The following is a 237,541-nucleotide window of genomic DNA, read 5'->3' on the forward strand; positions in this document are numbered from 1 at the left end:
AAAATAAACTTGAGCATCAACATTGATATTCAGACAATTCAACGTTTTCAATGATGATGGAAATGATTAATCGATAGATGACTTTAGATAATCGCAATATGGTTTAAATATTGAGAATGTATGTTCAACATCAAAATAAAATTATGCATAATCAAATGAAGGTGAAAAGGGGCTATGCAAATATTGACGACGCTGTCATTATTTTTGCTGAGATAATTGCAAAGTTTTGAACATTACCAAAATTCAGTGGAACATATTTGATATTATGATAATCGTTTCAGAAAATATCGTCAGAAAGGAGGACATAGCTCGTGGCCGAGCATTGGTGGAATTCATAACTATACACGGTACAAAACACCTCTGTCAAGGGAGTAAGAAATGTTTGGTGCTATCTTAACCTATATTGTTTATTTCTTATAGTGCAGGAACTTAAAATATAACAATTGTTTTCATGTCTAAGACGTTGGCACTTGACCAAAAATACACATTTAAGAACTATCAAGCGTGACGAAGTGTTGATGTCATTACAATCAAAGACACTCTTATAAGCATATTAGACTAAATAGCTACTTACTTCCTAAATCTCTCACTCCTGAAATCACAAACAAAATATTGCATAATTTATAATTCGTATCACGATATACCATACTTCATACGTACAATTTGATATCAAATAAACAAATAAAAGGATAAACGAAGTTAAATATTAATATGGTAGACATGATAGACCAATCATCCTTGTCACTTTATATACGGTAAATTCCTTTCGTCTGCATTACTGATATCCTGTGTATTGTCAAATGAACAATAAGGGTCAACAAGAAATTACTTTCGTAGCCATAAAGCATTGGGAAATGTTGCAGCACATCCTGTTTGAAATGTCAAGGTTGCACAAACATTTAATGACGTCTAGAACAACATTAAACTTTTATGTTTCAAAAGTTCAAACATTGAGTCAAAATAATCATTCTATCAATTTTTAGAGTAGGGTATACAATACTGTTATGACAATTGTCTTTAGAATCTATTCAGCCCTGTTCAGTAGCAGTTCAGACAATGGTAAGTGTAGACAGGTAACTACATTGCGGAACAATCTATGGCAATCATAACACAGCTCTTATTCATGTACTATATATTACATTATATTCACTCAATATTTTATAGATAATTATAAATATATAAGTGTTATTATGTTAGCGCAGATGAAAATTTATATTGATTTCAAATTTGACATTTATATTTATTTGTAAGAAAAATGACATTACGTGCACACTAGATATACTTCGTCATGATAACTCTTGTAATCGGTCTTTTACATAATTTAGGATAATTCATGAATTTACATTAAAAATGAATCAAATAAACTCATCATAGATACCAGGAATAAAATTTAATATTACCGCCGGACGCGTGTTACGTCTACAAAAGACTCATCAATGACGCTCGAATCAAAAATGTTATAAACTGACTTCTACAAATTAAACATTGACAACACGGATATTTCATTAACAATATCACATCTCATGTATTTTTAGTAAACTATTCGAATTAGTTATCTATAGCTTTTAAAGGCTAATAACTTATTTACAATTTTTAGAGATAATACCGCTTGGTTAAATGCACATTTCGGAAAACTAGAGTTTGAAGATAACATGTATCAGTTCTTCAAGTAGAAGTAATATCCTATAAAGCAAAGATACATACACAATGCTATTGCTTATTTTGTAATGTGTCATCTTTTTAAGTCATTTGTTCTCTATTCAAATATGTTACTCACCATAATTATGATAATTAATAAAAGTAAAGTCATTGTCATTGGTTGTTTTTACATTCTAAATACTTTCCCCAAAATAGGACTATTTTTATAATTCTCTTCCTAAAGCATTTTATGTGAATCATCAAGCACACATATTCATACAAACACTTAGTTTTTCTTTTTTAAAGGTATTTGCTAAATACTTACTTAACTATTCAATTTTCATTATTATATAACGTGAGGGTACCCAAATTGCACCTATTTTGACAGTTTGTTTACCTACGTTTATAAATGCTTCAGACAAAAGTTTTCATTATGTTTTTATTTTGTAGATGTATCATTATTTGCATTATGGTTACACCAATTAAATGTTGAATCCATATGGAATCATATAAAAATTGGTCTGAACTGACCCCAAACCATCAATGATTCTGTAATGAGAAGTACCCCAATTGCATCCATGCTTAAATTCGCATCGTCAAAAGCCTAATAACTGAGCTTTTGTTAAATTTCTTCAAATATTTTAAACAATTGGATATAAGTCCATGCTAACTCTTCATTTTTTAAGAAATGGATATTTCTAACATATTGTGTTTGCTAATTAAAAAAAAGATGACGTTTTGATGACGTTGTATGGCGACGTTTTTGTACATTTTGCTTTTTAAATAAACAGTCCATCTGTTGATAAATAGTGTGAACGTTTTCTGTTTATCTAAATATGTTTACCTATGTTGAAAGACGTGCATAGTATCAAATCATAAAAATACAAATTATTTCGTTTCTAGGAAATCTTGTAAGATATTTAAGGATAATTCACGACTTTGCTTTTTAATGAGGAGTACCCCAATTGCATCCATGCTTAAATTCGCATCGTCAAAAGTCTAATAACAGAGCTTTTGTTATCAGTATTAAAACATTTGACTTGTCTACTCTTTACACAAGCATTCCACATTTCAAACTAAAAGACAAATTGAAAGAGTTGGTATTGCTTTGCTTCATTAAAAAAATGGCCAAAGTAGATACAAGTATCTTGTCTTAGGGAGGGATAAAACAAAACAAAAAATTCTCTGAAACTGATATAACAGATACAGTCAAGTCGGCCTCATATCTTGACTTACATCTACAAATTAACAATGAGGGTCGGTTACAACCAAAATTTTACGATAAAAGAGATGATTTCAGCTTTCCAATTGTGAACTTTGAATTTCTAAGTAGCAACATTCCAGCAGCACCTGCATACGAGGTATATATCTCCCAATTGATACGATATTCCCGGGCTTGCATTTCCTATCATGATTTTATTGATAGAGGGTTGCTGCTCACAAGGAAGCTGTTAAACCAAGAGTTCCATACGGTGAAAGTGAAATCATCCCTTCGTAAACTTTACGGACGCCATCACTAGTTGGTTGACCGTTATGGGATAACCGTTTCACAAATGATATCGGATGTGTTCCTCACGTCGTAACTACAATCCCCTTCCTTTTAATGAACGTGACCTACCGAATAAGACTATTTACCGGATTTGTTATCCCATAAGCAACACGACGGGTGCCACATGTGGAGCAGGATCTGCTTACCCTCCCGGATCACCTGCGATCACCTCTAGTTTTTGGTGGGGTTCGTGTTGTTTATTCTTTAGTTTTCAATGTTGTGTCGTATGTACTATTGTTTGTCTGTTTGTCTTTTTCATTTTTGCCCTTGACGTTGTCAGTTTATTTTGGATTGATGAGTTTGATTGTCCCTTTGGTATCTTTCGTCCCTCTTTTGTAAGATTGTCTTTGCTATTTTTGCTAAATGGGTGCAATTTAGGTACTTGGTGCAATTTGGGTACCCTCACGTTATAAATCCCTGTATTATTTTAACAGACGATATGACGAGTTGACTGTATGAATGTATGTGTCACAGCGTCTTAAGGAACAGGGCACCAAACTAAGTGTTTGCAATTGAAAACACTATGATTATAATTATATACAGTTATATTACTGCACGACATGTTACGGTACTTATTTATCCCAAATTCATGTATTTGGTTTTGATGTTATATTTGTTATTCTCATAGGATTTGTTCTAATGCTTAGTCCGTTTGTGTGTGTGTGTTCCATTTTAATGTTGTGTCGCTGTTTTCCTCTTATATTTAATGCGTTTCAGTTTTAGTTTGTTACCCCGATTTTGTTTTTTGTCCATGGATTTATGAGTTTTGAACAGCGGTATACTACTGTTGCCTTTATTGATAATATAATATATAGAACCGTACATTTTCGCTGCGTTATATGATGTCAAATCATTGCAAACAAAGTAAAACAATTTTAATTAGTAAAGGAAGCATAATACAAAAGCAACAAAATTTTATCAAAGTTTTATTTTCCGCAGTTTTTGTTACTTTGTTATATATCAAAACCACAGAAGAAACCTTTATTTACATATCGTACACTGTTAATGATTTTTGGTGATAATTAATTTTATAAACACGTGTCTAACTGATACAAGATAATAACATGTGAGCAGTACTTTGTGGTAGGTCAATAGAATCATTTGATAGCTTTATGACCACTGACCAGCAATACAAATAACAGTTATGAAAAAGAGGTAGATTAGGGATTAAATTGAAAAATGAAGATATTCCAAATAAAAATGCATTTCTATATTGAAGCTGACAGAAGAGAAACTCAAAACAATAACTTGAAGTTACAGAGGGAATCACAGTAAAGATGTACATGTATTTAACAAATGTAATATTACGACAGTTAATGTTTCTGATGTTTAAACTATAACTTCTTTAGAAGAATTATTAAATATGAGTTCCTTTTAAAAGAAATTACAAATTCAATACTAGTATTCAATTTTCAAACATCAAAAATGAAGAAAAAAAATTGTGTAAAACACCAAATTGTCATTGTATATAGGCGAGTGACTTTAACCATAAAATTAAATTTTTAATGCACTCACCAATCACACGGCTAAATTATATTTCATTTAAAAGCTACAAATCTGTACTATCTGTTTTGCCCGGTCGTAAAAAAATCGTACGGTGCAATTTCCGTCAAATAAACATCAATAGTCAAGGACGGTTAAGTGCAAATTTTGTAAAATTTGAGCTTGATAGCATATGACTTTTAAATACTTAATTCACATATGCAAACCCTTTAAACTTTTCGCAGATAGGTTAATAGTCATTAATCATATGCTTTGTTAATTATCTAAAGCGTGTTTTTGAAAGACAGTCCATAGTTCCTGAAATTCTAGTAAAAGTAAACAAAATGTGTGAACACCGTAAATTTTCTGATGCCACTGCTTAACACTTAAAACTAAGTAAAACTTTGTTATAACTATCAAAGAAGTTTTTGACATCATGCGTTTCCTAAAAGTATGCTTACTTCTAATCAAACAGCAAATTTGCCGAAAATACCGGCATTGGCGAAAAAAAAATGCTTTTAATCATTTCTTCCTATTTAAACATTGTATGTAGTCAAAATAAAATTTAATACACACATTCCTAGGAATCTTTTAAAAATTCCTAAAACAAAATATGTGCGCTATTCATACTATTGGTTCAAATAAGGGGGCGAAACTAAGAGATTCCATTCTGCTTTGTAACTACCAGACAAAAATTAACATCTTTCGATTTTTCTAATTGTTTGATTTGTAGCTTCATTGTGAAAATTGATGTACTAAAAAGACCTTTCATTCATATAATGTGAACAATAAAAAAGAAAGTGAAAATTTAGGCAAAAATACATAAAAAAATTATTCGTGAAAATTAATAGAATTAAAAACTAGTAAATACATTATAAAACTTGACTTCTTGATTGCTTAAATTGCAATGTTCATTGTTTTAATGTATCAATTCATTAAATAAGATTAATCTTGATTCTAGTTACAACTAGACTTCCTTAATATCTAGCATGACTAGTTTATTTTTCATACGAGGATGTCTTCATGCGAGAGCTTCTGATGACGACTGAAATAAGCTACCATTATCTTACTACTTCACTCTCCGCCATATGGATAATGTCATTTCACTGAATAGTGCCATATTTGTGACAATGTTGGACTCGTATTTTCCATTGAAATTAAAAAAAGCCTCAACAGATATGGTTTACTCTATCACGTATCTGAAACGATGAGAGTTGTTTGAGAAGAAGCTTTACGACAAAAGAGATGAGCATAAATCAACCCATAAAACACTCCTTACTTCCCATTATAAACCTTTCATTGCTATGTAGCAACATTATAGCAATGCCTACATATCTATACTACTAAAGAAGGAGATCGATTTCAATGGGCCTCAATTTTTCTGAACCAATAAAAAGTCGGAAATATTCATGATATGACGTATAGATGTAGGGTTTTGTATTTCCTAAGTTTGCCTTTGCATGCTCAATTACGTACTGCCCGCGAAATTAGATAAAACTCTTTATTTTAACACTTGCCCAATTGATACGCGATTTCGCGGCATCTTCCTGTGGAATATATATCTCCAAGTTGATACAATATTCCAGAGGTATTTACTTTCATGATTATCTTAATAGTGCGCAACTGCTCATAATGAAGATAATAAATAAAGGCGTGAAAAAATAACGATATCACATCCAAAATCAGATTAATATTCAATATAATTTCAATGAAAAACAGCATTTTTTTTTCTATTTAATGGTTTTAACACTGTTACCATGGCAACAATTTATTTGCAGTTTTTTTTTAATGATAAATCATACTTTTACACTTCAATAGATAAGTAAACTACATTTCTTACTAAATCTTAAAATTTCATTATATCACCATTTGCTTGATTCCTCAGGAAGACCTGTACTTAAAACATTGTTTAACACGGCGAAAAGGGTTAATCAAAAAGAAAAAGCAAGCAAAGATATATTTTCATCAAGTATGAAAATTGTTTTGTGAATAAACTTTTCTTACATTAAAATATATCCTACATGTTGGCCCCTTTAAACAGTAGTTTAACGTATTAAATAGACAAAAAGAAAGTACAGCTGAAGGTAAACAACATGCATTGATACATGAAGAATAAGACACAGTACAGCTTATGCATATCATGATTTTTGCGTGCGCAAGGACTACTTATATTTTCCACTAATACTTTCCCTGATTACCTTTACACGCGTTTTGTGTTTCAAAATGGACAACGTGATTAAAGTACAGTCTTAATGCTAAAACTAAAGAAATGTTGTTATTAGTGATTGTGCTGTTTCAAACTTTAGAATAAAATCAAATGTGTATTCAGAATCTATTTAGATACGTTATTTCAGTGTGGATTACAAATAGGATATAGCCAAAGCAGCTAATAATGGCAAGTTTTATATATATTATATTTCAAAATGTAGTCCTCTCCTATTAGTTTCTCGATTCTTTTGGGGTTTTATTTTTAACTACGTAAATGAGAAAACAAAGAATAGCATATGAAGAGAGGTTCTTACGGAACCATACCGAGTGCACCGCAGTCGATTTTATTTCAAATATATAATAAATATAAATCAACGAAAAGATAACAGCATGCAATCAGTTATATTCCTTTATTGGAATTTTCAAGAGACTGTTGGTGTTTACCCAAACGGGACCACCAAAATTACTTCCCACTTTTCTGTTTTCTTTTCTTTTTGCAAGGTCGTGTCGCTTTTTTGTTTATTTATGTATGAGTTCATTGTGCTTTTTGTATGTTACCGAAACGTTATTTTGTCATGATTTTCGTTAGAAAAATGTTTTATAAAACGATCACTGCGAACAAAGTGGGAATCGGACACACGATCTGTTTGTTTGACAGATAAAGTGCGATAATGGCTTCCTTAACTCTGCTTTCCATATTCATCGTCGTTCATAAGCGATGAGTTGCATTATATTTATATGTGAGCAATAATATTAGACTTTAAAAACAACCCAAAACATGAGAAAAAATTGGCTGTGATATAAGTATTGGTAGAGTTAAAAATCAATTTGAAAATAGATTTTTTTCCCCTATAGAAACCATTTTGATGGGTGACAACATTATTGTATTGAAAGGTGACTTTAATCAAATGGTGTGTTTTTTTAATTGTCATTTGTTATTAGGTTATAGTTTTGTTAACTTAAAGAAAACAATTTGGGTAATTAAGAAAAAATAATCAGTGATTGTACTATCATTTACCTGTAAGAATAAGTTAAGCTACCTTTAGCTGTCCTTTTTTTTTAAGAACGAGGAGGGCTATTCTTATAAACATTGGACAGCTAACGGCAACATAATGGTTTCTTACAGGTAAATTATAGTCCAATCACTGAAATCAAGAACGGTTAAAACTATAGAATGACGCCACAACAATGTTTTAAATTGAAATGATGACGACTAAAGAATAATAGATGAATGTAGATAATCGTAATATGATATGACCCCTTATATTGTGCGTTACATATAATCTCAACATTAGACATTTTATAATCCGGGGTACCAAGAGCTGTGCATTATGACGAGCCTGTAATTCATGTCCTTCAAATAGTTGCACAGTATTGTACACCAACACTTACAAGGGAAAACCTATGCAATAGTGTGTATAATCGTTACAGAATATATCATCATACAATTATATAATCATGGGAAACCCAATCACAATGACTGTCAGAATACTTGTTCATGTGAATTCAAGTAAAACTATCATATCAATATATAGGTTCAATTAACGTGTTGTTTTTTTTACTATAAAATGACATTAAAATTCTTGGACATTTCTATTCTCATTCTGATTTTTCAAATCCATTTGATTACTTATGTATTTTTGTTCTCTAAATACGACTTTTTGGCAATGAAATACTCTATATGAAAACGAAAAATCAAACTAATATGAAAATTCATCTAACGTTTTGTTCTTTCGTGTGCAGTATCTCAAAGACAAGTACTTAATATCATTAATAGAATCATCTCATATTTTTTGATGGACCACAATTCCAGAGGATAATAGTGTGACATACACATTTACTTAAAGGATAAACCATTTAGAAAGGATGTCATAGTTCATTGTGCAAGTAAGCATTCTGAAAGTTGAAACAGAATTGTGTCTAGAGAGTAAAGATAGTGTGTTTCTAACCAAACCTATATTGCATTCACAAACAGTGCAAGGACTAAAAGTATAATATCTACCATTGTCGGATGCACAACACTTTTATACATTATTACAATATCTATACTATTAAACAAGAAGACCTCATTTTGTGTGTCGCTTCTCTTCCTTCCACAATAAATCAATAATCATGCCTCTATGTCCTATAGGTAACATGCATAGTCGCATTTGTCATCCATTCTTATATATAATTATTCAAATTGAGTTATTTTGGGAGAAAAACGACAAAAAAGGAGTCCTGATATGATTCCGTCATCAGACTGACTTTTAGTCATAGATATGATTTCCGGTTTGAAACATGCACTAATACAACCAATCGTATGATAGATAACAAAAATGAAAAATAGATAAGCCAATCAGAACGTTCTCTGTATAATGGTGTTTGGATCGCAAGAACCACAACTATTATACCTCCTTATAGAGGACAATTATTTTTCGCTTTTATCTACATGTAAACCACGATTATTCTACTTTAATATATAGATACTCTCTGTTTTCTGTCTACTGTTTTGAAATGTTTACTATTTAAGGGATCATACCAGTTGCATATATATTAAGATAAGTAAAACATGTGACACAAGTACAACCTATCGTATGATAGATAACAAAAATGAAAAATAAATAAGCCATTTAGAGCGTTCTCCATATCATGGTGTTTAGATCGCAAGAATTATTATACCTCCTTAGAGAGGACAATTAATTTTCGCGTTTCATATATATCATGGTGTTTTGCATCACAATAACCACAACTATTATACCTCCCTAGAGGGGACAATTATTTTTCGCGTTTATCTACATGTAAACTACGATTATACTACTTTAATTTATAGAGACTCTCTGTATTCTGTCAGGGACTTTTTATGTTAGTATAGAAAGTTCCTGATTCTGTCTACTGTTTTCTTTGAAATGTTTACTATTTAAGGGGTCATACCACTTGCATATATATTAAAATAAGTAAAACATGCTCAACTTCATTGGGATCGGGATTTGGGGATTGATCCTGACGGGATCAGGGAATATATTTTTCGATTTCGGGATATGAATATCTTTAAATTCTGCATCTCGGGATTTCATGGTTATAAGCCCGGGATTTTTGGATCAGGACCCCTCCGACCACCCCTCAAATTAGCCTTAGTCGGTCGTAGTAATTTATTCATGATTCATATCCTACCAATGGCATGTTAATAAGGCTCTTTAAAGAAAAAGCACTGATAGATTGTCCTAGAAGCATATTTTGTTAGACTCACTAGAAAACATAATGCCCATAAATGGGACAAGACAATTTATTGTTGAAAGGGAAAATAGTGATTTGGCAAAAATGAAAGTAAGGTAGAGATTAGAGGGAGACAGGACCTTTTTCGGGGCGTCGGGATCGGGTGTTTTTAAGCTCGGGATTTGGGAATTTGATCCTGACGGGATCAGGGAATATATTTTTCGATTTCGGGATATGAATATCTTTAAATTCTGCATCTCAGGATTTCATGGTTATAAGCCCGGGATTTTGGGATCAGGACCCCTCCAACCACCCTCTCAAATTAGCCTTAGTCGGTCTTGGTCATTTATACATGATTCATATCCTACCAATGGCATGTCAATAAGGCTCTTAAAAGAAAAAGCACTGATGGATTGTCCTAGAAGCATATTTTGTTAGACTCGTAATGGTCTATATATAAGCAGTTACATTTATAACATGTTTGAAACGGTGCAAATTTTCAATTTGATTTAACTTTTACCAAACGAAGCATTGTAGAAAAGACGAAGAATAGTTGTGGTCTGAGGCCAGAAACACGAATTGAATTTAACAGAAAGGAAACAAATATCGGACTTTGGAAAAAGGGAGAGGGGTTTTGGTATCTTTTATGAAATTCTCCATACATAATATCTTTTACAAAAAATTATCCTACAACAGTTCACAGGTTGTATATGCCCGCGATTTCGCGGGTGTGTTCGTTCTAGTAACATTGAATTTTTAAATGACAATGCCAAGTGTGAATCTTACTTATTTTAATAAATAACCATACACATCGACATTCATTGATATTAACAAAATAAATCATGTCTGAATAATAAAATAATAAATTGACGAAAGTATAATGTATGTTGTTATTTGCATTACATAGTGATATATACATTTGAATAAAAGTATATTGTATGTCTTTGAAATATCATTATTATTACAATTTATAGTTTTTAAATGTTAGCTTAGATTACACGTTATTAAGATATCTGTTTAGCTATATGGATATCCCGGTATTGACATTTAAACAAAGGTTAAAGGACCGTTATGAGTGAGATTGTTTCTTTATCCTTACTAAAATGCATATGATTTGTTATAACTCAATGGATAGTTTTCATTATACAATTTTTTTCTGAAGAAAATTCTTTAATTTGTTCATATTTAAAAGAAGTTTACTTTATTTTAATTGCTTCTTTCCAGGAAGCAATTCCCCGACATATTTTCCGTATGTAAAGTGACCTCAGTGTGACCCATTTTGTAAACATCCGGTGATCGCAATACGCATGAATGTCCTTAAAATAAACTATTATCGGATTTTAAATGGTAAACACGTGCTCAATATCCATGCTTTTTGTTGATTTGTTGACAAACAGGTGAGTGACAATCGTTAAACTTCGGCTGCAAAACACGAACTTTAATTACCTGCCATATTTTCACAACGACAATGCCCGATTGAAAAAAAATTGAAGATTATACGAAATTTATACGAAAATAAATGATAAAATCGTGCACAGAAGACTCAGTTTATGATGTTGTATGATTTGGTTCAAGAATTGGAGTAACATTATTTTTCACCGGTCACTCCTTTCATATGACTTTAAGACACGGTTCTCCAAAATTAAATTGAGTTAAAGAATCAATAGTGAAAACAGAAAATAAACCGTATCAGTAATCACTACTTACTTAAGTCTAAGTTACAAGAGAGCTCTATTAAAACAGAAAATGAACCGTATCAGTAATCACTACTTACTTAAGTCTAAGTTACAAGAGAGCTCTATAAAAGAAGTAAGCCATTGTTTTGTGTTAACACAACCACTATTGCTTTTTCCAACAGTGCACAGACCGAAAGTATAACAATTACCTCACTGCTCAATACATTGCGACATAATGCAAAAACGGTTATGCAAATTTCAAGGGAACTATGCTACGGGAGCAAGACATAGTGCTGTGCCAATGAGACATATTTTGTTTTTCCAAACACATGTTCAAAACATCACACGGACCTAAAATATAAACCAGTGAAGACAGAAAATGAATCGTATAATTATAACACACAATCCTGAAATCATAAAACATATCTATCTCTATCAATAATGTAAGATGAAAGATGGCTGGTTAACGTCCAGCGGGAAACTGATACGGGCAAGAAAATGTTAATATAATATGAATATCAACCCTGCTGTTTAGACCGACATTAAACGGACTACAAGGTTCACTAGGTAACAAGAATGTACGAAGTCAAATCACCTTCACCTGGACACAATGTTCATATTCCGTTTGTTCTTACTCCTTATTAATGAGAGCTTAATGGAGAAGCATTAAATACCAATTATAGTTTATTTGATTTCACCCGGCGATGGTTCGAACACCCAACCTCCCACACTTTAAACAAACATACTACCACGACACCACCGAGGCGGTTGTTATTCCCTTTCGATATATTAATGTGATTACGTATATGTGTTAATATAAACACATATTATCATATACAACAATATGATTCCTTTAACATTACTGCTCAGATGACAATGAACAAAGATAAATAGATGAATTTAGGTAGTCGCAAAACTGTCACTTTGGTATTTTTTGCCCCTCCTTCTATGAAGACTATTCTATTAGTATAATTCAGACTATATTCGAGTATTATCAAGTACATGTCAGACCAAATCAGACTGGTTGAGGTAATCCAGTAAAGTCTAGTACAGATATAGACCATTTCAGACTAAATTGGTTTGTAGCGCTTATAGTTTCAATCGTTTACAATATTACGTCAAATGTTTCAATACCAATGTCAAAGGTGAATCCTACTTTTTTCAATAAATTAACCATGAACATCAATATGAATTATTTAACTGTCTGTTATTTTGAAAAATCGGAAAGGCCAAAGTGTTATTTGATGTCATTGTAAAGAAAATAATCAATTAACGAGAGCATTGTCTGTAATGTTGATTGCTTTGCATTTGTGATAAATACGTTTTAAAAATATACGTTATATAAATTTTAATAATCAAATCATCACGAAGACAGATGATTATTATGTGGGTATTTATTATGTACAATATTTGTTAATACCATCGTCAAGTGTGAATCTTTCCAAAAAAAAATATGAATATCGATAGTGATTTTGAAATGATTAATAGGTTCTGTAATTTTTATTTGTCGAGAACGCAAACGTTATAATTTGAATCATGATAAATACAAATATAATATTGAAGGAAGTAGTAGCAATAGTTTTGCATTAATGATACATAGTTTATAGATATACGTTAAAATCATTACTATAGCAGACCTGGTTTACAGTATTCGCGAAGAGTAAACGTTATATATCGTTATATCCCCTTTGATTTATCCCAGTATCCACTTTTTAGCTGAAGTTAAAGGAACAGTATAATGGAAAACATTTACTATATACAAAAGCATCTTTATTTAGTTGAGTTACAGAACAATAACAGCAAATAAATCGGATAATTATAGGAATACTTAGTCTATTTCTTTGACCCGCCTGAAATCATCAATCAAATATTACTCCTTTAATATTATTAATTCAACAAATACATTTTCTTTATTGAATGTGTTACATGTGATCAACAATCACAAGGTGGAATATATGTCATATTGTGCGGATTCTAAACATGTCAGAACGGAAGCATTAGTTAATTATATCGGGGTGCTAACAAGATATATCTGGCTTTTCAAAAACATTGCACGGACCTAGCGTATAACCATTGACTAAATGTCCAGTGTGTAAACATACAACTACGAAGTGTAAGGAAACGTCCTTACAAACAGAAAGTTATAACAGTGTTCAGAATTGATATTTACATATATTGGTGATAACAGACCAGCCGTAGACATTATGTGATTACCTTACGTGGTGATAATATATATTTTCTTCTAATTAACCAATCTTTACGATTACTTTTGTATACATCATGTCGAAAGTGGTCGGTTTAATCGTAAAAATACAATAAACACATAAGAATCTAGGTCATTCAGTAAAAAGTATATTATTCTTTTACTCCGGTAGGTGAAACGTCTATCTCGGTATGTCTCTGGGTAGACTGTATTTGCAAGTAGGAATCACGGTACTCTCATTCGTGAGTGTCTAGTTTTTAAGCAGTTAAAGTCTAAAGTTGGCGCTCGTGTTGGATGAATACAATATGATGTGGGGACCATCTCAAAAAGTAAAAACTATATATGTTTGTTACCTGTATGGATAGACGTGTTTAATACCTCTGAGATTAATCTTAAACAATTATAGCTTTGAAAGTACGCAGAAGAAGATCAAAATAAAATTTTGTATTTTGAGAACCAGTAAAGGTTAAATAGATACATTTTAGATCAATTAATATTAATCTTGTAAATAATTTATAATAATATAATGTAGTTATTTAGTTCAGGATTACCAATCCGTGATCACAGATTAGTAATTCATATAAACAGATAAGCAATTTATAAACACAGATATTCAATCCAAGATCACGGATTTCAATCCGCGATCACAGATTTTTAATCCGATGTTCACGAAACAATTTTTTGTAGTGTTCCTTTATCATGGCTTTCATACATTTAGATATACGATTGCACCCTTTTACCATTTGTTTATAAATTATTAACAAGATTTATATAAACTGATCTAAAAATGTATCTATTGAATCTGTACGGGTTCTTGAAATAGATAATTTCATTTTGATCTTCTTCTGCGTACTTTCATAGCTATAATTGTTTAAGATTCATCGCTTTGGGATGCTCCTGTTTCCATATCTACTAACACATATGATCTAAGCTCTAAGTCTGACATAATAAACTGCCCTAAAAGTTCATTTCCTCGCTATCGTAAATATAATCCGATTCGTCTTCCATTTTGTTTGTTAATAAACGCGTACGAATATATGTGATACAGCTTCAAATACCCGATGACATGTCAACCCTGGAATTGATGCTATGCAAATTATGGCATTAACCAATGATAATTAAGAAAAACGTTAAGACTGCATTAGAATATGTTTCAACTTTCGTTAGTACTTTACTTTTAATACTCGGTTGTGAAATTTTATAAACGCAATATCATCGGGTTTTCCCATTTAGTCAGAAAACACAATGGGTGACACGTGTAGAGCAGGAACTTCTTCTTGTTCGTAAGTTGCCTATTTAATGTTTTATGAATTTGTTCGTCTTTTTTTTTAATTTTTACCATACATGCATTACATGTAGCGTTGTCAGTTTTTCAACCATTGAATTAGTTTAGAAAATTTCTCTGGTATTTTCTATCTTATTTTTTGTAACAGGAACAAGGTTATGGTTTAATAAACGTATTACAATTATTTTTATGTCAATTGTCGTTACTGTAACAGAACAATTTCGTAATATATATTTTTTGACTTAACCTGTCTCACAAAAACATTGGAAAGGATAAACAGATTATCGTAATGTTTCAGATATAGCAATCAACAATTACGTGAATAACACTGCGATACAAACACAAATTAAAATGCTAAAAAAGTCAAAGGCATACTGAATAACAAAACTGAGCAAAACTGACCCAAATGAGAGCCGGCTGTTAAAGGTTTTCTGATTCATAATGGCATCTATGAAACGTTCGAAGAAAAGATTTATTCTTCCATCACAAGGACATGTTATTCATATTCAAGCGCTGCGTACATATTGTTACATAGAACTAACTCGAAATAGTTTTATCTAGAAGAGAGAGGCGAACGATTCCAGAGGGACATTCACATCTTAAATCGAACATATACTTCAGAGATGTACGTGTCGCGGATTTTTAACTTGTTATAAGACCATTTTCTTAGAAAAATGTATGTACCTCCACATCAGACATATGTGTTCATGAATAATACCATGGTATTGAACATTAGAAAGCACATTTGGCTCAAACAAATGTACTAAATAAATGTCTCAAATGTCCACCTTTGTATTTTATTGTAAGTTTATTAAACGAGAGACTTCCTTTTCTGCGATTGGTTTTAGGAACATTAGTTATGTTGTTAAAATCAGTACACAAAGCAAAATACTTTTAACGGTCAGAACTATGATGGTGATTTTAGATAGTTATAAGAAAATAAGAATAATACTATATTTTTGCACTGGTATATGTTGTCAGGTATGTTGCAAAAAATAAATCAATACAAAAAGGTTAATGTTGTACTTACTCTAACTCTTCACTTAAATCCCACGGCTTTACTAAATCGTGTGATGAGTGGTTTGTATTATGCTCTAAGCACCGGTAATCCTTAGTTAGTAAATCTCTTAATGGTTTTCGATTGATTGCAAAATCACCATTTTTACATGTTAATGTATTTGAATATGGTATATGCAGACTGTAGCGCTTTCGCAGTGTTTTTACGAATCGAAATAACTCTGATCTCAATTTTCCGTAAGTCTTATTTGACATTCGTGAATCCCATACCTGAAGGGCTATGGTATTGGGGCCTTCACAAACCACAAGTTGTTCACAACCAGACGAATCCAAATCAAAAACACCAACCTGGCGGAACAATGCATTTCTTTTGCGTCGATTTGTTTTATCGAGTATAACACTTACATTATACTGTTTAATGTACCATGCAATAATGTGGTTGAAAAAGGCTGGAGGAAGAAACTTAAATTCTAAACATAACCAACTTGTTTTTTTAGTTGATTGACTTCCATAAGAAAACTGCCTCTTTACTTCAGGGAAAGAGCATGACTTTATCATACATGGCATGTATAATTCAGTTGAATTTTTCAAGTTCACTATAATATCAAACCGCTTCATCACTTCAAGTAAATGTGGTTTGTTTTCTTCAAATTGCAATTCTGGTTCTTTCTTGAACAAGCTAGATATAAGAGCTTCTGTTAGTTGACCAAAGTTTTTCAGTTTTTGCCAGTCATCTGAAACTTCGATAACATTTTCAATTTTATCACTTACAAGACATCTAAACGCATTTACCAACCATTTAGGGTCCAAAATAACATAATCTGCTAGTTTTTCCTCATCAAAGTAGACGACTGTTCCAATGTCGTGGCAGTATTGCAAGCATTGTTTGACTTCATAATCTTCGCTGATGTTTATATCTGGATGTTTTGCAATTTTAAGCAATGTTTCAGTTGATGAAATTGGTACATTGCTATCTTTTAACTTCAATAAGACTTCTTGAAATAAAAGCCATTTTAACGGACAGTCTTTCCCCCAATCTTGCATATCCATAGCTTGACGTGAAATGTCTTTTCTGATCTCTTCAAACACAATATCAGTATCCTCAGTATTAGAAACAAAATATAAGTTTTTCAAGTGTCCTTTCTTTTTCTGGTCTTTCATAACTTGTCCTAAATTTTCTTTAAATTGTTCTTGTCGTTTTTTGCGCTCTAAAGGTTCCTGCAAATATGATAAAGGCATACGGAAATATAAAATTAATACTGTAATGATTTACAAGACTTTATTTCTTTTTTATATTTTAATTGTTGCATTGATTGATTAATAAATTGTTAACTGCTTAACGTCCAGTGGAAAATATGGCATGCAAGTTCAAAACGAGATCATTTCAACAATACATATGTAGGACTCTAAAGTACGATGGTACTCTAAAGTACGATGGTACTCTAAAGTGCAATGGTCACTCTAAAGTACGATGGTCTACGCTAAAGTACGATGGTGTCTCACGCTAAAGTACAGTTGTGTCTCACGCTAAAGTACGATGGTTGTCTGTTCGCTAAAGTATGATGATTGTCTGCTCGCTAGGGTACGATGGTTTAACACGCTACAATGCGATATACCAAAAGGGTAATATTCGAGGATTTAAGGTAGATCATAAGTATAGACTTTTTGATATAAGAGTTTTCTTAGAATTTGCCAAAATGAAGATTTAACTATGCTTTTTTTCAACAATGTAATAAAAAGTATTGATCGCCGTGCTAATTTTCAAGCTATGGGTCGATGAAAATTGCCTAAATTTGGTTCGATTGTTCATTAAAAACTCCTTTTTGTGCATGAAAAAAATTATGAGATAGAATTATAAATATATTTTGAGAAGATAGATTTTTATAATATGTTTTTAGAAAATAAAATTAAAAAATTGTGTCACTAGACTTGTTTTCTAGCTAAATATGAGAAAAATCCCCATTAGTCCGGGTATATTTTTTTAATTTAAAGAGTTATATCCCCTTAAATGACTCATTTGAAAAAAAATGATTCTAAAAACAAAGAAAAAAGATATTTGTTTAAATATTATGAATAATACAATAAATCACCAAGATTTCTTAATATGAATAAATAGTCTAACTATTAAATTTCAAATCTGTCTAAAAATTCGCATATTTGGGCAAATAACTAGACCGATTTTGTACTGTGATTATAAAATAAAAAATGGAATAAAGCCATCAATTCAACTTTGTTAAAAAATATTCGAAAGATAATTGGTGTAATAAAGATTATAAAAAAGATAATTGGTGTAGATCACTATTGGAAACACCGCCTCATACAGTCGTCATTACAAAATACAAATACAAAATTAGATTATTGTCAGAATGCGTAACATTTTTTTAAAGCTTTAATCTAAACGAGAGAAAGAGGTGATGTTCGCTGACTTTTCGTCTTTTTCATAGTGAACACACAAACATGTCATATTTTCCTTCAATATACAAACTAAGGTTTTAGCCGACTAAATCAAATTATAATTTACGCATGAAAACCAGTACTGACGTTACTTTCCAATAAAATCGACAATATTTTAACGGGAACTGCAAAGTAAACTGCGACATAAATAATGGTTCAAATGTATCTTTTCGCTTCCAACAAAAGCAGGATACATTATATCCAAGCGAATACTATTTTTTATCTCTATACAAGTAGTAAAATGGTCGACAGCAGAATACAAGTTCTTCCAGCTAAAATAAAAAGTGCATTTGCCTCAGCCGACAAAGCATGATTAGGTTAAAACCAATTCAATCATTGACATTTAGTTTTAAAGGTGTTAATAAAATATCTTCTGACGTGTTTTGGTACATTAATTAGGCCGTCAATTTCTCGTTTGATTTATTCTATATTTGTTATTTCGGGGCCTTTTATAGCAGACTATGCAGCATGGGCTTTGCTCGTTGGTTGAGGCCATGTGGTAGCCTTAAATCTTTAAATTCCTGTGTCATTTTCCCACCAAAATGTTTAATTGGGATTAAAAAATCCGCCAGTTAAAACTGCAAAAATAAATCGTATACTTTGTTGCCCCCAGATCGCGAAATTTTACATACGCTTAATAACCCGCTATACGGTATATGCTCTTCATCTTTGTACTTTATTTGGCTTTTTTTTTTTTTTACTTTTTTGAATTCGAGCGTCACTGATGAGTCTTTTGTAGTCCTGGTATCTATGATGAGTTTAGTTAGATGTGGACACATTAAAGGCATATTTTGTCATTCAACGTCTTTGAATAAATATTCTCAAATTTGAAAATGAACTCAACCCGAATCATTTATTAATATTAATTAATATTGATTTTCATTGTGTAAAGCGACTGATATTTACGTTAGTCTACGACATTGTTTCTGTAATTTAGCCTTAAACTATGAGCTCATGGGTTTAAAGGCGAGATTTTAAACTTAAAACCAATATTTATGGACGGTTTGTTTTATAGTTTAAACAGCTTGGATGGATAATACAATCGTGAAAGTGGGTTCTTGCTATTTAATGCTACATGTCATATCTGCATTGTAATTTCATTTAGTTTTAAACACATAAGTTTGCTTTTACTCGAAATAAAAAACAGCAAAAAGTCCATTTAATGCTGTCACTATTTGTAATTTGAGGTTGAGTATGTAGTTCATATTAAGATGCTATTTGCTTTAATGACACTGTATTCAAAATACGTCGATGCTGTTAGTAATAAGGCTGGGTTCATATATGTGAACTATTAATTTGATGAATGTAAGTTTGATATATTCATGCAACGCTGGTTGTAAATTACTGAATTAATTTTTTTAAAAAATATCACAATAATAGTGTCCTTGATCAAACTTGATCGTTGAAATAAAAGTAAAGCTAAGAAAAATTGATGAAGTGTGCTGGTTTTTTTTGGTTTTTGTTTTTTTGTTTTGTTGGGTTGGTTGTTTTTACTTTATGGGGCATTTATGAAATTTATTTGATACATCAAATTGAGTGTTCGAAGTAGGTGTAACTGTATTGATTTAAAAAAGAGGGATGAAAGATAATAAAGGGACAGTCAAACTCTTAAATCGAAAATAATCTGACATTTCCATGGCTAAAAATGATAAAGATAAACAGACAAACAATAGTACACAAAACACATCATAGAAATCTAAAGAATAAACAACACGAACACCACCAAAACTAGGGGTGATCTCCGGTGCTCCGGAAGGGTGGGCATATCCTGCTCCATATGTGGCACCCGTCGTGTTGCTCATGTTATACCAATCCGGTAAATTGTCTTATTCGGTAGGTCACATTCATGAAAGGGAAGTGGATTGTAGATACGACGTAAGGAACATATCCGATATTATCTGATTAATAAATTGTAGTTACGACGTTAGGAACATGTCCGATATCAGATTTAAAAGACACATCAATGACGCTCATTTAATACAATAAAATCCAAGTGAAGTGCAGAGTTTAAAAATAACGTGGACCAAAGCACACCAAAACATTTGTCATATAAAGCTATAATAATCCAATACTCTGGGTAAACAATTATTGGTATTTGAACTCCCCCTTTAGTAACGGTAGAACAAGAATTAACCTCTGTATTCCTATGTTCCATCTTTAATGTTCGGCGTTATGTTTCTTATACTGTTGTTTTGTCCATGTTTTTTTCTTCAAATGTTTATACAATAATATTTCAAATAATGGACTCTTATTTGTCCAAAAGACATCGTATTACAATGTATTAATATTAAAATATATTATCGCTATGTACTAAATTGTTTTACAGGAATTAACAAGTTTACCTTAATTTGATCTTCGTGTGTACATACAACAATGATTGGAGGGTGAAGTGTGCCGTTCTTTGTGATTGACCAGTAGCAGTGAATTGCGTCAAACCAGAAACTTACATATTCTGTATATATACATATATATAAGTCTAAAACTTTGCACAACGGTACTAATATAAGATGTTATAATACGAAGATGTTGTTATCAAATCGTGCTGACAAATATTTTGGCTTAACAAAAGGCGTCCTTCAGTGTCAATGGTTTTAATAGTAATGATATATGTGTAAAAAAAGATCAGTAATACAAGTATGGTTTGATCTATTGATTTTGAACATCATAATATAAACTAAAGTCGATACTTCAATATACGTGACTGTGTCTATTTACATTAACAAATGAGTGAAAAACAAAATTGTTAGTATATAAGTTCAAAGTTGAAAACAGTAAAGATCAGTTTTTGCTATTCGAAGCACTAAACATGTGTATTCAACATGCTAAAAATCGATACTTCGCATAACATGCATAAGTTTAATTCGAATAGTGCAGCGATTTGAAATAGAAAACACACAGATAACCACATTCTCATATGTGTAATAGTTAACACGGCAACAGCAGAATCTTTAATATAAAAAAAAAAACTGTACCAAGTCAGGAATATGACAGTTGTTATCCATTCGTTTGATGTCTTTGAGCTTTTAATTTTGCTGTTTCGTTATAGACTTTCCCTTTTGGATTTTCCTCGATATTTTTGTTATTTTACTTTCATAGGTTTGATTTAGGTATGCAATTAGGCTTTAAAACTGTATATTATAACCCTATCAAAACATTTTGTAGGTGTAAATTACATTTTGTCAGTTCATCATGAAGAAACATGAAGAATTTGGAAGCAAACCAACACAATGACAGCAGTTTTAATTGTCCGTTTCTCGATTCAAGAACTTACGTGCCGAGCCTTCAACATCTAGCCCTTGGTTTGCAACAGAGCTGAACTCTAAACTATTTGTGACAAGCACATACACTGCGCATTTTGACAGGAAAACTTGGTGCGTGGCATAAAAATCCTTCTGACCAGCAAAATCCCACAACCAACAAAACGCTAACATATCATCATGTTTCTCCGTTGGAGATTGAAGAAATGAATTCATAATTGTAGAGGTCATTTTGTTTATATTCTCGTCGTTAAGAAGATCAGACTCATTTTCCGTTGAATAGTTATTAATTTTGGAGTCGACAATTTGTTTTAATCTACAATTATCTGGTTGCATTTCATTTAAACCAGTGTCTGCTGTTGCATGATCGTTTTTATCATCAGCTAGGATTAATGTTTGAATGTCTACTGCGTATTCATCACTTCCGCTCTGAGAATCGTCATTAAAGCTATCTATGTCATGATTTTCATCGGAACTTGTCAAAAATTCTATGTCTGATTCACTTCTTGATTCGTCTTCATTTGAACTTAAAGGTTCATGATCATCAACAGTTGCAATTGATTTGCGTTCTTTATTAAGCATTTTCCCTTTAAACACTTGGCGAATCAATCTGCGTACATCATCGTCTGTCTCTGTTAAGATGAACAAAAATTAAGATATGTAAACAGGTGCATCAAAAGTTAAAATGATAAATAATTATATTCTTTTTTGTTTCTATGTCACACAAAGAAGAAATATGCACGAGCATATGCTCAATGCATTGTTTTGATGCTTGGTAAATCTTTAGTATTTGAAAACAATAATAAGGTGGACGTTTTCGTAAGTATCATGGAACAGTTTCCAATCAAAGCTATGATTGGAAAAATGTTTCTGAAGCTATTTGATATACTCTATGGTTTTCGTATAGTAAATACGAAAAAGGAAATTCAACTAGAGGCTCTAAAGAGCCTGTGTCGCTCACCTTGGTCTATGTGCATATTAAACAAAGGACACAAATGGATTCATGACAAAATTGTATTTTGGTGCTGGTGATGTGTTTGAAGTTCTTTCTTTACTGAACGATTTTGCTTCTTACAATTATATCTATAATGAACTTTGCCCATTAGTAACAGAGAACTATATTTGGTAAAAATTTACATAAATTTACCAAATTAATGAAAATTGTTAAAAATTGACTATAAAGGGCAATAACTCCTTAAGGGGTCAATTGACCATTTAGGTCATGTTGACTTATTTGTAGATCTTACTTTGCTGAACATTATTGCTGTTTACAGTGTATCGCTATCTATAATAGTATTCAAGATAACCAAAAACGGCAAAATTTCTTTAAAAATTACCAACTGGAGGGCAGCAACCCAACAACCAGTTGTCCAATTCATCTGAAAAATTCAGGGCAGATAGATATTGACTTGATTAACAATTTAACTTCTTGTCAGATTTGCTCTAAATGCTTTGGTTTCATAGTTATAAGCCAAAAACTGCATTTTACCCCTATGTTCTATTTTTAGCCGTGGCAGCCATCTTGGTTGAATGCCCAGGTCATCGGACACTTTTTTCAAACTAGATACCCCAAAGATGATTGTGGCCTAGTAGTTTCAGTGGAGATTTTGTAAAAGATTACTTAGATTTATGAAAAATGGTTAAAAATTGACTATAAAGGGCCATTACTCCTAAACAGGTCAAATGACCATTTCGGTCATGTTGACTTATTTGTAAATCTAACTTTGCTGAACATTATTGATGTTTACAGTTTATATCTATCTATAATAATATTCAAGATAATAACCAAAAACAGCAAAATTTCCTCAAAATTACCAATGCAGGGGCAGCAACCCAACAACCGATTGACCGATTCATCTGAAAATTTCAGGGCAGATAGATCTTGACCTGATAAACATTTTTATCCCATGTCAGATTTCCTCAAAATGCTTTGGTTTTTGAGTTATAAGCCAAAAACTGCATTTACCCCTATGCTCTATTTTTAGCTGTGGCGGCCATCTTGGTTGGTTGACCAGGTCAAGCCACACATTTTTTAAACTAGATACCCCAAAGATGATTGTGGCCAAGTTTGGAATAATTTGGCCCAGTAGTTTCAGAGGAGAAGATTTTTGTAAAAGATTACTTTAATTTACGAAAAATTGTTAAAAATTGACTATAAAGGGCAATAACTCCTAAACGGGTCAAATGATCATTTTGGCCTTTTGACTTATTTGTAGATCTTACTTTGCTGAACATTATTGCTGTTTACAGTGTATCCCTATCTATAATAATATTCAACATAATAACCAAAAACAGCAAAATTTCCTCAAAATTACCAATTCAGGGGCAGCAACCCAACAACCGATTGAATGATTCATCTAAAAATTTCAGGGCAGATAGATCTTGACCTGATAAACATTTTTACCGCACGTCAGATTTGCTCTAAATGCTTTGGTTTTTGAGTTATAAGCCAAAAACTGCATTTACCCCTATGTTCTATTTTTAGCCGTGGTGGCCATCTTGGTTGGTTGACCAGGTCAAGCCACACATTTTTTAAACTAGGTACCCCAAAGATGAATATGGCCAAGTTTGGATTAATTTGGCCCAGTAGTTTCAGAGGAGAAGATTTTTGTAAAAGATTACTTTAATTTACGAAAAATTGTTAAAAATTGACTATAAAGGGAAATAACTCCTAAACGGGTCAAATGACCATTTTGACCATGTTGACTTATTTGTAGATCTTACTTTGCTGAACATTATTGCTGTTTACAGTGTATCCCTATCTATAATAATATTCAAGATAATAACCAAAAACAGCAAAATTTCCTCAAAATTACCAATTCAGGGGCAGCAACCCAACAACCGATTGAATTATTCATCTGAAAATTTCAGGGCAGATAGATCTTGACCTGATAAACATTTTTACCTCACATCAGATTTGCTCTAAATGCTTTGGTTTTTGAGTTATAAGCCAAAAACTGCATTTACCCCTATGTTCTATTTTTAGCCGTGGCGGCCATCTTGGTTGGTTGACCAGGTCAAGCCACACATTTTTTAAACTAGATACCCCAAAGATGAATATGGCCAAGTTTGGATTATTTTGGCCTAGTAGTTTTAGAGAAGAAGATTTTTGTAAAAGATTACTTTAAATTACGAAAAATGGTTAAAAATTGACTATAAAGGGCAATAACTCCTAAACGGGTCAAATGACCATTTTGGCCATGTTGACTTATTTGTAGATCTTACTTTGCTGAACATTATTGCTGTTTACAGTGTATCCCTATCTATAATAATATTCAAGATAATAACCAAAAACAGCAAAATTTCCTCAAAATTACCAATTCAGTGGCAGCAACCCAACAACCGATTGACCGATTCATCTGAAAATTTCAGGGCAGATAGATCTTGACCTGATAAACATTTTTACACCACGTCAGATTTCCTCAAAATGCCTTGGTTTTTGAGTTATAAGCCAAAAACTGCATTTACCCCTATGTTCTATTTTTAGCCGTGGCGGCCATCTTGGTTGGTTGACCAGATCAAGCCATACATTTTTTAAACTAGATATCCCAAAGATGAATATGGCCAAGTTTGGATTAATTTGGCCCAGTAGTTTCAGAGGAGAAGATTTTTGTAAAAGATTACTTTAAATTACGAAAAATGGTTAAAAATTGACTATAAAGGGCAATAACTCCTAAACAGGTCAACTGACCATTTTGGTCATGTTGACTTATTTGTAGATCTTACTTTGCTGAACATTATTGCTGTTTACAGTGTATCCCTATCTATAATAATATTCAAGATAATAACCAAAAACAGCAAAATTTCCTCAAAATTACCAATTCAGGGGCAGCAACCCAACAACCGATTGAATGATTCATCTGAAAATTTTAGGGCAGATAGATCTTGACCTGATAAACATTTTTACCCCACGTCAGATTTGCTCTAAATGCTTTGGTTTTTGAGTTATAAGCCAAAAACTGCATTTACCCCTATGTTCTATTTTTTGCCGTGGCGGCCATCTTGGTTGGTTGACAAGGTCAAGCCACACAATTTTTTAACTAGATACCCCAAAGATGAATATGGCCAAGTTTGGATTAATTTGGCCCAGTAGTTTCAGAGGAGAAGATTTTTGTAAAAGATTAATTTACGAAAAATGGTTAAAAATTGACTATCAAGGGCAATAACTCCTAAATGGGTCAAATGACCATTTTGGCCATGTTGACTTATTTGTAGATCTTACTTTGCTGAACATTATTGCTGTTTACAGTGTATCCCTATCTATAATAATATTCAAGATAATAACCAAAAACAGCAAAATTTCCTCAAAATTACCAATTCAGGGGCAGCAACCCAACAACCGATTGAATGATTCATCTGAAAATTTCAGGGCAGATAGATCTTGACCTGATAAACATTTTTACCCCACGTCAGATTTGCTCTAAATGCTTTGGTTTTTGAGTTATCAGCCAAAAACTGCATTTACCCCTATGTTCTATTTTTAGCCGTGGCGGCCATCTTGGTTGGTTGACCAGGTCAAGCCACACATTTTTTAAACTAGATACCCCAAAGATGAATATGGCCAAGTTTGGATTAATTTGGCCCAGTAGTTTCAGAGGAGAAGATTTTTGTAAAAGATTCCTTTAATTTACGAAAAATGGTTAAAAATTGACTATAAAGGGCAATAACTCCTAAACGGGTCAACTGACCATTTTGGTCATGTTGACTTATTTGTAGATCTTACTTTGCTGAACATTATTGCTGTTTACAGTGTATCCCTATCTATAATAATATTCAAGATAATAACCAAAAACAGCAAAATTTCCTCAAAATTACCAATCCAGGGGCAGCAACCCAACAACCGATTGAATGATTCAGCTGAAAATTTCAGGGCAGATAGATCTTGACCTGATAAACATTTTTATCCCATGTCAGATTTCCTCAAAATGCTTTGGTTTTTGAGTTATAAGCCAAAAACTGCATTTTACCCCTATGTTCTATTTTCAGCCGTGGCGGCCATCTTGGTTGGTTGACCAGGTCAAGCCACACATTTTTTTAAACTAAATACCCCAAAGATGATTGTGGCCAAGTTTGGTTTGATTTGGTCCAGCAGTTTCAGAGGAGAAGATTTTTGTAAAAGATTACTTTAATTTACGAAAAATTGTTAAAAATTGACTATAAAGGGCAATAACTCCTAAACGGGTCAACTGACCATTTTGGTTATGTTGACTTATTTGTAGATCTTACTTTGCTGAACATTATTGCTGTATACAGTTTATCCCTATCTATAATAATATTCAAGATGATTACCAAAAACAGCATAATGTCCTCCAAATTACCAATTCAGGGGCAGCAACCCAACAACCGATTGACCGATTCATCTGAAAATTTCAGGGCAGATAGATCTTGACCTGATAAACATTTTTACCCCACGTCAGATTTCCTCAAAATGCTTTGGTCTTTGAGTTATAAGCCAAAAACTGCATTTACCCCTATGCTCTATTTTTAGCTGTGGCGGCCATCTTGGTTGGTTGACCAGGTCAAGCCGCACATTTTTTAAACAAGATACCCCAAAGATGACTGTGGCCAAGTTTGGATTAATTTGGCCCAGTAGTTTCAGAGGAGAAGATTTTTGTAAAAGATTACTTTAATTTACGAAAAATTGTTAAAAATTGACTATAAAGGGCAATAACTCCTAAACGGGTCAACTGACCATTTTGGTCATGTTGACTTATTTGTAGATCTTACTTTGCTGAACATTATTGCTGTTTACAGTGTATCCCTATCTATAATAATATTCAAGATAATAACCAAAAACAGCAAAATTTCCTCAAAATTACCAATTCAGGGGCAGCAACCCAACAACCGATTGACCAATTCATCTGAAAATTTCAGGGCAGATAGATCTTGACCTGATAAACATTTTTATCCCATGTCAGATTTCCTCAAAATGCTTTGGTTTTTGAGTTATAAGCCAAAAACTGCATTTTACCCCTATGTTCTATTATTAGCCATGGCGGCCATCTTGGTTGGTTGACCAGGTCAAGCCACACATTTTTTTAAACTAGATACCCCAAAGATGATTGTGGCCAAGTTTGGTTTGAGTTGGCCCCGTAGTTTCAGAGGAGACGATTTTTGTAAAAGATTACTTTAATTTACGAAAAATTGTTAAAAATTGACTATAAAGGGCAATAACTCCTAAACGGGTCAACTGACCATTTTGGTTATGTTGACTTATTTGTAGATCTTACTTTGCTGAACATTATTACTGTTTACAGTTTATCCCTATCTATAATAATATTCAAGATGATAACCAAAAACAGCAAAATTTCCTCAAAATTACCAAATCAGGGGCAGCAACCCAACAACCGATTGAATGATTCATCTGAAAATTTCAGGGCAGATAGATCTTGACCTTATAAACATTTTTACCCCACGTCAGATTTGCTCTTAATGCTTTGGTTTTTGAGTTATAAGCCAAAAACTGCATTTACCCCTATGTTCTATTTTTAGCCGTGGCGGCCATCTTGGTTGGTTGACCGGGTCAAGCCACACATTTTTTTAAACTAGATACCCCAATGATGATTGTGGCCAAGTTTGGTTTGATTTGGCCCAGTAGTTTCAGAGGAGAAGATTTTTGTGAAAGATTACTTTAATTTACGAAAAATGGTTAAAAATTGACTATAAAGGGCAATAACTCCTAAACGGGTGAACTGACCATTTTGGTCATGTTGACTTATTTGTAGATCTTACTTTGCTGAACATTATTGCTGTTTACAATGTATCCCTATCTATAATAATATTCAAGATAATAACCAAAAACAGCAAAATTTCCTCAAAATTACCAATTCAGGGGCAGCAACCCAACAACCGATTGACCGATTCATCTGAAAATTTCAGAGCAGATAGATCTTGACCTGATAAACATTTTTACTGCGTCAGATTTGCTCTAAATGCTTTGGTTTTTGAGTTATAAGCCAAAAACTGCATTTACCCCTATGTTCTATTTTTAGCCGTGGCGGCCATCTTGGTTGGTTGACCAGGTCAAGCCACACATTTTTTAAACTAAATACCCCAAAGATGTATATGGCCAAGTTTGGATTAATTTGGCCCAGTAGTTTCAGAGGAGAAGATTTTTGTAAAAGATTACTTTAATTTACGAAAAATGGTTAAAAATTGACTATAAAGGGCAATAACTCCTAAACGGATCAACTGACCATTTTGGTCATGTTGACTTATTTGTAGATCTTACTTTGCTGAACATTATTGCTGTTTACAGTGTATCCCTATCTATAATAATATTCAAGATAATAACCAAAAACAGCAAAATTTCCTCAAAATTACCAATTCAGGGGCAGCAACCCAACAACCGATTGAATGATTTAGCTGAAAATTTCAGGGCAGATAGATCTTGACCTGATAAACATTTTTATCCCATGTCAAATTTCCTCAAAATGCTTTGGTTTTTGAGTTATAAGCCAAAAACTGCATTTTACCCCTATGTTCTATTTTTAGCCGTGGCGGCCATCTTGGTTGGTTGACCAGGTCAAGCCACACATTTTTTAAAAATAAATACCCCAAAGATGATTGTGGCCAAGTTTGGTTTGATTTGGTCCAGTAGTTTCAGAGGAGAAGATTTTTGTAAAAGATTACTTTAATTTACGAAAAATTGTTAAAAATTGACTATAAAGGGCAATAACTCCTAAACGGGTCAACTGACCATTTTGGTTATGTTGACTTATTTGTAGATCTTACTTTGCTGAACATTATTACTGTTTACAGTTTATCCCTATCTATAATAATATTCAAGATGATAACCAAAAACAGCAAAATTTCCTCAAAATTACCAAATCAGGGGCAGCAACCCAACAACCGATTGAATGATTCATCTGAAAATTTCAGGGCAGATAGATCTTGACCTTATAAACATTTTTACCCCACGTCAGATTTGCTCTTAATGCTTTGGTTTTTGAGTTATAAGCCAAAAACTGCATTTACCCCTATGTTCTATTTTTAGCCGTGGCGGCCATCTTGGTTAGTTGACCGGGTCAAGCCACACATTTTTTTAAACTAGATACCCCAATGATGATTGTGGCCAAGTTTGGTTTGATTTGGCCCAGTAGTTTCAGAGGAGAAGATTTTTGTGAAAGATTACTTTAATTTACGAAAAATGGTTAAAAATTGACTATAAAGGGCAATAACTCCTAAACGGGTGAACTGACCATTTTGGTCATGTTGACTTATTTGTAGATCTTACTTTGCTGAACATTATTGCTGTTTACAATGTATCCCTATCTATAATAATATTCAAGATAATAACCAAAAACAGCAAAATTTCCTCAAAATTACCAATTCAGGGGCAGCAACCCAACAACCGATTGACCGATTCATCTGAAAATTTCAGAGCAGATAGATCTTGACCTGATAAACATTTTTACTGCGTCAGATTTGCTCTAAATGCTTTGGTTTTTGAGTTATAAGCCAAAAACTGCATTTACCCCTATGTTCTATTTTTAGCCGTGGCGGCCATCTTGGTTGGTTGACCGGGTCAAGCCACACATTTTTTTTAAACTAGATACCCCAATGATGATTGTGGCCAAGTTTGGTTTGATTTGGCCAAGTAGTTTCAGAGGAGAAGATTTTTGTAAAAGATTACTTTAATTTACGAAAAATGGTTAAAAATTGACTATAAAGGGCAATAACTCCTAAACGGGTGAACTGACCATTTTGGTCATGTTGACTTATTTGTAGATCTTACTTTGCTGAACATTATTGCTGTTTACAATGTATCCCTATCTATAATAATATTCAAGATAATAACCAAAAACAGCAAAATTTCCTCAAAATTACCAATTCAGGGGCAGCAACCCAACAACCGATTGACCGATTCATCTGAAAATTTCAGGGCAGATAGATCTTGACCTGATAAACATTTTTACTCCGTCAGATTTGCTCTAAATGCTTTGGTTTTTGAGTTATAAGCCAAAAACTGCATTTACCCCTATGTTCTATTTTTAGCCGTGGCGGCCATCTTGGTTGGTTGACCAGGTCAAGCCACACATTTTTTAAACTAGATACCCCAAAGATGTATATGGCCAAGTTTGGATTAATTTGGCCCAGTAGTTTCAGAGGAGAAGATTTTTGTAAAAGATTACTTTAATTTACGAAAAATGGTTAAAAATTGACTATAAAGGGCAATAACTCCTAAACGGATCAACTGACCATTTTGGTCATGTTGACTTATTTGTAGATCTTACTTTGCTGAACATTATTGCTGTTTACAGTGTATCCCTATCTATAATAATATTCAAGATAATAACCAAAAACAGCAAAATTTCCTAAAAATTACCAATTCAGGGGCAGCAACCCAACAACCGATTGAATGATTCAGCTGAAAATTTCAGGGCAGATAGATCTTGACCTGATAAACATTTTTATCCCATGTCAAATTTCCTCAAAATGCTTTGGTTTTTGAGTTATAAGCCAAAAACTGCATTTTACCCCTATGTTCTATTTTTAGCCGTGGCGGCCATCTTGGTTGGTTGACTAGGTCAAGCCACACATTTTTTTAAACTAAATACCCCAAAGATGATTGTGGCCAAGTTTGGTTTGATTTGGTCCAGTAGTTTCAGAGGAGAAGATTTTTGTAAAAGATTACTTTAATTTACGAAAAATGGTTAAAAATTGACTATAAAGGGCAATAACTCCTAAACGGATCAACTGACCATTTTGGTCATGTTGACTTATTTGTAGATCTTACTTTGCTGAACATTATTGCTGTTTACAGTGTATCCCTATCTATAATAATATTCAAGATAATAACCAAAAACAGCAAAATTTCCTCAAAATTACCAATTCAGGGGCAGCAACCCAACAACCGATTGAATGATTTAGCTGAAAATTTCAGGGCAGATAGATCTTGACCTGATAAACATTTTTATCCCATGTCAAATTTCCTCAAAATGCTTTGGTTTTTGAGTTATAAGCCAAAAACTGCATTTTACCCCTATGTTCTATTTTTAGCCGTGGCGGCCATCTTGGTTGGTTGACCAGGTCAAGCCACACATTTTTTTAAACTAAATACCCCAAAGATGATTGTGGCCAAGTTTGGTTTGATTTGGTCCAGTAGTTTCAGAGGAGAAGATTTTTGTAAAAGATTACTTTAATTTACGAAAAATTGTTAAAAATTGACTATAAAGGGCAATAACTCCTAAACGGGTCAACTGACCATTTTGGTTATGTTGACTTATTTGTAGATCTTACTTTGCTGAACATTATTGCTGTTTACAGTTTATCCCTATCTACAATAATATTCAAGATGATAACCAAAAACAGCAAAATTTCCTCAAAATTACCAATTCAGGGGAAGCAACCCAACAACCGATTGAATGACTCATCTGAAAATTTCAGGGCAGATAGATCTTGACCTGATAAACATTTTTACCCCACGTCAGATTTGCTCTTAATGCTTTGGTTTTTGAGTTATAAGCCAAAAACTGCATTTACCCCTATGTTCTATTTTTAGCCGTGGCGGCCATCTTGGTTGGTTGACCGGGTCAAGCCACACATTTTTTTTAAACTAGATACCCCAATGATGATTGTGGCCAAGTTTGGTTTGATTTGGCCCAGTAGTTTCAGAGGAGAAGATTTTTGTAAAAGATTACTTTAATTTACGAAAAATGGTTAAAAATTGACTATAAAGGGCAATAACTCCTAAACGGGTGAACTGACCATTTTGGTCATGTTGACTTATTTGTAGATCTTACTTTGCTGAACATTATTGCTGTTTACAATGTATCCCTATCTATAATAATATTCAAGATAATAACCAAAAACAGCAAAATTTCCTCAAAATTACCAATTCAGGGGCAGCAACCCAACAACCGATTGACCGATTCATCTGAAAATTTCAGGGCAGATAGATCTTGACCTGATAAACATTTTTACTCCGTCAGATTTGCTCTAAATGCTTTGGTTTTTGAGTTATAAGCCAAAAACTGCATTTACCCCTATGTTCTATTTTTAGCCGTGGCGGCCATCTTGGTTGGTTGACCAGGTCAAGCCACACATTTTTTAAACTAGATACCCCAAAGATGTATATGGCCAAGTTTGGATTAATTTGGCCCAGTAGTTTCAGAGGAGAAGATTTTTGTAAAAGATTACTTTAATTTACGAAAAATGGTTAAAAATTGACTATAAAGGGCAATAACTCCTAAACGGATCAACTGACCATTTTGGTCATGTTGACTTATTTGTAGATCTTACTTTGCTGAACATTATTGCTGTTTACAGTGTATCCCTATCTATAATAATATTCAAGATAATAACCAAAAACAGCAAAATTTCCTAAAAATTACCAATTCAGGGGCAGCAACCCAACAACCGATTGAATGATTCAGCTGAAAATTTCAGGGCAGATAGATCTTGACCTGATAAACATTTTTACCCCACGTCAGATTTGCTCTTAATGCTTTGGTTTTTGAGTTATAAGCCAAAAACTGCATTTACCCCTATATTCTATTTTTAGCCGTGGCGGCCATCTTGGTTGGTTGACCGGGTCAAGCCACACATTTTTTAAACTAGATATCCCAAAGATGAATATGGCCAAGTTTGGATTAATTTGGCCCAGTAGTTTCAGAGGAGAAGATTTTTGTAAAAGATTACTTTAATTTACGAAAAATGGTTAAAAATTGACTATAAAGGGCAATAACTCCTAAACGGATCAACTGACCATTTTGGTCATGTTGACTTATTTGTAGATCTTACTTTGCTGAACATTATTGCTGTTTACAGTGTATCCCTATCTATAATAATATTCAAGATAATAACCAAAAACAGCAAAATTTCCTCAAAATTACCAATTCAGGGGCAGCAACCCAACAACCGATTGAATGATTCAGCTGAAAATTTCAGGGCAGATAGATCTTGACCTGATAAACATTTTTATCCCATGGCAAATTTCCTCAAAATGCTTTGGTTTTTGAGTTATAAGCCAAAAACTGCATTTACCCCTATGCTCTATTTTTAGCTGTGGCGGCCATCTTGGTTGGTTGACAAGGTCAAGCCGCACATTTTTTAAACTAGATACCCCAAAGATGATTGTGGCCAAGTGTGGATTAATTTGGCCCAGTAGTTTCAGAGGAGAAGATTTTTGTAAAAGATTACTTTAATTTACGAAAAATTGTTAAAAATTGACTATAAAGGGCAATAACTCCTAAACGGGTCAACTGACCATTTTGGTCATGTTGACTTATTTGTAGATCTTACTTTGCTGAACATTATTGCTGTTTACAGTGTATCCCTATCTATAATAATATTCAAGATAATAACCAAAAACAGCAAAATTTCCTCAAAATTACCAATTCAGGGGCAGCAACCCAACAACCGATTGACCAATTCATCTGAAAATATCAGGACAGATAGATCTTGATCTGATAAACATTTTTATCCCGTGTCAGATTTCCTCAAAATGCTTTGGTTTTTGAGTTATAAGCCAAAAACTGCATTTTACCCCTATGTTCTATTTTTAGCCGTGGCGGCCATCTTGGTTGGTTGACCAGGTCAAGCCACACATTTTTTAAACTAGATACCCCAAAGATGATTGTGGCCAAGTTTGGATTAATTTGGTCCAGTAGTTTCAGAGGAGAAGATTTTTGTAAAAGATTACTTTAATTTACGAAAAATTGTTAAAAATTGACTATAAAGGGCAATAACTCCTAAACGGGTCAACTGACCATTTTGGTCATGTTGACTTATTTGTAGATCTTACTTTGCTGAACATTATTGCTGTTTACAGTGTATCCCTATCTATAATAATATTCAAGATAATAACCAAAAACAGCAAAATTTCCTCAAAATTACCAATTCAGGGGCAGCAACCCAACAACCGATTGACCAATTCATCTGAAAATTTCAGGGCAGATAGATCTTGACCTGATAAACATTTTTATCCCATGTCAGATTTCCTCAAAATGCTTTGGTTTTTGATTTATAAGCCAAAAACTGCATTTTACCCCTATGTTCTATTATTAGCCGTGGCGGCCATCTTGGTTGGTTGACCAGGTCAAGCCACACATTTTTTAAACTAGATACCCCAAAGATGATTGTGGCCAAGTTTGGTTTGATTTGGCCCAGTAGTTTCAGAGCAGAAGATTTTTGTAAAAGATTACTTTAATTTACGAAAAATTGTTAAAAATTGACTATAAAGGGCAATAACTCCTAAACGGGTCAACTGACCATTTGGTTATGTTGACTTATTTGTAGATCTTACTTTGCTGAACATTATTGCTGTTTACAGTTTATCCCTATCTATAATAATATTCAAGATGATAACCAAAAACAGCAAAATTTCCTCAAAATTACCAATTCAGGGGCAGCAACCCAACAACCGATTGAATGATTCATCTGAAAATTTCAGGGCAGATAGATCTTGACCTGATAAACATGTTTACCCCTATGTCAGATTTGCTCTTAATGCTTTGGTTATTGAGTTATAAGCCAAAAACTGCATTTACCCCTATGTTCTATTTTTAGCCGTGGCGGCCATCTTGGTTGGTTGACCGGGTCAAGCCAGACATTTTTTTAAACTAGATACCCCAATGATGATTGTGGTTAAGTTTGGTTTGATTTGGCCCAGTAGTTTCAGAGGAGAAGATGTTTGTAAAAGATTACTTTAATTTACGAAAAATGGTTAAAAATTGACTATAAAGGGCAATAACTCCTAAACGGGTCAACTGACCATTTTGGTCATGTTGACTTATTTGTAGATCTTACTTTGCTGAACATTATTGCTGTTTACAGTGTATCCCTATCTATAATAATATTCAAGATAATAACCAAAAACAGCAAAATTTCCTCAAAATTACCAATTCAGGGGCAGCAACCCAACAACCGATTGAATGATTCATCTGAAAATTTCAGGGCAGATAGATCTTGACCTGATAAACATGTTTACCCCTATGTCAGATTTGCTCTTAATGCTTTGGTTATTGAGTTATAAGCCAAAAACTGCATTTACCCCTATGTTCTATTTTTACCCGTGGCGGCCATCTTGGTTGGTTGACCGGGTCAAGCCACACATTTTTTTAAACTAGATACCCCAATGATGATTGTGGCCAAGTTTGGTTTGATTTGGCCCAGTAGTTTCAGAGGAGAAGATGTTTGTAAAAGATTACTTTAATTTACGAAAAATGGTTAAAAATTGACTATAAAGGGCAATAACTCCTAAACGGGTCAACTGACCATTTTGGTCATGTTGACTTATTTGTAGATCTTACTTTGCTGAACATTATTGCTGTTACAGTGTATCCCTATCTATAATAATATTCAAGATAATAACCAAAAACAGCAAAATTTCCTCAAAATTACCAATTCAGGGGCAGCAACCCAACAACCGATTGAATGATTCAGCTGAAAATTTCAGGGCAGATAGATCTTGACCTGATAAACATTTTTATCCCTTGTCAAATTTCCTCAAAATGCTTTGGTTTTTGATTTATAAGCCAAAAACTGCATTTTACCCCTATGTTCTATTTTTAGCCGTGGCGGCCATCTTGGTTGGTTGACCAGGTCAAGCCACACATTTTTTTTAAACTAGATACCCCAAAGATGATTGTGGCCAAATTTGAATTAATTTGGCCCAGTAGTTTCAGAGGAGAAGATTTTTGTAAAAGATTACTTTAATTTACGAAAAATTGTTAAAAATTGACTATAAAGGGCAATAACTCCTAAACGAGTCAACTGACCATTTTGGTCATGTTGACTTATTTGTAGATCTTACTTTGCTGAACATTATTGCTGTTTACAGTGTATCCCTATCTATAATAATATTCAAGATAATAACCAAAAACAGCAAAATTTCCTCAAAATTACCAATTCAGGGGCAGCAACCCAAAAACCGATTGACCAATTCATCTGAAAATTTCAGGGCAGATAGATCTTGACCTGATAAACATTTTTATACCTGTCAGATTTCCTCAAAATGCTTTGGTTTCTGAGTTATAAGCCAAAAACTGCATTTTACCCCTATGTTCTATTTTTAGCCGTGGCGGCCATCTTGGTTGATTGACCGGGTCACGCCACACATTTTTTAAACTAGATACCCCAATGATAATTGTGGTCAAGTTTGGTTTGATTTGGCCCAGTAGTTTCAGAGGAGAAGATTTCTGTAAAAGCTCAACGCCGGACGACGACGGACGACGGACGACGGACGATGGACGCAAAGTGATGAGAAAAGCTCACTTGGCCCTTTAGGCCAGGTGAGCTAAAAAAGGAAAACTCAAACGATCAATTTTATCATACAACATAGCGAATCAAAACCACCTGTCAAAGAGTACAGGCGTATTACCAAAAAACAAATATGCGTTAAATATAATGTCAAAAGTAGCTAATCCGCCCATGTGAATGGTACTGGTTTAAAAGTCCCTAATATTGTCCAAACTCGGTGAGCAGCGCAAACAGTCTAAACTGGAACATGCAGCCAAATCTCTTTAACAAACATCAAACAAAGCAAGTTATATACAAATACTAAAATAAATCACTCAGACATTTTGGAAAACGCCAACAAAAATGAAATGTAGTGATTAGCACATACAGTACAGAAAAAAATATGATTGAATATGCACTCTCAAAAACAAGTAAAAATTAAGTAAAATATAGATACAAGGGTTTAGTTTCAACTGTAGTCTCAACGGCACAAGGGACAGATAAAGACTCAATCCCGGAATATGGATGCACATTCATAAGAATCAAACAATCAAAACAAGTTTAACATGTGTTCTACAAAGATCTCCAGTTCTTAATCGTTCAATCTTTATCTTACGTATGGTTTTTTAAATTTGTACTACATTCCTGTAAGTTTTTTTTTACCGGGCCTAGATAAACAACATATACAGCTATTTGAGATATTTTTTGGTGTTACGTATACATATCACATATAGCATGTATAGTATATATGAATCATTTTCCAAAGAATATCGCTTCTAATGGCGTTGAGGGTTGTCTCTAAATTGCATTGAGATGAGAGATATATTGTTCCGTGCTGGAAGCTTTATTCATGTTATTGTGACTTCGAAATAAAGAACAGGAATAAAAGTGCTGTTCCTTTGCTTTTTGTGTGAAGCTATCTATGACGCGGAATAAGTGTCATAAACATCGAATTTAGCATATGCTTTAATCATTTTAGCATATGCTATATTATAATTCAGCATATGCTAAAATGATTCAAGCACATGTTAGATTCGATGTGTATGACCCTAGTTCCGCGTCATCGCTATCTGTGCATGTAATGATTTTGACATACTGGATAAAACGGGCGAAACATACCAATCGATCTTCGTAATTCAGTTACTGGGTAAAAAAATTAGGACTGTTAAAAGTAGGATAAACAACATCATCATCTACTGAAAACACGAGTAGATATGTAAAAGTCTTCAACACTCTAGAGCAAATAAAGTATAAATTCAAGTCTGAAAGTTTTAAATTTTACTATTGAACTAGTATTAATGGCATTAACCGTATTATAATTAGATCCGATAAGTAATCATCAGGGTATAGATCTCTTCATCAAATCGGACGTTATGCCCTCATTGATTTAATCATGTCCAAATTCACCAAACTATGGTACACGACATGTTTCGAAAACTTCGCCATGGTATTATGCATTGTATGTGCATGTTTTGCATTTACCGATTTTGAAAGGCGTGAACTGACATGACGATACCGAGTTTCAATGAAGAATAATGACTTTACATGGGGTAATGGGTAGCGAAGTCTTCACATATTTCCTAATGAAAATACCTTGTATAGTGACCACTCAAAAAAAGTAACTATTTGCAAATTTTTTAAATCGACTGACTTAAACCTAAAACTAAATAAACAAAAGCGACTTACCATTACACGGACTCCATTTCCCATCAGCAATATTGATATTGCATTTCTCGACCTCAATTCCATCTGTACTCTGTGAAGAAGTGACATCTTCCTTGTTGTGCCATAGTAATCGTTTCATTAAACTCGTTTTTCCTACTCCGTGTTTTCCAATAAATACAAGTCTTGCAAAATGAAGTTTGCCGGATTCACCTTTCAGAAAAAGTTCATGTATAAACTTTTGTCTTTCGTCATCTAGAAGCAAAACGAACAAAATTACATTTTCTATAAGTCCAAAACATGTACATGCAATTTCTGTTGATGCATTATGACGTGGTGATGTACATACCTTACATACAGCCATTATGTAATTTTGTAATGGCTAGGTATTGTTTTCTTGTCTTTCGTTTCTGGTTATCTGCCTTATCTTTATGTCATTTTTGGGTTGTTTTCTTTGTGTCATATTTTATTGATTTTTTTTAGGAGGTGGTGGGAGGATGATTTAGATAAGAACAAAATGTTGAGTGCTGTGCCACTGTTATTGACATTTTACATATTTTTACTGTTTGGTTTATCACGCATCTATATTATTAAACGAGAAGACCTCATTTTGTGTGTATCTTCTCTTCCTTCCACAATAAATGAATCATTATGCCTCTGTGTCCTATAGGTAACATGCATAGTCGCATTTGTCATCCACTCTTATGATTATTCAGATTGAGTTATTTTGGGAGAAAAACGACAAAAAAAGAGTCCGGATATGATTCCGTCATCAGACTGAATTTTAGTCATAGATACGACTTCCGGTTTTAAACATGCACAAATACAATCAATCATATGATAGATAACAAAAATGAAAAATAAATAAGCCAATCAGAGCGTTCTCAATATCATGGTGTTTAGATCGCAAGAACCACAACTATTATACCTCCTTATAGAGGACAATTATTTTTCACGTTTATCTACATGTAAACTACGATTATACTACTTCAATATCTAGAGACTCTCTGTATTTTGTCTACTGTTTTCTTTGAAATGTTTACTATCTAAGGGGTCATACCAGCCATATATATTAAAATAAGTAAAACATGTGACACAAGTATACCTCCTTAGAGAGGAGAATTATTTTCGGCGTTTATCTACATGTAAACTACAATTATACTACTTTAATATATAGAGACTATCTGTATTCTGTCAGGGACTTTCTGTGTTAGTATGGAAAGTGTCTGATTCTGGTCTACTGTTTTCTTTGAAATGTTTACTATTAAAGGGGTCATACCACTTGCATATATATATTAATAAGTAAAACATGCTCAACTTCATCTAAAACTACCTCGACCAAAAACGTTAACCTGAAGCGGGACAGACGGACGGACGGACGAACGACCGAAAGAGCGAACAAACGCACGGATCCACAGACTAGAAAACATAATGCCCATAAATGGGGCATAAAAATTTATGGTTGAAAGGGTAAATAGTGATTTGGCAAAAATTAAAGTAAGGTAGAGATTAGAGGGAGGCAGGACTTTTTTCGGGCGTCGGGATCGGGTGTTTTTAGCTTGGGATTTGGGGATTGATCCTTACGGAATCCAGGAATATATTTCGAGATTTCGGGATTTCGGGATATGAATTTCTTTAAATTCTGCATCTCGGGATTTCATGATTTTAAGCCCGGGATTTCAGGATTGAAAGGGAAAATAGTGATTTGGCAAAAATGAAAGTAAGGTAGAGATTAGAGGGAGGCAGGACTTTTTTCGGGGCGTCGGGATCGGGTGTGTTTAAGCTCGGGATTTGTGGAATGATCCTTACGGAGTCCGGGAATATATTTTTCGATTTCGGGATTTCGGGATATGAATTTCTTTAAATTGTGCATCTCGGGATTTCATGATTTTAAGCCCTGGATTTCGAGATCAGGACCCCTCCGACCACCCCTCAAATTAGCCTAAGTCATTTATACATGATTCATATTCTACCATTGGTATGTTAATAAGGCTCTCAAAAGAAAAGGCACTGATGGATTGTCCTAGAAGCATATTTTATTAGACTAATAATGGTTTATATATAAGCAGTTACATTTATTTCATGTTTTAAACGGTGCAAATGTTTTAATTTGATTTGACTTTTACCAAAAGAGGCATTGTAGCAAAGGAGAAGAATAATTGTGTTCTGAATAATAAAGGCAACAGTAGTATACCGCTGTTCAAAACTCATAAATCCATGGACAAAAAACAAAATCGGGGTAACAAACTAAAACCGAGGGAAACGCATTAAATATAAGAGGAGAACAACGACATAACACTAAAATGTAACACACATAGACAAAATCCCACGAGAATAACAAATATAACATATATATATAACATCAAAACCAAATACATGAATTAGGGATAGACAAGTACCGTGACACGTCTTATCGCAATGTGAATTTACACTCAAAAATAAGAGAAAACAAACGACACAACGTTATAATGTAATACACACAGAAACGAACTATAATATAACAATGGCCATATTCCTGACTTGGTACAGGGCATTTTTAAAGGAAAAACTGGTGGGTTGAACCTGGTTTTGTGGCATGCCAAACCTCGCACTTTTATGGTCATGTGAAATATAACATCAAAATGACAACACAGGACTACAATATAAATAAATTGGAGAACACAATTGACAAAGAATCACACGAACAACAGCCAACAAAAGGCAACAAGTTCAAAATTTTAATACGCCAGAAGTGTATTTTGTCCACACAAGACCTACGTGTGACGCCCAGATACAAAAGTTTGAAAGCCGAAACGAGTACAAAGTTGAACAGCATCGAGGACCAACAGATCAAACAGGTTGTGCCAAAAAACGGCAAGGGTTTTCTGTTAGTTACCAAAAAATCCCTATAATTCAGAATAATTTATACTTTTGCAAACAGTAATTGTAATAAAATGAATATTCAAAAGATGTACATGATAAAACTGAAGTATTAACTAATTACAGGAAACAACTGAAATACATTTACATAACCAGACATTTGAAACACAAAAGTAGACACATCCGAATAAGTTTAAACCTCTACGCCAAGTGACGTCCTTAAGTGTCTCAAAATATAATTTGTCTAACAGATGATTATGAAAATAAGGAGAGGTGGTATATAATTGTCAACCAATCAAGGTTCACATTGAATGGATGCAAGCAGTTATAGTCAACCGTACTGTCTTTTAACAATTAGATAACACCATACCGTATTTTCGGCTATAAAAGGCCCCAACATACATAGCATGAAACAATCAATTTTAGAAAAATAACGGTTTCATAATAACAATATATTTTACGTAAAACATAGATCACATATAAGTACAAACGACAACCATCGCTCCTGACTTTGGACAAAAACTTACAGAATGTGGCGGGATTTAACATGTTTGACGACGCCAACCCTTTCCCTAACCTGATACAGTGTTGTAACGGCACAACATAAGAACAATGAAGGTTAATAGAATTTGTACATACCTGTCGTTTCATTTGGTTGTCTGACATCTTCATCTGCAAAATATATATCTGATTGAGTAAGTGCCTCAAAACATTATTTGTTCAGGAGATGAGTTGGTTTTAGGAGATACAGCTTATTTAAAAATTACAGTTATATTGATGAAGGACGTATAAACAGCCTGCACAGAGATATCTTAAATCAAACTGATTAAACATTTGTAATTCGGATCGTATAACCTTTATTGGAATCAGTGCTAACTAAATGGATGCCTAACATTCAAATTTAATCTAAATTGTTTATTATGTTATGTGTTTTGCTGGTCTCTTTATGTTCTGTAATTGTTCTAATAAAGTACTAATAAAATAATTGTCAAATGCTCTTTATATAATGCGTGTTAAAAAACATAACAAAACAAAAAACGCAACAAACAAAGTAACAAAAAATATTTGGTGTTCTTATAGTATTTCTAAGTCTTGTGATATCTATGAACTTTATCTTATATTCTAAATTATGAAGATTCAAATTGTTTTACTTACCTATTGTTTCATCAATTTGTGTGGATATATCACCGGTAACTTTGCATATAAAGATATAGTATGAATATGGCTCAATACATAAATGATTTAATAGATGAGTTTGTTCTAGAAGATGATTTTAAAAATGTATTTAAAGGCCGGTTGCCAGAGTCATAAATACTTCAAGGCTATATCAGATGTCATTCGAATTGAATATATGTTTACTTTGAAATTCAGTTGGTAGTCAAAAGAAAATATGGTAAAGTTTTTCATAAATCAAGAACAAAGGAAACGTGTCGTTTTCAAGGAAAACAAAATTGAATATCTTATTATAATTTAAACACCGTTTTAGCAGCAGAATGATTGAAAACTTGAATTCTCATCAATTACGCATGCTACCAAGTATATATAATTAGATTGGCAAGAATCATGATATACATGAAAGAGACATTGCGTTATATAAATAAACAATGTCATTACATACTGCATCTTTATACTGATATTGACATCTGCATCATTGTATTTGCATACAAATAATCATAATATGGCTTAGGAAATTTATCGAATCACTTTAACTAAACTTGTCTATGATTTTATATTTTGTGTTTTGTTTAAAAATTAGACATGCTGATACACGAAATAGCAGATAACTGAATTGACACAAAACAGAGATGTGTGCTCTCTACAAATAGATAAATTGCTAACTATGGATACCAATTTCATTCTCCAGGTTATTGTGTGCATGTATGAAGTATTTGAAGATTTAAATAAACGCTATATCTACCAAGATTACTCTTTTTTCTTCTGTAAGTTGGGTGTCTTTGTAGCTTACCAAAGTCGCTGACTTTTAACAACACTACGACAGCAACGACAAAATAAACTGAAAACAACGGTGTATTATATCATTATATATGCTTGCCTCTTCTGATAATTTTTATATTAGTTCATTTTTTATTCAAAGTATTGACTCAAAACAATATGATTATTGCTTTACTACAAAATTATTGAACCAAATTTCAAAAAAACTTTAGATGTAAGTGATTATAGAAAAATACACCAGAACATGTATAACAATGTATAGCAGGTATAATATTCATGGAATTCCAAAGACATTTAAAAATTAATTATTAATTGTATGCCTTAAGTCTTACAAATACTAACTTCTTTCTTGGTATCTTACAAATGTATGGCAATTCCAGATGCGCAAAACAAAATCATTTTATTCATGTAAATAGTGTTTTTCATTATGTTGGTCCTTTCGCTAAGTAACATCAACATGTTTGACCCTCTTTGTTATAATAAAAGGTACATTGATTATCCATTTATGCTTAATAATCAATTTCTTAGTATTAAAGCAGTACATGATGTGTGTTGAAACAAATCTGGCCAAATGGATCTTAATAATTTTACAAAGAAAGGGTTTAAAAGTAACATCAATAAGGCCTTTTTAGATATAGCGTGATGATTCTAGTCGATTTCTATGAATACTTTTTTCTTTAAGCAGCTCTGTTATTGTTGAAGTACGAACTATTACCTATGATTTGTTATATCCATTTCATTTGACTTGTTTGACTTTTGGTCGATAGTTTTCTCTTTGGCAATCGTAATACATCTTCTTATTTTTTATGTTTTGCTTACCAAAATAGGTTACTTTGCATGTAATAGATATCACAATTCATTTACAGTCGTCTAGTAAACTATAATTTTCTGTCGATACAAAATTTGTTTTTCGCAGTATACAGTGTACTTACCGACTATACTAGCAATGATAATATATGCAACGTGATGAGCACTGGAGTAGCCTGAAATAATAATATAAACATATCCTTTGTTTAAATAAGATTGGATCTCCGACTTCAAGTAACATGAAGAATGTTTATGTACCAAGTGTGGATTAGACAGTTGTTTTCTATTCGTTTAATTTGTTTGAACTTTTGATTCTGCTGTTTGATAAGGGATTTTTTTTTTAGTTTTAGTATACATACTGAAGTCGTCATTATTGAGAGCCAAAATATCATTCAAATATCTAAAGGTATTATTAAATTTGTGTATCAGATGTTGTTTCAATGGGTCTGATGTTTGTCATAAATTGTAACTCATAGCAATACAAAAACAGGTCCGCAATAAGTGGTGCACAGTTAGTCCCCATTGGAATTCCGATAACCTGACGATATACGGAATCTCTAAAGCGAAAAATAATGTTATCTAGTAAAAATTCAAGGGCAGATAAAGTGCATGTATCAAAGCATGTCCAATTTACATAGTTTTTTTGTTTATTGTTACTAAAAAATGACCTAAAAGAGTTTGAACATATATATTCACTTTCTGACTTTTTAAATGCCTATTTAATTAGGTGTGTGAATTTTTTCTTAATGAGAATGTGAGGCAATGTGGTATATAGGGTAGAAACATCTAAACTTTGAACAGATTCAAAATCACCAATATAAGCATGCAATTTATCAAGTACTTCCAACGAATTTTTGACACTCCAAAAGTAATTAATTCCACTATTTTCGAAGGCCTTAATTTATTATCAGGTTTTTGATTGTACCAAAGTGTACTAGTAAATGAGTAAGAAGAATAGATAATTTAGTAGAAGAAAAATGGCTTGAAGACGAAATAAATCTATATTTGTAAGGTGTTTTGTGTAGTTTCAAAAAGCACATTAAAAAAGTCTTGCAAATTGATAAGTCAAACATGCATTTCAGATACTTATGATCTGTAAGAGTTGCTCAATTCAAAACAAAGAAAGAAATTAAACTTCAATACGATTGTGTAGTGCATATAGTATTTGGCAATAACGACTATGTATACCTTTGTGTTGGATTTCAAAACCTTTTTAGCTTTGAGCAACTCAATATTTCATAAGCCATTGGACATAAATGAACAAATCAATGTTTTCTTTGTCAGTGCAAACAGCAACATGACTGGTGATACACTTGGGAACTAAATATTCACCACCAGCAGCGACACGAAATATTGATACGATGATACAATAAGATAAGTAATTACCATGTCAACATTGGCATATACGATGAAGAATGTCGACCAAACATCATAACCAAACATTGTTGGAAATTCAAAAGGAGATAAAAACACAAGGTCAGAGCAGGTTTTTGTACAACAAGGTTAAAAGTTTGTTTATTGGTATTATGCAATGTCAGAAGTATCTTATTTGTAACCAAACATGGCTAGATAAAGACAGCAACTGAAAGTTTTGAACAGTGTTTCATTCTGGATCCATCTGCATAGAGTCTAAAGGAACGTCATTGATGTTCCTGTGTTTTGGTAAAATATGAACTACAAAGCAATTGCGACCAAAGCATGCTTGGGTATCCTTTACTTTTTCTTTTATTTGTTTGTTTTTATAGTGATTTAGATTGCAACACAATGCTGACTGAGTATCCGTATTTTTTACGTTTTAACCTATTATGTCTGTTTGTTTTGATCACAAAGGGTTGTCAATATAATGGAATTTAATGCGTCTGTCATCAAGGTAAATCAAGAAAAGCGCTTCGGACGCAAGAAATTATTAAAAGTGTCGTTTTTTTGTTTTTTTTTTATTTCATACAAGTGAGATGTTAAGCTTTAAAACCAGGTTTCATCAACCATTTTCTGCACGGGAAAATGCCTTTGCTAAGTCAAGAATATGGCAGTTGTTATCTATGCGTTCATTGTATTTAGGCTTTTGATTTTGCCATTTGATTAGGGACGTTCCTTTTTTAATTTTCCTCGAAGTTCATTTTTCTTGGGATTTTGCTTTTGACTTGACAAGTTTTTGACATTGCTTTTTTTCAATATAAATATCATCTTTAAATGCTAACCTTTTATGTTGCCTTCGGTTAACTGGGTTGTATTTTCATCGGTGTTGTAAGGTCTAAAAAAGAGACATGTTAATAGTTCTAACAATTTACTCAATTGTATATAAAAAAGGTCATCAATTAAATTATTCTTCATGCCTCATACACAATTAATAATATTTTTATATTTCATTATACCACAATTATATATATATCTTTCGCAATTTTCGAAAATGTATATTTTTAAAAACAAATCATTACTCAATGGTAAGGAAGTGATTAGGCTGTTTCTACTTTTTAACGATTGAACATGATCATGATGATTAAGGTATATATACAAAAAAAGTCTATATCACTGATTTTAGTTTTTATTCTTTAAGGAAAAGATATTAAATCAGCAAAAAAATTCTTCAATATGTTTAAAAAAATCTCCGTTTTAAGTTCCATAGTATTTTTTTAAATATCTGTGTATGTAATATAATCACAACTTTAAGACCGACTTAAGCCGACTGTATTTGATTTCTTGACATTTTTCACCTATTGTAAAACATATAAAAAATAAAAAAAATTAGACATGAAACAATATCTGATCAGATTTACAAATAATACAGCATAAGTAAATACATAAATGTTGGATGTACAAATATACACGTCTTATTTCAATAAAAATTTAAACTCGTCAAAACAGTCATATTTAAAATAGAAGTAAAAAGATCTAATACAATTACATATCTTAGAGGATATGCATTGCCAGCAACGATCTAACTTACATGTTTGGGAGTATTTCCTGGCATGTTGAATTCACCATTATCTCCCGGTCAGTGACGCATTTATAATCTACGGAGAAGACAAACAAATTCATTATAATTGAAATCATCATAGATACCAATATCAAAACTTTAATTTACCCGAAATTTCGACAGATTTTGCCAAAAAAAAGGTTATATAACCAATGAAACTTCATAGTACTTCACGTTTTACTTAAACAGTAAAGTCCCAAACAAACTGAGCTCCGAGGAAAATTCAAAACGGAAGGTTCCTAATCAAATTGGCAACAACAATTGATGCTGCACACCAAACGGCTGGACAACAACTGTCATATTCCTGACTTGGTACAGGCATTTTCAAATGTAGAAAATGGTAGATTCAACCTGTTTTTTTACGCGCTTAACTTCTCATTTATATGACAGTCGCATCATACTCAATTATATTTACAACGATGCGTGATCAAAACAGAAATAATCGTTAAAATTGTCAAAATAGGGATATAACAGTCATCACTTGGTTCATAATCTTAATTAGAACAAAAACAGACAAATATTTCATTTAGTAAGGGGAAAACATTTTAACCAAAAATGCTTGGATTTTGCTTCTCTTTAACGTTGATGTTAGCTTATTGATATGTATAAATGTGGCCTGACCATCAATGAAACAACTATAGGCAACTTGTATTGGTCTTGTTATTGCTGAAATAATTTTAAAAATAGCTTGTTTGTTGCATCCTATCAGATGCTTGAATGTCTTGACAACAAACGAATTGAAATCAACAATCAGCTAGTTGTATCGGTAGTGATATTTTCAATTTGTTTATATTACAAGGTCTATACAAGGGTACACATTTAAGAGAACAACACAAGGTATAGGTGTTTTTTCCGTTAACTGTACATGTCGATCACTTTTTTTTAATAAAAACTCACCTGCAGACAGTTTTGTACACGTAGATCTAAAACACGAGCAATCTTCGTCAGATGGGTAACAGAAACAACGGTTCGTTGGTCTCGTGACAAAAGCATACCCCTGTGTGTAGTCACAGCGACAAGCAGTATCGGCGCTAGAAGAATCATTGCGGAATACTAATTGTCCCTCATCAGCACACATTGATTTACTGAAGATACATTCACTATTCCCATGTGTGGTGAACACTATAGGTTGATATCTTCCTGTGTCACACTCTGCTAGATTAAACAACGGTTGTAACACTAGCTTACTTCCTTTAAATGCATAATAAAAAAAAATAATTGTAACACTGGTGTCTTCCAGATGTAGTTTCTACTCACAAGAGTGGCACATCGGGTGCCAGATATGGAGCAGGATTTGCTTGCCCTTCCATAGCACATGAGATGACGCCGAAATTTTGGTGAGGTTCAGCATGTTCAAATTGCACAGAAATATTTTTTCTATGTTATATTTTGTTTACTGTTGTTTGTCTTTTAATTGTTATTCGTTTGTTTTCGCTTCAGGCGCTTTGGCGTTACAATATCATGATTTATTTTTTTCTCACTTTGTATTTTTTTTTTTATTTAGAAAACAAATCCAACCAACTTGTCGTTAATGCACTTACTAAATTAGACTAATGTTTTAAAAGAAAAATACAAAAGTATGATAAATTATAAATTTTATCTCAAATTAATACGATCCAAGCATGCGTCCAGTTGCATATTCGTCTTAAGAATTCTGAACAGAATTCATGATTAGTCTACAGTTATGACACGTTGAAATCAAGGTCTTTTTACGTAATAAACGTAAAACGGAGCACCTGATTCGAATTCAGAGATTTCGACATCTTACATGTATTAATAGTTTACACTTAGATTACATTGTACTATTATATATGTATATGACAATATTTTATATATATGATGTTAAACGAGATGAGAAAACGGAATGAATATGTATAAACGCTATTTATAACATAATCACCATTGACACTGCATAACATTCAATAACTAAATCGTATTTAGAAATGATGTATTCTGTTAGTATCTCACATTAATAACATTTTTATCAGTCGGAATTGTCGGTCCTCAAAGCTCTTAATTTTGGTCATTTAGTTGAAATATCAATGTTCTTGTCAATCCGAGGGTCACTGATTAGTCTGTTGTAGTTGAAACGCGCGTCGGACCTACACAATTATAACCCAGGTATCTTTGGTTAATGTATCTCATTTTTATGATATTCTTTTTTTGAATATTTAATACATTGCCAAACAATTGAAAATAAATTAAAAACTATTGCACTTCAGAAGATACCTGACCCATACTCACTTAATCAGCACAAAATAAAATTCAAGAAATCAGTTTTACCTATCCTACTTAGATCTAAGCCTAGACAATTTTCCATATGTTTCTCTTCCAGTAAGTTGAACAAACATACATATTTGTCCTCCGAAGAACAGGAAATGTTTCCTTTAAATCTCCATTCTGCTTTGGCTGGACATTTTAAGTCGTATCCAGTCGCCGTTCCAATAATCTAAATGAGATAAGTATTAACGATTTTCTTCAATGCAAACCTTGTGAGAAAAATTTGTTTTCTGTAATATGTCATTGTTCAAGAAGTCTTCTTTGACATGCATTTTAGTCAGACTCTTTTACTGAGATGTATATATGTTATGTATCCGTTATACTTGTTGCATTTATTTTGACTAGCGGTGACTATTACATAATACTAAAACAATATATCTAATTAAGTATACTAGTGAGAACATTATACGGTATAGTGGCAATTGTTACCTGAAACATATATACTGTAAACCAAATTATTTCAGCGGATACTTTATTTCGCGTGATACCAAGTCTACTCCACTTCGCTGCTTTAAAAATTCATGATTATCTTATTTACATGATGCAGATTAATAAAATTTACGCATTCGCGACGATTTATATTTGCGTTATTATTCTACTCGCGATAGTCGCGAAAATAAGTTGGTCTACAGTATATTTTGACAATGCATTTAGAGAAAGAGAGTTAAAGAGTTTACCTGTTGAAAAGTCTTATCACATTATTGTCTATATTTACCAGTATTAGGAGAAAAATCATTTTGCCGCATCACTTATCAATAAAGTAATTTACTATTTTTCTGTGAGATCTGAACATCCAACTACAAAAAATATAAACATTGATATGTTATTTATAAAGTCTCACACTATCCGCTCAACTGGACAGTTCATATTTTACATCAGAATGCGGTAATATATTATAACACCTAAATAAAGGCAACAGTAGTATACCCCTGTTTGACAGTCATAAATTGATTGAAAGAAAACAAATCCGGAACATCCAACTACAAAAAAATATATACATTGATATGTTATTTATAAAGTCTCACACTATCCGCTCAACTGGACAGTTCATATTTCACATCAGAATGCGGTAATATATTATAAAACCTAAATAAAGGCAACAGTAGTATACCCCTGTTTGACAGTCATAAATTGATTGAAAGAAAACAAATCCGGATTAATAACTAAAACTGAGGTAACACATCAACTATAAGAGGAAAGCAACGAAACAACAGAAACACTGAAGTGCACCAAAAAACCAAAACGAAAATGCAACACTCACAGATAAGATAATTACTGCCATTTTCCTGACTTGGTACAGGACATTTTAAGTACAAAATGGTGGGTTGAACCTTGTTTTGTGGCTAGCCAAACCTCGCGCTTTTATGGCAATGTTGACTTTAAAATTAACACGACAACAATACATGACAGGAATACAGTACAAATAAATGCAAGCACATTCAGGACAAATAATTACACGTATAAACATTACAATAGGACATTTTGACATGTTAATAGTTATCAGAGGTACCAGGCTTATAATTCAATACACCATACGTGCGTTTCGTCTCCATAAGACTCACCAGTGATGCTCAGATCAAAATAGTTAAGAAAGCCAAACAAATACAATGTAGAAGAGCATTGATGACCCAAAATTGTAAAAAGTGGTGGCAAATACGGCTACGGTTATCTTGGCCTGGGATAAGAAAATCATTAGTATTTAGAATAATTCTAAAATAACTTTAATCTCATTTATCTATTTAACGAAATAAACGATTCAATATATGCATGTACAGTCAGACCTGTTTAAGAGACCAACTTTATCAAGCAAAAACCTGTGTTATAAGACCATTATTGTAGTGCATTTCATATAGATTAAACCTTTATTTAAAGACCATCTAACTTAAGAGATTACCTTTTTGCTCTCCCTTAAGTAGTGTCTTTAACGTGGTTTCACTGTATGTGATTCAAAACTGTGAATTTAACCTGAATGAAAAAAAGAGTAACCATATCCCTTGCTGCAATGTTTTATTTCATATGAAATGAACATTTTGTAAAGTAATCTGTATGTATCAATTTTGACGTCAACAATTTTTTTTGCAAGTGAAACTATTGTTTGTTTTATCTTATTTCAAATCGTAGATATAAACTGCATGTGCAGACGCTACGTTAATGTTGCAGTTCATTTATAATTTTGAAGTCAAATCATCTTTCTTTTCGCAATCTGTTCTAATCGGCTATCATTTTCACTTTGTAGATGTAAGTCAGGTATGAGATATACTAAACTACTGTTTCTTTTATTTAACTTTCAATAAGATAAACGTTTTATAAAATAGTCGTCAAACTAAATAAACTAGTGAAGTTAAGGGGAATTGAAAGTGCTAGATTTTTTTCATCCGTTCTTAGAAGATATTGTTTGAATAAAGGTACCAGTAGTAATCCGATATTCAATAGTCATACATCGATTAAATTGAAAAAATTCAGATTAAAATAGAAAACCAAACGTAACACAGCAATTTTAAGAGGAAATCAAGAGAACAAAATAAATACTGAACTGATACAAACACAATCGCAAAATATATATAAGTCTGCCATTAAGAAAATATGTATTACGCTGCATGAAGTGGATAACAGTTTTGTATATGGCTATGTCAATTGTCTGTTTAAAATACTTGTTAGTTCAAGTGTATTACAGTTTCGAATTGTACATGTTCTAGTATTCACTTTGAAATCTTATATTACTGTTAAAAAAGTATACGTCTAATTCCTAACTGAAAATTCATACCTTAATTCAATAAATACATTACCACAATGTGACAAATGTTTACATGTTTAAGAAATGTCGTTTTACAAAGAAAAAAACTATTTACATTTTCAATTCACACAAATAGTGTAAACATATTTAACCGCATCAAGAGTTATAACTGAAATCTATATTTATGAGTTTTAAAACAAAAAACACCAAAAGCTTGACTGATCTATGATTAGCGAACCAATTTACTATGACCATGATGACCAATCACTTTCAATGAATCAGATAAAATTATAGTTTTTTACCGCTAATGATCTATTGAAGATATATGTATTTGTCACGAATATCAAAGGAAATAGAGCATGTGCTTCGTAATACACTGAATATAAAACGAGCGTCCCATGTCAAGGTTGTGTTTAAATATTTAAATGTCCTTTATATAATACGTTCAGGTATTTTCATTGTTTGATTTTTTTCAAAACAACATTTGACCCCATTCTACCTGTAACTGGTAAAACCAAGTGTTTTCATGTATACTTTAAAAATCTATTTCACAAATTTCTATCAGATTATTTTAGTTTGAAAGATCTAAATTACGGTTAACGTAATTTGAGGTCTTTTGTAGCTGAATATCCGCTCCGCATTCTTTATAAACAATGAATGTAGGTTTTTAAAATTGAAAATACAGCACAGAGTTGTGTATTACCGTACCTAACCATGCTTACTCCGAGTTTACCAAAACAATCCATAAATCATAAAAAAAAAAATGTACCATTAACGTTAATAGTTTTAGTCAAACAACTCTCATACTTCTATTTGAAGTATATATCAAATGCTTTGCAAAAAAACGAAAGTACAATACAAATTAAAGACATGTTATTGACATATAATCAAATACTTACTTTCAGATAGTGCAAGCATCATAAATTCCGATGATTCTTCAACGGTCTTTCGGTTCAATTCATAATTTGTGTACAATTACAATCCTCAAATTAATCCGTGTGACAACATCCGTTTATGTCACAAAACAATATTAGTTATTTCCCTTTGTATGCTCATATTGATTGTATTGTTCCAGATCAGTTAACACATTACTGTGGTTAATAACGTAACCTACGTATTATTTAAATGGTAAAAATATTAGTGAAAATTGTCTAAAAGATAATAATGTGTTTGCTTTAATTTTTAAAAATTGACATCATCATGCTAATGTTGGTCGCAGTGTCCTCGTATTAAAAATAATTTGATACCTTGAAGTACATTTTCTGCATCCAGGTGGCTTTTCTAATACAACTTGCTCCTTTTCCATGGTATTTCTAACTACTTGTTGTTGGAGAGTCGAGAGTGTGTACCTTTCGTAGTATGTTGTGCTGTCTAATATCATGTATGTGATCATTTCCACACCTAAATATGTTAATTATTAATTTCATATGTTGTTGGTCTGATCGTGCATGTTTCTTTGCTTTTCCAGTATTAAAAATTTCAACACTTGCGAAAAGCTAATCTTACTGTCACCACACTGTCAGTTTAGACGGGCCCTAACTCTGGTTGGAGCGGGATTGTTTACAAAACGATTCGAATAAACTTTGTAAAATTGATAACCACCAAATCCTGCACGGACTTTGTTTTTATGTACAAATTGGTTTCTATCTTATCAGTAGTATACACCTAAGTTATCCTATTGATGCATTACCCGATGCAAGGAATCATTATAGCTTCAAATACATGACCAGAAACCTTACATCGATTGTATTGCATATCACACCATACATCGAAAATGAACGAACGAAAACAGAAGAAAAATAACTTAAGGAAAGGCTGCAATTGCTTTGTTCTTATTTCTTTCCTTTTATTAATTGTACCTCATTCGTGTAAGCTGTTGTGTCCCAACTTGTCACATTTTATAAAAGATGTGCTCAGTGTACTTGTCACAACATCTTAACAAGCGTTATCCTTATTTTTACAACGTAACAAAATACCTTTTCAACAGGCCATAACATGAAAGATGTATGAACATTATTATTATGTGCGTATAGTCTAGTGAAATTCGCTGATGGCGTTACAAATTAAAAAACCTTGTATTTTTTATAATTTTACATAACCACTTAGTCATGTCACTGCTGATGATAGCTGTGTCCATGAGGCTTTCTCCCGTACAGTAATTTAAAAACACTTGTATTTTGAGAATAATATCAAAAATATGTTTCTTTTATTTACATCAACTGTTTATGAAGTGATGAATTTTTCGAAACCTTTAATTTTTTCACCCATAGCCTTACTGGTTTGACATTTTTTTTTGTAATTTTTGGATTGAAATGATTTTTAACTTCGTATTGACTTTGAGTTTAGCGTTATGAATCATAAATCCTATTATATACTTTAATTCAGTCACGGTCCAGGGATTTCACGGGTGTGTTCTAGCGTTATTTATGTGTGTACCACTTTGGTCTCGACAATGTATAAATCCATAAAAACTGATGCATACAGTCCATTTCGTTACTCTCTAATTCCGAGATCTATGAAGGGCAGATTTACATCTTATTATATTAAAACGAAAGTTTAACGTTATATTTGTGATAATGCTAACATTGGCCACGAATAGCACCGTTTCGATTGAGGTAACCCACATGATATGTATTTTCATCATAATGGGAGTCAGTGCCATGTGTCATGTCATTAATCTTTTTAAACACGCTTGTCACTGAAGCTTTAAATTTCAAGTTCAGTGACAGCTTGTGTTGCTTCGCAAGTTATTTTGCTCATATGCTTTTTCATACAGGCATACATCTGGAAATGATATGATACCATATGGTGGAGGATCGACACCAGATAATACATACTATAAGAGTACAAGCGTGTCACTTGATTGGACATATTCCTTAAGTCTAAATATGACAACCGTGTTTATGCCATTGTTGCCGTAGTTACAGCAAGTAAGTTTATTAATCCAATCTCTTTTAGAAATACAACCAAACATGCATAGTCAGCGCATAGTTTCATACCAAAGTCTTCAAATATGCTTACATGTTTTGTTTAGTATTTATGTGTGTATACGGTACTGTGTAAGCATCGGTTCAACTACATGTATATATCTATATACGGCCGTAAACAATAAGCCTATATTATATAGTAATCCATAAAAAAACATCGAAATGACAAAATGTAATAAAATTGAAAAAAAAATCAACTGCCATAAACAGTGGCAACCAGCAACCATTAGAATACAGGCTCCCAACGGCCAACAACAATATATGGAATTGATGATAGAACACACCTGCATTTAAGAAAAGCTTCCATGTTTATTGTAAAGAGATCGCTCCTGGAGTAATTACTGTCACTTTACAAAATTATTCAGTTAATTTATATGTAATTATTGATAAACAAATATATAACTGCAGTCAATAAACCGTTCAATGTTATGATATTTTCAATGATCAAAACACTTCAAGAAACCTCAAAAGTCTCAATTTCAAATTTATTTCTTTGTTTTCAGAGAAGAAACCTTACTTTGATAATATTCCTTCTCAGATCCACGTGTTTAACCATCTAGCAATCAACGATGTTGTGTGGACACTTGATCCTCAAGATACTGAAAATTATGACATCTCAGTGTCTTATCACAGACTAATACTTATTTCAAACTTAGTTCATGTACGTAATTATCGTAATGATTTTCAAAACGCAGCATTAGTTTTTTATTGTCCTTCCTTTTTTTCCAACCCCCTCCCCTCCCCAAAAAAAGAAAGAGACTAATTTTCTGACATTTTTTACTTTCAGCCCCAGTCCCACTAGACCACGCTCTCTGCTATCTTAAATACATTCAGATCGTGTGAGCTCGCAGTATGAGTTGCATAAAAATGTAAATTTTAGTTTCAAACACGTTGCTACTACGTTCTCAGTATGCTTCTACAACGACCCCGTTACGATTAAACCACCCTCTCATCACGCTTATTCTGCGACCTCACGATACCATTGTACAGATTTGAGAATACCGGTAACACTGAAAGCTAGTTCAAAACCAATACCAACTTAATCAACCACACAACGTATCAATCAGCACAAATCCAGTAAAAATGGATTTAATGCATGTAAACGTTTTATCCGCAGTCAGAGAAAAAAGTTCTTGCATAACTGCTTTGACAACACACCGACAACATTAGGGAACACAATTTTGATGCAATATTAAAAAGGTATACTTTTTTTGTAATATTTGCATCACTGGGAACTATAACCTACATATGCTTCTATACATGATGTATTACGTCAATTTTTATATGATTTATAAATTTTATAAAAAAACAAGTCAATCAAAAGGCATACGAAGAAGCGGTATCAACAAAATTAAGTAGAAAATTGAATAACAACGAAAACAAACAACATTTGAACAAAAATCTAATTCGAAACTAAAAACTTAAGTTTTTTGTGGTGGTTGAGAATTTCCTTGGAAAAAAATGTGTATGAAAATTTCCATACAACAGTTTTAACATTCTTTCATGATCTTAAATTACATCTAATTATATAGCTGTCAAAATTGGAAAAAAAAGAAATAAAGAATGGAAGACATTTCTTATAATGAATCTAGTGAAAATTCAATGTAAGAAGCATGTACCATAAGATTATTTTATTCTTTCGAAACATGGCATTTATATATGTATTTATAGTTAAATTTGACATTTGTTTGTAACAATTGTAGATCAAATAAAAGTAAAGTCCAGTTTCAGTACCACCAATTCATTCCCGACCTCCTTGTATCCACAGATCAGAGACTCATGTGGTGTCTACTCCGAACAATTACATTCAGAATCATCGTTAAAAACGAGGTAAATCTAAATATAAATAGGCATTTTAACTGAGGAATCAATCATAAATAAAAAGATGAAAACGAACAAACAGAAAAATAAACTGAAGAAAACAAACGAAAATAACAAACCCTGCAAACAAAAACAAAACACCAATTACGATTGCGGAAATAACCTAACATTAATTGAACATTAATTGATTAAAATAGATTTCCAATCACCATGATTAGGTTGAAAACGGTTTAATCATTCCAGTAGTTAACCCATGACCTGAAAAAGACACAAAAAAATTGAGCATAGACTACAATAGATTTACCAACTAGATAAAAAAAACTGTAACCATTTCAGTATTGCCTACGATCTGCAAACCACAAACCTAAGATAAATTGAACATGGAATATGATAGATCTACCAGATGGAGGAGAAATATATGTAACATAACTATGAACAACTGTCGAACGAGTTGAAAGTTAGATTCATGTCGCTATAAAACCAGTTTCAATCCACCATTTTGTCTTAAAAAAAATACATGAACCGAATCAGGAATAAACAATAGTGTTTCATTTTGTCAGTTTATTTTTAATCATCTTTTTGCATTTGCCTTGGGGTTCAGTAATTTTGTTTGAATATGTTTCTAAAGAGGTGAATTAGAATTACATTTATGCGAGCATAAAACATATTTCTTTTTCAAGAAACCCATCATTACCTCATTGCCAACGTCGGTTGAAATAAGTGAGAACAATCAAGCTGAAACACTATTACATACAATAGACGCTGCAGATGGTGAGACTTTGACATGTGAATTTCATAGTGTTCTTCCATTCAGTAACGATATAGTGTTTGAGGTTAAAGAAACATCAACCCCTGGAGGTGTGTATTTGCTATAGGTAAATCTAAACAGATGTGATATCAGTGCAAGTGAGACAACTCACAATCCAAGTCACACTGTGTAAAAGTAATACAAATATTAAAAAAGAAGATGTGGTATGATTGCCAATGAGACAACTCTCTACCCACAAGAGACCAAAAAAAAATTAACAACTATAGGTCATCGTACGGCCTTCAACAATGAGCAAAGCCCATCCCGCATAGTCAGTTATAAAAGTCCCCGAAATGACAATGTAAAACAATTTAAACGAGAAAACTAACGGCCTTATTCACTTTTTGTTCGGTGTTGTGATTTTTCTTTTCAGTCGATATTATATATTAGGAATAACTTCTTTTGACTTAATTGGTAACCTCCACGGCTCCATTTTCGCTTTAAGTTAAAGCTGGTCAAGCTTTTTCGGGTACATTAAAATATGATCGATACAAACAAAACTAGTATTACGTTCCTTTCTAATGACATTTGTTTTAAACGAATCGTCTTCGATTAAATACAATCAAATGAAATATTTTGAATGCGAGATCTCAAATGGTGACATGATCATTCAATTTGGTTTTCTGTTAGGTTTCCGAAGAACTCGAAAGACATATACTTTTTAACACGTCTTATTATTATCCTGTACATGTATAACAGTAATACAGGTACCAAATGAAAGTTTCATTCGTTATTTTTACATTCTTTTTGTGCATGCGATTATTATAATTGTTTTCTTCACTAAATTTTCTTCCTAAATTTCTTCACTAAATTAGTACAAAAACTTATGAATTTTATATTAATCCTTATTTTTATAAATTAATAAAAAAACATCTTTGAAATGGATATCATATTTACATTTATATTTAGGTGAAAAGATCATGCCTCAACAGTCAACAAGTTCCGATTTTACGATTCCTATTGTTGTTACTGACGCCGATACTACTAGGACGTCACTGTCATATGCAATCAATTGCGAACCTTCAGCGTCATGTCCTTTCTCCCGGACAACAAGTAAGTAGGAGTAAAATGAAAATAATTAAAATCGGTAATTATTTTAGGTTCTTTTAAGTAATATAGGTCATTGCGTTTTACATTTGGCCACCCACGGTTATTAAATATTTAAGTTTGAGCGCACCATATGCAAGTAAATTCATAAAGCGTGCAAATTATACAACATGTTTTTTCATTTTCTAAATTTAATGTAAAATCAAATTTGACTTTAGAGATGTTTACCGTATTACTTATTATCTCGGATATTTATCCCGTTTTAATCCTCTGTATCCTGGTGGAATGCTTTACTATCGCAATTTTTCAAATAACTTTCATAATTGAGACAGTAATGTTAACAGCTATTGCACACATATTTTCAAAATGACCAAACAATGTTACATCATTTGATTTTAGTCAGAATATTTTAATTTATTAAATATGGTTATGCATCAATAATAATCACAATGCATAACTCGTTACTTTGTTGACCATATAGATTACGAATGAGTTTCAAAACGTTGGTCACCATATGTTAAACTGTTGTGATGCTGAACACAATAGATTACCATAAAAATGAGTAAATATAAAATGTACAATCACCAACAGAATAGGGATAGAAAAAAATAGAAGATAAAAATGGTATTATTGAAGAAATAGTAAGTTCCGGCAACACGAAATAAGCATAACACCATAACGAAAAACGAGAAATTAAATTTAAAAAGGGGAAAGTCAATAAAAATGACCAAAGCATACTTGGAATTTTATCCGCTACATCAAACGGTCGTCACTACGAAACCTACAATGGTTCATTCAAATATCTTGTTTAAAAACAATTAAAATCTGGTATGATATACAGACAACCAATCCAAAACAAAGGACAACAGATATTTGTATTTTTAAACCCAACAAAAAATAAACAAACAAAGATTTTATGAAAATTTTGATCTATTTGTTATCTTTTATTTCAAGCATCAACAGGAGCAGATATAAAAACCACTGTTGATTTTTCCACAATACAAGTACCTGCTTTTGATATCCATGTTACAGTGAATGATGGAGACACTACAGTGGGGTCAAATGTTCTTAGCGTTTATGTAGAAAGTAAGACATCTGATTTAAAATGATTTTCATGGATAAGATATGATTAGTTTAAACGTATTTATTTATAGTGGATTTCGAAACAAGTTGTTGCAACTTAAATTAAACTTTTTCCACTTTGCAGGTGCCAGTGATGCCTTGTAGCGTCAATAGCCTGTTCTTTTTCGAAATCTACAAGGGTATCTTCTACTTGCAAAAGACATTGCTGTCTATTTTAACGCGAGTCAGACATTTATCGTACTCTCCCGACGGACAATCATCGCTTCATCAAGACCATAATTGCAAATGGTGTCAAGGGAGAGCCGAAAATCAGTCCCTGAAATTGTGATGTATCTCTCTGCTCGTATGCAACATTGTTTTTATACTTGGATAAACTCGGGACGTTTTTTGCCATGAAACCTATCGTAAATAGTTATCAATATAACTATTTATTTTTACGATTCCTATTGTTGTGACTGACGTCGATACTGCTACGACGTCACTGTCATATGCAATCAATTGCGAACGATTTTAATTATTTTCATTTTACTCCTACTTACTTGTTGTCCGGGAGAAATGAAATGACGTAATAATAAATAGTGGGGTTCGTGTTGTTTATTCTTTAGTTTTCTATGTTGTGTCTTGTGTGCTGTTGTTTGTTTGTCTTTTTCATTTTTAGCCATGGCGTTGTCAGTTTGTTTTAGATTTATGAGTCTGACTGTCCCTTTGGTATCTTTCGTCCCTCTTTTATCAAAAGTACCAGGATTATGATTTTATACGCCAGACGCGCGTTTCGTCTACATAAGACTAAGGTAATCTACTCCTGGGGTAAGAAAATCCTTCGTTTTTCGAAAAATCCAAAGTTTTGTAAACAGAACATTTGTTAAACTGACCATATAATTGATATTCATGTCAACACCGAAGTGCTGAAGCCTGTTCTTTTTCGAAATCTACAAGGGTATCTTTTACTTGCAAAAGACATTGCTCTCTATTTTAACGCGAGTCAGACATTTATCGTCCTCTCCCGACGGACAATCATCGCTTCATCAAGACCATAATTGCAAATGGTGTCAAGGGAGAGCCGAAATTCAGTCCCTGAAATTGTGATGTATATCTATGCTCGTATGCAACATTGTTTTTATACATGGATAAACTCAGGACGTTTTTTGCCCTGAAACCTATCGTAAATAGTTATCAATATAACTATTTATTTTTACGATTCCTATTGTTGTGACTGACGTCGATACTGCTACGACGTCACTGTCATATGCAATCAATTGCGAACGATTTTAATTATTTTCATTTTACTCCTACTTACTTGTTGCCCGGGAGAAAGGAGATGACGTAATAATAAATAGTGGGGTTCGTGTTGTTTATTCTTTAGTTTTATATGTTGTGTCGTGTGTGCTGTTGTTTGTTTGTCTTTTTCATTTTTAGCCATGGCGTTGTCAGTTTGTTTTAGATTTATGAGTCTGACTGTCCTTTTGGTATCTTTCGTCCCTCTTTTATCAAAAGTACCAGGATTATGATTTTATACGCCAGACGCGCGTTTTGTCTACATAAGACTAAGGTAATCTACTCCTGGGGTAAGAACATCCTTCGTTTTTCGAAAAATTCAAAGTTTTGTAAACAGAAAATTTATAAAACTGACCATATAATTGATATTCATGTCAACACCGAAGTGCTGACTACTGGGCTGGTGATACCCTCGGGGAAGAAACGTCCACCAGCAGTGGCAATGTAAAGGTCATATATTTTTGTTTACTGTTAATCCCCTTTTAAATCAAACATGACAACGAATTACATCTTGCTGTCTGGACAGTGCAATAATAATTTTATTTATCTTGCTAAATTATACGATACATCTATTTTTTAAATTTACAAACATTCTTTTGATTCGTAGGTGATGAAAATATACTTACACATGGATGAGATAACTTAATCTTTGCATAAGGTTTTTGAATGTCAAAGATATTCAAGATTGTATTGGTTGTTACTTCCCAACTGTTATAATGCGGGTTCCATTTGTGAGTGTTGTTGAAAAAATAATGCGTGGTTTTAGTACCAAAAAAAAGTAAAATCACAAAAATACTGAATTCGGAAAGTCCATAATCACATGGCAAAATCAAATAACAAAACGCATCAAAAACGAATGGACAAGAACTGTCATATTCCTGACTTGGTACAGGCATTTTCAAATGTAGAAAAATGGAGGATTGAACCTGGTTTTATAGCTAGCTAAACCTGTCACTTGTACGACAGTCCCATACCAAAGTATGTCTTGCATCTCTGATGAGTTTTTAACTTCAGACTAGAAAAAAGAATAGTACTAGTATTCATTTGTGTCAATATCACCTGTATAACACATATCTAAATATATTTTATTTCAAAGATCAACAGAATCCTGATATTAACGATGATTAAAGTTTATAATAAAAATGACTAAAACATTTTTACTTTCTATTTTCAAATAATTTGTGTTTTTTGTTGTTGTTGTTGTTATATTCCTTCAATATTTACAATTTATCTTAAATTGCTAAGTAGAATGACTTGACGATTGGTCAGCAGCTCAATGGTGATAACTTGTAATGTGTCTACATAATGCAAACATTCTCATTGATTTCTTATACTTTGGAATTCGATTTGGGTATGCTAAAAGAGAGCGTGCATTCGGTTATGTTTTATGTTGAGTAAAGCGTTCGAGATTTGTCGAATTCACAATTGAAATCATTTTTCAATTTTCAATTGTTCTGAGTATGGTCTTTAATGTTTTCTATTGTCTTTTATTTGATAAAGATGTATACGCCTGTCGAAATTTTGACGGAACGTATTATGGAATATAAATGTCCTGCGTCCGTCCGTCTGTCTGTCCGTCTGTCTGTCCGCCGTAAACATGTCGCACCTTAACTTGAAAACCACTCATCCAAATTTCATAAAATTTAAAATAATTGTTTCTTATGATGATCAAATGATCTGTATTGTTTTTGGTGAAAAAAAAACCTTCAAATTTGGGGTGTTTTATGATTTATGACTATTGCTTAAAACTTTACACACTTCTTAGTTATATTAATCTGAAGATCTGTATACTTTTTGGTGATGATTCAAAATTTAATTTTAGAGTAATGGAGGTTTTTTATAAAAGGGGGGAAAAGGGGGGAGGGGGTAAGAGGTTACACACCGTATTAAAAACCATAAATGATTATTGCTTTAAAATTTACACACTTTTCACAGTTTTATTAATCATAAGATCTGTATACTTTTTTGTGATGATTCAAAATTTTATTTTACAATTACAATGAATTATTGAGTATTTTGTAAAAAAGGGGGGATTACATGTGTCGCACCGTATCTCAGAAACTATTTGTGATTGTTGAATAAAACTTCACACACAAGACGACGGGCGTATCATGCGCTCATGGCGCAGCTGTTTATTTTATTTCTAATAAAGTGTTTACCTCAGTGTCTTTTCGCCAATTGGTGCTTAAACAGAAATGGCAATTTTTTTTCTTGTTAGATCACAAGTTTTTCTTTCTTTCAGACATTAATGATATTCCGGTTTTCGCCAATGATGAATCTGACCTAAAAATCGGGGTAGAAGAAAATACCGCTGTGGGTACACTTTTATATACATATTTTACAACAGATCTTGATTCGGTAGACGTCGTTACATATTCATGGACACCGACTACAAATAGTTACTTTGATATAGATTCAGCGAGTAAGTAATTCATTTAGTTAATATTTTTAAAATTGAAGTGAACATCATTTCATCAATAAAGATCCCCAATTTTAAATCATCTGCACGCGTTTGGCTTACATCTTTTGATACACTGATATTGAAAATTGAATTTATGACCTTATATATATTCATAAAAAAACATTGACCTCATGAATGAAAAGTGACTCATTTATTACTCATTCTGAAAATGATTTATAGCATGGAATGACTCGTTTGTATTTGACCACAACACCATATTAGGGGATATTCACTAAGTAAGAACAAAAACTAGGGAATTTCTCACCGTCTCACTGTTTCATTGGTAACTAAATTAACCTTTTGTCATAACACTACTTTTTTCAGGTGGACAGATTTCAACTATTGCAGAATTTGACTACGACAATCTGTTCTATGTTGGATCTGCTACCAGCTTCCGGTTCGTTGTGAGAGCCACTGATACTAAAGACACTGCAACAACAACTGTCACAATCTCTATTGTAAATGTGAACGATGTTCCAACACTCAGTAATACCCATTACGTTTTAAATGACACAGAGAACGTGGTACGTACGATAATGTTTAATTCATGTCAATACCTTTTTACCATTTAATGCGGTCAAAGTTCTAACCAACATATATGTAGAAGGTTTTATGTATCTGTTTATACTTTCCAATAATATATATGGTCTTAAACGCTTAATGTTTTGGTTTACAATCACTAGCAATGATTTAACACATACACATTTCCTTTATGCAATTCAAAACATTGTTTTTCATACAGTTATGAGGGTTTGGATGGTGAACTTCATATAAGTATATATTTTCTTATTGTGTAGACCTTTTTTCTCTACTATAAATTTTTTTTGTCAACTTTTCTCTATTCTTGATTCTTTTTGTCCATTTATCTCTATTCTTATTTTTTTTAAAATTTATCTTTCTCTATTCGGAATTCTTTTTTTTCACTATACCTAATTTTTTTTGGTCAATTTTTCTCTGTACCTAATTCTTTTCTCGATTCCGTATTTATAAGCAACTTATTATTTTCTATTCCTAATTTCTTTTTAATGTTTTTCCATTCTTTATATGTTTTGACTTTTCTGTTACCCATCATTTATAGTCGAATCATATTAACCCATAAATTGCTGCTTTGTCTTTTTTTGACTGTAATTTGATAAGCAATATCGTTGCATTTGATTTACATGCAAACTACATGAACTAGTAAACAAATTATTAAGTTCGAGTCTGGTTATAGTATACAAATAATTAATGTGTATGACTATAACAGAGAAGATGTGGTAGGATTGTCAATGAGACAACGCTCAACAAGTGACCAAATGACACAGACATTAACAGTCATAGGTCACCGTTCGACCTTCAACATCGAGCAAAGCCCAGATCGCATAGTCAGCTATAAAAGCCCCGAAATCACAAATCTAAAACAATTATTGAGAAGTGCATTAGAAATATACATAATAAGTACACTTACTTATAACTGTTATGAAAGAAATCTATGTACAAAATATCCCCAAAATGCAAAACAAAAACCGTTCTAACGCCACTATGTCGATAACTCTGCTAGTTAAACAGTTAGGTTCCGAAGATATCACCAGCTCAGTAGCCAGACCGTTGATACTGGCAAAACTATACGGATATTGTGTAATTGAAATTTTCTTATACACAATTTTGGAATTTGTTTTAGATTAACCAACGTATTCCCTTGCCGGATTTGGCTATACCTATTCTATGTTGGTTGTATCAGCATTTTACATTTTGGATTTTCGAATATTGATCCCAAGTATCTCCAAAGAGATATCAATTGTCGAAATGCAGTACAATTTGTAATTTGAAGTTATGTCATAGTATGTCTGACACGATGGACCTACATATAACCAATCTAATACACCATGTACACAGAGGGCATTTAACTTTTAAATTGAGACACACAGACACAACCAATTCTTGATTTTGACAGAAAAAGAACCCATGTAGTGTTGATTTCAGTTCTTTAACATTCGAACCTTGCTACAACAATTATTTTGTAAGCATCAAGTATCTGATTAAGGAAGCTCATAACCTTATTGTTGATAGTCTAGTGATAAAAACACTTATTTAGATGACTAAAATAAAATATGCATAAATTGAGCAAATTCAACAGATTGACACAACAAAGGCGAGCAACATTGAACGAGTACACATAAGCCATAACTGATAGTTCACAACTTTTGGTATCCACACGTACGTTTGATAAAAGGGGAAAATGTTTTATAATGTAAGTTTTAACATAGTTTCTCATTCGTTTACAACAGTACCATGATTATATCCAGTATTATTTTTATATTATCAGGAGCAATATTTGTGTCACTCATGTCCGATCTTTATTACTGTAACGGTCAAGTGACGTAACATTATATATCTAAAGTTGTATACGTTATATTGATTGTTTAAGGTGGCATGGGAGTCTAAAAAAAATGATAGAATTTGTTTATACTTTGCCAAAACGTATTATTTAGTGATATATGTTCAAAAATATTGTAAAAATAATAGGTCACCGCGTATTTTGTCAAGCTACAGGTTGTGACAAAATGACACATTTTGTTTGGATTGTACAGGAACAAAAACATTTTGTGATTAGAAACTAAACAAAATGTAAGAATTGTTAAATAAATTAGTAAAATATAGCTTTCAGGTAATGTTTTAAGAATATCAAAAGAAAAGATAGGGTCACCGTACTTTTTTTTCGGCTAAAATACAAAAATTCCATGTAGAATCCTTCAGAAAATACACGGTTTTAGAGTTACCTCTCCTTTAAATACCAATTTAAAATCATTTAAAAACAACAAAAATTAATCTACACTAATATTCACAAGTTGTTTTCTTATAAATTGGATCTTTTAAATGAAAATTATCATTTAATATCTGCATTTCTGCATTAAATTTTGCTAACTTGATAGTAAATTTCTACCTTAGGTTCTCTGTTTTTTAAATCCAAGATGTCGAAAGACACCCATACCACCTTAACTATTAGATAATTATGTTGGTACAATATACTTTAGGACAATTTCATTTCCAGGGAGAAACACTTCTATCATCGCCTAATATTGATGCATCAGATTCAGAAAATGAAACTTAAAGATACACCTTAGACTGTAATGGATATAATACAACATATTTTGAAATGGATGAAAGTACAGGCGATGTTTATTTTAGTTGGGATTTTGATTCTGATATTGGTCATCCACCGGTTACTGAATGCAATGTAACCATAACGGACCCAGGAGGTTTGATAGACACAACATTTTCAACAATTAACATAGCAGACACTAATGACTTTACACCGATATTTGAGCGAGATTACTACAATGTATTCTTATTTCCAACGGAAGATATTGGAACGATACTAATTAATGTATCGGCATCGGATGGAGACATTACAGAAACTTGGAATACAATAACCTACGGCTTGGATCAATCAGGTTTAGGGAATAGCTATTTCAATATCGATAAAAATGGGACAATAACTGTGGCCATGGATATTTCTGTATCCTTTAATTACGGCCAGACAGTGATCTTGACTTTAAGTGCAACTGATGGTGGAGGACTTGTGGGATATTCTACCTTGTCACTGATTTTCCCAGAGGTAGGGAAAAGGGGAACGTATTGTTCTAAACATAAAATACTATCTATACAAGAGGCAATAAATAAAAAATCAACTAAAAATAAACAGACAACACCATGGCTAAACAGAAAAAAGACCACCACACAAACAATAGCACACAACACACAAAATAGAAAACAAAAGACTGAACCATTACAACAAGTTGGGATTATCTAAGGTGCTCCGAAGAGTAAGCCTATCCTGACTCACAGGTGGCAACCGCCATGTTGCTCATGTTAGTACAAACGCGGTTATAAATGTAATTGACAGTCAACCAACTCAACTTTCATTGAAACCGACATAAAATACGAATATTCAGTTGAAATAGATATTTTATGAAAGATAACCAAAAATATAATAAAAAAATAACATATCACATGGAACCCCGACTTCTCCAAAAAATACACCAGACATGCGCACAGAGAAAAAAAAACATATTTGAAAGTTAAATGTGTTGATTTTCTGCCCATCTAATACCCGTCCACATTATTTTCCTTACACAAAAGAGAAACAAACAATTCAAATGGTCCCTTTTCACCGTTGTATATAGCTATTAATTTTTTGAAATTCTCTCACATTGATGTGATACATATTTTAGACAACTACAACGTCATCAACAACTACTGAACGTCCTTTCAAAACTGAAACGTACCCTGACAATGGGTACTGGTATCTATTAGCAGGGATAGTTCTGATGATGAATGCTGTCCTGATAACAAAGCTGTGCATAAGATATTGCAGACCTTGTGCAGAGTAAGTAATAAGATCTCTTATGAGACTCTCAAATAACTTTCAAATGGTTGTTAATACTAGTATATATATAACAGACCTCCATTTTGACATACAGAGCACACCGTGATCAAATATATAGAAAATATATAGTATAAGACTAATATAAGTATATACATCTTTCAAAGTGTGATCAGGGTGGACTTTATGAAACCTTAGATGAGGTGTACTGTACATTTGGTTTTAAACAAGAGTCTGATATTACAGTCGTATGTGTTTTTTTGTATTTTTGATGAAACACTGCTTCCAGTTTGCTAAAAGTTTTGTGTATATCAGATCATAGACATATTTAACCGTGACGTCATCAACGTTTTTTTCATGATCAACTCTTTTGAAATGGAATTTATAATTGAATGATAAGAATTTACGTTACTGTTTTTTCTGTCCATATGAAATAACTTAAAAAATGTGATGAACACTTTTCAAAACGAGGTAAACGCGCTTTTTAGTGTGCATCCCATATTTTGAATTTATTTCTTCAAAAACAGAAAAAAAACATACCACAGTAATTCATTAAATATCAGTTATTTTTGTCTGTTGTAGGATTGACAAAAGGACAGAAGCCCAAAAGAGAGCTGATAGAATAAAGGCTGCACAGGAAAGAAAAGCTAAAGTCAAATCTGATTTTTTTTCGACAGACGATCCTTGGAGTGTGAATAAGTATCAAAGTAAAAATGTGTCAGAGGTTAGTTAAATAATTTAGTGCTAAAGTATGAGTATTCCTGGAAAGAGGAATAAGGGTACCGTTCAATGAATATAGAAAGAAAGGATTGATTTAAAATGTATTACAAAGATGGAAAAATTAAAACTATTAGTTCAGGTGAAGTTTAAAATATTTAAATATGTCAACTCGGAAATAAGTCGAGTAACATTTTAATAAAGAAGTAGGTATTTCTTTGAATATTGAAATTAGTTATCAGATATCAAAATTAAGTAGACGCAATTGCATAGTAATTTCCGGATGTCCCATTCTGAAACGACATTCATTATTTGCAAGCACACATAGTTATCAAAGGTACAGGCTTATAATTTGATACGACAGATACGTCTATATAAGAACTATCAGTGACGCTGAGATCAATATAGTTATAAAGCCAAAGAAGTAAAAGGTGGACCATGTGGAAGAGCATTGAGGACACAAAGTTCCAAAAAAGTTAATTCAAAAAAGACTAAGGAAATATATGCATACAAGAAAATACTGAAAAGAAAGTTGAAGACAAAACAACATTTTACGTGTAACAAAATCAAAACGTATAAGTAATTGAAAGATATTAAACATTTCTTTTGTTTTTAATTTTCCTGTAAATTGAAATCAGATTTATTTTTAAATTTAACATTTGACCAATAAATGAAGCTGTTTTGTAATAACAAGCTCAACTAGTAAGATTTTCGATGTTTTAAAACATTTTTGCAGAAGCAAGACCCTGCTCCTGCAATAAACAGAAAAAATAAACGTAGTGATGACAAATCAATCAATAGTTCAGACCAAGGAAGCCAAGGCACTACAAACGCTAACAGATCGTCAATGGACTCATTCGATAGTTTAAGTTCTTCAAAGAGTAAGTAGTTAGCGACTTTTTTTTCTTTCGCTACTAGACATACATGCTAAAGTTTTAGTATAAACGTATGTTCGCGAACATCAATATATCAAAGAGAAACAACCTTAAGCTTCATTAAACCTTATAAACAAAAAGATGTCAGCTTTGGATCTACGTACAAACAATGCCTACTGTTGAATTGCTTTTACAGTTAACATATATTTAAATTCCAATAGTAGTATCAAGTGCTGGTATCATAATTTGTAAATGTTAAAGGATAGGATAAACTACGTGCATGTAGTCAGTGATTCGGTATTGATATGCTTTACAACAAAAAGTAAAATCACAAAAATACTGAACTCCGAGAAAAATGATAAACAGAAAGTCCCTAATCAAATGGCAAAATCACTTAATAAAACACATCAAACGAATTGCTTACAATTGTCATATTCCTAACTTGGTATGGACATTTTCTTATTTACAAAATAGTGGATTAAATCCTTACATTTTTCGTTAATAAATTAAACAAAAGAATAAAAAAACTAGCTTTCCAACTACTTCAAGTAAAATTGTCCTTATATAAATTTGACTTATGCTTTATGTCTTTTTCGGTTACACAACGCCGCGTGTGTTTTAGTTTTATTTGTTTCCAAATGTTAACGGTTGAGAGATATAAGAAGATGCGATAAGAGTGTCAATTAGACAAGTTTCAATCCAAGTCACAATTTGAAAAAAGAAAAACCATTAAAGGTCTTGAGTTAAAAAAAAAAGGGATAAAGCATGCCAAGAAGGAATTGCATATTTGTGTCTGAATTCGACCTTTAAATTGCTTCTTGACCTTGTAAATATTTGGTGATAACTGTATTGGCTTCCGGATGTGTCTACCTTTTAGTTGACTTAAAATATTAGAAAACATATTCCTTTTATCATTTAATAATATATGTTTAACGATATACAGAATAACAGAAAGATTTGTAATAAAATTCGTTGATTTTGATTTCTTTCTTTTAGATCTTTTTCCGTACAATCAACAGTCACATCATATTTTTAATCCTGAGACTGGTAGGAAAAATAAAAGGAATGTGGACCAAAAGTCTCTATGGTGAAACATGATGCTACAAACAATGACAAGCTACATATCATTTCACCGACTACGTAATGAATAAAACTGTTACAAAATATCTTAATTGTTGAAGAAAATGAATAAAAATATATGTTATTTGGCATTCGTCAATTCAAAACAATAAAAGTGAAAATCATATGTCTAAAGGATAACATATACCCTCTTTAAACATGTGTCTAGGCAATATTTTGTCTTCAGGATAGTAATTATCCAGATTGAAAAGAAGTTGTGAATATAATCATTTGAACGAAACTGACGATATGGTATAGTCGCAATGCGACATCTCTCAATCAGAGACAAATAACGTTGGAAATAATAACTTTTAACGATGATGATAGTTCGTTCTATTTCTTAAATGTACATATTATAGAAATGTGAACTACTGATTGATAAGTAACTTTCCGTCACTTGTGATGTAAAAATCTTAGCCAATGGAAACTTGTCTCTGAATTTTTTCATTGTTTCGTTCCCAACTTCTTTAAATTGATTGATGAAAATTGAATTATGATCATGTGTTGCGGTTGTGAAACGTTTCTTCATTAACGGAAAGGTGAGGTTTATTTCAAGGCAGAATAAGTTTCACAAATAAAATACATATTTCTCGTGCAACTTTATGAGATGTTTTGGAATGGTGAAAGTTGTCCAGATATATAAACCATGTGTTTACTTGTTTGTCATTTATACAGATGAGTCGATTGTAGGTTGTAATATCTATTTTTAATTATTATGAATATAAATATGATGTTGAGGACGTCTTGTTGTTAATTCCAAATGACACAGAAATTAACAACAGTAGGTCACCATACGGCCTTCAGATGAACGTAGTAATGGTGTATAAGTTTTCTGTCAAATATTTTTCATGATTCTTATTCGCTTTGTATTACATGTACATGTATCATGAATTATACCTCTTTTTTGTTTGTCCTTTTTGTCGAGATGTTTAACAATTTGGGGTAATTGTGCAGGTTTTAAACAACAATACGGGGAATAACAACAATCCTTATCAATATGTTTGTATACTAGTTTTAATGCATTAGGTTTAGTCATGCAGATGTTGATTAAGCCCATGAGTAGAACTACACACTTGTAAAAGGACGACGAGGGTCATTAAGATTGGCCATCGATATCGCACAGCTACTGCATTTAAAAGTATGTTGCCTAGAAATGGCCATGATCATTATGATAGTAATTTTAAAACCAATTTCAATGCACTTTTGAATTGATTTAATGTAATCAAGTAAAGCACATAATGTCCTAAATCATGAACGATTAATAGCAAACACACAACACTCTCAAAACAGGTACATGTAAAAGCTTAAGGCAGAGCAGTAATTCGGACTTTCACCTAGAGTGCTTTTGCAAGTTAAATGTAGATTGCATACATCTTATTAAACATAAATCAATGATTTAGCCTTTTGTAATGAGTTAATCAAATCAACAGATATTAAATGGATGTCACGGTAGATGAGAATAAGCGATGACAAAGAAGTTTAGTATTTTGCTTTTTCAAACGTGTTTGGGAGTGGAACAAAGACTAATCAGGCTGTTAAGAAAGATGTTGAAAACTGCACTGGAAACGTTGCTGTTTAGATGATAAAATAGATGGCGTAAAATAGGTACTAACCAATCAAAAGTAAAACAACACTGACTGGAAAATTAATTTAAAAAAACCGCTTGATAACACTTACAGCAGAATTAATGTGCTCGAGAATGGGGACGCCTGCCTTGTCACCTTTGTTTAAAGAGATTGATGAGTCATCATCCATAAATTGTTCTTAGCTATACTTATCAGGGGCGGGTCCACGTAAGTGCGTTATGCGCGTACGCCCCACTTTTCAAAAAAAATAGATAACAAAAATATCGTAATCTGCTATTGAATATGGCAATTTATCAAATTCATTAAACGAACATGTAATCTGATTTCTTTTTATATCTATTCGGAATCACAGGGACATTTAAATAGGGGGCATTAAACTCCATAATGAAATTAGCGTGAAATGCTTCTAATGATTCCACTCTACTCTAACCATTCATTGGAAACGAGAGTCCGGCGGCCGTGTCTTGGAGTTTTGCGTTAATGTACATTAATACTTGTAAACAGTTATTAAATGTACCAAAATTATAATTTGTTACGTCAGACGCGCGTTTCGTCTACATAAGACTTCATCAGTGACACACAGATCAAATTAGTGATAAAGCCAAACAAGTACAAGGTTGAAAAGCATTGAGGGCCTAAAATTCAAAATAGTTGTGCCAAAGACGGCCAAGGTAATCTATTCCTGGAATACAAAAATCCTTAGTTTTTCGAAAAAGTTTTGTAGCAGGAAATTTAGAAAATGACCATATAATTGATATTCATGTCAACGACGAAGTGCTGACTACTAGGCTGGTGAAACGTCCACCATCAGTGACATCAACGCAGTGGTTTCAACACTTATATTAATACTATCAGTTTAATTGAGGGTTGGACCTGGCATGTCAGATAACTGCTAGTAATCTGTTGTTATTTATGTAGCATTGTCATTTTTTTTTAATTTTGTTACATCTTCCGACATTGGAATCGAATTTCTCCTCAACTGAATTTTAATGTGCGTATTGTTATGCGTTTACTTTTCTACATTGGCTAGAGGTATAGGGGGAGGGTTGAGATAAACATGTTTAACCCAACCGCAATTTTGCGCCTATCCCAAGTCAAGAGCCTCTGGCCATTGTCGGACTTGTATGATTTTTAATTTTAGTTTCTTGTGTATAATTTGGAGTTTAGTATGACGTCCATTATCACTGTACTAGTATAAATATTTTTTAATGGGTCAGCTGAAGGACGTCTACATTGAAGACCCATTGGTGGCCTTTGTCTGTTGTCTGCTCTATGGTCGGGTTGTTGTCGCTTCGACACATTCCCTATTTCTTTTCTCAATTTTAGTAACATGTACTAGTATATTTGGTATTGTATTTTTACTTCCCAATCTTGATAGCTTTTGATAGTATAATATTGTTTCAATATGCATTAGTGAGTACCTAAGTGGCATCATTGGGCCTACATTTTGCCATCAAGTTCAAGCACCATATTCATTCATGTACCATATACAATCTATCGGAACTAGACAGTGACATGATTGCTTTAATTTAGTACTGTTGTACAATAACGTCAATTTTCATATTCAATCATGTATTCCACATTAAAGCCTACAATATTAAGAACGAACGACCTTTATACTTCAGTGTTTGTTTGCCTTGTATCATATGTGTTCTCCGGTGAAACCAGAACCTAATATATAATAGAGAGATATTTATAAGTCTGGCTTCTTCATAATTTGATGCTTACGTGTTGAAACCCAGCTTCTGAGCTTCCCCGTGGACCCTCTACCCGGGCAAACGTAATTACGACTCCCGTTCATAAAATCCTAAACTAGGACAATTGAAATGTTTAGTAACGCCTTATACCGTAGGATTTTGAATTTGTCGTAATTGGTCTTCAGCTACTAAGATCCATCCAATCATCTTAATATACCATAGACAAAAAATGGAGAAAATTCGGAATAAACAATTTCAAACCCTGACACTTGTAACTGTAAAATAAACATTCTCTAAGTCAGGAACCGTTACAATAGTGCACTTCATAATGATTTAATGTTTTTTGGCAAGGATTAGGTCCAAAAAAAATTTCGCCTCGCTCCGCTTGCCGAACTATTTCATTCCCCGCCCCGTCTTTCAAATATCGTGGAAAAAACCCTGCTTATTATTAAAACAGTAAGATGGCAAAATTTGCAGAGACATTTTCGAACTTCATAAAACATCTGACATAAAAAAAAAATCGTTGTGTTGATAGTAGTTTTAACTTTACTTACAACGCATTAAAAATAATTTCTTAAATCTTTAAAATTGAGTACTTACCACAAAGATGTGTTTGTATCAAATATGATAAGAACAAGTTTTGAAACATGCTTATTGCCATAGGGATTTTTTTTGTATGACAGTTACCCAAGTTTTTATTACCAATGTCATTTTAACTGATCGGGCGGAGCTTACGTTTTAATTTGCATAAGGACAGTCTATTTGAAGATGTTTGTGATTAGGATGATTGCCGTTATAATTATTACTGATTTCTAATCACCTATCAGTGACATCAAAGGAATTAACAAAAGAATAACTGGACACTTCATTGATGAGTTTATCCTAAAACACTTATCTATGGATGGAATGGTTTATTATGAGCGAAACAGTTAAACTCAGCCCAGTCAAGTGAAATAAATTGAGTAATACCACCCTCGATATTAAGTGACTTTTAATCATTTTGTTTCAATAACAACAAAACGATAATTATCATAACAAATACTCACACTCTTTTTTATCGTACCGAACATACATGAACTACCTGCCGCTATGAGATGGACTTTATACAGGAGCCTTTTTGTAAGACAGAAAAGAAGGAACCATTATCTTGTAATTTTCTTTTCGCTATATAATGTATTTACTCTCAATAAATATATAGATCAAAGCGTGTTGACTTTGTTGAACGTATCTATCCGATCTAACTTGCGGCTAAAGATTCTACAGATACAGTTAAGTGTGCCTCAAATCTAGAAATTGTGGGTCAGTTGAAAACAAAACAGTTCGACAACGAGGCTAATAAATATAGAATATATCCCCCAGTCGATACGGAATTTCAGGACTTGTATCATCTGTCATGATTTCATTGACAGGTTTGCTGTTTACAAGGAAACTGCTTAACCGGGAGTTCCAAGTGGTCACGTTATAATCATTATTTAGCAAATGATACAGACTGCATCACAAGTTGGTTTGCCATTATTTGAAAATATCAAAAATATTTGACGAATATGTACCTACAGATGGGTGCGGTCCTAACCTTGACAAAAGTTAACTTAGAGTTAACTTGTTGACTGCTTTCTAAGTTAACTTGAGAATTTTTAAGCAGTCAAGCAAGTTAACTTCGTCGTTGGTGGACCAGACCTACGGTCTGCTTTTTTAGGACTGCTGCAGACCTATCGACAAGTCTGCTCCAGACCAGACCTGTGGACAAGTCTGCTTTTGACCAGTCCTAAGGACAGGTCTGCCTCAGACCAGACCTGTGGACAGGTCTGGTCCTGACCAGACCTGAGGACAGGTCTGCTTTTGACCAGACCTGTGGACAAGTCTGCTATTGACCAGACCTGAGGACAGGTCTGCTTATGACAGATTATCGTTATAAGAGTTTTCATATCAGACTTGAGCTTTCATTAAAATATGTAAACAACATTCGCATTGTTTTTCCACAGATATCATTTATTATTTACTCGCTAGACTCTACTAGATATTATACAAATGCTCTCTTTTATTTGATATACATGTATTTTTATATAAATAAAAAATGGCTATACGATCACAGAGAGTTTTTTTTTATTAGAAGGCGGATAGAAAGGTTATCCAACGCATCGGAACAATATTCTTATATCACGGGATATCGGCAACATTGTCAACGTTACTTCGTTCCCCGTTGTTTACCTGTCCCTTCCTAAATTTTACTTTATGCATAAATTTATACTTGCATGGATATTTCATTGATATTCAACTTGTTTGCATTGGATTTACTATTCTATTTCCCGCAGAATATTCTAACAGAAATTGTACAGTGTCCGTAAGCATACGATGTGGTAAAACTATCAACAATCTCGTCAAATTCGTCAGATTTATCGAGAGATTTGTCATTGCCGATATTTATATGGGACGTCCTAAAATTATACTCAATGCGCACTTTAATGAAATAGTTGCCACTTGACGTTTAACTATAAACAAAATCAATCAACCGACATAATAGATTCCAAGAAGAGAACCTCGTATACTTTGTTTTATTAAATCATTGTAAATAGTACAAATGAATTCAGACATGTCAGTGTTGGTACTTTGATGATGTGGCATAATAGTTTTGTTTTACACGTACACCATCATGAACTCCTATATATGATGTGACTGTTATTATAAATAAAGAGATGAAATTCTGACATTCTCAATTTATTCAGAATATTTTTTGCATTAATGGTTTTCCAATATTATTGATTACGTGTACATTTACGGTCCTACTAAAATGTGAACAGGAGCGCCAGGAGAAGACATTAAGGCGCTCGGTACAATGGTATGCGGGTATATAGATTTGCAAATAAAAGTGCACATATGATCAGTTTTGGTCAAATAGTTTTGTTTTCCAAGTCAGCATGAGGTATTAAAACTACTGAAATTTTGTTACGTATCAATATTTTGAATAAAAGGAGGACACGCTGGTATCCTAAATTTATGCGAACAAAAATTTGTTGTTATGAAATTGCAATATTGCTGTCCATTGTCATGATTATATTATACAATGATTCCTGACATAAAAAAAATGGCTGATTAATACTATGCGGGTACGTCATGGTGTATATAGATTTACAAATTAAAGTGCACATATGGTCAGTTTTGGTAATGCGGTCAAATAATTTTGTTGTACAAGTCAGCTGGAGGTATCAAAACTACTGAAATTTTGTTACGTATCAATATTTTGAATAAAATGAGGACATGCTGGTATCCTAAATTTATGTGAACAAAAATTTGTTGTTATTATATTGCAATATTGCTGTCCATTGTCATGATTGTATTATACATTGATTCTGGCATAAAAAAATATGGCTGATTAACTATGCGGGTATATAGATTTACAAATTAAAGTGCACAAATGGTCAGTTTTGGTGGATGCGGTCAAATAATTTTGTTGTACAAGTCAACTGGAGGTATCAAAACTACTGAAATTTTGTTACGTATCAATATTTTGAATAAAATGAGGACATGCTGGTATCCTAAATTTATGCGAACAAAAATTTGTTGTTTAATATTATATTGCAATATTGCTGTCCATTGTCATGATTGTATTATACATTGAATCCTGACATAAAAAATATGGCCATCATGGCTGATTTACTATGCGGGTAATATATGGTAAGTTTTGGTGGATGCAGTCAAATAATTTTGTTGTACAAGTCAACTGGAGGCATTAAAACTACTGAAATTTTGTTACGTATCAGTATTTTAAGTAAAAAGAGGACATGCTGGCACCCTTAATTTAGGTGTTCAAAAATTTGTTGTTATTATATTGCAATATTGCTGTCCATTGTCATGATTGTATTATACATTGAATCCTGACATTAAAAATAAGGCTGATTTACTATGCTGGTATATAGATTTACAATTTAAAGTTCACATATGGTCAGTTTTGGTAATGTGGTCAAATAATTTTGTTGTACAAGTCAGCTGGAGGTATCAAAACTACTGAAATTTTGTTACGTATCAATATTTTGAATAAAATGAGGACATGCTGGTATCCTAAATTTATGCGAACCAAAATTTTTTGTTATTATATTGCAATTTTGCTGTCCATTGTCATGATTGTATTATACATTGAATCCTGACATAAAAAATATGGCTGATTAACTATGCGGGTATATAGATTTACAAATTAAAGTGCACATATGGTCAGTTTTGGTGGATGCGGTCAAATAATTTTGTTGTACAAGTCAACTGGAGGTATCAAAACTACTGAAATTTTGTTAAGTTTCAATATTTTAAGTAAAAAGAGGACATGCTGGCACCCTTAATTTAGGTGTTCAAAAATTTGTTGTTATTATATTGCAATATTGCTGTCCATTGTCATGATTGTATTATACATTGAATCCTGACATTAAAAATAAGGCTGATTTACTATGCTGGTATATAGATTTACAATTTAAAGTTCACATATGGTCAGTTTTGGTAATGTGGTCAAATAATTTTGTTGTACAAGTCAGCTGGAGGTATCAAAACTACTGAAATTTTGTTACGTATCAATATTTTGAATAAAATGAGGACATGCTGGTAACCTAAATTTATGCGAACCAAAATGTTTTGTTATTATATTGCAATTTTGCTGTCCATTGTCATGATTGTATTATACATTGAATCCTGACATCAAAAATGTGGCTGATTTACTATGCGGGTATATAGATTTACAAATTAAAGTGCATATATGGTCAGTTTTGGTGGATGCGGTCAAATAATTTTGTTGTACAAGTCAACTGGAGGCATCAAAACTACTGAAATTTTGTTACGTATCAGTATTTTAAGTAAAAAGAGGACATGCTGGCACCCTTAATTTAGGCGAACAAAAATTTGTTGTTATTATATTGCAATATTGCTGTCCATTGTCATGATTGTATTATACATTGAATCCTGACATTAAAAATAAGGCTGATTTACTATGCTGGTATATAGATTTACAATTTAAAGTTCACATATGGTCAGTTTTGGTAATGCGGTCAAATAATTTTGTTGTACAAGTCAGCTGGAGGTATCAAAACTACTGAAATTTTGTTACGTATCAAAATTTTGAATAAAATGAGGATATGCTGGTATCCTAAATTTATGCGAACCAAAATTTTTTGTTATTATATTGCAATTTTGCTGTCCATTGTCAGGATTGTATTATACATTGAATCCTGACATAAAAAATATGGCTGATTTACTATGCGGGTATATAGATTTACAAATTAAAGTGCACAAATGGTCAGTTTTGGTGGATGCGGTCAAATAATTTTGTTGTACAAGTCAACTGGAGGTATCAAAACTACTGAAATTTTGTTATGATCAATATTTTGAATAAAATGAGGACATGCTGGTATCCTAAATTTATGCGAACCAAAATTTTTTGTTATTATATTGCAATTTTGCTGTCCATTGTCATGATTGTATTATACATTGAATCCTGACATAAAAAATATTGCTGATTTACTATGCGGGTATATAGATTTACAAATTAAAGTGCATATATGGTCAGTTTTGGTGGATGCAGTCAAATAATTTTGTTGTACAAGTCAACTGGAGGCATCAAAACTACTGAAATTTTGTTACGTATCAGTATTTTGAGTAAAAAGAAGACATGCTGGCACCCTTAATTTAGGCGAACAAAAATTTGTAGTCATTATTTAAATGAATTAAACTATTGCTGATTGTGGCTGCATAGTTCAAGGATGTATAACTAACAAGGACGTATACACCTAACATCAAATATACTTCTTTTCAAAAATATACATAATATGATTGAATATGATCTCGGAATATATATATATATATTCAGTGCCTGTTATCATTGTAACCGAGATCGTTTTTATAATAGATAGATTGTCAGATCACAGATACATTTGTGTTACGTTCTGTGCGTACTTATTTTCAATTATTTGTGTTTAATCCTGTTCATAAAACGGAAGTATTAATTTTCAAATTACTTTATTTTCGATGTTTCTACTACGAAACAAAGATATTAAAAATATTTTTTTTAAATCAACGAAGAGCGGTCCTGGTTACAATTTAACTTAGTGTTGACCAGACCAGTCAAAAGTTAACATGGGAACAGGTCTGGTTTTGATTGGATTTGTTCAAGCAGAAGTTAACTTTGTGGCAGGACCGGTTTCCAAGTTAACTTATGTTAACTTTATGACAGGACTGGTTCCGAAGTTAACTTATGTTAACTTATGACAGGACTGGTTCGAAGTTAACTTATATCAATAGCGGACCTGTTTCCAAGTTAACTTTTTGGCAGACATAAAAACAGTCCTAGGTCCAAGTCCGCTTTTCAAGTTAACTAGATTTTGGTCCTATGACTGGTCAGAGCAGTCCTATATTCGGTCACAGGTTAACTTTGACCAGTCCAAATGACTGGTTATCAAGTTAACTTGCTGTACAGGTTAGGAGTGCACCCATCTGTATGTCGTAAGTACAATCGTGTCTCCTTTCTAAAATGTGACCTATCGAATAAGGTAGCAATACAGAGTTTAAAATGTAGTATTGCATGTTGCCCATAATGAATTTATCAAATATGAAAGTAAATGTTCAATACATTTCATTTTAGACAGCTAACGGTTAGCCTTCAAAGTGGCTTGATAAGAACATCACGATTAATTTAATGTGTTTTATTGGCTATTTTCTGTTTGTCTGTCGGTATTTTCATAGCTAAACCAGCGGACCTCCTTATAATCGGTGATTGATTGTTTTATACCATTATCTAAACAGAAAATGCTATCGTGAACACAGACTGTATTTATACATAGTTACCTTGGCCTTCTTTGGCAGAGCTTTTTGGAATTGTAGGTGTATTTCTAGTCCAATAGTCAGTACTTCGGTATTTACATGAATATCAATTATATGGTCATTATCTATAAATTTCCTGTTTACAAAAGAATAATTTTTTCGAAATACTAAGAATTTTCTAATCCCAGACAGAGATTACCTCAGCGCATTGGGCACAACTTTTATGACTTATGGGTCCCCAATCCTCCTCAACTTTATACTTGTTTGTCTATAGGTACTAGTCTTGTATTACAACTCCAGTTTCCGGTGCATGTCAAATCATGGAGGGAAACAAAATAGTCCATTTTTTCTGAATTTTTTCTGGACTCATTTTTTCTGTTTGATCATAGATTGATGCTGAGTTGAAACATATATATAGATTTAGAAAAAAATTTGTATGTTTTGGGGGATATCATTCAAGGAAAGTGGAAGGATATCATGTTTACTGGAAGTGGTCGGGCCTAGTAAAACAGTAAACAGAAAGTAGAAAAAAAATATTTTGACTTCAGGGTTACGTAACTTTTTATTCTTCTTGGCATGACCCACTTTTTTTAGATTAATCTACAATTTCACATTAGTACATACATGATATGAACATGAAAACAAATTTCTATGTACCATTTTCTATTTGTTTCATTTTCAAAGTTTTTAACTGTTTTGCATGTAAGCCTATGGAGCAGTTAATTACAAGACTGCAACCTAGTATATAACTATTTTGGTCTGAGAGTCACTGATGAGTCTGATGTAGACAAAACACACGTCTGGCGTATAACATTATAAGTCTGGTACCTTTGATATTTATTTAGACGATATTGCATTATTGTGATGTAAAAGAAGACTAAACAACGCACCATGACTCGTTGATATTTAGAAAAAAAGGCATCATACAATTGTACGCTCTGGACTAAGTAGCAAAATTGCGCATATGCTGTATAAGTTTTAGGCTCTACGGATTTGTCAATGTGTAAAATAACACCTTAGAAAAACCTCAAAGAGCATAAAGTAACAGGAAAACCTTATTGTGCCCTTATTATTAATATAGGTGTAGACAGATGCTTTATGAACAAAAGGACAGAATAACATCGACTTGAAAACTTGTGTTTTTTGCTGTTACACCACTATCCAAGGTGATGAATGTATGTACGCTCAAAAACATGTTTAAGGAAGCACAATACAAATCAACTAATTGTTTTCAGAATTTCGTTTTCAGTTGTTTTACCCTTAAATTCAAAAACTACAGTACAGTACTACACATATCGCACTGCTAATAGTTTTGATGATAATTATTTTATAAACGTGACTGACTGTTACAATATAAGAACATGTGGACAGTACATTGTGGTTAATCAGTATAATCTTTTGATAGCAGTATGACCACTGACCAGCCATAAAAATAACAGTTATTGAAAAAAGAGGTGGATAAGAGATTAATGGAAAAATGAAGATAATGAATTCCAATCAATAATACATTTCTAAATTGGAGCTACGAAGAGGAAAAAGTCCCACGATTTGGAGAAACAGACGGAATCAAAATATTAACATGATTAATGTACAGCTATTTAACTAATATATGTATACAGCAGTTAATCTTTTTGATGTATATACTATAATTATTTGAGGAATATTGTTTAAAATATGAATTCTTTTTTTAATGAAAATAGAAATTAAATTTTCAATCTTCAAAAATGAAAAAAAAATCTACTTTGTGCAAAAACACCATATTGTCATTGTATACAATTATAATTCTAGAAATCACCTATAAGGATCTTCAAGACTGACCAACTACAGATTTTGTGTACACATGCATAGCTAACCTCTTGTAACAATAGAAAAACAAAATATATTATTTAATGTACTAAATGATTATAATCCATATTGAAAAAGAGTTAATGCAATGTGTAATTAAACTTCTGAGATAATTAATAGTAAATGTTTATCATGGTTGGCAGAGTTTTTACCATATCAGTAGCAACTGACTTACAACAAGGTCAATAGTCTATACACCCTGCCAGATCTAATTATTGGTGCATAGGGTGTGCATTTTCTTTATATATTTAGAATTGCTGAAATAGATTGTTTTCTTACTGGTTAAAACCTAATTGATTTACGATTAAAGACCGATCCTGAATTATCAATATGTTACAAGTGTGAATTAATAGAAGTTAATGGGGTACAAGTAGGAAAATCCTTATTCATTTAATTGAAACACATTAATTTTTGTCATGAAAATGTAGTTTTAAACGCATTGAGCTCCTAGATTGATGCCCCTACATGCACAATTTCCACACATGTTGTTCCCTGACCAGTGATCATCAAAAGGTTGTCTTAGATTTCTCAAAACCACAATAGAACAAATGTTCAATCATACAAATTTAGTGATCATTTATGAATTGAGGTTGTGACCTTCTATGAGAGAAGGAAACACAATAGGAAACATCTGGGACATCTTTTTGAAGGTCAAACTGTGTTATACAAGAATCTTTAAAATAGTTTGGGATGCTATGAATACCCAAGAAGCTAATTTCATTCTCAAGTAAGGACATTACAAAACAGCAACTACTAAAATAATAATTTAATTTTGTATTAAGTCATATTGAAATTATCCCCATTTGAAAGATTAATCTTTCTTCTTTCTTTTGGTATCTGATTTATAAAATTTAAGGATGGATGATAGAAATTACATCAGTTTATAGTTGTCTGATTTAAGTTAAAAAAATGTTTGTATTTGTGCTATATGGAACGCCGGAACTGTCTTATAGTGTAAATATTTAATGTGTTTTGTCGCTTTGCCTTTACGTCCTGTCATTTCTTCTTTATGTTATGTGCAGAAGCCTTTATTGCCTGTCACTGCATCTCTGTGTTATGTCAAATGAATTAATTGTTTGGTCAAATAATTGTATGATATGTCATTGCTAAACTTTGTTGTGTGCAATAGGCATTACATTATGCTGTAACTACTATATATCCTGTGAATACCACCAAACTTTATGATCAACCACCTTTATATTCGTTCATATTTACTCTATGTTGTGTATTTTCTTCCTTTAAGTAAGTCTGTTAATAATTGCGTCCTGTCACAAATGTGATTGTTATGCCGAATGTTCTAAACGTTTAGTTTTGATACATCTTTGTTCTATGAAAACCTCATGATATTATAGTCTAACGGTTTTATGTTGTGTTTAAACATATGTATCTCCAGTGAAAAACATAATACATCATGGTATAGTTCAAACACGTTTTGCCGAACAATTCATACTCTCTGTTGGCATTCATTGCGTCATGTGCACATGCCTTTTACATTATGCTCAAACACCTAATACATTCTGTGCACACACTTATAAAGTTTGTTCAAACAACCTATACGTTTTATGCAAACATCGTTTACGTTATGTGCAAACATATATTACGTTATGTGCCAATGCCTATTACATTTTGTGCAAACACCTATAAAGTTTTGTGCAAAAAACTATTACGTTATGTAAATCACCTTTTTCATTATGTGCAAACACCTATTACGTTATTCGCAAACACATATTACATTATGTGCAAACACCTATTACGTTATGTGCAAATGCCTACTACATTATGTCCAAACATCTATTACGTTATGTGCAAACACCTATTACGTTCTGGTAAACGCTTTTTTGACACAGATTAAAATAAAAACGCATCAGTGATATACATCTTGAAAATTAAAGAAAATTACAAGATTTAGCTTTCTAAAAGCTGTGGACTGCTTCGCTGTATCCATATTTAAGGTAATATGCGTGCATCGGGTTGTTGACTTAGTATTTGTAATGTGGTATTTTTAGATATTTATTGATATAAAAATACTATAGAAATATTGAGTTTTTAGGGAAAACCACAATAGAACAAATGTTCAATCATACAAATTTAGTGATCATTTATGAATTGAGGTTGTGACCTTCATTGAGGTCTATGAGAGAAGGAAACACAATAGGAAACATCTGGGACATCTTTTTGAAGGTCAAACTGTGTTATACAAGAATCTTTAAAATAGTTTGGGATGCTATGAATACCCAAGAAGCTAATTTCATTCTCAAGTAAGGACATTACAAAACAGCAACTAATAAAATAATAATTTAATTTTGTATTAAGTCATATTGAAATTATCCCCATTTGAAAGATTAATCTTTCTTCTTTCTTTTGGTATCTGATTTATAAAATTTAAGGATGGCTGATAGAAATTACATCAGTTTATAGTTGTTTGATTTAGGTTGAAAAAATGTTTGTATTGTGCTATATTTAACGCCGGAACTGTCTTATAGTGTAAATATTTAATGTGTTTTGTCGCTTTGCCTTTACGTTCTGTCATTTCTTCTTTATGTTATGTGCAGAAGCCTTTATTGCCTGTCACTGCATCTCTGTGTTATGTCAAATGAATTAATTGTTTGGTCAGATAATTGTATGATTTGTCATTGCTAAACTTTGTTGTGTGCAATAGGCCTTCCATTATGCTGTAACTACTATATATCCTGTGAATACCACCAAACTTTATGATCAACCACCTTTATATTCGTTCATATTTACTCTATGTTGTGTATTTTCTTCCTTTAAGTAAGTCTGTTAATAATTGCGTCCTGTCACAAATGTGATTGTTATGCCGAATGTTCTAAACGTTTAGTTTTGATACATCTTTGTTCTATGAAAACCTCATGATATTATAGTCTAACGGTTTTATGTTGTGTTTAAACATATGTATCTCAAGTGAAAAACATAATACATCATGGTATAGTTCAAACACGTTTTGCCGAACAATTCATACTCTCTGTTGGCATTCATTGCGTCATGTGCACATGCCTTTTACATTATGCTCAAACACCTAATACATTCTGTGCACACACTTATAAAGTTTGTTCAAACAACCTATACGTTTTATGCAAACATCGTTTACGTTATGTGCAAACATATATTACGTTATGTGCCAATGCCTATTACATTTTGTGCAAACACCTATAAAGTTTTGTGCAAAAAACTATTACGTTATGTAAATCACCTTTTTCATTATGTGCAAACACCTATTACGTTATTTGCAAACACCTATTATAAGAAAAGTCTGTAATTCTTTATCGCATTTAAGACAATAGGTGCCACATCATAAAGCTACCAATCAGAATTTATATGTGACAAGTAATTATTACAACATGGTGTTAATCGACTGAGAAACTAATATGGAAAGAGCTGTCTCATTGGCACTCACACCACATCTTCCTATATCTATATAATAGCTATGTGCCGTTATTCGAAGCAAAAAGAATGCTACATGTTAAAAACAAAATGCACCGCATTTCTTTACGGAGAATGTATACGAAAAATAAATGATGTTCTCTTTCATAACCATCAACCGGGTCATTGTATAGGTGGCCATATCTTGCATACACATTTATTACATACGGGTTTGGAAGGCGGCAAATGATATTTATGAATTATAGTCGTTTGACGAGTTGAACAAGTTATATATGGACCTGTTCAAATTATATTGACCGAGGACGAAGATCTTTTCCCTCCACCTCTTATCTTGTACCTTTTTTAAATTAACAGGGAGTTTTGGCAAAATTAAGTACCAAGACCCCCTCCTAATCAAACTTTTTTTATAGAACAAACAAATGTAGTTCCACCCTTTTAGAAAACTCTAGTTCCGCCACTGGTAATGACTGAGAAATCAAATAGAGCAAAAAACTAATATAGGTCGAAATCCGTGTGTTTGTTTTCAAGACTTATCTAATGATATTTTAGCGGGAACAATTCCTCTATTCCTTTTTCAAATCTTTAACATAAAGCTGTTCTCAAAAAGTAATGAAACATAACAAGGATTTTATATTGTCTTATTATAATCCTTACTTTATTTTACTAAAAACGTATCAATGACATATTGTACATGTTAAGACATTCTAAAACTGTGATTAAGCTGGAATTATTTTTTATTATGCTTAAGGAGGCTCGCGGGTCCAAAAAAAAATCAGCAAAAAATCAAACATATGTTTTTTTCATTTCAGATTTATTTATTACACGATTAGTTATAATATGGTACAACAATCACCCAGACAAATCGATTTGGTTTGGCCACAGATGACTTTAAAAATGTTTATCTCATTGAAAAAGCTCCAAATTATCTCCCTTTGGTGCAAACATGTCATTTTTTTACGATTAAATTGAAATATCTTTTTTAACTCATCGGTGACCTATATTTTTTGTTATTGTTTTCAAACAAGCTGCATATAAACTAAATAATTGTAAAATTTAAGCGACTTTTGTAATTTAGTTCTTTTTTTCAATTCGATATTAATTACCAATTTTTCTCTTATTAGTTATCCTATAAGATAATGTTTAATCATAGAAAAAAATAACAAAATCCTATATTAGAAAAAAAAGTTGATTTAGACCCGCGAGCCCCCTTTAACAAATGAATAAGAGGGTTCCGAAATTCTAACAAAATTTCAAAAACGTGACAAGTGAACATTCTTGATTTATAATCAGTAGCAGGAAAATAACAGACAATTTTAAGCCTTATTTTTCGTGTCAAAGACTGTCCCAGTTTTGTTTTCGTTATATAGGTGAATTTTTAAAAGAATTTTGCTTAAATATGTTACGTCGTTTTTACGACGAACCAGATTGCACCAATTTCAGAAGGATTCCGCATTTTGAGGATAACTTGGATTGAATCATATGAATAAAAAGCCTAGCTAGCTTTTATTACATTTATTCACGCTTTAACAGCAGCTGAGAAAAGGGGGACCGATATTTCTTAAAATTGCAATATTTAGATAATAACGGAAACTGTCAAATCAATGTATATTTAGACTGATAACATATGGATGTTTTTTAAAATAAGATTTCTCAGATGTGCAGCAAATCCACTTTGTAAACATGTGTACTTAACTAAATTTATCAAACTTTCGCGTTCATAACTAAACGCATCGAAGTTAACCGTTAATACAGTATCCTGCAATAATATGAATTGAATCTATGACTCTCCGTTCATGTAGATGTTTCTCATGCATACGAAATGTTGAACAAACAGATACATTCATATCAACAACTGCGGAATAATGTGTTGAATATATATATATTCTAATATTGTTGGGTTGATGTTTAGACGAGTAGTATATTCATATATATATATATATATATATATATATATATATATATATATATATATATATATATAGTATATGTACTTTGACGGAAAACATAAGAATTATTTGTACGTGCTTTAGAAACGGGACGAAAAACGAGGCTTGCCGAATTTTCTACTGTTTCGCAGCGAGTACAAATACATTTTATATTTCTGACAATGTTCCTAGAATCAAATTCATAACAGTGTCGTCGGAAGTAAAACGTTTGTCAGTAATTAAACTGAAAAATGTACCTATAACTTGTTTGTTGTCGGGTATAATTTTATGCTCACTCAGTCTATCAGATGCTTTCCAGTGGGGATTTACATAATCACTTGTTACACATTTCGATACATAAAATGAAAATTTCTTTTCATTCACAAAGCTTAAAAGGAACTACAATGCACAGAATATCATATCCATATTTTATTTGCGATTATAAAATGTACTAAGCCGTCCATTACTATGTTAATTGGGTCGATTAAAAAAGAATGAAGTTGCAAACGTTTCTGTTGCCAAGGGTTTTTCATAAGTATAGTAGCAGTATAGCAGAACAGTTCAAGTTTCCTATATATACCAAATCATACATTTTACCAATAACGTAAATGCAAATTTCACAAGCTTTAATCCAGATAGCTTTCTTACTATTCAATAATTTGCAAGAACGAAAAAGACAGGACAGAAGTATATTTTGTCTATATGTTTTGTATTTGCACAACTTTTGAAATATGAAATTGTTGTTTCTATCACATTCTTTTCGGATGTATGTTTAATTCAAAGAGTCACACTGAAGAAAGTGCTTGTACATAACCAATTACACGAGAATTGATTGTAAAGCAATGAAGCCCAAAACATGTCATACACATAACAAAAAAGGCCATAGCGGAAAAGTTTCAAAACAGCATTTTTTCGTAATCTTAAACAAGAACGTTTTATGATATGTAACAATTGCAGACAGTAATTGTATCACTATTCCACCAACTGTGTAGATACTTGTACTGGCATTTTAAGATTTTACAACCATCCGTACACCGGTACTTGACATTTAATTTTCTGTGCGTCCGTTCGTTCGTTCGTTCGTTTGTTTGTCCGTCCGTCCGTTACTTCTTTCGTCTGTCTGTTTTTGATGAAGTTGAAGTTCAACAAATTTTTAAATTGGAACACATGATCCCTATGATATGATCTTTCTAATGTGAATGCCAAATTACATTTACTTCAATTTCACGGTTCACTGAACATAGAAAATGATAGTGCGAGTGGGACTATGAACACATTCTTGTTAATATTTTGTTAGTTTTGATTTAAACAAAGCTATTTACATGCACGCTATAGATCATCTATCAACATTAACACGCTTTTTTAATACAAAACTAATTTTGAATATGTATTAGTTGATATTTCATATTTTAATGCTCCTCAAAGGCGTTAACAAACAATACGTATTGGTTTTGATTAACAAAAAACAAACAGTTATAGTCTTGGCCTTGCTTATTATCTGTTCAAGGTATGAAAATAGATGATGTGACGTATTTTCATTAACATCTTACGGGCTATTTAAAAACAATATTATTATCAAATGAAAAACAATTCGCGGGATCATGGCCCTACCTCTTTTTCCAAAATCCCTGTTAGTATTTAAATAGTTACAAATTAAAGGGGCGGGCCAGGTCCCCCCCAGGACACCTATCCGTCTGAGGAAGGTTATTCAGAATAATATACACAACTGTAAATGAAAATAATCGAAAATAAAATCTAAAACATTTTGCAGGATTCCCTAGCTGCTACATGAATCGTGGTAGACGTCATTGCATTTAAAGCATTAAACTGGTACACGTTTCTCGCTAGAATAGCCTACTTGGGGGAATAACAAATAATTTTGACACCCATAATGTTACTAGTTCGAGATTGAAGTCGGGAGAAACAACGGGTACTTTGAACTAGCTATTAGTAACTGCAAGTACTTTCAGATCTGTACTTTATAGGGTTTTTTTCGAGGGGACGTACAAGTACCCGGCTTCGTCCACTCTATGTTTTCGTAAGATGTATTTCCATGTGTATCCAACTCATGAGTTAAGCCTTTTTCGACTAATTTTTATAGTTTGTTCCTATGTTGTACTGTTATACCACTGTCCCATGTTAAGGAGAGGGTTCGGCTCCCATTAAAATATTATTCCCCGCCACAAATGCTGTGTGTACCTATCCCAAGGCAGGAGCCCGTTATTCAGTGGTATTCGTTTCTCGTCGTGTTACTTATTTGTTTTCGGCTAATTTTTTGATACATAAATTAGGCCGCCAGTTTTTTGGTTTGAAGTCTTTTACATTTGTCATTTCGGGGCCTTTTAAAAGCTGACTGTGCGGTACGGGCTTTGCTTATTGTTGAAGGTCGTACATTGACATATCTTTTTTATTGCTGCATCATATGGTCTCATGTGAAGAGTTGTCGCATTGGCATTCATACCACATCTTCTTATTTATATTGTATTGTGCCCTTCGGTGCACTTCTTGGAAACTAAAGTCGTGTCTGTATATTTGTAAATGTTTTGATTTACAACAAGTAAAGTAAACAAAATTTAAAAGCATGGGTGTATAACGCACACTCATAAAGTTGAACAGCATAATTTCCCCTAAAAACGAGACATTTATATAGCATTTTTATATCAATAGATATCTAAAAATACAACATTACAAATACTTAATCAACAACCCGATGCACACATATTATCTTAAATATGGATTCAGTGATGCAGTCCACAGCTAAAAACACAAACTTGTATTTTTCTTAATTTTCAAAGTGAATGTCACTGTGGTGTTTTTGTTTTAATCTGTGTAAAAAAAAACGTTTACCAGAACGTAATAGGTGTTTGCACATAACGTAATAGATGTTTGGACATAATGAAATAGGCATTTGCACATAACGTAATAGGTGTTTGCACATTATGTAATAGGTATTTGCACATAACGTAATAGGTGTTTGCACATAATGAAATAGGTGTTATACATAACGTAATAGGCGTAAGATTTATCAAAATAAAACGTTTAGAACATTCGGCACAACAGTCACATTTGTGACAGGACGCAATTATTACCAGACTTACTTAAAGGAAGAAAATACACAACATAGAGTAAATATAAAAGAATATAAAGGTGGTTGATCATAAAGTTTGGTGGTATTTACAGGATATAAAGTAGTTACAGCATAATGTAATGCCTATTGCACACAACAAAGTTTAGCAATGACATATCATACAATTGTTTGACCAAACAATCAATTCATTTGACATAACACATAGATGCAGTGACAGGACACAAAGGCTCCTCTACATAACACAAAGAAGAAATGACAGGACGTAAAGGCAAAGAGACAAAAGACATTAAATATTTACGCTATAAGACAGTTTCTGCGTTCCATAGTGCTACCTTATCCCCGCAACAATATTAAATACTCTCATCATTCTTGCTTTACATATGGCCGTTAGTTTTCACGTTTGAATGGTTTCGCAATTTTGATGTCATAAGGAGGCCGAGAGTTTTTTTCTCAGTGCCGAGTATAACGATTGCCTGTAGAATAATTTACACTTTCGTCACTTGAACACTGGTGATAGTTGTCTCCTTGGCAATAACACCACATTTCCTTACTTTTATATTGCGAAAAACCTTTGTTGAGTTTGGTAAATTAATTTTTCCGCAGACTGTTGTAGGCATTACAACTTTTCAAATTGCTTTGCAATAAAAAAAAATCGCTGCTTTATTATGTGCATTGTATACGTCAGTAAGTAACGCAAAATCACACCTAAGAAAAGAAAACAACCTGGAATAATAATCATTTGGCTAATTTTTATTCGTTATCGGGTGCATTGTAGGAGGTCTCACGGTGCTAATATCTGCATCATTGGACTATAGTGGATATCTATCTCAAAGACAAGCATATCATATGTTCTTAAATTTAAAAACATCATGACTAAAACGGGAAAGACAAAGATATGAAAAAGACACCAAAGTTCACATAATACTACACAGAGCTCAGGTTTCATATCATAAGGTTAAAATCTAACTTAAACCTTATTGTTGGCAACAATAAAGGATATATGAGTATGGTGTCATTAATTTTAATAGTTTTGAATCTATAGCAACACAACTAAGGAGAACCATAAATTTTGGCAACATATAGAGACAAGAGATCTACCCTGACGAACTGACTTTAGAAATATATATTAAACTAGCAATGAACATTGCCCTTTCCGGGTTCTTGATATCTATTATTGTATATCTTCAACATTTTAAAAAGAAGCTTAATATCAAAATGTATGATTAAAGAGATGAATATTCATTTTCCGTTGTTGATTATCTATTTCAGATAGTGACGTTCCCTTTGTCCCAAAATTGTGGTGTTTAAACATATATTTCCGATCGTGTATGTAACAAAGTATTTTATTTTAACCAAAGAAATCTCTGTATACATGTAACTGACAAAATAATTACACCAGGGTTTTTGATATCACAAACTTGTTTAAACATTTTCTTAATGCTATCATTGGATCATTGACATCATTCGTTAATATTAATTAACGTGCAGACGTATTATACGTTATTTCACATGCAATCTGTTATGGTAACTTTCTTTACAAAGCCCAAAAATATCAGCATTCACATCAAAAGCTAACCAAACCATTTAACAGACTTATCCAGACTGTGGTCAATTCATTTAGGATATCATATGTTGGTGTTAAAATCAATTCACTTATCAGGTCTTTGCATTGGAAATAAACACATTTATACTAAAACCTAGTGTTGACATGCTACAAGCTATGTTCTGTTTATGTGTTTTATGATGGTACATGTAGTATGATACTAAACCACTTACGGGAGGGATGATGAAGACTTAACCTTTCAGTCAGTTTAAATGAGTTATGAAGCTGTCAGTGACTGCTAGTAGTTCTTTGTGAATTGATGTATCATTGTCGTTTAATTATTTTCTTTTGTGACCTTTTCAAAAAATCCGAAATGGACTTCTTCTAAAATGATTTTTATAGTGCGTAATACTGTGTGTTTCTTTATTTTACATTGGCTAGAAGTATATGTATAGGGTAGAGTTGAAATCTCAAAAGCATATTCAATCCCATCCAATGTTTAACCTCTGTCCCAAATCAGAAGCCTCTGGCCTTTGTAAGTCTAGATCTTGTATGATTTGTTTTTAATTTAGTTAATTTATTTGATTTGGAGTTTAGTATGACATAACATTCATTTAACTAGTTTACATTTTTATTAAGGGACCATCTAATTGCAACCTCTAGGTGCGTGGTTTTCTCGTTTTGTTGAAGACATATTAGTGGCCTTATCTGCTCTTTGGTCAAGTTGTTGTTGTTATCTCTTTGACATTTCTACCAATTGCCGATCTCAATTGTAATGTAATTTGTTTTATTGTAATGCATATGGACTTATTTTGCAAAGAGATAACTTTTTTTTAGCGAGGCCGGCTCTTTTTCCATAATGAAACCGACATAGTCTTATTAACATAATGTATCTGCTTTCTTTTCCACACTGCACATTGCAATCGATTAGCATATATTTCTTTATTCTAAAATGTATCCCAATATTATTTCGCTTTTACTATATTTCAATCAAACCTTATGAAACATATTTCATTAAAAAAAACTTTAACCACGTATTGTTTATAAAGTTTACAAAGATTCGTGTTATCAATACTAGATAAGAATGAATATAATGCAAATGAAACAGAGGATCGACATCAAGTTTTAATTCAAGGGCCTTTATAAAGTTCACATATTGTTTTACAGATAGAGTATAATAACATAAAAAGAAGGAACAGATAAAAATTAGCAAAACATACAAAAAATTGAAAATGATACGCAAAAAACATATAAAGAATAGCTGTTGATAAGAACATATTCATGTAGTACAATACAAATTGGGGAAATGAGCTAGGTACAGAATGAAGAGATAATAAAATCATATGATCATATTTTTGGAAGTTGCATATATTCGTTCGAATTATTATTTTTATTGGCCATAATGTATACAATTCTATTTCAATATATTTACTGGTCTACTGTGAAGATGTATAAATAGATCATTTGATTCAGTACATGGATTTGAAAGAAATGTCGTTTAAGAAGTAATGGACATCAGATAATAAGTCATTGGATTCAATGCTATTTATAAGCCTACTGACTTTAATTATTTCATTTATTTTATTAAAACTTCAATTACATTATGCCTCATTGTTCTCATACCACTGTCAATCAATCTTCTTTAGCTGCTTCATCTGCTTTCCTAGCTTCCCAAGCCTTCAACAATCTTAAAATAGAAAGACAAATAAAGTAAAAGTATACATAATAGTAGTTTGACTGTATACCTTTAATATATGTTAATAAATTGACGTATTTATTGTTGTAAAGGTATTTTCGAAAAGTTTTGACATAACCGATATTCATACAAGTTCTAATGAACTGGTTTCATTTCTAATGTTAAGCTCATGCATAAGGCCATTGATTGCACTCGAGCCTATAATGGGTGACAATTATTATTTGGCTTTGAGTGTGATGTACCATGTCAGCAATATGACAGTTGCTGTCCATTCATTTGATGTGTTTTAGCTTTTGATTTTGCCATTTGACTAGGGACTTTCTGTTTGGAATTAACCCAAGAGTTCAGTATTTAAATGATTTTACTTTAATGAGGTTATGAAGCAAGGAAGTACTCTAGATGAAAATGAAATATTTAAAAAAAATCGTCAAACCTTTTGTCCTTATCGAGACTGCTATTGGTAGATGGGGACTTACTATCATTAAATAGAATCATGAACAAAATATTTTGTTTTGTACATTTACTACAATGTGAAACCATTCATTACATGTACAGAGCAGCATTTGAAAAAGAGCTGAAACGGCTAGCCTTATTACGAACAAAGATGAACATATTTTTATCATATCAATGTCAAGTGTGAAGCGTTTCAAAACAATTACCATGAACATGAACATCGACAGTGGAGTTTAAAACAATAAATGGTTATTTACGTTTTGAAAATTTAATTGAAACAGCTGAAGTTGTATGTTAATATTAAAATGCATTTAAAATAATATTATAAAGAGTTATAATCTATTTGTTGATATTATTGCAATATTGTAAAGATATGCGTTGTGTATTTGAAAATCGTTATCATATCAACAAACTATTAAATATTCGCTCAAATTAAACGTTATATGCATCGCTTTAAATACATAACGAAACAGGATTGTGTAAATTATACACAGATGCCCAATCCTCACTATCATTTTATTTGTTCAGTGGACCGTAAAATCGGGAAAAATCTCTAATTTGCAATTGGCATTTAAATTTAAAAAGATTATATCATAAGGAATATGTGTCATAAGTTTCAAACTAATTGGACGTCAAAATCATTATTAAGCTACCTCGGCCAGAACGTTAACCTGAAGCAAGTAAGTACGAGTATGTAAATAATTCAAAATCAAAGTTTTTTTTAGCTTTTTTTGCGAAAATTTAACCCTACTAACTATGCTCTTCAACTTTTTACTTGTTTGGCTTAATAAATATTTTGATATGAGCGTCACTGGTGAGTCTTATGTAGACGAAACGCGCGTCTGGCGTACTAAATTATAAAACTATTAAAAGAGAATTATTTTTTCGCTATCTGCATTTTATTAATGATTGAAAAAAATACTAATATATTAATTTTGTTTGTATATCTCGTAGCTAGTGCCCCTTTAAGATGGATATCATTTAAACATCTGTTCATTGTGTCTTTTTGTGTCGGGATGTATAAGTACCGGGCCACGTCCACTTGTCTTTTTGTCCATCTGATGATTTAAGCCTTTTTCAACTGATTTTTATAGTTTGTTCTTTCGTTGTACTGTTATACCACTGTCCCAAGCTAGGGGGAGGGTTGGTATCCCGCTAACATGTTTAACCCAGCCACATTATTTATGTATGTGCCTGTCCCAAGCCTGTAACTCAGTGGTTGTCGTTTGTTTATGTGTTACATATTTGTTTTTCGTTCATTTTTTTAAAAATAAATAAGGCCGTTAGTTTTCTCGTTTGAATTGTTTTACATTGTCTTATCGGGGCTTTTTATAGCTGACTATGCGGTATGGGCTTTGCTCATTGTTGAAGGCTGTAAGGTGACCTATAGTTGTTAATGTTTGTTTCATTTTGGTCTTTTGTGGATAGTTGTCTCATTGGCAGTCATACCACATCTTCTTTTTTATATTGTTCACTAAATTGTAAAAGCAACAATCAAGACATACAAGCATTGAGTTTAATTTACTTTGTTTTGTGCTTGGCAATTTTCACTTGCCAAAAGATTATACTTGAAAAAGACTACCATTACTACATGTATTCTGTAATAAATCAAAGCGTGAAAGTTTCTTCAAATTTCTCTTGTGGGGTTTATAAGATATCCATTTTAAAGGCTTTTTAGAAATTTAAAGTATATTCTTCTCGATATATAGATTATAAAACATTCTTCCATTAAAAAGAAGAAATGCAATCAAATAATTAATCACAGTAAAACTCTTCTGTTGATTAAATGTAACAACAACAGTAACAATGCCATTCAGCATTTGTATTTTTACATATGTTTTTACTGTTAAAAGTGTATGTCAATAAAAAAACAATCATTTTATTCTACCCATTGCAATTTTTGTGATTTTAATTATGTAGTTCTTACGTTTTTGGACAAAAGTAATTGAAATGTAATTCATTCATTCGAAAATCAATGCAATTGTGATGCAATTAAATACTTTCAAATTTAATTAATTTGTAATTAATTAGTAATTAATTACTATGACATGTAAGTGATTCCATGACTTGCTATCGCACAACTCCAGAGATTAGTATTTCCTTTTTACTACTAGACAAATCTCTATGTTTCTTATGTATTAACCTCGTAAAAACAGGTTGTTTTTATTGATTTAAATATAAATCAAAGAAATTAAGAAGATAGGTCATACAGAAAATATACTCATCATAGATAACAGGATTAAATTTTGAATTACGCCAGACGCGCGTTTTTTCTACAAAATACTCATATGTGACGCTCGAATCCAAAACAATGTTAAAAGTGACAAATAAAGTACGAAGTTGAAGAGCATTGAGGACCAAAATAATTAAAAGTTTTGCCAAATACAGCTAAGGTAATCTATTCCTTAGGTAGAAAAGCTTTAAAATTTCAATATATATTCATTCATTTTACCCCGAATCGTGACGTGTTTGAAAAATGATTATATGGCAAATTATAGTTTACAACATTTTGAATATCTGCTAGGATTAAATGTAAGTAAGACACCAATGATGATTTTTTTTCGAGTATAAGCATTTAAAACTACAGGTAATTAAACTCAATGTGCGATAACATTTCTTGTTTTTGTAAAATAAAAATACCCCTATTCAGACCGGCCTATGTACAATTATTAGAAGGTTTGCCAAAAAGAGATAAGGTTATCTATTACTTAGGTAGAAAAGCTTTAAAATTTCATTATATACTCATTCATTTTTCCCCGAAACGTGACGTGTTTGAAAAATGATTATATGGCAAATCATAGTTTACAACATTTACAATATCTGCTGGGATTAAACGTAATTAAGACACCAATAATGATTTTTTCGAGTGTAAAAAATTAAAACTACTAGAACACACCCGTGATATCGCGAGTCCGTGACTAAATTAAAGTATATAACTATGCGCAAGCCTTATTTTGATATTAGTATTGTCATCCGGTAAAGTCATGCCGATTATAAGATACGCAGTTTTCTCTGCTTTAAAATCTTTCTGTTTGAATCCGTCGAACTGGAACTTATCAATTATTGGTAGTATTAATTAGTTGGAGAAGAAAATGTCCTGGAATGGAATATTTTTTAATCAACAGCATTGTCCTATATTAGTTATAAAGTTGAATTCTTTGATTCGCTGTTTTACGTCATGCCTGCTAACAAATTGAAAAATGTACCTATACGCTTTGTTTTAGTGACTAATAGTCCAGATTTTTAGTATTCGTATTGTTATCTTAGAAAGTTTTACTGATTAAAATGATACAATAGGTAACTATTTGACAATCTAGTAGTGTCAACCCTGTGAATATGACCCGTGTATATAGCATATTAATCCTGAATACACCGTTTGGTTGTGCGCCTGTCTGATGCGGAACATACAAATAAGGTAATAGGTAACAGGTGAATATACTATTGGTATCGGTATCGGACTCAACCCGGAACTTCTTAATTATTGGCAATATTAATTACGTGGAAAAAAAGGGCCTGGAGTGGTGTAATTTTTAATCTGCACCTTTGTACTTTATTAGTTATATATAAAGTTGAATTCTTTGATTCGTCGTTTTTACGTGATGACGGCTGACAAATTGGACCTCGTAATTTTAGTATTATAGGATAGGTAATTGAACTCAATGTGCGAGAACATTTTTGTTTTTGTAAAGTAAAAATACCCGTATCCAGACCGGTCTATGTAAAATTGATTCAAAGATCATTAATCAATGACCGTTAATTAATCAGATAATCATATCTATATTTACTCTTCATGAAACCTGAAATCATCAATCAAAATAATTCTATTTATAATGCAATTTTAATAAATAAATGTTATTCATTAAATAATTTACATGTCAACATATTATTATTTAGAACTGTATGATTTCGTTATTTTACTATATCCTTGTTATTCATGATTTACATTGATAACATACTTTTACATACAGTTTAATTCGCTGAAATTTTATGCTGACATGCTAACTACAAAAGCTAGATAGGTGAATATCAATAATCGTAACATGGCACGACCAATAATGGTTTGCGTTAATTAAAATCACAAAAAAAGACTTAAATCAGATGTTACAAGAGATGAGAATTACTCGACAAAAGAAAGATACGCAACTTTTAATAATTTACGAACAATAATTGATAATATGGTTTGACCACTAAGATTTTTTGTTATATTATTTTTAACTTTGTTCAATTTGTAAATCATCAATAACCAGGGGGGAAATGGTTTGTGGTATCATTACAGAAGATATTATTTATGTAAAAACGGAGGACACTGTTAATGGACAAGCCTTGGAGAAAAGGTAATAAAAGTGACAAGAAAACTCTGTTACTTCAGCTTTTACGAACAGTGAACAATCTAAAGTATAACTACTGACTTAAGATTGTATACCCATATTTTGACTATTTTATCTATTATGTCTGTTTTGTTCACACATCGTTATAAATATAACGAAATATGACAGTTGTTGTCCATTCGTTAGATGTGTTTTGTCGTTTGATTTTGTCATGAGATTAGCAATTCCGATTGAATTTTCCTCGGAGTTCAGTAACTTTGTGATTATACTTTTTTATTACGGGGAAACATGATATAAAAAAACACAACCAAATGTCTTAATATGTCGACGTCCTTACAATAGGAAGGCTATTACAGTGATATGAATTTATATTTGCAGGTTTTGGGGGGGGGGGGGGTACAGCACAGCCAATGACATAATGTGATTACTCAAAGAGATAAGGGAATCAGCCACCTGTGAGATGGGTATTTCTTTTTGTTACTATAGGACCCATCTCTATCTATATTTGTGTATTAACCCCATTAGGAACGGTTGGTTCTATTACTTTAAATACAAATTACAGAAATAAAAAAGATAAGTCACACATAAATCGTTATTATGGTAAACAAATAGTTGACAACGTATACAATACCTGCTGAAATTAAATGTTATTAAGCCACCATTAATGATATATCTTGTATAAGCTTTTAAACTTAGATTGATCTAAAGCAATGTATGAGAACATTTCTTGTTTTCGTAATACAAAATGTTGTTATTTAGACACGTCTATATTCAATTGATTTACATATCTTTAATCAACGACCGTTGATATATCGGTTAATCATATATATATACTTACTCTACATACTTCCTATAATGATAAATCAAAATGATTCAATATTTAATGTAATTTTAATAATGTTATTCGTTACATAATTTACAAATAAACATATCATTTTGTACATCAGTTTGATTTCCTGAATGTTACAACCTATTAACATAACAAAATCTATTTCGTAGCATTACCATTTTATACTATATGGAACATTAAGATGCATCCCATTTCGTACGATATGCAATATTATTTTGCAAACCATTTCGTACGATATGCAACATTATTTTGCATACCATTTCGTACCATATGGAGGATTATAATGATTACCATTATTTGCACAATTTAATATTGTTTTGTGATACAAATACCCGTAATAAAACATATATCTTATGTATCAAATTGAGTTACAGATCCGTAATCAATGACATGATATTAATCATATGATTACAAAACTACTTACGGTTCCATATATCCGAAATCATCAATACAAATATTTCTCTATTTATTATGTTATTTGATATATTATTCTGTATTAAATGATTAGCATATTAACATGTTTTTAACTACAACAGTATGTTTCCTGGACTTTTATACTAAAATGATGAAGACCAAAGAATAATAAATGAAAGTATATAATCGTAAAATGATATGACCTCTTAGATTTAACGTAAAATATAATCACAACATTAAGCATTCTTTAATCCTGGTCACAAGAGCTGTGAATTATGACGAGCCTGTAATTCATTTTGTTTAAATATTTGTACAGTATTGTACATCAAAACCTACAAGGCCAAATCTATATAATGGTGTGTATAATCGTTACAGAATATATCATCTATGTCAGTTAATAGAAAGTAGTTCATCCGTAAATACCGTAATTATGTAAACGTTGAAACATTTTTTTCAGACATTTAGATCTGCATAGACATGTACGATACAAACAAATATTATAATAATGATAATCACAAACACAATGACAGTCAGAACTCTTGTTCATGTGAAATCAAGTAAAACTTAGTTATCATATCAATATATAAGTTCGATTAATGTTTTTATTACTATAAATGACGTTAAAAATTTTGAACATTTATATTCACATTCTGACTTTAAAATCCATTTGATTACTTATGTATTTTGTTTTTCTTAATACGACTATAAATTCAAAGTAATATTAAAATTCATCAAACGTTTTGTCCTTTTCTGCGCAGTTACTCGAAGATAAGTACTTAATATCATTAATAGAATCATTAAATATTTCTTGGTGGAAAACAATTCCAGAGGATGATAGTTTGCCTTACACATTTACTAAAAGGATAAATCATTTAGAAAGGAGGTCATAATTCATTGTGGAAGTAAGAATTCTGAAAGTTGAAACATCTTTTTTGATATCTTTTTTGCTATATGTATAGCCCGGTATTGACATTTAAACAAAGGTTGAAGGAACGTTATGAGTGGGATTGCTTTTTCTTTATCCTTACTAAAAATACACTTATCAAGACACGGCTCCCCTAAATTAAATTGAGTTAAAGAACCGATAGTGAAAACAAAAAATAAACCGTATCACTAATCTAATAACTACTTACTTAAGTCTATTACAGCATGTACAGTGATATGAATTTATATTTGCAGGTTTTGGGGAGTACAGTTCAGTCAATGACATAATGTGATTTCTCAGTGATAAGGGAACCAGCCACCTGTGGAGATGGGTATTTCTTTTTTTTTTACTATTAAACCCATCTCTATCTATATTTGTGTATTAACCACACTAGGAACTGTTGGTTTTATTACTTTAAATAAAAACTACAGAAATTACAAAGATAAGTCATACATGAAAATATTTGTTTTGCCCCGAAATGTGATGTATTTGAAAAATCGTTATTATGGTAAAAAATAGTTGACAACGTATACAATACCTGTTAAAATTAAAAACCAATTGTTCAGAGAACAATTGAAGGTCTTTCCACCAAAACAATGTATTTTAATATGAAAGGTGTAAAAATAGGTTTAAAATGTCATTTCAATCGTCAAAGGATAGCTTATTGTACGCTGATTCCAAAAATATATGGTTTCTAAACAATATTTTTTAGATAAGGGAGATAATTTCTTACTTCCGGTTTGAAAAACTCTATTTCCGATAATATTTGACTATTTACTTGACACTGATTCCAAAAATATCTTGTTTTTTATACTTTTATGTAATAAAGTACAATAAATAGCTACTTCCGGTTTACACAAGGTCACTTCCAGTTGTTTTTTTAAGTTTAAATGGTTTGATACCGTTTGTCAAAAAGTCTCATGACTTTATTATGTATACAGATGGGGTAAAAGCAAAGGTCAAAATCTAGAACGTCAAATTAAGCTATTACCTTGTGATCAATTTCAAGGTCATTAACCAAGAACCTCAAATCAAAAGACCATAGGTCTTAATTATGTTTAGTTAATGAGTTATATCACCATACGCGTATTTTTAAATACCGAAGGGGAGAAAACTCCCTTTCACATTCAACGTACCCTTGCAATCAAAATTTACGTGTTACGACATGTCACAACAAACGATTTAGAAAAATAATTTGTCGATATCTTAAACGTTTTTTGGAAATGAGTGGAAATGAGCCATATTCAAAAATTAGAATATGACCTTGACCTTTGACCTTGACCTAATTTTCATTTTTTTGGACCAAGGACCTCAAATCAAAAGATCCTAGGTCTCTATCAATTATGGTTTACCAGTTAGAAATGCAATTTACTTATATCAAATGAATAAGGGGAAATAACTCTCGTATGGAGGATTCATATCACTTCGGTCAAAATAGGACAAATCATGCAAAGGATATAACGAGCAATTTTGTAAAATAAATTTGTCATAATATTTTACGTTTGCGAAGGAGTTGCGCTCACAAGGAAAACAGTGTTTGGGGAGATTACTCCTACAAAGAAAAGTTTTCGGTTACGCAGGGTAAATTTCAAAAGCGCATCAATTGTTCGATATCATATACCAAATATCTAAGCGACATATTGCAAAACAAATGTTTATCGCAAGAACAAAATTAGGCGGAAAAAAAAAAAAAAATTCAGAGAACAATTGAAGGTCTTTCCATCCTTTTTGATATGAAAAGTTGTGAAACTAAGTTTAAAATGTCATTTCAATTGTCAAATGATAGCTCCTAGTAAGCTGATTCCAAAAATATATTGTTTCCATACATTTTTTTTAAAATAAGGGAGATAATTTGTTACTTCCGGTTTGAAAAATGTTACTTCCGATTATATTTAAATATTTACTTGAAACCGATTCCAAAAATATCTGGTTCTATATACTTTTATCTTAATAAAGTACAATAAATAGCTACTTCCGGTTTACAAAAGGTCACTTCCGGTTGTTTTTTTTCAAGGTTAAATGGCTTGATACCTTTTTCTAAAAGTTGTATATCTTTATCATGTATACATATAGAATAAAAGCAAAGGTCAAAATATAGAACGTCAAATTAAGCTATGACCTTGAGATCAATTTCAAGGTCATAAACCAAGGACCTCAAATCAAAAGACCATAGGTCTTAATTATATTTAGTTAATGAGTTATATCACCAAACGCGTATTTTTTAATACAAGAGGGGAGAAAACTCCCTTTCACATTCAACGTACGCTTGCAATCAAAATTTACTAACAATTTAGTAAAAATAATTTGTTGATATCTTATACAGTCTTTGGATATAAGTGAAAATAAGCCAAATTCAAATATTAAAATATGACCTTGACCTTTGACCTTGACCTAATTTTCATTTTTTGGAACCAAGGACCTCAAATCAAAAGATCCTAGGTCTCTATCACTTATGGTTTATAAGATAGAAATTCATATCACTTATATCAGATGCATAAGGGGAAATAACTCTCATATGGAGCGGTCATATCGCTTCGGTCAAAATAGGACAAATCATGCGAAGGATATAACGAGCAATTTTGTAAAATAAATTTGTCATAATCTTTTACGGTTGCGAAGGAGATGCGCTAACAAGGAAAACAGTGTTTGGGGAGATAACTCCTACAAAGAAAAGTATTTGTTTACGCAGGGTAAATTTCAAAAGCGCATAAACTGTTCGATATCATATACAAAATATCTAAGCGACATATTGCGAAACAAATGTTTATCGCAAGAACAAAATTAGGCGGAAGAAAAAAAAAAAAAAAAAATAATCAGAAGAAAAACAATAGGTCTTTCCACAGAAAAGTGGAAAGACCTAATTAAATGTTATTAAGCCACCATTAATGTTATATCTAGTATAAGCTTTTTTAAACTAAGATTGATCTAAAGCAATGTATAATTTATGAATTTCGTAATACAAAATGTTGTTATTTAGACACGTCTATATTCAATTGTTTACATATCTGTAATTAATGACCGTTGATATATTGGTTAATCATATATATATATATATATATACTTACTCTGCCTTCTTCCTATAATGATAAATCAAAATAATTTAATAATTAATGTAATTTTAATTTTAAACATCAGTTTAATTTCCTCAACGTTACCACCTATTAACATAACAAAATCTATTTCGTAGCATAACCATTTTATACTATATTGAACATTAAAATGCATCCCATTTCGTACGATATGCAACATTATTTTGCATACCATTTCGTACCATATGGAGGATTATAATGATTACCATTATTTGCACAATTTAATGGTGTTTTTGTGATACAAATACCCGTATTAAAACATATATCTTCTGTATCAAATTGAGTTACAGATCCGTAATCAATGAAATGATATTAATCATATGATTACAAAACTACTTACGATTCCATATACCCGAAATCATCAATACAAATATTACTCTATTTATTATGTTATTTGATATAGGATTCTTTATTAGATGATTAGCATAGTAACATGTTTTTAACTACAACAGTATGAATTCCTGAACTTTTATACTAAAATGATGAAGACCATCGATAGTAAATGAATGTATATAATCGTAATATGATGTTGTTTTTAAATATTAATTTGACTTGAATTTATATGAGTGTAATAAATATGTATGTATATACCAAGCTAAGTCAGTTTATATCTTGTTTCTCGTCTGACTATACAAAAGGCCAGGAGAGTTATTTTGATAGATCAGGATGACTGATAAACTGTCTCTATAAAGTAATGGGACAATACATGGTATGAAGACATCACCAAAACACCGTATGCAATATTCAAAAAGACATCCAAAGCTTACCCACCAACAGACCAGGAGCTCTGGGGGGGATCTTAACACAAATCCAAAAGCACAGCAAAATGGCAAAATGGCAAAATATCCAATTCAAACTGGGTGACCTGAGAGGAAAACATTTAAACTTTCCAAAGAAATACAAGCACCCCCCCCCCCCCACACACACCCCCACACACCCCCTCTCAACTTTTTAATAAGGAGATGTGGTATGATTGCAAATGAGTCAACTATTCCCCAAAGTTCAAACGTAGTGGATGCAAGCAATTATATATAGGTAACCATATATTAACATTCAACAATGAGAAAACAAACATACGGTATAGTCGGCTACAATAGTACACAATGTTATTCTTAAATCAGTGTTTTAAAGTCGGGACAGATAATAACGATTTTTTGTAATTGCCAAAAAGAAATCATGTACTTAAGAATATTCAAATAAATGAAATCTGATTTGAATAAGTTTTAGACTCAATAAAATTCATTACGATTTTTGGCATATTTATTCCTATAAAGGGACTATTTGGGTATCGAATTTAAATTTGGGGTCGGAGTTAAAGATTGGAAAGAGAATCGTTGTGTCTGTTTATTTAACATTTTAAATTTATGTACTAACATCTTCCTCGGTTTATCTTCCTCTAAGCATATTATTAAGGAAAGAAAAGAAATAAATCTTTACTCAATAACACCGATTTGAAAGTACACTATCTCCGAGTATTAATCGTCACTGATTGCAAAAAAAATATATATGAATAAATTTAACAGAAACGATAGAAAAAATTTACAATTAAATCGCAAATAATGTAACAATTTAGGAAGAATCCTAAATATAAAAAACCATAATTATTTAAAACTTACCAACCTCTTACTACACCAAAGCGTGTTTTCACCTTTCTTAACTCTACAAGAAACTTTACTAGGAGCCGTGGATCGCGGAATATCGTTTGCATATTTCTAAAACGTTCACGTTAATCGATGGCGTCATGTGTTAAAACAGTTATTGGCCAATCAAATCGGTATATTGGATTTAATCTGCACGGCTCTTCTGACCCTTTAACCCGAACTCCTACGTCGTTCGGGTTAATCAGGGTCACCCAAGCCGTCTGATTACAAAAATTTTCCAAACGTTTATTGGAACCCATTAATTTGGCAAGGTGTTGCAACCTGTAATGTAAAGCATTACAGCCGATTGCATTGAGTGTGTAGGCAAAGGTAGTGTCCTTGGTTAGCTTGCTTGCATTACTAGGTTAGGTAAACTACCCTCCTTTAAAAGTAGACTAGTCCGACAGATAACCAATCAATCTGTCTGTATAACTAGGCTACTTCTACAGGAGGGTAGTATACCTTTACTCTTAATTACTTCATGGTTCAGCTACAAGCAAGCTAACCAAAGATATTACGTTTGTCTACACACTCAATGCAATCGGCTGTAATGAAAATGCAGAGTTTGTGAGACCAGACTCAAGCAGTCAGTCGGAAGCAGCCAGTTTTCAAATATTTATATAAACAAAAATGTTGCAAAGACTCAAACTTACTTCAAATGTTTTTATTAATATATAACCACTATATCATCAGTTTTTAATACATAATTAAGCAGCCAAAGACACTATTCAATGAATTTTGAAATTTCATTTCTGGTTCATTAGTTGTATAAAGGCAATACGAATCGCTTTCAATATATTACACAGCGTGCTGTACGCTTTACATTTTAAATTTTAAACACTTTTGTGGGTTTATAGAATCGTAAATAATTAATGATGACAAAATTGAACTATGTGTGAAATAGCTTTCAATATTCTCGGCATCCTGTCAAATAGTTCATAAAAATTATTATTGTTCTGCATTAGAAGAAAAGAAAGTTGCACTCGTGCATTAACTTTTTTTTTTGCCACACAAAACATTCGACATCTGAACTAGTAGAATTCTCTTAATTATGATTTGACGAAAGGTTTACTTTTTTGTATTCAAAGTATGGTGGGCAAGGAAATTATTTATTAGCTTAAAAAAGATTAATCCGTGCTATACATTAACTTGTAATTTTGATCAAGTGGGCCATAAATCTCTAGCTTACGTTTTCACCTAGTGCAGATAAAAGTATTGCAGCAGAATATTTTTTATTAACTGTAACGGTTGGGTTGGGTTGGGTAGGGTATCCGACCTCAACTTTATACCTACTTTATATACTATATACTATAACACTAAGCAGAACAACACCCTGCATTTTTTCTACTGTAGACCTCAGCTACCTACCTCAACTTTGTACCTATCTTTAAATAAAAACACAAAAAAACAGCAATCTTGATTTTTTTCTCCAGTAGACATCAGCTATCTAACCCCCCTTTACACATTTTGCGGACAAAATTAGTGCCGTAGAAATTTGTTTATCATCTTTTCTGTAATGATGGAATAGGGTGGGTAGCTGAGATCAATGTGAAAAAAACAATTACATGGACTCCAATGTGGTTTTATGCAGAGCAATTATCGGAAATCTATGGCAATTTTTTTATTATGTGATATATGTTATATGTTGTCAAATAATGAAAGCTTGCATCTTAATTAGTAGACATAGAAATGAAGTGAAATCGTATGATAAGCAATACAAATCTCCCAGTGACAAACTAACGTTCATTAAGGCAACTAGTATGATGGTCTGGATTCGGGGTTCTTAATTTCTGTTTTCTTTAATATTTTAGGCCATATTTCTCTATTCTTTATACTTTTTACAAATTATCCTCTTCTCTTTATATTTTATAACACCAATATTCTTGCTATTTTATTTATTTCTTGGTCCATTATTTATATTTTTTTGTCCACTATTCTCAATTCCATAATCCCCCATCAACGCTCTAGCTCTAGTTAGTCACCATATAGCCTTCACAAATAAGCAAAACTTATACCGAATAGGCTACGAATGGCAAAATAATTGAATGCTTATCCCAGTTTGAATTGTGAAATTGCGGAAATCTGTTTTTAATCAATTGATCAAGCAAAATTGTTCGTAAAATACTGGCAGATGGACCATGGTCATCAATTCTAATAAACTTAGATCAACCTTTCTAAACTTATAAGTAAAGTTCACGAACCCTTATTATTCAGATTGTTAAAGATTTTTGCATTCGTCGACATTTTCTTCGATTAAAGTAGTAGTGATCTGACAACCGCTGTACATGTATACTTTAACGACCGGGATAGTTTTTTTGTCAGTTTTTTAGTAGTTACCTCCCTTGTTAGTGTGATATTGTCATCAATCTATTTATTTGTACCATCTTTATATAATATTATATTCACAAGGGATGGGGGTGGGGGTTACTTACGATATTTTTTTGGTAGAGGTGTGCCATTTTTGCCTCAAAAACGTACCCAATTTAATATAATATTCACTTAAATTCAGTATCTATAGTTATATAAATATTTAAGAAAGAATGACCTATACTTATATACAATATTTAAAATATGACCCATTTCCGGGGTTCACTTGGGAACTTATTTGAAAGGTGAACTTTCAAACGAATTGACTTAATTTAATATAATAATTGACCAGTAATAATGTAAGATTCTCAATAGCATATTTATATATGATATGTAGATCATACCCCAAATCAATATACAGTTATAAAACGTAAATGCATTTTAATATAGGATGTCATTAAAAAGGAGGGTCATTTTTATATAAAATCTCGCAAATTTATGACCCATATTTTTGGCATATCCGCGGATACCCAATAATAGGAAATAACCACCCCCCCCCCCCCCCCCCCGTGATTATATTATACAATTTAAATTTGTGATTCGTTTAATATTTAAATGTAATAATGTAGTCTTTATCAAAGACATAAACAAGGTAATTTGAAAGTTTTTGATTATTTTATCACCGTAGTTCAATTCAGAAGTCATGCAGTCTATTTTGTCTACATTATGTTGAAAGAAAACCGCGGTGTTTACATTGGCAATATATTTACTATTAATGACTATGAAACAAGAAAGTAAAACATTTTACATTACAAATCGAGATATAATTAAAATTCTAATATGACGTGCTTCTTTCGCTTTGTAAACAACACCGTGATAAAATTCTCGATATATCTATACTTAGCGCAGACTCCAAGATGTACACAAACGGCTGTTTAAATATGCCTCCCAAGTAAATCCCCATGTATCGTAACCTATGTGTAAACGGTTGTGGATTTCGCTGTGTCAACAATTACAATTGAATAAAACCCTACAGAACATTAGAGAACGGAAAAATGGACAAAAACAAAATAAATTAAAATTCCGCGAAATTCCAGTAATGATTTTTGCGCATTAACGTCATTTCAAAACATGACGTCATACGAATGAAAACGTCAAAGCAGAAGGTTTTTCTATTGCGTTTCCCTTCTAAAATTGGATACAATTGCATTAAAATAAAGTATTGACTCAGAGGTAGGAGTTGCTTGTTTTTTGTTCTTTTGCATTATTCGCACATTTACTAATTTCAGCAAGTCAACATGGCGGCTCCTTGGTTACAACATATCAACAGTGAATTTAACGGTAGCTTACGATAAAAAATGTAAACTTAAAATTGCAAATGTTGGGTTTACTGAGAAGTAAAAAAAGTAATCACATTTTTTTTCCTAGCGGTTAGTTAAGAAATCATTCATGCAGGTTTATTAGATTTGTTTTACATTTATCGAACAGTGGGTAAAATAGAACAGCCACACACACGGTATACCCATCATCGCTTCAGTTTTTTAATGATCGTATTTGTCCTATTAGAATCGAAATAATTCATGGAAGCCATAGATTTGTTGTAAATTTACACATGGCCTGGGCCGTGATATTCGTTAATTTTATCCCTCGCTAACGCTCAGGATAAAATTCGAATATCACGGCCCAGGCCATGTGTAAATTTCCAACAAATCTATGGCTTCCATGAATTATTTCTTAATTAAATACAAAACTCTTCTTTAGTAAAATAAAAAACGAAAAACGGAAAAACTTTTGATTTTTTATTTTGGTTTTAGAGAAATCAAAAACAAAAAACGAAAACACTTTCGTTTTCCGTTTTTGTTTAAGAGAAATTAAAACGAAAAACGAAAACACTTTTGTTTTTCATTTTGGTTTTCTAGAAATTAAAAACGAAACATGAAAACACTTTTGGTTTTTCATTTTGGTTTCTAGAAATTAAAAACAAAAAATGAAAACACTTCCGTTTTTTGTTTTTGATATTTCAAAATGAAAAACGAATGGACGCAAATATACACGGACCGTGATCACATTAAATATAGAAATAGCAGATTTATAAACAGTTTTTATTTGCAAGCGTCTAATGTATGAATAGTTTCTAGACATCATGTGCATTATGCAAAATATAATGTGTAAAACAACATAGTCGGCAAGTATTTGTACTTTGATCTGCGCAATGGTACAAACAACAAGTCATATAATTACAAACATAATGAATGTCAGAATTCTTCTCATATCAATTAAAGAAAAATGAAATGTAGTCATATCAATATATAGGTTAAATTGGCTAGTTTTGTTTTCTGTAATTTTTTTGTACTATAAAATTACCTAAAGATTTAACACATTTATAAACACATTCACATTTTTCAAATCCATTTGATTAATTATGTATTTTTTTCTATATAAGATTTCTGGGCAAGGAAGAACTGTATATGAACACGAAAATTTAAATTTTATATCAAAATTCCTTTTTTGGACAGATGTTCATAGGTAAGTACTTTGTATATATATATATATATATATAGAGTCTATACGAATCTACCATATATATATTAAATCCTGAAATATTTAAGAGATATGATTTGGTTTAGCATATTTACTCAAATGAGTTCCTTTAAAACACATACATTTATAATTGACGGATTAGGGCAAGCTTTGTATCATAGAACAATGCATATAATAAGAGCTTTCATCATTTACAATATATATATTTTTTAAAAGTCAATACCGATGTCAAATGTGAATATTTCAAAACAACTATCATAAGCATCGATGTTTGAATAACTAACTGTTTTCTTTTTTTATGTTGGTTAATTTGAGACGTCCGAAGTTATTTTTTTAATCAGGATAAATAAAAATATCATATTGACGCAAGTTAAATCTTTAATTTTGATTTCATAGCATTGTAGATTAAAAAGTTTTAAAGATAAACGTCATGTGATTGATTAATCATTATTATAAAAATCATTATTTACACTATAACACGTTATTAAGACATCACTTTTTGATATATTCCAGTATTTAGATAACAACGAAGGTTGAAGGGACGTAATCTCAAAGAACTTTTACTGTTTTCGAATTACAAAAACATTTATTTAGACATGTATAACCTTTGTAAAAATGAGTTATAAATCCTTAATCAGTGATAAAAAATAAATCATATTAACTCATCACTACTAACTCTTTTTCCAATCTAAAATTAGAAAACAAATACTACTGTATTATTTATGTTATGATGATGATGGTGATGATTAACGTGGTTTTTTAGCGCTAAACCTCTCACTTGTATGAGAGTCGCATCAAATTGAATTATATTTATAACTATGCGTGAACAAACAGACATTATAAATGAAATTGTCGAAATAGGGATACATCCATTAATACCATGTCACAATCCCAATCAGAACAAAACAAACAATCATATAACAAAGAAACACAAACAACAAAATATCAAAATGCATTTCTACTTATATGTGGATTTGAAATCAACCCAAATGACCGCATGACGTTGGATTGTTACGTCACAAAGGACAGAAATTTAAAATAATGTTGTCGTTCAAAGTATTTCCAATATTATAATAGAACAATAAAATTATTATAGACCAATACCATATATGGTGGGATGTTAAAAGTACGTTGCATGCACCACATAAACACAAAGTAGCACGTACAAAGCACACCAGCAAAAATAAAAGATGTTTCAAACAACACATTGATATAAAATAATCATGAGACCTATGTTAAGTGACAAGGTATTTTGTGGTGCTAATAAGACATATATTGTTTTTGCAAACAGAACAAGGACTTTAAATATAACGATAGCATTAATACTCAATAAGTTGACATATCATGACAGAAACACTTTACCAATTTCAGGAGTCAGGAGATATCCGCGTCCTTACATTCAGAGATTTATTACAGCGACATCAGTTTGTATTTTCAGATTTTTGCGAGAACAGAAAAACCAGTGACATAATGTTATGAATCAACGTGATAGATCTTCACCCTTGCGAAGGGATATAAGTTTTCTTCATTTGTACAACCTCAATGATTCTATTTGTATACGTAATGGTTAGAGTGGTTAGTTTAATGACTCTAAATACAATGTAAATGTAGAAGATATGCCAAACAGAACAATATATATACATGTTTATACCAATTTAATCCCGTTAGGTGATACTTCTATCACAGTATGTCTACGGCTGTACTTTTTACATGTTTGAATAATGTCACTCTTATTAGTATTTGTCCAGTTCAAAAGGAGTCTAACGTTGAAACAGGTAACAGGGAAAAAACTGAGATACATTACATTGAGGACAATAGTTTGTGTTACACACCAGCCTGAATGAGAAACCAGTACGCTATAGAGAAGTATATTCATTTCAAACAAGGAAAGAGATAGTCTTGCTACGTACAATAATTGAAATGATATCTGTTTCTATCATTTAGAATATTTCGTCGAATGTTTTAATTCCAATGTCCACTGTAAATCGGATTTTTTTTCAAAAGATAACCATAAGCATCGAAGTTGATATTTACACATTTTGAAAATCGAGACAAATGAAGTTATTTGATAGCAATATATTATTGACGGAAGTGTCCTATCATGCTAATGTTGATTTCATTTATAAAAGTTTGAAACAAATACGTTTTGTATTTCAATAATTGTTAATACGGCCAATTATTGCTCACAGTATCAGATTCAAATAATCATTTTTAATACACCACTATCTCCATATGGTATAAATATTCAGAATGTATGCTCAACATAAAAATAAAATTATGCATAATCAAATGAGGGTGAAAAAGGGCTATGTCACAGTTTTAAGGAAGTAAGAATTTGTTCCCTTACAATTCTACTATTCTTCGTATTTTCTGAAAGATACTACCCTTTACAGTTCCAACTTGCAAATTCTAAATTCAACTTTGAAGACTGGCAATTTTCCTAATTTTTTAATGACCCTACCACCGCGAATTTCTAGACTAGGAATAGTCTATATAATTTTGTGAATGTTAGCTTCTTGCATACGTTCGTGTCTCGTTTTGTTAGATTCGACGTAGACATGACTGTACATAGGATTGTTTTCTTTTTTTCTGTAGAACGTTTACCCGTTGAGTTTCATTATCAAAGTTCACAAGTACCGTTTTGTTCTGTTGATTGGTGTTCGATCCAACTCATTGTACGGTTGTAACATTAAAATCCAGTACAAGATAGGTAATAATACCGTTAATAAGGGAACAAATTCTTACTTCCTTAAACTGTGACATAATTGGAATATGTGAAACTCACCTGCAATCAAATCAATCTATCGATATATTTGGATACGAATGGTTTGGGAACAATGGGAAAAATATACTTGTAAATTCTTGGCGAGGCTCTGGTGGTGTGTGATTTTTAGTATCGAAAAGTATCCTTGAGAAATTCACGTGTAGCGTTTAGAATGATAATTATGAAGACATTCTATGAATATCTCTTTAGTGTAAAAATGACATAAATTTCGTTATTCACCTATGTGTGTGTTATTTGCAACCGGAACGCTCTAGTAGAGGCAAAATTGCACAGGAGTATTATGATGTTCTGTTGTCGCAAATTTATTTGTACAGTGGTTGTTCTAATGTATTTGTATGTGGCGATTTTAATGGCAGAATTGGAAATTTACAAGATTTTGATGATAAAATTGATTTCATTCCTGAAAAGTCAAGTATTGACGACGTCCGAAACGCATTTAGAAACTATGTTTTTGGATGTTATCAAAGATGCAAAGCTATGTGTATTAAACGGAAAATTAGAAAAGGATTCCCACAATTATGCGTATGTTTCTAAGACAAGAAAATCAATGGTTGATTATATTGCGGTTCCATATGCTGACTTGAACAAGTATTCAAAGTTTAAAGTTAAACTAATCTCAGACATTCTTTTACTATATGACATAACTCCGGCCGCAAAAAACAACTATTCCAGATCACTCTATTCTTTCATGTAGTCTTTCAATTAGTGATTATACAAGCAATTACAGTGAAAATGGTCAAGACAGTAATGTATGTTCCAAAAGACGCAAGTATAATGTATGTAATGTTCCGAATGATATTTTCGCAAATCAACGATGCCGTTAGCTATTCTAAGTGTTATTGAACAAATGGAAAATTGTCTAAATGTTAAAAACGAAATCGATAAATTATATGGAAACTTTGTAACTGTACTTCATAGTGAAATGGATAATCATTTACCCTTTAAAGATGCCGGAGGAAATGTTACAAAAAACGGAGTAAACAAATACAAGAACCATATTGGAATTCTGCGTTAAGAGAACTACTTACTAAGGTTAACCGATCTGAAAAGGATTATCTAAAATATAAAAGGTGTAAACGGACACGGGATTTTCTCAGGCGCAATTTTATCGAAAAAACAAAAACAATTTGACAAACGATTACAGCCGTGTGAACGCACTCATCAGGCATCGATCCGTGACAGAATTAAGAATTTAAATGATTCAAATCCAAAGGAATTTTGAAGAGAAATCGATAAGCTAGGGCCGCAAAAACATAGACCAGATATTGAGTGTCCGTATGGAGGATGGAAGCTTCTCTACTGACCAGGAAACAATCCTCAAAAGATTGAAAAGCGAATACTACAAACTATTTAAATTAGACAATACACTGGTAAACTATACATTCATTGACAATTAAAGCGAATTTACTGATCAATTGGAGCGCGAATTCAATAGCGTAACCGATGAAGATGATGAGAGTTTAGCGGTCGAACTTTGTAATGAAAATATGTCAGTTGAAGAAACAGAAGAGACAATGAGACTTGTGAAACTAGGTAAAGCAGTAGGTGTTGACGATTAACTAAACAAAATTCTGTGTAACACAATTTTGACTGTCCCGTTACAAAAGTTATTTGATTTGTGCTTTACTCATGGTATAGTTCCTTCACCTTGGTGCCAAAGTATTATGTATCCTATATTAAAATATGGAAAAGACTATCGTGATCCACTTGGATATCTTGGTATAAGCTTAATGTCAACTGTTGCCAAAATGTTCTATTCTTAACCGCAGACTTACCTCGGAATAACACTCTCTGTAACGAACGGATTGGATTCAGTAAGATGAGATCCTGTTTAGAAAACATGTATACACTGTGCACAGAAAGCTAATGAAACTTGATGCACACACATGTTTTATAGACTTTAGCAAGGCTTTCGATTCTGTTTACCATACTTACTTCTGGCATAAACTTGTTAAAGCGGGCATTTATGGAAATATGCTGAGAACGATTAAAAGCATGTATACAAACCTTCAAAGCTGTGTTAGACTTAACGATACTCTTACAGATTGGTTTTTGGTCGAAACTGGTGTTCGACAAGGAGATAATGTGGCTCCCACATTATTCGCACTCTTCATCAACTACAGACATTAATGCTTTGAATTCAGTACATTACTATATGCTGACGATATTGTACTTATGTCGGATACAGAAAATGAACTGCAAAAACAATTAACAGCACTAGATAACTGGTCTGTGAAATGGAGCCTTAAAGTGAACTGTGATAAAACAAAAGTTATGCACATTAGACAAATGTCATCTCCGTGCTCAGACAGTCTATTTAAGATGGGGAACACAACTATTGAATACACACCAAGATATCGATACCTAGGACTTACACTATCTGAAACTCTTGAATACAACGAGTGCGTGAACGAACTCACCACAGCTAGTAGTAGAGCATTTGGTGCCTTATCATCAAATTATTTTCTGGTGGATGGTTATTATTACGACACAAACAAAACATTATTTACAAGTATAGTTGTTCCAATCATGGACTATGCATCAGGTGTCTGGGGTTAGAAGCCTTACGATAATATTGAAAGACTCCAATACAGAGCAATCTAGACATTTATGGGAGTTGGGAAATGTAGTCCGATTCCGGCTATTTGTGGTGATATGGGTTGGACGCCTGCATATATCCGTCGCCAGTGTAACATGATAAGACTTTGGCATAGAATAACAAGTATGCACGTAGGTCGAATTCCAAATCGTATTTTCCAATAGGATTCAACTTTATCAGAAAAATATAAGAAAACATGGTACAACGAGCCTGGAACTATTTAACAACAAGTACACAAACGGACTAAGTGTAAAATTTATTGCCAACTACTCAGAACTTTTGCTCCGTCAAAAACATCACGATAAATGGAAACTGGATATTGTGAACATGCCAAAATTGCGAACTTTTAGATGGCTAGAAATAAACTTTGAAACACAGCAGTACATTACCACTAATATGACACGACAACAAAGATCGACTTTAGCCAGAATGCGTTGTGGGACTTTTCCGTTGGAATTAGATCTTGGGAGTTACCGTGGTATCCCGTCAAATAGACGTTTTTGTAAAGTTTGTAATGACAATGTATCCGCTGAGTACGAAAAACATTTTTTAGTTAAATGTCCTTTATATTTGTGAGAAAGAAACAATGCCTTTCGGCAACGTAACAACAGACCTTTCCGTTCTGTCTGATGACGAAATACTCATTAAATTGATAACTACAGTCTGTAAACTAGTGTCAAACTATATGTTAAATATTTAAAAAATCAGAACTCAGTTACTTTCTCATTGTGATATTTAAACAATCTTGTTTTAAAATGTTCTTGAAGTATTAATTTCATATTTTCTATATTAGCGCAAATTATAGATATTAATTGACAGTGCTTCGAAAGCCTTTGAAACTGGCTGAATGACTTTGTATTAATGTATGTAAATTAAATGTCATATCAGGTTGCACTATAAATAAAATTATATATATATATATATATATATATATATATATATATATATATATATATATATATATATATATATATATATATATATATATATATATATATCAGTCTAAAGATTTGCACAACGGTACTGATATAAGATGTTATAATACGAAAATGTTGTTATTAAATCGTGCTGACAAATATTTCGGCTCAACAAATGGCCTTCTTCAAGTGTCACAAGTTTTAACAATACTGATACATAATGTATAAGGTGTAAAAATAGATCAGTAATAATACAGGTAAGTTTTGGTATATAAAGTGCAGGAACTCAAAATATAACAATTGTTTTTTATGTCTAAGACGTTGCCACTTGACCAAAAAATATACATTTAAGAACTATCAAGCGTCACGAGGTGTTGATGTCCTTACAATCAAAGAGTTATTATGCAGTGCTATCAATTTATGTCTACAGCTTAAGGAGGGTACAGAACAGTCCTAGACATAATGTGATGACTCATCGTGATCAACGTAAAATGGATAAATATTTTCATCTGTTGAACAAATCTGTAGTATGATTGCTTTAGTATTAAGCATGTTACATGTGTTAAGCGTGTTCGATTTGTTGCTCTAGGTATCAAATAAATTTTGAAGATATGTGATAAAGAAAAACGAGATATAAATATTCCTTGTATCCCGATAGGTAGTACCCCTATCACGGTATGATTTTGGTTGTGCCATATTTTCATGTAAGAATCACGACACGCTTATAAGCATATTAAACTAAATAGCTACTTACTTCATAGATCTCTGTCTCCTGAAATCATAAACAAAATATTGCATGATTTATAATTCGTATCGCGATATACCATACTTCATGTGTACAATTTGATAACAAATAAACGGATAAAAGGATAAACGAAGTTAATTATTAATATGATAGACATGATAGACCAATTATCTTTGTCCTATAATATACGGTAAATTCTTGTTGTCTGCATTACTGATATCCTGTGTATTTTCAAATAAACAATAAGGGTCAACAAGAAGTTACTTCCGTAGCCATAAAGCATTGGGAAATGTTGTAGCACATCCTGTTTTAATTGTCAACTGCATCATGCTGATTTAAAAAAAATATTACATACTTGATTGATCACATATGTGCGGTATGGATGACAATGCTACATCTATTTCGAGGAACCAATTCAGGTAGATGTATGCAAATATAGGTCACTTATAACACTCGTTTGCAAACGTTGACGAATTTGATACCTATTAAAAAACTCCGTACTCCAGATCGCCAAGCTTTATTATTTTTGTTTACCTTTTCAAAAGGTTGCACAAACATTTAATGACTTCTAGAACAACATTAAACTTTTATATTGAAAAGTCCTAACATTGAGTCATAATAATCATTCTATCAATTTTTAGAGTAGGGTATACAATACTGTTATGCTTAGAGTTTTTTCAGCCCTGTTTAGTAGCAGTTCAGACAATGGTAAGTGTAGACATGTAACTATATTGCGGAACAATATATGACAATCACAACACATCTTTATATTTTAAATCGATAAAACAGATTTAAATTGACAGTAGTCGAATGGTCTGAGCAATGCTGGAAGCTGGAAACACTGCAGAGGATATATCGTGAAACTAAACGAAAGACTAAAAATGACTTTATTCAGTCTGTAATTAAATTTCAAAATAGCTGTTTCAGATCAAAATCTGTTTACTAATGCATGGGACCTTAAATATATTGTTCATATCGCGTTAAATATGAGCAAATGCAGGTCAAAGTCTGGCACCCAAAAGTTAGAAAACCAAAATAATATTTCGCTACAAACGTCCCCGATATCATGGATATGACAGAATGTTTGAAACCGAGAAGATCAGCGGACTGTTTTGTGTACTATCTTTTACATTTTATATACTCAATATTTTATAGATAATTATAAATTATATAAGCTAAACAAGCATGTTAGAACAGATGGATTTTTTTACTTATTTCAAATTTGATTTATATTCATATTTATTTGTTAGAGAAATGACACTAATGTGTAACTAGAGATACTTCGTCACGATAACTTTTGTTTTCTGCCTTTTACATAATGTAGGGTAATTCATGAATTCACATTTAAAAAGAAGCAAAGGACTTCTACTAATTAAACATTGACAACAGGGATTTGCAATACAATAGCACATTTTATCTATTTGTTATAAATAATTAGAATTAGGTATCTATAACTCTAAAAGGCGAAAAAACATATTTACATTTTTTTAGAGAAAATAACGTGTCACAGACGTTTAGGTAAAAAAACATTCCGGAAAACTAGAGTTTGAGATATCATGTATCAGTAGATAAGTAGAAGTAATATACTATAAAGCAAAGTTGCAAACACAGTGGTATTTCTTGTTATTAAACGTGTCATCTTTTTAAGTCATAAGTTCTCTGTCAAAATCTGCTACTCACTATAATTATGATAATCAATAAAAGTAAAGTCGTTGTCATTGTTTTTATCTACATGCCTAATAATTTAAAATTAATAGGACTACTATTGTAATTCTCTTCCTAAAGTATGAATTTTTTTCCCAAAGATATGTGAAGATTAATTACAGCAGTTATGAAAATTATCAAGCACAAATATACATACGAACGGTTAGTTTTTTTTCCTTTAAAGGTATTTGATAAACACTAATTTTACTCTACAATTATCATTATTATATATAATTCTATGATTTATTTTTAGAGACGCTTTTGCGAGTTAGTTGACTGTTTTGAATGTATGTGTCACAATGTCAAAAGAAACATGGCACCAAATAAAGTGTTTGCAGTTGACAACACAATGATTATGATTATGTACAGTTTTGCCGGAAAGTTAACATCAGTACGTTAATGGTTTTTGTAACGAAAAAAGATGAGAATATGCAAAATCATACATTTTCGCGTCGTTATGTGTTGTCAAATTTGTTGCAAACAAAACAAAACATTGTTAATGAGTTAATGATACACTTACCTTAATTGTCCACGAAAATTCCACGGCTTTACTAAATCGTCTGATCTGTGATTTGTTTTATGCTCAAAGCAACGGTATTCTGGAGTTAATAAATCTTTAATTGTTTTTCGTTGGATTGTAAAATCACCATTGTAACATGTGAATGTTTTTATATACGATATATGTAATCTATAGCGGTTTTGTAGTGTTTCAACGATTCGAAATAGTTCTGATCCCAAATCTCCGTAAGTTTTTTTTGACATTCGTGAATTCCATACTTGAAGAGCTATGGTATTATGTCCTTTACATACTACAAGTTGTTCACAACCAGACAAATCCAAATCAAATACACCAACCTGGCGATATAATGCATTTCTTTTGCTTCGACATTCTTTATCGATTATATAACTAACATGATACTTTTTTACGTACCAGGCAATAATATGGTTGAAAAAGGCTGGAGGAAGAAATTTAAATTCTAAACATAACCAACTGGTTTTGTGAATTGATTGACTTCCATCAGAAAACTGCTTCTGAACTTCAGAGAAAGAGCATGACTTTATCATACATGGCATGTATAACGTTGTTGAATCTTTTAAGTTCACAATAATATCAAATCGTTTCATTACTTCAATTAAATGTGCTTTGTTGTCCTCAAATTTCAAATTAGGTTCTTTCCGAAACAGGCGAGATATAAGCGAATCTGTTAATTGTCCAGTGTCTTTCAATTGTTGCCAATCATCTGAAACTTCTATAAAATTATCAATTTTATCACTAACAAGACATCGAAAGGCCTTTATCAACCATTTCGGGTTCAGAATAACATGATCAGTTAAGTGTTCTTCATCAACGTAAATAACTGTTCCATTGTCGTTACAGTATTGCAGGCATCGTTTGACTTCATTTTCTTCGCTGATACCAATATCGTCGTGTTTTGCAATTTTTAGCAATGTTTTAGTAGATGAAATTGGTACATTGTTGTCTCTCAACTTTAATAAAACTTGTTGAAATAATAGCCATTTTAAGGGACAGATTTTGCCCCAATCTTCCATTTCACTAGCTTGACGATAAATTTCTTTTCGAATCTCCTCAAACACAATGTCAGCATCCTCAGTATTAGAAATAAAATAAATGTTTCTCAAGTGTCTTTTTTTCTCCTGGTCTTTCAGAACTTGTCCTAAATTGTCTTTAAATTGTCTTTGTCGTTTTTTTCGCTCTGAAGGTTCCTTCGACACAATAATTAAATAACTGTTTCAACAAAGGGACACACAAAGGCAGATGAATAGAGAACATCAGTGAAAATAAAAAAACAATAACACAAAATAAAACGGCATAATTGGAAGTAACAAACATACCGTTTGTAGGTAACCATTTAGAAGTAAAAAATGAAATACAACGACTTCACCACTGTTGCCACTTCCACTCTTACTGATTTTCTTATTGATTTATGTTGTTTATAAAAGTAACTGTCTAATTTCAAATTATAGATTCTTATTTGTCCTTGTAGCGTTTTACTAGTTAAGGTGGAAAATAATATTTTTTTATAGGAATAAACATGTGTACCTTAAAACGATCTTCGTTTGTACATACAACAATGATTGGAGGGTCCAGTCTGCCTTTCTTTGTAGTCGACCAGTAGCAGTGAATGACGTCAAACCAGAAACAGACATACTCTATCAATAATATAAAACGGTTAATATGAATAACACAATAAATTTACTTTAGGAACCCATAAAAATGTGTATTCAACATATTCGAAGTACATACTTCGCAACATATGTACAACATGTCATTAAAAAACCTGACAACCTAAAGCAGGATTATTCCAAACAATATCTTGAGAACAAATTTGGTTTATATGTTCATTGAAAACACAAGTCGCCGAAACAAATTACCTGGACAAACTATGTAATATCTTTTGTGTATAGATATGAAATCCAAACCAATTCAATGCTCTTTTTTTCCTGCCAAAATTTTAGTTTTAATCATGTTTGACAATAAACAATATAACACAACGTTAGGTTTCAAAAATAGCAATGTTTATCTGACTGTTACAAATATGTGTTACTATATTCAGAGGAAAAAAGGTTATACACACATGTTTCAAAACTCATGTTTCTACAATACATCACAGTAGCTTAACCATTAAAAGTACCAAATGTATGATAGAGGTTTTGCTATGAGGTTTTCACACTGTGAATCCTTATTCTATCAGAACAATTTGTAGTTGTAGATTTCTTTCTGTCCCGTCATCATGGAAGAATTTAGAAGCATACTCTCTTGACGAATGTATTTTTATGTCAGTTTTTCAATTGTAGAACTTACCTGCCGAGCCTTCAAAATCTAGCCCTTGGTTTTCAGCAGTGCTGAACTCTAAACTGTCTGTGACAAGCAAATACACTGCGCATTTTGACAGGAAGACTTGGTGTGTGGCATAAAAATCTTTCTGGCCAGCAAAATCCCACAACCAGCAAAACGCTAACATATCATTCTGTTCCTCTGTCGAAGATTTAAGATATGATTTTATAATTGTAGAGGTCATTTCGTTTATATTTTCATCGTTAACAGGGTCCGACACATTTTCATTTAAGTAGTTGTTAACTGTGTGACCATTCGCTTTTTCTGATTTGACATTGTCATTTTGGATTTGATTTAAATCAATCTCCACTGCTTCATGATTGTTTTCATTGTCGGGTATAACTGAATGAATATCAGGTATTCTGGAACCTATCCATAAGGTGTCATCACTTTTATTTCCAACGCTGGAAGTATCGTCTTTTAAGGTATCTTTGTAATCACTATTACTTGCACTTGTAGAAAGGCTTTTGTCGGATACACGTCTTGATTCGTCTGTTTTGGAACTTGGAGGTTCTTGATCAATAACAGTTTCGGCTGTGGCATTCAGGAGCTTATCCTTATACACTTGATGTATCAATCTAGTTAGATCGTCGTCTGTGTCTGTTAGCATATAAAAATGAGATAAATAAATAGATAAACCAACTGGTTAATCAACTTTTTTTGTTTACAAGAAGATATCCAATGCATATATTTGCTGTTTGGATAATATTTAGGTTTAAATTATATTTCGTTGTTTTTGTATAATTTGATTTTTGATGTAACCCGTTTTCTGATTTGCTGACGTTGTTTTGTTTATCAGCTCCTACACAAAAATTTGTTATGTGAACGTGACATCATCAACGTTTTTTCATGGTTTACTGTTTTAAAATGGAATTGACCATTAAATTATAAGAAATAACTGTTATATTTTTTATGTCTATTCAAATAACATAAAAACAGTGGTGCACACTTTATATAACCTTCTACGCGGGTTATTCAGTGTGCACAACATTGTATATGTTATTTCGTCATAGCCAGAAACAATAATACAGTCATTCTTTAAATAGAAAATACGGACCTCCAAGTTAAAGCAGATTTTAAATGGGAAAAGTCAATGAAACTGACAAAATTAAACGATCAATTATATCATCAAATGAACGAGTTGAAAACAAGTGTCACTGATGCAGGGGGTACGTTAAATATGAATATATGAACTAACTACATGTATACCTCCTTTAATAATGGTGCTTGTGTAAATGTCCCTTATATTGACAAAATTCAGGTAGAAACACAAACAGACTTAGTTGAGATCTTTTAGCTTAATCTAAGCATACATAACACACATACGACACAACTGATTCGGAGATGCAAAACAACTTTACGACAAATCCGAAACAGACAGTTTGGAAGACGCCAACAAAAAATAGTGTAGTGATAAGTACATACAGAAAGTAAAACATAATTACAAATGCGCTTTATATAAAAAGTTCAAATTGAGTAAAATATAAAGTAACGGGGTAATGTTATCACCCGCATCGATTGCGAGATCTATACAACAAAAAAGAACTAATCACGTGTTCTATAAGTATTCTATAAGTATTAACCGACTGTTAACTTTCACTTGAAACCATCATTTCTAAGTATGTTCGAAATAGTGTAATAATTACAGTTGTGACCATGGTGATTAAAATCTTTTCAGTTCAATGTATACTATTTTCAACATGGTCAAGTATGTTTTGTTAATGCCTAATTTGGTGGCTGTACATCTACACAGTCTATCCGAAAAAAATTTGCTAAGAATTTCGCTCAAATCGGTGCTAGAGATAATTCTTAACTTATAGTAATGTGAAAGTGTGGGTTTTTTCTCCTTGTAAGACTCACTGTGACTTTGAACTCATGTACTCGTTTAGTGTCAAAGTGGGATACCCCGTTTCTTTTGTTTATATAATCTTTAATATTACAAAGGCAAACCCAGAGAAAACAGTAGGTAAACATGATAAACACCAGGACCAAGAAAATATAGCTTAATACAGTCCTTCAACATCTATGACTTTACACATTGTTTGTATATAATTCCATGACTTCCTGTACATGTGGTTACTAGAAGCTCTTGAATATCATATCAGTTGATGAACCTATGCTCCTTGTACGGGGTACATTTGGTTATTAGTGTTCAACTCAAGACAATTGATGATTTGAAAATAAGAAATTTCTAGTTTTATTAGAGATTATGGTTCTGAGATGACGGATATGGTCAAATTTGATAATTATGACTGAAAAGATGCCGAGTAAGGTGCATATTTTGATTCTTCGTCTTACCTTCAGGAGGATATTATTGGAACTTATTCAGAAAAAAATCGTATTTTTATCCATATAATTAATATATCAGTATGTGAGATTAAATTATCCAGCTTTGCTGATCTTTTGTTTATTTACAAGATTCTGACAGAATTTCTTCCCCTATCAAAATAAGAAAAGGTCTGCAACGCGAGGCAACGAATTCTAATGGTTTATCGACAGTTTGCTGGGAAATTCTACAGCCAAATTCAACGAATATTTTTTGGTGGAGACAAGTTTTGTAAGGTATCTCTTTAGATAGGATTTTTCAATCGTTCATAGTGGTGTAAAAGTTATTCACCCCAGTGTTTACCGTAGAGTTTTTCATAGAATGAAAAAGATACAAAATTATCCAGAGTTTCATTTAAGTTCTTAAAAATCAGCATGTAGTTGATGTCATTATGCGAGTTAATAGTATCAGAGTTTTATCTAATAATGTATAAATGCATTCATTCTTACAGGCTTTAGATGTACTAAGCTATGGAAAATTCCGAAAGAACAGGTGTCATATCAAGGTCGTACAGAGGACATTTGAACTTTATATGATGAGAGACGACCAAAACATGAAAAAGAAACCTACTGCAGTTAAACCCTATTTTATTGCTGATTAACCGAAGGTTATTTTCTTAGTAGAATATGTAATATGAATACGAGTTAAGTGTGTTATAATTCTCTAGTTGGATATAACCTGCAACTTAGAGGCCAATTTCATGAATTTCTTCAATTAGAAACTATTGAATATGCATTAGTCAGCACTGTATTATAAAATTGTCATACATAAACCAATTATACACAGTACCTCGATATTATGTTGTTTGGATTCAATAATTTGAATAATAGCTTTATTTTAAAATAAATGAAATCATCACCATTAAAATGTCGTTTACTGAAAGCACATCTTAACACAATAATTTCTTTTTATTTCAAACGTGATTGCAAAATTTTACACTTAACCAATTTTTTGTGACTTAGTCATTATAATAAGAAGGTGAAAATCCAAATTAGATTAAAGGCACCCCAATCAACTGAAAACACAAGAAAATATGCAACAGTCGTCAAAACACAAAAACGAACCTACCGATTTAAAAAATAATAAATGATATCTTAAATTTTAAAGTATAACATATCACGATTTTTTAACGGCCTCAGGACATATAAATGACGAATTAATTCCTTATAAGGACAATATTGACATTAAAAATTTTCTTTTATCAGATAATTGTGGCGTCATAAGAAGTATAGAGTACAAAAATGTACCGAAGTCCTTACATCTTTCTAAAAGAAAAAGCCTTCGATAAACCGAACGTTCGCAAAAGTGTTCAATCCCGTCAAATTTTTACCCTGCTTGTCAGAAGCTTATATTCCATTTCGTGTCATTGGGTGCTGTTTTTTTTATTGTTTTGGTTTGAATTGAAGCACATGTCGTCATATCGTCTCATTTAATAGCTGTCTATGCGGTATATATATTCTTATTGATGAAAACTATACGGTGATAAATAGTAGCTTAATTTGTTTCATTTGTACTGTGTTGGATTGCTGTTGACAGCTACACATGTGCCCTATCTCTTTGCTTATACCGAGTGGTAATAAGAAAATGCTGGCCAAGTATTGATTCCTTGTACTCAATTTGAACGGTTTTCAAAAGTAGGTTTCATTCGCTCTACAAGCGTCTAAATATACGTGAAGAGGAGAACAAACACGACTTTACATTTTTTTAAATGTTGCGAGGATGAAACGCAATATCGAAAACAATTATTCATCTGACAATCCTTTCCATGCTTTGAATCGAATGATTAAAACTTAAAACTTAACAAACAAATAGCGTCTTACCATTACATGGGCTCCATTTCCCATCAGCGATATTTATATTGCATTTCTCAACTTCAATACCGTCTGTACTCTGTGTAGAAGTGAAATCTTCCTTGTTGTGCCACAGTAATCTTTTCATTAAACTGGTTTTTCCTACTCCATTTTTTCCAATAAAAACAAGTCTTGCAAAATGAAGTTTTCCACATTCACCTTTTAGGAAAAGTTCATGTATAAACTTTTGTGTTTCATCATCTAATTGAAAAAGAAAAAAAAACATTTTCTATTAGTTCAAAAAATGTACATTTTTTTTTTTGCAATTTGGCGCTGTTCTATTCATATCATACATCTAGCCATTATATTATTGTGTCATGGTCAGGATTTGTTTTCTTGACTTTCATTTTTGCTTGTTTGCCTTATATATACTTGTTACTTTTGGTGGGGTTTTATGTTGACATATTAGTTTGAGTTTTTTTGTTGTTTTATTTGTAATTAAGATTATAACACAATAATGACTTTTTCACATATGTTCTGTTTGTTTAGTTCACACATTCTTTTAAAGATAACAGAATTTTTCGGGACTGTCATACAAATGAGATGTTCAACTAGCTATAAAAAGAGGTTTAATTCACCATTTTCTACATAACGAAATGCTTGTACCAAGTCAGGAGTATTACAGTTGTTTTACATTCGTTAAGTGTATTTGAACCTTTTATTTCTGTCATTTGATAAGGGATTGCCCATTTTGAATTTTACTTGGAGTAATTTTGCTGTTTAGTCTAATGATATTGATTTACTTCATCATGTTCATTGTATATTCTAACAAAATAAATATTCATTAACACTTTAACATACCTGTCGTTTCATTTCCATTTATTTGCGTTGATATGTCATCTGCAACTATATATAGAGATATCTGCTCAGTAACGGTATGTTTGATAACGTGTCTCAAAACATATATTGTCTAACAGATAATTATACAAATAAGGAGATGTGGTATAAATGTCATTCAATCAAAGTTCAAATCAAAAGGATGCAAGCAGTCATCAACCGTACTGCCTTCAATAATCACAGAACATCATACCGTATTTCATCTATAAAAAGCCCCAACATACATAACGCTATACAATTCAATTGAAAAAAAATAGCTTAATTAATAACAATGCATTCTACCTAAAACAAATATGACAGATATGAACAAACGCCAACCATAGAACTGTATGCTTTTGACTTTGGTCAGAAACATAGACAATATGGCGTTGTTAAACATATTTGAAGGCGCAAACCCTTCCTCTAAACTGCGATCGTAGTGTAACGGCAAATTATAAGAACAAAAATGCTCATTGAATGTTAACATACCTGTCGTTTGATTTTCATTAGTTTGTATGGACACGTCATCTGCAATTACATATATGATTGATGTATTCTCTTATAACATATTTTGTTCTGCAAATTAGTTTTTGTTAGAAGATAAAGATAAAGATAAAGATTATTCAAAATAAATATAGTAATATTGACGAAATTCCTTATCAAAGACCTTTTGAATCAAACAGTATTTAACGTTTGACTAATCGGATCGTTTAAATTTTATTCGAGTTAACATTACCAAAATGGATGCCAAACATTTGAATTTAATCCAAACTGTTTATTAGTATACTATGTATTGTGTACTATTGCGTTGGTAAAGTCCTGCTATTGTTCTAATAAAATTATCAAAGAATCTCATATGACGATTTATATATATATATATATATATATATATGAAAAAAAAGTACGCGTTTTTCTTATAATGTTTCTAAGTATAATGCTACTAATGAACTTCGTCTTATATTCTAAACAATGCAGAATCGGAGATATTTTACTTACCTTTCGTTTCATTTCCATCAGTTTTTGTAGATATTTCACCTTTAACTATATATAGAGATATGGTATACATGTCGATCAATACAAAAATTATCTAACAGATAAGTTTGATTTAGAAGACAGATAAGTAAAAAAAACTCATCTTTAATCGGATTAATATAAAAAATATCGTTAAAAATACTACTATATGTATCAGATATCATTCGAAAATATGTGTACTGTGCAATTAGTTTGGGGGTCAAAAATCAAGATCAAGGTCAGAAATATGACAGTTGTTGCCATTCGTTTGATGTGTTTTATCATTCGATTTTGCCATTTTATTAGCATGATTAGTGACTTCCCGTTTTGAATTTTTCTCGGAGTTCAGTATTTTTGTGATTTTACTTTTTTCATTGACATAAAAGAGACATTGCATAATAAATAAAACATTGTCATCCCGTACTGCATCTTTATACGGACATAGACATCGGTATCATTGTGTTTTGCATAAAAATAATTATAAACATAAAAAAATAGTGTAGCTGGTAATACTAAACACTTACGTTTTACTCTATTTTGCAATGAAGATTATGTGAACATTGTAAATATCGGTTTGAGATACAGGATACCTTCTTGTGAATGTTTGGTTATTAAGTGCAGTTTATAGCCTAATTTGATAAAGATTATGTACTATCATGTATTAATTCATTTTATTTGCCAATATTCAGGACACAATGTCGCATGACAATTATAATGTGGCTAAAGATAGTTATCAAATCCCTTCAACTGAACTTGTCTTTACTTTCATATTTTGTTTATATTTGTTTTCTTTTGTTTAGAAATTAGTAATGCTGATACACGGAATATTATATTTACTGCATTTACAGAAACAGGAAATGTGTGTTCTCTACAAATAGATAAACTTCTAATTATGGATACAAATTTCATTCTCCAGGTTATTGTGTGCGTGTAAGAAGTGTTTGAAGAATCAAATGAATGCTTTATCTGCCTATTTGACCGATTTTTCTACTTTTCTTCTATAAGTTAGGTTTCTTCGTAATACTAGTAGAAAAGCTTACCATAGTCACCGACCTTACACAACACTATCACAGCAAAGAAAAAACAACCTGAAACAAAGGAAACAGTGAACTTTATCATTAGATTGTATTGCTCCTTCTGATAATTTTATATAATTCTTTTTTTTATTCAAAGTAATGACTCTGAACAATATGATTTATCTTTGACGACAAAATTATTAAACCCAGTTTCCGAAAACAAAATATGTAGAAGAATGCACTATAACCTGTAACTTCTAAACTCGTTCTAGATATGTTACAAATGTATGAAAATTCTGTCTTAAACAAAATCAAATATTAAAAACAACAACACATTTTAACAAAATATTTGACCCTCTTTGTTTTGATAAAAGATGCATTGATGATTCATTTCCGTTTAATAATCAAATTTTATTTGAAATATTATATTTATTCTAAAAGAATTCAGCTTACTCAGGTTATAACAGTAAATGATATGTATTGGGATCTTAGTTATATAACTATATAACAAAGAAAAGGCTTGAAAGCTAAATCAAACAGGCCTTTTTAGCTTTGTTGGTATTAAATGTATTGTAGTCGATTCGTATGGTGTTTTTTTAATAACCTAGCGTGTATGATTTGCTAGAATAATTTTCTTTTAATCAGCTTTGTCATTGTTGAGGCCATACTGTTACCATACTGTATATTATCCTCATAAACTTTTGGTGGATAGATGTTTCCGTGGCACACCTCCTTATTTCTAAAACGGGTTACTCTGCGTGATATATATGTATATCACAAACGTGTACTTACCAACTATACTAGCAATGATGATATATGTAACGTGGTGAGCATTGGAGTTGCCTAAAATGATAACTTAAACATGTCATTTAAAAAAAATAATATTCGATCTCCATAGACTTCAAGTGGAATGCAAAATGTTCTTGTACTAAGTCGAGAATATGACAGTTGTTTTCAATTCGTTTGATGGGTTTTGTTTGAACTTTTGATTTTGCTGTTTGCATTGGTTTGGTTAAATGACGAATGGCGTCCGAACGTAATAATCAAACGTTGAATATGCCGTGTAAGACGTATCTTATTTTATACCAAATATGTTTTGAAAAGTGCGCAATTGATAGGAACTGAAAGTTTTGAAAAGTATTTCATTCTGATCCCTTTTCAGACAGTCTAAAGGACCGTCATTTATGTTTCAGTGGCTTTGTCATATGCAAAAGACAAAGCAATTGGAAAACAAAGCATACTAGAATATACTTTACTTTAAGTTTTATTTCTTTCTTTTAATAGTGATGAAGATTATAACTCAATGTTGACTGCAGTATCTGTTTTTTATACATTTTAACCTATTATGTCTGTTTGTTTGATCACAAATGGTTGTCAATATTATGAAATTTGATGCGACTGTTATGTAAGTGAGAGTTTAACTTTCAAAACAGGTTTAATTCACCATTTCTGCATTAGAAAATGCACGTACCAAGACAGGAATATGACATTAATTATTCATACGTTGGTGTGTTAGAGCTGTTGATTCTGCCAGTGAATTAGGAACTTTTCTTTTTGAATTTTCCTAGGAGGTCAATTTTGGTAATTTTACTCTTGACAAGTTTTGGACATAGTTTTTTGTTTCCAAAATAATTTTATCCTAAAATGCTCACTTTTTATTTTGCTTTCAATTAACTGAGCTATATAATCTTTCGTGTTGTACGATCTGAAAAAAGACATGCTTTAATTACAATTATTGATACATTTGTATTGTTATATTTCATTATACCACAATTATATATATTTACTGCAATTTTCTAAAAAGTGTTTTTCTGTTTCCGCTGTAACGATTTTACATAATTAAGGATATATACATATACAAGGTCTATATTACTGATTTTTGTAACAGTTTATACTATCAAAGGAAAGAATATTAAATATACAAAAATGTTTTCTAATATGTTTAAAATGTCCATATTCAATTCAATAGATTTGTTTGTAAAATAAATGTTTATATTATATATTCATAACTTTGAAACCAATTTCAGTCGACTGTATTTGCTTTCTTTACAGTTTTTAACTATTGTTGAATATTTAAAAAAAAAGACATAAAACAATATCCGATGAGAACTACAAATAAAACATCATAACTAAATACATTAATATTGGATGTAAAAATACCCAGACACTTCTAATTTCAAAGGAAATTCACACTTTGCAAAACAGTCATATTTGAGAATAATTATGTTCGGTACAAACAATATTAGACGACGTAGATGGTAGTAGACCATTGTCTAAGACGCGGTAAAAATGTCGTGAGTTTGTTAAGACAAAGATACATATAAAGATTAATAACCAGAAAATTGTCATGAGATGTGCCAAATATATTACAACTGCATTCCAAATATCTCTGACTTACCACTAGTGGTTCATCATAGACTATACCTAATCAGAAACTAATACATTGTTGTCACCGATGCAAGAAACAACATAACTATGTCTCGTTTTTTGACTCCGTCAAGCGAGACAAAATCAGACGGTCTTTTTGGTAAATAATTTGGTAGCTTTAAGTATTAAATTCCCTAAACAACCAGACTGTATTTCTGTTAATACAACAACACGTGTAATCTAGCAGCATCTCATTTGGATGTGTGAGAATTTATAAACACTAATGAATGTGCCAGTTTTAAAGAGGTAAAAACAACAGAGCATGTGTTTGTAAAGGCAATAACATATATTTTATTTATAATATTTTTCATAATAGTGGTATTTTGCTTTTTAAAGTAAGAATATTTTGAATAAGTCACATTTTGTGTTTCAAATTCTGACAACTTAGATCTTACTTCTGATATTCTACTGACAAAGTAATATAAAAACTATGCAAGAATCACACAATAAGAAAAACAGTTAATATATGTGCATTAACAAAATACCTTAAAAAAAGGAATGATTGTTGCGAGCAAATATGTAGCTTTTACTCAACATTTGCTATTGTCCTATTGTTCAAGGTGATATTAAAAATAATAGACAAATACATGTTCTTGTTTTGATTTTTAAACACTTAATCAATTACATATCTTAGAGGATAGCAACTTCCAACAACGGTCTTACTTACATGTGTGGAGGTATTTCCTGGCACGTTGAATTCACCATTATCTCCCCGTCAGTGATACATTGATAATCTATGGATAAGTTATATACATTTATCTAGTTATAATTAAACTCATTATCAATAACAATATTAAGATTATAAGTATATCCACATTTCTGAACGATTTTGCCAAACAAAAAAAAAACGGTAATGTAACCTATAAATCTTCATAGTACTTCATTACATGATTAGTTCTCATTTACTTAATTTAGTAAGGAAACACCATTTTCAGAATAAAGAAATATTAGCTTTTTGCTTTTCGTTCATGTTCATGTTAGGTTGTTGATTGCTATAGAAAGGGTACATATTTAAGAAAACAACACAAGGTATGGGCTTTAGTGTTTAATTTTGAGAATAAAAAAAATATTAGCTTTTCACTTTTCGTTGATGTTCATGTTAGGTTGGTGATTGCTATAGAAAGGGTACATATTTAAGAAAACAACACTAGGTATGGGCTTTAGTGTTTCATTTACTGTACATGTACATGTCGATCACTTATTTTGTTAATAAAAACTCACCTGCAGACAGTTTCGTACATGTATCTCTAAAACAAGAGCAATCTTCGTAAGATGGGTTACAGAAACAACTGTTTTTTGGTCTTGTGACAAACGCATACCCCTTTGTGTAGTCACAGCGACAAGTATTATCAGTCCTAGCAGAACCATTGCTGAATACAACCTGCCCTTCTTCAGTACATTTTGATTGACTGTAGATACACTCACTGTTTCCATGGGTGGTGAACACAATAGGTTGATATCGTCCAGAATTACATTCTGCTAGATTGAACAACGGTTGGAACACTAGCTTACTTCCTTTTAAGTAAACAATATATTTTGATATTTATAGATTATCGTTGGTCACCTTAACGAGATTGATTTTCTTGCATGAGACGGTACGGCGAAAGTGAGAAAAACAATCCAGTTGAAATGACCAATAATAATCTGTTGATCGCTAGTTTACCTATGAAGACGATGTTTATTTCATTGGCAATACGTGTGCTCTTTTAGTTTCTAGCGGTCTTTTTTTGTATTACTCAACACCGCTGAGAAAGAAAAATTTCGTAAAATATGATACAAGTACCGTCAACGATTTGTGTTCAATTTTAAAAGCAGTATAACAGTCATGGTTACATGTTGTTGTGGTTCGTATTAACATGAGCAACACAACGGGTTTCACATTTCAAGAAGTATTGGTTTGCCCTTCTTGAGTATCTGATATATCTTTTTTCACACATACGTTTGAAACCAATTCAAAATAAGATGTTGTAACCCTTTTTTTTCTATTTATCTTTAAAAAAAAATATGTCGGTAATGCACATAGCAATTTGTCAATTGAGTAAGGCCAATTAGAATACTAGATTGTGAAGGGGAACATTTATAGTCGGCAAACAAATGCCAGCATATATGTGTGTAAATTTTAATGAATCAAAAGCCTTAAAGAAGTTAATTTGTCACTAGCAAATGTGATTTTTTTTTTCTGTCTTATTACTGGATTTGAAAATTAGGCCAGCTGAAACACGGCGCTTGGTGCGAGATTATTTCGCTGTATAAAAGACCAATTGGGGGCCTTCGGCTGTTTCTTCATTTTTGTCGGGTTTTTTTTGACACATTACCCATATCCAATCGCAATTTTAGCTATATACTTGAACAATTGATGAAGATGTCATAGGTTAAAGGGTTAGATTTAAGATGACACTTATGTATATGATAATATTTTATATGTATGATATTAAACCAAAAAAATAAAAACTATATTTCTTTATCAAGTCATATTATTTAGGCCAGCATTAACGTGATTACTAAATAGTATGCATTATAAAACTCTATAATTGAAAAAATATAGGGACTAAACTTGTCTTGGCTTGCGTAAAACATAATAACCTTGGTATCGTTGATGAAATTATCTCTATTCTTAATAATATCTCATTCAAATTATCTGCTACAATGCCAAGCAATTTAAAATGAATAACTTATTATCTTATATTTGTACATTACTGGCCCAAAATTACTGAGGAAACCACCATTGAACTTCAAGAGGGGAGGGGGGATCTATGTTGTTTTTTTTTTTGATAAATTTGATAAAATTCTGGTGTAGCAGTTGACCATACAAAACTGAATTCAGATTTTCCCCATACTGTTAAGTGTTAAATTATTTCATTGATATGGCGTTGGAAAACTAAATATATTTGTTCGTGCTTTGCGAATTCGGACTCAGAAAAAAAAAACATTACCTCCTTTGAAGTTAACTGATTGTTCTCTAAATCCTAAAGTAGTAAAAATTTTACCTATGCTACTTCGATCTGAACCTAAACAGTTTTCCATATATTTCTGGTCTAGTAAATTAAACAAACAAACATATTTGTCTTCAGCAGAACAGGAAATGTTTCCCCTTAGTTTCCATTCTGCTCTGGCTGGACATTTAAGGTTATATCCAGCTGTCATTACAATTATCTAAAAACAAATGCGATTAATGTACGAATTCATTTGGGCCAATATTGGTCTTAATATGCAATAATCCTAGGTTCATTTGAATTAACGATGTTAATAGCAGTGAACTGCTGACCATTAGAACGACATATAAACACAATTATAAACAAAATACTGTAATATATTTCTTGTACGTAGTTAAATGCTGCAAATTGATTATGCAAGTTTTTGTATAAAATCTAAACTGAAACTACTCTTGTGTGATTATTGTGTAGCATGACGTCTGCGGTAAATTAAGAATCTTCTTATCATCGAGGTTTATTATTGAGGAATTATTTTAAAATAGAGGAACGAAAAGCCTTCTTGGCACACTGTAATCTTTACTGAACTGGACGTTATATATAGAAAAACATGTTTTGATTTGCCAAAAACATTTAGAGTGTTCTGTTCTTTCTTTACACATTTGTATCTACCTGTTAGGTTAACACCAATGTCAAAATGAACATATGGGTATCGTGGGTGTACTGTTACTGTTTTTTGTTGTTTCAAAGACGTTTGGTGTGTTAAGACAAAATACATTTAATAAAACAAAAACATGCAGACTTCAATTGACGTGTATGAATGTAACGTGCGCGCTGTACTCGTAAGTTTGATTGATTATTGATGACTATGATTTCATTTTCCATTTTAGACATGTGCAACAATCATATATTATAGAGTAATTTCCTTAAACGTAAAAAAAAACCACATGTGACTTCCTAATTAAATTTGTTTGTGCATAAAACCAAAGACAGTCAAATGGTTTAATTGATGATATATCATATCACATATGTTTCTTCGAATATTTACCAAAATCAGGAGAATAACCATTTTGCTAAATCACTGGTCATCTAAAAAAGGTGTTTAGTATTTTTCTGTTCAACAAATTTTCCATCTGCAAAGAGTAAAAAAATGATTATACAGTATCATAAACCAGTTGTAGGGGTAAGTCCATATTTAACATAAGGTCGAGGTTATATATCACAATTACTATGGATATTGTCAAATTTTACAAATGTCCTGAATAGCAAGTATCTTTACATCCTAATAACAAATTGAATAAATGCATGTAATAAAAAAACATTATGCACAATAAAATTTTTTGTGGTATACCATCTGTTCCACCTGTTTTTCTTTTCTGTTTGGTAATACATAATACATGTTACATTTCTATTATAAATTAGAAAACAACGGTGAACCACAAACGTCAAAATTATTTAATCACGCATTGAAATGAACCATTTGTTGATTCTTATAAATTCTGTGGAACTTTTAGACTATTTTAAATCTCGGACTATTTCTTATATTAATTCTTAAATACGTTTGATGTTTAAACACTGTTTGCTTATATTACCTACGTGAGAATTATAAATTGTTTGTATAAACATTGGACAACAAAAATATGTCAAATTTCTGACGTCAGGCACAGCAATGAATGTGTTTTTGATTTGATAGATGCTTTTATGTTCTGTTAAAAAGTTTCCTTTTAAAATTGTAACACGATGATGACTGCTGTACCAATATTTTGACTATTTTATGCATTATGTCTGTTTAGATTACGCATCATTGTAAATATAACGGAATTTGACGAGACTGTCGTATAAAGTGAGAGCTTTAGCGCTTTAAAACAAGGTTTAATCCACCATTTTCTACATTTGAAAATGCTTGTACCAAGTCAGGAACATGACAGTTGTTGTCCACTTTTTTATGTGTTTTGTCATTTGATTTTGCCATGATTAGGGTTATTCCGCTTTAATTTTATGAGTTCAGTAGTTTTGTGATTTTACTTTTTAATAATAAACGCATAATGGTGTTTATATAGCGATAAAAATAATCTTGATGGTTTCACCTGATCAAAATAGATATTACAAATATTGTTTTGCATCTATACTTTGTTGCTTTTTTATAACGTGATTGGACATCATACTGTGGCTATTTTAAATGTATTTCAAAATCAGTGTTGCATATTTTAGAATAAATCTTTATTTATAGTAAAACAATATTTTGTAGGGGATGAATACCATTATATACTGAGAAAGAAAAAAACTCTTAAACTGAACACACAATATTTATTTACTAAAATGTCTGTTCCTTTGCAAAATCCTTTAGTCTAAAGAAATATATTCGTTCAGTGTTTTTTACAATTGTTTCAGCTGAGGTTGAATGTTGGTATCTATAACAACAGTTAAACCTGCTGCATGTGTTTGCACCTGTCCTTAGCAGGAATCTGATATTCAGTAGTAGTCGTTTGCTGTTCTGATTCATTAGTGTTTTTTTTTTTATATACTGTACATTCAGAAATTATTGCGATGTTTTTGTTATTGTCAAAAATGCCTAAGTGTTATATTTATTATAGCAGTATTTCAAACTCGCATTTTGAAATTTGTTATGTGAATCTTAATGATTTTTCTCAATATTTCGAAGATTCAATCGAATGTTCATCTAAAATTACAAAATCTCAATGATATGCACGCAATGATTTCTGAAATTTGAATTATTAAACAAAAGGGCATCATTTATAAAGCAGTACGGGAAGGTTCTTCATCTGACCTCGTAGGTGTGTCTTTTTGACCAATGAAATTGAGTCTTCCACGATCTTGGAAGTTTAACGAAAGGCAAAGGGATGTAACTCATTTTATTTACGACGAAATCGTCAGTCAAAATAATTCATAAACTTTTTTGATTGGCTTATTAATAGGTCGTCAACTCATTTGCATATCTTTATAAATTCATAACTTTTAGTTCACTCACATGTGACCTCAAAGCGGGTTTCGTTAGATCTCCCACGCGACATATCAGAAACAGTAGCGATGAGAGATCGGTTTTTAATTAGATTGGTCGATATTGTGTTATCATCTTATTATCACTATACAAACAACAAATGTAACGAACAAGCACAAAAAGGCATACATCAAATTTAACATACTCATAACTAGAAAAGATATAACAAAGGTCAATATACAACATGAAAATAACCCCCGTTTTCCCGCAAACCACATTCATAAACAGCAACCAACATGTTTTAATGGCAACAAGGATCACAACTGAATACTTGGTGATATGAATTATTATTGTTTATCACACTTAAAAACTTTGAAATACTTTTGCATTTCTTCACCAGGAAAAAAAAACTTGTATTTTAAAAACCTTTAGAATGTTAGGTCCACAATTCTCTTTAACTTTTTACTTTATTTGGCCTTTCTTACTAATTTTTTTAGAGCGCCACTGATGAGTCTATTCTAGACGAAATAAACGTCTAATGCAAATACAAAATTTTAATCCTGGTTTCTATGTTGAGTTTATTAATGGCTTTATCAAACACTACCTTCAATAGATGAACTGATCTATGATATGCAAACCAATTAACACCGTCCAGTCGTTTTAAGTACTGTAAACCAGGCAATTTTCGCTACGTCTTTTTTCGCGATTTACCAACAAATATTGATTCTTGCCATTTTAAATTCGCGATGTCCTGGTCGTGTCCTTTAAAAGTTTGTTTTAATAAATGTTTTAGAAACTATACAGTATTGATAAATGTTAAAACTTTTAGTAGTGTTTGCATGTAAAAACACAATCCTTATCAACAAGGAGTGAATAAATGCTGACAGAATTACTGCTGATTAGTTATTATTTTAAATGACTGATCTATACAGCAGATGCAATGGGTTATCAGTTTAAACTTGATTGGCATGAGTCATTTACATAGCTTAAACAACACTTTTCAGGAAATGGAACAACATCCCTCAAGATTTTTGTCGACGTCTTATTGATTCCATGCGACGGAGATGTCAGGCGGTCATAAATACAAAAGGTAGTCATACAAGGTATTGACATGTTAACCTGAATTCTGTACTCGTCTTGTTAAAATTGTTCGAAAATGTGCAATATTGTTTTCAATCATTATGTTACTTCAAAATCATGTTGGCTAACTGTTCCATTAAATTTTTGTTATCAATTTTTTGTTATAAAAAATTTAAATGATCTTATAATCATGTAACGTTTCTTTTTTTTTTTTTGCCTAGTATATATATATATGAAGAACCAAAAATTTGAGAAAGCAAATTTACAGATCTAACATTGTTGGGTTGATGTTTAGACGAGTTGTATATACATTATGTACACAGCCATGTATCACCATCATTGATGGCGATCCGATGGATACATCTGTTGTAGAGTTGTCACTGACTCCGACGTACTTATGAATATAATCATTTTCTGTGACTGTATATTACATTAATTTGTAGGATCCTTTACTATAGATAATTTAGCTGATCTGTAACAAGAACATCTTGATGCCTTATATATCATGTACTGTAGTACGCCGCTAGATTAAAACTGACGTGGAAAGGTAACACATGCCCACCGAAAGCTCTTTTTTTGAGAGCCCAGGTGGTCGTGTGGTCTAGCGGGACGGCTGCAGTGCAGGCGATTTGGTGTCACGATATCACAGTAGCATGGGTTCGAATCCCGGCGAGGGAAGAACCAAAAATTTGCGAAAGCAAATTTACAGATCTAACATTGTTGGGTTGATGTTTAGACGAGTTGTATATATATATAAGTACGTCTCAGCCAGTGACAACTCTACAACAGATACAACAGGGTGTATCTTACATCAATTTGTAGGATCCTTTACTATAGATAATTTAGCTGATCTGTAAAAATAACATCTCCATGCCTTATATATCATGTACTGTAGCACGACCCTAGATTAAAACTGACGTGGAAAGGTAACACCCGGGCAACGAAACCTTCGTTTCTATGAACCCCAGGTTGTCGTGTGGTCTAGCGGGACGGCTACAGTGCAGGCAATTTACATATCTAACATTGTTTGGATGATGTTTAGACGAGTTGTATATATCATGTATATATACTTAACACAAATCGATATTCATAATATATATTGTCAAGTTAAGTTTGATATTGGAATGTCTTTATCTTATTCTACTTACAGATTATTTTATTGCTTTGGTCTTATCTAAATAATGTTTAACAACGTTCTACCTGTAGTTTCATAAACCAGTATGTTTATTTTACACTTTAACTGATAGATTTATGATGTATTGTGTTTGAAGTTTATAAATTGAGATTAGCGTAATACATGGTTTTTAAGGAATGGTTTCCTTTCTCACAATGAACTGTCGATTTGAAATGACAAATACACAGATTTTTATCACTACAATGCCTTACTATTGTTTTACTAGAACAGTCCATGAAATTATATCAATTGTTGCGCAAATGTCGTTAATTGCTTTAGTCAAACTATATTATTTTGAAACGCATATATATTTAGCAATAAAATCTAATGCATTTCGAAAATGAAAGTGTTAAAAAAGGTTACAACTAATTATCAACATTCAAATACTTACGATTAGACTTTGCTAGTAAAACTATTTGCATGACTCGTTCAGTCGATTTCATCTCAAATCATGTTTATTAGTAGAATTATATGCATCGATTTAATCCTACGTGAATTTCGATTGTGTCACGTGACTACATATGTAATTTCCCTTTATCATGTTTATATTGATTGTATTTCAGATATGTAACACATAACTGTAGGTATTATTATCACTTGTGTTTTATTTAGCTGGTAAAAATGATTACTGAAAATTGTCATCAAATACTTGGAATTAAATTATATGTTTTGGGCTTTTTGTTCATTTTAACAATTCACGAAAGGGTTGTCTGTAATCTGTAATCTGTAATCTGTATTCGTATTTCTGTCCATCAAGGCACACCTCCATATATATAAAGGAAAATGTCAGCACACAGTAATATTCAACGGAGTATATTAAAATATAAAATTGTCAACCACCTCAAAAATTAATGTATTTTCAAATAAATCAATAGATATTTTGATAAAAAGAAGTTAAAATCTTCGTTCAATGCAAAGTCAAATGATTCTAAGACCATGCGTGCCCAGCATTTCATTACAAAGCTAAGCTAACTATATACTACCGTATTACAGGATCTGCATACCCTTCCGGAGCACATGAGATCAACCCTAGTTTTTGGTGGGGTTGGTGTTGTTTATTCTTTAATTTTCTATGTTGTGTCATGTGTACTATTATTTGTCTGTTTGTCTTTTTCATTTTTAGCCATGGCGTTGTCAGTTTATTTTATATTTATGAGTTTGACTGTCCCTTTGGTATCTTTCGTCCCTCTTTTTTTAGCACTAAAAGCTAAATTGTCTACTGCCTAATTTTAAATTAGCTAGTAAAGCATAGCGCTTGTTGTGCAAACGATATTGCATTTGTCAATTGTTAAACATTTTTGACATGAATGGTTTTCTTGTGTTTTCCAATTTTTCACATAACACATGAAGTAGGATAAAATGTTTTGCTGTTTCGTTAGCTTTACTACATAGTGTTCAAATTGAACTGATATGTTTCATCACAAATTAGGCTTTGCGGGATTGTATGATTTATTGATAGTTCCTAGTTGTAATTTTTCACGTACTGTACTTCTTTTGGTTTACACTAACCGAAATTGCTCAAAGATGTACGGATCCAATGTTCTATTTATGGTCCATGATTTTAAGTGATGAATATGTCGTTTTTAAGGTCTAATAATCACACACTTTGTCTAGTTTTGATAATGGGCTGTTTTCATTCATCATACAAGTCAGCAATTCCATATTATGAGCATATTTCCTTAAGACTTAGCTATGTTTCTCAATGTATTGATAGCTTTGGCATGTATTGCAGTTTCCATAGGTTAAATATATTAACTGCAGAATCAGCTGCATTGCAAATTAAAGACAAAATTTGTTTAATCCATTTTTGGACATGAATAGAAATATCATTTAATGTTTCACCTTTAAGTTATAAAATTTCCAAACCATTAGTTACTATGAACAGATAAAAAGGCTGTCTCCAAACACAACAAAAACAAAGCTGAGGACTTCTATGGTTTATATTAACTGCTGAACATATTATTCATGGGAAATTTCTAGGGTGTTTCTTGTGTACTAAAATTGTCTGTTCGTCTTTTTCATTTTTAGCAATGGCGATGTATTTTCGATTTATGAGTTTGACTGTTCCTCTGGCATCTTGTGTCCCTCTTTTATATCTTCGGTTGAAATTTCTTGATGTATATATTTACCATTACACATTTTAAAAATATGGGTAGCTTCCTTTAAAATAGATTGTTTGTATTTAGCGTAAAAGACTTATTGTTGGATTTTTAGCTAAATCTTTAAAATGTTTATTCCAGTGGCTCATTACATTTTCTAAGGATTGAAAATAATCTTCATCTACTGGCAGTACTTCAATAAATCGTTCAAGTTTTCCTCTTTGTTTTTTTAAAAAGCTATATTTATCAAATAGATTAGACCGTTAGTTTTCACGTTTAAAGGGTTTTACATTACTAATTTGTGGGGTCCTTTATAGCTTGCTGTTCGGTGTGAGCCAAGGCTCCGTGTTGAAGGCCGTACCTTGACCTTCAATGGTTTAATTTCATAAATTGACGGCGTTCTTGTATTCTATGAAGTACAACTTCCATATATTACCGAAACTGCAAAATTATCATCAGTTTCAACTTACTATGCAAAAAGCAGACTAAGCAAAATAGTCAAAACTTGATTGAGGTCAACAATGGTATTTCAGAAATCGACACAGTAATAAGTTCTCTTGCAACTGAAACAGGAAATAACTCAACCAAGAAACAGTCAGTAAAAGAAGATATCAATGCGTTGAAAATCTCCAAAAAGTCTGTACATTCTAGGATAACAAGGCTTGAACACTCGAAATTTACCGGAGTAGATGCTTTACGTGCTAACTTAAAATTAGTGAGAAAAGATATATATGACTTGAATGAATAAATAGGCACAGTTAAATCAGACATCAAAGTGAACAACAGAAGTATCTCAGATTTACATAAATGTGGTGTCATGAAGAAAACAAAAACAAAGACAAAGAACTATACAAAGTCACCGAAAATAAGTACAGACAACGACATTGATCTCTTTTCGTTTGTGAGTTCAAAACGTCTGTCAAAATTTCAAATGGCAGAACTAACAGATAAAGAACAAGAAAAGTCGACAACTGAACATCAGTACAGAGTAAAGAAAGATATAATTTCTGATATTTCTACAAATATATACACAGTCATCAATGATAGTAGTATGTCAGAATTCAGTTTATATGTAATGTCCAAGACTAAAGAAAATCATGGGAAAAAGCGAACACAGAATCTATCCTCACCAGAATACATTGAAGTTGTTATATCGAGTGATCAAAACATGGTTTCGTTAAACAATTTTAGGGAAGTATCGGTTAAACGAGTGAACGTTTGTATGTCGGAGGAATTGGGAAAGACTACACCGAAAGTGACATGCGAGCCTTCCTACTTGACAACAATGTCAAATTCACCTATATTCGATTTTGCACCAAAGGATTATATAGTAACTCTGCTCAACTAAATGTTCGACACTCAGAAAAAGAAAGAGTGTATGATTCTAACTTTTGGCCACACAGCATTTTTTTCAAACGTTGGTTATCCCGTCGTCAGCTACAAGAAAGAACCAGTTATAAGAATGAAAAAATATGGCAACTAACAAATTAATATATCTAGTAATCATCTATATATTATGTGACACTTTAATGAACATGTTCAGTAAACTAACATTTATGTAATGGAATTGTAGAGTGATTGTCAAGTGTCCCATAATAAGTAAAGTGCTTGAAAAACCACGATGTTGATATATGTGCTTTACAGGAACATTGGTTGCGTAGGCACTGTGTAAATGTACTCGAAAGTATTGATTCGACTTATTTATCTGTAAATCCAAAATGTGTTGATGATAGCTACCCTGAAGCGTTCAAAATTCGCATGGAAGGGTGTGTGACTTTTATTGTTAAATCTTATATATTGTCAAATATGTTGAAAGTATTGATATAGAGGACACGCGTATAACAGGAATAGAAATTCACACCAATCACTCCGAGAATATATATTGTTTCTGGGTATACTTACCTGCATCGTCAAAACCATTCGAACATTTTGGAATTTACGTTGAGCGACTGTAAATGTAAGTATGGTCATCATTCTTGGAGATATAAATGCCAAAGTAAATGGTCCGATATCATTTAAATCCGTTAGAGATAAACAATCAGTAACATTTGAGAAATTGTTGGACGAATTGCGTCTCGTTTCCTTACATTTACAATCCGTTGGGGAAGGAAATACATTTACATTCCAGTCGTATGAAAACGGTCCATCTACTGCTATAGACCATATTTTTATATCAAAGGATAATATCAGTCTGGTTGATTCTGCAAGAGTGTTAGACGACCATTCGTTTAATTTTTCTGGTCATCATCCAATTATAGCCAAGCTAATATTAGACAATACAGTAATTGCAGATACGGAAACATTAATAAAACAATCTAAGATATCATGGAATAAGGCTTGAGAAAGGAACAATTTGGACGACTTCTCTTTTGCAACTTCACAGCATCTTTGGGGCGTAGAGATACCGAGTTTAGGATGTTCTAATTGTGATGTAAAGTGTTATTATTCGAACATCGTCGATGCAATACAACAAGCAGAAACAGAAACTTTACCACACAAAACTTTCGTAAAATACATTTAACCATTCTGGACTCATCCTGTAAATGCGCTGCATGCAAATATCGCTTCAAAACGCCAACAATAGATTTCTGGTAATAGGCCAAGAGGTGAACACATCATATTTCAAGAGTACAAATCAGCATAGAGAAACTTCCAACGGGCATTACGAAATGCATATCAAAAGCATATGCAAGAAACATATGATTCACTCGAAAAGGATTTCGATATAGATCAGAAACGTCTCTGTTCATTTCTGAACAAAAATAAAAAGTCTAAAAGCTGCTTATCAAAACTAATTGTAAATGGGAGACAATGTTCGACTCAGGAAGACATCTTAAATGGATGGGCAAAGAACTTCGAGACAATCTTCAAACAAATTACTGAATCAGAACCTGTTAGTGACAAGGAATGGGCGATAACCAAGACTGTTGAGGTTGCTCACAAAAATTTCAAAGGAACATTTTATAACGATACTAAGCTAAATTTTACAGTTAACGAAGTGGAAAAGGTGTTGAAGTGCCTAAAAAATAATAAAGCGTCTGGATGGGATAACATCGAATATGAACATCTGAAATACGGCGGTAACAGTTTGAGAAATCACAGGACAAAACTTTTCAACTTATTTTGTTACAACTTTTATTCTTCAAAATCTTGGAAATTAAGTTTGATTGTGCCTTTATGTAAAGGAGGAAACCAATGTAAAAGTGATCCAAACTCATATCGAGGAATGAATTTAGCACCTTGTATTGGAAAAGTATTTGATAAAATCATTGATTTAAAAATTCTCTCCAAACCCACAACAAACGGCATGTCAGCAGTGTCTATCGTGTTTACATACATCATTCAATATCCATGAATCCATTTATCACCGTATTGAAAGTCTTGGAAAAGTTAAAGTTGTTTTACTTGATTCAACAAAAGCATTTGACACGGTTTGGCACAACGGATTGTTGTAGAAACTGCTTGAATATGGAGTAACTGGAAAATTAAGATCTTCAGCGTAAGGGTTAATCAAATCAGGTTTACAACCTTCTGTTATGAGTACTGCTCTTGTAACCGTATAGTTCGTCAGGTATGTTTCACGAAAGCTTTTTTCGGATGTATTGTGGACCGAAATTACCAACACCGAGATTTTATAAATAGAACGTGCACAGCGATATGTGTGTAAATCAATTCAGGGACTACCAAGGCAAACTAGATCTGATAGGGTAAATGCGTTGATTGGATGGAAGTCCGCCGAGTCATACATAGATGAACGTAAATTATTATTTCTTGGAAAGTTAGTGTTAATGAAAGACTCAATGCTTCCAAAGCAGATATTTCTTACCCGAGCTATGGAATTTAAATATAACTGTGTGAAACACCAGCTTGGATTTATTCCTGATATACATAGAATTCTGCTCAATTATAGATTGTTAGACTTCGATACTTACCTGAGTACAGGTCATTTCTCAACTTACATTCAATGGAAGAAGAAAGTTAAAGTTGCCGTCCAAGAAACCGAGGAATCGTTGTGGCGTCAGGACACAAATTGACAAAGATTTTAAATTCTTCAGTCGTATACATGCACTTTCAAAAGGTCTTCATCCTGCTTGGACTTTTAGCCGAAAACATCCATTACTTATAGAACAGTGCCGTTTTATTGTCAATCTATGTACCTTAATCCGTCCATACGAAGAACCGCACTTTCTGTGCGACAAGTGCGGATGGTTTTTCGTTGATATAATTATTCACATCGTACTATCTTGTGAAACTTTCAAGTCAAAAGGGACAAGTTTTGGTGTGATTAAATAGATATAGGTCCAATCGAATTCAGTGCTTATCTACATAGTTTAACTGACGAAGCATGCATCTTATCATGTCATACAGACTTCGATCTAGACGAAGATGAACGGACTATGTTTCAAAAGGCCTGCATCACAAACATATACTGGATGTGTGCGACTTGAATTGATGAATAGAACAATTTCTACATATTAGACAATTAGTTGTGTAAAAGATTCTACTATGTGCACATTGCTACTTTCTTAGGCTGATAAACATTTTTTTTTCTCTTGTTACCCATTCTTCACGTTTATATATTTATGTAAAGATTGATTTTGATACATTGTATGTAAATATACTGTCCCATCTTCCAACTTTACTTTAACTATCGATCTAACTAATACTCTTCATTATTAGAAGAAATAAAGATATATATCAGGTTTTTTTCCCTTTTCTGTGGAAAGATCTGTTGCTTTTGGGTTTTTTTTATCGCCAAAATATTGTTCTGTTGCTGTTTGGTTGTTTTAAAGATGTTGCTTAGACATTTGATGTTCGATATTAAACAGTTAATACACTTTTGAAAATAAAACCGCTTAACCAAAAACTTTTCCATGTAAGAGTTATCTCCCTAAACACTGTTTTTCTCTCTTTTTTTTCTTCTTTTCCTTGCAACTGGCAACTTAATCTAACAAAATTGATCGTTATATCTTCAGGATATTGTGCTTCATTTTGACCGTAGCGGTATAGAGATTACAGATAACAATTATTTCCCATTGCATTTGATATAAGTGATGGGCATGTGTTACTGGCAAACCAGGAGAGGTAGCGACATGAATAAAAATAGACAGTTAGGTCAAGGTCGAAGGTCACAGTTATATTCTAAATTTAGAATTTTGCTTATTTTGACTTAAGAAGCGTATATGAGATCGACTCCATATTTGTATTACAATGTAAGTTGCATCATGTCTTACCGCATACATTGAAAGGGTGCCTTGACCTTTAATCTGTTTTATTTAACGTTAGGCGTATGATACTATAGCTCATTAACCATATACAAAAAGATCCAAGGTCTTTTGACTTGATGCTCTTCGTTTATGACCTTGAAATTGAGGTCAAGGTAACACGTAGTCTTAACGTTCTAAATTTTTACCTTTACTATAACTATAAATATATTCATGATAAAGTTATGGATCTGAGTGCATTTAGTTGCAAGTCATGATACCTTAGACATGTTAGAAACCACATATGTTTAAAAGCAGCGTACAATAAGCTACAAGGTTACAAGGAAGTAATTATTCACATAGGCGACAATGGTAGCCTTATTTGGTCCTGCCTTTTCACTATCAAAGATCCATTGAAAAAAATTTCGAATTCTGAATCATCAACACCTTTGGGTGTAATTACAATGGTCAAACACATATGGTGCCGCAGCTTTTTTGATAGAAAAATGACATTTTTTAAGGGTACTCAACGGTTCCGGAATTTTCGAAATAGTATGAATGAAGAACACCCCTTGCTTAATTTGGCACAGAAAATGTTGCTTGTTACAGAGAGTTTTCTCTAAATTTCTCGCTATTTCTACACCAATGGCCAACACCCATTTCTCACTATTTCAATTTTAATTTCTAATTACCAAGGCAGCAGAAAATAAATTTACTTCTACCTATTATCTTGGATGTAAAATCCAGGTGGCGCCAGTCATCTTTATTTACTTCCTTTTAACCACAATGTATCATTTGGCACTGAAAATTACATTTTTTTTTAAATTTTGCATCTAATATTATATCGTTTCGTGTAGAACGACCTTCAATTGTTGTCTGGACATTTGAATTTTAATGTACATGTAACAGAATGTTTTTCCATCACAATATATTTGAGTTTTGGAATTAATGTTTACACTGCAATGAAATGTAGGATAAATTTCAAATGAATTTTAAGTTTACCCTTTTTTAGGATGTGATGGACTATTATTTGGTGGTATTACACATAAAGAAACACAAGAAAAATCATGCAAGGTTTAAAAGTAAAAAACTGAGTTGATTTAAATTGTTTTAATAAATTATAAAAAATAAAATGAAATTTAGCTGGAAGTTGAATACTGTCAATTCAGAAATTATTGCATGCATTTATTATTGCGATTTTGTCATTTTAGACTTATTGCAATTTTGATTTTTACAATTTTGAGAGAAAAAACTGATAAATTCGTTCTAAAATATCTCTAAATCCGTGCTTAAATTATTGGGTCAACAACTCTTGCATTTTTCACAATGATAAAAACTTCGCAACTATTTCTGAATTTACAGTAACTGTTTATTTAAAAAAACAAATGGATTACCTTCTACTTCCAACAACTGAGGAGCTGTAATTGTCCAATCAACTTTAACCAACAGATTGGTTCTTTGCTCTGTGGTTCCAATGTTGTCCCATGATATTCGCTTTCCTACAAAAAATATATACTTATTAATCACCATTTCCTATGGTCAAATTGATACAATCTCAATGTTTTTCAACAACTAGTTTAAACTTCAGTGACAGAAATACTGTGACAAAATTTGTGAAAATCGCACATGAAAGACAACTTATATTTGAACAGTTTCTCCATAGTTATCAAGATGAAAACCAAGTAACTACTTTATTTGACATTTCTTCAAAAAGTGTAAAAAAATAGATCGAAATGCACACAGCTTTATCAGAGCCATGCCAGGAGCATTACACTGATTTTGATGGACTTTTTGTTTGTTGGTATTTTAATGCCACTTTTAAGCACATTTTTGGGATGTTTTGGGGCAATTAGGATGAATGGATGGAGGAAGCAGGGGTGACCTGAAAATACCACTGACTTTCGATAGGGAATCATATTCAATATATTGGTGTGTATAATGCATGATCAGAGAATGAACTAACAAACTTAGTGATGACTGGCTAGTGCATGATTACAGTAGAAATTTAGACAAATTGGTCACCAAGGTCCAAGCAGTAACTATTGACTATTTGTTTAAGCAAGAAAAAGTACAATAAATTAAATGTGCGCCTTAACCATGTTAACCATGGCAAACAAGCAGATGATGTTCTTTGAGACATAAAACTACATTTGTTAGTAATTCATAAGTCTGATTCATAATTATGTTTATTACCTTCTCCTATTCCATATGCCTTCCAAACTGTTATTCCATTGACATCAAAAGAAAAATTATGCAATTGTGTAATTCCAGTAATTGGTTTAATCTGTGACTTCTCTGCATCCAAATTAGTTACAATGTCAACAACTCTAACCCTAAATGATCCTTTCTGTTTAACATCTATAGCCTGTAAAATGAAGCAGAAATGAAAATTAGAATTGCTATGCTTATAACAGTGCATAGCTTCCTGGGTATGCATAATGAATATCAATTCTCTTATCATATAACTATGCATAACGTCTTGGATGAAATTAATGCATACCATTTCTAAAATGATACTTTGTGTCCTCAGTTTATTGTTTGTTGTTCGTTGTGCCATCTTGATGGGGAATGCCATTTTAATTGATTTTTACTGTAGTGTACACACTTTTGATGAACTGTGTTTATATATGATCTGTAACATGTTATTCAGGGAAGGGATGAACTCAAACTAGCAAGCAATGTTAAACCTTGCAATGTCCTATGTGTGCCTGTCCCAAGTCAGATGCATTGTTATTTTGCTAATTTGTGTTGTACATTAATTAGGTTGTAATTTTTCTTAACGTGTTCAAAAATAATTTTTCACCTATTTCAGCCCTGTACAGCATGCAATGCTGTAATGACTTTTGTTTTCTATTAAAGGTTATACAGTGACTTTATCTGATTATATATCTCTGATGGAGATTTGTTTCATTGTTTCATCAAGACATTCAAAACACATTATATCTTTTTGTAATTGGTATACTTCTTACTATGTAAACTTCTTACTCTTAATGTTTGCATATAAATTTTCGTATACTAAATTTAAACTAAAGTATTTTATTCAGACTCACCTGTTTCATCTCCTCTGCAGATGTGACATCATGTCCCTCATTAATGTATCTTCTAACACATGCCTTGATATGTGAAGCCCTGCGGTCACATGGACCTGCAAAACATGTGTAAACTGTCAATACATAGAATGCAATGCTTGCAAAATCAATATTCATATACATTTTGTATGTGAGAAACTACAAAAAAAAAAGTTGTTCTGCAAATGCAAAAATTCTAATATCAGGAACAGAAGCTGAGACCTTTAAAATTGCTTAAAATAAGTACCATTAGTCCATTATACATGTATACAATTTGGACAATACATTAATGCAGTTGCAGGTTACAAAAAATAAGTTTTGATAATTCTTTTTCCCATCTGAAGACAACAAAAAAAAAAAAAAACCTTCAATCAAAAGCTGACTTGTTTGTATGTGCCTGTCCCAAGTCAGGAGCCTGTAATTCAGTGGTTGTCGTTTGTTTATGTGATAAATATTTGTTTTTCGTTCAATTTATTATATAATTAAGGCCGTCAGTTTTCTTGTTTTGAATTGTTTTACATTGTAATTTAGGGACCTTTTATTGCTAACTATACAGTATGTGCTTTGCTCATTGTTGAAAGTCTTTCGGTTATCTATAATTGTTAATTTTTGTGTCATTTTGGTCTGTTGTGGAAAGTTGTCTCGTTGGATATCATACCACATCTTTTTTTTTATACTGAAATATTTTTTTCTTTTGAAAAACCAAGTTGAAAACTATGAAATTTTACCTTTGCCATCCTGTGCTTCACTGAAGTTGTATGTTTTCAACTTATCTCCTAGTTCATCTTTAAGCGCTACCATCATCATTGTGTTCTTATAACATCCAGCATTATCTGAGAAGAAGTTCACCTCCTGTATGTTTGGTACTTGTTTTGTCAGATCATTGACTACATCACACAACACAGAAGCAGTAACAGAACCATCTTGAGATATCTAAAAATATATCATGACAATGTTATATTACTTGTAAAAAGCCATTTGGATTAAACTTCTTAATCTGTGCTGTAAATTTAAACAATGCAGCTCAAAAATGATACAGAAATAAATAAAAAAGGAAATCCTAATTATAGCAAAATGATTTATTGTAAATTCAGAAAGCAATTGTCTGCTGTTATTATGAATTACTGAGATGAAACAACCTGGACACATTTTTTGCAATAATTTATGAATTTACAGAAATTGAAATAGATAACAAAATTTATTTCAAAGTTTCAATATTGAAGTTGAATAAAAGTTAGCCTAACTTATATTCAAAGAACATTTTCCAATTACCAAAAGATTTCTGAACGCTAATAAATTATCTGAAGAAATTCCGATCTTTTCCAAAAGCTGAAAACTTGAAATAATAGATAATTATATTCCTTAATAGTTTTGTTCTTTAAGAAAAACTAGCAATATATTTTTATTACCTGGGATGAAAAAATGTGTACATGTGTAATTGTCTTTAGTTCTTCCCCATGTTTGTATAAAGTTACTGAAATATGCCAGTTGATTCCACGTTTGCCGAACCAGTCACTCTGACCTTCTCTAAATTTGCGTGGTAGAAATTTCATTGCACAGTCACATGTGATAAGTGCTTGATTTTCATTTAAATTCTTTAGTAGATCTTGTTTTGCACCGTCTTGATTCCTAGCTCTCATAGCATGACTTTTCCAATCTTTTATAGCTTCTACAGCATTTTCAACCTGAAAAAGTAAGTTATGGTAAGAAAAGTGGTTAATTTCTAATTAACACACAGTCTTTCTTTTTAAATACAATTCAACAACCTAAGCTCTTACATACATGTATACTATCAATCTCAAAGCAATTCAACGAAGTCATTTCATGTCTATCAAGGGAGGTTACTGCATTTTTATGATGGCAATTTGGAGAAAAAGAGTTTTTAAATAATGTTTTGTACTTAAATGTAATGGTTTGGACCACAGTATTGGATATTAAGCTAAGACAATTTAAAATTCCTTTGTATACTTCTCCATTAAGTTAAGGAAATGGAAATAAGGTGATAAAAATTACCTGGAATACAATGGAATCTTTATTGTCCCATGTACCATTCTGTGTTAGAGTACTTATTTCAGCTAAAAAGTCTGCCAAGTCAATACACTGTTCACAACTGTGTTTATGCTAGGTGTTACAACTTTTGGAGAAGCACTTTTCACTATCACTTAGAGCAAACATTTGGCAATGATCTGGAACAGCATTCTCTCTTTGGATATGTACCTTTTGATTTAAAAAAAATCTAAACCATTAGAAAGATTTGTCCCAAACTTAAGAAATAAAAAGGATTAACAGATCTATACATCCAACAAAAAATACAAAAAAATAAAACACAGTGAACATCATAATAATGAGAACAGGAGTCTCCATTGCTCAACTGAACAATTTGTTGGTTAAAATTCATGGTTATTTTCAGACCTACTAGTTTGAGTGAACTTGGATATTTGTTATTTTTCAAAGAAGTACTTCCATTAAACATTGTTCAAATGTGCCTTATGGTATCAATATATATATATAGCGTGTGTGGTGACAATTACATCTAGTTCAAGCTGTAGTTCACTCATTGACAAACTAACATGTCACATTCAATTTGTTTAATTATAATGTTTCCTATAACATGATTTAGACTATCAATATGTTTTCAAATACCTTGAAATCTGATTTGATATATCGCTTCCCATTTAGCAATTTGGATTTCAGTTCTTTCTTCTTTTCACTGGATATGGAGAGTTTTTCTATGATGGTTTCAAGATCTTGAAATGCTTTTCCACCCTCTGCGATGTAATAGTCAAGACCCTCAACACATTTCCTTACTGAGGCAGCACAGTCATTAAGGATCTTATACATTGTGCTTCTTCCTACAATTACAAATTTATAGTTGATTATACACATATAAATTTCAATTTGATAACACACCAATTTTTTTATTGTCATTATGAATAAAATCAATATATTAATGACTACAACATCCTTATTTTCTGAGAAAAATCTATTTTATGTGTGCAATGTCTTTTTCAAATTAACAAACAATAGCTGTCAAGGTGTCCCATGTTTCTTGTATATATTATATCAACCTGAATACTAGATTACTATATACATGCATATGGAATTATAACTGATTCATGACTCTCAATTTCTTTTCAACCCTTTATTTATAATTTGTTAACAGCTGTATCTGTGTTCAATACTTATCAAGGTACCAGGCTCATAATTTGTTCAACATCAGATGCGAGTTTTGACAATTATTAAAAATTTCATCAGTGGGCTCAAATCAAAATAATTATAAGTTTAAAAGTGTTTATCTATTTTTATAAACTTACCTAAATGACCAACATTTTCTGAATCACAGAACTGAATGAACTGATTAATAAGAGATGAAGGTGCAAGGCTTCGAATCAACTTTGGCACAGCGACTATCTCTCCAGTTGTAAGCTTCATAGTCTTCATACCAAAAGGCAGATCGTTAACAACATCTGAACTGATAATAAAATCTATAAAGTGTTCCAACTCTGCTATGTCTATCTTGTTTCTCGTTAGTCTTTCTTTGGACACAGGGAGGCCACAGCCTACTTCATCACTGTGCAGTTTGGCAGCATAAAATCGGTACTTTGTCAGATCCGGTATCATCTAAAAAATAAATAAAAATTGAATAGATATAAAAGCAACATAAATACTATCAACAAAAATAAATATTTGGAAAATTTGGACATATATGTATTGTATTTAAAGCTTTGCCATCGTTAAAGGTAGAATTTACTGTTGCAATTTCAGTTTACCAAGCGAAGTGTAGAGAAGCTAGGTAAACCTATATCTGCGTCAATAAAATTATGTTTTTCTAAGGCCATGGCTTTAAACACAATACAGTTATCTCCATTTTAATGCAATATATTCAAATAAATTCCATATAACAAATATTTTGGCAGATTTCTGGGCCTTTTATAGCTGGTGACTATGTGATATGGGCTATGCTCATTGTTGAAGGCTGTACAGTGACGTATAGTTGATAATTTCTGTGTCATTTTTGTCTCTTGATGAGAGTTATATGTTTCATTGGCAACCATACCACATCTTCTTTTTAATATTATATATATATATGACATATACAACTTGCAAATAAGATACAACATACCTCTCTGACCTCATTAAAGCTGTAATTTCTGGATAAAACTGAAAGAATTTGCTTTCTTCATGACCATGTTTCTGCTGAAATATATATGTCCTTCAATATAAGTGCTGTTTGATCAAGTGTAGAGGACTTTTCAGGTTTATGTGCTGAAATCACAGACTTGAACAACAAATCTCCTTCACCAGGGTAGATGGTTTCACAAATGGCTGACATACACTGTAGTGCTTTTGACAGGCATCTCTGCTTGGTTTTTTCTGTAGATGATGCTAATGGAATCAATTTTTCCTTCACAGGTGACACATCTGATATTGCCAGGAAGGAATTCAGCTTCTGTAACTTGTCCATCACACACACTGATGCCTCTGAATATTGACTGTCACCTGTCTCTAAGCTCATACTTTCACTCTCTGTTTGACTCTCTCCATCTGTTACTGTGTCCTAAAAGAAAATATGCTTTAAGTAATATATTCAGAATTGGCTAATCATACATGAATTACAACTCAACATAACTCACACTTTTGCAAAAACGCAATACAACAAGAAAAATATGTCCACAGTGTACATTGATGCCAGGTTGCATTCTCTTTTTTTATTTTCATAAGGGAGCCAACACATTTGTGTCAAAACCTTTATTTGGCATATGGTTATGCAGTCTCATTTACATGCCTTCATCTTATTGTGTAAATCCAATATATATCAATTCAATACTTTAAAATTTATTTGTTAATGTTAAAGATTAGATTATTTGTTATAATGTTAAAATGAAAAGTACCTTTTGGTGATCATTCCAAAGTTTTGTACATGAATCAGAACTGTAGCGTTTGTCTTCTCTTTTCTCTCCATCAATGTTTAAAGCTAAATGTTTGTTATAGTCAATCTGAAAGGATAAATATTACAGTAATAATGAAATGAGAGCTTCATTAACATACTTGAACTAAATACTCTACCATGTTAGTACTCATTTTTTTATTTTCTATATTTATGTTTTGCTATTGGGTGTGCTCATGAAAACCTGACTTGGCTGTATTTGACAAGAAACCATTTTGTCTTCGGTTTCGAGAAGGTCTGTGTTATATCTATTTGTTCAGGTTTGTTTTAATTATGTTAAGTGCTATTAGTTTGTACATAAACTATAAATGATATAGAGAAAAGTCAGCAAATATAAAACATTTATATATAGAAAATGTCTACTTTCTTGTATGTTATAAATTGCTATGTGTTGAAAGCCTTATAGTACAACCTAAATACTAAATATAATGTTCTTATCAGACATTTGGTTTGAAGTGGTGAGTTTTCTCATTTGCAATTCTATCCCAAATCTATTTATTTTTTTTATTGATTTTTGTTCTGTTACTCTTATACTTTTAAAGCAAAAAATCTTTATGAAATATAAATATAAAAAAGAAGATGTGGTATGATAGCCTTTTTGAATATATCTACATTTATTCATTCACTAATTCTTTCAAGTTCCAGATGATTTCAAATAGCAAGATTATTGAGTAAAGGAATATCACAGGGGAAAATGATACAACCAAATACTGAGTTTATGTCATTATGTGTTTTATAAAAAAAAAATGATAACAGTATTTAGTATTTTGAAAGTTCATCAATATTTTCTACTATATATATATATGTTTTGGTTTAATAACATACTTTATCAGAAGGGTTTCTAATTGAATTGATAGCATTAAATGCAATTTATTAAAAAATCATTTATCAATATATTATATATTTATTATCATATATACATATAATTATTTTTAATACAGTATAATAATATACAAAATACCTCTGACAATGTCTCTACAGAGATTTCCTCACTTGGCACTGAAATTTCAAGATGTTCATCTGGTTTGCCTGATGACAAGTGTTTTCTGCAGTTTGAACAGATAGCTGTTTGTAAAAGAAAACATGCTATATTCAATAATTTAAAAAAAAAACATACATACAATATATAATGATACATTTTATTGAAAGTAAATAAATATAAGCAATAAAACTATGCAAAGTTGAAAGTCGACTTGATAGAATAAATTGTTGCTTATTGTAAAAAACAAAAAAGTATTAAATGCACATACTAGTCTTGCATAAAGTTGCTATAAAAAATATTTAGAAATAAAAGCCCTTAGTAGGTAAATGATTTAAAATTATTTAATAAGCGAATTTGACTCCTTTATGGTGATCAGGCCCAACAGTAACAGTATATCAAGAGGAACAACAAACAAATATAAAATTAGGCATATTGTGTTTCAGTAGATTATCGTGTGCATTAATACAAACTCTGTGAGGAATACAACATAATAGGTTATGGATTATTTCGCTTGGAGACACCTAATAAATAGTACAATATACTGATTTCAACTAAATGTTGATGCTGTGTGTTGTACTTTGGGTCATACATAATCATTTTAACTAAATTTTGACATTTATTTTATAAGATAGGAATTTTAGATTTCATATACTTTTTATCTGATACTATTTTAAGGTAAATGACATTTGCATAATAGATAATATTCTAGCAAATATTTCTTAACAAATTACTTTTTTTTTTATGAAATGCAATAATTTGATGTGTGCTTATTGTCTTTTGTGTCTCTTAAAAGTCTGAATATTTTATACAGCAAAATTTAACGGCGTTGGCGGCAACTCCTGTTAGCCTAACAGTTTGTAAAGGGAGGTAATTTGACATTTGTTCTAAAAAAGTATAGGCTAAATAGCTGTTTGTGAAAGTATTTTCAGTACTGTTTTTCAATCTAACATCTAGAACAGATGATATATGATCATAATCAACGACTCAGTGTTAGTATCACTGTCAATTCATTCACAATTTAGAAAATATTTTTGATGATTCAACCTCTACTTTATTCAAGATCTGTTTCAAGATGAAATAAGGTCAGAAATATTTTATTAAAATACAGATCATCCATATATATTTATATTTAATTATAAGGCATTTGATCAGCCAAAAAATGATTGGCAATGAATTTTTATAATACTTACGGGTTCCAATAGCCAGTACAATGCCAGTACTGCTGTGAATCTTCATAATTGCATCCTTTGTTATGTTTCTCTCCGCCCGTGGAGCTGTCTTCTTATGGTGTGAAAGTAGTGTTGGAATAGCACATCGAACAGATTTATTCTTAGACCGGTTTTTAACCAAGATTTTCTCCAAATGAACATTACAAACTGAAAAGTTTTTGGTTCTCTGACAGAAAATCAGACCAACTTCTGACAATACTATGTCTGATGTTTCCTTATCTATGTCACAGAGGCTTTCAAAAGAACTACTACAACACACAGATGTGTCAAAACAACTTAAACTACAACTCATCTCACTGTTCTATGATTATTTCCCAACTGGTGCACACATATTACCATCTTCTGTCGTCTGTCTTTCTTTTTCTTTCTTCTTTCGTAATTCCCTCCTGTTTAGGAGCACTCGGATGAGACCGATAAATGTTAACAGTATATGTACATTAAAACACACAATAAATCCTCTGTAAAATATGAATGAACAGCATCCTCCACCATAAAAACCAGTGTATTTACACCAAGTCGTGAATTTATATATAAGCATTAATATAGGGACTTTTAAAGTAATGTAGTATTAAATTGGCAAGAGATATACTAAATAAATTACATGTTCGAAGATCAATTTAAACAGGTGCTTTTCAATGCAATATAAAACATAAGCATGACTAATTTGGATGTTGAGTTACATTATTTAATTAGGCTTAACGTTAATTTAAACTGCCAAGATATAGTATAATTATCATGTACTTTTAGTGTAAAAATAAAGTATCTAAGTTTTCTTATAAGATGAAAATTTATATAAACTGAAATCATGACTTTGATGTTATAGAGGTATTGTTATGTTGTTATGGACGATAGATTGTTTTTTGCTTCTAAATAAATGAGGCAATAAAAGGGAAGTGACTCTCTGACAAAAATGATGCTATTTGAAAACTTTCAATGGTTATTTTAAAAAAAAAAATAGTATTTACCCCACTTATATTTTTTTCTTAATTGATTGTCTTTGGTAGCTTATTTTAAAATATCTATACTAAATTTAATGATGTTTGGTGCATTTAATATATTTTTCTTGTGTAAATTCTGAAGTTTTTCAAGAAAAACAATGCAAAGCCTTATACATTGAGCTCTCATACAAGCAATCAGGCCTCCAAGGTAAATTTAGACAAATTAAAATTTTCATTTGGCCATTTCAATATTATTAATTTAGTGCATATTTATTTAATTAAACAAAGTCACTGCAATTTGTATCATTTATCAAGAAACTTATTTTTTGGTTTAAATTTCAATATTAGAAATATGACATGCTGTATCCATAGCAACCACAGCAACTCTATCAGATCTGAATACATTTTTGAATTACTATTGCCAAATGAAGTGTCCCTACAAAAAAAATTGAAAATCTATGAACATTCATGTCTTCATGAGTTTGATCCTTAGGGAGAACTGGTGTTAAATGGGGACATAAAGTTGCCCCCTCCCCCTTATTTGTCCTGGATTTGGACCTGGATCCGCCACTGATATAAATTCGATAACAATATAAATATATCAAAATAAAGATTTTCCTACTTTATTAGTGAATGAAATGTTGATGAAAAAATGGACTTTGTTTTAATATTATACAAATTCAGGTATATACTTAAATTTTTTTTTTAAATTCATGCTCGTCTCTAGATCTGCAAGTTTTGATCGGGATTAAACACGTGTTACATTATGATCCAATCGAAGCTTACCGCCCAAAATTGATGAAATCAGTTGAATGATTTTCTTCTAGATTTGCTGCTTATTTGGACGTGTATTACATGAACACTTTTTGTTTATAGGATCAATCGTGCATTGGTGAGTTGAAAGGGATTTTATCTTTTGATAAGATTTGATTTTTATTTATTTATTTATTTCCTGTCTTATTTTCTAATTGAAATATACACGTCAGTATCATCATTTATTTACTCTCAGTGTTGTCCAAAATACTATTCATGTCCATATATTGAAGAAAACATTTATTGACCGAATATTTTGCTTAATAAATGGGGCGGTATGTTCTTTTTTGAGTATATCAACTATATACTGTTCAACGCTATCACCCAAATGTTTTTTTTTAATTAGCACTATTTACGGTATTCGGAAAATCAGGAATCATGCAAAACATGAATTTGTCATCTGCTTGACCATAATAATTTTTTTCTCGTAAAATTTGGGATCAAAATATCTTTTTTTTTAGGAGAAACTATACCTCCCCCCCCCCCCCAACCAACCACACTTTTTGTTAAAGTTAAATGACTAATCCCTTAGTGTACTGATATGAATAGTATTTTAATGGAAATGTTTGAAAAAAAGATATTGACGCTAACGTAAATATTTTGTTCAATAAAAAGACAGGAAATAAGTCGGTGAACCAAAAACTTCAAATCTAATTGAAAGTTAAAGTGCCCATGAACTCACTGACCATGCACGAGTGATTCTATTCATAAAAAGTGTCCGTGTAACAACTAAAAAGAGTCCGTGTATTATCTAAAAAGAGTCCGTGTAACACCCGTTAATGTACTGTTTTTCTATAGCTCTGCGGGTGGCAAAGTCGTACAAGTTAATATATTTCAATTGATATTTATGCACGTGCATATTTAGATTACACGTACCTCATAAACAGGTGAATACTCATAGCGTAAAACTGCTCTATGATGCAAATGGGGTAAAATCGACACAACATACGTTTTACGTTTACTATTACGAACTAGTTGACCGATACGATATATCTGTTTCTCTAATTCTTACTCGTTTAATACTTTTCCTGACCTGTTGATAATTTTTATTTAATCAACATGTGGTTCGTTTGATCTCAATTTGTCAATGGTCAAAATTCGATTATGACGTCTAATTTTCCTGCTTTCCTCTGAAATTCCCATTGTGACGTCATGAAAAAAGGCGACGATGCATAATGACGTCACATAGATAGAAAACATCTTTTTGCAGATCATTCGGAAAGAAGGATTGTGATTGTCTGTTTATCGTCTAAAAATCATTAGAGGAACAGATTGAACCACCAAATCTCGTGCAATACGATAGTTATCCACTTTGAAAATGTAACTGTCTCGAGTGGATAAATATCGTATCACACTTGATGCAGTTGTAGAATCTATATGTATCATCTAACTAGTGACATATTTCGATGATTTAGATACTTATATACTCTTTGGTTTTCTATGATGTGATTGTACATACTGCTGATTTCATTTGGACGTTTTTAGTTGTTTGCCATGACATTGTGAGCATATATATGATTTATGAGTCTACTAAATTCAACTACTCGGAACATCTTATTTGTAATTCATTATTCATACTGAATTAAATGCAAATGTGCAGTTAAAAGATGTGGTTTCTAAACAATTTAAAAGCAACCTTGCATCGTTGTATGTAGCTTTCAATATAAACAGCGCACACATTGTTGTGTTATATGTTTTAGACATTTACAACATCTACAACTACTACCGAACGTCCTTTCAAGACTGAAACGTACCGCGACAATGGGTACTGGTATTTATATGCAGGGATAGTTGTTTTTATGAATGCAGTCCTGATAATAGACCTTTTGCGTTAGATATTGCAGACCCTGTGCAGAGTAAGTAATTAGTTTTTTTGTGGAGACTCTAAATTAATTTTTAAATATTTTTTTATAACTAGTATAGGTATAATAGACCTGTCTGACTAAACAAGATCACTTTTTTCCCTCTTTTAGAATTGACAAAAGAACTGAAGCCCAGAGGAGAGCTGACAGAATTAAGGCTGCACAAGAAAGAAAAGTTTATGTCAGATCTGAATTTTTTTCGACAGACGATCCTTGGAGTGTGAACAGGTATCATAGTAGAAATGTGCCAGAGGTTAGTTGAATAATTTGCTGCAAAATTAAGAGTATTCCTGGGAAAAGGAATAAGAAGGGGACCATTTGATGAATATATAATGAAATGCTTGATTTAAAATGTATTTTGTTTAGCCCTGCTGATGGATTTACTAAAAAAGAAATGTTATAAATTGTAATTTTAATGATTATATAAATATTTATTAAAATTTGTCAATTCGGAAATGAGAAATAAAAAGAAATTAAAATGAAGTTGGAAAAGAAAGTATCTCTTATTATTCTATTATGCTATTTTTGTGTACTGTTCTAAATTTATTTTAGGTATTCGTTGTTATTCTGTGGTCTACAAGTCGAAATGTGCTGTTATATTATATATTTATGTATTTCTCTGTTATGCGTGTTCTTACATTTATATGTACTGTATTCCTGTCATGTAATGTTGTCATGTTAGCGGTATATTTAACATTGTCATAAAGCGCGAGGTTTGGCTAGCTACAAAACCAGGGTCAACCCACCATTTTGTAATAAAATGTCCTGTACCATGTCAGGAATAGGATAGTTGTTATCTTATATAAAAAAGAAAATGTGGTATGATTGCCAATGAGACAACTCTCCACAAGAGACCAAATGACACAGAAATTAACAACTATAGGTCACCGTACGGCCTTCAACAATGAGCAAAGCCCATACCACATAGTCAGCTATAATAGGCCCCGAAATTAAAAAATAAAACCCCGTTTCAAACGACAAAACTATCGGCCTAATAAATGTTCATAAAATGAACGGAAAACAAATATGTAACACAACAACAAACGACAACCACTGAATTACAGGCTCCTGACTTTGAACAGTCACATACATACAGAATATGTAGGGATTAAACATGTTAGCGGGATCTAAACCTAACCTGGGACAGTGGTGTAAATAGTTTTCAAAGGTACCAGGAGTATAAGTGTAACAGTACAACATAAGAAGGAACTTTAAAAATCAGTTGAAAAACAAATAGAAATACATATAACAAAAACACGTGGACGTGACCTGATACTTGTACATCCCAACAAGACACTAAGTACAGATCTCAGAGTACTCGCAGTTTCTGATAGCTACATGTAGTTCAAAAAAGGTCTATCGATACAGAAAAAAGTGGGTTTTTTTTATTAAGTAGAATGACCGGTATCCTGCTGCGTTATATGAGTTTGTAATTACAAAAATAATAACACATTTAAAGAAGGAATTGTTTACTCTTGGTCGTCATTCACCTTTGTTATTGCTTTTTGACATTGTAAGTAATTATGTGGCTTTCGCTGTCTTGGCTAGCCGATGTGGTTATCTTTTTGTTGACTTATAACATCAGAAATAACGTACCTATGAGCATTTACTTGTTTAACAATATAATAATAATATTTTAAAAATCGTATTCACCTAAATCTTGAATTTGTTTTTTTCTTTCTTTTAGATCTTTTTTCGTACAATCAACAATCACATCATATATTTAATCCTGAAACTGGTAGAACAGGTAAAAGGCATGAAAAATATTAAATTATTTAAATTTTTCAGTATTTAAAGTTTAAAGTTTTAAAGTTTTAAGTTTGAGCGCACCATATGAAAGTAAATCCATATAGGGCGCAAATTATACAACATGTTTTTACATTTTATAAATTTAATGTGAAATCAAATTTGTCTTAAGAGATGTTTACTGTAAGATTACTTATCATCTCGGATACTTATCCCGTTTTAGTCCTCTGTATCCTGGTTGAATGCTTTACTATCGCAATTTTTCAAATAACTTTGATAATTGAGACAGTAATATTAACAGTTATTGCACTCATATTTTCCAAATGACCAAACAATGATACATCATTTGATTTTAGTCAGAATATTATAATTTATTAAGTATGGTTATACATCAATAATAATCACAATGCATAACTCATTACTTTGTTGATCATATAGATTACGAATGAGTTTCAAAACTTTGGTCACCCAACAAAGTATCGCAAGCACAAAATATGTTAAAAACTGTTGTGATGCTGAACATAATAGATAACCATAAAAATTAGTAAATATAAAATGTACAATCACCAACAGAATAGGGATAGAAAAAAATAGAAGATAAAAATGGTAATATTGAAGAAATAGTAAGTTCCGGCAACACGAAATAAGCATAAAACCATAACAAAAAACGAGAAATTAAATTTAAAAAGGGGAAAGTCAATAAAAATGACCAAAGCATACTTGGGATTTTATCCGCTACATCAAACGGTCGTCACTACGAAACCTACAATGGTTCATGCAAATGTCTTGTTTAAAAGCAATTAAAATCTGGTATGATATACAGACAACCAATCCAAAACAAAGGACAACAGATATTTGTATTTTTAAACCCAACAAAAAATAAACAAACAAAGATTTTATGAAGATTTTGATCTATTCGTTATCTTTTATTTCAAGCATCAACAGGAGCAGATAGATATAAAAACCACTGTTGATTTTTCCACAATACAAGTACCTGCTGTTGATATCCAGGTTACAGTGAATGATGGAGACGCTACAGTGGGGTCAAATGTTCTTAGCGTTTATGTAGAAAGTAAGACATCTGATTTAAAATGATGTTCATGGATAAGATATGATTAGTTTAAACGTATTTATTTATAGTGGATTTGGAAACAAGTTATTGCAACTTAAATTAAACCTTTTTCACTTTGCAGGTGCCAGTGATGCCTTGTATCGTCAATAGCCTGTTCTTTTTCGAAATCTACAAGGGTATCTTTTACTTGCAAAAGACATCGCTATCTTTTTTAACGCGAGTCAGACATTTATCGTCCTCTCCCGACGGACAATCATCGCTTCATCAAGACCATAATTGTAAATGGTATCAAGGGAGAGCCGAAATTCAGTCCCTGAAATTGTGATGTATCTCTATGCTCGTATGCAACATTGTTTTTAAACTTGGATAAACTCGGGACGTTTTGTGCCATGAAACGTATCGTAAATAGTTATCATAAGTACCAGGATTATAACTTTATACGCCAGACACGCGTTTCGTCTCCATAAGACTCATCAGTGACGCTCAGATCAAAATAGTTAAAAAGCCAAACAATTACAGAGTTGAAGAGCATTGGGGACCCAATATTAAAAAAGTTGTGCCAAATACGGCTAAGGTAATCTACTCCTGGAGTAAGAAAATCCTTAGTTTTTTGAAAAATTCAAAGTTTTGTAAACAGAAAATTTATAAAAATGACCATATAATTGATATTCATGTCAACACCGAAGTGCTGACTACTGGGCTGGTGATACCCTCGGGGACGAAACGTCCTCCAGCAGTGGCAAAGTAAAGGTCATTTATAAGAGTTTGGTTTATCATATATTTTTTTTTTACCGTTAATCCCCTTTAAAATGAAACGTGACAACGAATTACATCCTCCTGCCTGGACAGTGCAGAAACGATTTCATTTATCTTGCTAAATTGTACGATGCATTTATTTTTTAAGTTCACAAACATTCTTTTGATAAGTAGGTGATGAAACTATACTTACACATGGCTGAAATAACTTATTCTTTGCATAAGGTTTCTGAATGTCAAAGATCTTCAAGATTGTATTGGTTGTTGCTTCCTAACTGTTATAATGCGGGTTCCATTTGTGAGTGTTGTTGAGAAAACAATGCGTGGTTTTATTACCAAAGTATGTCTTGCATATCTGATGAGTTTTTAACTTCAGACTAGAAAAAAATAGTACTAGTATTCATTTGTGTCAGCATCACCTGTATAACACATTATATAAAGATATTTTATTTTAAAGATCAACAGAATCCTGATATTAAAGTTTATAATAAAAATGACTAAAACATTTTTACTTTCTATTTTCAAATAATTTGAGTTTATTTGTTTGTTATACATGTTATATCACAATTTATCTTAAATGGCTAAGTAGAATGACTTGATAATTGGTCAGCAGCTCAATGGTGATGCGTTGTAATGTGTCTACATTATGTAGATATGTTAGGCACCTTCTCCTTGATTTCTTATTCTTTGAAATACGATTTGGGTATGCTGACTAAAAGAGAGCGTGCGTGCATTCGGTTATGGTTTATGTTGAGTAAAGCATTCGAGATTTGTCGAATTTACAATTAAGATCATTGTTCAATTTATATTTCTTCTGATTATGGTCTTTGATTTCTGTTGTCTTTTATTTGATGAGGATGTATACGCCCGTCGAAATTTTGACAAAACGTATTGTGGTATACAAATGTCGTCCGTATGTAAGTCTGTCTATCTGTCCGGCGTAAACATGTCGCACCTTAACTTGAGAACCACTCATCCAAATTTCACGAAACTTAACATGGTTGTTTCTTATGATGATCAAATTATCTGTATTCCTTTTGGTGAAAAAAACCTTCAACTTTTTGAGATACGGCACTGTATACCTAAAACAGGGGTGTGTTTATGATTTATGATTATTGCTAAAACTTTACACAATAATTATATTAATCTGAAGATCTGTATACTTTTTGGTGATGATTCAAAATTTTATTTTAGAGTAATGGAGGTTTATTTAAAAGGGGGAGGGGGGTTCACACCGTATATTAAAAACCATAAATGATTATTGCTTCTTATAGTTATATTAATAATGAGATCTGTATACTTTTTTGTGATGATTCAAAATTTTATTTTACAGTTATTGAGTTTTTGTAAAAAAAAAAGGGGGGTTTCATGTGTCGCGCCGTATCTCAGAAACCATTTATGATTATTGAATAAAACTTCACACACAAGACGACGGGCGTATTATGCGCACATGGCGCAGCTGTTCATTTTATTTCTAATTAAGTGTTTACCTCAGTGTATTTTCTCTAATTGGTGCTTAAACAGAAATGGCAATTTTATTTTCTTGTTGGATCACAAGTTTTTCTTTCTTTCAGACATTAATGATATTCCGGTTTTCGCCAATGCTGAATCTGACTTAAAAATCGGGGTAGAAGAAAATACCGCTGTAGATACACTTTTATATACATATTTTACAACAGATCTTGATTCGGTAGACGTCGTTGCATATTCATGGACACCGACTACAAACAGTTACTTTGATATAGATTCAGCGAGTAAGTATTTCATTTAGTTAATATTATTATTCAAATTCTAGTGAACATCATTTCATAAATAAAAATCACCAATTTTAAATCATCTGCACGCGTTTGGCTTTCATCTTTTGATACACTGATATTAAATAGTTAATTTATGGCCTTATATATATTCATAAAAATAACATTGACCTCATGAATGAAAAGTGACTCATTTATTATTCATTCTGAAAATGATTTATAGCATGGAATGACTCGTTTGTATTTGACCACAACACCATATTAGGGGAAATTCACCAAGTAAGAACAAAAACTAGGGAATTTCTCACCGTCTCACTGTTTCATTGGTAACTAAATTAACCTTTTGTCATAACACTACTTTTTTCAGGTGGACATATTTCAACTATTGCAGAATTTGACTACGACAATCTGTTCTATGTTGGGTTTGCTACCAGCTTCCGGTTCGTTGTGAGAGCCACTGATACTAAAGACACTGCAACAACGACTGTCACAATCTCTATTGTAAATGTGAACGATGTTCCAACACTCAGTAATACCCATTACGTTTTAAATGACACAGAGAATGTGGTACGTACGATAATGTTTAATTCATGGCAATACCTTTTTACCATTTAATGCGGTCAAAGTTCTAACCAACAAATATGTAGAAGGTTTTATGTATCTGTTTATACTTTCCAATAATGTATATGGTCTTAAACGCTTGATGTTTTGGTTTGCAATCACTAAAAATGATTTAACACATACACATTTCCTTTATGCAATTCAAAAACATTGTTTTTCATACAGTTATGAGGGTTTGTATGGTGTACTTCATATAAGTTTCTTTTCTTTTATTGTGTAGACCTTTTTTCTTTCCTCTTATTTTTTTTGTCAACTTTTCTCTATTCTTAATTCTTTTTTGTCCATTTTACACTATACTTAATTCTTTGTTTTGTCAATTTTTCTCTGTACCTAATTCTTTTTCTCTATTTTTGTGTATTCGTAATTCTTTTTAGCCAATTTTCTCCATTCCGTATATATAAGCAACTTATTATTTTGTATTCCTAATTTATTTTTTATGTTTTTCCATTCTTTATATGTTTTGAATTTTCTGTAACCCAGCATTTATAGTTGAATCATATTCACCAACAACTGCTGCTTTGTCTTTGTTTGACTGTAATTTGATTAGCAATATTGATTGCATTTTTATAGCCCGAAAACTAGAAAACTACTTATTGAATTTGAGTCTGATTAGTTCAAACAGACAATTAGTATTTATGAGTATAAAAGCGAAGATGTGGTATGAATACCAATGAGCTATATGTCACCGTACGGACTTCAACAATGACAAATTCAATACCGCATAGTGAACTATAAAAAACCCGAAATCACAAATGCAAAATAATTTTTTAGAAGTGCACAATGCAATATATATCATAAGTACACCTAGAAGTAACTGTTATTGAAGAAATAATCCATGTAAAAAATACATGTTGCTCCAAATTGTAAAAACGTGTCGAAATATCCTTACGCCACTAGGTCGATAATTTTGCTAGTAAGGTAAGATAAGGTTTCAAACATATCACCAGCCAGTAGCCAGATGTTTGGTACTGGGAACACTATACGTATATTGTGTAAACTGAATTTTTCTTGTACACAATTTTGGGAAGTCATCAACGTAGACCCTTATTCGGATTTGGCTATACATATTTTGAGTTGGTTAAATAATCCCTATGAATTTTGCATTTTCAAATATTGTGGCCCCAAGTATCACCAAAGATATACCAATTGTCGAAATGCAGTACCATTTGTACCTTTAAGGTGTGTCTTTGTTTTTCTGACACGACAAACCTACATATTTGTAATCCTTTCCTTATGCAATGTTATGTTATTACAAATCTAATACACAGAAAACACGTTCCTTATAAGTTGACACACACACACACACACACTATTGTAACCAACCAATTCTTGATTTTGACAGAAATGATTTCAGTTCTTTGTCATTCGAACATTGCTAACACAATCATTTTGTAAGCAGAAGGTCACAGATTAAGGGAGCTCATAACCTTATTGTTGATACGCTACAATGAAGTGATACAAAAAGTGCAAGTTCACGTAGCCTTAAAGCACCCTTAACGGTATCTACATATTTGATTAAAAGGAAATCATTTTTTTTTGATAATGTGAATGTCAACATAGATTTCCCATTCATTTAATACTGTATCATGAGCATATTTTTATTTCTATATTATTAGGAGTAATATTTGTGTAATTCAAATCCGATCTGTATTAAGTCTGTAAGTCATGTAACGTTGCAGTATATGTTAAAAATAATATACGTTACATTGACTGTTAGATTATGTATACGTTAAGGAAATTTCCATTCCAGGGAGAAACACTTCTGTCATCACCTAATATTGATGCATCAGATCCAGAAAATGAAACTTTAAGATACACCTTGGACTGTAATGGATATAATACCACATATTTTGAAATGGACGAAAGTACAGGCGATGTTTATTTTGGCGGCGATTTTGATTCTGATATTGGTCATCCACCGGTCACTGAATGTAATGTCACCGTAACAGATCCAGGAGGTTTGACAGATACAGCATTTTTAACTATAAACATAGCAGACACAAATGACTTTACACCGATATTTGAGCGAGATTACTACAATGTATTCTTATTTCCAACGGAAGATATTGGAACGATACTAATCAATGTATCGGCATCGGATGGAGACATTACAGAAACTTGGAATACAATAACCTACGGCTTGGATCAATCAGGTTTAGGGAATAGCTATTTCAATATCGATGAAAATGGGACAATAACTGTGGCCATGGATATTTCTGCATCCTTTAATTACGGCCAGACAGTGATCTTGACTTTAAGTGCAACTGATGGTGGAGGACTTGTTGGATATTCTACCTTGTCACTGATTTTCCCAGAGGTAGGGAAAAGGGAAACGTATTGTTCTAAACATAAAAACTATCTATACAAGAGGCAATAAATAAAATATAAACTAAAAATAAACTGACAACACCATGGCTAAACAGAAAAAAGACCACCACACAAACAATAGCACACAACACACAAAATAGAAAACAAAAGACTGAACCATTACAACAAGTTGGGATTATCTAAGGTGCTCCGAAGAGTAAGCCTATCCTGACTCACAGGTGGCAACCGCCATGTTGCTCATGTTAGTACAAACGCGGTTATAAATGTAATTGACAGTCAACCAACTCAACTTTCATTGAAACCGACATAAAATACGAATATTTAGTTGAAATAGATATTTTATGAAATATAACCAAAAATATAATAAAAAAATAACATATCACATCGAACCCGGACTTCTCCAAAAAATACACCAGACATGCGCACAGAGAAAAAAACATATTTGAAAGTTAAATGTGTTGATTTTCTGCCCATCCAATACCCGTCCACATTATTTTCCTTACACAAAAGAGAAACAAACAATTCAAATGGTCCCTTTTCACCGTTGTATATAGCTATTAATTTTTTGAAATTCTCTCACATTGATGTGATATATATTTTACACAACTACAACGTCATCAACAACTACTGAACGTCCTTTCAAAACTGAAACGTACCCTGACAATGGGTACTGGTATCTATTAGCAGGGATAGTTCTGATGATGAATGCTGTCCTGATAACAAAGCTGTGCATAAGATATTGCAGACCTTGTGCAGAGTAAGTAATAAGATCTCTTATTAGACTCTCAAATAACTTTCAAATGGTTGTTAATACTAGTATATATATAACAGACCTCGATTTTGACATACAGAGCACACCGTGATCAAATATATAGAAAATATATAGTATAAGACTAATATAAGTATATACATCTTTCAAAGTGTGATCAGGGTGGACTTTATGAAACCTTAGATGAGGTGTACTGTACATTTGGTTTTAAACAGGAGTCTGATATTACAGTCGTATGTGTTTTTTTTGTATTTTTGATGAAACACTGCTTCCAGTTTGCTAAAAGTTTTGTGTATATCAGATCATAGACATATTTAACCGTGACGTCATCAACGTTTTTTTCATGATCAACTCTTTTGAAATGGAATTTATAATTGAATTATAAGAATTTACGTTACTGTTTTTTTCTGTCCATATGAAATAACTTAAAAAATGTGATGAACACTTTTCAAAACGATGTAAACGCGCTTTTTAGTGTGCATCCCAAATTTTAAATTTATTTCTTCAAAAACAGAAAAAAAAACATACCACAGTAATTCATTAAATATCAGTTATTTTTGTCTGTTGTAGGATTGACAAAAGGACAGAAGCCCAAAAGAGAGCTGATAGAATAAAGGCTGCACAGGAAAGAAAAGCTAAAGTCAAATCTGATTTTTTTTCGACAGACGATCCTTGGAGTGTGAATAAGTATCAAAGTAAAAATGTGTCAGAGGTTAGTTAAATAATTTAGTGCTAAAGTATGAGTATTCCTGGAAAGAGGAATAAGGGTACCGTTCAATGAATATAGAAAGAAAGGATTGATTTAAAATGTATTACAAAGATGGAAAAATTAAAACTATTAGTTCAGGTGAAGTTTAAAATATTTAAATATGTCAACTCGGAAATAAGTCGAGTAACATTTTAATAAAGAAGTAGGTATTTCTTTGAATATTGAAATTAGTTATCAGATATCAAAATTAAGTAGACGCAATTGCATAGTAATTTCCGGATGTCCCATTCTGAAACGACATTCATTATTTGCAAGCACACATAGTTATCAAAGGTACAGGCTTTTAATTTGATACGACAGATACGCCTATATAAGACCTATCAGTGACGCTCAGATCAATATAGTTATAAAGCCAAAGAAGTAAAAGGTGGACCATGTGGAAGAGCATTGAGGACACAAAGTTCCAAAAAAGTTAATTCAAATAAGAGTAAGGAAATATATGCATACAAGAAAAATACTGAAAAGAAAGTTGAAGACAAAACAACATTATACGTGTAACAAAATCAAAATGTATAAGTAATTGAAAGATATTAAACATTTCTTTTGTTTTTAATTTTCCTGTAAATTGAAATCAGATTTATTTTTAAATTTAACATTTGACCAATAAATGAAGCTGTTTTGTATAACAAGCTCAACTAGTATGGTTTTCGATGTTTTAAAACATTTTTGCAGAAGCAAGACCCTGCTCCTGCAATAAACAGAAAAAATAAACGTAGTGATGACAAATCAATCAATAGTTCAGACCAAGGAAGCCAAGGCACTACAAACGCTAACAGATCGTCAATGGACTCATTCGATAGTTTAAGTTCCTCAAAGAGTAAGTAGTTAGCGACTTTTTTTTTCTTTCGCTACTAGACATGCATGCTTAAGTTTTAGTATAAACGTATGTTCCCCAACATCAATATATCAAAGAGAAACAACATTAAGTTTCATCAAATCTTATAAACAAAAAGATGTCAGCTTTGGATCTACGTACAAACAATGCCTACTGTTGAATTGATTTTACAGTTAACATATATTTAAATTCCAATAGTAGTATCAAGTGCTGGTATCATAATGTGTAAATGTCAAAGGATAGGATCAACTACGTGCATGTCGTCAATGCTTTGGTATTGATATAATTTACATCAAAAAGTATAATTAATCAGAAAAATACTGAACTCCGAGGAAAATGAAAAAACAGAAAGTCCCTAATCAAATGGCAAAATCATTTAATAAAACACATCAAACGAATTGTTTACAGTTGTCATATTCCTAACTTGGTATGGACATTTTCTTATTTACAAAATAGTGGATTAAATCCTTAAATTTTTCGTTGATAAATTAAACAAAAGAATAAAAAACTAGCTTTCCAACTACTTCAAGTAAAGTTGTCCTTATATAAATTTGACTTATGCTGTAGGTCTATTTCGGTTACACAGCGCCGCGTGTGTTTTAGTTTTATTGGTTTCCAAATGTTAACGGTTGAGAGATATAAGACGATGCGATAAAAGTGTCAATTCGACAACCTTCAATCCAAGTCACAATTTGAAAAAAGAAAAACCATTAAAGGTCTTGAATTTGTAATAAAAAAGTATAAAGCATGCGAAGAAGGAATTGCATATTTGTGTCTGAATTCGACCTTTAAATTGCTCCTTGACCTTGTAAATATTTGGTGATAACTGTTTTGTCTACCTTTTAGTTGACTTAAAATATTAGAAAACATATTTCTTCTAGCATTTATATGTTTAACGATATACAGAATAACAGAAAGATTTGTAATAAAATTCATTGATTTTTTTTTTATTTCTTTCTTTTAGATCTTTTTCCGTACAATCAACAGTCACATCATATATTTAATCCCGAGACTGGTAGGAAAAATAAAAGGAATGTGGACCAAAAGTCTCTATGGTGAAACATGATGCTACAAACAATAACGAGCTACATATCATTTCACCGACTACGTAATGAATAAAACTGTTACAAAATATCTTAATTGTTGAAAACATATGTTGTATGGCATTCGTCAATTCAAAACAATAAAAGTGAACACAAACATGTCTAAAGGATAACATATACCCTCTTTAAACATGTGTCTAGACAATATTTTATCTTCAGGATAGTAATTATCCAGATTGAAAAGTAGTTGTGAATGCAATCAATTGAACAAAACTGACGATATGGTATAGTTGCAATGCGACATCTCTCAATCAGAGACAAATAACGTTGGAAAGTATAACTTTTAACGATGATGTTAGTTCGTTCTATTTCTTAAATGTACATATTATAGAAAGGTAAACAACTGATTAATAAGTAACTTTCCGTCACTTGTGATGTAAAAATATTAGCCAATGGAAACTTGTCTCTGAATTTTTTCATTGTTTCGTTCCCAACTTCTTTAAATTGATGAAAATTGAATTATGATCATCTGTTGCGGTTGTTAAACGTTTCTTCATTAATGGAAAGGTGAGGTTTATTTCAAGGCAGAAGAGTTTAACAGATAAAATACATATTTCTCGTGCAACTTTATGAGATGTTTTGGAATGGTGAAAGTTGTCAAAATATAAAAACCATGTGTTTACTGAATTGTTTGTCATTATACAGATAAGTCGATTGTAGGTTGTAATATCTATTTTTAATCATTATGTATATACAAATGATGATGTGGACGTCGTGTTGCTAATTCACAAGAGACCAAATGACACAGAAATTAACAACAGTTGGTCACCATACGGCCTTAAGGTGAACGCAGTAATGGTGGATAAGTTTTCTGTCAAATATTTTTCATGATTCTATTGGCTTTGTATTACATGTACATGTATCATGAATTATAACTCCTTTTTTGTTTGTCCTTTTTGTCGAGATCTTTTACAATTTGGGGTAATTGTGCAGGTTTTAAACAATCCTTGTCAATATGTTCGTATACTAGTTTTATTATTTACAAGTACATGTATAATGCATAAGGTTTAGTCATGCAGATGTAGATTAAGCCTAAGAATAGAACTACACACATGTAAAAGGACGAGGAGGGTCATTAAGATTGGCCATCAAAATCGCACAGCTACTGCATTTAAAAGTGTGTTGCCTAGAAATGGCCATGATCATTATGATAGTAATTTGAAAACCAGTTTCAATGCACTTTTCAATTGATATAATGTAATCAAGTAAAGCACATAATGTTCTAAATCATGAACGGTTAATAGCAAACACACAACATTCTCAAAGCAGGTAAAAGCTTTAGGCAGAGTGTTGTTTCTGGCTTTCACCTAGAGTGCTTTTGCAAGTAAACTGTAGATTGCATATTAATCAATGATTTAGCCTTTTTTAAAGAGTTAATAAAATCGACAGATATCAAATGGATGTGACAGTAGATGAGAATAAGCGACGACAAAGAATTTTAGTACTTTACTCTTCCAAACATGGTTTGGAGTGGAACAAAGACTAATCAAGCTGTTAAGAAAGGTGTTGAACACTGCACTGGAAATGTTGCTGTTTAGATGATCAAATAGATGGCGAAAGTGCTTAACAGGTACTAACCAATCAAAAGTAAAACAACACTGACAGGAAAATTAATTAAAAAAACCGCATGATAACACTTACAGCAGAATTAATGTGCTCGAGAATGGGGACGCCTGCCTTGTCAATCTTGTTTAAAGAGATTGATGAGTCATCATCCATAAATTCTTCTTAGCTATACTTATCAGGGGCGGGTCCACGTAAGTGCGTTATGCGCGTACGCCCCCTTTTAAAGAGAATAGATAACAAAAATATCGTAATATCGTAATCTGCTATTGAATATGGCAATTTATCATATTTATTAAATACACATTATTCACACATATAATCTGATTTCTTTTTATATTTTTCGGAATCTCAGGGACATTTAAGGGGGGGGCATAACACTCCATAATGAAATTAGCGTGAAATGGTTCTAATTATTTCACTCTACTCTAACCATTCATTGGAAACGAGAGTCCAACGGTCGTGTCTCGGAGTTTTGCGTTAATATACATTAATGCCAGTAAACAGTAATCAAAGGTACCAAGATTATAATTAAGTACGTCAGACGCGCGTTTCGTCTACATAAGATTCATCAGTGACGCTCAGATTAAAATAGTAATAAAGCCAAACAAGTACAAGGTTGAAGAGCATTGAGGACCACATAGTTATGCCAAATACGGCTAAGGTAATCTATTCCTGGAATACGAAAATCCTTGGTTTTTCGAAAAAGTTTTGTAGCAGGAAATTTAGAAAATGACCATATAATTGATATTCATGTCAACGACGAAGTGCTGACTACTGGGCTGGTAATACCCTCGGGTACGAAACGTCCACCAGCAGTGGCATCAACCCAGTGGTTTAAAAAGTTATATTAATACTAACAGTTTAATTGAGGGTTGGGCCTGGCATGTCAGTTAACTGCTAGTAGTCTGTTGTTATTTATGTATTATTGTCATTTTGTTTTTATTTTGTTACATCTTCTGACATCGGAATCTAACTTCTCCTGAACTGAATTTTAATGTGCGTATTGTTATGCGTTTGCTTTTCTACAAAGCCTAGAGGTATAGGAGGAGTGGGGAGATTTCATAAACATTTTTATTACAATTTTGCGCCTATCCTAAGTTAGGAGCCTTTGGCCTTTTTTTGTATGATTTTTAATTTTAGTTTCTTGTGTATAATTCGGAGTTTAGTATGACGTCCATTATCACTGTACTAGTATACATATTTTCTAAGGGGCCAGCTGAAGGACGCCTACGAGTGCGGGAGTTTCTCGCTACATTGAATACTCATTGGTGGCATTCGGCTGTTGTCTGCACTATGGTCGGGTTATTGTCGTTTTAACACATTCCCCATTTCCTTTCTCAATTTTAGTAACATGTACTAGTATATTTGGTATAGTATTTTTACTTCCCAATCTGGATAGCTTTTGGTAGTATCATATTGTTTCAATATGTATTAGTGACTACCTAAGTGACATCATCGGGCCTATATTTTGCCATCAAGTTCAAGCACCATATTTATTCATGTACCATATACAACCTATCGGAACTAGACAGTGACATGATTGCTTAAATTTAGTACTGTTGTGCAATAACGTCAATTTTCATATTCAATCATGTATTCCAAATTGAGGCCTACAATATTAAGAACGAACGACCTTTATACTTCAGTGTTTGTTTGTCTTGTATCATATGTGTTGTTCAATGAAACCAAAACCTAATTTTAAAATAGAGAGATATTTATTAGTCTTGCTTCTTCATAATTTGTTGCTTAATTGTTGAAATCCAGGAGCTTCTGAGCTTCCCCGTGGATCCTCTACCAGGGGAAACGTAATTAGGACTCCCGTTCATAAAATTAGGACAATTGAAATGTTTAGTAACGCCTTATACCGTAGGATTTTGAATTTCTCGTAATTGGTCTTCTGCAATTAAGATCCATCCAATCATCTTAATATACCATAGACAATAAATGGAGAGAATTCGGCATAACAAATTTCAAACACTGACACTTTAACTGTAAAATATACATGCTCAATGTCAGGAACCGTTACATTAGTGCACTTCATACTGATTTAATGTTTTTTGGCAAAGATAAGGTTAAAAAACAATTTTGCCTCGCTCCGCTCGCCGAACTATTTCATTCCCTGCCGCATCTTTCAAATATCCCGGAAAAAGCCTGCTTATAATTAAAACAGAAACATGGCAAAAACTCCAGTTTCCGATGCATGTCAAATCATGGAGGGAAACAAAATAGTCCATTTTTTCTGAATTTTTTTTCTGGACTCATTATTTCTGTTTGATTATAGGTTCATGCTGAGTTAAAACATAAATATAGATTTAGAAAAAAATGTGTATGTTTTGAGGGATATAATTCCAGGAAAGAGGAAGGATATCATGTTTACTGGAAGTGGTCCGGCCTAGTAAAAACATCAAATAGAAAGTAGAAAAAAATGTTTTGACTTCAGGGATACGTAACTTTTTATTCTTCGTGGGCATGACCCACTTTTTTTCGATTAATCTACAATTTCACATTACTACATACATGATATGAACATGAAAACAAATTTCTATGTACCTTTTTTTTAATTTTCAGTTTTTAACTGTTTTACATGTAAGCCTATGGAGCAGTTAATTACAAGACTGCAACCTAGTATATAACTATTTTGGTCTGAGAGTCACTGATGAGTCTTATTTAGCCAAAACACGCGCCTGACGTATAACATTATAAGTCTGGTACCTTTGATATTTATCTAGACGATATTGAATTATTGTCATGTAAAAGAAGACTAAACAACGCACAATGAGGTTACAAAACCAAGTACTAGTATCCATTGTGTAATCAAATGAACACTACTTTACGTCGTTGATAATTAGAAAAAGCCATCATACAATTGTATGCCTCTGGACTAAGTAGCAAAATTGCGCATATGCCGTATACGTTTTGGGTTCCACGCATTTGTCAATGTGTGAAATAACACATTAGAAAAACCTCAAAGTGCAATAAAGTAACAGGAAAACCTTATTGTGCCCCTTATTATTATAGGTGTAGACTTAACAGATGCTGTATGTACACTAACCTCTTGTAACAATAGAAAATCAAAATATATTATTTAATGTACTAAATGATTATAATCCATATTGAAAAAGAGTTAATGCAATGTGTAAATAAACTTCTGAGATAATTAATAGTTAATGTTTATCATGGTTTGCAGAGTTTTGACCATATCGGTAGCAACTGACTTACAACAAGGTCAATAATGATATACACCCTGCAAGATCTAATTTTTGGTGCATAGGGTGTGCATTTTCTTTATATATTTAGAATTTGATTGTTTTCTTACTGGTTAAAACCTAATTGATTTATGATTAAAGACCGATCTTGAATTGTCCCTGTGTTACAAGTGTGAAGTTATAGAAGTTAATAAGTAGGAAAATCCTTATTCATTTAGTTATGACACATTAATTTATGTCATGAAAATGTAGTTTTAAACGCATTTAGATCCTAGATTGATGTCCCTATATGCAAAATTGTTACACATGTTGTTCCCTGACTAGTTATCGTCAAAAGGTTGTCTTAGATTTCCCAAAACCACAATAGAACAAATGTTACACCCATACAAATTTAGTGATCATTTATAAATTGAGGTTGTGACCTTCATTGAAGGTCTATGAGAGAAGGAAACACAATAGGAAACATCTGGGACATCTTTTTGAAGGTCAAACTGTGTTATACAAGAATCTTTAAAATAGTTGGGGATGTTATGAATATCCAAGAAGCTAATTTCATTCTCAGGTAAGGACATTACAAAACAGAAACTAATTACATAATAATTAATTTTGTTTTACGTCATATTGAAATTATCCCCATTTGAAAGATTAATCTTTCTTCTTTCTTTTGGTATCTGATTTATGAAATTTAAAGATGGATGATAGAAATTACATCAGTTTATAGTTGTCTGATTTAGATTGAAACAAATGTTTGTATTGTTCTACCTTATCCTCGCAACAATATTAAATAATCTAATCATTCCTGCTTTACATATGGCCGTTAGTTTTCACGTTTGAATGGTTTCGCAATTTTAATGTCATAAGGAAGCCGACAGTTTTTTTTTCTCAGTGCCGAAGACTTACGATTGCCTGTAAAATAATTTACACTTTTGTCATTTGAACACTGATGATAGTTGTCTCCTTGGCAATAACACCACATGTCCTTACATTTATATTGCGGAAAAACCTTTGTTGAGTTTGGTAAATTGATTGTTCAGCAGACTGTAGGCATTACAACTTTTCAAATAGCTGCTTCATTATGTGCATTGTAGGCGTCAGTAAGTAACGCAAAATCAAACCTAAGAAAAGAAAACAACCTGGAATAATAATCATTTGGCTAATTTTTATTCGTTATGGAGTGCATTGTAGGAGGTCTAACGGTGACTTTTTTTGCTAATATCTGCATCATTGGACTATAGTGGGTATCTATCTTATAGACAAGCATACCATAAGTTCTTAAATTTAAAAACACCATGACTAAAACGAGAAAGACAAAGAGACACCAAAGTTCACAGAATATTACACAGAGCTCAGGTTCATATCATAAGATTAAAATCTAACTTAAACCTTATTGTTGGCAACAATAACGGATATATGAGTATGGTGTCATTAATATTAATAGTTTTGAATCTACAGCAACACAACTAAGGAGAACCATAATTTTTGGCAACATATATAGACAAGAGAATTACGCTAACGAACTGACTTTAGATAAATATTAAACTAGCAATGAGCATTGCCCTTTCCGGGTTCTTGATATCTATATCTTCAACATTTAAAAAAAAAGCTTAATATCAAACTGTATGATTAAAGAGATGAATATTCATTTTCCGTTGTTGATTATCAATTTCAGATAGTGACGTTCCTTTTGTCCCAACATTATGATGTTTATACATATAGATTCGATCGTGTATGTAACAAAGTATTTGATTTTAACCAAAGAAATCTCTGTATAACTGACAAAATAACTACACCAGGGTTTTTGATATCACAAACTTGTTCAAACATTTACTTAATGTTATCATTGGATCATTGACATCATTCGTTAATATCAATTAACGTGCAGACGTATCATACGTTCAGGTATTTCACATGCAATCTGTTATGGTATTTTTCTTTACAAAGCCCAAAAATATCAGCATTCACCTCAAAAGCTAACCAAACATTTTAACAGACTTATCCAGACATTTGTCAATTCATTAAGGATAGCATATGTTGGTGTTAATATTGTATCACTTATCAGGTCTTTGCATTGGAAATAAACACATTTATACTAAAACCTATTGTTGACATACTACAAGCTATGTTCTTTTTATATGTTTTATGATGGTACATGTAGTATGATACTAAACCACTTACGGGAGGGATGGTGTTTGATTTTTCATATGATGAACATATAACCTTTCAGTCAATTTAAATGAGTTATGAAGCTGTCAGTGACTGCTAGTAGTTCTTTGTGAATTTATGTATCATTGTCGTTTAATTATTTTCTGTTGTGATCTTTTCTTAAAATCAGAAATGAACTTCTTTTAAAATGATTTTTATAGTACGTAATACTGTGTGTTTCTTTATTTTACATTGGCTAGAAGTATATGTATAGGGTAGGGTCGAAATCTCAAAAGCATATTCAATCCAATCCAATGTTTACCCCTTGTCCCTCTGGCCTTTGTAAGTCTAGATCTTGTATGATTTTTTTTTTAATTTAGTTAATTTATTTGATTCGGAGTTTAGTATGACATTAATTTTCATTCAACTAGTTTACATTTTTATCAAGGAACATCGAATTGCAACCTCTGGATGCGGGGTTTTCTCGTTTTGCTGAAGAAATATTAGTGGCCTTATCTGCTCTTTGGTCAGGTTGTTGTTTTCATCTCTTTGACATTTCTCCCAATTCCCGATCTCAATTGTATTGTAATTTGTTTTATTGTAATACCTATGGATACATTTTGGCAAAGAGATAACTTTTTCTTTTAAGCGAGGCCGGCTTTTTTTCTATAATGAAACTGACAGAGTCTTATTAATATAAGATATCTGCTTTCTTTTCCACACTGTACATTGCAATCTATTAAGGATCACATATTTCTTTATTCTAAAATTCATCCCAATATTATTTCGCTTTTAGTTTATTTCAATCAAACCTTATGAAACATATTTGATTAAAAAAAAAACTTTAACCACCTATTGTTTATAAAGTTTACAAATATTCGTGTTATCAATACTAAATAAAAATGAATATAATGCAAACGAGACAGAGGATCGACATCAAGTTATAATTCAAGGGCCTCTATAAAGTTCACATATTGGTTTACAGATAGAGAATAATAACATAGAAAGAAGGAACAGATAAAAGTTAGCAAAACATACAAAAAAATGAAAATAATACGCGAAAACATATAAAGAATAGCTGTTGATAATAATATACTTATGTACATTGTAGTACAATACTCATGATACTAATTAGGGAAATGAGCTAAGTACAGAATAAAGAGATAATAAAATTATATGATCATATTTTTGGAAGTTGCATATACGTTCGAATTATTATTTTTATTGGCAATAATGTATACAATTATATTTCAATATATTTACTGTTCTACCATGAAAATGTATAAATAAATCATTCAATTCAGTACATGGATTTGAAAGGGATTTCTTTTATGAAGTAATGGCCATCAGATAATCAATCATAGGATCAATGCAAGTGATAGGAATCCTGACTTTATTTATTTCATTTATTTTATAAACCTTTCAGTTACATTATGCCTCATTGTTGTTAAACCATTTCCAATCAATCTTCTTCAGCTGCTTCAGCTGCTTTCCTAGCCCTAAAATAGAAAGATAAATAAAGTAAAGAAATACATATAAGTAGTTTGACTGTAGTTCATACTTTTAATACATGTAAATAAATTTACGTATTTGTTGTTGTAAACTTCAGTCTTTCTTAAAGTTTTGATGTAACCAATATTCATACCAGTTCTAATCAACTGGTTTTAATCATATTTTGAGATCATGCACTGGTAGATTAAATGATTCGTGTATAAGGCTATTGATTGTGATCGTGGCTATATAAAGGGTGGCAGTTATTATTTGGCTTTGAGTTTGATGTCTGGAATATGAAAGTTTCTGTCCATTTGTTTGATGTGTTTGAGTTTTGATTCTGCCATTTGAATAGGGACTTTCTGTTTTAAATTAACATCGGAGTTCAGTATTTATATGATTTTACTTTAATGAGGTTATGAGGCAATGAAGTATTCTAGATGAAAATGAAATATTTAAACCTTTTGTCCTTCTCGAGTCAGTTATTTATAGATTGAAACTTACATGACTTAATATCATTACATAGAATTATGAAATAATTGCCTGGTGAGGATAGTATTTTGCTTTGTACATTTACTAAAACGAGAAACCATTCCCTTATAGAGCAGCAAAATACATTTGAAAAAGAGCTGAAACGGCTAGTCTCGTTACGTTCATATCAATGTCAAGTGTGAATCTTTTCAAAACAATTACCATGAACATCGACAGAGTTTAAAAAAATAAACAATAAACGGTTATGTACGTTGTATTTTAATATTAGAATACATATAAAATCATATAATAAAGAGTTATTACCTATATTGTTGATATTATTGCAATATAATTAAGATATACGTTGTGTATTTGAATAATCATTATCATAGAAATCATTAAATATTCGCTTAAATTTAACGTTATAAGTACATCGCTTTAAACACATCACAGTTTTGACATTTCAACTGAAGTTGAACGAACGTAATATGGGATATCGTCTAGTGTTTCGCAATAAAATAAAACACACGCTTATTTAGACATGTTTGTTCTATATGAAATTGAGACAGATCCTTGATTAATTATATAAAGCTTTTTAATGAATGAATGGTTTTCAGTAAAGGCGTTACATGTTAAATATAAATAACTCATTTATCATACTAGGATTGAAATTTTGCGCGTTTGGTCTACGAGAGACTCTTCAATAGCCCTCTTATCAAAGAGGTAAAAAGACCAAATAAAGTACGAAGTGGAAGAGTATAAAGGACCCAGAGTTCCTATACGTTTCGGCATATATAACTACATTAATTTATTTCTGGGGTAAAATAGCCTTAGTGTTTCGATAATTCAAAGTTTTGTTGACAGCTTATTTATAATAATGAGCGTATAAATGATAATGCATGTCAACAATGCTGACTACTAGGCTTGTCAAACCCTTGAGTAGAAAAATCCACCAGCAGTGAAATCGACCAAGTGGTTATACATTGTTTTGTACAACAGTATGATTTCCTGAGCGTAAATACGCCAATGTTAATCGTAATATGGTATGACCACTAAATAAGATTGTGTGTAAAAATAAATCACAAAATTAGGCACACTAAAATTAGGAGTAACAAAAGCTGTGAATTATGACGATGATGTACCTTATCATGCTTTGACATTTTAAAAGATTTGTATATCAAAGTGGGACATTATGTTATGGTTTGAGGAAGCAGTGGAAAAGATATCATCCATGTCAAAACGGAGGACATAGTTAATGAACGAGCACTAAAGGAAGTTAGAATTCTAAAATTTACAAGAACATTTTGAAAAAAACATATTGAAGGTGTAAACAACACCTATCTTAAAATTCTAATCTGTGAACGATCCTAAAGTACAACATTTGTCCAAATCCTAAATACGTTGAAAGACCAGTCAGAAGATGTTCCGGTGAAAAGAATATCTAATACAAGAAACTTCGCCTAATGACATTTGCTTAACATATTTATTAATATGAGAAACAATTACTTTATAGAGCAGCTTATACATTTGAAAGGGTTGGTAAAACGGCTATCACTGTTACGAAAAAAATGCTTATATTGTGGTAATTCAATATTACTTAAAATCTGTCCATCGGTAATTCTTATCAATTAAAACACAAGAAGTTATAATTTGAATCATAATTGATACAAATATTATATTGATGGAAGTATTATCAATATGTTTGAATTAGTGATAAATGAGTTTGAAAGATATACGTTATTATTCGAACAAGTATTGATATAGTAGATCACAGCTTAAACTTTTTTTAAGACATCCCTATTGGTATGTCCTAGTATTTACATTTAAACGTTGAAGGAACGTAATGCTTTGTTTTGTTTTACTCTTTTCATAATAAAAATGAACTAATTAAGACGCGTCTCTTCTTCATTTAAATGAGTTACAGACCAAAAATCAATGACCGCAGATACCCTTTATAAGTATAACAATACTTACTCTTGTTCCTTGAGCCTTCTGAAATCATCAATGAATAATAACTCTATCATTATAGTTTTTTAATATATCAGTTGTATTTATTGAATGTGTTAAAATGCAATCAAACCCGTCTTTTTATGTTAAGGGATTAAGAAATAGTGTGGTGCTAACAAGACATATCTTGATTTTCAAACACGTTACACGGACGTTTTGTTGACTAATTGTTGATTTAATGTCCAATGTGGTGACGCACAACTACGACATGTTGGGAGATGTCGATGTACCCACAAAAAGTGAGTTATGACAGTGCTAGCCTATGAATTTATATTCACAGATTTCGGTGATAGCAGATCAGACAAAGACATAATGTGATGAAAATACATACATTCTTCATTTTAACTAATTTTTATGGTAACTATTGTATTACTCATGCTAAGAGTGATCAGGAATTATATGAAGAAAAAAAATATATATATATTTATTAAACCCCGTTAGGTGATACTTCTACCACAGTATGTCTCCGGTCGTATCCGTATTAACATGTTTGAATCATATCACTTTCATAAATGACTGCCTATTTAAAAAAAAATCAGACTCTAATGTCATAACAGGTAACAGAAAACGTTAATTTGTAGTCGTGTGTTGATGTGTTACATCTTTAGTTAAAGTTTTTATTTGCACTTATATAAATAGGCCGTTATAGTTCTCGTTTAAGTTGTTTTACGTCATTTCGAGGCCTATTATAGCTTATTATGCGGTCTGTGTTTTGCTCATTGTGGAGACCTATAGCTGTTAAGGTGGTTCGGGACTATTCGCCTGCGCATAATTTCACGCATGAATAACCATGCACACACACAGTTTGTCGTAAATTCACTATCATTTTTTAATAGATAAAAATGTTTAAATATTGTTATTTCGTCACTAAAAAATATTTTCGTTATTATGTGTATCTGTGAATCGCTAAAAATGACATTTCTCCAAATTTCACCACTTTCCCGCCAAATTTTTGGGTTTTGATGCAAAATATTTTTTTTTCCTTATCGGTGAACTATATTTCTTATTTGCTTATTCTTTGAACCTATATTTCGACTAATACTACGATTTTGGACCAAGTGTCACAGACATTTTTTTCATATTCTGAAAAAAAAAAAATATTTTACACTTCCATTTTACCTATCATTTCATTGAAAAATGGTTCCGTTTACATACCTGCTTTAAAGTAATATTTTGAGCTTAAATGGTCCGGGCCCCCCTTTATTTTTTCGACGAATTTGATTCACTCTCTGTAAAGATAATAATAAAAAATACTACGGCACTTCTGACAGAAACTTCGATTAGATCCGAGTCACCTTAATTTCTGTGTTATTGTGTTGTCGTGTGGAGAGTTGTCTCATTAGCATTCATACTACTTTTTCTTTTTTTATATTAGAAATATTACATGGATGACAATAGTTTGTGTCACACACTTACCTAAATATGAAACTATTACGTTATAGAGCAGTTTATACAATTCAGATGGAATGGGAAATGATAGCTTTACTATGAACAACAATTGAAACAAAATGCGTTTCCATCATTTAGATTATTTCGTCAAATTTTCAATCCCAATGTCCACTGTGAATCTTACTTCCTCCAATGAAATAACAATGCGTATCGACATTACATTGATATTATTCCAAAAAAAATCTTTTTTATAGAAAATAAAAGAATATCATAATTTTATAGAAAATAAAAGAATATTATAATTTTATAGAAAATAAAAGAATATCATATTCTTTATGTTGATTTCATAGCATTAGTGATAGTGATTGCTTTGTGTCTCAAAGTCGTGATACGCGAATGTTGAAACATCACCATTTTATACCATTTGGTAGATTAAAAAAAAAAAGAAATGGAAGATTAATATTTATACCATTTCGAGCCATATGGAAATTTATAATATTTACGCGGGTATGTTAAGGCATTTTTTTCAGGGGCAAATAACTCTTGTGATGCTCATGAATATTAATGAGCAACGTTGCGTCTCCATAGTGACGAAGCTGTCCGCTTCATTTCTCTGGTCGTCAATCGCTCTTGTATTTTGATCTTTTTATTGATAAACTATGCAGAATTAGATAAACAATGATAATTTGTTGAAAATAAAAATAATATGTCACATTATTTAACAAGACATAACTTGTATTGAATGAAAATCCTACTTGTCGATCTCGCAATGGAGGCGTGGCTTATTTTCCTTATTTGGAAAACCGATTCAACAGGAAGCTTGAAACCCACATGTTTTGAACGGACGGAATGTTTTTGTTGCAAGAGGCGAAGAATGGCCAATGTACCCAAGGATTTCAGCACACAAGCAAAATTGTACGACATAACTTGACTATGAGTAAGTATTCTGTCGTCTTGTTGCTGTTTTCTGTAGCCTACTATCTTCATTTTGACAAAAATCTACCCTTGAAGTGGCATCTTCTCCCCCTTTATTTCGTCTGTTTTAGAAATGATCCCTGAACCAAGGATTTGCATAGTATACTATGCCTGAACTGATGGTCCACAGTGTTTATGTGCAAGTGAGGTGAAGTTTTAGAATACCCATGAGCTGTCCAGGAAATTTGTTATGCTATAGTTTCACTTGTTGATGTAAAAAAACTAAAGGTGCTCTAGTCTATTCCATAGTTGGCCAGCTGACAATCAATATGTTTGCATTCATGAATCATGGATATAATTTGTTTTGACAGCGAGTTATATAAGAACATGAGATTGGCAATTATAATAACAAGTTGCCTGGTTTAAAAATTTTGAATCTGTAGAAGAAGAAGACACTAGACTAAAATTTCAACAAACATGACAAAGACCCCACCGAAATATTACCAAATTGAACTGTATTGATCACCTTTATTATCACACAGTTTATAACTTTGCAGACAGTGTGTAGGCAACACACTGCCAGATGTTCTAAAGTTAGCTATATCATTGTATTTTACTATTGTTCTCTGTTGTCTATTCATGTTTTATAATATGTAATATATGTTGTTAATTTTGCTATAGCATGTCTACGCTTTACAATAAAGATTCATTCATTCATTCATTCATTCATGTACACTTTCCTCAATTTCCAAGCTGCATCATGAATGCAAGGTCAGTTTATTGACGTTCTAAAACAACTAAAATTATAGATTTTTATTCACATAAAGACTTGAAAGACTTAAGTGTAACTGTATGCTGATTGATGTTTTATTCTTAGGCTACTGCAGGCCAGATTCTTATTTTATAAAGAAAATTTTGCATAATACGTATAATTATTCGTCTGTAGTGTACAAGCAAATACATACTTACTAAATAGAAATTCTGACAGACCTAAAAGAAGTTTTTAAAAACCTGTGCTATTTGTCTCAAAACAGGAAAATAATATTTTTTTTTATATTCCCCCTTCCTGCATCTGGAAATGTAATCCGTGGCGGTAAATATATAACAGGAAAAAATGCCTGTACATTGGTTTCCTTCCCCTTACTTATATTCCACATCAAAATATGTTCGTTGTCAGAACTTCTAAAGAACAGTTGGCTTCAATTGCAAATATATTGCAAATATATTGTATTCCGGCAGAACAAAACTACCCATACTCACTGCATGTTTATGTACCTGTCAGAATTGATTTGGGGACCTGTCGTTCAGTAGTTTGTTGATGTGGTTCATAGCCTGTTATTTCTCAGTTTGTATATATATATTAGATTATATGTTTTCCTGTTTGAATTGTGTACACTAGTAATGTTGGGGTCCCTTATGCCCTTATAGCTTGCTGTTTAGTCTGGGTCATAGCCCTAGCCTGGGTAAAAGGCAGAACAATGACTTGAATTTGTTATTATCAGGTTTGGAAGAACCCTCCCTTAAGTCAAGGGTTTATTTTATTGTTATAGAAAAGAAAAATAGAATAAACCAAGGATTTGTATAGTGCTACTATACAAATCCTTGGAAAAGTTGAGAATGTTTTACTTAAAAAAGAGAACTACATCATATTTGAAACAAATTTTCTAAAAGAGGGGTCCACACATTTTGAATAATATAAAAGTAAATGATATGTGTTAACATTAACATGATTAAAGTCCAAAATTATTACAAAATTTGTGGACATGTTTTGACCATTTAATACCAGATAGCTATATAGTTCTTTAAGAAAACATGAGCCCTTTTGTACTAAAAAGTGTTTTTTTACAAAAAAATATATAATAACTTATATGACCACTCATAAAAGGGATATTCTATAACATTGTGGGGTTGTTCCCAACCTGATTATGACTTGGATGGAGAATTGTCTCTTTGGCACACATACATATACCACATCTAATTATTCAATTATTTCTTGGTGTACAGGGAAAAACCACTTCATAAATTAAGAAAATGTCAGAGTACAAGTGATAAATCAAGTTTTAATATTGTCAAAATCTAATATTTTATGTTTACAAAAAAAAAAATATAATCGTTCGACTTTATTTTTCATGCTCCACCTACATGACCTAAAAAAAATTGCAAATTGCAAATTTTTTTATTAAAATTTTTAAATCGCTCGCTCGCCCCAATTTTTGGAGTCCAAAAATCCGTAGAAAAAGAAATTAAATTGATGTGGCCTAAAAAGGAAAATGAATATTATGATTATTCAGCCTACCTTCTGTGCCAACCTTTTCTGGAGGAAATTTATTTGTTTATATAGGTAATCACTGAAGCATGACTGGAGCAGGGCCCTTCATAGGTAGTCAGGGCAGTGGGCCCCAACTTATGAAAATTTGAGGATCCACCACTGAGATAGTATCACACTCAAGAAATATAGCATCACATGAAACTGAAAGACCCTGCGGAACGTGAACACTGGGTTGCTATATTGTGTTTAATGCTAATTTGGTATAGGCTTTGAAGTTGGAACATTCACTTTTCTGAAATGTACCTGTATAATTTAAAAAAAAATAAGACATAAAATAGATTTGTCGTTTCGGAATCTTATGCATTCTGGGTAATATTTTCAAAAGCGTTCACCAAAAAATTGTGATTGGCTTAACACGTACTAAATATTTAAATTCCATCAAATGATGTGGCGTTATTTTCATTTTGGTGTACGAACAATGAGATTACCATTTACCCATAGTCCTATATATAGATTCGGGAAAAGCCGAATTACCTACCTGAACCTTTTTGTTTCAAATTAGAGGCTGGAAACAAGCATATAATTTAAATTCGTTTTGGTTTGAATTAAATTAAATTAACTAATATAAAAAATAAGATGTGGTATGATTGCAAATGAGACAAGTCTCCACAAGAGAACAAAATGACACACAAATTAACAACTATATGTCATGTCAGGGCCTTTCAACAATGAGCAAATACCATACCGCATAGTCAGCTATAAAAGACACCGAAATTACAATGTAAAACAATTCAAACGAGACAGGCACATATATTTACATACATACATAATGTGGCGGAGTTATTTTTATTTTGCAAAAACTTGTTATATTGATAGTTAGTGACTATTTTACAAAAATGTTAGGTGGATATTGTTAAGTTTTTAACACATGTTTTTTCACATAATTTTTGCATGTACATGTAAACTTGGATTACAATAAAAGCCCTTCATGTTTATATATATGAAAAATATTTGTATCATTAATACTGTTATACTGCTTACTGGATTTTTTTTTTTTGTGTTCACAATTGTCAATTGTTACTTTTTTTATTACAGGTTCATGATGACAATGATGAGAACAAAAGTGCAAAAGATAAGCCTTACATGTACATTGCAATACGTGACTGCAGGATCTATGAACAGTTGGTAATCCACAAACTTTGTGTCAAAATTCTTCTTTTTCAACACATATTTCATCTTTATCCAGAAAACATGGACAACCATGTGTTCAGGGCAACATAACTTTTTGAAATGGAATAAATTTAACTTGCCAACCAGACATTCCACAGTGTAATCATGGTGATGTCATACAGCATGTTAAAAATGATTAAAAATAATATACTAAGACTCAACTTTTAGGTGAAAGGAGGACCCAGTTATTGACAGCCACCTTTTCCTTCCTGTTTTTTTCTGGACAGAAAGTAAACCCCTCCATTAATAGAATGCAGAAAGTGAAAGATATGGCTAATTGATTGTTAAATTGTAAAATTAACGGAACCTACAGATGGAAACATGTGTAAAGCAAAAACCTCATGTAATCTATAAAGTAATTCAACATCGTGTAGCAGCCTCGTAGAGAGCGTTCCACAGCGGTAAAGGATGATCAAAGGTGAACAGTTCTAATTTTCAACATGAACACAGACATGTCAGACAGAGATTAATCTAAACAAGTACAAAAAAATGTACAATTTGATTAAAAAGAATTTGTGCACATATACATGTACGTTGTACAATGTTGTACCTGCATAGTCGAAAAATTACATGTGCAGTTTATTACGAACAGAAGACCAACATAAAAGGGCTAAATGTTATAGATATCTGTAAATTTACATTATGTTCATAAGAACAGTAGTATCAATATTTGAACAGTAACTTCATCCATTAGATTTTTGTCAAGCGTGTGCAGGTTTGTATCAAAACATTAATTTGATTAAATATTTCTTTTGATGCACTGTACTTACATTACAATTTCGTGAGTAATTAGGCCAGTTTGATTTCAGATTTTTATGAAAGTTCTTGGGTCTTTCATCATGTTCATCACAATTATCAATAATTTACTATACAGCTTTCAACAATGAGTAAAACTTTTTATCATTTGCATTTATACATACAATTACATTTGTACATGAGTTATGCTACCTTTAATACACAAATTAACAAATAATGACAGACAGCAACCAAAAAAGAACAACATAAGCTTTAGCTTGAGCATGTTGAGAGACTGGCTCATAAAATGTGACATAGTAAATATAAAAAAGAAGATATGGTATGATTGCCAATGAGACAATAGTAAACTTCTTTTTGAGAGTTTTTCTGTGACATTAACATATATCAGATTAAGAAAGGGCATTAGCTATCATGTCTATGTATGGGTACATACAAAATTAAGAAAATGTGGTTTCATTGCTAATGAGACAACTCTCCCCAACATGGGCAAACAACTAACTGACGTAAAAGTCAAACACTAAAGGTCAGTGTAAGGCCTACAACTATGACCACATTTCATACAACATAGTCATTTAGATGAAATGCTATTTTTGAAAATTGTACTGCCTTTTACAATTGAGGGTGTTGCAGTACAAAATTCAATAAAAAGAAACCAGAAAAAAAATACAACCTTGAAAAATCCTTAGAAAATCATGTAAATAATGACAAATGAAATATGCAGTGGTGAATACATGTTCAAAGTTTGAGATGCAGGTTGTTCAATAGAAGGAGGTACCTTGTACTTTAAATTCTAATGTTACGGAAAGTTTCATGTACATTCACCAGCTAAATTTAGGATTTTTATATTCTTGCAATATATTTAAAAGAACCTACTATAAGGTAAAGAATGTCGGCCAACATGAGTGACTAGCTTTTAAGTATACATGCATGACATGTAGATATCAATGAATACCAGCAATTGACGAAGTTCAAACTCTGTATACAAATCAGAAAAAAAAATAAAAAAAGATATCAAGAGCTCAATCAAATTTGATTGGTGTAAAACACACAAAACATGCACAAGGACTCATAAAGAAATATTTAAAGAAGTTAAACATATATAAAAGCAACAATTTGGTACTAAACATGAATCCCAGTAAAAGTTGAACTTGTACAAGTATGTTCCATAAGACTGTATTTGGACAGAACACATACTTTCAGACGTGTTAAATATACAGATACATGTAATCATAAAGTATTGCCATTTCCATTATCAAAATAAGACACAGATGAGACTTCTATCATTGTCTTCGATAATTTATTTTTCTTCCGTAAAGTTCCATTACACATATTGCCTATTGTAAACCACCACTCAAACTTTATACATGTACAGTACTGTAAATTCAGAAATAATTGAATGCGAATAGTGTGACTAGGTAAATATCGCAATAATAAGAACTTGCATTCTTAAACATTTGTAACTGAAACATACACATTTATGAGGAATTATTTGAAATCACAATAAATAAACATTTTTTAGTAAAATTGAGAATGGAATTTGGGGAATATGCATGTCAATGAGACAACCCAACCAAAGAGCAGATAACAGCTAAGGCATCCATTCTTGAATGATTGCAATAATAAATGATCATATACTGGAAATAATATAATAAATGCATGCAAAACTTTCAGTATTTACAGTTTTTAAAAATTGCTGGGTATCCGGATTTTACATGTTTTATAAACTGATTTTATTTCAAAATTATGAATAATTTTTCAATAATATACACTTGAAAATTGACATATATATATATGTGAAATCTAATTTGGTTAGTGTTGGCTATATAATGTCTAAGTTTATCCAGATTTTTATAAGGAGGGGTCAACAAGAAGCATGTAAGCAATACATGGTCACACAGACTTTAAAGCAGTTTGTCTGTTTTTATATCAAATAAGGAGATGTAGTATGATCGTCATTGAGACAACTATCCACCAATTGTAAGTTCCTATGAAATAGCTATATAATTAAGCAATTATACTATAGGCAAATACCTCCTTTGCCAATGAGAAAATTCATACTGAATAGTGGGCTAAATATGGCTTGGACATAAAAAAAAACAATTGAGAAACTTAACAGCCTAATGTATAAAAAAACAGACATGACGGACATGAACCAAATTAAAGCAAGCCACTGTCCCCTTAAAACTAAAACATCAACACAAAATATTTTTTTTTGTCACAAAATACATTATAGATGTAATGTAATTGTATGCGAGTACTGACTGGGACATCAATTTTGGAAATGAATATCCTTGCCTAGTAAGAATTGAAAAACACAAAATGGAGGGAAAAAGTGAAAACAAGTGAAACTGTGAGCTACTGCTCACTGATGATACCCCCGCCGCAAGTGGATTATTTTAATAGTGTAAAAATATGCAAGTGTTCGGTTAACAGGAAGTTGTTGAGTGCTGAATCTGAAAACGCATCACACGGTATAGCTGACTTGTATAAATTCTGAAACCAAATTTCAGAAATCCTTGTATTGTAGTTCCTGAGAAAAATGTGACGGAAATTTTCAACTTGGTTATCATGTGTAAAATAGTACAAGTGTTCGGTAAACAGGAAGTTGTTGAGTGATGAATCTGAAAACGCATCACATGGTATAACATACTTATATAAACCTTGAAACAAAATTTCAGAAATCCTTGTATTGTAGTTTCCTGAGAAAAATGTGAGGAAAATTTTCAACTTGGTTATCATGTGTAAAATAATACAAGTGTTCGGTAAACAGGAAGTTGTCGAGTGATGAATCTGAAAACGCATCACACGGTATAGCATACTTATATAAACCTTGAAACAAAATTTCAGAAATCCTTGTATTGTAGTTCCTGAGAAAAATGTGACGAAAATTTTCAACTTGGTTATCATGTGTAAAATAATACAAGTGTTCGGTAAACAGGAAGTTGTCGAGTGATGAATCTGAAAACGCATCACACGGTATAGCTGACTTGTAAAAATCCTGAAACCAAATTTCAGAAATCCTTGTATTGTAGTTCCTGAGAACAATGTGACGGAAATTTTCAACTTGGGTATCATGTGTAAAATAGTACAAGTGTTCGGTAAACAGGAAGTTGTTGAGTGATGAGTCTGAAAACGCATCACACGGTATAGCATACTTATTTAAACCTTGAAAGAAAATTTAAGAAGTCCTTGTATTGTAGTTCCTGAGAAAAATGTGACGAAAATTTTCAATTTGGTTATCATGTGTAAAATAATACAAGTGTTCGGTAAACAGGAAGTTGTCGAGTGATGAATCTGAAAAGGCATTAAACGGTGTAGCAGACTTATATAAACCCTGAAACCAAATTTCAGAAATCCTTATATTGTAGTTCCTGAGAAAAATGCGGCGAAAAATATTCATGGGACGGACGGACTGACAGACTGACGGACTGACGGAAGGACAGACAGAGGTAAAACAGTATACCCCCTTTTTTGAAAGCGGGGGTGTAATAATTTTTCACACAGCAAGTGAGCAACCCCCAGAAAAAATATGTCTGTGTAGCAACAGATGATAGAAAACTTTGAAGTTGCCCCAGCCTGAATATCAAATTATCTTCCATTTAAAATTAAGTGTTTCTCTATACTTTTCCTGACTTCTGATTGGATTTGCCTTACTGATTTTCAAACATATTTTGCAATTGAATATGTCAGAACTGCTTGTTTTCTTTTATGTAATATTTTATGCATACTGTTAGCATAAATTTACAAATCCATATTTAATAAAAAGGATTTAAATATGTTCAGTACAAGGATTTATTTAGCAAATGATCAGTGGTTTATATAGCAAGAAGTAGCTATACACAAAATAAATAGTCTGACATAGTCATAAATCACCTGGGCTGGAGGAAAATAAATGGTTGATTAACAGGACCATGGACAACTCAAAACATATATATAGAACTCAGATAACCAACATATACACCATAAGACTACTCTTCAAAGTTTATGCGACCAAATTTACATAGAGATTGGTATTACAATTTATTTATGAAGGTGGAACTGCACATATTTTGTCAGTCTTTTTTTCCGGGAACATTCGACATTCTACATACAGTTGAAACCTGAAGAAGTGCGTCAAACACGCACAACTTGTTTTACTATCGTCGGTTACTACAAAGGTCAAACGATTTCAACGGATATTGTCAATAAGATCATTTTATGTTGAAGTTTAATAACGTCTCAAATACTCCAGGATCGTCAACTGTGACAACAGAGTTGCAGTTCTCTGATGATCGTTCGGGTCGTTAGTGCGCTTGAATGACATAGACAATTTATCGAAACCATAGTTACGAAATCTAAATTCACAAAAAGCGGGTTACCAGAGACGATATTTCTCAAAAAAAACAACTGAAATAGAAAGCTATAGTTATTACCTAATAGCTGCATGCTTAATGAATATGAAACTTTAATCAAATTAAGAACGAAACTTTGTACAAATTTAACGTTATATGCTGCCGGGTAAACTAAAAATATTATTTTTATTTAATATGTTCACTTCTGGAAAATCGCGCAGCGCCTTAAAGCAACGGGAAAGCACAAGGATTCGTTTAAAAAAAAAATTCAGTGTAGTAACCCGTTTTTTGACAATTTGGTTAAGGCATTTTACCCCTGTGGAAGTCACGTGACCTAGGCGATCATGACCAAAATTTCGGTTTACTGAATCCTTACTACATGAATATATAAATTCAACAACTAAGATTCATGAATTGTTGTTAAAACAATTGTATTCTTGAAATATCATATTTTGCCCCTATTTACGTTTAAAAGTGCCTTAACCTACCTGCGTATCATAGTTCGTACCATTTACTGCTGTTTTGTAATAAAAATTTCCATATTTAGACACATTTCTTTAGTATTAAATTGAGTTACAGTTCCGTTATCAATGACCTCTAATAAATCGTATAATTACACTATTTAACTACTTACCGTTCTTGAAACCTGTAATTATAAAACGAATATAACTCTATTAATTTTGTTATTCGATATAGGAATGTTTTTCGTTAAATGAATCACATGATAGCATATTATTATGTACCATAGTGTGATTATCTGAACGGTAATACTAAAATGATGACATCCAAAGAAAAGATAGATAGATGAATCTAGATAATTGTAATGTTATCTGACCACCTAAGGTAGGATTATACAAAAAAAAATCACCAACAAAAAGTGATACAAATAAAAATATTGATATTAACACTATTCAATGATGCTCATTTGGATGAACAACTGAGAAACCAGTATAATTATACACCAAATTGATGTTTTATAACTCCTCTGTGTTTATCATGTAAAACAAGTTTGGGTTTTTAAAATAAAAGTGTAGAAACTAAATCTACACGATGACGACAAAAGAAAGATATATGAATTTAAATAATCGTAATATGGTATGACCAATAAGGTGATACGTTAGTTAAAATCACAAAATACGCTATACTAAAAGCAGGGGTAACAAGAACTATGAATTAGGACGACGCTTCACTTACACTGCATGAAATGATGCATTTAATATAAAATTAAATGCATATGTTATGCATATTAAATTTCAAATTACAAAAAATATTATGCATTTACTTTGCTGGAAAATTTCTAATTTAATATAGATTTAAACTAAATTTAATATTGCAAATAAATTCCCAAATTTCAACCTAGTTTAAAGGTATTTTTAAATCTAAATAAATTTCAAATTTAAAGAATTTAAGTATAGACTAAATTTGAATAAATTTCTAATTTAAAGAAATGTTTATGTAAATTAAATTTGAATAAATTTGAGATTTAAATAATTTTTAATATAAATTAAATTTGAATAAATTTCAAATTTAAAGAAGTTTTGATATAATTTAAATTTGAATAAATTTGAGATTTAAAGATCTTTTAATATAAATTAAATTTCAATAAATTTCAAATTTAAAGAATTTTAAATATAAATTAAATTTAATTAATTATGTAATTTAATTAGATGTAAATTCAAATAAATTTCTTGTTTATGACTTATTTAAATTAGAACTTCCATCAAATTTAATGCAATTTAAAGTCAATATAATCCTGTATAACTACTTAAAAAACAATAGTGCAAATGAATAATAAAGAAAAGGCAGAATTTTTCCCTCTGCTTTTTGGAAAAGGGATGTTGGGGATTTGTTTTTACTTTAACCCAAATATCTGGTTTGAAAATATCTAATTAAATAAAAAAACAAAAATAAGAAAAACAGGAATTTTTAATGGTGATAACTTTGTAGCTACTGTACATATAAAATTGATCCTCCAACTTTTCTGATCCATGTTTACAAAGTATTAGACTTGAAAGGCATGGATTGCTGCTCTGTGTATTTACAGTAGAATAATATTTGTGGTTTCAAATGGCAATGTGCAAATGTATAATTTGTCAGAAAACATTGAAGACTGTATTTTTCAGATGAAACTTAAACAATAATCCAACGAATACATGTCACTCATTTGCAAAGCTCAATACCATTTTGTAAATATGCCTTTACCTATATGTAAAGAATGGCAATGCATCTGAATTTATATAAGAACTTGAAGAGTTAGAATCTAAGACATACAAAAAACACAAACACCAGATATAAACTATAGGACAAGGCTATCTATGTGTGATTTGGATTTTGACAATGGCAGCAATATACAATACAGGAGATAACAAACATTTTTGGACAAAGCATAACCATACACAACAATTTCTAGCATTTTCTTATTGTCATCCTGTCTAGGGCATAGTTATTTTTATCACTTCTAATCGGGTCAGAATAATAAAAAAAAACAATTTTGAGTTATCTCCCTTTGTATATACTTCAATAAAAGAAACAAAGTATCTAACAAATTAATTTTATTCAGATACTGTCAGACAAATTAGAGTTGTTTTGGTGATAAATTAAAATAAAATGTCAAAAAGTTTGTTATACATTTTAAAAACATTTAAAACAAATAAAAAAACACTTTTGTTTAAAAAAAGTCAAGTTCTACATCAAAGAACCTCATCAAATTCAAACTAATTAATAAAATAATGGTTATTGACAAATTAACATGCTTACTTGTATAGATTATTTAAGAATCATAACAATTGGGTTATAACAAATAGCAAACATAGGCACCTCTAAATTTCAAGTTTGGCATCATAAAAATATTAATGAATAATCTCCCCTGCTAGCATTATTTGTCAATTTTAAAAACTTCAAAAAGCAAAAAACAAAAAACATAACATTATTTACATGATTAACATAATTCGTAAATTCACAAGAGTGCACACACTGAAATGTCTCGCCTTCTTTACTTATCATTGATATTATGTTGATAGTCCTAAGTATAAAGCTTTATTAAAAACTGTCACATAAACTTAACATTAACCAAGATAACTAAACAAAGAGCAATGAACCATGAAAATGAGGTCAAGGTCAGATGAACCATGCCAGGCAGACATGTACAGCTAACAATGCTTCCATACAACAAATATAGTTGACCTATTACTTATAGTTTTAAAAAAATAGACCAAAACACAAGAACTTAACACTGAGCAATGAACCGTGAAAATGAGGTCGAGGTCAAATAAAACCTGCGCGACTGACATATAGATCATAAAATATTTCCATACACCAAATATAGTTGACCTATGGCATATAGTATTAGATAAAAAGACCAAAACTTAAAAACTTAACTTTGACCACTCAACCATGAAAATGAGGTGAAGGTCAGATGACATCTGCTCGCTAGACATGTACACCTTACAATCATTCCATACAACAAATATAGTAGATCTATTGCATATAGTATGAGAAAAATAGACCAAAACACAAAAACTTAACTATAACCACTGAACCATGAAAATGAGGTCAAGGTCAGATGACACCTGCCAGTTGGACATGTACACCTTACAGTCCTTCCATACACCAAATATACTAGCCCTATTGCTTATAGTATCTGAGATATGGACTTGACCACCAAAACTTAACCTTGTTCACTGATCCATGAAATGAGGTCAGGTCAAGTGAAAACCGTCTGACGGGCATGAGGACCTTGCAAGGTACGCACATACCAAATATAATTATTCTATTACTTATAATAAGAGAGAATTCAACATTACAAAAACTCTGATCTTTTTTTTCAAGTGGTCACTGAACCATGAAAATGAGGTCAAGGACATTTGACATGTGACTGACAGAAACTTTGTAACATGAGGCATCTATATACAAAGTATGAAGCATCCAGGTCTTCCACCTTCTAAAATATTAAGCTTTTAAAAAGTTAGCTAACGCCGCCGCCCGATCACTATCCCTATGTCGAGCTTTCTGCAACAAAAGTTGCAGGCTCGACAAAAAAAACATCCTGCTGCTCGAACATTGATTAAGATTTCATTCTAAATGCTGTATGCAAGAATAAAAATAATAAGGTGTAATGAAATAATTCAAATATGTACAATTGAATAAAATAGCACACAAATAAACTTTTATCAACAAAATTATGTAATGTCAAGCAAAAAATTATCAATATTGAATATGTACTTGGACAATTGAAGAAAATAATAAGTGTATATGCTTATAAATATATTTGGTGTATTGACTGTCTCCTGATTAGTTAAAATTTTTTAGTTTTTTTTTCAATTTTTTTTGTTTACAAATTTTATGAAGTCAACATGTGCATGATGTGTGTACTTTGTTATTATTTATATAAATAAAATAAAAAAATTCTTTGAGCCTTATTTTTGATAGAAATTTATTTATAATGAATGGCAATAACTTATTTTGATTTTATTGAACCATAAAATTAATTTTCAACTATTTACATTTTACATAATCCTCTTCGCAGATTATCTAATGTGAAGATTCAAAAAGTTATCTCCCTTTGACCAAGCGATTATAAATAATGTGAAATCTTACAGGAAAAATCTTGACAGCAAATACAAGACACTGAAATGAGCAACACTCAAATTATTATTCAGCATTTAATTAATTAGAAAAGGCAACAGAAAGTTTAAGTAAAAAGAAATATGTAGCTTAACCAAACACATTAACATAATCTGATGTCACCGATATGCTGCACTTGTATATAATTTTAATAAAAAATGCAAATGTTGAAATAAAAGAGCAGTAATTCATTTTTTTACTTTAAAAAATAATCAAATTCAATAAACCAAACCACTTCATTTTAAGGGTTCCCCCCTTAAACTGAAAACTGTCAACTATAATTCAAAAGTAAACATGAAGGTATTTTTGTTCTTGCAAATTCCAAAAGTGTACCTTTGAATTGGTCCTTATTAAAATTTAAAGAAATTTTTATTGATATCTCTCAATTTTTTGTCATATGCCCTTAAGTAAAAATCCATGCAAGTTCTATACATTTCTTGTGACAAGGCCTCTCTGATTTACTTGGACCTCAGCTCTTTGCCCTGTGCATTCAGCTGTCTCTGGTATTTACAGTCTAGTAAATGACTTTAGTTTATCCATGTAAGATTTAAAATCTTGTGACAGTCAAATCCCAGTTGTGATCAGGCGAGTTTATCTACAGAATCACTGTCCCAACTTGACATTAAATCAATTTGCATGGCCTTTCTAAATTTGTCCTTTTCTGACACTGGCAGTTTCTTGGCTTAAAGGGCCTTAGCTCTATTTTGTAGCTTCTGTAATAAAGTAATAAAAAAAAATGTTTAATTTTATTAAATTGACAAGTGATATATATGTGACAAAAGCAATAATTTTCTGCATGCAATTATTCTATCTTAATGCAGTTGTAATCAAAATCATATATTTAAAAGATATTCTAATGAGTGACCCAAAAATATCTCGTGGAATAACTCTATAAAAAGAATAGCTAGAAGTTGTGATAAATTTTCTATTTTCAATGGACCATGAATAGGGGTCAAACCATTAATTTATCCTTAGAAAGATCATAACATAAGGCACATGTATATTTATTTTTAAGTTGATTGGTCGTTAACATCATTAACAACTATCCTGACCAAAAACTTTTACCAAAACTTGAACCTAAAGCAGAACAGATGAAAGAATAAACAAACAAAAGCATGGATCATTAAACATAAACCCCTTCTACTATTGTAGGCTGGCATAACAATTTATTACAACTATTACACGAATACGAATACGAATATTTTATTCTCATAAACATACATAGTTACAGAGAAATTAGTATACAATTATAATATAATAATAGTGCATGCGTTGTGATTTATTTATCACCATCACCGTTGTGATTTATTTATCAACATCAAAAAAATTATTGATTTGTATCAGTTTAGTTTTTCAATTATATTTTAAAACTAACTCCTTCTATCATTGTTTGGTCTTATTCACGGTGTAGAATATATACAACTTTTATAATTTAATGTGTGATCCCCTCAGGGGTTCAGGCTTATATTTTGGCAAGTGTTTGATGTGTCTATGGGCACTATGGAGGTCTAAAATTAGGTAGCACCCCACTTTTTCCCTAGGGAGATTAATATTGGAATAGCTCATTATTGAGTTTGTTGTCTTTATCAATTTCAATATAAATCACAATATCAGGTACAGCAATTTTTTTTTCTTTTGACATATAAGAAGTATTTGTAAATAGTATTAAAATACAATCAGCTGTATACAATATAACCAAAACTAAAATCTGAGACTGGATTACTGCCCTTTTATCTATTTATTATTTGATCTATAAAATAATATTTAATCAATAGAAATGTGAAAATTTCAAACAAGATTTAAGTCAGTTATTGTTTGATTTGGCTAATTCTACTAAATACACAATTATTTTGATTTTTGTTGTTGTTGTTTTTTTTCCTGCAATTATTTTGTAACACTCTAATAAAAATGAGTATGAATTCAATCCTCCATGACTCTATTCATGTTATTTGTTAGATATCTCTACTCTCATTGGCAACAACACTTCATCTCCTTATAAATTAATTTTTGCAGGCCTCAACTAACAGTATTTTCCATAAAATATATAAAACAATAAAAAGCTAGTACAATCCTGACAATGAGTACTATTAATTTATCCCAAGACTTGGTCTGGTCATGTCAAATTAATGTAATCACCAAATAGCTTACTTCAAAATAGAACCAGCTGCTGTTTTACATGTTCAGACTAGATTGTTTATGCCTATAAGCATCACAAACAGCTGCTTACTGCAAAATAAAACATAAAAAGTTCCTAAAATAAATGTGTATTGCCAGGAGATAATTAGTTGAATTTAAACATTCATATTATATTTGTTAAACTTGGTCTAAGGAAAGGGTGTACAGGATTTCCAATACTCAATATATATATATATATATATATGTCTAGCGGGACGGCTGCAGTGCAGGCGATTTGGTGTCACGATATCACAGTAGCATGGGTTCGAATACCAGCGAGGGAAGAACCAAAAATTTGTGAAAGCAAATTTACATGTACAGATCTAACATTGTTAGGTTGATGTTTAGACGAGTTGTATATATATATATACATACATGTATAAAGCCCAGGTGGTCGTGTGGTCTAGCGGGACGGCTGTAGTGCAGGCGATTTGGTGTCACGATATCACAGTAGCATGGGTTCGAATCCCAGCGAGGGAAGAACCAAAAATTTGCGAAAGCAAATTTACAGATCTAACATTGTTGGGTTGATGTTTAGACGAGTTGTATATATATATATATATATACATTGTATATTACAATGTTTGGCTATTTGAAACATTATGATCACATGCATATATGTATATATTCTGACAGACATTTCAACATACATGTAATATACATAAGGTATATTTATAGATTTTAACAAGGCTAAGTAAGTATATTAGCTGATAATACTAAAAGGCATACATGTAACTCTATCTTTTATCAAAGACAATGGCACGTCTCTATTTGAATTACATGACTTACAATGTACATTTATATCTTTTGAAAGATTTTTAAAATCATAAATTCAGAAAATGTAGACAAAATATTATATATATACAATATATACCTTTATATGTGAAGGAACATGGATGGCTGTTGTATTCCCTTATCTTTGAGCATCTGTTTCTGCTTGAAATCGATTCTCTGTAACAATTGGTGCAATTCTTCAATTTTTTCACTGTCATCAAGATTTCTGTTTGGGAATCCATCATCTTCTTTATTAGCTAAGTAAAATAAAAACTTTTTGAGAAAATGTAAATATTCAACATGATGTTCATACAAAATGATATTAAGTTTAAATTCTTTTATATAAATGCTTTTTAAACTTGAGTCGCTGAACTGTAGTAACATGTATATGTTACAGTAAATAGGTGAAATTAGGAATTACATGTAATTACTAAACACTTGAAGTTGGTCAAAAATTATCTGTATTATAATGCTCAACTTAAACTATTTTGGATTAAAACTAAAGTTACTCTGATTTAACCAAATATTTGAAAGTCCATATTTATTTAAGATATTTTTTCTACATATCAACCATTCAAAATTTTAAGAGTACTAACTGATCTTCTAGTTAGTATTACACAGCTAAAACAATGTTGTATTATAGTCAGGTGATCAAAAGTTATGGTTGTTTTAGCAGTCAGTAAATAGGTGTAAATATTCATTTTAAATTTAGTAATTACTGGTAATAACTGGGCCGTTTAAGGAATTACTTGTATTAACTAAGTGCATCAGGAATTACCTGTAATTCCTAAATTTTAGTAATTACATGTAATTCCTAATTTCACCTATTTACTGTAACATATATATAAACAGTATGTAAAGGTTTGCCATATTTCTAGCACATACATTTTGTATCAGAACTTGAAAACGTTAGACAATTATGATTAATTTCGAAGTGAACACAAGAAAACTTTACTATTATGGAGAAAAAAAATGAGGATCATATCGTTAGTTCTTTTGAATAATGTAGTACATGTCTGGATACTGACTGTTAATTGATATTAATACGTATTTTTTTTTTATATTTTGTCTTAGCTCCGATTGTGACTGAGGCTTATAGTGCTATAAATATAATTATATCATATTAGTATTGTAATGTCTTAATGTTGACACAATCATTAGACCGCCGCTTCGAAAAAGTGGGGGTATACTGTTTTATCTCTGTCTGTCCGTCCGTCCAACCGTCCATCCGTCAGTTCGTCGCCCGTCCCATAACTATTTTCGTTGCATCTTTTTCATGAACTACATTACAAGGATTTCTGAAAGTTGTAAATATTCATTTTAAATTTAGTAATTACTGGTAATAACTGGGCCGTTTAAGGAATTACTTGTATTAATTAAGTGCATCAGGAATTACCTGTAATTCCTAAATTTTAGTAATTACATGTAATTCCTAATTTCACCTATTTACTGTAACATATATATAAACAGTATGTAAAGGTTTGAAATGTTTCCAAAAAAATACTCAATAATCATAATATAAATGAAGGAAGTATGGTAACCTACATGTATGTATCATTTGTTTGGCTATAGTAATTGGATCAACATCAGTTGGTCTTTAGCGGATAGCATTTATTTTGGAAACATACCACATTGTTTACTTTAATTTAATTAATCTTCATATACAACATGTACAATGTACATATACATGTATCTTAGTTTTCTCGTTTGAATTGTTTTACATTGTCATATCGGGGCCTTTGTGGTATGGGCTATGCTCATTGTTGAAGGCTGTACAGTGACCTATAGTTGTTAATGTCTGTGTCATTTTGGTCTCTTGTGGATAGCTATCTCATCGGCAATCATACCACATCTTCTTTTAATATATCATCAAGCATTTGAATCACAGGCACTTGTTTCTATCCATTGGAAGACCCACTATCAACGTATATTTTCGAGAAGGTACCCAAGTAATTTTTTCACCTCTCCGCTTAAAACCATTATTTCTGGTATATATATACGTTAATAGTGGGTCTTCAAATAGACGTATTTACACTTGTATTCAAATTTGTCCGCCATTACGTAAAATCACACAGATTCCCGTAAACTTTGACATCATAATTTAAAATATTTGACGTCACAATTTAAAAGTGATTGTTGCTTGACGTCAAAAGGTGATTCGGAGTAGATCTAAGGTCATTCGGAGGCAAGATTCAACTAAATACCAAAAGTGTAAATACGTTTATGGATAGAAACAAGTGCCTGTGATTTGAATTTATACCAATATCAAGGGTACAACTGATATGTCACCTGGGTAAGTAAGGTACATGTACCTATAGAACAAGTCAATTATCCAATAATCTTAAAAACTATAGCACAGTTTGTAATTATTCCGTGACAATAAACAATAATTTGGTTTGCACGACACTTTGACCATGTCCCCTCCTTTTTAAATAAGGTTTTGGGAATAAAATATATTGGGCATGCATCTATCAGATTAATCATAAAAAGTAAATTGATTGTGTAAGGTTATGTAATATATAATGATCTATATTAAAGTAATGCGGTTACCAAATCGAAAATCATGTTGAATTTGAAGTGTGTTCTTCTTTTGGGATTTGAAAATCCTGCAACATGACGACTTAAACATTGCTATAATAGAAAACACTCGAGACTACCGAAAGGTGCACGGTCGCACTAAATACCAATAATATGTTATTAAGCCAAATAAAATAATGTATCCTTGATCGAAATATGATGCGTATATAATATAATTGTTTAAAAGATGTGAATAACAGAATAAATGACAGACACATGATCTCCAGAAATTAACTATTAAAGATAATAAAGTATTTTCCTGGTCTACTTTTTGGTCTTAACTTACACTGTTATTATAACAACAATACAAAAAAAAAACGCGGGACATGACCAGATAATAAATATAATTTTTCATACGTACAAATCAAGTTGATCGAGTTACCTGGACTCATAATATTCACATATTAGTATAACCTTTAATATATATTTCTCAAATTATTGCTTTAATAGTAAGCATAGGTACTTGGATACAGGACATTTTTTTTACCCTACCCTTTTTTTCAAAAATCTGTTATATTTTCGTTTTCTCACTTTCGTATTATTTATTTTTTTCGCGTCTGTCTGTACGTGTCATTAGAACATAAATACACTACAAATTACTTGGTTTTGCTATTTACTATCAATTCCAAGTTTACTATCCACAGCAGTCACGGATATATTACTAAAGAGAGTGAATTTTAAAATAGAAAACGAAAAAATAACGGATATTGGAAAAAAGGGGGAGGGTAAAAAAAATGGTGACATCCCATTAGTCTGACAACCATTATTCGGACAGCCCAATACTCCGACAACATGTACTATTGACAGCCCATTATTACGACAACCCATTACTCCGACAGCCCATTATTCCGACAATATGCGTTTTTCTTAGTGTATGGATAAATTTTCTCTAAAAAAAAACCCAACTCCGCTCTCTGATATTTGTGGTTGTCCGTTTTGATTCCAATTATTTTTTGCATGCGGACATTAATTTTGTCTCAGTATATTGGAGTTGATACACATGATTATAGCAACTGCTCAGTCCTTAACCTCGCCCCTCTTTCGTTTTGCGTGTCTAGTTACTTTATTTATCGTTATATTTCGTTGTTTGTGTGTCTACTATCAGTCTGTGCTGTTCTAGCTCGCTACTTCTTGCATGTGTGTCTTGATCTACCTTCTTTTCACTAGATCTTCGAATCCCCCTTTTCGCGTATCAGAGGAGTGAGGTTCCCCCACTATGAACTACATAAATAAATAATACATCGGAGTTGGAAAACACTACCCGCCCTCTTTGGTCGCAACACTTTCTCTCCTTGTATCACTCATCTGAGTTTTATTTAAATTTATTTTGTTGCAGAAATAATGGGATAAAGTAGCGTCAGTCAAAATAAGAAAAACAAAGAGACAAATACGTACCCAGAACCTAAAAAATAAGAAGACAAATAGGACGAAATATGTGCTAAGAAAAGATGAGCAATTCCAATCATGATCAATCATGAATACGGTATCATGTTCGGGAATGAGAATCCACGAAATACGGAGACAGTACATGCAGCACTTCTAATAGCGATCGTTCAGACATAATCCGAGAGATGACACTCAATATTTTGTTGGGAGACTGATTTTGTATCCTAAGATTATTTTAAATTCTAGAAAGATATGCCTCTTTTTTAATGATTGGTGGAGATGCAGGACTGCATGATGATTTACAACAAAACTTATTACGAAAAACAAATATGACGGACATGAATATTTCGGCAATTTCTATCTAAATATGCATAAGGAAAAGTGATATCGGGTCAGTGACTGTATATGTCATAGAAATATACAGTCAACGCATTTTGACTGCTCAAGTAGAACGAGTGCAGTATAAAAGACAATAACAAACTAGTAGAATAAGACAATGTGTGACATTCTTGTCCTTGTGTCTTTGTCAAATTGTTTAATTGTAAAAACTTAGTAATATGTGTTTTGTGGGAAACTTATTTTTCATTTAAAAATTGGTTTCAAGAAGAAACATATTTAGATATCATTGATTTTAAGAAAGGTAATTTATATGTCAATTCAGAATCGGTGCTCTTCCATTACATGAAGAATTGAAAATGCTAAATACTCAAAAAATCGTATTGTACAGCTGATTTAGGATGAGCGTCATTTTTCAATCGAATGCTCACTTCATTATAATTTGAAGGAGGAATTCTTTCGCCATATTTCTAGCACATACCAGAATTTTAAAACGTTAGACAATTATGATTAATTTCGAAGTGAACACAAGAAAACTTTACTATTATGGAGAAAAAAAATGAGGATCATATCGTTAGTTCTTTTGAATAATGTAGTACATGTCTGGATACTGACTGTTAATTGATATTAATACGTATTTTTTTTTTATATTTTGTCTTAGCTACGATTGTGACTGAGGCTTATAGTGCTATAAATATAATTATATCATATTAGTATTGTAATGTCTTAATGTTGACACAATCATTAGACCGCCGCTTCGAAAAAGTGGGGGTATACTGTTTTATCTCTGTCTGTCCGTCCGTCCAACCGTCCATCCGTCAGTTCGCCGCCCGTCCCATAACTATTTTCGTTGCATCTTTTTCATGAACTACATTACAAGGATTTCTGAAAGGTTTATTGAAGTCAGTTATATCGTGTGATGCTTTTTCAAACTCATTACTCATTACATGACAGCCAAGTTGAAAACTTTTGTCACATTTTTCTCAGGTACTACAATACCATGATTTCTGATATTTAACTTCAAGGTTTATATAAGTCAGTTATACTGTGTAATGCTTTTTCAGATTCACAACTCAAAAACTTTCTATCTACCGAAATCTTTGGGCAGGGTATCATCAGTAGCTCGCGCCATCAATGCTTGTTGTTGATTTACATAGATCCTTTAATTTGAAAAATAAAATATTATTTTCTGTTTTATTCTATATACAGATTTCGAATTGAGAATTAACATTGAAAGTATACGAACTACCTTATTATATATATGTATTATATATACGGAGTTATTTCTTAAAATATGTTATTACAAATATAAACGTAATAATACAGACAGACACATTTTATTTTACCCTGATATCCTGATATTTGACTTGATAAGTGTCGGAATTATAGGTTATCGGAGTATTGGGCTGTCGGAGCAATTGGTTGTCGGCCTATTTGGTTGTCAGACTAATTGGTTGTCGGACCAATAGGCTGTCGGACTAATGGGCTGTCGGAATAATGGCGTGTTACCAAAAAAAACAAAGTTCCGATGATAGTAACCCTTATTACTATACACATCCTTGATTCATGACAGTGATATATGCATTATAAACTGTATACAGAAATATACAAGATATTGACTTCTAAATTAACTTAATGTTACCTCAGTTACTGACTCCATGTTGACATTATTGTGTAATGTTGGTGTTAAATGAGATAGGTGTTGAAATTCTTCGTCGAATAACTGAATTTGGTGTGTCGATATCTACTGATCCTCCATATGCCCCGGGCAAATCCAGAGGCGCTAACCGGGCATTCTTTTGCATCTGACCGAGAAGACTTTCAGAAGGACTGTATAGACGAATCTTTAATTGTTTTAGAACCTTCATCAGACCCGAGTCTTGCATGGAGATGGACACTGATATACTTAAGTACTGGTACATTGTATGAACGATTTCACTACGAGGAATATCATCATCTTCAGAATGTGAGAGACAAGCAAATCCGCCAGACGACCTATCCAGACAGACTTAGTCAATGATGCAAATAATATTCTTGTATACTTGTAGCCAGACTGGTATATATATATATATATATATATAAGCAGACTGGTGGACGTGTAGGACATGAAGGCAAACTGTTAGAAACGTAATCTGGCGGGTAAACATGTATATCGACTTGTAAACACGGAGACAGACTGACGGACACATAGAGACCGCGGTTAAAACGTAGTGACTTGTGGACATAGTCAGACTGTTGAAAATCATATGGACAGACTAGGGGGCTATAAGAAAGACTTGTGAAAGTAAAAACAGACTAGTGGATAATTGAAAAACTGGTGAACATGTAGACAGACTTGTGCAAATGTAAATTGACAGAAAATATTTGTCAGCCTAAAAATCTAATTCTAACTCTATTGGGTTTGATTTTCAGACTTACATTAGACATTATTTTATTAAACCAATCATGGGCCCTTGTCAGGCAAGATACAAAAACATCATACAGTGATTATATAAACATTAGTGAAATACACAATATTATAAGTAATACACAAATAACAAATTGATAACATGAGCATTGTAGGATATAATTACATGTATATGAATACGAAATCTATATTCTTTGGGGGGGGGGGGGGTATTATGTTGTAGGGCAAGCTAGGGTAACAGTTATCAAAGCCCCCCCTTTTTTTTCAAATAAACGATTTTTTTTTATTAATCTTCATTTTGTCGGATTAGAAATGTTCTATGATCTCATTTATGATTTAAGTATAAACTAAAGGACACTTTTTTACTTGGTTGTGCTATAATGGATTTAGTATTACCATTTTTTTCAGTTAAGAACAAAAATGAAAATAATGGATTATTTAAGGTTTTCTCATTAAAATATTCAACATAATGATTCTTTATTTGCAAAACAAACAAAAAACAATTTTGATTATTGCAAATACATAGACTCACTAAACAAACATAATGAAAAATTGTAAGGTTAAATTCAGTGTAATATTTCTAAAATAAATTCAACATCATGTCAGCTCATCGGGTCAATTTAATTAGCCGGATATCGTTGCCTTTACCAATTATTTCACACCACATCTTACACTAGTTTAACAAATAATTCATACTTTTTATACTGATTCAGAAGCGTTGTCTATGTGGTTTATTTATTATAAAAGTTGTAGGTCACTGGGTCATTATCAAACACTACAGGAAATTAAACAATGTATAAATTTGTCTTTGGTATACACGTCTATATACTATACTGACTAATATAAGTTCAGCAGCGCATATTTTAATATATTTCAACAAATAAACAATACATATTGTCTGTGTGTGTGTTACAAGTATGCAAGTGATCTAATTATTACAGGAAATAAATGGAACCATAATGCGTGATTTTCTTTACTTGAAAATGGAAAAACTTGACAGAAATTAAGATAGATTTGACTTGAATGTATCTGTTGTTTTACCTTTTTTGTAAAGCAGTATATTTTGAATTTGTTAATAGTATAGAATTTTTTATTAATCTAATCATTCAAGAACCCATAAAGGGCATCATTTTACAACACAATATGTTAGTATACTAGTATATATAATGCGACGTAGGTAAAGATTTTTCTTTATAAAATATTGTCATTTCCAATTTTAATGAAAACACATTATGTGGTCAAGAGGATAGCGTTGAAAAACTAAAAAAATGTTTGCACTTCGCCATTTTTTAAGTTAAATGGTCAGTTTCATTTGGCCTTATTAACATTTTTTAGTCGAGCGTCACTGATGAGTCTTTTGTAGACGAAATACCCGTCTGTCGTGAATGTAAAATTTCAATCCTGGTATTTATGATGAGTTTATTTACCATATTTACAAATATCTTTCTATTAAATATACCAACCGAGCTATACACTAGCTGTTAGCGCTTTTAATCTCGGTTGCAGTATTGAAAATAAATTGTAAAAATGAAACAATGTTACTTTTCTTAAAAGAGGATTTACGTATTCAGCTTCTTTTTTTAGAGTGAATGGCAATATATTTGTAATTTTTTTAAACAAATACATGACAGGGTGCTGCCTGAACTAAAGTGAGGGGTATTTCCTGTCAGTTATTCCCTTTATGGTATATAATCAATAAAAAAAAAATCCCACAAACGGGGGACCCGGCCCCCCCCCCCAAAAAAAAAAAAAATTGGATCCGCCTATATCAACCGAGCTATACACTTGCTGTTGGCGATTTTAATCTTGGTGTTATTTAACATTTGCAGCTATTGAGAATAAATTGTAAAAATGAAACAATATTACTTTTCTTAAAAGAGGATTTACGTATTCAGCTTCGTTTTTAGAGTGAATGGCAATATATATATATATATATATATATATTTTAATATATTTTTTAACAAATACAGGACATGGTGCTGCCTGACCTAAAGTGGGGGGTCTCTCAAGTCAGTGAATCCTTATATAGTATATAATCAATAAAAAAAATCCCACGAAAGGGGGACCCCCCCCCCCAACTGGATCCGCCTATACCAACCGAGCTAAACACTTGCTGTCGGCGCTTTTAATCTTAAGCTATTGAAAATAAATTGTAAAAATGAAACAATATAACTTTTCTTAAAAGAGGGTTTAAGTATTTAGCTTCGTTTTTAGAGTGAATGGCAATATATTTTTTTTCTTTTAACAAATACATGACAGGGTGCTGACTGACCTAATGTGGGTGGGGGTCTTTCAAGTCAGTGATTCCCTATATAGTATATAATCACTAAAAAATATCCCACGAGAGGGGGACACGCCCCCCCCCACTGGATCCGCCTATACCAACCGAACTATACACTAGCTGTTGGTGCTTTTAATCTTGGTGTTATTTAACATTTGCAGCTATTGAAAATAAGTAAAAGAGACAACGACTCGAAAACAAGCAGACGATAGACGAAGGCAATTGGGTCTTCAACGCGGCGAGAATTCCACGCAAAATACGGATATAACAGAAAATGTTCTATAATTGCCGATCCGACACATGTATTGTAACTATCCATGCACCCATCGATTCAATCGAAAAACTCGACGTACGACCTTCGACAATAAACCAACACATGCGAAATGTATATACGTAACAATTTATAAAATGTCCCGATGTGACAAAATGTGAAACAATAGCCTAGAGTATGTAAAAACAAGAACAAAACAAAAAACAAAATTTGATAGAAAGCAACCATTGCATTCCTGAAAAATAACTTTCAATTCAGAAACTCAAATGTATTACGATCTTAGAAATCTTAGAATTCATGGCTATAAAGCTGAAGAGAAATGTTTAAGCATACTGAGCACTATGAGGTTTTGATTTTTTATAAGTATCAACTGCAATTTCAAGCTTATTTTATGACCTCACTTTCATCGAAGGGTATATTAATGTATCACCTACAGGTTCGTTCGTCTACCCGTTCGTCTGTTCGTCAAGCTATAGATTGGTTTGTCTGGCTATCACCTCGTACAGTTTTTGAGTTGCAACTGAAACATTTTAAGTCAAATATCCTCAAAATTCAAGGTAGTTGGATACATTTTATTATAAATGCAGAGAGAGATCATGGTTTGTCCTGCTTCCTCTTCCGACATTTTTTTAACTATAAATTTATAGTTTTAATTAATATTTCAGAGGTTGCCTGAACATACAATTGAGATGTTCATGCATGTATTCCTATATATGCATCTTGATTTTTGTCAAATATTCTTAAATGCCAGGAAGTTGAACCTTAACAATTATGTATATAACCAGCATCTATAGAGCTACTCCTACATTTTTTTAAGCAACGACCTTGATATCTTGTAGGATGCAGAGGCGTATCAAGGAATGCGGTAGCAGGTGGGCCTCCCCCTTTTTTTTTTGTTACTGATTATAAAAAGAAGCACTGAAACATGACTGGCACAGGCCCCCTTTTCGGCAGTACTGAGACCCACTTTTGAAAATTTCTAGTTCCGCAACTGGGATGTTTATACGCATAATAGTGATGTGCAAGTCCATATTTATTCTTAGATACATGATTTGTTTTATTAGTTGTTGGTGGCTTTGAACTAGCTGTCAGTTAACTGCGAGTACTTTGAGATATGTTCCTATAGTGTCTTTTTGTTGGGGGATGAACAAGTACCCGGCCACGTCCACTTGTAGTTTTGTCATCTGATGAGTTAAACCATTTTCAAACGATTTTAATAGTTCGTTCTTATGTTGTTCTGTTATACTATTGTCCCATGTTAAGTGCATGGGGTTGGGATCCCGCTAACAGGTTTAACCCCGCCACATAATATAAGAATGTGCCTGTCCCAAGTCAGGAGCCTGTAATTCAGTGGTTGTCGTTTGTTTATGTGTTACATACTAGTATTTTTTTTCGTTCAATGTTTTATATAAATAGGGCCGTTAGTTTTCTCTTTTGAATGGTTTTACATTGTCATTTCGTGGCCTTGTATAGCTGACTATGCGGTATTGGCCTATCTTATTGTTGAAGCCCGTAGGGTATATAACCTATAATTATTAATTTCTGTGTCATTTTGGTCTCTAGTGGAGAGTTGTCTCGTTGGCATTCATACCACATCTTCTTTTATATATATATATATAGGATATTTTTTTCAAATATACATTCATATACATTATTACTAATAATTGGACTAAATTAACTATGGCTGGGGTATTTCAACGTGTCTTATAGACACACATAATTTACGTTTTACTTCTGTATTGCTTTTTGCTAAATGAAATGTATGCAAACCTATGTTGTTTTATGCAGTGGTGTCACAAGGGGGATGGGGAGGGATCTTCTGCATGCATATGTAGTTCCTAAAATTTTATACTATATTCATTTAAATCTGAATTACCCGGCATAGTTTTCTCGTTTGAATTGTTTTACATTGTCTTATCGGGGCCTTTTATAGCCGACTATGCGGTATGGGCTTTGCTCATTGTTGAAGGCCGTACGGTGACCTATAGTTGTTAATATTTGTGTCATTTGGGTCTTTTGTGGATAGTTGTCTCATTGGTAATTATACCACATCACCTTTTTTATGTAGTCTTTCTAAAACATTCGATGAACATCTTTTCATTTTCGCCAATACATTATTTTTTTTCATTCGCCCAAATTTTAGATACATGGCGTAAACACACACTAGTTAATTAATAAAAAAAAACACACTTCTTTCTGCTATTTGCACCCGCCTTGTTCGCCATGGGACATGACTGTGTGATAATCATATATAGGCGGTATGATATAACTTATAATTTTCTGTGAACGGGATGACGATCGGAATTCATTTTTGTTAACTTCGGAAATTAGTACATACATGTACATGTAAAAAAAAGTTCTTATTTATAATCGTGTCAAAAATATCGCTCTACTATATATTTTGACAACCTGGCAGTCAGCACTGTTCTTCTTTATATTTCTTAAATGTACCACCCTACGCGACATGCGTTGCGGTAGACATAAAACTTTTTCATGGGCGTCCGAACGTGTCCGTGTTTCTGTCCAGCCACCTCTCATGTAAAATTCTTGTCAATTGTGAATCAAACTTATATATATCAGAGATGAATCGTCACAAATGGCTCGGACCAGTATTGCATTTTAACATTTTTAAAAATATTTGATCTCTATTTTGCACCGATTATTATTACTATTATCATCATTATTATTACAAACCTATACTGTTCGCTATTTATATACACATGTTATAAATTGTCATAATAATTGTTGTTCCTTGCAAATAGGCTGCTGTCGTTTTCATCTGGCGCAGAAATAACTGGTGTATGTGTGTGGGGGGTGGGGGGTGGGGGGTCCAGTCTGTTGGGCTAGTAGAGAGAAAACTCAAGTGAAATTGGTAAATGGCTATCGCAGTTTTGCGGTGACCATTCCTTCCCCCATGAAATCGAGGATTGCTTCACGTTTGACATTATGTCTGACGCTCGAAGCCGTCATCCATGCATTCTAAGATGTTGTACTTGTATATGCTGAACTTCAAGTTAGCCATCTCATTGCTGGTCGGCTGCACGCGTTGAAAACTGTAAGAATAACGGTGCAGTTTTTCATGGATGTAAACAGAGTGCTTTTATCTTAATTTCACTGGTATGTTTTTAAACAGTTATACCATTGGCATTGTCCCACGTTAGGGCGATGGTTGGGATCCCGCTAACATGTTTAACCCCGAAACATTATGTAATGTGCCTGTCCCAAGTCAGGAGCTTGTTATTCAATGGTTGTCGTTTGTATATGTGTTTCATATTTGTTTTTCGTTCATTTATTGTACAAAAATTAAGCCGTTCGTTTTCTCGTTTGAATTTTTTTACATCGTCAGATAGGGACCATTTTAAAGCTGATTATGAGGTATCGACTTTGCTCATTGTCGAAGGCCAAATGGTGACCCATAGTTGTTAATTTCTGTGTCATTTTTGTCTTTTGTGGGGAGTTGTTTCATTGGCAACCATACCACATCTAAATTCTTTTTTATAATCCTGCTCGGAAGCCTACTTTCACCTCCTCTTGAGTATGTTACAACAGTTATATACATGTTATGATTGACAATTTATAACTTATGTACAGGCTAACGGAAAAGATTTATAATGATCAAAACGACCCTGTAAGTAACATGTACACAAACAACGCAAATGAAACACAAATTCGGCAAAAAAGAAATAAAAAAAAAATCAGCGCAAAAGAAATGCAGATCAGACCTGTGCAAATGATGAGTAATCAATGATAGCGTTAAATTAGAATTTGAATGTTATGGTCCCATATCATGGTTTAAAAGAATTTGGGACCAAAAACTGGCCATAATAAGCAAAACAACGTTTTTCTGGTTTCCGGACAATAACTTGTGTAAAAGTGTATTGATTTCTATAAAATTATACTACAAATATTTGCACAACGGAGGGAGGGTTGGGTTTTATTTTGTTGGTTATAGCTCAAACCGTTCAGGAGTAAAGGGCAAACAAGAATGTAAACACAATACACGGATGTCCAACTCGCACTATCATTATCTATTTTCAGTAGATAGTGAAATTGGGGCCAAAACTCTAATTTGGCATTAAAATTAGAAATATCATAGTATAGGGAAAATGTGTACTTAGTTTCGAGTTGATTGGACTTCAACTTCATAAAAAAAAACTACCTTGACCAAAAACTTGAACCTAAAGCGGGACAGACGGACGACGAACAGACGAACGGACGCACAAAGCAGAAAACATAATGCCCCTCTGCTAGCGTTGGTGAAGAATACAAATGGGTATTTTTAATGATTTTCGGAATATCAGTATACTAGTAATAATATCTATAATTTAAAGCACAAGATTCATAAGACCCAGAGGCCCCTCCCCATTTTTGTGGGAACAAAATGGTTGATTGTATAGGGAATCACTGAATCATGACTGGAGCGCCCCCTTTTATAGGTCAGTCGACGGGCCCCTCCTTATGAAAAATTATGCATGGATCCGCCACTGAGGTTTCATTCCACAAAAGAAAGGTTGGGTCGATTTAGGGGTTAAGGATATATTGCTTAAAATTGTTATAATAATAGAGGCCAAAACAAGACTTTTTGAATACTTTGTAAAACCTAGATAGTTATTAATCAAAGAAACAAAAACCCTTTATATATACTTCTCCGAAATCATTCCAACTGAAAATGTCAGTTTAGTTGTATAGATAGAGATGAACGCGTTACGGACATAATTTTGCATTTACTAATCAATACATGTTGAGTTGTACAATTCATATTTCAATAACTGTTTTTCAATTTTCACTGAAGTTATATAAATATATATTTTTCAGTTCGTGTTCCTAAATTCATGTCTTTAATGTGTAAAGATGTTTAGTAACTTTTTATCACAGTAGTATTGTCAGTTAAAATATTTTGGTTAATCTTTGGTGATGTATTTTTTTCCCTTAATTTAAAGGTATATAGAGTAATGATCTCTTTTTAAAATGCATCAATATACTTTTCTATTGAACCGTCTAAAATATATTATAAGCTTATATTACACATTCACCTTTTAAATAATTTCAATACATCAGTTTTATTTAAAATTAAAGATAATTCTTCTTCTGAACACCCCCCCCCCCCTTTTTTTTCTTTTTTTTATATGTTGTATCGAAAAGAAAGGATCTGAATCAGAATTTACATCTATTTTTATCTGTGATCATGTTTCATTGAACGCAGCTGTGTACCTAGTTGCATGGGGTTGATATAAATGACATGTTAATTTGAAGTTATGCAGTTACTGATAAGTTTCCTTGTCAGTTTTACTGGATAATTTAAGAGTGTTCAGACTGGAGCGTTGTCAATGTGCACAACTTGTGTTTTTAAATTATAAAATTTCAATAGCAAGGTCAACATTCCAAAACTGAATGATTACCTTTGGAAGACAAAACAAAAGTTTAGTCGGAAGATTAGCCTGCTACAATATTGTACAGATGCTCGAAAAGCATCTTTAACTGCTGTTTTTGGGAGAGGAGTCGTCAAAATTATAAAAGAGGATGTGTCAAATTCAGAGGCGGATTTAGAGGGGACCAGGGAGCCCCCCCCCCCCGGGTTTCTGGGAGAAGTTTGGTTGATTATATAGGGAATCACTGAAGCATGACCAGAGCGGACCACCCCCCCCCCCCTATCTTAGGCAGTCAGTGTGCCCCCCACGTATAACATTTCTGGATCCGTTAGTTAAATTCCCTATTCTCATACTATATATTTTTCTTATCATGGAACTTAATGCATTAATTCCCAGGGGAAGGCTATAGGGATAGCTTGAATAGGTCTTTCAAGCTTCATTAATATATGAAAAGGGTGGGAAATTTAAAACGGTCAGGGTTATTTCTAATTAAGTGTCTGATGCTAGAAGTATTTATCGTGTTGCGGTTAAAACCGCATTAAAATTTTGTAAATGTGTCAGATGTTTCCGGCATTATTTGTAAATTTGCACCCATTTGACATCAAAAATAGACTGTAGGAATTTGCAAGTGTCGATAAGCTTTGTTTTAAAAATGTTTTAAGAGGGAATGGCAATGTAGCGCAAATCAGATCATTATATAGGTGTAGGTCTCCATTTTGGTATATAAATATCTGGAAATATACATGGACATATATATCATGTTTAAACAAAAATATACATTAGACAAGGGACAGGTTATAAGCAGATCCGGGTGGGTGGGGTTAGGGGGGGCACGGGGTCGCCCCCACCCCCCCCATTTCCTGAAGAAAAGATTATATAGAAAATCACTGAAGCATGACTAGAGCGCCCCCCCCTTTTAGGTCAGTCATTGCCCCAAACCCCTAATGAAAAGTTCTGGATCGCCACTGCAGGTATATGGAGTCTTAATGGCTGACATCTACCTCCAAATAAATGAACAAATTAAATTCAAGATTAAACGGCCTTTTGGGAATAACTTTTTTGAAATGCCTATTTATTTTGATATTTATAAACATCATACAATAATATTTCAATAAAATCTTACTCGCAATGGGGATTCCTTGAAAATAAAGAGAAATTGTCTTTCAAATGACAGCACGCAGAACATGTATCTATATACATGTATGTTACTGTACGGCTTCGTTATCGATCCGTAGCATACCACATCGTCTTGGTTACATGTATATGCATAATTGTGTAAATTATGTTTGCATTTTAACCCGTTTGGGTATTATGGTTTGCAAAAAGATTATCAGCTAATTAAACTACTTATTTGGGTTTTTTGGGCCGCTAATTTGGGCTTAAATTTTATTTAAAAATTACCAACTTGACTGCCAAAAAAAATCTAAATATGTATATATTATAGTCCAGGCATGTTTCATATTAAAGAATTCCCATAATCGAGTTCTTATCAATATTAAAGTCAAACATCGAGTAAGAAAAGAGGAGATAAATGTTTAAGTATCGAGTTAACGAAGTAGGTTCACATTGTCGATCAGACTCAATCAACACTGATCGATGAAGCCACCAGAAGATTGATTTGACTCGTTCAACGAAAATTTTCGGGTGTCTATCTTGCTTGACACTGATTCCAATTTCTATGCGATAACCTTTGAAAGTCAATAAAATTCGAATAGGGATCAAGAAGTAGAATCCATGCACTAGATATTCGTCGGGAAATGTTAGTATATATAGAGAGAGATCAAGAAAGGTCATCATACAAATATTTGAGGTAAACGGACAGAAAGTCACAGGACAAAAGTCACAAGACAGAAAGTGAAAATTTGATAGGACAAACTAACAGTCACACTTACAATCAGTCACGCCGTTGCCGAGGAGGCATTAATTTTTAACCTTGTCTGTTCGTACGTATACGTAAAAATGTACTAATCTTATCGGGGCCTTTTATAGCTGACTAGGCGGTATGGGCTTTGCTCATTGTTGAAGGTCGCATGATGACCTAAAGTTGTTAATGTCTGTGTCATTTTGGTCTCTTGTGGACAGTTGTCTCATTGGCAATCATACCACATCTTCTTTTTTATAAATACGTCCGTACGTTCAAAAAAATGTATCCGTTCTTTAACTTTAGTTTGCCTTAACCAAATGTAAGAATCTCACACACAATGCTTATCACCACATAACACATATCAAGTTTGAATTTTGGTCTCAATAATTTTCACCGTTCCAGAGTTATGCCTTTTACAAATATGCAAAATTGCTGAATATTTCGTTTCCTGTCTCTAACTCAAATTTGCCTCAACCAAATGTTATGAAGTTTAAAAATGCTTACTGCCACAAAACTCACATCAGGAACACACTTTTAATGTTCTTGATTTATGAGCCTTTATAACGTCTTATGCAAGCGGGGGGATTATCTGCATATGGCCCATGCACACATTCCCTATTATGTTTTTTTATTAAGTGTTTTCTTTTTCAAAGAAAACTAATCTCAGAACTAAATTGTGACTATTTTGCCAAGTGACTTTTTGTCCGTGACTTTTTGTCTAGTGACTTTCTTTCCTACATATTTTAATGGTCAGTACTTGATAAGCTTGACTTTTACTTGATAAATAAATATATACGACGCTTGGAGCTCAATGCCATTAATCTGCGTTTTATCTGTTTTCTAGATTTATTCGATCAATACTTCTTGATCACTGGCTGACTACTGCCACCATTAATAAATCCAAACCTGACCTATATTCGACTCTACCAAACTCGATCGCCTTTTGATTCCTATACTTAACCATGCACATGCACGAGTACAAATGATCGCTACAAGACTCTATGAAAGATATCCACATAGATAGGAAGATGTGGTATGAGTGCCAATGAGACAACTCTGCATCCAAGTCACAATTTATAAAAGTAAACCATTATAGGTCAAGGTACGGTCTTCAACACGGGGCCTATGCTCACACCCAACAACAAGATATAAAGGTCGATAAAAAATTACTGGTGTAAAACCATTCAAACGGGAAAATCCAACGGTCCATGTCTGATCTATATATATAAAAAAAGATAAACGAGAAACACTCTTTCGATCGAGGTATAATATATATCTGTTATTAGGGGCTGAAGGGTCCTGCCAGTCCATTCCATTATTGAAAATATTCATTTCATTATTTAAAATTGGCTATTTTTCAATGTTCACGCGTAATTCGATATTTAAGTCCTTGGTTACTCCTGTAATATCCGTTGCAGAACATATTGACTATATACCTTTTGTTCCTCTTTTAATAAGCTTTCGATTGAGGTATAATATATATCTGTAATTAGGGGCTGAAGGGTCATAGCAGTCCATTCCATAATTCAAAATATCCATTTCATTATTCAAAATGGGCTAACATGTTTAACCCCGTCACATTATTTAAGTACATGTATGTGTCTGTCCCAAGTCAGGAGCCTGTAATTTAGTGGTTGTCGTTTGTTTATGTGTTACATATTTGTTTTTCGTTCAGTATTTTACATAAATAAGGCCGTTAGTTTTCTCGTTTGAATTGTTTTACAATGTCTTATCGGGGCCTTAAATAGCTGACTATGCGGTATGGGCTTTGCTCATTGTTGAAGGCCGTACGGTGACCTACAGTTGTTAATGTCTGTGTCATTTTGGTCTTTTGTGGATATTTTTCTCATTGGCAATCATACCACATCTTCTTTTTTATATTTCCTCATTTTTACGCATGTTGTTGCATTTAGGTCCTCCGTAAACCCTCTTATGGTCATTGTGAATCAAAATATAGCTATAGTGTCACAGTCAAATTTTTTTTATATTTATTTCACTATTCACCGCTTCGATTTGAACAATGAAACATAAACCATTTCATTATTCATCATTCATTTTTTAATATTGAATAGTGAATAGTGAACTATGAATAATGGACGTACTTCAGCGCGGTTCATATATGATATATGGGTAGGCCCAAATTGAATACTAACTTTTTTGCAATCTTTATAATGTTCATGTCGTGTTTTTGATACTTTTCGTATTTCATCGAGCACCCATACTATTTCATAATTGAAGGATGGCTAAAATATAGAAATAAGAAATATATTGTTTATTTTCAAATACCACAAATATCTGCCAAAGACCAAACGACGGTAAATTAAACAAACAAGTTGATAGACGGCCTTCAACAATGAGCAAAAGCCATAAAATGTAATAAATTGTTAGACAATTCAAACGAAGATCACCAACAGCCTTCGGTATGTTATGAGAAAACATGATAAGACAGAAAGCAAAAAATCAGGTCCCTGAAAATTTGATTTTACCCTGAACACAGACTTTAATTTTACATGTGACAGAATCACGTTGTTTCATACTTCGTGCTTAAGAAAATAGACACATGCATGGCCCAGAGGCGGATTTAGAGTTTTTTTTTAAGTTGGCAGCCCCCCCCCCCCCCCAATCTTTGGTAAAACAAAAATGGTTGGTCAAACAGGGAATTGCCGCGGCATGATTGCAGCGTACCCCTCTTCGGCAGTCAGTGATCCTCCCCCTTATGAACATTTCTAAATCCGCCACTGCATGCATGGTAAATCAGAAAATAAAAGTCAGGAATAAAAGACCAGTTTAAAAATCTTTGTTTTCTACTAACACTGTCTATATTTTAAAAAGAATATTTAAGATAACATCTTATTTGAAAACTATTTACTAGTAGGTTTGTTTGAAATTGGTGAGAGAAAACAATGTTGCAGGGAGAATAAAGATTTTCATTGAACTTTATATTTCACTCTAAGTCATAAGCCCTGATTTTACACATAATTTACAGTTTTATCTCAGCATGTTATCAGTAACCTGTTACATATATAAACTTTGTGGTCACACTTTCTCTATGGTTCACTAATTGTAACCAGATGTATGTTGACTAAGTAAACCTCAATGTTAAACTGTTTTTATCAGAAATTGTTTTGTATAATTGGTATGCCCCTGTCCTTCCACAGGTTTCATTGTATTTTCTGCTCTCTCTGGTCAAAAATATGATGATTTTGAAAAAAAAATCTGGGACTATTAGACCCCGTTTACACTGACAAATAAGATCGATCTTATCGAACCCGGCCCTTGTCTTTTTAAGATCGATTCAAATAAAGATCGATTCAGTTTCGTTGCCAGTGTAAACAGGGTCTTATACTAATAGTATAATAGTCCAGATAACATTTATAATAAGAAAAAAATACAAGATTGATAATGAAAAAACGAATATTTATTTTCTATTCCTTGTATTTCTTAATCTAATTTAATTTAATAAAATGTATGGAAAAAAAAATCTAGATAAATTTCTCATTAACTTAATGACTTCCTATTTTTTAAAACTATTGTTGAAGTGAATTCAGGAAAAAACAAAGATGTACCATAAACAATTATTCCAGCATCGACAAAAGATCTGATATATATATATATTTTCGTGCGTAAAAATTAACTCTTAAGTAGGCACGAGGTATGCATTGCCCTGCCTGTCTAGTTTGTTTAAATGATCAAACAAACTTTCAATTCCAAGTGTAATACGTAGCTGTAATTAATAGAAAACAAAAACTAACAGATCTTGGAAAAAGGGGGAGGGCTAAACAAAAATATTGTCCTTGATCTATGGATTCATTTTTTATTTATTTTAAATTTTAGATATTGATTGAACTTAAACATACTTTGGAGTAAAGTAGTTTTGACATTTTAGCTACCATTTATTTTACTTAAACTGCGGAGTCCTTGGCAAAGGTTTTAGGTCCAAAGTTGCATTCACTTTCTCCTGATTATAATTTTGATAGACACCCTTGACCCTAAACAAGAAAATCTGGAATAGGTGCAAAATGAAGACTTGCTGACAAGAAACCTGTATTTGAAAGACAATCTACTGTAACATTTTTTTGCAAGTGTTTGAACGGTTTATTCAATTTCATTTCATTTTGAATATTTTATAAGTTAATATAAACTATACGAAGATTTCAATTGAACAATTTGTTTAACTTTAAAAATCATCAGAATTAATTAATCTATAAGTAAATTTAATAATTTCCAAGCTGGAAACGTTACAAGGTTTAAAGAAAATCCATAAAATAGGGTAACAAGAATTCTGATGATTTGTGACCATAACGAATCACCTTCACAATGTTATTCTATGAAACCCTACTATAGAAAATTCTAAAAGGTTCTATACGGAACTAGATACTAGCTTTTGATCATAAACAAGGTTCTATCCAAGTTTGGCAGAAATCAATGACAGTTTGAGAAGATTATTATCATTTTTAAACCTTTTACCACAGAATGAATATTTGTGGAGGCCGCAACCAACTACGACGGAATGTAGGATGGCTATGTATCGCTTTTGCAACAAAAGTTGCAGGCTCGACAAAAAGGGAGAAATATTAAAAACAAGAAAAATATCTGAAAAAACTGAAGAAAATAAAACATAGTAAATTAACTAACATGCGATACAAAATTTCAAGAAATTCCATCAAGTAATATGGGAGAATATTACAGCACACACAACTATATAAATCGAGATATAAATGTTGAAAAATAAACTTTGAAGTCCAAAGAGAATTTGAGCAAACTGGATTTTATGACAATATGCACATGACTTTGTTTCATTGTAAGATAACGAATCCATATTTATTTAAGTACAAATGCAGTAACAGCAACACATGATTTTCAAAAACTTGAAAAACATGAACTTGTTTCAGCTACCTGTATTTACCTATCTGGTTAATTAGTATGATTGTTTTGATAAGCATTCCTTTTTGTTGTAATAACTACTTGCACCTTTTTTTTGGGCATTTCTAAAGATATCTTACATATGTCTTCCTATGCAAGTCAATAAAGGCATATTGCCAAATTCCATTTCTACAAAAACTGAGGTAAATATGTCATTTGATAAATAACATGGTGTAGCTTTTGGTGTCATTTCAACATCGCACACGCCCTTGTCAAAATCAATTTTATCAAAAGATAAACGAAAAATATTAATTACACCCCAAATGACTATCCCCCTTTCTCCCCCATAACAGTACAATGTATTTATCAATTTCCAGCCTGCCCATTAATGCTTGACAATATCTGAACCTATGTCATTCTCTTTTTAAAAGTGTGTAATATTTGCTACTGTGCAAAACAATTAAAATTGCAATACAACATAATCCCTTTGCAGTTGACATAGAATAAATTAAAGTTTAATTATAAATATTTTAATATATTTCTTTTTCTATATCAACTTCTGATATCAAACTTTCACATAGAATCGATTCTAAATTGGCTAGATTTGATTTAGTCAGTTCTATACATAGAACAGTATTAAGAACTCTTTATCTTAAATGTAAATAAGTCTTATTAATAATAATATATACATATTGTGAAGCCAAGGTGGTCGAGTGGTATATATAAATATATAAATATATACAACTCGTCTAAACATCAACCCAACAATGTTAGATCTGTAACTTTGCTTTCGCAAATTTTTTGTTCTTCCCTCACCGGGATTCGATTAAAACTGACGAGGAAAGGTAACACACGGGCGCTGAAAGCTTTATTTTTGTGAAGCCCAGGTGGTCTTGTGGTCTAGCAGGACGGCTACAGTGCAGGCGATTTGGTGCCACGATATGTCAGTAGCATGGGTTCGAATCCCGGCGAACCCATGCTACTGAGATATCGTGGCACCAAATCGCCTGCACTGTAACCGGCGCGCTAGATCACACGAACACATGGGCTTCATAAAAATGAAGCTTTCCCTTGCCGCACTGTAAATCTAAGTGTTAACAAATAGAACACTGCTTGAACGCTTTTTTGTAACACTTTTTGAACGTGTAATGGTGTTCCAAATGTTTACACTAGTGTTAATCAATTGAATGTGTGGTGTTCAGTTTTTAATGCCTTTGTGTTTCATTTTTGAACACTTGATGTTAGAGACCTTAACATTAGTGTTCAACGATTTAACGTGTCCGAATGTTCAAAATCTTAATACGTCGACGTGTTCAACAGCCATGTAACACTTTTTGAACGCACTGAACATGTTCAAAACCAGAAATGTTAAGATCCAGAACACCAGATGTTAACATTCAGAATAGTTGACATAGGTGTTCAAAGTGATGGTGTTCAAATGTAGAACATGTTCTATTTTCAAGCGTACATAATGTTCCATAAATACTAAACTTAATTAAACTGTTATAAAAACTATATTGAATCAGGCAAAATATAACAATAAAACATATTTTAACAAGTAATTCTTTATATAATCAAATGAGCATATATGTAAGACATGTAAAAAAAAAGTACACAAGAATACCTTATGATATCACAAGTAACAGTCAGTGAAATCACATACATAATGTTTTTAAATTGACTTCACATCACAAATAAGTATTTACCCCTACATGAAAAGATAGTTGCTACATCATGTGTATCCTAACCGAAAAAGCATGTCAAAGTGATAAGTAGATAGTTTATGATATAGATATTTGTCACAATGAAAGTTTTAAAGTTTGCAAATTCCAAGAGTTCTTGTACGATCACATACAATGAACGCTCCACTTTTCAGTGCATCTTCACTTAAAACTATCAACTAAGTTGCATTTTATGTGTTGTTATCAACTTCCAAATGTCAAAGTCATCCACAACAAGTAATGTCTATGAGCCTATATATCCTGCAAAATAAAATTTAAAATTAATAGAAGAGAGTTTTTTTTTTTATAAAACATTAAACTATGCAATGATTGTTATGCTTTAATTTCGATATATACTATGTCTTGAGTACAAATTGATATTATATGGCACTGAAATGCAAGTTTTGACATTATAAATTACAAAAGTCGATTTCTTGACCTAAGGTATACAGATATAGAAATGATACACCCACATAAGCTATTAATAAACATATATTGTCATACCTTTTTTTATATCTTTTTTTCCCCAACACTTTATAGCATGCAGAAATGACCTTCGTGGGATTATTGGCTACCAGTTCCTAATTCAAACATTTCAATCTAACGATTCCTGCAAATAAAAAAAAAACGAATGCATTTTCTAAGTCAACTGAAATGGTGTTCCAAATGTTTACACTAGTGTTCATCAATTGAATGTGTGGTGTTCAGTTTTTAATGCCTTTGGGTTTCACTTTTGAACACTTGATGTTAGAGTTATTTAACACTTAGTGTTCATCAATTTAATGTGCAGTGTTCAGTTTTTAATACCTTTGTGTTTCATTTTTGAACACTTGATGTTAGAGTTATTTAACACTTGGTGTTCATCATTTGAATATGTGGTGTTCAGTTTTTAATGCCTTTGTGTTTCATTTTTGAACACTTCATGTTAGAGTTCTAAACACTTAGTGTTCATCAATTGAATGTGTGGTGTTCAGTTTTTAATGCCTTTGTGTTTCATTTTTGAACACTTCATGTTAGAGTTCTTAACACTTAGTGTTCAGCGATCTTCAGCTAATATACGTGGATAACTTGGCAACAATCATCATTTATTCTGTATAACAGACAGACGATCACAGACTGGTTATTCATCAGTTTAGGAAATCATTTGTTATGAACGTTTAATCTAAATCCTGTTCTTTAATTCGTCTTTTATTTTGTTGAATATTTGGATATAACAGTTATGAATATTTGACAAATATATATCTGACATGAGAAAATAACAAGGAAGCCATCAAACTACCTATGGAGATTATCCTAATTTGTTACTCACTTCTTTCATGTTCATGTGGGATAGAAGTCCCTTCTCCAGTTCTCTTCCTTATGTGTATCCATTCTTCGTTAAACCGCCTAAATCACCAGCCGATATCTGTTTCCGGTATTTGGTACCCTGGTATATTTTTTTTAACGCGAGGTGTTCAAAATTTCGAGCGATTTGAACACTGATTGAACATGTAATGTTAATAAACTGAACGGATCATGAAATAAGATAAACATCGACATATTTTTATTACGATATTATCATAACAGGCCTAATTGATATGCATTATTTTGTCACTTGTAAGTAAAACTAGTAATAATAATAAAATAAGTTCATAAACTATACATATATCCTGTATATGCCAGCTTGGAAGTTTAATATTTCCCAATTACTAAAATATTAGTAAAAAATTCACAGATCATCATCCTGCGTATACATTCATATATTTTAAAGAATTTCTTTTTGAATTTGCCAATTAGAAGGATAGAAAATCGGACAAACGACTGTCTTCTTTTTTTAAACCAGAATTTGAACACTGGTGTTCACTGTGTCTGAACACACATGTTAGTAGTTTTAACACAAACGTTAAAACTTTGAACACGTCTCTAAGCATTAGCATATGACGTTAAAATATTGAACATTCGGTGTACAAATTTTGAAAGCGTCCGGACGCGTCAGGCGTCAGGTATATTTACAGTGCGGGTGTTACCTTTCCTCGCCAGTTTTAATCTAGAATCGTACTACAGTACATGCTATAAAAGGCATGAAGATGTTATTTTTACAGATCAGCTAAATTATCTATATATATAGTGAAGGATCCTACAAATTAATGTAAGATACAGTCACAGAAATAATTATATTTACAAGTACGTCTGAACCAGTGACAATTTTACAACAGATGTATCTATAGGATCACCAGCAGTGATGGTGATACATGACTGTGTACATTCTGTATATACAACTCGTCTAAACATCAACCCAATAATGTAAGATCTGTAAATTTGCTTTCGCAATTGTTCTGTTCTTGTTATATATATATATATATAGGGCAGAACAAAAAAAAAAATGCGAGAGTAAATTTACAGATCTAACAGTTCTACCTATAACAGTTTAATACAGTTCTATCTAAAACTGGTTCTGACAGTTCTACTAAGAACAGTTTTTTGGGTAGAACTGTTCTAGGTAGAACTGTTCTAGGAGAGTTTACAACAGCTCTATGACAGATTATTCTGACAATTCTAACGAGAGATCAGAAGTTATATCCACTGTATGATTCCAAAAGAAGGTTCTGCATTTATTGTTCCCCTTCTTTTTTTTTAAATCAGGTCGTCATTTTGCACTTTTTTTTAATGACTCAGAGGACATAAGAGAAAAAGGTAAGCACGTGTAACCTGCCCCAAACGTTAGATTGTGTTTACGATAGAAACAAAAAGAAAAAAAAGCTGTTTACTTAATAAAACAGAATAAAAAGGGTGGGTTACCCCAACCTTGATTTCCTTTTCCCAGTATCAATGCATGTTCATAGATCTCCGTTGTAGAAAAACATCTTCCTATATCTATTTGAAATACATCCAATTTGGGGTCCTCATTGCGGTCTGCTTTTAAATCATTTCGATTTCTTTCAGAAACAAATGAAATACAGAATTGTGAAAAATATAAAATTCAACTTTTGAACATGTTCAGTTCAATATAACTAAATATGTACAGTCATTTTAAAAATGAATTATCTTAATTTACTTGTCATAGTGTTTCTGAAAAACTAATGCGCGCCAATGTAATTACGCAAACGTAAAAAAAAAAAAAACAAGAAGTAATTGTAACAGGATGCTGTTACGAAGTCTCCCAAACAAAGATCCCATAACTCGCCATTCCTATGGTACCATCCATTTACAAGTATTCAAACAGGAGGGGGTGGTGGTGAACACCAGGGACTTTACCTACATTTCATTAGATTTGTTTTATCGTCCCATACAAGAATATATATGGTTTAGGGGTGGGGATCTCAATCATTTAAAAGTTGTGGGGTGGGGTTGACCCCATGGACTCTCCCTATATTTCATTTGATGTGCTTTATTCTTCCATTCAAGGATATATATGGTTTAGGGGTGGGGATCTTGACCGTTTACAAGTTTTCTATCAAGATGGGGGTGGGGTGACTCTCTAGGGACTTTCCTTTTATTTCATTTCATTTGTTTTATTGACCCCTACAATAATATAGATGGTTAAGGGATGGGGATCTGGACTGTTTACAAGATAATAGCACATTCTCAAATTGAACAGGGTGGGGATGACCCCAGGTACTTCCCTTTAATTTCCTTTGATTTGTTTTATCCTCAAATTCAAGAATGTATATGGTTTAGGGGTGGGGATCTGAACCGTTTACAAGTTCTTACACAAGAGGGGTGGGGTGACTCCCTAGGGACTTTTCTTTTATTTCATTGCATTTGTTTTATTGTCCCCTTCAATAATATAGATGGTTAAGGGATGGGGATCTGGGCCGTTTACTAGTTAATAGCACGTTTTCAAATTGAATGGGGTGGGGGTGACCCCCCATGACATTCCCATTAGTTTTATTTCATTTGTTTTATTGTCCCATTCATGAATATATATGGTTTAGGGGTGGGGATCTGAATGGTTTACAAAATAATAGCATATTCTCAAATTGAAAGGGGTGGGGGTGACCCCATGGACTTCCCTTTTCTTACATTTGATTTGTTTTATTGTCCTCTACAAGAATATATATGGTTTAAGGGTGGGGATCTGGACCGTTTACAAGATAATAGCACATTCTCAAATTGAATGGGGTGGGGGTGACCCCCGGGACTTCCTATTAGTTTCATTTGATTTGTTTTATTGTCCCATTCAAGAATATATATGGTTTAGGGGTGGGTATCTGGGTCGTTTACAAGATAATAGCATATTCTCAAATTGAAGGGGGTGGGGATGACCCCCATGGGACTTGCCCTATGTTTTATGCAATTTGTTTTATTGTCCTTTGAGCATTTCTGAAGACTGCATGTGTCTATCACTTATAGTTTTCAAGTTATATTCTTTTGAAAATTTTAGAAAATAGAATCCTATGCCCCTCCCTTCTTTCTGCCCCCCCCCCAAAAAAAAAAAAAAAAATACCCCTAAATAGACCCCAATGCACAAACGAACAATAAATTGCTCATCTAGACATATAAGTCTAACATTCTATGAAACCCTAAGTTAATCTGACAAGCGATTTGGAGAAACGCTGCGGACAAGTTCATTTTTAAAGTGGCGGAAGAAGAGGAAGAAGGAGAAGAAGAAGAGGAAGAAGAAGAATAATAAAAATAATAAGAACTGAGCAAAAACAATAAGTCTCCAAACTTTGTTTTGGAGACTTAATAATCACAAAATGCGCGCAAATGAAATGCGTCCGCATAACTTTCACTTACGGAAAAGCGATTTATGTTGTACAAACGGGTATCATTATTTGCGAAAGAGTCGTTAGCAAAAGACGACGACTGGGAAAAAAAATCCCGTTTACTTCGTGAATATTGTGAAATTTGCGCTAAAACAGCTTTTACTTTTTTTTAGTGTGCCCTTTTATACTAGTATGCGGCACATTTGGTTAATTTTTTTTAAAGAATTATCCACCCATCTGTAAAACTGTGTTGAATATATTAAAAAGAAAGACAAATTTTAAAATGTATAATCTTATAATAAATCTTTACGCTTTTCCAATGTAATAGGAGATAACTTATTTTTAAAATAAATATTTTCCTCTGAAACAGATATGATTGTTGACAAAAAGAGTTACATCCCATCATAAATATTATCAAAAAAGTAATACGATATTTAAAAAATATCTGACAAAGTGCACTGTATAGAAGTAAATCTCGTATATATATGATTATTATAAATATCAAATGAAAGAAAAATGTCAAAATATATTTAGTTTATAATAAGGGGGATAATCAAAACTGCTTGTTTCTAAAAATATATTCTATTTGTGTTGTTGATATGTACATATGTACTTCGATAAATACATGTTGTTTAAACTATTCATAACTGAATTATTCCTTATAAAAGACGATAAAAATCAATCCATGAAATTTAGCCATTATCCAAGCTCTTGTTATTTGTTGTGTTTTGTATTTTCTGTTACTGGGATAAAAGATAACCAGAACGTCCATGGAAATCTGACGAAGACCTTTACCTACTTGAAAATCTCTAAAGGTTTGGGGGATTTTCAAGATTTAGATATTGATTTACGTAAGTTGTAAATATTTTTTCAACGAAAGTTTCTTTTTTCTTCTTCTTCCTTTTGAACAATTATAATAAGCCCGATCGTAAAGTCGTCTTGTTTTCTTAATAACGTTTTCGCTCCATTTTATTTGGTACAACATGTATTCATATGACAGTAGTGAAGCCTTGTTGACCCTTAAGAAGAAGAAATACTTCATCATTGAAATTAAACAAGAAACATAATATAAAAAAGAAGATGTGGTATGATTGCCAATGAGACAACTTACTATCCATAAAAGACCAAAATGATACGGACATTAACAACTATAGGTCACCGTTCGGCCTTCAACAATGAGCAAAGCCCATACCGCATAGTCAGCTATAAATGGCCCCGATAAAACAATGTAAAACACGTTACCAAAACTGGCATTAAATTTCAAATTTACCGAACAAAAATTGATCCGTATAAACTTGTTATTTAATCTAAATTAAAATTCAGTTAAATCGTTTGATATTAGTAGTTTCGATAAAAAATAAACGTATTCCAAAACTGGCATTAAATTTCAAATTTACCGAACAAAAATTGATCAGTATAAACTTGTTATTTAATCTAAATTAAATTTCAGTTAAATCGTCTGATATTAGTAGTTTTGATAAAAAATAAACGTATGTTTAAACGAAAAATTTAACGGTGATAAACTAGATTTAAACCTTTTAAATAACAAATTTCAACTGCTATTATTTTTCAAATAAATAACAAGTTTAATAACCCATAAATCGGAATTAAACTAAAGAAAATAAGAAATTTAAAAAAATTATTAAACTTTCATAAACTACTAAAATAATTCTTCATAAATCAGACCTTAAATTCAAAACTAGAAATTTAATTTATGAATAAACTTTGTAAACGTATCATTTCATGCAGTGTTAATTGCGCTACGAAATTTACACAGTTTTGTGCATCAACACTAATCAGTTGGGTAATCTATATCGATGTGCACAATCAAAACAGAACACATCGACTATGTCAGCAAGAAGGACATATGTTATGGAGGGAGTTTGGAGGAAGTAAGAATTCTCCAAGTAACATGATAACTTTAGCAAGGAAGTAACATGTTGGTCTTAAGATTATCTAGTTTGCTTTTCCACACAGTGCACTGACATAAAGTATGTAATTATCCATTTTCCGAATGCTCAATATGTTGACACATGGGAAAAACAAAAGCTTTCAGTTCCCAGAGTCATTTGAGGTCGACGTCATTCCAATGTTAGAGTTGTCACTGTGATATGATTTGTATTTACAGATTTAGGAGAGGAAGAAACAACTATAGCCATAATGTGATAAATCAACGTGATAGACGTATCAACCAACTGGTGAAAGGATATATATTTTCCTCTTTTAGAACCATTTCAGGAATAATTCTGTATTAATCATGTTTAGAGTAGTTGATTTAATTGCCTTAATACAAAAGAAAACATAAGAAAAAAGGTATTACAGAAAATATATATATTCATTTTACACTGTTATGATATACGTATATCACGGTGTAACTCCGGTTTTCTGTATTTACATATATTTACTATCACTTCACTCTCATTAGAATGTGTCAAGTTCAAAGAAGTCAGTATCGACATATGAAAATGTAACCAAAGCAAATTAGCACTATGACATTGAAGACAACATTTTGTTTCACAAATTTACTAAAATGAGAAGAAGGCTAGCCTTGCTACGAACACCAATTAAAGTAATATGCGTGTCCATCCTTTATAAAAATACGTCAAATATTTTAAAACTTGTGTCAAGAATGATTCATACTAATTTTGATAAAATTGCCATGAGCATCGATATTGATATTTATACAATTAAACGCTTTTGTAGTTTGGAAAAATCGAGACGGATGAAGCTGGTTTTTGAAATCATGATGAATGAAAATGATAAAATGCGACCGTCATACAAGTGAGAGGTTTGGCTAGTTTTAAACGTTTTATCCACCAGTTTCAACATTAGAGAATACCGGTACCAAGTCAGGAATATGATAGTTGTTATCTATTCGTTTGATGTGTTTGTCTAAGCTTTTGATTTTCCCATTTGATAAGGGAGTTTCCGTTTTAATTTTCTTCGGAGTTCATTTTGGGATTTTATTTTTTACTGACGGGAAAAAATAGATATATTGTTAATTTCATAATATAAGTGATGACATTTTATAAGGAAATACATTATGTATTTGAATAATCATTATGATGGCAAATTATAGTTTACAATATTTGCTAAGATTACACGGTATAAAGACATTACTATGGGTATATCTCAATATTACCATTATTAATGAGATTTAATGAACGTAATGCACGCGATAATTAATTGTTTACTTTATAAACCAATGCATTTCTTTTCTATATACAATTAAGTTACAGATCCATAATCAATGACAACACAGTAATTGTATAATTGTATCACCACTTAAAAAAAATATTAATACAAAAATGTTATCTTGATATATCAATCTTAATTTTAAATGAGATACATGTAAACATAGATAATGTATATCAATATGTACAACATTATAATTCTCTGAACATGCTGAATAAAAATAATTCAATGATAACGAAGCGTAATAATTGAATAAATTTAAATATTCGTAATATGGTATGACCACGCAGTCTTTCAGTTCAATTTAATCAAATAAAAAGCCATCAGTTGTAACATGAGCTGTGAATTATGACGTGACTGTAATTGTGTATGCTGATACATTTGCATAATTTCGTACATCAACGCTATTCAGGAGGAACATGTTTAAGGGTGTGTGGAACTATTACAGAATATTCTATCTATATCAATAAGGAGAAAATTGTTCATTGGCGACAATTGGATTGAAGAAGTACGAATTCTAACAGTTACAAGAATACTCTGTTAATTGAGTTAGAGACTACCAAGTCCTAATTTGCTTTTTCAGTTCACAGACGAAAAAATAACCATTGTCTTAATGCTCTATACGTAAATTCACGATGACACAAACGTTGTTTAACTTCCAAGATTCTGGGAATGTCGACGTCCTTACAATAAGAGAGTAATTACGGTGTCGTGCTTTCTTTACTATTTTGATCACTGGTGAGTCTTTTGTAGACAAAACGCACGTATACTGTTTTAAATTATAAGCCTGGTACATTTGATAACTATTATCATGTCGAAATGTTCTATTGTCATGTTTATTATGAATGGAAAGGTGGTAGTTTTGTTAAGAACAACGATGGAATTATATGTATACAATTAAAAATATTAAGTTAAATATTCCAATACCAATGACAAGTGTTAATCTTACTTCTTTTAATAAAATAAACATAGAAATTGACATTCTAACAATTCAACTGTTCTTAATATTGAAAAATTGAGACAGCCGAAGTTGTTATTAAATATCATGATTATTAAAAATAATATAATGCAAACTTTGCTTTTGATTTCATTGCATTATTAATAAATTATTTAAAAAAAAAAACGATACGTCACGTGTTTCAATAATCATAATCATGGCAATATATAGTATACAATATTCGTTACGATTAAACGATGTTAACACATAATTGATGATATATCCCTGTTTTGAAATTTAAATTGAGGTTGAAGAAATGTAATGGGCAATTACAATTACAGATTTCAATGTACGCAAATAGACACGTCTCTTCTATATCAAATTGAGTTACAGATTCATGATCATTGACAACCAATATATCGTATAATTATATTATATACTTACTTAACAAGGCCCCTGAAATCATCAATCAAATTTATTATGTCTATTACTCTTTTTAATATATAAATGCTATTCATTAAATGAGCTACATCTTAAACATAAATGAGCTCATTACAAATTGTACATACTAGGATGGAATAACGTGCTTTTGTATTTTTAGTAAATATATGAGGAGTGGTAGATTTTATCGCTTGTAATACAAAAGAAAATATAATTCAGGTGATACAAAAAGATAAATTTTAATTTTACTCCGTTAGTTGATACGTCTATCACGATAAGTTGTCTCGTGTTACTGTTTTACATACAAAACACGTCAATATCATGACAGACTGTCCGTTTCAAAAGAAGCCAGGCTCTATCGTGATAATAGAAAATTAAGCAAAATGACATTAAGGACAATTTGTACGTAAATAAACTCATTACCTTATAGAGCAGCACATATATTTGAAAATGAATGGAAAAGTGGTAGTTTTGTTAAAAACAACGACGGAAACAATATGCGTGTTTTTACTTTACAATACTACGTGAAATATTTCAATACCACTGACAAATGTGAATCTTACTTCTTTCAATAAAATAAGCATATACATTTACATTCTAACATTTAAACTGTTCTTAATATTGAAAAATTGAGACAGCCGAAGTTGTTATTTAATATCATGCTTATTAAAAATAATATATTGCAACAATATTTACTTTGCTTTCGATATCATTGCATTATTAATAAATTAGTTTAAAAAATATATATACGTCATGTGTTTCAATTATCATAATTATGGCAAAATATAATTTACAAAATTCGTTACGATTAAAGGTTATTAAGACATAACTGATGATATATACCAGTTTGGACATTTAAACTAAAGTTGAATGAATAAAATGTGCAATTACAATTACTGCTTTTATAAAAAGAAATGCACGCATGTAGACACGTTTTCTCTTTATCGAATTGAGCTACAGATTCATGATCATTGACAGCCAATATATCGTATAATTACATTTTATACTTACACAGCAAGGCCCCTGAAATTATCAATCAAATTTATTAAGTTTATTATTATTTTTAATATATAAATGCTATTCATTAAATGAGTTACTTCATAAATGAGCTCAGTACAAATTGTACATACTAGGATGAAATAACGTGCTTTTGTATTTTTAGTAATTGTATCAAGAGTGGTAGATTTGATCGCTTGTAATGCAAAAGAAAATATAAGAAGACAGGTGCTACAGAAAGACAAACATTCGTTTTACTCCGTTAGTTGACACGTCTATCACGGTAAGTTGTCTAATGTTACTGTTTTACATACAAATCACGTCAATATCATGACAGACTGTCCGTTTCATAAGAAGCCAGGTCGTGATAACAGAAAATTAAGCAAAATGACAATAAGGACAATTTTTACGTAAATGAACTCTTCACTTTATAGAGCAGAACATATATTTGAAAATGAATGGGAAAGTGGTAGTTTTGTTAAGAACAACGATGGAAACAATATGCGTGTATATAATTTACAATACTACGTCAAATATTTCAATACCAATGACAAATGTGATTCTTACTTCTTTCAATAAAATAAGCATATACATTTACGTTCTAACCATTCAACTGTTCTTAATATTGCAAAATTGAGACAGCCGAAGTTGTTATTTAATATCATGATTATTAAAAATAATATATTGCAACAGTATTAACTTTGCTTTCGATATCATTGCATTATTAATAAATTAGTTTAAAAAAATATATACGTCATGTGTTTCAATTATCATAATTATGACAAAATATAATTTACAAAATTCATTACGATTAAACGTTGTTAAGACATAACTGATAATGTATACCAGTTTGGACATTTAAACTAAGGTTGAATGAATGAAATGTGCAATTACAATTACTGCTTGCATAAAAAAAAATGCACTCATGTAGACACGTCTCCTCTTTATCGAATTGAGATTCAGATTCATAATCATTGACAGCCAATATATCGTATAACTACATTATATACTTACAAAGTATAGCTCCTGAAATCATCAATCAAATTTATTATGTTTATAATTTTTTTTTAATATATAAATGCTATTCATTAAATGAGTTACATCTTAAACATAAATGAGCTCAGTACAAATTGTACATACAAGGATGAAATAACGTGCTTTTTGTATTTTTAGTAATTGTATCAAGAGTGGTAGATTTTAATGCAAAAGAAAATATAAGAAGACAGGTGATACATAAAGATAAACATTAATTTTACTCCGTTAGTTGATACGTCTATCACGGTAAGTTGTCTCCTGTTACTGTTTTACATACAAAACACATCAATATCATGACAGACTGTCCGTTTCATAAGAAGCCAGGCTCTATCGTGATTACAGAAAATTAAGCAAAATGACAATAAGGACAATTTTTACATAAATAAACTCTTTACCTGATAGAGCAGAACATATATTTGAAAATGAATGGAAAAGTGGTAGTTTTGTTAAGAACAACGATGGAAACAATATGCGTGTATATAATTTACAATACTACGTCAAATATTTAAATACCAATGACAAATGTGAATCTTACTTCTTTCAATAAAATAAGTAAATATATTTACATTCTAACCATTCAACTGTTCATAATATTGAAAAATTGAGACAGCCGAAGTTGTTATTTAATATCATGATTATTA

The 237,541-nt window shown here is 31.8% G+C and overlaps 7 protein-coding genes across 7 annotated transcripts; 3 read left to right on the forward strand and 4 right to left on the reverse strand.

Annotated features, from left to right (window-relative positions):
* Positions 1–16,262: 16,262 nt before the first annotated feature.
* On the reverse strand, positions 16,263–22,590 carry LOC143055270 (putative serine/threonine-protein kinase qkgA). Its single transcript, XM_076228401.1, has 3 exons — positions 21,979–22,590; positions 21,050–21,159; positions 16,263–17,471 (listed from the first exon to the last, which is right to left on the reverse strand). Exons 1-3 carry the CDS (start codon positions 22,544–22,546, stop codon positions 16,263–16,265), a joined length of 1,887 nt encoding a protein of 628 aa, XP_076084516.1. The 5' UTR covers positions 22,547–22,590.
* A 19,697-nt stretch (positions 22,591–42,287) lies between these two features.
* On the reverse strand, positions 42,288–50,482 carry LOC143055274 (uncharacterized). The gene is made up of 9 exons (XM_076228407.1): positions 50,398–50,482; positions 49,686–49,851; positions 48,300–48,593; positions 47,373–47,439; positions 46,627–46,679; positions 44,554–44,604; positions 43,587–43,682; positions 42,824–42,862; positions 42,288–42,340 (listed from the first exon to the last, which is right to left on the reverse strand). Exons 1-9 carry the CDS (start codon positions 50,416–50,418, stop codon positions 42,288–42,290), a joined length of 840 nt encoding a protein of 279 aa, XP_076084522.1. The 5' UTR covers positions 50,419–50,482.
* An 8,465-nt stretch (positions 50,483–58,947) lies between these two features.
* Positions 58,948–169,769, forward strand: LOC143055095 (protocadherin gamma-A12-like). Its single transcript, XM_076228244.1, has 5 exons — positions 58,948–59,085; positions 60,034–60,165; positions 63,680–63,859; positions 64,223–64,422; positions 169,135–169,769. The coding sequence occupies exons 1-5, from the start codon at positions 58,953–58,955 to the stop codon at positions 169,759–169,761; spliced, it is 1,272 nt and encodes a 423-aa protein (XP_076084359.1). The 5' UTR covers positions 58,948–58,952; the 3' UTR covers positions 169,762–169,769.
* On the forward strand, positions 67,203–71,059 carry LOC143054999 (uncharacterized). The gene is made up of 5 exons (XM_076228112.1): positions 67,203–67,496; positions 68,113–68,267; positions 68,847–68,988; positions 69,718–69,862; positions 70,853–71,059. The coding sequence occupies exons 1-5, from the start codon at positions 67,386–67,388 to the stop codon at positions 70,945–70,947; spliced, it is 648 nt and encodes a 215-aa protein (XP_076084227.1). The 5' UTR covers positions 67,203–67,385; the 3' UTR covers positions 70,948–71,059.
* LOC143055119 (uncharacterized) lies at positions 94,486–128,752 on the reverse strand. The gene is made up of 11 exons (XM_076228262.1): positions 128,692–128,752; positions 128,185–128,223; positions 127,681–127,725; positions 126,850–127,080; positions 122,671–123,303; positions 121,909–122,018; positions 120,367–121,571; positions 118,152–118,169; positions 104,585–104,596; positions 100,169–100,180; positions 94,486–94,540 (listed from the first exon to the last, which is right to left on the reverse strand). Exons 4-11 carry the CDS (start codon positions 126,965–126,967, stop codon positions 94,486–94,488), a joined length of 2,163 nt encoding a protein of 720 aa, XP_076084377.1. The 5' UTR covers positions 126,968–127,080; positions 127,681–127,725; positions 128,185–128,223; positions 128,692–128,752.
* LOC143055120 (uncharacterized) lies at positions 132,813–155,217 on the reverse strand. Its single transcript, XM_076228263.1, has 13 exons — positions 154,787–155,217; positions 153,978–154,284; positions 153,307–153,515; positions 152,677–152,880; positions 152,073–152,348; positions 151,392–151,596; positions 150,646–150,740; positions 149,789–149,960; positions 148,990–149,094; positions 147,805–147,815; positions 135,137–135,302; positions 133,371–133,664; positions 132,813–132,883 (listed from the first exon to the last, which is right to left on the reverse strand). Exons 5-13 carry the CDS (start codon positions 152,301–152,303, stop codon positions 132,813–132,815), a joined length of 1,350 nt encoding a protein of 449 aa, XP_076084378.1. The 5' UTR covers positions 152,304–152,348; positions 152,677–152,880; positions 153,307–153,515; positions 153,978–154,284; positions 154,787–155,217.
* Positions 169,770–170,322: 553 nt separating the features above from the next.
* LOC143055433 (uncharacterized) lies at positions 170,323–173,274 on the forward strand. The gene is made up of 4 exons (XM_076228576.1): positions 170,323–170,469; positions 171,052–171,193; positions 171,923–172,067; positions 173,050–173,274. The coding sequence occupies exons 1-4, from the start codon at positions 170,411–170,413 to the stop codon at positions 173,142–173,144; spliced, it is 441 nt and encodes a 146-aa protein (XP_076084691.1). The 5' UTR covers positions 170,323–170,410; the 3' UTR covers positions 173,145–173,274.
* The last annotated feature ends 64,267 nt before the right edge of the window (positions 173,275–237,541 follow it).

Source organism: Mytilus galloprovincialis, chromosome 12, assembly GCF_965363235.1.
Source record: "Mytilus galloprovincialis chromosome 12, xbMytGall1.hap1.1, whole genome shotgun sequence".
Classification (NCBI taxonomy): domain Eukaryota; kingdom Metazoa; phylum Mollusca; class Bivalvia; order Mytilida; family Mytilidae; genus Mytilus; species Mytilus galloprovincialis.

Coding starts and splice junctions, on each gene's coding strand:
- LOC143055120 (XM_076228263.1), bottom strand. CDS start 152,303: ATGAGAGCTAGGAATCAAGACGGTGCAAAACAAGATCTACTAAAGAAT. Junction 149,095..149,788: donor GGCATATGGAATAGGAGAAG/GTAATAAACATA, acceptor TATTTTTTGTAG/GAAAGCGAATATCATGGGAC. Junction 132,884..133,370: donor ATGTACGAAACTGTCTGCAG/GTGAGTTTTTAT, acceptor ACTTATCCATAG/ATTATCAATGTATCACTGAC.
- LOC143055433 (XM_076228576.1), top strand. CDS start 170,411: ATGATGAATGCTGTCCTGATAACAAAGCTGTGCATAAGATATTGCAGA. Junction 170,470..171,051: donor TATTGCAGACCTTGTGCAGA/GTAAGTAATAAG, acceptor TGTCTGTTGTAG/GATTGACAAAAGGACAGAAG. Junction 172,068..173,049: donor TAGTTTAAGTTCCTCAAAGA/GTAAGTAGTTAG, acceptor TCTTTCTTTTAG/ATCTTTTTCCGTACAATCAA.
- LOC143055270 (XM_076228401.1), bottom strand. CDS start 22,546: ATGCTTAATAAAGAACGCAAATCAATTGCAACTGTTGATGATCATGAA. Junction 21,160..21,978: donor AGATGTTGAAGGCTCGGCAC/GTAAGTTCTTGA, acceptor GTATATATACAG/AATATGTAAGTTTCTGGTTT. Junction 17,472..21,049: donor CACACGAAGATCAAATTAAG/GTAAACTTGTTA, acceptor TCATATTTGCAG/GAACCTTTAGAGCGCAAAAA.
- LOC143055274 (XM_076228407.1), bottom strand. CDS start 50,418: ATGATTTTTCTCCTAATACTG. Junction 49,852..50,397: donor TGATTTTTCTCCTAATACTG/GTAAATATAGAC, acceptor TATCTCATTTAG/ATTATTGGAACGGCGACTGG. Junction 44,605..46,626: donor AACCGAAGGCAACATAAAAG/GTTAGCATTTAA, acceptor TTATTATTTCAG/GCTACTCCAGTGCTCATCAC.
- LOC143055119 (XM_076228262.1), bottom strand. CDS start 126,967: ATGAAAAGATTACTGTGGCACAACAAGGAAGATTTCACTTCTACACAG. Junction 122,019..122,670: donor AGATTTTGAAGGCTCGGCAG/GTAAGTTCTACA, acceptor TATTATTGATAG/AGTATGTCTGTTTCTGGTTT. Junction 121,572..121,908: donor CAAACGAAGATCGTTTTAAG/GTACACATGTTT, acceptor ATTGTGTCGAAG/GAACCTTCAGAGCGAAAAAA.
- LOC143054999 (XM_076228112.1), top strand. CDS start 67,386: ATGGATATTTCTGTATCCTTTAATTACGGCCAGACAGTGATCTTGACT. Junction 67,497..68,112: donor TGTCACTGATTTTCCCAGAG/GTAGGGAAAAGG, acceptor TACATATTTTAG/ACAACTACAACGTCATCAAC. Junction 69,863..70,852: donor TAGTTTAAGTTCTTCAAAGA/GTAAGTAGTTAG, acceptor TCTTTCTTTTAG/ATCTTTTTCCGTACAATCAA.
- LOC143055095 (XM_076228244.1), top strand. CDS start 58,953: ATGCCTCAACAGTCAACAAGTTCCGATTTTACGATTCCTATTGTTGTT. Junction 59,086..60,033: donor TCCTTTCTCCCGGACAACAA/GTAAGTAGGAGT, acceptor TTTTATTTCAAG/CATCAACAGGAGCAGATATA. Junction 60,166..63,679: donor TCTTAGCGTTTATGTAGAAA/GTAAGACATCTG, acceptor TCTTTCTTTCAG/ACATTAATGATATTCCGGTT.